Genomic DNA, 278,732 nt, shown 5'->3' with positions numbered 1-278,732 from the left:
GAAAATGAGCTCTTTGGAGCCACCATAAGCGCCGAAGCCTTCTACCCGGACCTGGGGCCGGAGCTGTCCGGGGCGGCCATGGGGGAGCCCCGGGCCCCGGGCCCAGATGTCTACCAGCTGGCCTGCAACGGGCGGGCCCTGGAGGAGCCGGCAGAGGAGGAGGTGCTGGAGGTGGAGGCAGCCTTTGAGAAGCACACCCGGCGGAAGACACGGCCGCCCGTGCGGCTGGTGCCCAAGGTCAAGTTTGAGAAGGTGGAGGAGGAAGAGGATCAGGAGGTCTACGAGGTGTCCGTGCCCGGCGACGACAAGGATGCGGGCCCAGCGGAGGCCCCCACCGAGGTGGCCAGTGGCGGCTGCGAGGCCCTGGTGCAGAGCAGCGCTGTCAAGATGATTGACCTCAGCGTCTTCAGCCGCAAGCCCCGGACACTGCGGCACCTGCCTCGAACCCCGCGGCCAGAGCTGGACGTAGCCCCCTTCGACCCCCACTTCCCTGACCCAGCCCGGGATGGCTTCCCCGAGCCCAGCATGGCGCTGCCCGGGCCAGAGGCGCTGCCCACAGAGTGTGGCTTCGAGCCGCCGCACCTGGCCCCCCTGAGCGACCCTGAGGCCCCCACCATGGAGTCCCCGGAGCCCGTGAAGCCGGAACAGGGCTTTGTGTGGCAGGAGGCAGGCGAGTTTGAGGCCGACGCAGCCGGCTCGACGGTGGAACGCCACAAGAAGGCCCAGCTGGACCGGCTGGACATCAACGTGCAGATCGACGACTCGTACCTGGTGGAGGCAGGCGACCGTCAGAAGCGCTGGCAGTGCCGCATGTGCGAGAAGTCCTACACATCCAAGTACAACCTGGTGACGCACATCCTGGGCCACAACGGCATCAAGCCTCACTCGTGCCCGCACTGCAGCAAGCTCTTCAAGCAGCCCAGCCACTTGCAGACACACCTGCTGACGCACCAGGGCACCCGGCCGCACAAGTGCCAGGTGTGCCAGAAGGCCTTCACGCAGACCAGCCACCTCAAGCGCCACATGCTGCTGCACTCGGAGGTCAAGCCCTATAGCTGCCACTTCTGCGGCCGCGGCTTCGCCTACCCCAGCGAGCTCAAGGCCCACGAGGTGAAGCACGAGAGCGGCCGCTGCCACGTCTGCGTCGAGTGCGGCCTGGACTTCTCCACCCTGACCCAGCTCAAGCGCCACCTGGCCTCGCATCAGGGCCCCACCCTCTACCAGTGCCTCGAGTGTGACAAGTCCTTCCACTACCGCAGCCAGCTGCAGAACCACATGCTCAAGCACCAGAACGTGCGGCCCTTCGTGTGCACCGAGTGCGGCATGGAGTTCAGCCAGATCCACCACCTCAAGCAACACTCGCTCACCCACAAGGTAAGGACGCCACAGGCCTCCCCCAGCAAGGCCCTGGCCCCTGGGCTCTCCCCCCGCCTCCCGCCGGGGGCTTGGCCCCAGGCCTGAGGCTCTGCCCTCTCCTCCTGCCGTGCTTTCATCCAGTGCTTCCCGAAGCACTGCCTGAGATCTTTTAGGTGGTGAACATCTCTCATTTTTATAGTTATATTTTTTTTGATGAGTGTTAGAAAAAAATGTAATTGAAATTAGTTTTTTTAAATAGTAAAACTTGATTCATTTTAAAACTTCTTAACTGAAATGTTTGAGGAACCCCTGCGGGACCCAAGGAGCACAGTTGGAGAATCGCTGATTCTCTATCTCGTGGCTGGGAGGACCGAGGCCGGAGAGAGGCCAGGGTGCCACGGGGAGGTGGATGAGATAGATGGTCAGAAGCTCAGAGGGCTTCCTTTGCTCCTTATAATTACACAAGTCTATCAAAAGCTGTGTGCCTTCCCTTTAGGAAAATGCTAAATATATTTCATTTTAAAAGGGAATAGATGTGGGCTTCCCTGGTGGCGCAGTGGTTGAGAGTCCGCCTGCCGATGCAGGGGACACGGGTTCGTGCCCCAGTCCGGTAAGACACCACATGCCGCGGAGCGGCTGGGCCTGTGAGCCATGGCCGCTGAGCCTGCGCGTCCGGAGCCTGCGCCCCGCAACAGGAGAGGCCACAGCAGTGAGAGGCCCGCGTACCACAAAAAAAAAAAAGGGAATAGATGTAAGGAAAAATATTTGCTATGGAAAAGTACAATTGGTTCTAGAATATGACAAAATGAAGCAAAGTGGCTTGTGGGGACAGAAGGTGGAGCAACACTGTCCTTTTCCACTGTGTCCCTAGACATAAACTTGACCAGTTCTCCCCTTACCTTCCTGTTCCTTCAGTCCACTGGCCACCCTGCCTTTCAGCCAACGTCACCTCCTTTAAGAGGCTCTTACGTCCAGAAGGGGAATGAGGCCTCTCAGGTCCCACAGTCCCACTCTGGCACTTGTCCTGACCCATGGTTTCCACCCCAAATCCAACCAACTTCACTCTTTGAAGCTGAACATGCCTAGAGCTGCCCCTCTCCATAACTGCAGCCTTAGAGACACTCCTGGTCAAACTCATGTCCTTATTTCTCACAGTGGACACTACAGTGAGTAGGGAAGAAACAGCCTGCCAGGCCGAGAATCCAGCCTTTCCCAGCCCTGGGGACTCTTTCTGCTGGAGCAGAGGTGATTCTTAGGTTTCATTGCAGGTGCTCCTCATTCAATTGGTGTAGCTACCTAGAGTGTAATGTTAAGAAGGATTCTGAAGCTGAATCTGGGCTCAGCTGTAAAACCAGATGATTGATTCTTTCCGCCTGCGGGGAGTTGGGGGTTGCAGGGGTTGAGGGTGGGGAGAGTGCAAAGTGATAAGTACACGTGCTATATATTTGCCATCTTTCTCCTCTACTAGGAGACTTAAAAATCCCCACAAGTCCACAAAGTGTTAAAAGAGAAATAATACTGTGAAGAAAAGGCAAAAGCAAAAATCAAAGGCTGATAAAATTATTATTATCAGCCTCAGTTTACACATGTGCACACCATCCCAAAGGGCAGGGCCCCTTCGTGGTCATACACATCATCTTCGCTCTGTCAAGCAAGCATACAAGACAGGAGACACAGCCTGTCTGCTGAGAGAAATAGACACGGGAACTGTTAAATTATGACATGAAACTTTATACCAAACAAGCAGTTGGGACAGCAGCTGTGACCACAGAAATGTGTCGGTGCCGCTGGAGTTCTACTAAATTACTGGGGTTCTAGGAACTTTTGTCCTCACTTTTCTCCCCAGACAATACATTGTGCTTCCTGTGCACACAGCACCCTGTCCTGCTCTGGGGGTCACCTCCAGACCATGGAAAAGCATGTTGACCATCCAAACCAGAGGGTTTTCCCTTGGAATCTTTGTCTCCTGGGGTTGTGTTCCAAAGTCCATCAGTGATAAGAATCACCTGCGGAACCTGTTGGGATTAAAAATTCGTGGGAATTTGAATCTCCAGGGAGGGGCCTGAGAGGCTTTTTGTTCAACAAGAGCTACAGGTTGTTCTTATCACAAGAGAAGCTTAGAATACACTCTCAGGGGTCGTGGACGGGCTCCGAGGTTTGAGAAGTCTTTAAATTCTACACAGACCTGAATGTTTTTTCATTTTTCCTGGGGTGCTCATACCTTTAATCATACTCTCAAAGGGGTCTGTGAACCAAAAAGACCACTGAGAGACAGCATTGAGGTGAAAAATATATACATGCATCTTGATCTCAGGAAGCCCGTCCAGGCCCCCAGGCTAAGGCTGTGTCTTCTTGGCCAGAGGCCCCTGGTGCCTGATGTGATGCTGGCTTATAGCAGGTGCCTGGTAAATGGTTGATGAATTAATGAATGAATTAACGTGCAAACGAACATGCTTGCCTCAGTGCCCTGGTACAGACCTACAAATCCACCTGCCCTCTTGGGCAGGAGACAGCAGGTGTATGGGTCAGAACAATAAGATTCAGCCGATCTCTCCCTATCACTGGAATGCTTTCCATAGTAAATGGTTCTTCCCCAGCATCCTCCCGGGCATTTCAAACAAGTGGCCCCTGTTTGGAACATCCCCAGGAAGTCATTTCCCAGAAGCACTGACCCTGTGGTACACACACACACACACACACACACACACACACACACACACACACACACGCACTTCCAGAGCCTGTGTCCATTGTGTGGCCCTGACCATCGCTCCCACCCCGCACAGGGTGTGAAGGAGTTCAAGTGCGAGGTGTGTGGCCGGGAGTTCACCCTGCAGGCAAACATGAAGCGGCACATGCTGATCCATACCAGCGTTCGGCCCTACCAGTGCCACATCTGCTTCAAGACCTTCGTGCAGAAGCAGACCCTCAAGACCCACATGATTGTACACTCGCCCGTGAAGCCATTCAAATGCAAGGTACCAGGCCTTCGGGCCCCCAGGTGGGACTTCCCCACGAGTGGCCTCAGCATGACGGCAGCAGCCGGGACCCGGTATGGGCAAGAGAGCCCTGGTTGGGTGAAACTGCCTGGGCTCTGGGGGTTGGGGTGGGTGGTGAGGGTTCAGGTCCTACAAGCTACTGAGGTTGTTTTTTGAGAATTGGAGGAGGGGGTGAAGGTCACGGTACAGCCGCAGGGAAAGAGCCCCGACCTGAGACTCAGTGCACCCAGAGATCCGAGCCCTGGGTTTCTGACAGCTTCAGCTCAGGGATCGTGGGGCAGACACACAGGAACGGTGACCAGCAGGGAGTGGCTCAGTCCTCGGCCTCTGGGATCACATAGGAAAGGACGAAGTGAGTGCTTGTCCACAGCCGATGGGATTCCGGCCCAGCCGTGGAGGTAGGAGTGGCTGGGGGTCCGGAGAGCGCGGGTTCCCGGGCTGATGAGGCCGGGTGGGGTGTGTTCCAGGTGTGCGGGAAGTCCTTCAACCGCATGTACAACCTGCTGGGCCACATGCACCTGCACGCGGGCAGCAAGCCCTTCAAGTGCCCCTACTGCTCCAGCAAGTTTAACCTCAAGGGCAACCTGAGCCGGCACATGAAGGTCAAGCACGGCGTCATGGACATCGGCCTGGACAGCCAAGGTGGGTGGGCCACACGCAGTGGACAGAGCAGGAGCGGTACTGTCATGGCACACTCAGGAGCCTCCTGTCCAGTGAGGGGAGTGGGGAGGCTGGCCAGGCCTGAGACCTCATTGGGGTGGGCTCAGGTCTGGAGAGGGAGCACCCTGGAGGGTCACCATGGTGATAATGATGGGATATTTGTGTATACTTTAGAGGACTTACGAGGGCTCACATAAACAATAATAAAAATAATTTGTTGAGTGCTGTGTGCCAGGCCTTTATTAACTCACGTAACCCTCACAGTGAGGTTGGCTCTGTTATTACCGCCATTTTACAGATGCAGACACTGAAGGACAGAGAAGTTAGGTAACTCATGCAAGATCATTACTGAGAGATGACATTTTTTTTAAATGGATGGGAAAGAAAGTAACAAAAGGAAAATTGGCAACTGTAAAGATAAGAGAGAGCCAGGTGAGGTCACAACCCCAAGTACACCATGGGAGGTCCTATGGGCATGCAGAGGGGAGCCCTGAGCTTCCTAGTCGCCAAGGCAAAAAGGGATATACAATCAGTCACATTCTTCATAGTGCCTGCCAAAAAGAATGTAGCCCACGTACTCAGGAGAAGTGTCCTTACCTCTGCAGTTGGTGGAGGTTTCATTGGCTGTTGGTTATAACATCCCTACATGTTAGTGATAGCTGCTCCCCTCAACACTGGTCAGTACAGGAAGAACTGTAGTCGCTCTGGCCTCTCATGGGGAGGAGGCACTTTAGAGATCCTACAGGAAGGAGAAGCCAACCACACTTCAGGAAGGTTCCTTGTATAGTCTGGAGCTATTTGACTTTCTGGTGCTCCTTCTGAGACAAATTAGCTGGGAATGTGCCCCGACAGTCACCGGGTGTCGACTTGCCATATGAGGTTACTTTCTAGGAGTCAGTCAGATGCTGGGGGATGCTGCAATAACCCTGATTGAGTTTTGGAGCAGTGAATGGCCGGGAGTGTTCTGGCAGAAACAGGTGTCATCGGTTTTCCATTCTGGATGAGGATGAAACGCTGTTGGCTGCATATAGTTGCTCTGTAGCCCCTTCTTACCCAAAATGTGGTTCTAGGACCAGCAGTATTGGCATCACCTGGGATCTTGCTAGAATTGCAGGCTCCACCCCACCCCAGACTTGCTGAATCAGGCTCTGCATTTCCAAAAGATCCCCAGGTGATTTGTTTGCACCGGAAAGTTTGAGAAGCATTGAATAAAGTGATGGTTTTCAAACTTGAGCAAGGGAGCATGAGAATCACTCCAGGCTTGTTAAAACAAATTGCTGGGTCCCACCTTCAGAGCTTCTGATTCTGTAGGTCTGGGGTAGGGTCGGATCATTTACATTTCCAGCAAGTTCCCCAGGTCAAACCGAAGCTGCTGGTCAGGAACCTCACTTCGAGAACCTCTGACCTAGACTCCAGAGAACTGTTCTCAAACTTGGCTGCACATTGGAATCACTTTGAGAATTTTTAAAATGCTGATGCCTGAGTCTCAACCACAGAGATTCGAATGTAACTGATCTGGCGTGTGGCCCAGGATCTGGACTTTTTTTTAAGCACCCTAGTTCATTCTATGCGCAGTAGAGTTTGAGAGCCAGTACTCTAGTGGACATGCCAGGTAGCTAACCCACCAGGAGGGACCAGAACAGGACTGGTCCTTTTGGAAGTAGCTGTCCCTGCACACCTCGCTCCCAGGGGGTGGTTAAGGCCTAAGCTGTTTCCACCTGAGGTCAGTGACCAGGGATGCCTAGGGTTGCTTTGTTCCTGATTGTACCAGATGACAGAAAGTAAAGCAGGGATTGGCACGGGAATGGCTGGGGCCCAGGTCCACCCACCACTCACGTATAACCTTGGTCTGAGAAGCTCAGGCTTGACACTTGTGCAGGAGGAAGGCAGCCTACAGCCTAGATGGAACCACCCAATAAACGATAGGACTGTAATTCAGGAGGTAGATCAACATCTTTGTAAAAAATGGTACAGAGTATTCCCTGGGGCCAACTGGACAGGCCAAATAGAGTTAATAAAGGGAGGTTGGGAGGATAACAGAGACCCAGAGGTAGAAATTTTCCCAGGGTCTTTATTTAGCTTGTTTTTAATCAACTATATGGTATGAAGGTGTGGCACTAGGATTTGAGGAAGAAAGTGCCTAGGGGCTATAAGATTTGGTACAGCTGAGGGAACTCCCTAGAGGTCAAGTGGTTAGGACTCATGCTCTCACTGCCCAGGGCCGGGGTTTGATCCCTGGTAAGGAACTAAGATCCCGCAAGCCGTGTGGAGCGTGCGGCCACAAAAAAGTAAATAAATAAAAATTTTAAAAAAAGAGATTTGGCACAGCTGGCCTCATTTTATAAAGTCAGATGCTATGGGCACAAGTAAGAGACACCCCATTCAGACTGGTTTAAACAATAAGGCAATAAATTAAGAAATGACTTGCAGTCCAGGCTGTCTTCAAAGTTGGCTGATTCACCCCTCAACAATGACAGGGTGAGGCTCCCTCTGTCTGTCCACATTATTAGCTGTGCTTTTTCTCATAGTCGCAGAATAGCTGCCAGTGGCCTTTAGGGCAATATGCTTCCTTGTTCACCTCCATTGGAAGAGTAAGAGCCTGCTCTCCTTTGCTCTGTGAAACTAATAAGAACATTCTAAGAACTCACTAGCAGGCCTTTCCTCATGATTCACTGGCCAGAATTGGGTCCCATCCCTAATCCTGAGCCACTCATTGGCAATGAGTGGGATTACCCTTCGACCAGTGGTTCTCAACTGGAGGTGAGTTTGCCCCCCAGGGACATTTGGCCATGTCTAGAGACATTTGGTTGTCACAGCGGGGGCAGTGCTACTGGCATCTCGCTGATAGAGGCCAGGGATGCTGGGAAGCATCCTACAATGCACAGGACAGCCCCCCACAACAAAGAATTATGGCCCAAGATGTTAATAATGCCAAGGTTGGAAAACCCTGCCTTAGACTCATCAGGGCTACCCCTGGGCTGGGGTCCATTTCTCCCCAAACACATCGCATATCCCAGATGGACAGGGGCAGAGTGCACACTGGGGCTCAGCCACAGTCCCTGCCAGCAAGACTCCCAGGTCCCCAGGTCACACCCTGGGCCTCCCTCCCTCCATAACTCATTGGAAGGCAGCCCCACCCAAGCTCCTTTGTGGAGTTTTCTATCTGGCTTTTGTTCCAACAGTAAGAGCTTTATAAAAGATTTCAATTTGATAAAATTACAAGAGGCCTCTTAGAATTTTTATCTCGTCGTCTTTGTTAACCTACCTTGAGTGCTTGGCCTTGGAGAGCTAGGCCTGAGGATACCACTGGGTAGAACTGGCGCCAGGTCAGAGGAGAAACAGCTCCCTCCAGCCAAGTGAGGTAGAGTTGCACAGTGGATCAAAACAACAGCACTTGCTGGGTGCCCTTTGGCAAGTTGATTAACCTCTCTGAACTTCCTTTTGATCTCCTAAACGGGGTTGCTGTGAGCATTCATGAGATGATATATGTGAAGTGCCTGGCATACAGTAGGTGCCAAACGAGTGGTATTGCAGACATGATATAGTACAGGAGGCTTTCATATGGCAAAGGAGACTAATGAGTAATGTTGCAAAGAATAAATAAGGGCTTAGTGACTCAGGAGGTGCAAGAGAGGGATGACCCCAAGAGTTCAAGTCCAAGCCTGTACCCACTCGGCACACATTTGAGAAGCCACGGGAGTCGGGGGCCTCCCAGAGCAGGAGGGCAGAGGAGGCAGTTGAGAGTCTTTTGGAAGCAGTGACTGGCAATGACTTCTTTAGTTCTGCTTCCCGTGTGGGAGTGACCACAGGCAGCATCCAGGCCTAACTGTCCTCTCTTGCAGACCCCATGATGGAGCTGACGGGCACCGACCCCTCCGAGCTTGACAGCCAGCAGGAGATCGAGGACTTCGAGGAGAACGCCTACGCCTACGCCGGTGTGGACAGCAGCGCCGAGGCCAGCGTCCTCACCGAACAGGCCATGAAAGAGATGGCCTACTACAACGTGCTATAGCACAGGCCAGGCCACCCAGGACGGGGCAAGGAGGGCGTGGGGCGTGGGGGGAGACCCATGTGCTGCAGGCTGCACCTCCTGCAGCTGAAAAACAAGCTACTGCCCCACTGTCCTGAGCCCTCCCTCCCACTCAGTCGTTTGCACCACTAGGGACTTGTAGACCAAATGGAGACTGTACTACTGGCCTCAGCTGTGAACCAGGCACAGGCCCCAGGCATCCTAGGGAAGGAAGGGTAACACGGGAGGCCCAGGTCTGGGTCTCCTTGGCCTGCTGCTGTGGGAGAAATGCAGATGGGGGCCGTCTGGGGACAGGTCACAAGGGCATAGGTTCTCAAGTCTCTCCAGGCCCAGCAGAGCTGGGGCGGCCCGTGTGGGCAGGGCCACCCTGATGGCTCCTCGGGGCTCCTGTCACTGGAGGGAGATCTCTTGAGCCATGTCTTGTTTCTCCTCTGGACCCTCTCCTGCCTCTAGGGATGTTTGAGCTCCTGTGCTGGTCAGCCTTGCCCCCCACCCTTACCCCCCACCAGCCCCTGGGCTGCGAAAAGCCCAGGCCCAGAGCCCATTCCCCCACCCTGTCCATGGACAGCCAGGCAGGGCCCTCTGCCTTCTACCTCCTGGTGCCTCCCGCTCTCTCCTCCAGCCAGGCGTGCATGCAGCCTGGTCCTGGCCTTAGGAAAGCGGGGTGTAGCCCAACCCCCAGCTACCGTCCTCTCCAGCCGACCCCCAGAAGGCTCGCATCTTACAGCCCTGTTTGGAAGTGGGCGTCCCTAGAGTGGATTTCAGCAAACTGTTATCTAGTTCTGTCTCGAAGTGGGGCACCACCCCAGGGTCCCCCGACAAAGCCAGGACATGCCTTGCGTCAGACACACACTAACAAAGACAGATGGAGGCCCCTTGAGCAAGGGGACTGGTGATGGGGTCGTTGGGGACCAAGAGGGGCTGTCCTTAAGGAGGCCAAGGAGGGCCTATGTAGGGGTGGGGGCCTGGAGTTTTCCTCTTATTTAAGGTCTAATAAGTATCCATTTTGAGGATGGGGACAGCCAAGAGTCAGCAGGGTCCCAGGAAGAGCAACATATTTAAAAAGGAAAATGAAGACCATAGAGGGAAAAAAAAAAGGTTTTTTGAGCAAAGGGGGATATTTTGAAGGTAATTTATTTTTCTCCTTTCCAACTCTGTGTCACCTATTATCTTTTCTGATGGAGATCATTTTCTTTTTGCCAGCGGAAGCTTTCTCTTGTGCTGTGCGTGCTTTGTGCCTCCCCAACCAAGAGCAGCGTGGCCTGCCCTGGCGGGACTCGGGCTCAGAAGGCACTGTCGGTCTGGCCCTGGGGCTTCAGCTGCTGGCAGGAAGCCTCCGGAGGCCAAGGCGAGAGGCAGGAGGAGGCAGAGCCCAGCAGGCCGTCCACCCTCTCCCAGCTCCTCCGGCTAGTGACTTGCTCTGCACCACCCAGAGCAGCGGCCCAGGCTGCCGCCCCTGCTCAGCCCACGGTTCGCTCCCTCGCCAGCCCGCTCTCATCTCCTCGGTCCCCGCGCCAGCTCCTGCCCCGGAACTGAAGACTGCAGGCCCAGGGTGGTGAAAGAGCACATTCAGGAATGCTGGGGCACCCAGACGCCCACCCACTCGCCCCCTGCGGCCTCCGTGGAGGGGAGCAGGCAAGGCCATTCCCAGAGGCACAGGAGGTGAAGCCGCCAGCTTCAGCCCAGAAACCAGGAAGCGGGGAGCGGCTGGGGAGGGAGGTGCCCCCAAGGCCGTATCCTTAGTGAAGGACCAAGGCAGGCCTCAGGGTGGCTGAGATCAGGACGGAGGGGAGGACAAGGTAGCCTCGGGATCAGGCAGCCAGGTGCCCCTTCCTTCTCTGCTAGAGTTCATGCTAAGCAGCAAATAAGAGGGCTGAGGCTCACGGGAGCCTCGCCCCGACTGTGGCTCTCCAGACCCTGAGGCCCCCCAGCCTCCCAGGTGCCCGCCATGATGACCCTCAGGTGGCAGTGACCCCGTCACTGTAGAAGACATTTTCTCCTGCTGAGCAGAAGCATCATCCCCGCAAACTACCTCTTCCCACAACTTCTTTCTCCCCTGGTACCAAAAAGAACCCTGTACCTCCTCTTCTTCCTCTTCCCTGCCAGTGCAGTGGCCTTGGTCTTGGAAACCCATGAGAGACGGTCTGGCCCCCCGGGTGGGGCTCTCCTCTCTGCCCCCAGCCCCGCCATCAGCACCAGCCCTCTGCGAGGTTCAATACTTGAACGCCCCCCATGCCCTGTGCCTTGGACCTGGGCAAGGCTGAGAGAAGGAAGCAGCACAACTCACAATTGGAGCTGGGTGGGCGGTGGTCTTGGCAAGGCTCCGGTCCCCACCCCCCACCCCACCCCAACCTTTTCAAAAGAGGCGTGCAGCCTCTCGGGTGACTTGGAAACTCCTGGACAAATCCCATTCTAACTTATTTTGACGTGTATACAAACCAACTGTTTAGAAATTCCACTTGTGCAAAGCCCTACTGTGTTTTTATGTTCCTGTTTAAAAGAGAAGTTTACTTAGCAATAATTATAAATAAATGAATATTCTTTAGTGAGGTGACTGCGAGTGCTTCTTTCCATGGTTCTTGGGGACCCGGTCCTCACCCCTCCCTCAGAAGGAGCTCCCTACAAGGCTTCCCTCTCTGGGGGCCCAGAGGAGCTCCAGCCCATCCTTTGCACTAGAATGGCCACCTGGAGAGCTCCAAGCCCGTGAGAAAGGGGCGCAGGTCAAGGCCCCAGAATTCCCACCACTCGAGAAAAAGCCGCTTCCCCACCAACAGGCCACCAGGACAGAAGCCAGCTCCCGATGCCAGACTGGGCTTCAGAGGCTGTGCCTTCTGGGGAGCTGCCAGCCCTTCGTTACTGATGGGGAAGACGCCGGAAACCTTGAGCTTCCCCCCAGGAGTTGGGCCAGCCAGAGTCATCACGCCAGCTTTTCCTCCTAGAGCGCCAGGAGTCCAGTGATTACTGAGGAAGAGTGGTCTTAGCACAGAAGGCGGCTGTCAGTGGAGGTGGGCAGCTGAAGCCCATCTCAAAGCTACCAAGGCTCCCAGCTATTGGGTTTCGGAATACAGGAGAGCCCACCCAAATGTGGGAAATGGACTTTGGGTTGCCAAGTATTTATTTTCTCAAGTCAAGATGACACAACTCGGGAATTCCCTGGAGGTCCAATGGTTAGGACTCCGCGCTTTCACTGCAGATCCTGGTCAGGGAACCGAGACCCGGCAAGCCATGCGGCCAAAAAAAAGACACGACTCTTCCCTAGGACATTTTAACACCAAAAGTAGAACATAATCCCTGAATAAAGGATAGCCCTTTAAGTTGGATCTGTTTAGCTTTATAACAACTTTATAAACTTACTTTTCCAAGTTTTGCCACAGAGTGGTGAAGAAGAACCCAAGTCTGGGACTCACTAGCCTGGACCACATGGGGGCCCCACTCACAGGCCCAGGCCCGAGTCCCAGGCAGCCGTGGGGAAGAGAACTGAGGCGGCCACTGTGTGGGACCTGTTTCAAGGACTGAGAAACAGGCAAATAAAGAGGTCTGGGCACGTTTAGAAAGTTAAAACTATCAAAGAAAGAAAAAATAAAAATATAACCGTACTCTCTTGGAAGTGACAATCTCAAAATGGAAAAGAGGATACAGAAGCCAGGTCGTGCTAGGAAATTCCAGGGAACCCACAGGCCTTCTGCCTGGTCCCCTCCCCCCGGTGGCCCCCTGACTGGACAGAGGCCTGCTGTGACCCAAGGCACCCCGGGCAGCCCCTGGGGGAATCCGCCAGCCCTTTGAGGGCTTCTGCCTCTAGGCCCCAGCTGCCTCCTTCCCCTCAGGGACAAACACAGCAGACTGCTTTGTGAAGAGCTTTTTAGTAGCTAAATATGGCACCATGTGTTCCGAGGGCAATATAAATTACAGTATGCAAAACATACCACTGGCTGAGGTAAAACACACTGTTCCTGCCTCATGTCACCATGAGGGGAAACACACAGATACTTTTAAAAACATCTTGCTTATAAAAAAGAGTGTCCCCTAGAAAGGCCTCCAAAGAGGGGTTGTGAGGCTCACCCTCCGCTGCGGGGGCGTGTCGGGGTTAGGGTGGACCTGTGGCCACCCGCTCAGCCCCAGCCTGGCCGCCACGGCAGCCAGCAGTGCTCCCACCCGCTACTGCTGGCCCAGAGCTTTGTCCAGGTTGCTCTTGATGGTGTCCAGGAAGTCCGAGGTGTTCAGGAAGTGCTCGTTCAGCTTCACACTGCCAAAAGAGCACCTGCACGTGAGGGCCGCTCCAGCCGGGCCCTCTCAGGGCAGAGCCTGAGCTCAGGCATCCGGATGGCAGCCCCCTCGTGCGGTCATGGGGAGGTCTACAGGCCAGAGGCACCTGAAGCCAACGGTCAAGAGGCCACAGCAAACTCGGCAGGAACCCAGTAAGGCCTGTCTTTGCTTTCCCAGGCGACTGGGCAACTAGGTACAAGCTCTCTGGGGAGAAGCTGGGAGATGGGTGCAGCAGGGGATGGAAACATTCTGAGCAGCAAGCCTCAGGGATGGGGACCCACTCACTGCGCCTGGTGTGCGGAGGCTGGCCCGAGCCATCCCCCAGGGCCATGGACCTGTCCTGCCCCCGGCAGCTAAGTTAACTCAGGAGGAGGCCTCTAACAAGGACCCTGGGCTTCTTTCCACCTGACCTCGAGGTCCCAGAAGGCCAGCCCTGCCCTCTACCCCAGGCCACCCACTTGCTGAGGCCATGGATGCAGCCCGCCAGGTCCTTGGTCATGGCTCCACTCTCCACTGTCTCGACACACACCTTCTCCAGGGTCTGGGCAAACCTGCAGGGGACAGGGCAGAGTGAGACCCCAGCTGTGCGGAGCCAGGGCCCATAACCTGCCCAGATCCGGCTCAGGCACTCCCTCTGCACTCACCTGATCAGGTCCTGGTTTCCGTCCAACTTCCCCCGGTGCTCCAGGCCACGCGTCCAGGCAAAGATGCTGGCGATAGGGTTGGTGCTGGTAGGCCGGCCCTGGGGGAAGGGGTCGCAGGGGGATGAAGAGCCAACCAGCCAACAAGAGGGCCACCTGGACACAACTGCCCACCTCTAGACTGACAGGACCAGGCCTGTGCTCCCAGCCTCAGGGCCAGTGGGCTCGGGCCCCGGGGGCAGATGGACATGAGGCCATGGTCCTCGCACTCACCTTCTGGTGCTCCCGATAGTGGCGCGTGACCGTCCCATGAGCAGCCTCAGCCTCAATGGTCTTCCCATCCGGGCAGATCAGCACGGACGTCATCAGGCCAAGGGAGCCAAAGCCTGGAAAGTAGGAAGACATCCTATCGGTGCCGGCACCTTTCCTCAGGCCACTGGGGTTGAGCCCACCTGCCCTCCAGCTGTTGTAGCTGCTTCCTTGCTATGTCTCCACCCACCCCCACCTATAACTGGGAGAACAGAGACTGTTTCAGGCTTGTCTACTCTTGTCCTGGGTCTCCAGGGCCCAGTACAGGGCAGAGGGGCACTCAGAGGTGGCTGTCATCAGCCTGTTAGCATAATTCTGCATCCCCTACCTCCAGGTGCCCCAGAGTCTATGGCCCCCCCAGGGCATAAGATCCCCCAAAATTCTGCCCACCCACCCTGGCTGGTGACCAGGAGGCTCATTCAAGCAGAAAGAATAAAGCCTGCAGCCAGCTGTTTCACAGTGATCACTTTATCTGCTCTTTCAGGCCACTTTAAAGCTTTGTGATTTATTTCCAAGTTTTCCCAAAACCAGATGTCAACCTTTTCTGTGGCCAAGGTCTCCTAGTTTTCAAAAGCACCCCCACAAGCACCAAAATAAGAATTCTGAATGCCCAAGAAAGAAAAAGTGGGCAACTTCTAGAGGAAAATTATTTGGGTAAGAAGTTTTGCTGTTGGGGCAGAGGAAGGGGGAATCCCTTCTCCATTTGCACCTGGGACCTTCACACTCACCAATCTTCATACACTTAAGGGTACCTTTCACACCTTTCTCTTGTCTGCTAGGGCTTTTCATGCTCCCATCCTAGATGGGAATTGTTCTAGTGAGAGGATCACACCAAACTTTTCAAAATAAAGTCAAAGGTTTTTATAAAGCACTGAGACCCTCTGCCTTTTCATCACAACCTGGCGTGGGCTTCACTTTTCTCCTTATCAGGAGCTAGACCTCGCCCCCTCTCACAGAGCCTGGTTTCTCTTCCACTCGCTATGGATACATGTTGCCTCCTCCCACTATCTTTCCTGCTCTCATTCCCAATACAATTGGGCTATTTTTTTCTGTTCTTCCCTAACGGCTTCACGCAGGCTTTCTGCTGCAACCCAACTTGTGTTTCAGGATGCTCTGGGGCCTGGGGGTTTGCATCATCCCCAATTTTCTCCTACATCCAAAAGGTTTACTGTGCAAAACAAATTCTCTGTAATTTAAAAAGCATCCGGTAGCGCTTACTCCCCTTTTTCTACTAGAGCCAAACCTAGTCCAAACCTGGAGCCAAGCAGAGTCACTTGGCCCTTTCATGGACAGGAACAACCTCGGGGCTAACACATCTAGCCCTTTAGCACCTGAATTCCTACGTCCTCCTTCCTCTGGAACAGCAGCCTTAGTAATACCCCAGTCCAAAGCTAACTTAGGATCCTTCCTCACTCAGACACCAGGGAGCCCCTGGCCCCTGCTGTCCACAGGAGACCCTGAAATGAGCAGGCAAGCCCCAGTCCTGCTGCTCCGCTAGAGAAGTGTTCTCCCCAAAGGAGAAAATCCCCCCAGCTAGGGAAAATCAACAGTCCATCCCTGCAGGGAGCAGGTGCTGCCAGTGTACCCTGGGCCAGGATGTCTGATTGCACGTCTCCGTCGTAGTTCTTGCAGGCCCACACAAAGCCGCCCGAAGACTTGAGGACCTGAGCCACCATGTCGTCAATAAGGCGGTGCTCGTACCAGATCTTATTCTTGTCAAACTCGGTCCTGTAGTGCCTGGGAGCAAAAGGGCCTGTTGTGGGGAGAGGGCGGGAGGCTGACAGGTTGGGGATCCCTCCCTGAGCCTCAGAGCTGAGACCGATGCACTGGGACAGCCGTCTCCCTGGGTGGGTAAGGGCGGCTGAGGGGACAGGGAAGAAGGGCCATGGCGTCCCTGAGAAGTATTAAAGGGAGAGGCCATTACTTCTCAAAGATCTCCTGGAAGATGTCCTTGAAGCGCCCGTCATAGGCTTTCAGAATGGTGTTCTTGGTGCTCATGTAGAGTGGCCACTTCTTCTGGATGGCGTACTGGAAGCAGCTGTGCGCAAAACCCGAGATGGACTGCAGGGAGAGAGAGGTCCCTGGTGTGGTCCCCCAGGGCAGGCCCAGGCCCCAGGAACGGCATCCCTTCCCTCCACAGGACCCTCGCAGGCAGCAGGGGTTAACCCAGACTCCCTGGAGTGAGCATCTGTTGTTTCTACTGGCCCAGCATCCCCCTCCCAATTTCTGGGACGAAGTAGCCCCACCAACTGCTTTGGAAAGCTACCACCCTCCCCACTTCTTAGACCATATGGCTGGGGTGGGGCTAATGCCCTCAGCCCACCTGCCGGTCTCTAGACTTGATAGTGTGTTCTGGGCTTATCCAATCAGAGCCCTTCCTCCCCTGGGCCTCCATGATTGGCTCAGAGATGGCCATGTGACCCAGGCCTGTACTTTTGCTGGAATCATGAGCAAAAAGGCTCTTTTCCGGGACTTCCCTGGTGGTCCAGTGGTTAAGACTCCGCACTTCCACTGCAGGGGGCACGGGTTCGATCCCTGGTCCGGGAACTAAGATCCTGAATGCCACAGCGCAGCCAAAAAAAAAAAAAAAGGCGGGGCTCTTTTCTGATAGGGTAGCCAGGCTGGCAGCGATAAGCCTGGAGCTACTGGTGGCCATTTCTTCACAGCCTGAGTGAGCCCAACCACAGAGGAAAGGAAAGCCAAGAGATGGGGGTAGGGAGGGGAAGAAGTGCTTACCCAGTTTGCTGTAAGCCAAGAGCTGACAACCAATATGCCCCCAAGGACGCACCCGAGAGCGAGTGCAGGAATGGTGGGGAGCACAAGCACCTGGCTGGGCGGGAGTGGGACAGCCCTCCACACCGGGCCCACCGCAGGGCCCTCGGACACACCTAAGATGCATTTCCTCTCAGGCCTCAGACCTTCAGGCCACCGATGCAGGAACAGTCAGAACCACCAACCTGATGCGGCTGGAGAGGGAGAGACAGGCGTGGGGGGAGGGAGCCGGGGAGCCGCTGCTCACCTCATCCGTGTTGTACATGCCCATGCCCACGCCACCAGCGGGGAAGCTGTACACCTCCCACTCCTTAGCTCCGCTGCCGTCCTTTGGGGTGAAGACGATCTTGAATGTGCCGGCCCGGTCAGCCACAAAGTCTGTGGCCTTGTACTGCAGAGGTGAGAGGGTGGCTCAGGCCAAGTGCCCCAGATGTGGGACCCAGGCCCTTGGGGCCCCATTCCCGCCGTGGCCGACCTGGTCGCCGTGGGCGTGCCTGCCGATGGTGATGGGCTTGGTCCAGCCAGGGACGAGGCGTGGGATGTTTCTGCAGATGATGGGCTCCCGGAACACGGTCCCCCCGAGGACGTTCCGGATGGTCCCGTTGGGGCTCTTCCACATCTTCTTCAGCTTGAACTCTATGAGGACAAAGATGAAGGGGCCCCACTGCAGCCCCCACCTTCCAACCAGAGTTTGAACCCCAAGCAAGAACAAGGATGGGGGTCCTAAACATCATCTGGGGGGAAGCAGCAGCAGAGTCTAGAGTGTGCACGTGGGCTCCCGGATCAGATTTCCTGTCTTCAAGGTCCAGCTGTGGCACCAACTCTGACTGTCAGCCTTCGGCAAGTGGCTGGACTTAAGCCATAAAATGAAACTGCTGATAAAACACCTGGCCTTTTGGGTTGTTGTGAGGATTAAATGCATGCATGTGTAAAGTACCTAGAACAGTGGCTGGCACGTGGTAAGGGCTCTGTCAGTTATTTTATATATATACATATATATATATATATATACACATACATACATATATATACATATATATATATATATATATGTATATATATACTTTTTTTTTTTTTGGCTGCACCGGGTCTTAGCTGTGGCACGCGGGATCTTCGTCGCCGCATGCAGGATCTTCAGTTGCAGCATGCAGGAGGATCTTTAGTTGCGGCATGCATGTGGGATCTAGTTCCCTGACCAGGGATTGAACCTGGGCCCCCTGCATTGGGAGCATGGAGTCTTAGCCACTGGACTACCAGGGAAGTCCCCTCTGTCAGTTATTATTATTCCCACATCACACTTGGACGTAGCTGTCTGATGAACCTGGCAGTGTACGGCCTCACTCCAGATGCTCTGGTTCTAGCCCCAGCACTGCCACTCACCGCTGGGTTCAGCCTAAATTACTAAGACTGTGACCCTCTACTTCCTTGTCCATAAAGTGGGGATGTATGAATCCCAGGGTTCAGGAGAAATCAAAGAAAACCAGCTGAAAGAGCTTAGCGCTAAAATGATTCCATACCCTGAGGTCGGGAACAACCTGCATGACAGGAGGAGGCCTGCAGAGTTTGGAGATGTCTTGAAGGTTTCCTTAAGGCCCCTCATACTGCAGGAAGTGGGGAGACAGAACTCTGCAAGTTCTGAAACCACCCTTTCTTGAATTTCCCAAACCCAGATCCTTTACCCACACACTGGTGCCATTTCATGGAACCCTCGAGAGCAGCCCCCAGAGCCGAGGACCAGCGGCCTGTCCAAGCGTGGTGGGGCACCTCTCTGAGACCGCTCCACGGCCACAGAGGCAAAGGGCAGACCTGCAGTGCCAAGACAGTGGCGGGACACGAGGGATGTTCCGAGCCTCTGAAGGACACAGGCCTGACACCCAGCACTACCCTGGACAGAGGTGGCCCCAGAGTCTCTCTGTAAACCTGCCTGCAAAGCAGTCCAGGAGGCCAGGGGGGCAGGCTGCCCAAAGAGGCTGTCCTCACTGTGACAGTGTCAGCATCAGCTCTGTGACCAGTGACATCCACACTGGCCAGAGCCACACGGCACAGCAGAAACACCACCAGCCTGGGAGCAGGGGACACAGACCCTGGCCCCAGCTTTGCCACCCCCAACTGTGGAACCTAGGCCAGCCCTCAACCTCCCCTCCCCAGCCTCCTCCACAGGAACCTTGGAGGCTCCACTGTGTGCTGGGCATTCGCAGGGAGACCAGGGTCACGTCCCAGTCCCCACTGTCCCAGCCGCCCGCCCCCGCGCCCCTCGCACCTTCCACACGGGCCTCGTCAGGGGTGATGGTGGCACACTTGACAGCCACGCTGTACTTCTGGGTGGCCAGCGCAGAGTCGATGGTGACCTGATCATTGGTCTGGTCACGGTTTGGGAGCCCCAGGTCAAAATACTTGAGCTGGACGTCCACATTGGGCAGGATGAGCTAGAGACAGACGGCCGGGGCCTGGCATCAGCCCAGATGACTGTGACTCAGGGGCATGTGGGGACGGTGGCAGGGGACACCCCGTCAGGGCAGGGAAGAGGAAAGGCCAGCGGTGGGCTGGCCAAAGCTGGCAAGAGGCCGGGGCTCTGGAGAGAGGCCGGCAGACCAGGCTGCAGCCCCTCGGAGGGCTCATCCCCTAGCGTGGACCACACACCCCCTGCGGTGGCCCATCAGTTCAGCCAAACCCCAACTCCAAGTGCATCTAGGGTTCTCTATACAGTGGGTTCCCTCTTCTTCCCCACTCAGAAGTGGTGATTCTCAACCTTCTTCTTGGGGACAGGCACATGGACAATGTGCTCTCCCAGGCAGACCCAGCCCACAGCGACTTTGGAGAAGTCAAGGAGCCACCCTGGGAACTGTCTGCCATGGTGGCTCAAACGTATCACTGTCCTCCAACAGACCCCACGCCACGACTCGCGATGACATCCTTGAACCGCTAAGGAAAGGTTAATGATGTGGTCCTCCCGCACTCCGGCCCTGTTCTTCTCTCACTCCCTCAATGATGCACATAGGAATGTAGGAGATCAAGATGATATACTCAACTATACTCCAATAAAAAATAAATTAAAAAAAGGAAAAGAAGAAATTCCCAAAGGATAGTCAATTCATGCTGAAACACGAGTTTGAAAAAAACAAAACAAATGAAAAAAACAAAAAAACGACATGATACAGGGTCAGGCTTGAATCTGCACACATTTTTGAAAACATGCTGGCTTTGGCACGAGCATGTGACACAGATGGCTGAGGACGGTCCCCTGCCTGACGTCATAAGAGCCATGAGTGGTCTGGACATGACAGAAGGATGGATGGAAGGGGAAAAACAGGACTGGTCCTGCCCACCAGGGTGACGGGTGAACCCTGGGGACCCGAAGTGGGGACTGAACACTGAGCCCCGCCGGCCATGTGGAAGGCCGCCCACTTCGGGAGGGAACTACCTTCTCCTTGATGAACTGCCAGATAATACGGGTCATCTCATCGCCGTCCATCTCCACCACTGGCTTCGCCACCTTGATCCTCTTGTCGGCATCTAGGACCAGACACACATAGCACATCACACCCCTGGGGAGGCTGGTGGGGGAGCCCCTCTCCTCTCCGGCCAGACCCACCCTTCACCATGGAGGGAGGAGTGTCAGCCAGGACCCAGCTGCCCAGCATTCACTCCCCCTCCTGCAGGAGCAGCTCCAGGATCACCCGGGGGAGCTGGATCCCCCACTGAGTCTGGCCAGCTGGGACTAGCCAGATGCCAGCCTGGCCAGTCAGATCCTTTCTCCTGGAACCTGACAACAGAGGAGACCAACACAGAGAATGAGAGCCAGCTGGGGTCACCTTGTCAAGCAGCAAGCCGGGCAGAGGTTGCCTTCGGCTGCTGCCACCCAGTTCCCCAGGGTAGCCTGGAATCCCCTCTTGTCCAATCCCTGCAATTCTATGAGCTACCCCGTGTCCTTCCAAAAACTTCCTCTAACTGTTGCTTGCAACCTGAGAGCCTAACATGAAGTGAGCAGGGAAACTGTATAGATCACCTCCCATGGGCCTGAGGGTGTACCACAGCCTTCACATTTAATCCTCTGAACCACTCCCAAGGGGAGTACAGTAAGTCCCCTACATACGAACCTTCAAGTTGTGAACTTTCAAAGATGCGAACGTGCGTTCGCATGTCCAATCATGTAAGTTAGCTCATGTGTCTGGTGTACATTGTCACATGCTCGCATCCTCTACAAGTGTTTGTGCTTTTCTGTACTTTACTGTACAGGACTGTATAGAGGGCAGTAGTACAGGATCTTTATTTCAAGCCCAGGATGTGAATGAGTGAAACTGCCGCTTGCCCTCCGTCTCCTATTGCTGCCGACCCTTCAGCTCTACCATCTCCCACCTCCTCTCCCTCCTCCAGTCAGTAACTTCTTGCCTGTTCACTCGATGCCAGCCCCTGGATGCCAGCTGTTGCACTGTAATACTGTACTTCTCAAGGTACTGCACTGCAAGATTAAAAATGTTTTCTTTATTTTTTGTGTGTTTGTTTGTTTTTTATGTATTATCTGTGTGAAAAGTATTATAAACCTATTACATTACAGTACTATAGAGCCGATTTTGTTAGTTGGGTACCTAGGCTAACTTTGTTGGACTTACGAAAAATCGGACTTAGGAACGCGCTCTCTGAACGGAACTCATTCATATGTAAGGGACTTACTGTATCATTATCTCCACTTTAAATGTGAGGAAATTAAGGCTCAGAGAGGTTGTCAGCTCACTGCCAAAGCTCACACAGCTTGAAAACAGCAGATCCAGGAAGATCCACACCTTCCTTGATGGGCACCTGGGAATGGAATGCAGAAGCCCTGATCCATGCAGGCTCAGGTCCGCCAGTCCTGCCAGAGATGCATCAAAGGACTGGATGAGTGACTGATCCAGGCCCAGGGAGATGGTGGAGGAGGAAACAGGAGCTGGTGGAGGCTCTTCAAGGAAAGTCTGACTCATGAGAAAAACCAACAGTCTGGGAAGTGAATTCCAAACAAAACTCAAGGAAATCGTCCACGGGACTTCCCTGGCAGTCCAGTGGTTATGACTCCGTACTTCCAATGCAGGGGGCACATGTTCGATCCCCTGTCAGGGAACTAAGATCCCACATGCCGTGGGACACAGCCCCCCAAAAAAGAAAGAAAATGGCCCGTCCAATTTATCAGTGCAGGCTGCCGTGGGTGAGGCTTATTGACCCTTAACCTGCAGCAGGGGCACCCAAGCACCAGCACGTGCCTCTGGCCACAGCCTTGGAAGAAACAGCAGCTGAAGAGCACGGCAACAAGATCTATGTGAAACCTACAACCCTGCCTCAGTCACCCCAGGAAGTGTCACCTTCTGCTAAACCCCAGATGAAAGCAGGGCCCTGTCCCCAAAGGGGCCCTGCTCAGCCCTTACTTAGGGCCCATTTAGTCTTATGTTACACACAATCCTTACAGATGTAGCTATGGGTCTTTCAACTCACCGAAGATTAGACACAGCAAATCAGAAGAGGGGACAGGATGAAAAACCCAAGTGACATCTGCTAGGCTGACAGCAAGGGACAGAAGCCTGTGAAAAGCAGGCCTAGAGAAACGAAGAAGCATGGCTACCTAGGCTCATGAAAACAAAAGGGACCAAAGCCCAAGAGACCCCAAACACATCACTGTCCTACGAAACACACCACTGGCATGACTCATGATGACATCCCAACCCGCGAAGAAAAAGGTGAATTATGTGCAGCAGAATAACTCACTTTCCAAAGATGTGCAAACAGATTTTTTTTCTTCTTAATATAAAAGGGAAGAAAAATGAGACCCAGGAAGCATGGAGTGTGTCAGGGTCAGGATAGGCCTCATCTGTGTCCCAGGGCCCTGGCTCAAGTGCAGCCTCTGGACACCCTTGTGGGCCATATGTAGAGAAGCAGAAAGCAAACACAGACTCAAAGTATTTCATTCCCCAGAAAACATGGTGGACACGGCTGACACCGCTTCAGCTCTTCCCAAGATGCAGTGGGGACTTTGGACCCAAGCTACTAAATTCCTTCAGCATTTCTGGTCTAAAGCTTGAGTGGAAAGGGCTTTAGGACCTGCAGAAAGTCTGTTGGGCTGTTGCGAGCTAGCTTAGTTTTTAGGAGCATCTTCTATGAGTTAATGTGATGAGAGCCAATCAATTTTTTTTTTTTTTAATGTACCAAGCCTACAGTAATCAAGTTCCCTAAGTAGAGGTCCATTTGGGGCCAGTCCTAAAGGGTTCAGCCTCAGCCTGGGCTCTGCTCAAGCTTTGGGGTTCAGGCACAGCAGCTGGTGTCTTTGGACACCACACTCCTCGATGGGGGAGCTCAATATCAAGATCACAGCAGGCAGCCTTCCCAGCTGTGTATGCACGTGTCAAACCCTCAGAGACCACAGGGCCCACTTATTTACAACCAGGTGCTAAGGGTAAGCACCCCTTCCTGAAACACCTAAACACAACAATGCCTGTCCTCAAAGAGTGAGTATGGAAGGGAAAATCTATCAGTAATGGAGAGAGCAAGCAGCGCTGTTATCAAAGTCAGGTGTGCAGCCTCCCTCAAAGCAACTACCCAGAGGAGCTGAGGACTGGGGGCAGTGATGTGAGTCATAGCAGCAGAGGCTCATTTTGTTTGGCATAGGTCGTAGGGGTTTTCTTTAATGTTGATTGGTGACCAAGGCTTAAAAATCAGGCAATTTCAATAACAACAAAAAAACAAATAACCTGATTAATAAACGGGCAAAGGACTTGAATAGATATTTCTCCAAAAATGGTCAATACGCTCATAAAAAGATGTTCAATGTCACTAATCATTAGGCAAATGCAAATCAAAACTGCAATGAGATACCACTTCACACCCATTAGGATAGCTACTATCAAAAAAACCCAAAAAACAAAAGACCAAAAAACATAAAGTAACAAATGTTGGTGAGGATGTGAAGAAACTGGAACCCTTGTGCATTGCTGGTGAGAATGTAAAATGGTACAGCCACTATGGAAAACAGTATGATGGTTCCTCAAAAAAATTAAAAAATAGGGCTTCCCTGGTAGCGCAGTGGTTGAGAGTCTGCCTGCTGATGCAGGGGACATGGGTTCGTGCCCCAATCCAGGAAGATCCCACATGCCGCGGAGCGGCTGGGCCCGTGAGCCATGGCCGCTGAGCCTGCACGTCCGGAGCCTGTGCTCCGCAACAGGAGAGGCCACAACAGTGAGAGGCCCGCGTATCCCAAAAAAAAAAAAAAATATATATATATATATATATATATTTGTATACCCATGTTCATAACAATTATTCACAATAGCCAAAAGGTGGAAGCAACCCAAGTGTCCACCAACAGATGAATGGATAAACAAAATGTGATATGAACCTTCAAGAGGAGAATAGGACTCTGGGAACTAACCCAGGAAGTTTAAGAAAAACTTTCCTCCAAAAAGTTAAACTATGTTCATGATTCCAAGTTTTTTTTCCAAAACTGGGCTGCCCACCACTTCAACATGGATGTACTTGCTTTGAAACTAAAAAAGGAAGTGCTTCCATGTTTTAGTGATGGATCTGGACCTACCTCAATAGCTTTTGCCGCTTGTTCTTTTGCTTCAAACTCCACAAAGACAAATTCCCTTTGGATCACCAGTAGACTTATAATGTGGTATACTTATATAAACAACATCACCACCTTTTCCAAATACTTTGTTTGTTTGTTTTTTGGAGCAGAAGATCTTTTAATTAAAAAAGCTTCTCTGTTATTTTTAATTACATGCATTATTACTTTTGGTAATTACAATGCAGTTAAACAGCAACAGAGACTTATTTAACCCATTCAGTCAAACTGTGGACCTCATAAGCTGTAACACCTAAAACAATTCTCTATCAGCATATGATAAAAACTTAAGGTGCTTGCTCCTATGGACACTTTATGTATTACCCAAATACTTTTTCAATCCAGCTGTGATTAACATTTTTGGGAAATAACTCATGATAAATTAGAAACAGTATTAAATATGTAAGGATTTAATAACTATATCACCTAAGCTTTTCACAATTCCTATACCTTACTCAGAAGGTCAATAGATTTTAACTTGAATATTTTTTTTAATGTGCTATATACAGACAATGGGATTTTATTCAGCCTTAAAAAGGAAGGAATGCTGACACACTCTACAACATGGAAGAACCGTGAGGGAATTCTGCTAAGTGAAACAAACCAGTCACAAAAAACCAAATACTGTCTGATTCCACTTATATGAGGTACCTAGAGTGGTCAAAATTATAGAAACAGAAAGAAGAATGGTGGTTTCCAGGGGCTGGGGGGGAGAGGAGGAAGGGTAGTTGTTTAATGGGTACAGAGTTTCAGTTCTGCAAGACGAAAAAGCTGCGGAGATCGTTGAACAACAGTGTGAATGTATTTTACACTGCTGAACTGCACACATAAAAATGATTAAGATGGAAATTTTTGTTATGCATTTTTTACCACAATAAAAAATAAGAAATTAAAAAATTCTTTAATGTTTAATTTAAACCAGTCCCCCCACCAAAAGAAAAAAAAAAAAACCGAGAAGATTTTACATAAAAATCCAGTCCCTCTTGAAGAATGAGTCGCTTCGTCCCACTGAGCCCACGCTCACTCCTGGCAAGGATGAAGGATGGGCTGGTATGAGGACAGCCTCTCGCTCCATTCCAGGCCTGCCACGTGCCCTCCAGAGTGCCCCAAGGCATCGGAGTTTGAGACCACGTCTGTTGTTTAGCCACTATGGTGGAGATATCCACACCGTCTGCCCCTCTCTGGGAGACAAGAGGTGACAGGTTACCTGAAATTCAAAGAACAGTGGCTGGGCCTCCCTGAAGGCCTACTAGGGACAGCCGCCATGATCTCTTCAGATGACAGGCTGCACAAACACTGTCCTCTTGGCCAGGGTGTGGGATGGAATTACATCAGTCACAAGAGGCCCATTAGGCCAACTCCTAGCACCGAACACCAAGTAAGGATTTCAAAACCCATCCCCAGGGACTTCCCTGGTGATGCAGTGGATAAGACTCCACCCTCCCAATGCAGGGGGCCCAGGTTTGATCCCTGGTCAGGGAACTAGATCCCACATGCATGCTGTGACTAAGAGTTTGCATGCCACAACTAAGGAGCCTGCATGCCGCAACTAAGGAGCCCTGGAACCGCAACTAAGGAGCCCGCCTGCCACAATTAAGACCCGGCACCACCAAATATATAAACATTAAAAAACAAAAACAACAAAACCATCCCGGTTTCAGTATCTACTTGCTGCTCAAGTAAGTAGACCTAGCCTCCAGGCTAGAGGTTCCTCCCAAGACAGCCACCCCTCCACCCCACTGTCTACTTAACTGAACTGCTTTCATCACATTCCTACCCATGCTGCTGTCAGCAGAAGAGAGGCTGCTCAGCCAGCATGGCCCAGAAGAATGTAGGGGGAAGCCCCCAATTCCAGAGGGCTCAAGAAGGCAGGGCAGCAGTTCTGGAAGAGGCTCTAGTATTTTCTTTGGTGTCATCCTTCACTCCTCCCTTTCTCTCACACCCACATCAAAACCATCAAAAAAACTCTACTGGCTCTTCCATCAAAATTCATCCAGAATCCACCCACCCCAGTACTGCCACCATGGTCAAAGCCACCATGCTCTCTTGCCAGATTCTGACTAAGGCCTCCTACCAGGTCCCTGAAGCCAGAATGCTCCTGTTAAAATGTAAATCAGGTCACAACACTCCTCTCAAAACCCTGCAAAGCCGCCTCTTTCACTCAGAGAAGGCCAAAATCCTCAAAAATGGCCTACAAGCCCCCCATGACCTCCACTGCCTGACCTCATGTCCCATCACTCGCCTTCTGCACTCTGAGCCAGCCTTACTTTCTGCTTCTCCAACAAGCAAAGGTGCCCTCCTGCATCGTGACCTTGGCACCTGCAGTCCTCTCTTCCCCTGAACACTAAATGGCCTGCTTCCCTCACTCCCTCAGTACTGCATTCAGTGGGGTCTTTTCTGGCAGCCCTACCCAAACTTTCACCCACACCTTCCTTGCTTATTTGTTCTCCTTAGCTCTTGCCTACTGTCCATCCCCACATTAGAATTTAAGTTCCATAGGGCAGAAATCTTTGTCTCTTATTCCCAGCTCTGTCCCCAGAGTGTCCCTGGCACAGTGCTTGGCACATAGTAGAAGCACAATATTTGTTGAATCCATGAATGAATGTCAAGTTATGGTCAATTCAATCTGTGGTAAGGACTGCTCTGCCATAACCTCCTCTTTGGATGAAAAGTACTCCCTCCCCTCCCCCATCCTGGGATGCATTACCACACAGAGGCCAGTGAGTCCTCACCACAAAGCTGCACCAGGAGTAGCTCACAGTTTATCATGTGTTAATATTTGCAATCCGCTGGCATTTTAAACATGGTTTACAGAAGTGTAAAGTCCAGGGCAGGCCACAGAGGCTGGCTTCCAGTAATCAGACAGCAGTGTCCAGCACCCCACCCTGCAATCAGTGAAAGAGGCCTCAGCCTCACACAAAGGATCTGGAGGCAGGCCCCAAGCCTTTCTAGAGGCTTTTCCTCAAAACCTACTGGGCCTAAACACGACTACCCAAAAATAGCTCTGATGGGATAGCTGTGGTCTTATCTGATGTGGATGAAACAAGGCTCAGTGGAGAACACACAACCCTACTGGTGGGTCTGCAAAACTGAACAATCATTAAATAATTTCCTCTGGAATCTAAGAGTGCAGGCAAATCACCAAGATCTGAAAAGTTAAGGGACAGGGTGAGGAAATGAAGAAGTTCCCAGACTAGGAGTTGAGCCAAGGAAGGATAGATAATTCTCCCACTGAGCAGTCTCCCTCACTTCCCCAAACTAACTTAATCAGAACAACCACCAGCAGTCGCTGGAGGCCTATGAGTTGCAAAACTAGAAGGAGACACATGTGGGAATTACCTGGCAGCAAAAACACAAAAGTATTTTAGTCAAAGCATATTCTTTCCTTGTCATCAAGGGGAATGCCAAGTATTCTGTCTCCAGCAGTGTTGCCAAGTAACAAGCTAGCAGAGGTCACAATTGTACAGTCTCATGTCCAACCAAGTTCTCCTCGTTAATAACCAACCCCACTTGGGGGCTTCTGGAAGGACCTGAAACTGACTGCTGTTTTCATGTGTTATCAAAATTCAGGCCTCAAAGGGGCTTTTCTTGTTTGTGTGGGGTTTTTTGTTTCTTTTTTTACCATCAGTGCAGAAAAAAAAAAGGGGAGAATTGGAAAATGTATCTAACTTCCACCATCTTTTGCTGAAGGTGGTGCCATATGGGAAACTTTTTTGGGACCTGGGGACACTTAGAACCTCGAGTTGCAGGGCCGACTCCTTAGAGATAAATCCCATGAGTAGAAAAACAGAAACGCCCCTTTCTCCTTGAAAGGGGAGGTGGGGTGCTGGGGCTCTTCTCAGCTCTGGTCAGCTGCTCCCACACTAGGTTAAAGATTACCTACTCTAGCAGTAAGACCAGCTTGCCTGGGCCCCATCCCCTCCTCCTCACTCCAGGGAGCTGCTGGCCAGGTCAGGATAGGGGTTTCCGTGGCAACAGGCATTCGACAGAGCCAAGGGACCTACATCGTTCCCTGTCTCTTGTAGCTGGCGATGGAGAGCCAGGGGGCCGACCAATGCCAGACCAGGCAGCCTGCCTTGGTAGTGTAAGTTCAGGCTAACTCTTGCTTATTATGCCCTGCTTATTAAGACTATTGTCTTCTCTCCTAAGCAGGAAACTAAGGGTATCACAGAAGCTGTGACGAACAATTTGGGAAAGTGACATTTTGGCGCGGCTGCCGGGTCTCCCCAGTCGGGTGAGCGCGGCAGGGCCAAGGAGCAGCTCAGGAGCGGGCTGGCGAGAAGAGACAGGTCAAGCCAAGGAGAGACCCCAGGATGGAGCTTCAAGTGGGTCGACAAGGAGAATGGGGGCGTCCAAAGCGAAAATAAAAAGGAGACTCCTCCAACTGTCGCGTAAAAGGCTCCAAAAATAGCTGACGAGGGCCTGACAGCGAGGAGGGATCACTGCGCGCCCGGGTGAGAAGGCAGGGGAAGTGGATACCTCCTCCTTCCCCTCCTTTGTCTGAGCAGGGACCGCGCCGGGACCCTACCTCACTCGCGTGGAGCGGGCCAGGCGCTCCAGTACCCACTCGGTTGCTTTGTCTCCCTCCAGGGTCGCAGGACGGGCAGAATACCCTCCGAGCCCGGGATACCCCCCGCACCCCCTGCAGGAAAGTCTGGGGGCGCAGGGCAGCAGGGCCGGCATCGCCCGGGCCACCAGTTGCCACCTTCCTTCAAGTCCTCCCCCCGCCCCCCGCGACTGGCACGGCCTGGAAGGTGGGGCAGGGGAGCACGTCCCCGTCCGCCGGCTCTTTGTGTGCCCTACCCCGCCGTCCCCGGCTCGCGAGCGTCCCGGGTCGCGCTCGCTGGTCCCCGCCCGGAAGGACGCCACGTCGCGGTGCCAGGCGCGCACCCCGCCCGGACCCTCCTCGTGGCACTCACAGTGGCGCCGCGGCTGCTCTTGCAAGTTGGGGGCTGTCAAGGCTGCCGGCGCCCAGGCCGGCCCGGAACCGGAGGCTCTACAGAGCAAGCGTACAACCCGCAGGTAACCAGCCATCCCGAGCGGGTGAGGGGTCGGACTGGCTGGCGAGCGAGCGAACGAACCGGGGTAGGCGAAATCCTAGCGCCGGCCAGTGCTCCCAGCTGCCTGGCGGCGGGCTACCGAGGCCTGCCAAGCGCGGGCTGAGCGGGCAGGGCCGGGGCGGGACTGCCGGGGCCCGCCACCCTATTGGGCCTCGCCGGGAGGAGGCGGGGCCGGCAGGGGCCGGACTCCTCCTTGGGCCCTGCCCCAGCCCGGACCCCGCCCTCGCGCCCGGCGCGCGCTTCTCTGGGCAACGCGGAAAGCTCAGCGCTACTGAGGCGAGAGAGTGGTGAGACCCACCGGGACCCGGGAGCTGGGGGTGGGAACTGGAGGGTTAGGGGAGCCGTTAACGAGGAAAAACCCACTCTCCAGGATGCCCTATTTAAACCAGAGTGTCAATTGCTGACACATCAGCTTAAGCCCCAAAAGGCAAATCTGAACAAACTCCTGCGTCCTTCGCGTTGGCTGGGCTGAAACTCCAAGGCGCATTTAACCAGTGCGCGTTCCGTGTTCTTGAACTAAGACCGTGGTCACCTCGGGTCTCTTCAAATTCGCTCTCAGATCCTCCTATCCCCTCCACGCGTTAGGTAGACTGACGCGAGTCAAGAGTTGAAATCCCGAGCTTCCCTGGTGGCGCAGTGGTTGAGAGTCCGCCTGCCGATGTAGGGGACACGGGTTCGTGCCCCGGTCCGGGAAGATCCCACATGCCGCGGAGAGGCTAGGCCCGTGAGCCATGGCCGCTGAGCCTGCGCGTCCGGAGCCTGTGCTCCGCCACGGGAGAGGCCACGACAGTGAGAGGCCCGCGTGCCGCAAAAAAAAAAAAAAAAAAAAAAAAGAGTTGAAATCCCTCAGCTTCTCACCAGAAGGTCAAGCTGCTAGTCCTCGAAGTCATTAAGCATAGCCAGAGTCTGTTTCCTCCTTTCCGAGATGGGAACTATAACAGCAACAGGGCTGTCAGGAGACTTGGGTGAAATAACGTTATGTTAAAGACTTGGGACACACCCTGTGCTCAACGACAACCAACGATGCTTGTCAGACAGTACTCAGGCAAACGGTTCCATTTTTTGCCTGCTTTCATACAAAAGACAATACTGATTGGTTCTGCCGTAAACAACCAAAGTCTCTCGCTCTCTCTTCACTCATCTTCTTGAAATGAGACACCAGTTGGGGCTGGGTTTTATTTAGAAAAATCTGACCCCAGCCCCCACTTTCCCAGCTACACCAACCCACTCGAATGCTAGCCACCTCTTTCTGCCCTGTGTTCCCAGCTCTCCCCTTCATTGCCTCAGAGTCAACATTGCCAGATGGAGCTGGGCCAGGAAAGTGACCTTGAATTAGTGACTTCAAAGCTTCCTTCTCCCTGTCTCAGCCAGGCAAAGCTACTACTTTGGCCCAGAGATCTAGTAGACTGGGCCTAAGGGGAGGCTGTTCTGGGGCCACCCCCAAAGTCTGAGACCTCATTCAAAGGCCTAACCTTGAACCAGAATGTCCTAGAGTGACCCATTATCCCTTTCATTCTGTTCCAATTATCTTGCTCAAAACACAAGCAGAGGGACTTCCCTGGTGGCACAGTGGTTAAGAATCCGCCTGCCAATGCAGGGGACGCGGGTTCGATCCCTGGTCTGGGAAGATCCCACATGCTATGGAGCAACTAAGCCCATGTGTCACAACTACTAAGCCTGTGCTCTAGAGTCTTCAAGCCACAACTACTGAGCCCATATGCCACAACTACTGAAGCTCGTGCACCTAGAGCCCATGCTACACAACAAGAGAAGCCACCACAATGAGAAGCCCGCACACTGCAACGAAGAGTAGTCCCTGCTTCCTGCAACTAGTGAAAGCCCACATGCGGCAACGAAGGCCCAACACAGCCAAAAAACAAAATAAGACAAAACATTAAAAAAAAAAAAAAAAACACAGCAGAGACCATGGAAGCCTCTGGTATTTGGCTTTCATGCCATCCTAGTGTTATCAGGCACCAGGGCCTCAGTGTCTATACCTATAAACTGGGAGGATGACTGCTCCCCCAGGCTCCTTTTGGCCCAAACAATCAGATTCTGTTATGTATGACAACTACCTCTACTGCCACTTCTGAAATGGTCATAAAGAAATTGCTCTCCACCCCCAGGGGCTCATTTGTTTCTCTGTATGGTGGACCAAGGTGTCAGAGGCCTGGCAAGAGGCAATACTAGAGCCTCAGTGTGTTCCAGAGTCTGGCCTTCACCTGCAGAGGGATCAGGGTGGGAGCACATGGGTCCTTTGCAAGCACGGCAGCAGCCCAGGACAGTCAAGGCAAAATCTTCAGATTAAACTGCTCTCACAGCCCACGTCCCAGGGCTCCAGCTCCATGCCAGCCTTCCTCATGCAGTATCTATTTGGTGAGGCAGCTGATATCAGCTCCATTGGCTCAGAGAGGTTAGGACACTTGCTCAAAGTCACACAGCTAGGAAGTAGCAGAACTCTAGTTCATACTCATATACCTGGCTAATAGTCCATCATTCTTTTAAGGAGAAAAAATAGGACCCAGAGCCCCTATTTATTGTACTTCTTTGGAATTTTTTGTGGTGATAACTGCTGGCCCTGTAAGCCACCTCAGAGAAAGGTGATATTTAAAGGAAAGGTGCTTATATCCTCCTTTGGGGTCAGCAGATTTGGAAACTCTCACCCTTACAGATTTTATTTATTTATTTATTTATAATTTTTGGCCACACACAGAATGTCGGATCTTAGTTCCCTGACCAGGGATTGAACCCACGCCCCCTGCATTGGAAGCACGGAGTCTTGACCACTGGCCTGCCAGGGAAGTCCCCTTACATATTTTAAATCAAACCTCAATTAGTTATTGAATCTAGGTCATGTGCAAGTTCCCCGTGGAGGCACAGAAATGCATATCACTCAGTCTCTACCCTCTGGGAACCACAAATCACCACAAACCAGGCACAAGGGGAAAGTGTCCCAGGAGGAGTTTAGATGACACATTAGGCATCTGGCAAAGAGAAAATCACCTCTGATGGGGGAGACCCTGATGAGCTCAGGGCAGGAACATCCATCAAGTGTGTTCTCACGGATCTTTACGATGTGGCAGGAGGCTGACCATGCAGACACGAGTAGAGTGAGGGCCTTGCACTTCACCCAGGTGGACACACCAGGACATTAGTTTCATGCTATGTTTGTAGGCAGGGAGTAACATCTGGCACAGCAGTGAGGGGATGTCAGACAGTGGAGAATCAGGCCTGGGGAAGGGAGGCCAGGGTTCTTGAAACGGAGAAACTTGACACAGGGTCCTGGCAGGACCCTCAAGAAGGTGCAAGAGTGCAGAGGCGGTGTAGAGATGGCATATGCAGGAACTGCAGCTAGCTGGACGGGGGAGGAGTCACAGTGACTCAGACTTCCATCCCTGGGGCTGGGAGAATGGTGATGCCATTATTAGAAATCAGAAGATGGGAGGGAGGAAGGTTGAGGGGGAGGCGTTGATAGCAGAGCTATTTATGGTCATCTCTAAACTGATTTCCCTGCCAGTAGTCAGTCTGTGCTCCCTCCCCCTCCTATCAGCCCTCCCCGCCACTTCCAGCGCTGTCACCCTGAAGCACAGCCCTGAGCAGTCACTCCACAGCTCAGATAGTGAAGTAGCTCTCCACTGCCTGATACAACAAAATCTGAATAGCTTATAACATTTCATGGCCTTCACCTACCCCCCACAGTTACTATTCCCTCTCCACAAGAACCCTAAATTTAGCCATTCCCCTGAGTAGTCCTTGACTCTGAGCAGTTGCACTGTCCCTTCCTTCCATCAAGTGGGTTCTTTCCACTCCGCATTGCCAGACCCAGCTCATCCTTGAAGGCCAAGTACAAATTCACCTTCTCAAGCCTGCACTGGGGGTGGGGATAAAGGGGGGGGTATAGCATTCATTTACACTTGAATCATCATGAAAGGTAAACAGACCCCCCCCAATAAAAGAACACAAACTACTACTCAGATTTTTTTTTGAATAAATTTATTTATTTTATTTATTTATTTTTGGCTGCGTTGGGTCTTCGTTGCTGTGCACTGGCTTTCTCTAGTTGCGGCGAGCGGGGACTACTCTTCGTTGCGGTGCGCGGGCTTCTCATTGCGGTGGCTTCTCTTGTTGTGGAGCATGGGCTCTAGGCGCGTGGGCTTCAGTAGTTGTGGCACGTGGGCTCAGTAGTTGTGGCTCGCAGGCTCTAGAGTGCAGCCTTAGTAGTTGTGGTGCATGGATTTAGTTGCTCTGCGGCATGTGGGTTTTTCCCGGGCCAGGGCTCGAATCGTGTCCCCTGCATTGGCAGGCAGATTCTTAACCACTGCACCACCAGGGAAACCCTACTACTCTGATTTTAACTTTGTAAAATAAATCTATGGACAGTAACAGGTGGGGTCCAGAAACAAATTTGGAAGATTTTAAAACACTATGTAGGGAATTCCCTGGTGGTCCAGTAGTTAGTACTCCGCACTTCCACTGCAGGGGGCATGGGTTCAATCCCTGGTCAGGGAACCAAGATCCTACATGCATGGCCAAATAAATAAATAAAACTTTATTAAATTTTGTGAAATTTTCTCTTAGGTTGCATAAGTTAATTAATCCTCAAGATTCCTAATAAAACTAGACATCCAAAGTTAGAGGAAGGGGAAATGATTGAAAGGGATTAAAAAGAACTAGAAGCAACATTACCATCTTGGTAACAGATTCCCAGAATATAAAGCTTTCTCCCTGTCTGTGGAAGTCTTTTTTTTTTTTTTTTTTTTTTTTTTAAGTTTTTTGACCGCAAGGCATAAGGGATCTTAGTTCCCGGACCAGGGATGGAACCCGCACCCCCTACAGTGGAAGGGCGGAGTCTTAACCTCTGGACCACCAGGAAAGTCCCGTGGAAGTCTTTTGTCGTGATTGTCTCATGCCTGGGCAAGTCACTTAACTTCTCTGAGCCTCAGTTTCTTCAACTGCAAATGGAGATAATAAAAATCCCTACTCCAAGCAGTTACTAGGATTAAATAAATTCATGCAGATAAGTCGCTTTGAATGGTGCCTGGCACACATAGGAGAAGCCCGGCCATAGTGTTAATGTTATCTGTTCATTCACATCCACTCCACACCAGTTTACTGAGCTCCTACGACATGACAGGTGTGACCCACAGATGGACAAGAGGGCACATTCTATTCCTGAGAGGACTGGAGTCCAGTGAGGGTATCTGGAAGATGGAGATATGAACAGATCATTTCAAAATATCGTTGCTGTGGCTGGATGGAGTGTTGGTTAGTACAATCTCTTTGGAAGGCAATTTAGTATCATCCATCCTATTATAAAGTGCACGTAACTCTTCATCTGGAAATTCCACTCTGAGAGACTGACAGCATAGAAATACTTACCAAATTGTACAGACACATAAGTGCAAGGTGTTCACTGCAGCACTGTTTGTAATAGGGAAAAATTGGGAATGACCTAAATGTCCATTGTCATTAAGAATGAGGTAAATATTTGCTGATATAGAAAATGCATTGGGGGACTTCCCTGGCGGTCCAGTGGTTAAGACTCTGCATGGTTAAGACTCAAATAAAAAAGAAAAAGAAAAATGCATTGTGATATATTAAGTGAAAATAGAAAGTTGCAGAGAAATATCTTAACATACATACATACATATATATGAAAAATTAAAGGCACAGAAACCTAAGAGGGTATGGGAGTGGGGTATAGTGGGAGACTCAATTTCTACTTTATGCAATTCGGTGGGGGTTGAACATTATATAACAAAAGCATCTATTACTTTTGTAACCAGAAAAAGAACAATCAAGATATATATAGATATAGATAGGTAGATAGATTTTTTTTTTTGAAACAAACGGTCACAGTCGTTTATGTGCTGTGCAGAGTGTCCCCTGTCCCAGCACCATTCTCTGGTGGCTTCTTTTAAATTGAGGCATTTCCTCTCGCGTTCTTTCCGTCTTTGGGGAAAACGAAGGGTTAAAGGGGCTGGGGGAGGGGAAGAGGAAGTGAGGTAAGGGAAAGAGGGGTGAGGCCCCCTCGGGTACCAGCTGCGGTGGGGCGCTGGCCACGCCCCTCAGCTCTGGCTCCCGCTGGAAGCAGCCGACCCAGGTGCTCGAGAGGAGGCTGCTGGGCTGTTTTTACGGACTCAGAAGGACGAAAGATCAGAACTTAATGAATATAAAGTTAGGTGGAGGTTAGGACAAGATGCTGCGACCTAGAGCAACCGACGGTTCTCAAAGTGTGATCCTCGGACCCTGGGGGAGGAGGGGCACCACGAGATCTAAATAATTTTCATAATACTAAGAAGTCACTTGCCTTTCTCACTGTGTTAACATTTGCCCAAATGGCGCAAAAGCAACGGTGGGGAAAACCGCTTATACCTTACCCTGAATCATGGCAGAGGCACCAAACTATACTAGTAGTGATTTTATTGCTCACCATCATGCACTCTCTTTTTTTTTTTTTAAGTCTATTAATACGATGTACTAAATAAAGCAGTAGAAATTAATAATTTGATTAAATCGTAACTCTTGGGTATGTATCTTTCTAATATCTTATGTAATAAAAATGGAAGTACATACAAAGCACTTGTGCTGCAGACCCTGGTAAGATGGTTGTCTCCTGGAAAAGCACTGAGGAAGAGCGGGAGTGCTTTATTTGAGCTGTGGGTTGAAGCAGCTGCTTTCTTCACAGAACAACATTTCAACTGAAAAGAACAACCGATGCAGAAGCCATTCGGACTCAAATATTTGGCAGATATTTTCTCAAAAATGAATGAAATGAGCCAGTCACTTCAAGGAAATAGCTTATAGTATCTGTTACCAATGATTTTTTTATATTGGAGCTTTCAAGGGAAAACTAAAATTTTGGAAACCTTGTATATACCCTGAGTTTGAGAGCTTCTCAATTCTTTTTTTTTTAATATTTATTTATGTATTTATTTGGCTGCGCTGGGTTGTGGCACCACGGGATTTTCATCGGCGTATGCGGCATCTTTAGTTGCAGCATGCGGACTCTTAGTTGCGGCATGCACTTGGGATCTAGTTCCCTGACCTGAGATCAAACCCTGGCCCCCTGCATTGGGAGCACGGAGTCTTAACCACTGGACCACCAGGGAAGTCCCAGCTTCCCAATTCTTCATGATGTTTCTAATGAGATTAATGGTCTCCCAAATGTGATTCTTTTTCATATTGTTTAATGAAACGTGTCAACTTTTGGGAGATCTGCATAACTCAGCCAGTATTTTCTAAATGACCAATGCATGATGTTAAAAAGTTATGCATGGGTAAGAGACCTATTCCAGAATGGATTTGAATATGAGGGGTTTGAATGTAACAGAGTAGGAAAGGCATATTGGTGTTGTTTCAGATTCCACATTGCAATTAACCTTTGAGAAAGTATCACTTGTACATTTTGTTATCGTAAGTGAATACCGTGGGTCAGGCCTCGCCCAGTCGGGAAATGGGGGTTGGGCAGTGGCCCAAGCTGGGATGCCCCCCTAAAAAATGGCCACTGGGGCCTCGACCCAGCTCAGCCTATGCAGGTCAGGGAGCCCCGGGTGATGCACCGCACCGCCCCCATCCCAGGCCCAGACCATGGTGCAGGAGTTCTGGTACATGGAGGAGTCCCAAGATGACCTGAGGTGGCCCCCTGGCCTGGAGCCCAGCTGCCCAGTCCTCCTGGAGCAGCTGCACCAGCTTGGAGTCCTTAACTGGAAGCTGACAAATATCAGAATGATCCAGAATTAGACTACTCTTGGATGGGCATAATAAACATATGCAAAAATAAATTTCCAAATTATGAAGAAAAGGTTAAGATGTTTTGCTGGGACCATTTGTACTAGGATGTAAAATTTGCTACATCTTGGATGGCAGTGGATACTTTGATGAAAGAGATAAAGAGGACTTCAGATTTTCATGGAGAAAGGAAACGTGATAACTCATCCTGCAGGAGTTTATCACTGCTTCACACTGGATGGAAAGAACTATGTGACAGCTGTGTGGATGTTTGTGGGAGAAACAGTGTGGACTGCAACCAGTCGGCTGACCATTTCCACGCTCAAGGACAGGACGTGAAATTTTGGGCATGAACAGCAAGGGGTGCTCCCTGGGGCCTAGCACACTCCTTGTAAAGATCCTAAACGTGATAACTGAGCAGAAAATCATTTGCTCTTTGCTTTTATATTATAGGCTTGAAGCTTGAAGGCTTGAAGGTTATCTCCTTTGCAAGATTATTTGATCAGAATGTTTTTTAATGGCAGACTTCCCTGGTGGCGCAGTGGTTAAGAGTACGCCTGTCAATGCAGGGGACATGGGTTCGAGCCCTGCTCCGGGAAGATCCCACATGCCGCGGAGCAACGAAGCCCCTGCACCACAACTACTGAGCCTGCGCTCTAGAGCCCGTGAGCCACAACTACTGAGACCACGTGCCACAACTACTGAAGCTGTGCACCTAGAGCCCGTGCTCTGCAGCAAGAGAAGCCACCGCAGGGAGAAGCCCTCACACCGCAATGAAGAGTAGACCCGCTCGCCGCTAGAGAAAGCCCGCACGCAGCAATGAAGACCCAATGCAGCCAAAAATAAAAATAAATAAAATAAAATTTTTAAAAAAGAAAGAAAAGCCTTATGATAAAATAAGCCATAGCTATTTAAACAAAGAATGTTTTTTAATAAAAGTCGCTATAAAACTGATTTTTACATGGAAACAACTGTGGAAATGTGGACAAATCACAGTCATTTGCTCTAACTCAGTCAAGATCAGTGGTTCAGACACGTGTTCAATTTTAACCGGAATGAGAGTCTTATCTGCTGTGTGCTTTATCTGGACACGATTTTTAGGCTTTAAACCAGATATCAGTCAATGCCATGCCTGCCTTAGAAGAAAGTTGTGGCAGAGAAGTATATTTTGGTCTTTGTCCCCAGTTTCTGGCATAGAGCTCCTTGGAATTTCCTGAGCGATACGAGTGGCCTTCTGCTATTCACAGGTAATCCTTTGCGAGCATCTCAGTTCCACTGGGACAGAAGCGCCTGTGCTCAGGACCCTTCTGGACCTCACTCTATGTACCTCCTTATCTGGCTGTTTATCTGTGGTCTTTATGTATCCTTTATAATAAATTGGTAAATGTAAACCAACATTCCCTGAGTTTTGTGAGCCGTTCTAGCAAATTATGGGACCCGAGGAAGGGGTCATGTAAATCCCCAATTTTTAGCCGCTGAGTCAGAAGTACAATTGTCCCAGATTTGTGATAGGCATCAGTGTTGTGGGACTAAGCCCTTAATCTGTGGGATCTAACGCTACCTCCAGGTAGATATGTCAGAATTGAGTTAAACTCAATTCAGTCCTGCTGAATCGGTTGGTGTAGGAAAACAGACTAGAGGTGTAATTGTAGATAACATAACTAACTAGATATAGGATGCTTTTTTCTCCCAAAATTATACCTTGGACTAAGGAGTGCAGGGAGGGGAGAGCTCTCTATTAGGGGCACATTCTCAGTTGCTTATGCCACTTGCCGCTTTCCGTTCAAACTAAAGTAAATGCCTTGGGAATTCCCTGGCGGTCCAGCGGTTAGGACTCCATGCTCTTACTGCCGAGGGCCTGAGTTTGATCCCTGGTCGGGGAACTAAGATCCCACATGCTGCAGCGCAGCCAAATAATAATAATAATAATAATAATAAAACACCTTAATTAAAAAAAAAAAAGGCACTCTGGTCCCCTTCCTGTTGCAGTGAAATCTCAAGTTCCACAGACTCCTGCTGGCTCGTCTAACCCGGTACTTGTTTTTCTCATTTCTTATTCTTTTTTTTTTTAATGAAATGATCTAATTATCATTATTATTTTTTTTGGCTGCGTTGGGTCTTTGTTGCTGCATGCGGACTTTCTCTAGTTGCGCGGCTAGAGGGGGCTACTCTTCGTTGCGGTGCGAGGACTTATTGCGGTGGCTTCTCTTGTTGTAACGCGCGGGCTCTAGGCACATGGGCTTCAGTAGTTGTGGCTCATGGGCTCTAGAGCGCAGGCTCAACAGTTGTGATGCGTGGGCTTAGTTGCTCTGCGGCATGTGAGATCTTCTCAGACCTGGGCTCGAACCCGTGTCCCCTGTGTTGGCAGGCGGATTCTCAACCATTGCGCCACCAGGGAAGTCCTCATCTCTTATTCTTTTAAAATTCATGCTTAAGTCCTGTGGGAGAGAATAGTTGTAAACAGCTTTAATTAAATTGTACTTATAAAAAACTATTTTCTTCTACTACACTTTATGCTTTTGGTATTGTTGATCTTTAAAAATTAAATGGTCTTTGATAATGGGGGGGAAAAGAGAATAGTCCTAACATCTGAAAAAGCTATTAAAATATTCCTCATTTTTCTTTTTCCAGCTACACATCAATCTGAGGCTGGATTTTCTTCATATACCTCAACCAAAACAATATACAGCAGCAGACTAAATGCTGAAGTGGATGTGAGAATCCAGCTACTTCTGGTAAGTCAGATATGAAGAGAGTTGCAAAAATGTAAACAAAGCAACTCTTCTCATTAACTCTTTTATTTTGGAAAATCTTATTTTTAAATTAATATATAAACATGTTTCAAATTTTCTGTCTTAACTTTTAATTCGGTAAATAGGGTTTTGTATAACCTATATAAACAAGAGCTCTTTTGAGTCCTCAACAACTTCTCAGAGTGTAAAGAGGTCCTAAAGCCAAAAAGTTAGAGAATTATCCTAGAGGAAAGCACTAGGAGCTCAACAAAAATGGGGGCCACATTATCCCACACAAGAAATCTAACATTTATACAATAATGCTATATAATGTATAGTCTGTATTAAATTGTCCCAAGATGTCCCAATAATTCCTTTAAATTTGGGAAGGGGGGATTTCCCTGGTGGCGCAGTGGTTAAGAATCTGTCTGCTAATGCAGGGGACACGGGTTCGACCCCTGGTCCGGGAAGATCTCACATGCTGTGGGGCAACTAAGCCCGTGCAGCACAACTACTGAGCCTGCGCTCTAGAGCCCGCGAGCCACAACTACTGAGCCCACGTGCCACAACTACTGAAGCCCGCGTGCCCTAGAGCCCATGCTTCACAACAAGAAGCCACTGCAATGAGAAGCCCGGCCTTTCTCTAGTTGTGGGGGGCTCGCTGCAACTAGAGGAAGCCCGCGCACAGCAACGAAGACTCAACGCAGCCAAAAATGAATAAAATTTAAAAAAAAAAAGAAAACCAGGAATTAAAAAAAAAAATTAGGGGAAGGGGGTCTGGGATATAGAATCAAGGCTCAGGCATAGCATTTGGTTGTCATGTCTCATTAGCTTTTTTTTTTAATTAATTTATTTTTTATTTGGCTGCATTGGGTCTTGGTTGCAGCATGCAGGACCTTCGTTGCGGCATGTGGAATCTTTCATTGCGGCGCGCAGGCTCAGTAGTTGCCACACGGGCTTAGTTGCCCTGTGCCATATGGGATCTTAGTTCCCCGACCAGTGATCAAACCTGTGTCCCCTGCATTGGAAGACAGATTCTTAACCACTGGACCACCAGGGAAGTCCTCCCTTTTTTAGTTTTCTACTGGATCAATGCAGACTTCTTTATTCTCCCTTATGCCCTTCACTGGTTTAGAAATTATACATTCTATTTCTGCTCGTTTAGAAATTAAATTCTTAACTTGACTATACAGAGTTTAAAATTCATCATTGTTTTTATCTTTCTTAGAAATATGAGAAACTTAGATGACTTCTGTCCAATTTCTCCTCTCCTATCTTCCATGTTATTATTCCATCATACTTTAGTTCTACTGGGTCTTCTGAGCCCCCTCATTTTTTTTCAAATAGGTTTATCCACATGTTTTCCTGTTTCCTAGCTGAGCAACGTGTCTTACTTTCCACTCCTATGTGCTGAATTCAGTTTCCTGTTAACTGAAGGGCATCATTGAATAGGTCTTTGAACAAAGATCTGTGAGTAATTAACTATCTCTGTCTCAAATTGTTCAATTTTATCCTCATTTTGTAAGCTTTTTGCTGAAGTATAATATATACATACGTGTATACAGGAAGTACATAAGTTATTAGTGTACAACTTATTTTTATATAAATTTATTATTTATTTATTTTTGGCTGTGTTGAGTCTTCGTTGCTGCATGCGGGCTTTCTCTTAACTGTGGCAAACAGGGGCTGCGCTTCGTTGTGGTGCGCAGGCTTCTCACTGCAGTGGCGTCTCTTGTTGCGGAGCATGGGCTCTAGGCAGGCGGGCTTCAGTAGCTGTGGCTCGCGGGCTCTAGAGTGCAGGCTCAGTAGTTGTGGCGCAGGCGCTTAGTTGCTCCGCGGCATGTGGGATCTTCCTGGACCAGGGCTTGAACCCATGTCCCCTGCATTGGCGGGCGGATTCTTAACCACTGCGCCACCAGGGAAGTCCCTAGTGTACGACTTATGAATGTTGATGAAATCACTACCCAGATCAGGAAATGTAACATCACCAGGACCCCCAGTACCCTCCTTAAACCACCTCCTAGGCACTATGTTTCCCAACTTCCCTTTGCTATCTTAACTTCTATTAAAATAGACTGGTTTTGCCTATTTTTGTTTTCCTGTAAATGGAATCATATAGTATGTACTCTGTCGTGTCTTACTTCTTCTCAACACTGCATTTCTAAAATTCACCCAGGGACTTCCCTGGTGGTGCAGTGACTAAGAATCCGCCTGCCAATGCAGGGGACATAGGTTCGAGCCCTGGTCCAGGAAGATCCCACATGCCGCAGAGCAGCTAAGCCCGTGCGCCACAAATACTGAGCCTATGCTCTAGAGCCCGCGAGCCACAACTACTGAGCCTGTGAGCCACAATTACTGAAGCCTGTGTACCTAGAGCCCATGCTTCCCAGCAAAGAGAAGCCGCCTCAATGAGAAGCCCGTGCACCACAACGGAGAGTAGCCCCCGCTCACTGCAGCTAGAGAAAGGCCATGCGCAGCAACGAAGACCCAATGCAGCCAAAAATAAATAAAATAAATAAATATATTTTTTAAAAATAAAATAAAGTTTTCAAAAATAAAAATAAAATTAATCCAGCGACTTCGCTGGTGGTCCAGTGGTTAAGAATCCTCCTTCCAATGCAGGGGACATGGGTTCGATCACTGGTCAGGGAACTAAGATCCCACATGCTGCAGGGCAACTAAGCCCTCGCACTCTAGAGCCCGCGCACCACAACTAGAGAGCCCGAGTGCCACAACTACTGAGCCCACGCACTCTGGAGCCCATGCACCACAACTAGAGAGAAGCCCGTGCACTGCAAAAAAGATCCCGCGTGCTACAACTAAGACCCGATGCAGCCAAATAAATAAATTAGTTAACTAAAAATAAACATATATTTTTTTAAATTAAAAAATCATCTATGTTTTTGCATGTAGCTGTAATTTATTAATTCTTCTGCCATATAAAACTCTATGTTATGAATATGCCACAATTTATGCATCCATTCTACTATTGACAGACATTTGGGTTGTTTCCAGTTTGGGGTTATTATTAACGATGCTTCTATGAAGGTTCTGACCCTTGTCTTTTGCTGCACATATGTATGAAATTCTGTTGGATGATACTTAGGAGTGAATTACTGGGTCATAGGCTACATACTTAAGCATTCAGCTTTAACAGACACTGGCAAACAATTTTCTGAGTGTCTGTATTCTTCCAGCAATGTATGAGAGCTTCAGTTTCTTTACATCTTTGCTAACAGTTGGCATTGTCATTCTTTTCAGTTTTAGTCATTCTTGTGGGTGTATAGTGGTTCTCATGGTGGTTTTTTGTTGTTGCTGTTGCTGTTTGTTTTGTTTTTGCGGTACGCGGGCCTCTCACCGCTGTGGCCTCTCCCGTTGCGGAGCACAGGCTCCGGACGCGCAGGCTCAGCGGCCATGGCTCACGGGCCCAGGCGCTCCGCGGCATGTGGGATCTTCCCGGACCGGGGCACGAACCCGTTTCCCCTGCATCGGCAGGCGGACTCTCAACCACTGCACCACCAGGGAAGCCCCTCATGGTGGTTTTAAATTGCCTTTCCCGTGGTCTCTCAGGCGCAATTGGTCAGTGCATTAAACTGATAAATAGCATTTCCCTGGAGACTAAAGAAATTGAGCTCCTTTTCGTATACTTATTGCCCATTTTAATATTCTCTTTTCTGAAGTGCCTGCTTCAAGTTTTTGCTTATTTTTTCCATTGGATTGTCTGCCAGTTTGTGATTTGTAGGAGTTCAATATACATTCTGATATGAGTCCCCTTTTTGGGTATATGTATTGCAAAAGTTTGGTTTTTTCCCATTCAGTGGCTTGCCTTCTCATTCATTTAAAATGTATTTGGAGGGCTTCCCTGGTGGCGCAGTGTTTGAGAGTCCGCCTGCCGAGGCAGGGGACACGGGTTTGTGCCCCGGTCCGGGAGGATCCCACATACCGCGGAGCGCCTGGGCCCGTGAGCCATGGCTGCTGAGCCTGCGCGTCCGGAGCCTGTGCTCCGCAACGGGAGAGGCCACAGCAGTGAGAGGCCTGCGTACACAAAAAAAAAAAAAAAAAGAAAAATGTATTTTGATGCACAGAAATTCTTAATTTTAATTTAGTCCAACTTATTGACCTTTTATGTTTATGTCTTATTTCCTGTTTGATAAATCTTTTCTTAACCCTATAGTGTCTTCTGGAAATTTTATTATCTTTCACTTTTTAAAAAAGATTTATTTATTTATTTATTTGGTTGTGCTGGGTCTTAGTTGCGGCAGATGGACTCCTTAGTTGTGGCATTTGAACTCATAGTTGTGGCATGCATGTGAGATCTAGTTCCCTGACCAGGGATTGAACCCGGGCCCCCTGCTTTGGGAGCACAGAGTTTTAACCACTATGTCACCAGGGAAGTCCGTGCCTTTCACTTTGATATCTATAATTTTCCTGAAATTGCTTTAAAAAATTTTTTTTTACTTTTGGCTGTGTTGGGTCTTCGTTGCTGCATGCAGGCTTTCTCTAGTTGTGGCGAGCGGGGGCTACTCTTTGTTGCGATGTGCGGGCTTCTCATTGTGGTGGCTTCTCTTGTTGCAGAGCACAGGCTCTAGGGCTCATGGCTTCAGTAGTTGTGGAGTGCAGGCTCAGTAGTTGTGGCACACAGGCTTAGTTGCTCCATGGCATGTGGATCTTCCCAGACCAGGGATCAAACCCGTGCCCCCTGCATTGGCAGGTGGATTCCCAACCACTGCACCACCAGGGAAGTCCTGAAATTGATTTTTGATGCGCCCTATTTCAGATATGTTAAAACATGAAAAACAGTATGTATCCAAGAATTGATAAAATTCAGTTATTTTTTAACCTCTGTTTTTAATTTAATACGTAACAGGCATTTTTCTCTACCATTAAATGTTCTTCTACAAGACTTTTTTTTAATAGCTGCCTAATAGTTGTCTAAAAAGAGACAGCAGGAACTTCCCTGGTGGTCCAGTGGGTAAGACTCCGAGCTCCCAATGCAGGGGGCTGGGGTTCGATCCCTGGTCGGGGAACTAGATCCCGCATGCATGCTGCAACTAAGAGTTCACATGCTGCAACTAAGAAGCCCGTGTGCCGCACCTAAGACCCAGCGCAGCCAAAATAAATGAAGAAAAAAAAAGGAAACAACAGGCCCCAAATGGATTTGAAACCGTGCAACTCAGACTGGGACTTAAACCCACCGTCTTTTAATTGAGATCACACACCTGGTCTCAGGACTTAATGAAGCTCAGTTTCTTGATGTCTTATGGCAGAAAGAATTCAGTGAGAGACAAAGTGATACATAAGAAGTGGATTTATTTAGGGAGAAACACACTCCACAGACAGAGTGTGGGCCATCTCAGAAGGTGAGAGGCCCCAAAATATGGCGTGGGTAATTTCATAGGCTAATGAGTGGGAGGATTATTCCAGCTATTTCGGGGGGCTAGGGGAAAGGGCGGGGATTTCCAGGAATTGGGCCACCGCCTACTTTTTGGCCTTTTATGGTTAGCTCTGACCTGTCATGGTGCTGGTGGGTGTGTTATTTAGCAAATGTATTACAATGAGCATATAATGAGGCTCAAGGTCTACCGGAAGTCAGATCTTCTGCCGTCTTGGATCTAGTTAATTCTAACCAGTTTTCGTCATGTCTTATGGCTATGTCATTCTTTTAAAGGTGCCCTGTCCCCTTCCCTTCTGTTTCACATTCACTTGTGCTAAACCCCACATCAGCAAATCAAGACTTAATACCTAACCTATAACACAACATTGTAAATCAACTGTACTTTAAATAAATAAATAAATAAATATTGGCAGTTTCAGCCTCTCCCAGGAATGTGATCTTTAGTCAGCCAATGTGGAGTTACCTGGTCAGCACTAGTGAGGTAATCTGCCTGAAGGACCTGAAACAGGAGGGAAGGAGGCAGGGCACAAGGTTTGAAAGAATGACATAGCCTGAGGACATGACATAAACTGACTAGAACCAAATGGATCCAAGATGGCGTATAAGTTGACTATTTCCACTAGACCTTTTTTAAAAATAATTAATTAATTAATTAATTAATTTTTGGCTGTGTTGGGTCTTCGTTGATGCACGAGGGCTTTCTTTAGTTGGGGTGGGCAGGGGCTACTCTTCGTTGTGGTGCACAGGCTTCTCACTGTGGTGGCTTCTCTTATTGCGGAGCACAGGCTCTAGGCGCACGGGCTTCAGTAGTTGTGGCTCATGGGCTCAGTAGTTGTGGCTCGCGGGCTCTAGAGCGCAGCCTCAGTAGTTGTGGCACACAGGCTTAGTTGCTCTGTGGCATGTGGGATCTTCCCGTACCAGGGCTCAAACCCTTGTCCCCTGCTGTGGCAGGTGGACTCTTAACCACTGCACCACCAGGGAAGTCCCTCCACTAGAACTTGAGCCTCAGTATCAGCAAGCTCACATCAGCAAGCTAAATGACACACCTACAGGCGCCATGACAGTTCCAAGACTGACCATAAGTATCAAAAAGTGGGCAGTGGCCCAATTCCTGGAAATCCTGGCCCTTTCCTAAAATAGCTGGAATCCTCCTCCCACTCATTAGCTTATGAAATTACCCACTCCAATAAAAACTGACAACCCCATACCCTGGTGCCTTTCTCACCTTCTGAGATGGCTGGCCCAGACTCTGTCTGTGGAGTGTGTTTCTCTCTAAATAAATCCACTTCTTACCTATCACTTTGTCTGTCACTGAATTCTCTCTGTGATGAGACATCAAGAACCTGAGCTTCATTAAGTCCTGAAACCAGGTGTGTGATTTCAGTTGGAAGACTGTGGGTTTTGGCTGCGTTTGAGTCCCAGCCGTTTGGGTTCAAGTCTCAATCAGGGTTTTGGCCGGGTTCAAATCCCGGCCACGTGGGTTCAAGTCCCAGCCAGAGGTGCACGGTTTCAGCCCCAGTCTTCCCCAAAAGGAAGGTGACCTTGCCTGAAACAATCCACTCTTAGCTAGAATAACTTCCTTGCCCCGCCTCCTTTTGCCTGTAAAAGTCTTCCCTTTGTACAGCTCCTCGGAGCTCCTTTGTTTGCCAGATGGGAGGCTACCCAAGTCATGAATCGTTGAATAAAGACAAATCTTCAAATTTACTCAGTTGAATTTTGCTTTTTAACATACTCATCATACGCCTCTCCCTGGAGCAGGGGCTCTGGAATCAGACAGGCCTGGTCAATATCTTGTCTCCATCTCTTACAAGCTGTGTAACTTTTAACAAGTTATTTAAAGACTCTGGGCTTTAGCTTTCATGGGAGGTGCCCAGGTTTTGAACTGAGTTGGTTTCATGGTTGAATCTCAATTCCTAATTAATAATTGATTTAGAAGCACTACATCAACTGAAACAGTGGATCAATTAACTCTAGAACAGTCTTATTTATTCATTAAAGTCTCCTAAAGACCTGGGATAGGCCACATCCGGTGAGCCCACAGTTTTATTGGATGTGACTAAGAAAAATAAAATGACATCAAAATGGATGCCCTTTGGTAGTTGAAAACTAAAGTCAGGGTTGGTGCCATGAAGAAGTGGCAATTGAACCACTTAATCACATTTCTTTATCAGATTATCAGATTATTCTTTATTTGTAGTGGTTATGAGAGGATTCCACCTTGTTTTTCCTGGTTGCCTTGGGAGAGAGTTGCTTACTTTCTCTGTGGCTCACTTTATCATCTGTAATTGGTATGGTGATGTTGTGAGGGTGAGCTGAGGGAGGATGAGACAAGTATTAAGTGATCAGTAATGGCCACCATTATTCACACCCTTGGTGGGGTATAGACCAGTGAGATTTGGGAGCTCACTCCAAAACTAGAGTGTGGAAACTCAAAAGGCTAGAGTGGGACTCAGGCCCTGTTTATGTGGAGCAGATGGAGACTGCCAAAACTCATAAGAAGTGGCTAGGGACTTCCCTGGTGGCGCAGTGGTTGAGAATCCGCCTGCCAATGCAGGGGACATGGGTTCGATCCCTGGTTCCCGAGAATCCCACAGGCCGCGGAGCAGCTGAGCCCATGTGCCACAACTACTGAGCCCACGTGCCGCAACTACTGAAGCCCATGTGCTGCAACTACTGAAGCCCACACGCTGCAACTACTGAAGCCCACGAACTCTAGGGCCCGCGTGCCAGGACTACTGAGCCCACGTGCCTAGAGCCAGTGCTCCGCAACAAGAGAAGCCACTGCAATGAGAAGCCCACGCACCGCAACGGAGAGTAGCCCCCACTCTCCGCAACTAGAGAGAAGAACAGATGCAGCCAAAAAAAAAAAAAAAGAAGTGGCTAAAGACAAAATTTCAATGGGAGTTCCCTGGTGGCCTAGTGGTTAGGATTCCAAGCTTTCACTGCTGTGTCCCGGGTTCAATCCCTGGCCTGGGAACTGGGATCCCACAAGCCACGTGGCCAAAAAATAAAAAAAATTTCAGACATCAGTTTATGCAGGGAGGTGCTGGTAAATGTTTTTTATTTGTTTTTAGCGGTATGCGGGCCTCTCACTGTTGTGGCCTCTCCCGTTGTGGAGCACAGGCTCTGGACGCGCAGGCTCAGCGGCCATGGCTCACGGGCCTAGCTGCTCTGCGGCATGTGAGATCTTCCCAGACCGGGGCACGAACCCATGTCCCCTGCATCGGCAGGCAGACTCTCAACCACTGCACCACAAGGGAAGCCCAACTGGTAAATGTTTTTAACAACCAGGGTGTGTGTGTGTGTGTGTGTGTGTGTGTGTGTGTGTGTGTGTTGATTTATAGCATTTCTGTGGTGTAGATACTTCCACCATGGCCAATGTCTAACTACCAACATAAAGTCACTGAACACAGAGTTGCATAGTATTTCTACCAGATAGGTACAATAACTGTAAATATCCTCAAGAGAAGAAATACTACAGTAAAAAGGAAGTGATGAGTTTCGAGTCTTTTAATATGTTTTATTTAATTGTAAGTTTACATAACTTAATTTTTAAAAGTGGCTATGTTTAATAACTGGCTGACAAAATTCCTGAAAGTTTAACGATTTGTTCTCATAAGCCTGTATAAGCTGGCTGCAGCCACCACTGAATTAGCCCACGGGTTCTCATTTGGATCCTGTTATCTTGGACAAATAGCATTCGTGTTTAAGTTCAGGACCTGGCAACTGGACAAGTGCTAAGGGCAGGTTCAACGTACTTCTTAAGGACCGGTACTCGTTCCCCTGGTAACAGTGTCCCTTCCCCCAGGACACAGCCCAAAAGGTGACCTTTTACTTCCCTGGCTCTAAACTGTTTATCATTCTGACCCACCAGCACCTCCCCCAACTTCAGGGCAGACTGTCTCAGGAATGCCTGGGACATGCACGTAGGGCATCGTGGCCGGCCACCTGCTGAACCCACGTCAGGTGCTTACAAGGTCAGCCAGATGGCCAGAAGGAGAGCAGAAGGCCTGAGAAGGAGCTGCCGGCTCCTGGGCTCTCAGCCCTATGGCATCTGCGCTGTTGGGCTAGGAATGCCCTTGGCAAATATACCCCATTGGTCCACTGCCCTCCTATGTTTCAAAACCTGGATCCAAACTACCATTTCTCAGTTTAACCTCACTTCTCCCCATTGCTTCTCTACCCCTGCAAATAACAGAGCCATAATGTTGACAAGTACGGGCACTGAGTGCTTGTTCTAGAATTATCCCCCTTAAGCGTCATAACAACCGTATGAAGTAGGTACTATTCTTATCCCAGTTCTGTGAATGAGAAATCCAAGACTTGGGGTGGTGTGCTCATTTGCCCACAGTCATAGGGGAAGGACCTGGTGTTTTTCCTTTCTCCCTCAACTGTCTTCCTTCACGTGGTAGCCTCAGTTCATACATGCTTATTTTGCATTCTTCAACATGTTGCTTCCTCCTAAATGTTCTCAGCCTAGGGATGGTGGTGGAAGCCATGGGTCTGAAAAGATTGCTCAAGGAGAGAGTGTGCTGTGAGGATGGAGAAGAGGAGGGGAAGAGGGAGTGGTGATGAGACCCTGACGGGCACCTACACCCGAGGGCCCCTGAGGAAGAGGAGACCCAGAAGGGCTGTCACAGAAAATGTGAGATAGCCAGGGGATGGACCGCAGTGCGGAAGTTACAGAGTGGATGAGGAAAGGAGCACCGAGAGGTGTCCCCTGGATTTAGCCGTCCAGAGACATCCGTGACCTTGGCAGGGGCCGTTCCTCCATTGCTCTGCTGGATGGTGAGGAGGCTGCAGCAGGGAAAGCAGGAACTCAGCAGGTGGGTTGAGGAAAGGCTGGGAGCTAGCAAAGTGGGTCAGCCAGTGTAGACCTCTCTTTCAAGATGAAGGAAGCAGCCTGCGCGCTGCGTCGACCTGGCGCCTCGGCTTCCGCACCGGGATACCAGGCTCGGGTTCCCTGGCGGGATGGTGCCGCGGTGCCAGGTGACGGCCTGGAAGACGAGCTGGTTTCTAAAGGCACCCGTGATCTTTGCCCTTACTTCTCAGATTGTTCGTTTCTAAGAAGACAAGTTTTCAATTTAAAAAGGAGGAGGGAGCCGTGATGGTTGCTGCCTAGTGGCCTCTTTTTCCTCTGACGAGTGGGAGGCAGAGAGCGAGGGGGTTGAATAGTCGGGAGCACTAAGGAGGGTGGTGGAGTTTATGACAACCAGTTTGGGAGAATTGTAGAAGGAGGTTGGCAAGAGGTGAGCTGAAGTAGGAAGTAACACATATGCAGGGGGACAGTCCCCACAGGAGTCCTTGCCCAGCACCACAGACAGGCTTCTTTGTGAATGCTGGTGTGTCTAGCCCTTAAGCTCATTAAGTTCATTCCTCATCAACTTTCTTACTGCTTTTGCCACCAGGAGGGGACAGTCTCTCCCAATACTAAGGACAGCTCACTGTGACTCCCAGTAAGAACGTCATGAGGGTGTTTCTGGATTTCTTTCCAGAAAGTTTACAAGGAGAAGCCAGTTGTCTGTAACCTGGAAAAGGGCTCTCACCAGACATGGAATCAGCCAGCGCCTTGTTCTTGGACTCCCAGCCTCCAGAACTGTAAGAAGTAAACGTTATCTGTTTCAGCCGCCAGTCTGGGGTAATTTGTTACAGCAGCCTGAGCTGACTGGGACAACATGCATAGTAACCCCATGCGCAGAATGAAGAAGTGAGTCGTTTTGCCCAGAACAGAGCAGGACTTCCAGCTCCAGATCAGTGAATTTTCCACTGTGTCACGGGAGGTACTGCAAGGTGCCGTGTTCTCCCAAAGTCTCCCCTCACTTAATTAAATAGAAAATATGTCCTTGGAACTGGCCTCCCTGGACTCAGCATAGATATAGGAATTCATCAGAAGCATTAGCCCTTTTCCTTTGAACCAGATTTACCTCTTCAGTCATTTAAACCTGAGTTTCATTAGGAGGTAATTAGGTTTCCTCTCTGATCAATTGGTGGTGGTTACACAGAAGGCCCACCTGGAAAAGTCCTGTGATCAATTAGCCAGGTCTGCCGGGGGCAAGGCAGAGGGAGAGTTAAGACCTGTGCACTAAATATATGCCCAAGATGGTAAGAAGTGGAATCAGTGATAGACATTAGGATTACCTTTGCAAAAAAGCTCAGAAAGGAAAGAGATGAAAGATTCTACGGAAGTCTAGGTTTTTCAGTCTCCTGGGTGAATAGTTGAGGGTGGTATGCTTGCCGATTGAGAAAGTTTATGTCTATTTGGGGGAGTCAAGGCAGGGGTGTCCAGAAGGGAGAAGCACAAACAGCAGCTCTTGGAGTTTGGACACCCCCATCCCCTCCCCCATACCACTCCCACTCTGCCCCCCACCCCAACCTTGAATTCAGGGTACAGTAAGCAGGGCAGTTACCAAGATTCCTGGGCAAAGTTTCCTCTTGGCACCCAGACCTGAAGAGATCAGAGAAGCCAAGGGTGTGTTGAAATAGCCTAACAGGATGAATGCTGAGTTTGTCTTCCTGGCAGCGGCAGGCACAGGAAGTACCAAATACAGCCTGGTCCTTTGCTCTAGATACAGATGAATCTAGATTTTGTGGGGCCTGAAGCTTACACAGTTGGGTTGGCTGGGCAGGGGATTCTTTTTAAGAAAATAATACAAAATTAGGTAGACCCTTTGGAAGGGGCCTATGTGAGTGAGGGATCCTGAAGCTTAAGCTTCAGAAAGGGGTATGTGTGGAGAAGAAAATAAAATAGTATGAGGAGATAAAGCATAAGGAAGGGGAGGCTACTCTGGACTGAAGTAGTCAGGAGAGGTTGACTTCTGAGCCGCAGACCAAATGACAAGGATCTGTGCGAAGAGCGTTCTGATCAGAAGGAACAGCAAGTGCAAAGGCCCTGAGGCTGAAACGGTCTTGGAATGCTGGGACCAGGAGAAGATCAGTGTGTCTGGCGTATGGTGAGCTAGGGGAGAGGGATGGGTGGTGAGTTAAGAGGAACAGGCAGGGACTGGTTCACATTGGGCCTTGAAGGCCTGGTAAGGACACCATTATTCCAGGATTGGTGGGAGGCTATTGAAAGCTTTTTTTTTTTCTTCAATATTTATTTATTTGGCTGTGCCGGGTCTTAGTTGTGGCATGCAGGATCTTCATCGCAGCATGCGGAATCTAGTTCCCTGACCAGGGATTGAACCCGGGCCCCCTGCATTGGGAGCATGGAGTCTTAACCACTGGACCACCAGGGAAGTCCCTATTGAAAGCTTTTAAGTGAGGCTAAATATAAAAAGAGCATTATGGTAGTGTGTGGATAATGGCTTGCAGAAAATTCTAAAGAGGGTAGCCAGTGGAAGGTGGAGGTGTGTCAGCAGGACCTGGTCCTTCCAGGTCTGACAGTCAGGGGGACAGCCACTGGGGACAGAGGGGTGGTTCCTCCGGTTTCCTCTGAGGCTCCCTCTGATGAGCCTCTCCCAATTACTGTCACTCACATTGACCCCACAGAGCAGTTTGGGAACAAAAGGGCTGCTCTGTATCTGCACTGCTGGACTTCATGGTCTGGACAGCTTCTGAAGTCCTGGGTCGAACCCCCTTAGCAACCTCCAGGGACCTCAGGAGTGAGCACCCTTGTTTCCAGAACATCTGACAGCCACGTTTGGGGTGGAAGGGAAGGACGCCCCCTGAGCACCCCGCTGCGGTCTGGCTGGGACAGTGGTGGCCATACGCCCTCTCCTCCGCCTCCAGAAGGCTGATCTCCATGGGAATCTCTGAGGTGCTCCAACCATAGAAACATGCCACACAGGGGAAGAGGAAGAAGGAATTGTATTGCTGCAGGTGGCTAATGAATAGGTCTGCCCTGGGGCCAGCAGGGAAGGAAATGTGGAGTGGGAAGAGAATCTTCAAGCCAGGGAAGGAGGGGGGCCGTGGGGGCCTGCGGAGCTGAGCATCAGTGAATATGGCGTGTGCTTGGGAAGCCTTGGCCTCTCGCAGGTTCCTCCCCTCCCCCACTGAATCTGCAGGGACTAAGGGCCTCCCTGGACAAGGCCAGGACAACATCTTTGCATGCCCTGGAATCTAAGACAAGAAACCAGTGACTTCCCTGGTGGTCCAGTGGTTAAGACTCCACACTTCCACTGCATGGGGGCATGGGTTCGATCCCTGGTCAGGGAACTAGGATCACGGATGCCCAGCGGCACAGCCAAAAATAAATAAATAAAATAAAATATTTTTTTTAAATGTTATCTTAAAAAAAAAAGACAAGAAGACAATCAATATGGTAGCCTAACTGTTTGGGACTTGGGAATGGGAAGACCCAGGAGGTGAAGAGCTGGTCTCCCGGTGGAGTCTGCTGCTGGAGTGGATTTGGGTTTGAGCACGGAGTTTGAGATATCCAAACAAAGGGCTTGGGGCCAGGTCAGAGTGATTCTTAGGGGACCAAGAGGAAAGTGTTTGCCCACAGTTCAAGTAATGAGAGGAGATACAGAGACAGAGGCAGAGAGGGAGTTAAACTGTAAAAGAGGAGGTAGAAAAACACCTTGATAAACTTGCGAAAATGGTTAATTGGTCATGGGATCCCAGCAGACCTCTCTAAAATGGAACAATAGTTCGGGTGTTGCTGGGGATTCCCAGAAAAAAACCAACCAACCAACCATCAAACAAAGAAACAATGGAAATAAAGATGCAGATGTGAAGAATGGACTTGAGGACACAGGGAGGGGGAAGGGTAGGTAAGTTGGGACGAAATGAGAGAGTGGCATGGACTTATATACACTACCAAATGTAAAATAGATAGCTAGTGGGAAGCAGCCGCATAGCACAGGGAGATCAGAACGGTGCTTGGTGACCATCTAGAGGGGTGGGGTAGGGAGGGTGGGAGGGAGAGGCAAGAGGGAGGAGATATGGGGATATATGTATACGTATAGCTGATTCACTTTGTTATACAGCAGAAACTAACACACCATGGTAAAGCAGTTATACTCCAATAAAGATGTTAAGGGCTTCCCTGGTGGCGCAGTGGTTGAGAGTCCACCTGCCAATGCAGGGGACACGGGTTCATGCCCCGGTCTGGGAAGATCCCACATGCTGCGGAGCGGCTAGGCTCGTGAGCCATGGCCGCTGAGCCTGTGCGTCCGGAGCCTGTGCTCCGCAACGGGAGAGGCACAACAGTGAGAGGCCCGCATACCGCAAAAAAAAAAAAACAAAAACCCTACAACTCAACAACAGAAAAACAAACATCTGATTAAAAAATGGGCAAAGGTGGGACTTCCCTGGTGGCACAGTGGTTAAGAATCCACCTCCCAATGTAGGGGACATAGGTTTGATCCCTGGTCCGGGAAGATCCCACGTGCCGTGGAGCAGCTAAGCCCATATGCCACAACTACTGTGCCTGTGCTCTAGAGCCCGCAAGCCACAACTACTGAACCCACATGCCAAAACTACTGAAGCCTACGCACCACAGCTACTGAAGCCCTCGCACCTAGAGCCCGTGCTCCACAACAAGAGAAGCCACCACAATGAGAAGCCCAAGCACCGCAACGAAGAGTATCCCTGTGCTCACCACAACTAAAGAAAGCCCACGAGCAGCAACAAAGACCCAACGTAGCCAAAAATAAATAAATTAATTATTTTTTTTAAAAAAGGTTTCAACCACAAAAGAAAGGGGTGGGGGCGCAAACGACTTGAATAGACATTTCTCCAAAGATAGTATGTAAAAGGCCAGTAAGCACATTAAAAAGTTGATCAACATTTCTAATCACTCGGAAAATACAAATTAATACCATTTAACACACATTAGGATGGCTGCTATTAAAAAAAGAAGAAAAAAAATGTGGATGTGGATGTAGAGAAATTGGAACTCTTTTTTTTCTTCTTTTGGGTGCACTGCATGGCTTGCAGGATCTTAGCTCCTGACCAGGGATGAACCTGGGCCACAGCAGTGAAAGTGCCAAGCCCTAACCACTGGACTGCCAGGGAATTCCCAGAACTCTTTTTTTGTTTATTGAGGTATTAGTTGATGTACAGTATTATGTAAGTTTCAGGTGTACAACAGTGATTCACAATTTTTAAAGGTTACATTCCATTTATAGTTATTTCAAAATATTGGCCATAGTCTTGTAGCTTATTTATTTTATACATAGTAGTTTGTGCCTCTTAATTCTCTACCCCTATCTTGCCCCCCACTTCCCATTGGTAAGCACTAGATTATTCTCTATATCTGTGAGTCTGTTTCTTTTTGTTATATTCACTAGTTTGTTTTATTTTTTAGATTACACATATAAATGATATCATATAGTATTTGTCTTTCTCTGACTTATTTCACTTAGCATAATATCCTATAGGTCCACCCATGTTGTTGCAAATGGCAAATTCTCATTCTTTATGGCTGAGTAATATTCCATCGTATATATATACTACATCTTCTTTATCCATTCATCTGTTGATGGACACCTGGGTTGCTTCCATATCTTGGCAATTGTAAATAGTGCTGCCATGAACATTGGGGTGCATGTACTTTTTCAAATTAGTGTTTTCGTTTTTTAGGATATATACCTAGGAATGGAATTGCTGGGTCATATGGTAGTTCTGTTTTTAGTTTTTCGAGAAACCTTCATACTGTTTTCCACAGTGACTATACCAATTTACATTCCCACCAACAGCATATGAGGATTCTCTTTTCTCCACATCCTGATATGGAGATAGCCATTCTAACAGGTGTGAGGTGATATCTCATTGTGGTTTTAATTTGCATTTCTCTAATGATTAACGATGCTGAACATCTTTTTATGTGCGTGTTGGTCATCTGTATGTCTTCTTTGGAAAAATGTCTATTCAGGTCTTCCACCCGTTTTTCAATCAGGTTGTTTTTTTTTTATGTTGAGTTGTATGAGTTGTTTATATATTTTTGATATTAACCCTTATCAGTCATATCATTTGCAAATATTTTCTCCCATTCTATAGGTTGTCTTTTCAGAAATTGGAACTTTTATGCACTGTTGGTGAGAATGTAAAATGGTACAGGCACTGTAGAAAATAGCATGGCAGTTCCTCAAAAACTAAAAATAGAATTACCATATGACCCAGCAATTCTGCTTCTAGATGGATACCTAAAAGAATTGAAAGCAGTGTTTGAAAGAGATATTTATATACCCATGTTCATGGCAGCATTAATCACAACAGCCAAAAGGTGGAAGAAACCCAAGTGTCTACTAATGGGTAAATGGATAAACAAAATGTGGTTATACATACAATGGAATGTTATTCAGCCTTTTTTTTTTTTTTGGTATGCGGGCCTCTCAGTGTTGTGGCCTCTCCCGTTGCGGAGCACAGGCTCCGGACGCGCAGGCTCAGCAGCCATGGCTCACGGGCCCAGCCGCTCTGCGGCATGTGGGATCTTCCCGGACTGGGGCAAGAACCCGTGTCCCCTGCATCGGCAGGCGGACTCTCAACCACTGCACCACCAGGGAAGCCCTATTCAGCCTTAAAAAGAAAGAAAAAATTCTGACACATGCTACAACATGGATTAACCTTGAGGACATTATGCTAAGTGAAATAAGCCAAACATAATACAGTATATTTCCACTTATATGGGGTACCCAGAGTAGTCAAATTCATAGACAGGAAATAGAATGGTAGTTGCGGGGGCTGGGGGAATGGAAAGTTATTGTTTAATGGGTACAGAGTTTCAGTTTGGGAAGATGAAAAGAATTCTGGAGATGGATGGTGGTGATGGTTACAAAACAAGGAGGATATACACCTAGAAATGGTTAAGATGGTAAATTTTATGTTATGTGTATTTTACCACAATTTTTTTAAAAAGTCCCTTCCCACTGCTACTCCGTCCCTGCCACTGGGAATTTCTCACTAGACACAAAACTCCCAGGCTGAGGCTCCTGCTATTTTTTTCTGGCCCCTTTTCATTTTTCTGACCTTCTCCCCTGTCTTCTCTCTTTTGGGGGTCCCTTTCCCCAAGTTCTTGTTAACGACCCCTGTAAAGCTGTTTAGTTCCTCATGTGTTTAACCATGCCCTGGCACCTCCCCTTCCTCAACCAAAGTGGCTGATCCAGATATTTTCCAAAACAAAAACTGTTCTCACCCTGCTAAATGCATTGAAAACGTGGCCTCCTGAGAAACTGAGTCGTCCAAGTCCACAGCTGAGACTCCATCTTCTCTCCACCAGCTGCCAGGACGTGGGTAGACCTGGGGGCCCCAGGAGTGAATTTGTCAGAGTAAAAGCTGCTCTGGGCAGCCTCTTGGCAGCCTGCTGACAGCCCCTGCTGGCAACGTTCCATCTGTCTGAGCATCACAGATCAAGCCTCAGAAGTGCAGGGCCTGAGGAGAAAGCAGAGAATGATGATGGCAAAGAGGGATCCCCAAACCCAGGCCAGGTGAACTCAGTGCAGGATGCAGAGGTGCTTGGGGACCACAGTTGCAGGGGTGACAGGAGGTGATGGAGGACTGGACCTCGAGAAAGTCTACACCTGCGTGTGTGTGTGTGTGTGTCTGTGTGTGTGTGTGCGCCCATGTGTGTAGACATCCCTGGAGAGGTCTTGGGGGTGGCGAAGATGAAAGGAAAGACCGGGAGCTCTCCCAATGGGTGAATATGACAAAATCCTGCAGGGAAACAGACAATGCATTTCCAGGCATAGATCTCCAAAGCAGAAGCAGGAGAGGGCCCCTGAGAAGTCTTCAGAACAAAAACCGCCACTTGATAAGTGCTTACCAAGTGCCAGGCGCTAAACACTGATGGTAGCTTCAGTTACTCCTGCTACATGCCAGGCAGGCCCTGTTCTAAGCCAGCTGTCTAATAAGCATACAGTGCCAGCACATATATAATTTAAAATATTCTGGTAGCTGCATTTTATTTTATTTACTGTTTAAGAAGTACGAACAGGGGACTTCCCTGGTGGCGCTGGATAAGACTGCACACTCTCAATGCAAGGGGGCCTGGGTTCGATCCCTGGTCAGGGAACTAGAGCCCACATGCATGCTGCAACTAAGAGTTCACATGCCACAACTAAGGAGCCAGCGAGCCGCAACTAAGGAGCCTGCCTGCCGCAACTAAGACCTGATGCAACCAAAAATAAATAAATAAATAAATAAGAAATACAAACAGAAATTAGTAATATGTATACCTAATGTACACATGGGTGATACCTAAGGGGAAAATTAGTAACTGCTCTGTATTTTAAAAAGTTTTTTTTTAAGTGAAATTAACTGTAAAATATATTCTATTTAATCTAAAAGATGCAAAATATTAATTATCAGTGAGATGTTTCACACTCTCTTTTCTTATTAAGTCTTCAAAATCCGACGTGAATTTACACTTAACGGCACATCGCAGTTTGAAGGAGCCACATTTCAAGTGCTCAACGGGTGCAGCTGGCTGATGGCTACTCTACTAGACAGAGTAGTTTAGATATATTAATTCTCAATATATGTACTTTAGATACATTAATGCACTGAGTCCCCATCATCATGCTTTTGTAATCCTCATTTTACAGAGGGCAGAAGCACTTTGCCCAAGGCCTCCCAGGAGGAAGGTGGCTGAGCCACGACCTGAACCACCAAGCTCAGCAAGTGTGGGCTGGGGATCTGGTCTCCTAACCGCTGTGCTGTGCTGTCACCATTACGTGTCTCATCTCCCTTAGGACGTAAAGAAAAAAGCTGCCTGCTCTTATTCTCTCTGCTTTACAGAGTGGGAACTGAGGATAAGAGAGCCTAAATGGTCTTGCCCTGTAGGTGGTCCCAGTGGGATCTGGACCTACGTGGAGCGAAAACTTGAGAGACATCACCTCACACTGCAGTGCATTCCAGGGAAGGAAAGGGTGTGGCTACCTGCATCCCACACTGAAGGTTAAATCCGCTTTGAAAAGTTCAAAGGAGGGACTTTCCTGGAAGTCCGGTGGTTAAGACTCTGCGCTTCTACTGCAGGGGTCATAGGTTTGATCCCTAGTCGAGGAAATATGATCCCACATGCTGTGCAGCACAGCCAAAAAAAAAAAAAAAAAAGTAATTCCTGAACCTGTGCGTTTCTCATGACCAGCGATAACCTTCAGTGTGAATATTTGAAAAGCCAAGAGCTTGTATTATTGCCATATCAAAGTGCCAGAGACTGGGTGGCTTAAACAACAGAAATTTATTTTCTTACTGTTCTGGAGGCTAGAAGTCCAAGATCAAGGTGTTGGCAGGGTTGGCTCCTCCTGAGGCTTCTGGGTTTGCAGATGGCCATTTTCTCCCTGGGCTTCCCTCTATGAGCATCTGTGTCCTAATCTCCTCTTCTTATAAGGACACCAGTCATATTGGATTAGGGCTCACCCTAATGACCTCATTTTCACTTAATTACCTCTTTAAAAGCCCTGTCTCCAAATACAGACACATTCTGAGGTACGGGAGGTTAGGACTTCAACATACAGATTTGAGGGACACTATTCAGCCCATAACACATGTGTTATATTTCTGTGATTACCAAAGCAACATATGTTCACCATAGAACATTTCCAGAGATTAAGACACTAAGGTAATAATCTCTGCAAAGATCATTCTTTTTCGTAGTTTTTTGTAAAGTATATAAAGTGAAAGTGAAAGCCTACCCCTTTGTCTCCACTTCTACCCCCTCCTCCCCAAAGAACACAACTGTAATAATGAGGGGCACATCTCACACCTTTTCTGGGCTTGTACAAGCTGCTGCCAGGAATGGCCTTATCCGAGCATCCCTACCTGGTCATGCCATGGTCACCTGTTCCTGGAGAAAACATCCCTTGTGCTGGAGGGTGCTGTGGGTTAAATCTTTGTTCACATTCACAATGATTCTATAATTGTATTGTAGGAGGGTATATAAACTGTTCATCATTAGAGCTTAGATTTAAAAGGAAATTGTATAAAGAAGGCATATGAGGATAAGGGAGACCTGTTGGAATAGCTTCCGTAAGGCACTGAAATGTTTTGTTTTTAAGGATGTGACTGGGATTTTTTTTTTTTTTTAAATTTTTATTGGAGTATAGTTGATTTACAATGTTGTGTTAGTTTCTGGCACTGAAATGTTGACTGTGCTTGACCTTAGGTATAGGGGGCAGTATATTATTTTTCCTTACTCCTTCTTCCTACTTAGCTGGATTTTCTACATTTTCTTAAATGAGTTTATATTACTTTTTATAATGGAGGAAATAAACAACTGTAACAGAATACTGCCAGGGAGAACAATGAAAAGGAGCTTTTAGTTCTCTTCAGAGCAAGGAGATGAAAGAAAGAGCAGGCCTGCTGCTAGATGCTTGGGGCGGAATGCTGGAAGGTGGGAACTCATCAGGCGATGGGGCCTTTGCCTTTCAGACCTGGAGGAGAAGTGTGTGTGTGAGTGAGTACCGTCGGGGAGGAACTAGCTCTTAGCTAGTCCAAGGTGGGTTAGAGAGTTTGTAAATGAGCTCCTGGCTCCTTGAAATAATGTTCTTTGGCCTGGACTCATTATATCCCCGTCACTGGGCAATGGGACTCTGAGTCACTGCCTGTGGTTTTTGAGATATTACAACAGAAAATGAGCTGGAAGGTTGGAGAGGGTCAAAAGGTCATTCCCGATATTAAAAGGAAAGAACGTGGAGACTTCAAACACTGAGTCAGAGGGCTGAGCAGGAATAAAGAGGTGATTTGGCAAGCCCCAGAAAAGGAAGCAATGATTCCTGAGAGCCAGAATGGGTTCACCAGCCTCAGCTCCACAGCACCCTTGGCTTGAAATGCTAGATGCACATATCCTTGGGTTCAGCAGGTCTCCAAATAGACTTCTTGTTGTAGTCTTGTAGTGGAGAGGGAGAAGTACAGGGTAGATACCAGTATAAATCAGTCGGACGGTAGCAGATTGAATTATCAGAGCCCCCAAATCAGTGGACTGATTGATGTCAAGGTCTATGTTGAAAAGCTCTGGGGACTTCGATGGGGGTCCAGTGGTTAAGACTCCGAGCTTCCACTGCAGGGGGTGCATGCTGCAAGGTGCGGCCAAAAAAAAAGCCTCTGTCCTGTTCAACATTTTTAATCAATTGCTAGGGATTGGGGTACAGCAGAAACCAAAAAAGACACACCCCTGCCCTCATGGAGTTTATAAACTGGTATAATCTATTCGTTTATTAAGGAAAATTTGTTTTTGTTTTAAGGAAATACAACCACTTCTTTGACCTCATTGAGAGACGTATATGTAGCTCATGTAGCTATGCATTCGTAGTTTACAGGACTTTGCTGCCCAACAGGTGAGACAGGTCACAAATCTCTGCACTCAGGTAGAGCCTGCAATGCCCTAGAGCAGTGTGACTGGGCAGCGTGTCCATGCAGGTGAGACACAAGTCACTCCCCCAGGCGCAGCCCCGAGCTGAGGCTACTCTTTCACTCACTGCAGGAGACCCCACTGCCTGTCCACTCAGCAGCCATTTCTCACCCCTTCCTTTCTAAAAATGCCACCACCCTCCTGTCTCTGGTTTCCACCTCTCTTCCCTGTATCCATATGCCTCAGTGAATGTTGCCCCCACCCCAGGAATGACCCCGTTGGCCTAAGGGGAATCCTATGCCCCTTGAGGTGATTGGTTCAGGAAAGGACATGTGACCCAATCTGACCAATGTCCTGAGGGGAAGTCCAGGGAAAGGGGGAGGGTGACTTCTGGGAAGTTTTCTCCCTCTTAAGAGAAAGCCACAGTGTACCAGTTAGGAATGTGTTCATCAGCAAGTAAGAGAACACACCCCCCTCCGCCCACACCCTGACAAATAATAATTTAAGAGTGAAGATATTTAATGAGCTGTGTACAAACTCTGGAGGTAGGTGGTTCCTGGTGTTGGTTTAGTGGCTCCAATAATATTAGGATCAACATCTCTGTGACTGTCTTTGTCTTTCATTTATGGTGTCAAGAAGGCTGCCACTCCAGCCATTCTGTCCATGTTAAGGCAGGAAGAAAGGGGCTATGCCAGTGACACCTGTGCTTTTTCTAACCAAATCTTTCCCAGAAATTTCCTCGTACTCTCCCACTTTCATCTCATTGGGCAGGACTATGTCCCATGGCTGCTCCTCACTGCAAAGCAAACTGGGAAAGTCAGTTTTTAGCCCTTCTTGTCCAAAGAAGAAACAGAATGGGAATTCCCTGGCGGTGCAGTGGTTAGGACTCGGTGCTTCCACTCCAGGGGACCCGGGTTCGATCCCTGGTCAGGGAACTAAGATCCCACAAGCTGCACGGCGAGACCAAAAAAACAAACAAAAATAAAGAAGAAACAGGAAAGGGAGAAGAGGGTTGGAAAGTGGAACTGGGTTAGCTACAAACAGAAAGTGACAAACCTAATTTCTGAACATCTCAATGTCTAGAACTGCTGCTGCCATCTTGGTTCCAGCCTGAGCAGGAAGCAAGCACTAAAAAGGCCAGAGCAGAGAGATGGAAAAAACCCTGTGTCCAAGGTCAACAACCCAAATGGAAAGTGAGAAAAGTAGGTGAAGACAAAGTTCACAGAAAAGGAGAAACAAGTAGCCCTTAAGCATAGGAAAAAATGCTCAACTTCACTCATAGTAAGAGCAATTAAAATTGAAATAAGACTGTTATACCACTTTTCACCTATCAGATTGGCAAAAATCCAAATGTTTGACAATGCATTCTGTTGGTAGGGCTGTGAGGAAGCAGGGCCTCTCGTGCATGAAGGGCAAAATGGCACAGTCTCCTGTGTCAGGGAAGGAGTGAACAAAGGAACACATGAGCTGCGGTCTTTATGTCCTCACTGAGATGCTGTATCAGCTTACCTGGAAACCACCCTCTCGTGGGACTTCCTATTAAATGACACAATAAATGTCCTCACTGATTAAGCCAGCTTGAGTACGGATTCTGTTACCTAGAGCCAAAAATATCCCAAATGATGCCCTGCCCCCCACCCTGAGCCCAGGAGCAAAGTTGTTCTGTCCAGAAGCCAGATCACAGAGTCTAATTGAGTCATTCAGGGACTAGCCAAATCCAAACAGGTACAGGTCCAAATGCTGAGGTCATCAATGACAGCAAAATCCCCCCCAGAGAAGGGGCTACAAGCTGTTCCAAAAGCGGTGGGTGGGCAACTGCCTAGGGTAATATACAATCCTTACGGTCATGAGAGGGGGCTGCAGCCTGAGTGGTTAAAAGGTCTGGTGGAGGGGCTTCCCTGGTGGCGCAGTGGTTGAGAGTCCGCCTGCCGATGCGGGGGACGCGGGTGCGTGCCCCGGTCTGGGAGGATCCCACATGCCGCGGAGCGGCTGGGCCCGTGAGCCATGGCCGCTGAGTCTGCGCGTCCAGAGCCTGTGCTCCGCAACTGGAGAGGCCACAACAGTGAGAGGCCCGCGTACCGCAAAAAAAAAAAAAAAAAGGCCTGGTGGAATCCAATGTAGAGATGATCCTAAAAAGTTGGAACTTGGGGTGATAAGATGACTGCCTTGGGCTTTCTTGATCTGATGTCTTCAGCTGTTTGGTTCATCTGATTGTCTTTATTTGAATTTCTTATTCACTGAGCAACTTTCTAGTTCCTGAGGATTTCCAAACTGTGTGGCAATTCTATACCCGACTAAAATGAATCAATTAGCATTCGCTTTGTCTTTTGAAAAATTACTAGTGAAGAATGGACAGACCCAGTGGAATCTCTCAATCCTCGCACCCAATATTCCTCACTAATGACCTTCCTGGTCTGAGATGTGGTTAAAACAGTTGACTCCTGCCCTCAAGCTACACCACTTAATGTATTGCCTTTCATAACCCCTGACCTCTATACTGAACCCAATGACTGGAACAAACTTCCAGGCTATTCACAGTCAGAGTGCATGGCTACCACCTGTAGTGTACTACAGCCCCATCCATGTATAGGCCTGCATCAGCCCTGCCCAAGTATTCACTGCCATGAGAATACCTGGCTTCTGGGATTGGGAGACTTCATGACTCTGGGGATCCAAAGAACTTGGTTGGCTCCCTTCTAAGACGGAGGCAGGACAAAGGCATAATCAGTAGAACCTCACTGAGGTTGTACTGGCAAGGGGTACTCTGATGCCCCCAGGAATAGCCTTGGGTTGGCTAAAGGCAGTGAGAGGTGTACATTTGGGCCAGGTATCCCTGGTAGTGGTTCATGTTTGACCATGTGGCAGCCCAATGATAGGAGCAGGAGGGTGGGAAGGAGTGTGGGGTCTTTGGCAAGGATGGAACAGTGAGAGGAGGTGCCAGGTAGGCCACCATGCCTTGGAGGCATAATGGTTGTATCTCCAAAGTTGTGTAGATGCTGGCCTCCTTCTTGACAAATATTCAGCCCCAGAAGGCCTCAGTCTTCGGGCCTGGCATTCTTCCAGACTCCTCTCAGACCATATTTCCAGCAAGTGTCCTGCCATCAGCCTTCCACCCACTCTGATTACTGCTCTCAGCACATTTATGTTTAGTTTATACCCTGCTGTTAATTTGTGATTGTTTGCAAGTTGTGTCATGTGTGTATATCCTGTCTAAGGTGGATACAGCCCCTGAGATCAGGACCTGTCTTGTAGTTTTTTTTTTCAATCTCCATTCTCCTCCTCCACAAACACTACCACCAGCAATAACAGTGAGCACCTAATACAGGGCATTACGTATTGTAGACAAAAATGCTTGTAAATAAGGTAATATCACCAATGCTCAGAGGTTTGCCCCCATTGCAGACAAACACTATGCACGTGAAAAGCTGAGTTTTCAAAGCTGAGAAATGTGTAGAGAGGAGCTCTTTACTCTCACAGCTTATTTTATGAATGAGGTATCCACTTGCCCTGACAGGGCTGTGAGAATCACAAAAGAAGTGGAAGGCATGTTCCATAACCTCACGGAACATATTAACCTGGGAAGACTCTTCACAGAACTGGAAAATACCTAAAACAACAATTTTCAGACATCCCATCCTCCTGCTTCAGCAGATAAACGTAAAAGAAATTAGAGTCAGAAAAATTTGCTTTGGCGTTGGAAAATCTGAAATAGCTTTTTCTAGAAGTCTTACTATGAGTTTCCTTGAGATGTCAACCTAACTTATGTGATTTGTGTTCTCAGCTTTTCAGAAATGTATTTCCTTTTTTAAAACTTCCCTAAAGTAAAGTGAAAGTGTAAATATGTCGTAGTCCGGGAAGACCAAGGTGCTGACTGTCTCCTGGCCACGAGGGGGCATGGTCTCCCTAGTTCTGAGCTCAGGAGCCAACTGTGGTGACCCCCGCTGTGCTCAGGCGGGGGTCTTCAAGCCCCTCCCTGTAGCCCAGGTCAGGGGCTCAATGGACACCAGACCTCTTCTTTTCGGGCAGCTCCTGCAGCGGGTACGTCTGGGGTGCGGAAGGCGACAAGCAGCCAGGCTGGGAGGAGATCATGTTTAAATTACAGACTGGGCAGGAGTGATGTGCTGGCAGCTTCACCCAGGAGCCAGAAGGGCGGTGGTGTCTGGGGCATGACCTTGGGTAGCTGGGTTGCTAGTTAGGGTGTTGGGCAGAGCCTGGCTGGCGAGGCTGAGAGAGCATGCGTGTGGCAACCACAACAGAGGTGGAGGCCACACGGGGCCTGTGAGATCCACTGTCCTGCCTGGCCAGCTCCTACGAGCCCTGCCAGAATTGGGACTGTGTGGTGTGGCCCAGGCCAAGTCCACACTTTTCAGCAAGGTCCTCTGCGGTCTGGCTTCAATCTGCCTTCCTCAACATTGCCTTCTCTAAAAGTAGCTCTTCTCCTGCCAAGCTGAATGACCTGCTCTTCCCCCAAATGACTTGCACTTTACTTCACTCACGTATTCATTCACTTATGCATACCATGCAATAAACATGTATTGAGGAACTTCCCTGGTGGTCCAGCAGTTAAGACTCCGCGCTCCCAATGCAGGGGACCCGGGTTCCATCCCTGGTCAGGGAACTAGATCCTGCATGCCGCAACTCAAAAATAAAAAGAGATCCCACGTGCCGCAACTAAGACCTGGCGCAGCCAAATAAATAAATAAATATTAAAAACAAAAACAGGGACTTCCCTGGTGGTCCATTGGTAAAGAATCTGCCTTCCAATGCAGGGGACGTGGGTTCGATCCCTGGTCGGGGAACTAAGATCCCACATGCCATGGGGCAACTAAGCCTGCACAACACAACTACAGAGCCCACGCGCTCTGGAGCCCGTGCGCCACAACTAGAGAGAGAAAGCCTGCACGCCACAACTAGAGAGAAGCCTGAAAAGATCCTGCATGCCTCAATGAAGACCCCGTGTGCCACAGCTAAGACCCGACTCAGCCAAAAGCATAAAGAAAATAAATAAAATAATTTTTTTTAAAAAAAGATAGGATCTTTACATGTATTACCTCGTTTATTCCTATTTAAAAAAAAAAAAAAAACACAGGACTTCCCTGGTGGCTCAGTGGTTAAGAATCTGCCTGCCAATGCAGGGGACATGGATTCGAGTCCTGGTCTGGGAAGATCCTGCTGAGCAACTAAGCCCGTGAGCCACAACTACTGAAGCCCGCACGCCTAGAGCCTGTGCTCCACAACAAGAGAAGCTACTGCATTGAGAAGCCCATGCACTGCAGTGAAGAGTAGCCCCCGTTCGCACCTAGAGAAACCCCACGCGCAGCAACAAAGACCCAACGCAGCCAAAAATAAATAAATTTATTAAAACAAACAAACAAAAAGGCAAAAACAAAAAACAAAACGTACTGAGTGCCCGCTGTAGCCAGGCACCATGGAGATACAAGACAATGCGCCTTCGCGGACAAGAGTCTTATGCCTCCATATCTTTATTCATGCTTTTCTCCCCCTCACTCTCTGCCTGGCCAGATTTTACCATCCCTCAGTGACTTCCTACAACCTCCCCAGCTCCAGGAAGCCCCTTCTGATTACTCCAAAGTGAGGAAAAGTACTTAGTCTGTCCCATTCACTGTTATATCCTGAATGCCTAATACTGTCCCTGGCTAGGGGCTCAGTAAATGTTTGTTGATTTGAATGAATGAGGTAATCTTGTTTGTCTCTGCCATCACAGCCCAGATTGCCTAAAACTTTCACTTGGCAAGTCATCAAGTCCTGCCTGTGACATCTCTCCTACTGAACTGCTGTGTTTATTACCACACAATGCTTGGTGGCTGGGTTAGGCAGGGCTCTTAACTCACAAGTTATGGGAAGGAGCTTATTGGCTCATTGAAACACACCACCAGCAGATGGGCAGGAAGGGTTGAGCCTGCCTTAGGGACGACAAGAATCTGAGATTATCATGTCAGGACACCCTGCTACTCATCATGGCTTCTCTCTTTGAGGTCTTCATCCCCTGTTTTTTGCAAACAGGCTTTCTGCATCCAGAAAATCACTGTCATTAGTCCGGATTTATCTCCTTCGAGCTCACCAGTCCAAGAGGAACAGGATTTTCCTCTTCAGCTCCAATTTTGAAATCCTGGTAAAAGCTCTGATAGCCTTGTTTTTCTGGATCACATACCCTTCTCCTGGACCAATCACTGTGACCAGGGGCAGTGATGTAGACTGATTGGCAGCCCTTACATGAATGGCTGAGTTGGACCAGAGAAAGAGCAGTTTATCCCCCAAAAGATGATTGAGAGAAACAGGCATGGCCCTTGGGAAGAGCTGGGACCACCACCCTGATGTGTATCTACAACAGTGGTGGTACCTATGTTTTCATGTATATTCCCTGTTATTGGGGGTAAGAAGCATTTACTGATAACAAGAACTTGAAAAATATTGGCTGATTTATAGGAAAAGGAGTTTAGTGTTTTGCCTTGTTTTTGGCTGAAATCCCTGGTGGATCTTCCCTGGTACTTTGCATGAGCCTACAATTGTCTGTCTTGGTGCCGCTGCTGTGGGTGGTGTCGTCTGTCCCAGGGTGTGGAACTAGAGAGAATCCTGGTAGCCATGTTATGACTTGAGCTGTCACTTCTGTTTTTCCTTCTGAGAAAACCTTCTAAGCCCAGCAGTGTGCGTAATACTGGCTTTTTGTCTCAAATGGGGAATGGCTCTAAGACTGGTTTTTCTATTTGTGTTTCTTTGTTTATTTTGATAGAAAGCAAAGATGGCAATTTTGTAAAATGGCACCTTCCTTGAATGGTCTCAGGAATGGGGCCTTTTCAAAAGATGAGGCATGCCTCTCAGGAGAGCATCAGGATTTCAACAGCCCTATTGCATAATGTCATTGTACCTATTTCTTTGATGAGGAAACTGAGGCTCGGTGGTGGTAACATGCCAAGGTCACAGAGCTATGGGAAGTGGGGAGGAGGACAGAAAGACTTGTCTGGATGGAGAGCCACGCGCCAGAGGCTTTGCATATCTCAAATCATTTAATTGGCACTGCAGTCCTCTGAGATCAGAGTAAGATGACAGGCTTGGAAATTTTTAAATGCCTTGCCGAAGGTCATAGAGGCAAATAGGGCTGGGATTCATTGATTCCAAAGCCCATACTGTTTTCACTTCCTTATACTCTGTGACCTTGGACAGGTCACTTTATCTCCACGTGCCCCCATTTCATAATCTGTAGTATGTAGATGATAATAGTACATGCCTCCTCGGTTTGTTGTGAGGGTTAAATGAAATGTCTCTTGCACATAGTAAGTGAACCTATTGTTGTTATTATATCATGAGACCTCCCTCCGGGTCACAAGTCAGGCCGCTCCCTGTTGCAGAAGAACCAAATCCCGTGGGAGCCCCTTCCTGGCCCTGGTGCTCCTGAGGCCCAGCTGCAGGTGCCTCAGAAAGTCTGCAACGGGAATAAAGGGAACAAAGCCTCCAGGTGCTGGTTGATGCTTTCTCTGGCTGCAGGCCCATTTCCTGCTCAATCAGGTTGCTCTTGGCTGGCTGAGCTCCTGGAGTTGACCACCACCCCCCTCCACTGCCAGCTGAGGGCTGAGCACTGGGCCTAGTGATGCAGGACGAGGCCCAGCTGGGATATGCTCTTCCTGTCTGGAGCCCAGCCCTGGGATCTCACCGGCTGAAGCTGGAAGCCTTGGGGCGCTGGGCCCATCTTCCAGCTCTGCGGCCTCAGTGAACCCCCTCCCAACCTCCATTGGTGGGGTGGCCCTGGGGGGAGAGGATGGGTCTCAGGGACCAGGATCAGAGACCTGGGCTTGAATGCCAGCCCCAGGAAGGAAGCAGTGGGGCCCCCTAGGCAAGTGGCCTTTCTCTCTGCCTCTCAGTTTTCCTAGTATGTAGGTTTAGGAGGTTTGCTGTTTGCTGGATAAAGCCCTTGAAAGCCCTAAAAATTTCTTGGGGCCCCCAACATGGCATGTAAGAGATGGAACTTCCAACCCAATGCAGGCTGATCTTAGTTCAACACAAACTAGATCATGTCTCACTAGCCTCTCCTGAAACCCACTGCAAGCCCTGGCCTGCTGCCCCGCCTGCCCTCTCCCCCTGCAGCTCCAAACACCAGCTTCTCGAAGTTCCTTGAACAGGAATTTATTCCTGCCTCAGGGCTTTTGCACTGGCTGTCCTTTTGCACTGGAACACTTCGTGCTCCAGGTCTTCTCATGGCTGTCCTTGTCACTCACGTCCTAGTTCTCAGGTGCCACCTCCTCCGGGAAGCCTTCTTTGGTCACCCCCTCATCTAGCCCCATCCCTCCTTAACAGCCTCATCCTGTTTCATTTCACTCAGAGCACTCACCTCTCTCTGAAGCTACCTTGTTTTTATTTGTCTCCCTTTCTATTGTCTGTCTCTCCGCGGGATTCTAAGCTCCATGAGGAAAGGGCCTTGCCTGCCTTTCCTTCTGCTGCCTCCCCAGCTCCAGAGCGATCACTGGTGCTCAGGGGCTCTCTCTAGATGGCCCCTTCTGTAAGACCCACTTAAATTTTTTTTTTTTTTTTAAATTTTTGGCCATGCTGTGCGGCATGCGGGATCTTAGTTCCCCAACCAGGGATCGAACCCTATGCCCCTGCGGTGGAAGCACAGAGTCTTAACCACTGGACCGCCAGGGAGGTCCCTGTAAGACCCACTTTTGAACGAGGGTCTTGGTGGCCATTCCCTTCACGCCTCTCCGCTCTGGGCAGTGGACCAGAGCTATAGTGAGGCAGCTTTGCAGGTGTGAAGTCACTTTAGATTTCCAAAACACTTTCACACGCGGTGCCTTATTTAAACCTCATGTCACACCTACCTGTAAGATAGGTAGGGCAAGATCAGAAGCCCCGTTTTATAGATGAGAAAATCGGGGCTCTCAGAGGCTTAAGGAACTTGCCTAAGGTCATATGCGTCATAGGTGCTGATCCAGGACTAGACACTTAGGAAGCTCTTTCCAGGACTCCAAGCCAGACATGAGAATGCCTTAAGAGAGAAAAACCCACATTCCAAACCCATTTTTCCATTAGGTCATGTTACAGATGCGCAGATATTCAGAATTATTGTGTGAGGGGGTAGTACTCTGATCTCCGAGGTTCTTTTCTGCTCGATTTTTCTTTTTTTATTTTATTAAAAAAAATTTTTTATTGAAGTATAGTTGATTCTAAGTTTTTCTAGAACTCTATGATGTATGTGTTACCCCCTTAAGCCATATCCAGGGAAACTCTAAATTTTGCCCTCTTTCTTGGCTGAGAAACCCCAGTTTCTTCCCTGCTCTTTAGTAGTGCCTCTAAATAGTACCTAGTACCTAGTGCTTAGTGCATAAGTACATAGTACTTTGTACTCTGCATAGTCGTATGTCACACCCAGTTTCACATATATTCAAGTGCAGATGAGGCTCAGAGAGACAAAGGGACTTGCCCACCAGGAAAGTGGCAAAGGCAGGTCTAGAACTCAGCTGTAGAACCAGCTGGCCTGACTCCCAGCAGGGTGTCCTGCCCGCCATGCTCATCTGCATGTGAATTCACTTCCAGCTGCACGGAAGATGGAGTTCTTCAAGGCATAAATGGTTCAAATCCTAAGGCCATCTTTAGATTTATTAAGAGTTTATTAAAGTCTTGCCATGGCCTTCTGCTAGACCTTGCAGCAAGAGAGGGAGGAGATGAGAGGCTTCCAGCTGCACCCGTACGATGGAATACACAGCAGCTCCTCCAAAGGAGGGCTATACTGATTGGTAACTTGATTTGTATGTGCCTATGTGGCCGTGCAGGCGAACATAGAGTCAGTCAGTTTGGAAAGATGTACTTCAAAATGTCAATAGTGCGACTTCCCTGGTGGTCCAGTGGTTAAGAATCTGCCTTCCAATGCAAGGGACGTGGGTTCAATCCCTGGTCGGGGGACGAAGATCCCACATTCCATATGGGACAACTAAGCCCGCATGCCACAAATAGAGAGAAGCCTGTGCGTCGCAACGAAAGATCCCGAGTGCGGCAACTAAGACCCGATGCAGTCAAAAATAAATAAAAATAAACGTTAAAAAAAAAAAAGAAAAGAAAAGAAACCAAAATGTCAACAGTGGCCTCTCTGGGGATGGCCTGCTGGGTGATTTCCACTCTCATTTTATGCTTTTTGGTATTGTCTGAGCAAGCGTTTCCTTTATAATCAGAAATAATAATAATAAAGCTGTTTTTATCTTAAAAAGGAATTGAGAAAAGCCATTGAAGAGAAAGGAATGGGAAGAGCTCTTGATAGGCACGTGACCAATGTTTTCGGTCAAATCACTCTGGGAATGGAATGCGGGAAAACCTGTGTCAGCCACTATCGGACCCTCTACTTGGGGGCCTTTCAAAATACGAATGTAATAAGGAGTAATTAGACATCTTCCTATGAATGAGGCCAGCACTTATAATCCTCTTGGCACTCTCTTTGAACAGCTCTCATCTTTCTCAGACTCCAAACAATTAATGTCACAGCCCTTCCCAAAGATTGTGTAGTGGCGCTCGGAAGAAAACTGAGAAGTGAGAGGACTTGTTTATGGATAATTGTCTGAGTGAGTCAGAACTCAGTCAGAGAGCTCCAGGCCGTTAACTTATCTGCCTGAACCTATGAGTCAGGATCAGTCCAGCCCAAGTTGCATGTGTACGTGCCTCCCTGCCCTGCTCTCCCAGGCCAGCTCCCAGCCTTCACACATGCACACGCACAGGCTGTCACCAGCCTCCGCATCCGTGCGTCCTGAGAAGGGTGCAGGCACACTTGGCTTATTCATCTCTCTCTAGGAGGTGCCCACAGCTCTCTTGAGTGCTGAGCTCAGGCTGTAAACTAACGGCAAGATATGAACCATAAAGGGAAAGTAAATAGTAGTCCTCCCTTTCCCAGAAATGTTGCAACAGCCTAGCCGTAGCTTAGAGTGTGTATTTTGTGAATAACCCAAAACAACCTATATGTCTGTCAATAGTGGTCAGTTGTAAAACATTATGGTATATTCAGAGAATAGAATACTATGCAGCTGTTAAAAAGAATGAAGTAGGGACTTCCCTGGTGGTCCAGTGGTTAAGACTGTGTGCTTCCACTGCAAGGGGCCCCGGTTCGATCCCTGGTTAGGGAACTAAGATCCTGCGTGTTGCTGCACGGCCAAAAAAAAAAACAGGAATGAAGTAGACCTAGGTAAAGTGACATAGGAAATGGTTAGTTTTAAGAATAAGAGGGAAGTTGCATAGCAGGGTGTATATTATGTTCCCAATTGTGTGAATGTGTATTATGACTTTTTAAAAAATATTTATTTATTTATTTGGCTGCGCCAGTCTTAGTTGCAGCGTGTGAGATCTTTTTTTTTTTTAACATCTTTATTGGAGTATTGCTTTACAACGTTGTGTTAGTTTCTGCTGTATAACAAAGTGAATCAGCTATATACATACATATATCTGCATATCCCCTCCCTCTTGCATCTCCCTCCCACCCTCCCTATCCCACCCCTCTAGGTGGTCACAAAGCACTGAGCTGATCTCCTTGTGCTATGCGGCTGCTTCCCACTAGCTATCTGTTTTACATTTGGTAGTGCATATATGTCAATGCTACTCTCTCACTTTGTCCCAGCTTACCCTTCCCCCTCCCTGTGTCCTCAAGTCCATTCTCTACATCTGCATCTTTATTCCTGTCCTAGCCCTAAGTTCTTTAGAACCTTTTTTTTTTTTTTTTAGATTCCATATATATGTGTTAGCATACGGTATTTGTTTTTCTCTTTCTGGCTTACTTCACTCTGTGTGACAGACTCTAGGTCCATCCACCTCACTACAAATAACTCAGTTTCATTTCTTTTTATGGCTGAGTAATATTCCATTGTATATAGGTGCCACATCTTCTTTATCCATTCATCTGTCGATGGACACTTAAGTTGCTTCCATGTCCTGGCTATTGTAAATAGTGCTTATGCGAGATCTTTAGTTGTGGCACGTAGGATCTTTTAGTTGCGGCATGTAGGATCTTTCAGTTGCAGCATGCAAACTCTTAGTTGTGGCATGTGGGATCTAGTTCCCTGACCAGGGATGGAACCCGGGCCCCCTGCATTGGGAGCATGGAGTCCTAGCCACTGGACCACCAGGGAAGTCCCATGACTCTTATTTTTTTAATTATAAATGGATATCTTCTCAAAGGATAAAAATTACAGAAAAATTTAGAATAAGACATGAAACTCCCCATCGCCACTTGTAGAAGTCAGGATAGGCTAGGTTATGATGTGGTAACAAACACCTCTAAACATCTCTGGCTTAAAACAACCAAGATTTCTTTCTTGCCCATGCTTAAATTCCCAACGTGGCTTGCACAGGCTCAGCACTTTGTAGTCAGCACCTTAGTCATCATTAAACTCTTATGATGCCACCATCCCAACATGAGGCTTCAGGGCTCACCACTGCAAGGGAAGAATGCATGAGAACTGCACACTGGTTCTTGAATGCCTCCCCCAGAAGGGACACGTGTCACTTTTCCTCACATTTCACTGGCCAGAGCAAGTCAAGTGGCTACACCTAACTTCCAGACAGTATGGAAGTATGGTTCTCCTATGTATCCAGAAAAAGAAGGGAGCTGGAAATATTGGTGAGCCCTGGTAATGTCTACCACCCACCCCAAACCAGCTGCATCCTTCCAAGCCTTCGTGTTTAATTGATATACATAGTAGTTCTACAGTAATTTAAAAATAAAACACAGGTTTGTTAGTCAGACAGACCTAGCTTTGAATCCTAAGTAGGTTATTCACCTGCTGAGTTCCCTTAGACAAGATGCTTGATCTACCCAAGACTCAGTTTTCTCGCCTGTACCTGCTTCCTGGGCCAATGCAGACATGAAATGTAGTAGTATAAATGAAACCTTTAATAAACAGTAGCTTACAAAAGTAGTGGTGTCTAACTAGGAAATAAAGAGTACTTGAGGGTGGTTGTTTAGAGGGCTGGAGGTGGGGTGTACAAAGAAATATGGGAAAAGAAAGTCCCTTTCCATCTATCAGAGTTTTTGGGGGGGGGGCCACGCCCTGTGGCATGCAAGATCTTTGTTCCCCGACCAGGGATCAAACCCATGCCCCCTGCACTGGGAGCACAGGAGTCTTAACCACTGGATCACCAGGGAAGTCCCTATCAGAGTTTTCTAGGGCAATATCTGGACCAGTTTTTCGTGTACCCCATGGCCCCAGCTGTGATGTGGGCTGGGAGAGAGGAGCATCTTATTGGCCCCAGCAGTAGCTGCCTGGTGAGATGCAGCAGTGGATCAGGTGCAAAACAGCTGCCCTGCGTCAACCAGCCCTGTTCAGTCGATCTGGGCTCTACTTTTTCCCACCCTTGTCTTCCCAAAGCTGAGTGTGCTGTTGAAGAGATTAGCTTTCTAGTTAAAGAAGGACCAGCCTTCGTATATAAATATGTTGTTTGAAGAAATAACAATTATCACAGCTTTTCTAGAGGACAGTCTGGCAGTGTATATCAGAAGCCTTAAAAATACACAGACACTTTGATCCAACAGTCCACAGTGAGGAATTTATCCTAAGAAAATAACAGAACAAGTGAATAAAGATGGATTTTTATTGCTCATAATGAAAAATTGAAAACCTAAATGTCTAGACATAGGAGATTAAACAAACTATAGAATGCTTCATTTATCCAACTATATCTAGACGTGAAAGGATGTCAATTGTCCACTGAAAAGTTATGTGGAAAAGAACAATATGTATATAAAAGTGTAGATAGATAGATGATAGATAGATAGGTAGATCTCCTATGATCTCATTGTTGAAAAAGTATATAGGGAATTCCCTGGTGGTCCAGTTGTTAGGGACTCTGCACTTACACTGCCAAGGGCCCAGGTTCAATCCCTGGTTGGGGAAGATCCCACAGGCCGCACTGCACGGCCAAGAAAAACAAACAAACATATACAGATATATACCTTATATATGCTTTGACATTGCAAAAGGATAAATGCCAGAATATTAGCAGTTATTTCCTCCAGGGGGTGGGAATATGAATTTTTTTTGGTTTGTGCAAAGAACATGATTAAGTAATAAAAGACAAGTTATTTAACTGTGTCTTTTTTTTACCACTGCGCCACCAGGGAAGTCCCTATTTAACTGTGTCTTCAGCAACTTTTCAAGATCAATCAGTGCTTAAGGTAGTCTGCTCACCTCTGGAGGGGACTGGGCCCTTGGCTGGGAGTCAGAAAACCTTGGTTTGTGCTGTGTGTGATCTTGGGCAAGCTACCTGGGGTGGGAGGTATTCGTACAAACTTTTTACAAATAGATACAGACACATAGAAAGGACCCACATTGTGCCCGAGATCTCACAGCTCAGGGCACCTGAACTGGATTCTGAACCGAGGTTTCCCGATACTGGGTTAGGATATTCTTACACTACCTTACAGGCACCCCTCTCTGAGCCTCATCTCTAAGGTGACAGGGTCAGAATACAGTCCCTTCCAGCTGAAAAGATTCAATGTTCACAGGAAGTTGCCCCTCCCCCCCCATTCCTCGTGCATCACTCGTGCATCACAGGCCCAAGCAGTTGGTATGCGTGCCCTATTTGTCAGATGCCAGCCTTCCCCAGGGGAAGGGACTCCAGGCTGGGGGCTGGAGAGTTCTGGCCTGCCCAGGGCCATCTAGAGGGGGCGGGGGTGGGTGTACTCTTTGGCCAGGCATCTGGCTGGCTGCCTACAGAGCCAGGCGAGAATTGCCCATGAGGGCTGGCTGGGGGCCGAGAACTTGTTGTCTTTCCCTTTAAACAGACACAGGCTGTCTGTTGAGATTCTGGAAACATCTGACCTTTTGCAGAGCATCTCAAGAGTCGTCATGGAGGGCTGGAGAGAGGTCCTTCGCTTTCTGTAAATGCCTTAACCCTTTCCACGCAACACTTAACAATAATAACAACAAAAAAGATCAGTTGCCAGCCAGGAACTAGAAAGATTTGTTGGGCCTGTTTCCTTTGGGTTGTCTGGGGGAGTTAAGTCATGCCTGGGGGCAGAGAAGAGACTTTTAACCCAGACATCTCCTGCATCGCTTTCTCAGCTCCTGGTCTTGGGGGCCAGAGCCTAGAGTGAGGTGAGGGGCTAAAAGGAGAACAAAGAGGGCCTGGGACTTTAGGGCGGAAACAGGAACTGCTCCTTTGACTGACTGAGCAATGTATTCCTTCATACTTCCTACAAAGGTTTACATTTGTTTACAAATAGGGCACCTGCTGTGTACCAGGCACTGCGTGAGGCAACACAATGGCAGCACAACTGGCAAGCAAACCCAGATAGAAATGTCCCATGCCTTCGTGGAAGGCTTATTTTCTGGTGGAGTGGGCTGTGATAAAATAATCATAAGGACAATGTCCCATAGCAATAGGGTTAAGTGCTGGGAAGGGGACAAGCCGAGCTGAGAGTGTCTGATGGTGGGGATAGAATTTAGGAAGGTCAGAGGAGGCTTTCCCAAGGAGACCTTGAGCAGGGGTCTAAAGCTTCTCTGCTTGGGACTTCCCTGGCTGTCCAGTGGTTAAGACTCCACACTTGCAGTGCAGGGGACCTGGGTTTGATCCCTGGTCGGGGAACTAAGATCCCACATGCCACGCGGTGCAGCAAAAAAATAAATTCCCACTGAAAAAATAAGTAAAAAATAAAATAAAGTTTTCCTGCTTGAAGATTGAGCACAATATCGGCATGCAGCACACACAAGTTTGTTAAAATGCAGAATCTTAGTCCCCCGCCCAGGCCTGCAGAATCTAAATCTGCATTTTAACCAGATCGCCCAGGTGATCCGAGTGCATATGAAAGTTTGAGAAGTGGTGCTAAGGGTTGAACTAGGAGTCACCAGTCTCTGTACAGCTTAAAACTGGAGGAGAACCTTCCAGGTAAGAGCCCTGGGGTGGGAGGGAGCAGACAACGGGATGGGAGTCAAAGGCTATTTGTGTGCATATGTACAGTGGACCCTTGAACCCTAAATGCGCGGTTCCGCTTCTATGCAGATTTTTTTCAATACATATGTATTACACGGTCTGCAGTTGGCTGAATCTGCGGACGCAGAACCATGGATACGGAGGGCCAACTGTAAAGGAGGGTTTTGGATGGCTCGGGTGGGTACCTCCAACCCCCATGTTGTTCAAGGGTAATATTTTTTTTAAGTGGGAGAGACTTGGGCATGTTTAAAAGCTTTTAGGAATAAACCAGTGGAGAGGGAGGGAGTGGGGAGGAAGTACAGTGAGGGGATAGACAGAGGAGGAGCAGTTCCTACAGTGTAGGTTTCTCAGCTTCGAATGCAAGCTGGCATCACCTGGGGAGCTTAGAAAATGCTGACGTCTGAGCCCTCCCCTACAGGCTCTGATTCAAATGATCTGCAGGTGCAGCCAGCTTCCCCAAGTGACTCCAATGTGCAGCCACGGGTGGGGTGGGGGGGCGGGGAACCTCTACTGTGCCGGAAAAAAGTCTAGGAAGTGGAGGGCGATGCGCGGGGTCTGTTGGTGCCCAGGAGGGTCCCACATTCTGGAAGGTCCTCAGATTTAGACATATGATGTTATTACCAAATGTATTTGTACCTATAGCCATTGTATTTGTGTGGGTATGTTAAAAATCACTAATTTGTTGTGTTGAAACATTTAAAATAACTGCATTGGTTGTAACCTGGTTTTGGCATGCTCTCTACCTAGCACAGGACTACCACCCTTTTCCTGAAAGTCGCCTGGGTCTCTCTCAATGCAATTAGGAAAAAGATAAGGGAGACCCCATCCGATGACTTATATTCTGTATGTGAAGTAAAGGGAGGGTGTTGGAAGCTTGGGGAGAAGGTTGAAGAGGGTTGTTACAGAGAATGGTGCAGAGAGGTGACCACAGAAATGAGTAGGACGGCCAGGTGGTGGTGAGGGTCCATCTGGTGACCTGGACTTTGCAGTGGAACCTTCTGCCCTGAGTGACGCTCCCCAGCCACTGCTCAGGAAGAAGCACTGAGAAGGTGGATCACAGAGCTCATCCATGGCTTTTGCCAGACAGTGAAAATATAGCAGCAACAGAGTTTAGGGAACTGAGACAATAACGCTGTTGGAATGGTGAATCGTGGAATCTAAGTTGGGTAAGGAGGGAATGAAGGAAGGGGAGGGAGAAATGGGATGGATCAGGAGAAGGTAGAGATGCTGGTGAGGTCCAAGAAGGGTCAGAGGGAGTCTGTTAAACCAGAAAGCTGGAAGGAAAAGAGACTGTGCCAGAGAGAGGGATGCCTGAACTGAGGACCTTGGAAATGGAGCCAATTACTGGCAGTAAATGGGAGTGGTGGCTGAGGTGAGTGGGGGAGGGCACTGGAGATCTGAGAAACCAGATTTAGGACGTGTCTTCCACGTGGATGCTGAAGTCATTAAGGACAATGACAGGACTTTAGGTGAAGAGAAGGATGGGGAGCCATGTGCCAAAGTCTCCAGTGACTACAGGGGAGTGGCCAGGAGGTGGGTGGACAACCTCAGGGCATTTACCAGAGGATGGAAGAGTGTGGTTCAGGAGAGGCATGGGGATATGATCATGAAATGTGTGGATGGAGCCTCACGTCCCAGGAGACCTGGGAGAGGTAGGGGAGGGGTGCAGGGTGGAGGACAGCCAAGAAGTGCAGGGTATTATGGGAGATGCCAGTGAGGTAGAGAAAAAAACTCAATGAGGTAAAGGTTTTAAGAATATGGCAGTTGTGCTCAAAGTTTGCTTCCTCCACCTGCAGCAGTGGCATCATCTCATCACTTGGGAACTTATTAGATATGTAAATTTTGGGGTCCCACCTGAATCAGCTGGGTGGGGTCCAGAAATCTGTACTTTAAAAAAAAAATTTTATTGAAGTATAGTTGATTTACAATGTTGTGTTAATTTCTTCTGTACAGCAAAGTGACTCGGTTATACACATATATACATTCTTTTTTTATATTCTTTTCCATTATGGTTTATCATAGGATACTGAATATAGTTCCCTGTGCTATACAGTAGGACCTTGTTGTTTATCCATCATATACATAATAGTCTGCATCTGCTAATCCCAAACTCCCAATCCTTCCCTCCCCCACCCCCCTTCCCCCTTAGCAACCACAAGTCTGTTTTCTATGTCTGTGAGTCTGCTTCTGTTTCATAGATATGTTCATTTGTGTCGTATTTTAGATTCCATATATAAGTGACATCATATGGTATTTGTCTTTCTCTTTCTGACTTACTTCATTTAGTATGATAATCTCTAGGTCCATCCATGTTGCTTCAAATAGCATTATTTGTGGTGCACAGGCTTAGTTGCTCTGCAGCATGTGGTATCTTCCCGGACCAGGGCTCGAACCCGCGTCCCCTGCATTGGCAGGCGGATTCTTAACCACTGCGCCACCAGGGAAGCCCCACAATACATCTTGCAAGAAGGCATATGAACAAAAGCATATATTAAACACCTTAAAATGGTAGCCCGTGCGGGGAGGGGTGGAAGGAAGTGGAAAGATAAAAGGAAATGAACAGCCACATTAATCAGGGACGCTGTGCAGACCATGGTGATAACATGCTGTGAACTGAGAAGGTGATTAACTCAAGCCTCTCTGCACCTGAGGTCCCACAGCCAGGAAAGGGGGTGGGTGGAGGGGGATCAATAATGTTAAAGATAAGGCCTTTTTTCAGTACATTAAAGATGTTTCTCTTTTTTCAATAAAAGACTGGAAAAAGGTTGGAGGAGGAGGACAGGCAGGAAAAGGAGGTGGGCAGAAAGGGCAGAAAAAAGAGGAGAGAGAAGAAAGAAAAGATGATGGAGAGAGAGAAGGGGGGGGCGGGTCGTGGACGTGGACGGCATTCTTTCCTGGGGTCTCTGGGCTGGACTCGAGATGGAAAGGGTCAGGGTTGCCTAAAGCCCTCTGGAGCTCTGAGGCCCCACGGGGAGGCCTATATTTCAGAAGCTCCTCTGAACAACCCGGGCTCAGCAGGACACAACGCGCTCTGTGTGCAGGAAACTGAGCAGTGCTGATTTTTGCATATCTTCCTGTCCCCCCCACCAATCCAGTAGTGTGTGGAAGGCAGAGTTAATAAAGTGATTGGACTATTTTTAAAGCCATTTGCACAAATAAAGTGCACCACCTTAGGTGTAAACACAGCGACCACTAATTGGAGACCGTGAGTAGGAAGGAAGAATACAAAGAACAAAAGGTAATGAAGAAGTATGTAAAGGCTTATTGATAAGGATGCTCGTCTGGACATTATTTATGATAATGAAAAATTAGTAAAATAAGTTAAATGTCCAATAGTAGAGACTTGGTTAAAAATGTATGCCACATTCATACAATAGAATACACTAAAACTGAAGGTATGAGAGAATTTTTGATGTTAAGGAAAAATGTCTGTGATATATTGCTGTCCTAGGGAAAAGTCACAAAGAGTATGCACTGAATACTCTTTTTTTCTAAAAAATGTAAATGTTTAACTGCGTAGAAAGGAGACAGGAGTATCTTCACCAAAATATTAACAGCAGTAGACTTAAGATCATGCACTTTACAGGCATGTAAACTGTATCTCAAAAAAAAGTTTTAGAAAATATTAACACTAGTGGTCTCTGGGTAGGGTGATATTTTTCATTGCGTTTATGAAAAAACTTTATGGTAGTAAATATGTGTTCACTTTTGTAGACAGACAACAGAATAGCCACTTCTTTCTATGTGTGGGAGAGCATTCTGTGGGGAGTCTGGCAGTCCCTTACCCCACTCTGTCTAGAGGAGAGGCAGCAGAGAAATGGCGGGCACTTAAGCCTAGCCTGGCCTGGGAAAAGGCTGGCACTTGGCCTCTGTTTTCACCAGCCCCTTGACCAGCCAGCTCTGGCCAGCTCAGCCACTTACACGGCCATAGCTAGTTGTTTCAGGAACTGCCCTAAGAGCTGCTGTTGCTTTCCTGGAAGATAGGAGAGCCAGGAGGCAAGGGCTGGAGAGGGATGAGCCAAGGTCACTTGATAAACACTAGACACTATTTACAACCATATCTCTCACCCCTCCCGCACATCTCCTCTTCTCGTTTCACTCCCACAGCGCGGCCCGTGGCAGGTTAAGGGATGCGGTGAGCAGCATTCCCTGCGGGCAGAGACATGGGTGGTTTCGTGGTGGGTGGCTCTGCGGTTCGGCTCTCCCTTGCCTCTTACTGTAAACAATGCTACCATTATTGAGAGCTGACCATGTGCCAGGTGTGTGCCTACATAATTGCAATTTCTCACAACCCTGTGAGGTCCCTACTGTTCTGAGGCCTACTTTCCAGATGAAGAACTCGAGGCTCAGAGAGGCTAAGAAACTCACCCTAGGTAACACAGCCAGGTGTGTGGTAGTAGATTGGTGTCAGAAAATTGGCTTTACTATGCATGCGCAGGTAAGGGGAACCAAGTTTGGTTAAGCAACAGATCTAGTGTAACAACCCGGCCCTCCGGATTCCAGCTAGCGAGATTGCCCCCTGCGGGGCCTAAGGCCAGGCAGAGGCTCCCAAGGTCAGGGAGGGGGCGGCCCCATAGGCCCCACGGCCTAAGGGAGCCGCCGAGCCGTCGCGGGGACAAGTCCCGACTGGGACTAGTAGCGAGCCTAGTGTCGCCATCAACGCCCGGGGGCAGAGGCGGGGGACTGCTGGACAGCGGGCGAGGCCCGGAGGGCGCCTCTGGACAATTCCATCAACACGGGCGGGGCGGGGCTTGGCGGCAGCCCTGCATTTCCGAGGACGCAGCGCCGGACCGAGGGTATTCGCGGGGACATCCCGGGTCCCCAGGGAGTCGGGCCGGCCTGGAAGCAGGGACGAGTCTGGGGACACCCCGAGAAGAAGGGCTGCGCCGCCGCACAGAGGTGACCCTGTCGTGGGCGGTGGTTGCGCGCAGGCCGTGACACTCAGGTAGGCGCAGGGAACAGGAAGGTCGGGCGCCGCGGCCCCGGGAGGAGGCGGAGGGAGCGGAGGCAACCCCGAGGCAGCCGCCGCCCCTGCCCCTCACCTCCCGCCTGGCCCCTCTCCCCCCGCCTGGCCCCTCTCCCAAGAGGGCGCCACCTGCACGCTCTGATGGGCACCAGCGCCCGCCACTGAGGGAGCCTGTTGTCATGGCAGCGCAGAAGGCTGGGCCCACGTTCCCATGGCCACCCGGGGCCTCTGAGCCAAACCTGCAGCTGAGAGGCAGTAATCCTGGCCCTGGAGGGAGACCATTTGGAATTTGGGAAAGGCCTTGGCCCCTCCTCAGAATGGTCTGGGTTTGACCTCTGAGGTAGGCTCTTTGTCATAGCTTCTACTCTCTGAGCGACAAAGTGGACATAGGGGTTAGGAGGGAAAGGAAGTTGGGGTCCTGGAAATGAGGCTGCTCTAGTGGCCTCCCTGGAGCCATTCTGGTCTGGCAAAAAGACTCAGGGGCCCTGGGTCACCTGGGTAAGGTCGTCAACCTCTGCTCACATTTCCTCACCTGTAATGTGAGTATGCCATTTGGTTTATGAATCACAGGTTTCTTGTAAGGGTCGAATGCCATAAGGACAGGGAAGCACACAATCAAAAAAAATTTTTTTTTCCCTGTAGATGGTTTAGCACTGGAAGAGATATAGAAATCCAGCCGGACCCACCCCCTTATTACCATAGGAGAAAATGGATCCAGAGAAGTTAAATTACTTCCCAAGATGACAGTGAGTTGGGAAGGTCAGGATTTGAACCTAGTCTCCTGACTTCCAGGCTGTGACTGTTTCCTCCGGTGGTTATTATTACTGAAGCTCAGGGAAATCTGTGGTATGTCTCCTTGCAACCCGGGGCTCAAACTTTTGGTGACAGGTGATCTAAAGATATGGACATTGGCAGCAGGTGAACCAAAGATGGGAAATGGAGGCTGGCACCTTGAGGAGAGCTGAAAGAGCCTCTCTCCCTGGTGCATAGGTCCTATGCCTTGGGGCTCTTGCTTTTATCTGACAGGATTGCCCTAAATTAATCCCCAGGAGCCAAGCATTCAACAGCTTTCCTAAATACCATCTCTTCCTAAGCCAACAAATCTGTTGAGACTGTGTGAGCAAGAAATCCTTTGGCTGCCCTAAAGCAGGGAAGTGGGACTTCCCACATCAGTGAGGTGCCTTTCCTTTGAAAAGGTTAAGAGCAATGTGGACAAAGAGATCCAGAAAGGAACACTTGAATGAATCATTTGGAAATGATTTGAGACAGTCAACTAGAACAGAAAACCCATTTATTCATTTAGTAAACATTTACTGGGTGTCTGCTATTCCCAAACGTTTACTGGGGCTGGAGATTAAAAACCTGAGTTAGGCAGGTCTGGTCCCTGCACTCAAGGAGCTTATGGAAGAGATGGGAAGAGAGGGATGTGATATGTAAATGAGTATTTCACTACAGCATCATGAGTGACTTGATGGAAATCTGAGCAGAGTACCAAGGGAGCTCAGAGGAGCAACTCTGGAAATCAGTTGAAAACAGCACGATTCTAGCCTGTGAAGCCTGGGAGCACTTCTGGTGCTCTGCCAGGTTGGCCTTTTGTTGGAGACAAAGGAATAAGTGAGTGAAAGTGTCTAAAGAAATGTGGACAAGGGTGGGTATTCTCTGGAAAGAAGAGTGTGAGGAATCTTGATGAACTGGAAGCTCTGTGAAGGCAGAACCATGTCAGTTTCCTTCAACTTCAGTGATGCTTAGAAGGCAGCAAGTGCACAAGAACTATTTGTTGAGTGAGTGAAAGAAGGAAGGGAAGGAGGGGAGAGGGAGAGAGGGAGGAAAGAACAGCAGCTTATATTATCAAGAGGAGGATGGCTATAACTTGAGACAAAGCCCTGGTTGAAATTCTAACTATATGTAGAGCATCTACATGGTGTTCTGGATTCAGATCTAGTTTCTGGTCCTAGTCCTAACTTACCACTTATGTGACCTTAGCAAGTCCCTGAACCTCTCTATGCCCCACTTCTCATCTGTAAAGTGGGAGTATCATAATTCCTGTTTCATCCTGTTGTGAGAATTAAATAAATGACTGGTTGTAAAAAACTCAGCACAGTGGCTTGCTTATAGTAAGTGCGCAATAAATGTTAGCCTTATAAATGTCAGCTTTGCTTTAGGTGGAATAGTTTGCCAAATAATTCATGTCAAGGTTATATAACTACTCCTAAATGAGGTATAATTTCTTTTTACCTGATAAAGGCTAATTCTGAAAGTTCGCTTTGTCTTCAGACTAACACACCTCAAAGAAATTATTCTTTACTATTTTTTTTTCCCGGGGAGGAGGGCAACAATCTTTTTGAAATCAGTTGAAAGCTCAGATCCCTCTCATCAGAAGTGGCATATCATTCTTGGGGTTCACAACTCACTGAAGCCGACCCTGGTGGTTAAGGGGCTCCCTGCTCAGTTCCATTGCTCACAGGCTGTAAGGAAAGAGCTAAGGCTCTTAGATAAAGAGTTTGTGAGGAGCAAGGCGGGTCTGCTCCCTTTCAGGGGGCTTGTGGGGTCCCTGTGGACTGGGTGGGTCAGGCCCCAGGTCCAGGCCCCTTAGAGCCCCCTCCTTTGCTAGAGCCAAGCTGGTCCCACTCAGAGCCTCGTGGCATCCTCCAGCCTGACACTCAGCACATAAATAGTGCTGTCAGGTGTCCCAGGAATCTCGGGCCTAGGTAGCTGGTATGTAAGATCCCTGTCCAAGCATGGATCTTTGGTGCCTCCCTCACATTGGCTTTCTGTGAGCGTTGTCTCCTGGTGCCATTGCTTTAGGGTGGCAAGTGGGCACATCACCAAGGTAATGCATTCCTCCCTCCATCCTATCAAAGCAGTCTTCAGAGCCACAGGAAATCAATGGAACCCACCTGTTCAGTCCCCCACCTGATGGGCTCACTTGTCTAGGCCCACTCGCCACAGGCAGTGCTGGAACCAAGAGCAAGGCTCTCTGTCTGGGAGAAAGAGTTGTAGCCACCAGGTAACCTAAGGTGACTGGGAAACTGCAGAAGTCAGAGAGCCCCTCTTCTTTGGGAGGGGAGAGCCTTGGTCCTCTGGAAAGGAAGCTTAGTTCCCTGTGGTGGAGGAAGGGCCTTGGCTGGGTCTTCTTTCCCTTCATGTAGCAATGGCCAGGGGTCTAGGGCTCAGAGTAGGATTTACGGAAGAAGAACTTGGGGGCAAACGGAGAGGTAGATTCCTGGTTTCTTGAGATGTTGGGAATGGAGGGGCCTCAGGTCTGATAAGCCAAACTAGAAACCAGACTGTGTCCTAGGCCCTTATGCTTCTCGCTCCCCATCCTTACCTGGCCTAGAACATCTACCTCCCACCTGTGAGTGGCTGCAGTGGTTTCAGGGGAAAGAGAGTCTCTGAGCATTAATTGTGCCCCTGCGGGTTGACAGTTGCCAAGCATCAGCCAGGCCAGTTACCCAGGGTCTCCAGGCCCCTTTGGGGAGCAGGCCTGCGGGCACAGGCAGACAGGCCCTCCTGAACTTGTCTTGGGGGCAGGGACATGACAGTGGCAACTTTGTGTTCTACTGTGTCGAGGCAGGGACAGGCTGAACCCTGCTGGTTGCACCACAGCCCTGTGGGGTAGGGGGAATCCCCTCCCAGGGAGTGGCCAGCTCAGGCCCCGACAGGCCCCAGCAGGGGTGGCGCTGGGGAGAGCGGCAGGCTCTTCACCACAGCGGGCACACCCGGGGCCTGGGCTGGGCAGGCCGGTTCCTTCTCCCTGTAAGAGTTGCAGCCTCAGCTCTAGGTTTGTAGGAGGCGGCTGAACCTGAGCGGAGAGCCCAGAAGGGGGTCCTCTGGGTTGGGCATCTAAGATGGTCATGGCCACTTTTAGGTAATGAGGTGAACCGATAATATAATGTGCGTTCACCACAGGCCAGTGCTGCCAGTCACCTTATGTGCACTGTCTCATCAGCTCTCCTAACAGCCCAGGCAGTACTGTTAGTGTTCCCATCTTACAGATGAAGAAACTGAGGCTCGGAGAGATCGTGTGGCTTGCTCACAGTCCCCAGAATAATGGATGGTGCTGAGATTATCCTTATGGAAGAACTGGTGTGTTCTTCCCCTGGATTTTTTTTTTTTTTTTTAGTTTTTGGCCACACCCCATGGCATGTGGGATCTTAGTTCCCCCCGACCAGGGATCGAACCTGCACCTCCTGCATTGGAAGGCAGAGTCTTAACCACTGGACTGCCGGAGAGGTCCCCATCCCTGGATTCTAATCACTTGGAAGAGCAAGCAACATAAGGGACCAGTGGAGGGGCGTGCAGTTTGGGGAACAGAGATGAGGCCATTTACATTTATTGCCAGACTCTGGTTAAAAGCCACCTGTGAGATTTGAAGACAGTGTTCGTGCTGGCCCTGTGAATGCCCTCTGCTGCAGAGGGCACTGCCCCAGGGAAGCTCCCAGCACCCCCCACCCTGGGATCTGGAACTCATTGGCTGACTTAAAAGCACACACAGGGTGGGCCAGCTGGTGTCACTTCCTCATCAAAATGTATTGATGCTGCCAAGCCCCGGAGGAGGAGACAGCAGCAGTGTGCCCAGCCAGTACAGGTGGGGAGCTGCAGCTGCAGGTTGGCATGAGAGGAGGGCTCCGGGCTACGAGGGGATGGTGGGAGGGGGCCAAGGCCCTGGGAGCTGGGCCTTAGCCAGTGCGTGTCTTCAAGGCCTTACTGGGCAGCCTGCCAGCCAGAACCCGGGGATGGGAGGAGCTTGAGTGCTACTCCAGGAGGGGGCGGGTGGGACCTTGGGTTCAAGCTCCGCTGGGCTTGGCAGGAGGCCCCTCCTCCATGGCCAGCAAACAAAGCAAAGCCATGGCCTCCAGAGTAGAATTGTGGGGGCTGGAGAGCCAGGCTCCCCTGGGTGGGAATGAGAGCGGGCAGGCCCGGCTGGGGGCAGCCTGGCAGGAGCCATGCATACCCAAGGACAGGGCTGGCCTGCACGTGGGCAGAGGCTGTACCTATAGATGATTAATGAGTATTGATGGCTTGAGAGGCTGACTGTGGTCTGGACTGACCATTCCACTGCCAGCACTTGCCCTGAGCCTCCGCTGCCTGTTTCCTTTGCGCTGAGCAGTTTAGTAAGGCAGTGGACTCGTGTGTTCATTTGCTTTATATTTTTAGCCGTGCTTCCCTTTATTTTCTTTCTCTTGTAGCCTTTCATATTTCTCTTCACTTTCTCCCCCTTATATAGCTAGTCTCATTTTCTTCTTTCACCTGATTCTACAGGTGAGGTGTTGTTTTTTTTTTTTTTACCTTTCAGTCTCTAGAGTCCCCCCCTCCCCCACCGGCATGATAACAGGTATAAGGTATACGTTTACATATAGGGAAATGGACAGATCTTAAGTGTACAGCTCGAGAAATTTTAATATTTGTATACACTTGGGAAACCAACATCCAGATCAAGATATGGAGGGGCTTCCCTGGTGGCGCAGTGGTTGAGCGTCTGCCTGCCGATGCAGGGGACACAGGTTCGTGCCCCGGTCCGGGAAGATCCCACATCCCACATGCCACGGAGCGGCTGGGCCCGTGAGCCATGGCCGCTGAGCCTACACGTCCGGAGCCTGTGCTCCGCAACGGGAGAGGCCACAGCAGTGAGAGGCCCACGTACCGCTAAAAAAAAAAAAAAAAAAACATATGGAATATTCTTGTCATCCCTAAAGTTTCCTTGTCTGCCTGTGAGGCATGTGGCCCTGTTTTGTTTGGCTTCTTTGCATGTACTCCTATGTGCGTTTTACCTCTCATTCTTGCATTTTTGTCCTTCTTATGTGTGTGTTTGTGTGTACATGAGAGACAGAACCTCAGAGAGAGAGAGAGAGAGAGAGAGAAGGAAGGAGGGTGAGGATGGATGGGCAAAGGCTGTGTAAGTGTAGACAGAGAAAAGGCCAGACTTGATGCCTGCATCTTGCTGGCTGGGGGCAGAGAGGAAGTGTTGCTTTTCTCTTCGTCTCTTTTTTTGAATTTTATTTTATTTATTTTTTATACAGCAGGTTCTTATTAGTTATCTGTTTTATACATATTAGTGTATATATGTCAATCCCAATCTCCCAATTCATCCCACCACCACCACCCCAGGCACTTTCCCCCCTTGGTGTCCATACGTTTGTTCTCTACATCTGTGTCTCTGTTTCTGCCCTGCAAACTGGTTCATCTGTACCATTTTTCTAGGTTCCATATATGTGCATTAATATATGATATTTGTTTTTCTCTTTCTGACTTACTTCACTCTGTATGACAGTCTTTAGATACATCCACGTCTCTACAAATGACCCAATTTCGTTCCTTCTTATGGCTGAGTAATATTCCATTGTATATACCATTGTATATACGTACCACATCTTCTTTATCCATTCGTCTGTCGATGGGCATTTAGGTTGCTTCCATGACCTGGCTATTTTAAATAGCACTACAATGAACATTGGGATGCATGTGTCTTTTTGAATTATGGTTTTCTCTGGGTATATGCCCAGTAGTGGGATTGCTGGGTCATATGGTAATTCTATTTTTAGTTTTTTAAGGAACCTCCATACTGTTCTCCATAGTGGCTGCATCAATTTACATTCCCACCAACAGTGCAAGAGGGTTCCCTTCCCTCCACACCCTCTCCAGCATTTGTTGTTTGTAGATTTTCTGATGATGCTTATTCTAACCGGTGTGAGGTGATACCTCATTGTAGTTTTGATTTGCATTTCTCTAATAATTAGCAATGTTGAGCAGCTTTTCATGTGCTTCTTGGCCATCTGTATGTCTTCTTTGGAGAAATGTCTATTTAGGTCTTCTGCCTATTTTTTGATTGGGTTGTTTGTTTTTTTTGATATTGAGCTGCATGAGCTATTTATATATTTTGGAAATTAATCCTTTGTCCGTTGATTTGTTTGCAAATATTTTCTCCCATTCTGAGGGTTGTCTTTTCATCTTATTTGTAGTTTCCTTTGCTTTGCAAAAGATTTTAAGTTTCATTAGGTCCCATTTGTTTATTTTTGTTTTTATTTCCATTACTCTAGGAGGTGAATCAAAAAAAGATCTTGCTGTGATTTATGTCAAAGAGTGCTCTTCCTATGTTTTCCTCTAAGAGTTTTATAGTGTCTGGTCTTAGATTTAGGTCTCTAGTCCATTTTGAGTTTATTTTTGTGTATCGTGTTAGGGAGTGTTCTAATTTCATTCTTTTACATGTAGCTGTCAGTTTTCCCAGCACCACTTACTGAAGAGACTGTCTTTTCTCCATTGTATATCCTTGCCTCCTTTGTCATAGATTAGTTGACCATAGGTGCGTGGGTTTATCTCTGGGCTTTCTATCCTGTTCCATTGATCTATATTTCTGTTTTTGTGCCAGTACCATATTGTCTTAATTACTGTAGCTTTGTAGTATAGTCTGAAGTCAGAGAATCTGATTCCTCCAGCTCCATTTTTTTCCCTCAAAACTGCTTTCGCTATTTGGGGTCTTTTGTGTCTCCATACAAATTTTAAGATTTTTTTGTTCTAGCTCCATAAAAAATGCCACTGGTAATTTGATGTGGATTGCATTGAATCTGTAGATTGCTTTGGGTAGTATAGTCATTTTCACAATATTGATTCTTCCAATCCAAGAACATGATATATCTCTCCATCTGTTTGTGTTATCTTTGATTTCTTTCATCAGTGTCTTATAGTTTTCTGAGTACAAGTCTTTTACCTCCTTAGGTAGGTTTATTCCTAGGTATTTTATTCTTTTTGCTGCAATGGTGAATGGGATTGTTTCCTTAATTTCCCTTTCTGATCTTTCATTGTTAGTGTATAGGAATGCAAGAGATTTCTGTGCATTAATTTTGTATCCTGCAACTTTACCAAATTCATTCATTAGCTCTAGTAGTTTTCTGGTGGCATCTTTAGGATTCTCTATGTATAGTATCATGTCATCTGCAAACAGTGACAGTTTTACTTCTTCTTTTCCAATTTGTATTCCTTTTATTTCTTTTTCTTCTCTGATTGCCATGGCTAGGACTTCCAAAACTATGTTGAATAATAGTGGTGAGAATGGACATCCTTGTCTTTTTCCTGATCTTAGAGGTTTCAGTTTTTCACCATTGAGAATGATGTTGGCTGTAGGTTTGTCATATATGGCCTTTATTATGTTGAGGTAGGTTCCCTCTATTCCTAATTTCTGGAGAGTTTTTATCATAAATGGGTGTTGAATTTTGTCAAAAGCTTTTTCTGCATCTTTTTATACTCTTTCCAAGCCACCCCCTGAGCTCTTTATAAACACCGGCGTTCTGGCTGAGGAAGACTTGTCTACAACCCAGAGTGGCACAGGGGAGCAGGAGACACAGTGTTGGCTTGGGAACCACTCTTTAGCCCACGGGAAGTCAGCTCAAATGAGGTTTTTCTCTGTTGTCCTCCTGTTTTTTCCTCTCTGGGGAGAACAAATTAGCACACTGACGGAAGACAGTGGAGCCCACAAGGCCTGAGGCCACCATGCTGGGGGCATGGGATAGAGGGCTCATCTCCAGGCCAACAGTTGGGTCCCTCATTTTGTCTGCCCTGTGGAGATCCTGCTTGAGTGCCATGCTAGGCAGTGGGGTTTCCAAAGACAAGACCCATTACTGTCCTCAAGGGGCCTGCCACTGAGTTGGCATAAGACACACTTGAAGCATCTGAGCAGCCATGAGCAGGATATAATTAACCACCAGGTGAGTCTACATCAGCCCCTGCCTCATCTCTTCAGAGAGGAGCATAGCAGTCAGACAACCCATGTGTTGCCAAGACACTAGGGCAAACCAGGCTTGCTGTGGCTTGAGAAGCTACCTGACATGGAGATTCAGGCACTCAACAAATTCTAATTGACCACATGCCATTATCAGACACTGTTCTAGGTAAGAGCTGTAAGCAGAAGATAGAAGGAAATGCTATGGGTAGTACCCTGATTTCAATAAGATTTCTTGCAATTTTTTTCATATTATTGTTATTTTTTTTTTTTGGCCGTGCTATGCGGCTTGTGGGATTTTAGTTCCCCAACCAGGGATTGAACCCGGGCCCTCAGCAGTGAGAGCATGGAGTCCTAACCACTGGACCACCAGGGGATTCCCTCGTATTATTATTATGGATAACATGAAGAAATGTGGGCCGAATGGTACAGTAAGGAGGATACATAGCTAATTGTTCAACCTACAAAGGGTATTGATCAGTTTCAGTCCGGATGGAGGTTTCCAGTGTGCTCTGTTTTTGGCCCTGTCTCACTCAGTTCCCCCCCACCCCGCAAATTTACAAAACACTGATATAAAAACACCCATAACTTTCTATATTAACCAACTGTTAAAACTTTGCCATAGTAGCACTCACACTCTTTCTTTTTTCTTTTTTTAATTTTTATTTATTTATTTTGGCTGCATTGGACCTTCGTTGCTGTGCGCGGGCTTTCTCTAGTTGCAGCGAGCGGGGTCTACTCTTCGTTGTGGTGCGCGGGCTTCTCATTGCAGTGGCTTCTCTTGTTATGGAGCACGGGCTCTAGGCAGGCGGGCTTCAGTAGTTGCAGCACGCGGGCTCAGTAGTTGTGGCTTGTGGGCTCTAGAGTGCAGGCTCAGTAGTTGTGGCACACGGGCTTAGTTGCTCCGTGGCATGTGGGATCTTCCCGGACCAGGGCTTGAACCCGTGTCCCCTGCATTGGCAGGTGGATTCTTAACCACTGCACCACCAGGGAAGTCCCCACACTCTTTCTTTCTAATACACACAAAGAACATGCTTGTTTTGGCTGAATCATTTGAAAGTAACTTGTAGACATCGTGATACTTCACGTCTACAAACCTCAGCAGGCATCTCCAAAGAACAATGACATTCTCCTAAGAACAAAATACCATTATTATAACCTAAGAAAATGAACAATAATGCCATAATATCATCAAATACACAGTGTGTGTTAAAATTTTCCCAATTGCTCTATGGCTTTTTTTTTTTCTTCAGAATTCAAACAAGGTTCACATATTGCATTTGGTTACATGTCTTTTTAGTTTCCTAACCTAAAACAGTTCCCCTGTCCTTTTTGTCTTTTCATCAGTTTGATCTTTTTGATGAGTCCAGGTTATTTGTCTTGTAGAATGCTGGATGTATCTGATTGTGTCCTCATTATTAGATCTGGGTTAGACACTTTTGCTACAATGGTTGATGGGTTGTATATTTCTTATTGCTTCCTATCAGGAGGTAAATGATACCAGGTAGTCCCACTACCAGTGATATTACTTTTGGCCACTGGATTAAGATGGTGTCCACTGGGGGAAAAAAAAAAGAAAAAGATGGTGGCCACCAGAGTTCTCCCTTAGAGAAACATTTTCCCACTGGTAATTAGTAAAAGTCATCTGTGGGACGGATTTTGAGACCTTGTTAATAGTTTCCTAAAAATCTGCCACCCAAATGTTTAGCATCCACTGATTATCCCTGTTTGAATCTCGATTTTCTAAGTCTACCATTTCTTCTACATTTATCCGGCAGCACTGTTCTACAGAGAAAAGCATCCTTTCTAGCCCTTCTCTTTCTCTGTCCGTGCTTTGCCGAGTTTTACTGTGGACTAATGGATTGTTTTATTTTGATGCATTAGAATCCATTACTTCCTTATGCTTTCTGTTGCTCAAATTGTCCCAAGTTTGGTCATCCAGCTGGCCCTATATCCTTTTGACATGACCCCATTAGTCTTTAGTCACTTCCTTGTTTCCCGGCCCAACACAACATCCCAGGCTTACCTTGTACTTTCCCTTTCATTTCTCCAGGGAGTCCTGGAACCTTTTATTGGAGAGTAATATTTAGAAACCAAGAAGTGGGTGCTAGGTCTGCTCACCTAATATTTTTATCAATGATTTTAATACAAGGTCAAGGATGCTTATCAGATTTATAGATGACTCAAAACTGGGAGAGGAAGCCTAATGTATAATAGAATCAATATTCAAAATGACCTCACTAGGATGAAATCTGGGCCAGAACCAATAGATTTAAAGGAGATCAATACAAAGTCTTGTGCTTAGGTTGAAAAAGTTAATTGCATAATTTCCGGTTTGGGGGAATCCTAGACCAAAGTCGATATCAAAAAGTAGCTCTGGGGCTTCCCTGGTGGCACAGTGGTTGGGAGTCTGTCTGCCGATGCAGGGGACGCGGGTTCATGCCCCAGTCCGGGAAGATCCCGCATGCCGCGGAGCGGCTGGGCCTGTGAGCCATGGCCGCTGGGCCTGCGCGTCCGGAGCCTGTGCTCCATGGCAGGAGAGGCCACAACAGTGAGAGGCCCTCGTACCGCAAAAAAAAAAAAAGTAGCAGCTCTGGTTGTTTGTTGACATGTACCAGCAGTATTCCATGACTCTCAGGCTGCATTCATTCATTCATTTGTCCAGCCAATACTTACTGAGGGCCTACCATATGCCAGGCACTGTTCTAGAGGCTAGGGATGTGTTAGTTCCCTCTCAGTCAACATTCTTGGGGGTGAGAAGGTGGGTAGGGAGTTCAGACAATGAAGAAAAACCACAACAAATAAATCATATAGTGTTTTAGATGATGAGCGCTTTGAAGAAACATCTCAGGGCAAGGGGAATATTGGGGGAAGATCTGATTCTTCAAGGTTATCTTTGAGGAAAGATTTGACAGAAACAAGGGAATCAGTCAGTTTCTGGGAAGAGTGCTCCAGGCAGAGAGAGTAGCCAGGGCAAAGGTCCTAATACAAGAGTGTTCACAAGTGTGCCTGGGGTAGAGTGAATGGGGGAAGAGCAGTGGATGATGCAATGGTGGTAGGGGTGAGGTAGCCTAGGGCCTTGCAGACCACTGTAAGGAACCACTGGAGGGTTTTGAGCAGAGGAGTGCCATGACTTGACTTTGGTTTTGAAAAACTCCCTCTGGCTGCAGAGTTGAGAAAAGATTGTAAGGGGCGCAAGGGTGGAAGAAAGGAGACCAGTTAGGCTGCCCTTGCAGCACCCAGGAGAGGGCAGTAACTGGGCCCCCAGGAGGTGGTAAGTGATCAGACTGTAGATTTGCTAGTGGACTGGATGTGAGGAGCAAGTGAGAAGAAAGGAATTAAGGTTTTTAACCTGAGCAATTTAAAGATGGACTTGCCATTAAATGAGATGGGAAAGGCTCACACAGATGGAGCATGTTTTGGGGAGGGAGAAGGGAGAGATCAGGAGCTTGGTTTGAGACCATGTTGAATTTAAGATACCTGTCAGAAAAGAGAGCCTGGTAGAAATGTTGAGGCCAGTTGGAGTTTAGGACAGAGGTCCTAGCTACAGACAGAAACATGGACATCACTGGCTAAAGATGGATTGACACCATTAATAGCGGCAAAGTGTCCCAGGCCTGGGCGATGCTGGAACTTTACAAGTAGCTGGTTCTGCCCACGTCCCATGTGGAATTCTGTGTCCAGGGCTGGGAGCCCCTGTAAAAGGGGTACTGCTGGCCTGGACCATAGCCATAGAAGGGTATTGGGATGGTGGAGGTACAGAAATCATGGAAGCTTGCTGTGCATGAGGAGACCTGGGACCACGTGAGCACTGTGCCCACCCACCCTGTGGGATGCCCTGGGAATAGGGTGAGAGCAAAAGGTGCCAGCTCTGAGAAGGCTAATTTTGGCTGGGGGTGAAGAGCCATTGCGGCTAATTCCTGGAGGAACTGTCCCCACTGCCATGGAAATGACTGGCAGAGGTTTTCAAAGTCCTTTTGACTTGAACTACAGGAAGAATTACACTTTACTGTGATCCTGTGCACACTTAGGAAAAGTTGAAACAAGTTTCCTAAAGCTTACTTATCGATAATTTCTATGGTCATTGCACTTTGGTATCTTCCATTCTATTTCTTTTTTAATGCTGATAGGGATCCACTAAATTGACTTCAGGATCCACTAAGGGATCCAGTCTGCAGTTTGAAACCCCTGGTCTCAGCACAACTGAACTCCACCCCTGGGTATTCACACTGCAGGAGGATTGAGGGTGGGTGCCTCTGGAATTCCAGCCTTAGGGAGTACTTTCCCCTGCCAGGCTACGTGCAGGTTGTGGAGAAGGTCCACCTCCTTGGCAGTACATTAAGTCCTATTATCCCACTTAAGCTAATCTTGCCCGGATCCCCCCATCCGAGGTTTGGCTTCGTGCGGACAGAATTCCAAGCGTGGATGACCCCGCAGGGTACCTAGATTAAGTGTTAAGCCTCTAGTGAACACTCAAGACCTAAGGTGGAATGACCCGTGCAGAAATTAGGTGCAGAAGCAACTAGCCCCGGAGTCTACCAGCTCGGCGGAGTTCACTTGGTTACGGACAGTGGGTGCCAGGAGCATTGCGGGGGGACGGGGGGGCGCGGCAGGGATAAAGGGAGAAGACACGGGAGCGCAGTGTAGAGACCCAAACGTTTTCCCAAACGAACGCGCTGAGGGTCCTAGAGGAGCCGGAAGGGGCCGGGGCGGCTGTGGGAGGGTCTGAGAGGTGGGGGCGGGGAACTAGGGGTCTGCTTTCCTCCGTGCCCCCGCGCTCCCGCGGACTCGGCTGGTACTGATCCCCGGGCTTGGCCCCCTCCGGACGCGCACCAAGCTAGGTGCACCCAGCTGGCGCCCCTTGAGCCTCCAGCGCCCAGGAAGGAGGAAGAGGGAAGGGGTGGGTCGGGCACGAGCTGAGCAGGGAGAGGCTGGACTAACCGCCCAACTTCCTCCTTCAGCCCCTCCCTCCCGCACTCGCGGGCGAGCTTCGACAGAACGGAGCTAGTGGAAGACCGCGGTGCCGCTGGGGGCGGAGGGGCCAGGGTTCGCAGCAGCCCACGTGACCCCATTTCCCACCCGGTTCCAGCCCCCAGGTCCGGAGGCGGGGGCCCGGCGACCGACTCCCGGGCCGGACTTCGCGGTGGGGCCGCCGCCCGCGAGTCCTATAGAGCCACCTGAGCCGGAGCCCGGAGGACGCAGTCGCTCCTCGCTGTCCGAGTCCCGCGCGCCGCGATGGGCCGGGGGAGCCGGCCGCCGCCGCCTCTGCTGCTGCTGATGCTACTGCTACTGCTACCGCCGTCTCCGATTCGGGCGCTCGCCCCTCGGATCAGCCTGCCTCTGGGTGAGTGCTGGGGCGACCCCGCGGGGGACGCGGGCTGGGGTTTGGGGGGAGGGGAGGCGGCCGGAGAGGTGCCTCGCGCGGAGGTTGTGGTGACAAAGGAGGGAGGGGGGGGGGGGGTCTGTCGGAGGCTTGGGGTCCATTAGGACCCCTCCTCCTTTCTGAACGGTCCTGGGAAGGAGGGAAAGGAGAGGGGAGCTGTGGGGCCGCGGGCCCCTTTCTTCCATTCTTTTTAATGGACAGGGAGGGGATCTCTCGCCCGCTCTGTCGCCCGGGCTCGCCCCTTGGTAGGGCGCCCTTTCGGCGGTGGCGCCCCCCCTCGTTCCCCACCCCCGGTGCTGGCTGCCCGCTGGTCCGCCTGCCCATCTGCTTTTCTTTGATGCTGACCAGAGCCAGCCGCGGTGCCCCCACCCCCGCCCCCGAGGGCGGCGCGGGGTGGAGGGGGCCTTGGTTGCCGTCCCATAAACACTGGGGTCTGGTATTACAGCAAGTCGCAGCAGGACTCGGGAACCGCGGCGGGGCGGGTGCCCCATTCTCCCTCCGCCTCTTCATCCTGGTGGGCCAGCGCAGCCCGCCCCCACCACGCAGGCTTGGTGGGATCCCCCCAGGGCCTGGGAGCGACCATACTAGGGATGGGGGCAGCTCTGGGCTCCTAGACTTCCAGGCCCTGGGAAGGACTGCTTCTCAGAGTCACCCTGGAGTACCATCCTCATTGGCCACGTCCCTCGCCTGGTGCTCACGTCTGCTTCTCTGGCCCCCTCCCTTCCAGCCCTCCACTCTCCCCTCTCCTTCCCCACCCCCCCCCCCGCCACTTTCATCTCGTTGCTTTTCCAAGTCTTTGAAATCAGAGGGACCTGGATTCCAGTCCCATTTCTGCTACTGGGCAAGTGAGCCCCTTTTCCCTGTGCCCCAGTTTCCTCATCTGTAAAATGGGCACTGTCATAGGTATTTTGCAAGGCTATCTTAGAGATTTCATGAAACCGGGTGTATTACTAGGCAACATATATAGATGCCCAATAATGTTTCTCCAAGCCCTTTAACTTGTTGGTTGTCACACTGAATGAATTAGAATAAAGGATGTATAAATTAGTGTTTACAGACTAAAATTGTACCAGCCTTCCTTCTCTTTACAGCATCCCACTTCTAAAACCATTTCATTTACAAAAGGAAGGAGTAGCAGAATCAGTACTTAAATTAAGTCAGGGCCACTAGGGAAAACCCTACCTGAAATATTGCAGGATAATACTGAGAAGATGGCCTGGGTTCAAATCCTGCCTCAGCCACTAGGTAACCCTGTGACCTTGAGCAAGCTACTTAACCTCTCTGGGCCTTGATTTCCTCATCTGTAAAATAGGGATAATGATGGCACCCACCTCAAAGTTGTGAAGGTTAAATCATTTTCTGTTTGAAAAGTGCTTAGGGCTGGGCTTGATACGTAGAACCCGCTTAATAAGTGTTAACTATCATCATTGCTATGTGTTAAGCACAGGCTTCATTCTGGCATATCCTGCCCAGAGCTGGGGTTTGTTAGTTTGACCACAGCCCCTTGGGTGCTCCAGCTGGGTAAGTGAAGATAACAGGTATATCCGGACCCAGGCCTGCTGCCTCGCTACTCTTTCTGTTGTGGCCACCACTCCCTTTGCCCTTAGACCCTCTCAGCTCTGCAAGAAGGCGAGGTAAGGGGGGAACAAAGGCTCTGATGGACTCTACTTCTGGCCCTGGGAAAGCTGGACTGGTTCACGGGGCCATGTCAACTGTAGCAGGTATTGTGTCCAACTCTGAAGCTGGCTGGGGACCACTCATAGTGTGAATGAAAGACAGAAGGGGGAGCTGTGCGGAGGAACTGAGAGGACCTGCTTCCTGAGAGCAGCTAGAACACTTGGTCATTACTACCCACTGCCCTGAAACCTGGCCCACTTCCACGTATTCAGCACCATGGCCTGGCCGTAGTACAGGCTACTGTCACACACTAGCACCCCTTGCACAGGTCAGGTGGTGCTATGGTCTGGATGTCTGTGTACCCCCAAAATTCATATGTTAAAATCCTAGCCCCCCAAAAGACTAAGACACTCAGGCTCACCTGTGAGAACCCACAGATGCACACATTTTGTTTATGGCACAGAGGTGCCCAGTTGAGGGGTGGAGGGCCTGAAATGCAGTTTATACTCTGCTTTCCAAGCTGTGGAGCCTAGAGAAAAAGGCCTTCCGCTCTCTTCTTGAGGCTGGGACTACCCAGAGGGGACTTCTTTTTCTAGTTCCACCAAAGCCCTGGCATCGTTTAGCAGCACCCCCGCCCCTGAACTCGTGAGCATGTATCCACACTTTGCGGAGCTGCACTGCGCAGCACCCAGAGTGCTCGCCTCCCTGGCCTCCCTCCAGGACCTTGATCCCCGCTGCCCCCCTCCCGTCTACATGCAGGGCCTCCCAGCCGGCTGGGAGCCCCAGAGGGGGATCCCCGGTGACTGAGCAGGCACACCCTCTGAGCATGGCCGAGGCGGCTTCCTGCCTCATCCCTGGGGGCTCATCAGATGTTCCTGGCAGTGTGCCCATACTGGGCAAGCCCATGGTGACCAGGGGATGCTGGGCTTGAAGCCCCAGGCCTCTCCCTCACAGAACAGGGAGAGAGGCATGGAATGGAGAACACACCCCGCTTCCTGCCACCTGCCCTCCTGTACTGAATTCCCACCCAGGCTCTCCAGGGGCCCAGATGCCTAGGGAGAATGGCCTGTGTCTGTGGTTTAAAACAAAATCCTTGGAAGTAGAGCATCCAGTTTGCATCTGAGGTCCTTCGTATGGAACCCTCATTACCGTTGATCAGCAGCAGATTCCTGGGGCCATGAGGAGGGGGTCCCCCACTTGTGGTCTCACCCAGTGGACAGGAGTGGGAGGAGGACTGGGGGCTCCAGGGTCAGCTAGGCAAGCAGTGGCCTTAAGAGGAGGTTTCTTATCTCTGTAAAAGGGACGCTTCAAAGAAGCGTGTGGAATTTTGGTTCTGTTGCATCGGAGACTGTGCAGTCAGGACAGAGGCCTTGCAGTGGTCAGGAGCAGGAGAGACGCGGAGTGGAAGCAGTGGGCCTGGGCGTGCCGTGCCTTCCAGCCTGGCCGTGCGGGCGGAAACCAGACAGCCTGCTGCTGTGCTCATGATAGTCATGTCGGGTCCCCTTATTTGGGCAATTAAAAGGAGTTACTAATTACCCCCTGCCCCAGAAGTGCCTGGCTGGAAGACTCTGTACACAGTGTTTCCAAACTAGACTGGATATAAATCCCTGGGCCTGCAAACCGCAGTCAACAAAACCCCATTGAGCAGAGAGAACAGCGCATTGGCCTGAATCAGGTGCTTGTCCTCTGACCTGGAGCGGGTGCCCAGGGTCATGGCTGCCCTGAGCAGCCCCATGCAAGCCACTTTAGAAGTCTTTTCCTGGCTGGTTACTGGCCTCCCTCCTTGATGTGGCCTCAGCTTGACATGAGCATTTGTCTTCAGCTCTGTCCCGTGGGCTGGCATCTTCATGGCCCTTCAGCGCAGAGCTGTAACTGTGGTGCTAACAGACGGCTCACCGCACAACCTGGGGCAAGTGCCCACCTCCTCCAAGCCCATTTTCACATTGGGAGTAATAGCAGGATCCATCTCTCAGGGTCCTGAGAGGATTACGTGAAATAATGTGTGTAAAGTGTTTGGCCCGGGTGCTACGTCCCCAGTAAAAGGTAGTGGCCACTCCTCTTTGTGGTGGAAATTCCCTGCCCGCCTTGCTGGGTGAGGTTATTTGCATCAGTTGGGTAGATACTGGTGAGTGCTGGCTGTATACAGGCCCTCTGCTAGGTGCTAAGACCTTCTGGCCAGGGAATGAAGTGGTGCAGACCCCACCCCCTAACCTGGGGTAGGAGACCAAGCAAGTCGCCCGAGGGCTGACTGGAGGCCATCGTCAGGGGTCCTGCTTAATTTAGTCCACTTTTCAGGTGCTCCTGGTCCAGCTCTTTCAAAGTCCTCCTCTGCCCCGAGAACCTCCTCTGCCTGGGGCTGGACCGCACCTCTGCCTCCTCCGTGTCCCTGGTTGCCTCCACTCTGCCCTCTTCATAACCCACATGTAGCTGGGTGTTGAAATGCCTGTGTGCCAGCCCAGCAAAGCTCTGAGCTTGCACAACTTTTGGGGCACAGCTGGATACACCTGCACGTTCCTCTCCTAGACAGGGGAGACAGAGAGGATGGCACGGGGCCTGGAGAAAAAGCTGGACTCAGGTCATGTACGTCACGCCTTCCTTTGTCCCCTTTCTTAGGGCCTGTGGCCCCACTCCCCCATCCCTGGGTGCTCAGGACCGGAGGCCTCTGATGTGGTCCTCCGTGTGGGTCGAGGGGGAAGAGGAGTGAGAGTATGTGAGACTCTCATGATCTGGGCTGGCCTGACCTCAGGAGCTCCTGCTGCTGCTTTTTCCTAGCCAGCACCCCCACCCCTACCCCTGCCTCTCCTCTTCCTCGCATTCTGACCTCCCTGTTCTGGCAGTGCTCCCCCGAGTCCAGGATGGAAAGTAGAGCCCTGTGCGGTCGCCCTGGTCACTCTTCAGCCACCCACCACTCCTGTGTGACCGTCTCCACTATGGGGCAGGAACCAGCCCTTAGGTGGCACAGCTGGCGTCCTTATGTTTGTGTTCCACCATCCAGCACCTAGAAGAAGGTAGAAGGTAAGGTAGCAGGTATAGGGCTACTGTGGGCACCAGGCTTTTAGTATATTATTTCCACTTACATGGTAGATGGAATTATCCCCATTTTACAGTTAAGGTAGCTGAGGTTCAGAGAAGAGAAGTATCTTGTCCACGTCACACAGTTCTGCCTTGCAAGCCTGCGACCTGACCTGTTCTCCATGGGACTTGTTTGGTCTGCACTCATGGGTCCATCTGAGAAGCCCATCCTGACAGCTTAGTGGAGTTCAGAGAGGTGGGGGGCCTGTGGTGAGGGGGTTTCAGTGGGGATAATAGACAGTAGACAGAAACCTCTCATTTTATCTTCAATTCTTTTTTAAATTTTATTTATTTATTTTTGGCTGTGTCGGGTCTTCATTGCTGTGCGCAGGCTTTCTCTAGTTGTAGTGAGCGGGCAATACTCTTTCGTTGTGGTGCGCGGGTTTCTCATTGCGGTGGCTTCTCGTTGCAGAGCATGGGCTCTAGGGGTGCGGGCTTCAGTAGTTGTGGCACGTGGGCTTAGCAGTTGTGGCTCATGGGCTTAGTTGCTCTGCGGCATGTGGGATCTTCCCGGACCAGGGCTCGAACCCGTGTCCCCTGCATTGGCAGGTGGATTCCCAACCACTGCGCCACCAGGGAAGCCCCGTATCTTTAATTCTAAAGAGGGGCCAAGTGAACTGACTTGCTGCTTCCCTCTTAGCCTCCCCTTGCCCATCCTCTGAGAGAGGTGTTAACTGGAAGAGGGAAGAAAACCACCTGGGAAGGAGCACCCAATGTGTGCTGGGTGCTGGCCTGGGGTATGGAGGTGCTATTGTTTCATCTCGTACAAATGAGAGACCCGAGGCTCTGAGAAGAGAACTCATATTGTCAGGGCCGTGCAGCTAGAAGTTTCGGGGCAAAGCCTTAGACCACAAGCTCTCTGCCTCAAGAATCACATTCTTTCCATGAGAACATCTGGCTCCTGCTTCACCTGTGAAATGTACAAAAGCAGTGAAATGACCCAGCTCAGCCTTTGAATAATTGATAGGTTATGTATTTCCATCTGGTAAAGAAATCTATTGAGGTCACTCCTTGGATGGGACAAGGGATCCAGCTAAGGCCCTGATGGCACAGCCATGGTCGGAAATAGGGCAGACCTGGCAGACTTGGCCAGGAGCGCAGTGCACCAAAGACTGGGGCAGACAGACGTTTGCAAACGGGGGAGCAACAGGCCAGAGCCAGCATGGAGATATATTTTGTTTGGCATCCAAGTGTTTTAGAAACATTTTAATTAGTCACCAATATTTAAAACTCAGGAAATTTTCTATAAAAATCCAGGTTTCCAGTTCTTCTGAAGACCTGATGAGGCTGAGCCCTCATTGCATTGAGTAGCAATGGTCTGCGAGGAAGCAGCAGCTACCCCTTCAGAGGGGCTCCTGCCTGTAGGAGGCTCCACCCCCACCTGCCCTTGTCCCTTTCCCTGTACAAGTGGGCTTCTGAGGTGGCCAGGGGCTGGGGGTTTACTCAGAGCAAGGATGAGGAGTGGGGGTGGGGTGGGCGGCATGGGTAGGACCAATCCTAATTGTTGGTGGCCCCCTAACCCTGGAAGCTTGACATTTCCACATGCTGTGTTTATTTGGTCTTCCCAGCAACCCTGCGAGGGCTCCCTCCCAGAAATGGCAGGTATCTTGTCTAACTGGTCAGTGATAATACTGAGGACTCACACACAGACCTTGTGACTCTCCTTTCCGGTCCCTGTGGCCTCTCCCGTCTCCCTGCAGCACTTTCAGCTGTCACACTTCCATCTAGACCCTGGGATTCCGGGAGTGAGCTCTGGGGAGGGGACAGGGCAGGGGCCATGCTTCTCAGACACACTCTTGCGATCGTGAGGCTTCAGGACCTCTGGACTGCCCCCTTTGAATCTGGTGTCAGTCCCTGGACCAGAGCACCCTGAGTTGGGACTTGGGACACTCTTAGTCATTCATTCAATCAACAAATGTTTATTGAACAACTCCTTGGAACTCCCCTGGCCAGATGATACAAATATGGGCTGCAAATAATAAGACAGTTTTGATCCTCAAGGATCAAAGCTTGGTGAGGGAGACAGGCATCTGAGGCCCATCATTGTCAAATAATGTGGCCAGTGCACTGCGAGAGGTGTGAGCAGGAAATGATGGGTGCACAGGGAAGGGGCTCTCGCCCAGCTGGGGATTCAGGAAGGCCTCCTGGAGGAGGTGATACCGAGCTGAGTCTCAAAGGATGAGTAGGAGTTAGTCAAAAGGAAGAGCATTCTGGGCAGGGAGACTGCCTGGGCAAAGACTGGCGAGGAGAACTAGGACCTTGAGTCAAAGTTCACTCCTTTGAAGTGGGAGGGGGATGTGGCAAGGGCTGGCGAGTTAGGGGCTGGGACATAGGGACACGGGACCGTGACAGTCCCCAGAGAGCCCTCTGACCTCAGTGTAGCACCTGGGCTGGGGGCAGAGGCCAGATGGGAGGCTGCTGCAGTGGCTCGGGTGAGAGAGGGCAGTGGCCCGGTTCAGGCCCGAGGTAGTGGGGATGGTGAGGGGAATAGATTTGGACAATATTGAGGAGGGAGTCTTGGCAGGTTTTGAGCATGGATTAGATGTCCATGGTGAGGGAGAGGGAGATAGAAAGTGTGACTCACAGGTTTCCGGCCCGCTGAGCTGTGCCACCCAAAGATGCAAGATCCCAAGCCGGGGAGTGGTCTGGAAGGGGGCAGTGGAGGAGGTGCCCGTGGAGGGTCTCCTGCATAGTGGGGTCTGGCATACTGGAGGATGAAGAGATTTGGGAGTTGCCAGCATCCAGGACATTGAAGCGATGGGCATGGATGTGTGGCCCGAGGGCCAAGGGCCAACCCCAGTGAACAAGAACATTCAAGAGGGAGGCCTGGAGAGGCTGAAGGTGATTAATAATACAGACTCTGGAGCTGGTGACCCAGGTTCAAATCCCAGCTCCACCGCTCTTCCTAACTGGGTAACTGAGGGCAAGTCATTTCACGTGTGCCTCGGTTCTCTTGCCCGAAAAAAGCAGATGGTAATTCCTACCTGACAACCTGGCCAGAAGTACGTGCACCACCAGCCCAGTTAAAGTGCTGAGTAAGTGCTACAGCGCATCAGCTCCTGGAGGGATGGAGGCCTGGGGGGAGTGTGAAGGAGACGTCAGGCGACCCTTGAGACCAGTGTGGCAGACCCCCAGAGGAGAGGGGACCCCCGCCAGGCCGTGCCCCTCGGCGCCTGGGGTTTGGCAGCGAGGCGATGCCTGGGCCCTGGCGAGTATGGGCCTGGTTCAGGCCTGATCCCCAGGCAGGGAGTGCGTGGGAGGTAAGGGACGGAGATGGCGCTGGGTGGCTCCTCTCAGGAGTTTGGCTGAGGAGGGAGGAGGGAGGCACACACATTTCTAGGATAGATGTCGAGGGAAAATAAAATTCTTTGAGAGGCAGGGGCTGATGACACAGGATTCACTCTCTGAGGAGATGGAGGATGGGAAGTTGGGGTTGCTTATGCCTGATGGCCCCAGTTTCCTTAGAAAAGGGGGGCCTCTGAGAGGAGGAGGATGGGGGTAGAGGCTTCAGGAGAGAGGGGATGGCCAGCCCCGGGGCAGAGGGCCGGAGGAGCTGACCTTAGTCCTTGGTGGGCGGGTGGGGGTCAGGCTTCCAAGGTGATGGCGGCTCATGACAGGTCCTGGGTTAAGACTCTGTTGTCCAGATGGACACAAGGGGAGTGTCTGTGAGGGGTGGGGGCCACCGGGTGATTCTGGCAGGAGCACTTGGCCAGCTCACCTGGGGTGGTAGCAGCAGCCAGCTGGGAAGCGGGCTTTCCCGAGCGTGCGTGCCCCAGGAACACAGGACGTTTCTAGGCTGGGTTCCCTTGATTTCTTGCCTTTCTTGGTTACCTCAGTCCATGGGGAGCACTTGTGGCACACAGTCCCCTTACCCTATCAAGAGTGACCCTTGCCTGGCTGGGGTCTCTACCCTGGCATTGGCCTGTTGACAGCAGTTTGGCGTGCCGCTTCTAGCCCGTCTGGCCGCCCTGCCCTGACACTGGGCGGTGGGGAAGGAGGACCCGCAAACAGGTCGGCGGCATCCAGGTGGATGGCTGCCTTGCCCTAGTTCACTGCTGAGTCAGCGCTTCTGTCCTGGAGGTGGTGCTTCTGCTGGCGCAAGTGGGTCCAAGGGTCCTGTGTGACTCCCTGGGGAAGAGGTGCTCCAACAGAGCCTTGGGAGGCTCTCAGGGATTTGTCCGGGGCCCAGACCCCTCTCTGGGGACCTTGTGATTCAAGCCGAGGGGCAGCTAGCTGCCCACCATGCCCCACCCCCGTTCCCGCTGGGGGCACCTTCCAGGCCCTGACTCCGCAGGGAAGCTGGTGTCTTCTGGCCTAGTCCTGCTGGGGCCTGTGGGCGGCGGGCTGTTAAGGCCAGGTCAGCGTCAGCTGTGGTGCCCCCGGAGCCACAGTGGAGGGAAAGGTGGGGCGGGGCTCTGAGTCACGGCCCTGCTGCAGCGCCTGGTTGGCAGGGTGGGGACTGCCCGGGGTGGGGATGGTGCTGAGCCCTGTTCCCATCTCACCCCAGAGAGCTCCAAGCTTCCGGCTGAGTCACAGGCCAGGGGAGAATCTCTAGATGAGGCTGGGGGCTGAGTTGTTCCCGCATCACTTCCTGCTGAGAGCCCAGGCCCTGAGGGTGTGGGAGTGGGGCTCTGCAGGTAGCTCTGACCCTCTCAGAGGGCGAGGGCGGGCGAGGCCCAGGGTGGAGAGGGCTCAAGGCCTTGAGGTGGGACAGCCCCAGGCCTACCGCCATCCTGCCTTCTTGGAGCCCTGGAGAAGCCACTGGCTCAGGCCTGCCCAGGCTAGATGGGACGGCTTCATCCCACCTGGGAGAACTGGCCACGGCTTCAGGCAGCCTGGCTTTCTCTGCACTGGACTAGCCCGCTGGGTAGAGGGTGTGGAGGATGTCTGAGCAGCACAGGTAGCCCAGGAGACCGCACAAGACACTCTCTTTCCACACAGAGAGCAGGGTGGACACTAAGACTGACCCCGAGGTGGGCCAGCACTCACAGAGCTGAGCGCACAAACACCTCCTTTTAGTCGCCTCTGCAGATAGTACCCCAGAGCGAACACACAAGCATGGACAAGCCCTGTGGTAGGGTGTACACGCACACAAACACACACATGGGCAAGCTGAGGCAGGAACCCCACTCAGAACACCGCCGAGCAGGGACCACCTCTCACACACCGCATGGGCCCGTGACACCGGCCCGTGTCTGAGCTGTTGCTCTCTGCTTTGGCCGTGAGCCCCTCATGTGACCAGACGCAGGCCTAGGTTAGAATGGCCCAGGACGAGTTTGTTAGCCATGAGGAACAGGGAGGCCCAGCTCTTCAAAGCAACCCTGTTTCTCTGGCAGCTCTCGCTGGGCTGGATTTTCCTGCAGGGCTTTTTGGTTTTGTTTTTGATCCACTCAAGTGTTGATCGTGTGCCAGATACTGTGCCAACACTGGGATAACGTGTGCGAAGTTGTTTTGAGTAAAGCTCCCAGTAAATGTGGGTTATTATTATGTATGTTATAATTTACATATATAATCTCATTTCTTTTTGTAACAATCCTATGAGGCAAGGTGGTATTATTCTCATTTTACAGGTAAGGAAATTGAGGCTCCAAGATGTTAAGTGGCTTGTCCTGGTAGCAAACGGACAGTAAGTGACAGAGGCAGGATTTGAACCCAGGTCTCTGTGCTTCTAATCTGTGTCGCACTGAGACTCCCAGGTGGTAAGCCAGCCCCACTGACCAGCCCTGGTGAAGTCCACAGGGCAAGAGGGATTGTGGAGGGCCAGGCCTTCAGGACACCATGGCTTTGAGTCTGAGAGACTCAGGGCAGAGGGGTGAAGAGGCAGCATCCCCAGGATGGGAGTGCGTGGTGTGAGGGGCCTCTCGCCTGTTTCTCCCAGGTGTTTTCTGTCCCTTGGCCGTTTCATTGACTGGACTCCCAGTGTGACTGGAGGAGGTGTGGGGGCCTCTTGAGCAGCTGGCTTCTTCGGAGGCCTGGGCTGGACCAGGGCTGGGCAGCTGGCGCCCTGGCTGGCCCTCCAACCTGGCTGTGCTCTGCCTGCATGACCCTTGGCAAGTCTCCCCACCCCCGCAGGCCTGAGTGAGTCTGAGCTGCCACCTGGACTGAAGCTTATCTCTGACCTTTGGCATTTCTGTATCTGGACAGATTCCAAGAGCAGCCTCCTGCCCAGACTTACGGGACCCACCTGGGTAGAAATGCCCCTCCTCTGTAGGCAGATAAGCATGGGCATATGTGAGCCAGCCTTGCTGTCAGGAGCCTGGAGGGCTGCAAAAGATGAGGAGGGACTGTGGTAGCCATTTGCCCTGGTCTAACTGACTCCTTGTGAGCCTGCTGGGGGTTTTATTTTCATTATCCCCATGATGCATATGAGAAAACTACAGTTCGGTGAGATGACGTCCACACTGCCCTACAAAGGACCTACCTACACGGTGCTTCTCAAAGTGTGCTCCTTGGGCCTCCAACTTCAGAATCCCCTGGGAGCTCATAAAATTGCATGTTCTCAGGCTCCATCCCAAGCCAGCGGCGTCAAGAGTCTCCAGGGGCAGGTCGTGGATCTAGAGTTTAGATCTTCCAGGTGCTTTTGCTGCATCTTGCAGCTTGCAGACCAGGAGTCCAGGGAGGAGACCTCCTGAGCCGGCCTTTGTGTATGTTGCTTAATGACTCTGAGCTTCAGTTTCTTCATTTGTAACCTGGAGATAGCAGCAGTTCCTACCTCACAGGATCATCGTGGGCACCCAGGGAGTTAATATCTGCGACATGTTTACCCAACACCTTCCTGTGGTGGCCAACGGGAGGGGTCTCTTTTGGGGGGGCGGTTCTTCCCGGACCAGAATGCAAAATGGTCAGGTTGCTCGTTCCAGAAGGCTGACCAGCTCATCAGCACAAAGTACAAGCAACGTAACTGGGCCCCAATTACGTGTTGGGAAACTTTCTGGTTGGGAAAAGTAGGGGGTTAGTGCTGGAAACGTTCCTTGGGCCTCCCAGTATATAGAGTGCTGATAGGAAGTGGTGAGGAGTTGGGAATTTGAGGCAAAAGACCTGGAGTCTAGTGTGATTCTGGACTTAAGTGTTCAAAGAGAGGCCTTAACTTCTCCAGACCACAGCTGCCCTATGTGGTTTCAGTAACAGAGTTCAGGTTCCGGACATTAGGCTGGACTTTGCCCTGTGAACTCCCAGTGCAGTCCCTGTTTCGGCTCTGGTTCTAGAGTGACAAGCCACCTAGCTTCAGGTTCCCTGTAGGTTCCTGCACTGGTACCTTGTGATACTACCCTCCCTCATCAGGAGGGGAACAGCCTTGGAAACTCCGTCATTCCTGTTTGCTGGTGGGATGTCCCAGTATATGTGCTAGGAAGTCCTACCGAAGGGCTTCCTTCACCATTAGCAACCAGGTAAGAAGCTTGGCTTCTCCAGAAAGGCTGGTATGTGTTCTTCCTCTTGAATAATGAGGACAAGGTAACCTGATTTCCGTTTTCTCTTTGACCACTGGGAGGCTCAGCACTAAATGTGGAGCCCATCTCTGGTAGCTGTGTGAGGACCTTATGACCTGCTTATGTGAAATCTGTCCTTCGTTTCTGGATTAGATGTTTTCTTCAGATGTGTTTTTTCCTCCACTCCTGATTTTAGTGTTTATATTTTACTACCTTCTTTTCTTTGTGTTTCCTTGCCCTTTGTGGAACCAGGCTGGGGGTATGTAAAAACACTCACCATGTAAACACACAGGAAGCTGTCTTCTCAGCTGCTTTGTTGGCATGTTGCATTTTTTGCTTCCTCAGCTTCGTGAAGCTGTTTGTCTGCGTGGTTGCAATCCACTGGTCAGTTAGGAGATGCCTGGGGTTGGGTAGGGTGGCTGCTTTTTGCTTGTTTTTCTTTTCTTATCAGCTGCTTTGAATTTTTAAAATAATTTCTCTCCAAATCCATTAGTCACTGAAAGCACAGATGGTATCGTGGTGGATAGATGTGTGTGTTTATTTTTGTCTTCTTCTTCCTTTTCTTCTAATTTATTTCTTTAGCATTGCACAAGTATAACCTGTAGAATCCAAAAATGATAACAAGTGCAAAGGGAAAAAAAATTACCTATAATTCCACCAGGGATACCACTTTCCAGCATTTTGTGATTCACCCTTCTGGATTTTCTTCTATGTTTATATTTTTCCCACAAACAAATAGAATCTAACTATGCATACTCTTTTATAACCTTCATTTTCATTTAATGAAAGATACTTGAAATTTATATCAAAGATAGATGCACATAATTTTTTTTTTTAAGCACAGAAGGACTTATTGTGAAAAGCAGTAACTGCCTCAGTCTTCCCCAGCCCCAGGCCTGGGTAAAAGGGGCAATTTTAATCATTTAGACTTCTTGTTATACAGTGGTTTCCTCCACTTAAGTAAAATGCTTATCCCACGATTTCTTGGCTTATCTGACTTACTGACTTGCTGCTGAGAAAAATAAAGCTTTCCATCAGTTCCATCACCCTTCCCCACTTCCTCCAAACATTTTCTGCCACTGTATTTGGTTACCTTTGCAATTTAAAATAAGATACTTAAGGACTTCCCTGGTGGTCCAGTGGTTGAGACTCCCATCTTCCACTGCAGGGGGCACAGGTTCGATCCCTGGTCAGGGAACTAAGATCCCACATGCGGCGGGCGGCGGGCGGCGGGGGGGGGGGGGTGGAAAAATAAAATAAAATAATATACTTAAGCCTCAGTGTCTTGTTCGACTAACCACGGACAGTCTCTGTGGCCCTCATTGCTCTCAGAGGAAGATATGGAGACTCGACTTTTTCCTTGACTCCCCTGGCCCCCAGCATCACAATGCCTGTCTGTTGTACATTCAGTGTAACATTTACATTCTGTTTAATAACCATAAATCTTCCATGAGTGACTGCGAGGCAGTATAGTTGAAGACCAGCGCCCCATGTTTGCATTCCTCTGTAAATCAGCCCACAGGAGTGGGCTGTACTTACAAGTCCTTCTCTTTGGGTCTAACGCCACTCAAAGGAGAATGTTAAATATACTTTCCTTTCTTATATTCCGTCAGGTGCTCAAAATCCATCACTTTATATTTTAGCTCGCTTCATATTTTGACCATGCTTTTTTACGTAACTCTGTTTGCTTGTTGGTCTGGAGTTTCTAATACAATAGCATTTTACCAGCTGTGTAGTATTCCAGCAAAGGAAGTATTTGGGTTTATTTTCACCCTGTCCCCTGTGGTTGGACATTTAGGTTGTTTCAATTTTTCATTAACGTGAATGGTGCTATAATTGACGTTCTTTTACGTTCATCATTGTGCCTTTGTCTCGTACATAATGTTTGAGGGTTCAGGAATGCTGCTCCCCTTAAATCCGATCACCTTGTCCCCAGCCCCATGCCACCCACTGCTTTGCTGATCTACCTTCAATCAGATCGGCGCATTCTAGAGGTTGGTATGGGAGGGGGGGCCCCCAGGTAATGTCCATCGATCGTCCTCTCTCCAGGCTCTGAAAAGCGGTCACTGCTCAGATTTGAAGTGGATCACATCTCCAACTATACAGCCCTCCTGCTGAGCAGGGATGGCAGGACTCTATACGTGGGTGCTCGAGAGGCCCTCTTTGCGCTCAACAGCAGCGTCAGCTTCCTGCCAGGCGGGGGGTACCAGGAGGTGAGATGACGCCTGGGGATGGCTAGCCTGGGTGGAGGGTGCCAGTGGGGAAGATGGAACTTCTGGGTCCGAGGATGATGCAAACAGGAGAGGGGAAAGGAAAAGAGGGGCATATCCTTTGTTCCCACTTGCACACTTACCTTCCCCTTTGTAATTCCCCAGCTGCTGTGGAGCGCAGATGCAGAGAGGAAACAGCAGTGCAGCTTCAAGGGCAAGGACCCACAGGTGAGTTAGCACCTGGAGGTGACCTGGGCTGAAGGAGGGACGGAGGGTGGTAGATCTGGGCCCGGGATGGAGGCAGGAGGTGGGAGCAGATGCAGCGAGCTGTGGTAGAAAGGGCATAGGCTTCTGAGATGGCCAGACCTGGGTTTGAGTCTCAGCCCTACACTTACTATGTCTGTGACATTGGACAAGTAAGTAGATTTGCCTCTCTGAGCCTTGGTAAAATGGGGATAATGATGCCTGTCTCACTGGACTTACCGTGAGGATTCAATGAGCTAATAGGTATAAGGCACCTGGCACATAATAAGTGCCAAATAAACATCAGCTTCCAGCATGAGCAGTGATTGGGTGGGGGTGGAAGTCTGTCCTTCTGAGGGTGGTGCCTAATGTAGCAGGTCTGACATAATCCTGGCTTGGTTTTGGCCAGACCACTGGGTGGGAGCCAGTCCAGCCTGGGTTCTCTGGGAGGACTCCCCACCATTCCCAGAGGCCTTCATGGTCCTGAGTGCAGCAGATGGCAGTTAAGGTGAAGGCAGAAGAGCACCGGACTTGGGGTCAAGACACAGGTTCAAGTCCAGACCACCCCCGATTTCTTTTATTCAGCAGAAATGTATTAAGCACTTGCTCTGTGCCCGGGTGCTTTTAGACACTGGTTATTATATCATTGTGAAAAAGAAGGTCAGGTTTAAAAGGTGGTCAGGTTACACTTCATTTAAAAAGTGACATTTGAGCCGAGATTACTTGGCTCAGATGAGGTGAGGGAGTTGACATGGGGGAGGAACAGGACCGTAGATTTCACTCTGAGTGAGGTATGTGGGGAACCACTGGCTGGCTGAGCAGGGCAGTGACATGGTCTGGCGTGCATTTGCAAAAGGTCACTCTGGCCGCGGTGGTGGAGAGCGGCCTCGTTGGGGCGAGGACAGAGGGAGAGAGACCAGTGAGGGGCAAGAGGCGATGGTGCCCGGACCAGGGTTGGACCAATAAAGGGAGTGAGGAATGGTCGGATCCCGGAAGTATTTTGAAGATGGGGCCACCAGGATTTCTTGATGGAAGAACCGGGGTGGCGGGTATCAGAGAGTCAAAGCTGGCCATGAGGCTCGGGGCCTGAGGAGCTGAGAAGGCGGAGTAGCCATCAGTGCAAGGGGGCAGGTCCCGGAGGAGAGAGTTTTGTGGGGAACAATCAGAAGCTCAGTAGACACACTGTTAGAGCTGTTAGACACGCTCGCGGAGGCAATCCGCAAGTCTGGGGCCCAGGATTCAGGGCTGCGTGTTTCCTCCTGCTCTGGGCGTAGCTGCCTCACCAGGTGGGGCCGAGACAGCTCAAAAGGGAGGGATTCTGTGCCTTCACCCCAAACTGAAGAGAAGTTTTCCAGTCACGGAACTACGTGAGGCCCAAGGTCCCCTCCTGCGCACACGCTCCGTGGTCCTCCATCTGCTTTGCCCCACGAGGCTCCTGGAGTCTCGTTTACTCCAGGATTTGAGTACTGGGGAGCAGAGGCCTCACCCCCAGGGCTGGCCTTGCGTCCCGTGGGGAGGGCTCGGCGGTGCCCCCTGGTGGCTTGCTTGGGCCTGACATCCTCCTCCCTCCTCCAGCGGGACTGTCAAAACTACATCAAGATCCTCCTGCCACTCAACAGCAGCCACCTGTTCACCTGTGGCACCGCGGCCTTCAGCCCCGTGTGCACCTACGTTGTGAGTGCCCCTCCTCACCCCGGGCTTGCCTGCGGCTGGCCTGGGAACTGCCTGTCTTTGTGCCCCAGGGAGCTGGTCCCTAGCACTGACCCCTGCTAAAGGGCAGGGCCCAGGGGGAGGCTTCTTGACAGCAGTGGGCCCCGAAAGCCCTGAGGCCCAGCCCCAGCCCTGATGGCCAGGTTGCCCTGCAGGGGGCGGCAGGGGGTGGGATTCCCCAGGCACAAAAATGCTGGCTGACCCACAGTCACGCCCTCTTGCTTCCTCCAGCTCTTTCCCCTGCTCTCACTCAGTTCCCGCCAGGCCACCTTGTCCACCCTCCTCAACACACGCATACCATTACGTTTCTGCCCTACGCACACCTTCATAAAGGGTGGCATTTTGAGGCTTTGGAGCAACCAGCTTTAGAGTCAGACATACCTGAGTTTGAATCATGTCGCTGCCCTTTCCTGGCTCACATTGCCTTTCTAAGCCTCCTCTCCTCTCTGTTACGTGGGGCAACAGTGCCCACCGCGTCAGGTCCTGGTGAGATGGTGCTGGGACTGTGCCCCAGGTGCCAGGATGAGAAGGACGGCCCATCAGACCCCTCCCTTCCCTCCAGCACACCTCCCTGTTCTCCCGCCGAGCCCGCTCACTCCCTGGCATTCCCCTGAGCTCTCCCATCTACTCCCCTGCAGAACATGGAGAACTTTACTCTGGCACAGGACGTGGTGGGGAACATCGTCCTGGAAGATGGCAAGGGCCGTTGTCCCTTTGATCCCAATTTCAAGTCCACGGCCCTGGTGGTGGGTGAGTGTTGGGGGTCAGGGGGCAGGATGGGCTCATTGAGGCTCCATGTGAGGGCGGGCAGGGGAGCAGGGTGGGCCCCAGGTCTGAGCTGGTGGGTCCATGCCACACCGATTCCCAGCGGGTGCGGCGACCCTGGGCTGCCCTCGGGTTGGCTTTTCTTAGTTCCTGCTCCCTCCTCTGTCCTCCTCAAACAAGAAGGGCAGCACTCGTGTCACTCCGGGCCTTGAGCGGGAAGGGGCTGTGCTGAGGGCTCATTCCCATGGGCATGTTCTCTTGGCAGATGGCGAGCTGTACACTGGAACAGTCAGCAGCTTCCAGGGGAATGACCCAGCCATCTCACGGAGCCAAAGCCTCCGCCCCACCAAGACTGAGAGCTCCCTCAACTGGCTACAAGGTGAAGTCCTCTCGCCCCACCCAGTGGGCTGTCACGGGGCCTCGGGGCGGGGGGGCCCTGTCCACCCAGCAGGGCCTGAGAACAGAGTCTCGCCTGTCTGGGATCCCTGGGCTGACTCTGTGCTCCCCCCTGGCCCCCACAGACCCAGCGTTTGTGGCCTCAGCCTACATTCCCGAGAGCCTGGGCAGCCTGCAAGGGGACGATGACAAGATCTACTTCTTCTTCAGCGAGACTGGTCAGGAGTTTGAGTTCTTTGAGAACACCATCGTGTCCCGCATTGCCCGTGTCTGCAAGGTGAGCGGGCCGGGCCATCCCAGAGACCCCGAAGGCTCCTCGAGTATAGAACCAGAAGGCCCCGCACCTGTGGCTTTCTCCTGTCCTCCAGGGGGAACGGCTTGGCTACTGGCTTTTCTCTCTCTCCTTTTCAGTTAAAATGTCTCTGTTTTTCCTTATTTATTTTAAAAAACATGAAAGTGTAGAAAAGTACACACGAAAATCACCTACAAGATAAGAGGCACCGTGGTATCGTGATTAAGAGCATAGACTCTAGAGCCAGGCTGCCTGGGTTCAAACCCTGCAGGTCGTGTGATCTTGGGCAGTTTCCTTACTGAGAAATCAGTTCGTTTCCTTCTCTGTTCAGTGGAAATCATAACAAAACTCCCTCAGGGTTGTTAACGATCTGTGTAAGGCTTTTAGAGATGTGGTGAGCAACCACTTGTTGTCGACTATTGGTGTTATAATCCCACCATCCTACCACAAGAAGTTAGAGTGTTCCTTGCTAATTTTTTTTTTTTGGCACGTGTGTAAATACACACATATTTATATTATTTAAAACCATGTACAAACAAGAGTTATACTGTAATGTGATTCTTTAGCTCCCCTTTTTGCTCAGTGGTGAATCGTGACATCTTTCCACGTTTGTAGATAGACTCCCCTTCGTCCTTTTCCCTGGTGTCCCACAGTAAGGAAAGCGCTGTCATTTACTTAGCTAGCCTCCCGGTGAGGGGACCTGATGGCTGCCACCTCAAGTCTTCTTGATGTGAAATGGACTCAGGCCTGGCTTTGGGTCTGTCTGGCTCTTCCTGGCGTCTGTCTCAGCCACCGCTGGGGAGGGGGCAGCGAGGAGCACCAAGTGTCCCACCCCTGCTCGTGCCTAAGCCCTGGCCCTCTCTCCCTCTCCCAGGGTGATGAGGGGGGCGAGCGGGTCCTGCAGCAGCGCTGGACGTCCTTCCTGAAGGCCCAGCTGCTGTGCTTGCGGCCTGACGATGGCTTCCCGTTCAACGTACTGCAAGACGTCTTCACGCTGAGCCCCAGCCCCCAGGAATGGCGTGACACCCTCTTCTACGGGGTCTTCACATCCCAGTGGTAGGGCCTCCAGGACCTAGCTGGGAACGGGGTTGGGGGGATGAGTTGGGGCCAGGATTGGGCCCCGCTGGCCTCATCGTGAGCCCCAGGGCTGCTGGGCTAATCTGGCCACTTCCTTGGTAGGCACAGGGGGACCACAGAAGGCTCTGCCATCTGTGTCTTCACCATGCGGGACGTGCAGAGGGCCTTCAATGGCCTCTACAAGGAGGTGAACCGCGAGACGCAGCAGTGGTACACCGTGACCCACCCGGTGCCTTCGCCCCGGCCCGGCGCGGTGAGTGCTGCCCCTGTGCTGGGAGGATGGGTCCCCAGCTGTGCTGGGATCACTTGCTTTCTCCGAGTTTGTTTTCTCACCTTGAAAGTGGGGACGAAGCCCAGGTCTGCTTGTCTTTCTGAGTTAGATGTGACCATGAATGTCGGGGTGGCTTCAAACCTGCTTTAGGCCGGGCAGGGGTGTCCCCCATCAGGACACTGACTGCACGTGCCTCTCCCCAACTCTGCCATGAGCTCCTTATTTATTTATTGAGTGACAGGCCATGGGAAAATAGTCCTTTCTTCTTTCCTTCCAGCCTCATGGGCTCCCCACAAAGCAGACCTTGAGACAAGGATGTGAGTGCCAGCAGTTTTTAGGGGAGGTGATCCCAGGAAGAAGCAGGAGGGGACAGGATTGTGGGAGGAGGGGGCGGAGCTAAGAAAGTGTGTGTCACTGAGCTGCTACTGCTGTGGGCACCTGGAGCTCGTTCCCTGGGGCCCTGGGAGGCTGCGTGGAGCACATCTCAGCATTGTCCCACTGGGGTGTTTGTCACCAACTCCTGTGCAGTTGAGGGTCACTCCAGGGTATTAATTCCTGGGGCTTTTACAGAGAATGACCTGGGGCAGAGAGAATCAGGAAGCGCCCCTGGCAATATGGGAAACTAACTGCAGGCACCCTCATGCCCCTATACTAGGAAGCCTTGGTCAGCCAGGGTGTCCTGAGAGAGCACTGCCAAAAGGATGCTACAGGAGCAGGAAGTGTGGTCATGCTTCTTGAGGCTTGCGGAAGGGGGTGGGGGAAGGGTGGGCAGGAAGGAGATGGTTGGTGGGCAGAGAGGGGGAGACCCTGGCAGCTGGGGCCCTTGGGTGCCCCACACCCTGGGCTTTGCCCTTAGGCCTGTAGATCAGTGCGCTGGCTTCGCAGAACTGGAGTGCTGTGCTGTGGCTTCCAAGGGCGGGGCAGGTACCCCTGCTGTTCACTGGGGAGATAGGGCCGGCAGTCCCAGTGGGATTTGCAGGACCCACATCCTGCTTGCTGCCCTGAGTGCCACTCACCTCAAGCCACCGCCTTCTCCTTCAGTGCATCACCAACAGCGCCCGGGAAAGGAAGATCAGCTCGTCCCTGCAGCTCCCCGACCGTGTGCTGAACTTCCTCAAGGACCACTTCCTGATGGATGGGCAGGTCCGCAGCCGCCTGTTACTCCTGCAGCCCCAGGCCCGCTACCAGCGTGTGGCTGTCCACCGCGTCCCTGGCCTGCAGCGCACCTATGACGTCCTCTTCCTAGGCACTAGTGAGTGCCCACAGCAGGGCAGGCTCAGAGTCAACGGGGCTAGCTTTTGGGACATGGGCTGGGACATGGGCCTCAGGCTCTGCGCAGGGCCTGAGTGCTGTCCATGTTGCAGGTGACGGCTGGCTGCACAAGGCGGTGAGCGTGGGCCCCGGGGTGCATATCATCGAGGAGCTCCAGATCTTCTCATCAGGACAGCCCGTGCAGAACCTGCTCCTGGATGCCGACAGGGTGAGCAGAGGAGGAGTCCGGGCAGCGTGCTTGGGGTGCCCGACCCCTGCCCCAGCCAGATGGAGAGATCCAGGCTTCTGGCATAAGCTCTCAGAATGTGGGGGCCCGGGAGCATGAGAGGAGGCCCCCTGTGGGTGGCTTTTGTGTGCACTCGAGCCGGGTGCAGCTCTGGGTGGTGGCCCTGGCTGCCTGTGCCTGCTTCTCATCCCCTGTGCCTGTGCAGGGACTGCTGTATGGTGCCTCACACTCGGGTGTGGTCCAGGTGCCCGTGGCCAACTGCAGCCTGTACCAGAGCTGCGGGGACTGCCTCCTGGCCCGGGACCCCTACTGCGCTTGGAGCGGCTCCAGCTGCAAGCACGTCAGCCTTTACCGGCCTGCGATGGCCTCCAGGTGAGCGCTCCTGAAGGCCCCACCCACTTGTCCAACGCTATGCACTAGGCCTCCGAGGGCCTTCCCTAGGCCCTCTGTGGAATCACCACACAGCCTCATTTGTGTCCACTGTCTGGGAATAATTATTAATCAGCTTCCCTTCTGACTCTCATCAAGTGTTGTAGTTCAAATGATAAATTATGTTTGCCTTACCCATCTGTAAAGCAGAGACAAGATTTGGTAAAGTATGAAATATCAGAGCTATGAAAAGCTTTGCAGGAGAATGTCGATTGGCACGTGAATGTAGTTAAGGAACAAAAAAATAAGGGCTACATAACACTCCGTTAACAAACCCATTAAGGGAATTCCCTGGCGGTCCAGTTGTTAGGACTCTGCGCTTCCACTGCAGTGGTCACAGGTTCGATCCCTGATTGGGGAACTCAGGTCCTGCAAGTGGTGCGGCCAAAAACCAACCAAGCCATTAAAAACTGTTTTCAAAATCACTTATTTAGATTTAAAATTTTCATATAGAAAAAAGATAAATAAAATTAAAACTACCCTAATCCTACCACCTAGAGAGACTTACAGTGAGATTTTAATATATATCCCCCCAGATTTTTCCACATATGTGTAAAATAAACAAAAATACACATATTTTAAGTAAATATGGGATCTGTCCTATTTGTAGTGTACATACTTCACTCAAGGGGATACCTGGTTCCAGTTTTATATTTCAAAACACCATGTATGCGTATACATATGTACACCTGAAGGCACACTCAAAAAAATGCTGCCTGCCATTCTCGCTGGATGGTTGATTGTGACTTTTGTAATGTTTTTAGCCTTTGTGCTTGTTTTTTTCCGGTTTTCTAAAAACAAATCAATGCATGTACATTGCTTTAAAAGAGACAGGTATATACATACAGATAGATACAGCTGTCCTTCCAGACTTTTTCTAAGAGCTCAACTCACTGCTTTTGTAATTCAGGGAAGTATTACAGTACCTCTTTTTTTTTTTTTTAAATATTTATTTACTTGGCTGCACCGGGTCTCAGTTGCAGTACACAGGATCTTTCATTGCAGCACAGGGGCTTTTCTGTAGTTGTGGCACGCAGGCTTTAGAGCGCGTGGGCTTAGTTGCCGTGCGGCTGTGGAATCTTAGTTCCCTGACAGGGATCGAACTCACATGCCCTGTGTTGGAAGGTGGATTCTTTACCACTGGCCCACCAGGGAAGTCCCTACAGTAACTTTTAACTGAAGTAAATACTGTGTAGACAGAGGAGATGCCGGCACAAACCCTGCGGGGTGGGGAATCCACCCAGGGAAGCCGCCTGCCTTTCACTCCCGCTTTGGGCCTGGTGGTCCCTGAGCCCTTCCCCAGGCCCACATCTGCAGGGCTGCGTGAGGGCGTGTGCTGCACGGAGGGCGGGCAGATGCGGTCTTGTGGGGGTTCCTGGCCCATCCCAGACTCTTCTTTGGTCCTCAGGCCATGGATCCAGGACATCGAGGGAGCCAATGCCAGGGAACTCTGCAACACTTCCTCGTCCAAGGCCCGGACTTTTGTACCAAGAGGTAAGGTGCCCTGTCAGGGTGGAGGAGATGTGGGGGGTCTAGTGTGCCTAGAAGGCTCCTGCAGCCACTGCTGTGTGTTAATGCCTTTCCTCACTTCCTCACCCCTTTGGCCCTGCAAGCAGGACCCTGGCAAGTGAGACCCCCAGTCCCTGAAGTCCCCAGAGTTGCTGTTACAGCAGGAGGACCATAGCGCAGAGGGAGGTGGGTGAGCCTGGGGCTACCGTGGACATCAGCCCCCCTTTACCCGGGACTGTGCCTCCTTTGCCTGCAGGTGAGAAGCATTGTGAGCCAGTCCAGTTCCAGCCCCACACAGTGAACACCTTGGCCTGCCCCCTCCTCTCGAACTTGGCAACCCGGCTCTGGCTGCACAACGGGGTCCCCATTAATGCCTCGGCCTCCTGCCGCGTGCTGTCCACCGGGGACCTGCTGCTGGTGGGCAGGCAGCAGGAGCTGGGGGAGTTCCAGTGCTGGTCGCTGGAGGAGGGCTTCCGGCAGCTGGAGGCCAGCTACTGCCCAAAGGTGGTGGAGGACGCAGTGGCAGACCGAGCAGACCAGAGTGGCAGCGTGCCCGTCATCATCAACACGTCTCGGGTGAGCGCGCCGGCCGGGGGCAGGGCCACCTGGGGTGCAGACAAGTCCTACTGGACCGAGTTCCTAGTGATGTGCGCGCTGTTCGTGTTTGCCATGGTGCTCTTCATTTTATTCTTCCTCTACCGGCACCGGGGCGGCATGAAAGTCTTCCTGAAGCAGGGGGAGTGTGCCAGCGTACACCCCAAGACGCGCCCAGTGGTACTGCCACCTGAGACCCGGCCGCTCAATGGCGTGGGCCCCCCTAATACCCCACTCGACCACCGAGGCTACCAGGCTCTGTCGGACAGCTCCCCAGGGCCCCGGGTCTTCACAGAGTCAGAGAAGAGGCCGCTCAGTATCCAGGACAGCTTCGTGGAGGTGTCCCCGGTGTGTCCCCGGCCCCGGGTCCGCCTGGGCTCTGAAATCCGGGACTCTGTGGTATGAGAGCAAACTTCTAGAGGCAGCCTCCCTCTAGGGGCCAGGAGTGCTCAGAGAGGGTCGGCTGGACCCCTGCTCCTTGTGGAACACAGCCGCGGTGCCCAGCCCTCGGGAGCGATGGAGCCAGCTTGCCTGGTGTCAAGCGACAAGGCCCCTCCACCCCAGATGGCCACAGCCCCACAGGGCCTGGCTGAAGATCGGGGCCTGCCCGGGTGGGCAGAACAGTGCTCCTTATGAAACTGAGCCCTTTGTTTCAAAACAGTTGAAAATGTGAAACAAGAGAAAACAGAGAACACAGAATGCCATGCACACGGCCGGCCCAGTCTCCGGACTGGGAGGGCTCATCCAAAGTGGTTGTTGGAGACAGAGTTGGACATCCCACACCAACTGGCCTCTTCCACCTTCCGCCTTATCCTACTGCCACAGGCTGCCCCTTCTCACGGCAGAGCCAGGGGCCAGCTCGGGCTCCAGTGGGTCCAGCCTCGCCAGCTGGCCAAGTTGTTGCAGCCATCATCCTGTCACCTCAGGGACCGGAAGGCCACGCTGGCACCACAGCCCTCACGATGCCCTGGGCTCAGACCCACCTCCTGGACCTTTCCGGCCTGTATCAGGCTGCGGCCACATGAGAGAGACAGAGGGCAGCGTGAGCCCAGGAGAGAGTATATGACAGTGTACACCTTCCCTCAGAATTCCAGAAGACTGTTGCCTGCCTTCCTCCATCCCAACCTGCAAACCTGTGTCCCTTTTCCCCACACCAGCCCTGGCCTCCTCTTCAAAACCAGTCCCCAGTTCACCCCTACACCTTGCAGCCTCCACTCTAAGGGATGTTGATACTGCCCAGCACAGGGGCCCTGAGTTTATGTGGGTTTTGTACTCTTTTTAATAAAATGCACTTTACTTTTTTTTTTTTTTTAATAAAATCTAAAGAATTGAAATTGAATCATGCCCCTTCCAAAAAGCAAAGGACTGTTGCTTTTTGAGGCTGGTATAGTTCTTTGAGTTCTGGGAGGTTCTAGGCCTCCTCTTTCAGGTGCTAGTGGGCCAGACCCAGCCCAGCCTGGCCAACCACACCTCCCAGCAGAGCCAGGTTCTTAAAGTGGGGAGTTCAACCAACACACTGATGGGCGGGGGAGGGGATTTGTTCACTTTACTTCAGTCCCTTTACTTTGCATCCCCAGTTCAGTTCAGGGATGGGGCACAGGGGACAAGGTCTTGAGTTTTCTTGTTTTAACTTGAAAAGAATTTTTATCTTTAAAATGATCATACAGTAAAACTAACTTTTTTCTTTTAGTACACAGTTCTGCAAGTTTTAACACATGTATAAATTCATGTAACCACCACCACAAATCAGGATACAGAAGAGTTCCACCCCTCATGTTACCCTTCATACTCACACCCTCACGAGAGGTGGGAAGCGCGGGGTACAAGCCTGACTTCCTGCTGTCCGCTTTAGATCCTTATTCCCAGTGTGACCAAAGGCTCCTAGAAGTCCACTCCTTCCTCATGCCAGCATTTCTAGTGTCACACAAAGGCCCAAAACTTACTAAACCTTTATTATTGACTAGTAGAAGCACAAACAGCGATGACAATGACAGTGAGAAGGGAAGAAGCCTTGACATGGAGGACCCTCCCCTGTCCCAAGCAAGACTGCGCAGTGCCACCTCCAGGCTGGGCCAGCTTGGCCGGCCCTGGCAACACAGGGGTAACCTTGGCCGTGGCTCAGCAGTGGAGTTTCTTCGACAGGGTGCTGGGACACACGCTGTGGCTCCTGTCACAGGACAATCTTAAAGGAGCTGAACAAAAGAAGAATGCATTGGGTTTTCTGCTGGCAGAGGAAGGTAGGGACTAAACCCAAACTTCCCTACCTCCCCCAAGACCCTTTGGAATGGGCTGTGTCCCATATCTGTGAGTCCCCTCTAGAAGAAGAGCTATTCTACTACATTCAGAGGAAGCGGGAGGCTTTCTCTAACCCCAGGTACCGCCTCCCATAATAACGTCGCAGACTCAGTGCAACAAATGAGCACCACAGTCATACCTGGCAAAGTCTGGTGAGCGGGAGATGACATGCTGAAATTCAGAAAGATTGATGGTCCCATCCCTATCAATGTCAGACTCTTCTAGGATCTGGGAAAGGGAAAGCTTCAGGCCAAAGCCCAACCCTTCCCTCCTGCTCCCCGGCCCGGCCCAGCCGAGCCCGGCCCCGTTGCTCACATTGTCGATGAGCTGCTTCATCTCTGAGGCACTGAGCCGTGTGTCCTCCCCCTCTCCCGTGAGGCAGTTCACGAGCTGGCTCAGGTCTTCTCTGTTCAAGGTTCCGTCATCATCAAAATCTAGAAAGCAGACGCAGGAAGCCAGAAAGGACGTGGTCAGGATGAACTCCAAGCTCCTGACCCCCAGCTCCCAAGCAGTACCCCCACAAAGACCATGTTGGAAGGGGTGGTGTTCCACCCGGCCCCTGGTTCTTACCGAAGATGCGGAAGGCATAGTGGGACTTGATGTCTGGGGTGGCTGTGTCACTGAATACACTGAGGAGGTCCAAGAAGTCCTCAAAGCTCAGGCTGTCTCTGGTTGGGGAAGTGGAGAAGACCCTGCAGATTCGCTCCTTGAAGGGGTTGGCCTAGGCAAGAGAGCCCTCTATGAATGCCACAGGATGCAGCCCAAGTCACACACTCAAACCCCACTGGGAAACTGGAGGGAACAGTTCAGGCTCTCGAGGGGAGAACGATCAGTGCTTTGGGGCCAGCACGGAGCTCAGGAGGACCAATGACCCAGCTGGGGATGGCTTCCCAGGAGTCAGAGCTTAACCCAAAGGCAGGCCTGGGAGCACAGAAGGAAGAGGAAGGCATCCTAAGCAAAGAGGACAAGATGGGCTGGTTATTTTAAAACAAAACATTTCACTGAGCACTTACTGTGTTACAGGCACTAGGCCAGGCACTTTGCATAGCAATTTTCACAGCAGCCCTATGGAGAGCAATCAGCCTCTGGAACAGGGTTTCTCAAGCTTTAATAAGGTAATTCAACTCCTCTTAAAGGATAAAACTTGTTTGAACCTCCAAGAATATGTCTGAGAATCCCAGGTTGCACAACACCCTTCTATATAATTCCCTTGGATGATTTTGGTAAAGCCCTAGCCCCCAGGAAATCAGGGCTAAAAAGGGAAAAGACTAGAATGGGGACCAGTGACCACATGATCTCAAAAGGAGTAGCAGAGGGAGGCTGGGGGGCTGGCACCTTGAGCTCTGGAAGGCTGAGGATCTGCTCCAAGGACACTCGTGCCTGCAGTGACTCCTCCACACTCCGGTGCTCCTGGGGAAGAAGCTCACAAAACCGCCTGTGGGCTCTGGCAGAAGGAGGGGAATCTGTTGTTGTCCTTTCCTGAGTGTATTACATCCCCACTCCTTGCCTTGCTACCCATTATAAACCAGGTGAGGAGCTAAGCCCCACACACAGTATGTCTGAGTCTCAGGCATAAGCCAAGAGGAGATGTATCACAAGACAATATAGGCTGGGAGTCCATTCTTGCAATGGGTATTGACTGTGGGCCCACTGTGTCCCAGGCACTGGGCCCTGGTTCTAGACCTCCTGAGGGATAGAGAGGTCTGGGAAGGAGCCAGAAGTTGGCCCTCAAGAACAAATGAAAAGAGCTGAACTGAAATCTCATTCTCATTTCATTTCAGGAATCTCCTGCTGCTCCTCAAAGCAGCTACCCTGAACTATCTCCTCCTTAGGCACCATCTCATTCCCACTGGGATTACTTTTGCCCAGAGAAGCTCAGTAATCTTCTCACTCAAGTGCCCTGGCCACATAAAGCTTGCCCACGGCTAGGAAGGGGGTTCCAGTCCCAGTTCAAATTCTCCTACTCAGTCTTAGGCAAATTATCAAACTGTTTCATTGTCCCCATACCTCCGTCGTGAGGGTTAAATTAGGTAATGTGGACAACCTCGTAGCACTGCCTGGCACATGGCAAGTGCTCAATAAGCGTTAACGGTTACTGTATTATTCCGGTAAAGGAGGAGCCAGGCTCCCCAAGTAGGTAAAGCAGCCCAGAACTACAGCAGCCCCTGCAGGACTGGAGCAGGAACTTCGGTTATGCAGAAGCCAGTGGAGCGAGGTCAAAGAACGCCCAACTTTGGCTGGAAGCTGCGAGGTGACTCCACGGTGCACAGCTGCGGCCGCCGGCGCCAGCGGGGAGGTCGTGCCGGGAAGAGGGCACAGCCTAGCGCCCAGGGCCCTGCACTCCAGTTCCGGGGCTCAGCTCCTGACCTCGGGCAGGCCCCTGCCGCTCCCTCTGGCGGGGCCTCAGTTTGCCCACCTGTAAGACAGAGCCTCCCCCCGCCCCCCACCCCCGAAGTCGTCCCTAGAAGATCCCGGAGGTGAGGTTCGAGACAGCACTTACAGGAGGATCTCCTGTTTGGTCAGGAACGTCAAGTCCTGGAAGGCAAAACAAGACAGGGGGTCAGCGTGCGGCCCGGGATCAGAGGCCGCGTCCGCCGCCCTGCCGCCGCTCGGGGACACCCCCACCCGCCCGAGCGCAGGGCCGCGCGCAAACTCCCTGGGAACTGGCGTCTCACGCACCTGGTACTCGACCAGCAGCTCCTTGGACAGGCGACTGCCCGAGCCCCCCATTGCCGCGCCGCACGTACAGCTCCGCCAACTCTTCTCGGGACGCCGGCAACTTTCTCACTTCCGCCCTCGGGCTGCGTCACCGCCCAGTCCCCGCGGCAACCGCTCCTGGGGCCACCGCCCCCAGGCCCGCCCCCTCCTTTAAAGTTCCCAGGCGCTCCCCGCCCGGTTCAGCCAGCTGGATCCCGGCTCTAGGCAGTTACCGGCGAGCTGGAGGCGGGGCCCGCGGCGGGGCCGGACGCTCCAGGGCGGAGCCCAGGCCGCACGACCCCGCCTCCTGGATGGGCGGGACGGGCCGCGCCGCGTGCCTGCGTGCAGGTTGCGCAGGCGTTAAGGGTGCCACGACCTCGCTATGGCCTCCGCAGGATTTCGGGGGAAGGCGAGCGTGTTCGCCTCACCTGCATTGCGTGGCGGCGGGGGCGGGGCGGCTTTGTGTGGAGACCGGTAAGGGGCATTAGGGAAGCGTTTAGAGCAAGGGTAACCGAGAAACCTCGTGACTCGCTGAGTGGCCCGAGGCGGTCGGCTGCCCCTCTGCCCAACGAGGGCTCTTCCACCCAGACGTTACCACCGATCACCTGCCGTACGTGTTGCAACCCTCATACCACCTCTCCAGAAATAACCATAACCTTTCTGCCTACTGAGGCCGTTTATTGAGGGCCCACTGAAACGCTCTGCATAGCTTCAATTCTTACAACAGTTCTGCAAGGTAAGTTACCGTTTTACAAATTTGGAAATGCAGAGGCTCAGGAGAGTTCAGTGACTTGTCTAGACTCGGTCATTTACAAAGCCGTCTCTCCAGTCTAAGGCTCTTTTCAAGAATCCACCCTGCTGTACTCATTCCAGCCTACATGCTGTCCTCTGACCCCACCCTGCCCCAGACTGCATGCTGGGCGAGGCAGCTGACCTGTTTGCTCTTGTCCCCTCTCAACTCCTAGGACAATGCTTGACACATGGTAGGCTTTCAATATTTATTGGATGTATGCATGAATGAATTAACCTACACTGTTCCAAAAGGTGAGAATCACAAGCTACTGTGTGGAGGAGGTGGAGGTGCGGTTAATTTTTTTTTTCCACATCTTTATTGGAGTATAATTGCTTTACATTGTTGTGTTAGTTGCTGCTGTATAACAAAGTGAATCAGCTATATGTATACATATATCCCTATATCCCCTCCCTCTTGCATCTCCCTCCCACCCTCCCTATCCCACCCCTCTAGGTGGTCACAAAACACCGAGCTGATCTCCCTGTGGGATGCGGCTGCTTCCCACTAGCTATCTATTTTACATTTGGTAGTGCATATATGTCCATGCCACTCTCTCAGTTCGTCCCAGCTTACCCTTTCCCCTCCCCGTGTCCTCAAGTCCATTCTCTACGTCTATGTCTTTATTCCTGTCCTGCCCCTAGGTTCTTCAGAACCATTTTTTTTTAAGATTCTATATATATGTATCAGCATACGGTATTTGTTTTTCTCTTTCTGACTTATTTCACTCTGATAAAAGACTCTAAGTCCACCCACCTCACTACAAATAACTCAATTTCGTTTCTTTTTATGGCTGAGTAATATTCCATGGTGTATATATGCCCATCTTTTTTTTTAATTTATTAATTTTTTTATTTTTGGCTGCATTGGCTCCTTTATTGCTGTGCATGGGCTTTCTCTAGTGGTGGCGAGCGGGGGCTACTCTTCGTTGTGGTGCGCGGCCTTCTCGCTGTGGTGGCTTCTCTTGTTGCGGAGCACGGGCTCTAGGTGCATGGGCTTCAGTAGTTGTGCCATGTGGGCTCAGTAGCTGTGGCTTGTGGGCTCTAGAGTGCAGGCTCAGTAGTTGTGACGCACAGGCTTAGTTGCTCTGTGGCATGTGGGATCTTCCCAGACCAGGGCATGAACCCATGTCCCCTGCATTGGCAGGCAGACTCCTAACCATTGTGCCACCAGGGAAGCCCATGCCACATCTTCTTTATCCATTCATCCATCAATGGACACTTAGGTTGCTTTCCATGTCGTGGCTATTGTAAATAGTGCTGCAGGGAACATTGTGGTACATGACTCCTTTTGAATTATGGTTCTCTCGGTATTTGCCCAGTAGTGGGATTGCTGGGTCATATGGTAGTTCTATTTACTTTTTTAAGGAACCTCCATACTGTTCTCCATAGTGGCTGTATCAATTTACATTCCCACCAGCAGTGCAGGAGGGTTCCCTTTTACCCACACCCTCTCCAGCATTTATTGTTTGTTTGTTTGTTTAATTCAAACCTATATTTGCAGTTTCTGAAATGCTGATCCATAGACCACTCTCTTGTTACACATGTGCACCAACGGAAAAGCAAAGAGAACCCCGGTCATCCCATGAGAGGAACAGCTCCTCATCCAGCAGCCTTCAGAAGGCTACACGTGCAGTCCCTGCGCCCGTCCAGGTGGCGATGCAATAAATACACAGCTCGCCCTGCTCACCTCGGTCCAGCCAGGCCTGCCACTACCTGTTGTAGGCCTGCTCCTTTTTGGACTTCTCCAGGGCCTTGTCCATGGTCTTCTCGTTCTCCCCTCAACATTTGGGGCAGTACCACTTGCCCTTGGGTTTATGGTTCAGCCCCACGCAGGAGAAGTGGAACCACTCGATGGGGCACTCGTCATTGTCACAGCCGATCATCTCTCCATAGGAGACCTGATTGCACAGACAGTACGTGGGCTCGTTCAGGTCAATGGGAAGGTCCACAGGGGATGCTTCCCTCTCGGCTTTGACCTTGGAGTGTTTCTTCTTCTTGGAGGCCTTTGCCTTTTTCTCTGTAGATTTTTTGATGATGGCCATTCTGACCCGTGTGAGGTGATACCTCATTGTAGTTTGATTTGCATTTCTCTAATGATTAGTGATATTGAGCATCCTTTCATATGTTTGTTGGCAATCTGTATATCTTCTTTGGAGAAATGTCTGTTTAGGTCTTCTGCCCATTTTTGCATTGGGTTGTTTGTTTTTTTGATACTGAGCTACATGAGCTGCTTGTATATTTTGGAGGTTAATCCTTTGTCAGTTGCTTCACTTGCAAATATTTTCTCCCATTCTGAGGGTTGTCTTTTTGTCTTGTTTATGGTTTCCCTTGCTGTGCATAAGCTTTTAAGTTTCATTAGGTCTCGTATGTTTATTTTTGTTTTTACTTCCATTTCTCTAGGGGATGGGTCAAAAAGGGTCTTGCTATGATTTATGTCATAGAGTGTTCTGCCTGTATTTTCCCCTAAGAGTTTTATAGTGTCTGGCCTTATATTTAGGTCTTTAATCTACTTGAGGTTATTTTTGTGTATGGTGTTAGGAAGTGTTCTAATTTCATTCTTTTACATGTAGTTGTCCAGTTTTCCCAGGACCACTTATTGAAGAGACTGTCTTTTCTCCATTGTATATTCTTGCCTCCTTTATCAAAGATAAGGTGACCATATGTGCATGAGTTTATCTCTGGGCTTTTTATCCTGTTCCATTGATCTATATTTTTGTTTTTGTGCCAGTACCATACTGTCTTGATTACTGTAGCTTTGTAGTATAATCTGAAGTCAGGGACCCTGATTCCTCCAGCTCCATTTTTCTTTCTCAAGATTGCTTTGGCTTTTCAGGGTCTTTTGTGTTTCCATACAAATTGTGAAATTTTTTGTTCTAGTTCTGTGAAAAATGCCATTGGTAGTTTGAGGGATTGCATTGAATCTGTAGATTGCTTTGGGTAGTATAGCCATTTTCACAGTGTTGATTCGTCCAATCCAAGAACATGGTATATCTCTCCATCTGTTTGTTTGTATCATCTTTAATTTCTTTCATCAGTGTCTTATAGTTTTTTGTCTCCTTAGGTAGGTTTATTCCTAGGTATTTTATTCTTTTTGTTGCAGTGGTAAATGGGAGTGTTTACTTAATTTCTCTTTCTGATCTTTTGTTGTTAATGTATAGGAATGCAAGAGATTTCTGTGCATTAATTTTGTATCCTGCCACTTTACCAAATTCATTGATTAATTCTAGTAGTTTTCTGGTAGCATCTTTAGGATTCTCTATGTAAAGTGTCATGTCATCTGCAAACAGTGACAGTTTTACTTTTTCTTTTCCAATTTGGATTCCTTTTATTTCTTTTTCTTCTCTGATTGCTGTGGCTAAAACTTCCAAAACTATGTTGAATACTAGTAGTGAGAGTGGGCAACCTTGTCTTGTTCCTGATCTTAGTGAAAATGGTTTCAGTTTTTCACCATTGAGAACAATGTTGGCTGTGGGTTTGTCATATATGGCCTTTATTATGTTGAGGTAAGTTCCCTCTGTGCCTACTTTCTGGAGAATTTTTATCATAAATGGGTATTGAATTTTGTCAATAGCTTCTTCTGCATCTGTTGAGATTATCATATGATTTTTATCCTTCAGTTTATTAATATGGTGTATCACATTGATTGATTTGCGTATATTGAAGAATCCTTGCATTCCTGGGATAAACCCCACTTGATCATGGTGTATGATCCTTTTAATGTACTGCTGGATTCTGTTTGCTAGTATTTTGTTGAGGATTTTTGCATCTGTGTTCACCAGTGATATTGACCTGTAGTTTTCTTTTTTTGTGACATCTTTGTCTGGTTTTGGTATCAGGGTGATGGTGGCCTCGTAGAATGAGTTTGGGAGTGTTCCTCCCTTTGCTATACTTTGGAAGAGTTTTAGAAGGATAAGTGTTAGCTCTTCTCTAAACGTTTGATAGAATTCACCTGTGAATCCATCAGGTCCTGCACTTTTGTTTGTTTGAAAATTTTTAATCACAGTCTCAATTTCAGTGCTTGTGATTGGTCTGTTTATATTTTCTATTTCTTCCTGGTTCACTCTTGGAAGGTTGTGCTTTTCTAAGAATTTGTCCATTTCTTCCAGGTTGTCCATTTTATTGGCATATAGTTGCTTGTAGTAATCTTTCATGATCCTTTGTATTTCTGCAGTATCAGTTGTTACTTCTCCTTTTTCATTTCTAATTCTGTTGATTTGAGTCTTCTCCCTTTTTTTCTTGATGAGTGTGGCTAATGGTTATCAGTTTTGTTTATCTTCTCAAAGAACCAGCTTTTACTTTCATTGATCTTTGCTGTCATTTCCTTTATTTCTTTTTCCTTTATTTCTCATCTGATCTTTATGATTTCTTTCCTTTTGCTAACTTTGGGGTTTTTTTGTTCTTCTCTCTCTAATTGCTTTAGGTGTAAGGTTAGGTTGTTTATTTGAGATTTTTCTTGTTTCTTGAGGTAGGATTGTATTGCTGTAAACTTCCCTCTTAAAACTGCTTTTGCTGCATCCCATAGGTTTTGGGTTGTCATGTTTCCATTGTCATTTGTTTCTAGGTATTTTTTGATTTCCTCTGATTTCTTCAGTGATTTCTTGGTTATTTAGTATTGTTTAGTCTCCATGTGTTTGTATTTTTTACAGTTTTTTTCCTGTAATTGATATCTAGCCTCATAGCGTTGTGGTCAGAAAAGATGCTTGATAGATACGATTTCAGTTTTCTTAAATGTACCAAGACTTGATTTGTGACCCAGATATGATCTATCCTAGAGAATGTTCCATGAGCACTTGAGAAGAAAGTGTATTCTGTTGTTTTTGGATGGAATGTCCTATAAATATCAATTAAGTCCATCTTGTTTAATGTATCATTTAAAGCTTGTGTTTCCTTATTTATTTTCATTTTGACTGATGTGTCCATTGGTGAAAGTGGGGTGTTAAAGTTCCCTACTATTTTTGTGTTACTGTCAATTTCCCCTTTTATGGCTGTTAGATTTGCCTTATGTATTGAGGTGCTCCTATGTTGGGTGCATAAATATTTACAATTGTTATATCTTCTTCTTGGATTGATCCCTTGATCATTATGTAGTGTCCTTTTTTGTCTCTTGTAATAGTCTTTATTTTAAAGTCTGTTTTGTCTAATATGAGAATTGCTACTCCAGCTTTCTTTTGATTTCCATTTGCATGGAATATCTTTTTCCATTCCCTCACTTTCAGTCTGTATGTGTCCCTGGGTCTGAAGTGGGTCTCTTGTAGACAGCATATGTACGGGTCTTGTTTTTGTATCCATTGAGCCAGTCTGTGTCTTTTGGTTGGAGCATTTAATCCATATACATTTAAGGTAATTATCAATATGTATGTTCCTATTCCCATTTTCTCAATTGTTTTGGGTTTGTTATTGTAGGTCTTTTCCTTCTCTTGTGTTTCCTGCCTAGAGAAGTTCCTTTAGCATTTGTTTTAAAGCTGGTTTGGTGGTGCTGAATTCTCGTAGCTTTTGCTTGTCTGTAAAGGTTTTTTTTTGGGTTCGCGGGCCTGTCACTGTTGTGGCCTCTCCCGTTGCGGAACACAGGCTCCGAACGTGCAGGCTCAGCGGCCATGGCTCACGGGTCCAGCCGCTCCGCAGCATGTGGGATCTTCCTGGACCGGGTCACGAACCCGTGTCCCCTGCATCAGCAGGTGGACTCTCAACAACTGCGCCACCAGGGAAGCCCAGTGTAAAGGTTTTAATTTTTCTTTCGAATCTGAATGAGATCCTTGCTGGGTAGAGTAATCTTGGTTGTAGGTTTTTCCCTTTCATCACTTTAAATATGTCCTGCCACTCCCTTCTGGCTTGCAGAGTTTCTGCTGAAAGATCAGCTGTTAACTTTATGGAGATTCCCTTCTGTTATTTGTTGCTTTTCCCTTGCTGCTTTTAATATTTTTTCTTTGTATTTAATTTTTGATAGTTTGATTAATATGTGTCTTGGCATGTTTCTCCTTGGATTTATCCTGTATGGGACTCTCTGCGCTTCCTGGACTTGATTGACTCTTTCCTTTCCCATACTGGGGACGTTTTCAACTATAATCTCTTCAAATATTTTCTCAGACCCTTTCTTTTTCTCTTCTTCTTCTGGGACCCCTATAATTCTAACGTTGGTGAGTTTAATGTTGTCTCTGAGGTCTCTGAGGCTGTCCTCAATTCTTTTCATTCTTTTTTCTTTATTCTGCTCTGTGGTAGTTATTTCCACTATTTTATCTTCCAGGTCACTTATCCGTTCTTCTGCCTCAGTTATTCTGCTATTGATTCCTTCTAGAGAATTTTTTATTTCATTTTTTGTGTTGTTCATCATTGTTTGTTTGCTCTTTAGTTCTTCTAGGTCCTTGTTAAATGTTTCTTGTATTTTCTCCATTCTATTTCCAAGATTTTGGATCATCTTTACTGTCATGACTCTGAATTCTTTTTCAGGTAAATTGCCTATTTCCTCTTCATTTGTTTGGTCTGGTGGGTTTTTACCTTGCTCCTTCGTCTGCTGCATATTTCTCTGTCTTCTCATTTTGCTTAACTTACTGTGTTTGGGGTCTCCTTTTCGCAGGTTGCATGTTTGTAGTTCCTGTTGTTTTTGGTGTCTGCCCCCAGTGGGTAGGGTTGGTTCAGTGGGTTGTGTAGGCTTCCTGGTGGAGGGGACTGGTGGATGAGGTTGGATCTTGTCCTTCTGGTGAGCAGGACCATGTCCAGTGTTGTGTTTTGGGGTGTCTGTGAACTTAGTATGATTTTAGGCAGCCTCTCTGCTAATGGGTGGGGTTGTGTTCCTGTCTTGCTAGTTGTTTGGCATGGGGTGTCCAGCACTGGAGCTTGCTAGTCGTTCAGTGGATCTGGGTGTTAGTGTTGAGATGAAGTTCTCTGGGAGAGCTCCCGCCGATTGATATTACATGGGGCCAGGAGGTCTCTGGTGGTCTAGTGTCCCGAACTCAGCTCTCCCACCTCAGAGGCTCCGGTCTGGTAGCCGGCTGGAGCACCAAGACCCTTTCTGCCACATGGCCAGGTATGTGGGGAGTTTTTTGCCTTTTGGGAAGTCTGAGGTCTTCTGCCAGCATTCAGTAGGTGTTCTGTAGGAGTTGTTCCACATGTAGATGTACTTTTGATGTATTTGTGGGGATGAAGGTGTTCTCCGTGTCTTACTCCTCCTCCACCATCTTGAGGGTACTCTCTGATCCATGTCTGAAGCTTCCAGTTCTGAAGCTTTGACAGCATTTCCTTCCCTCCATTCACAGCCACGTTTCTCTGCTAGCCTGTTGTTGGCAGGAGCCAGTTCCTCACAAGCTGGTGGAGTGAGCAGGTCACTTCCTCACTGCTTGTTGGCTGGAAGTCTCAATCAATTCTTTGCCATTTGAGTCTTTCCATAAGGTACCTTACACATGGCAGGTGGCTTCCATGTATATATGTCTCTGCAGATTCTCTCCCTGGTAGGCTGCTCTCGCACCAGCGTTCGCTGCCAGTCATGGAACTTCCAGAAGCTGAGGAGGCATGCTCCGAGGTTAATTATCTTTTATTGTTGTTTGTTTTCAGCTTTAATGAGGTATAATTTTTTTTATACAAATTTATTTATTTATTTATTTATTTATTTTTGGTTGCCTTGGGTCTTCGTTGCAGTGCATGGGCTTCTCATTGTGGTGGCTTCTCTTGTCGTGGAGCTCGGGCTCTAGGCGTGTGGGCCTCAGTAATTGTGGCTCATGGGCTCTAGAGTGCAGGCTCAGTAGTTGTGGTGCACAGGCTTCGTTGTTCCACGGCATGTGGGATGTTCCCAGACCAGGGCTCAAACCCGTGTCCCCTGCATTGGCAGGTGGATTCTTAACCACTGTGCCACCAGGGAAGTCCATAAATTATTAAATAGTTATTCTGAGTCATCCAGCAGTCCCTGGTAAGTCTGGTTAGCATATTGTCCTTCCTGTGCCCGATTAACCCTTGACACAGTGATAAAACTGAGTGGCTGATTTAAAAATAACTCGTAGTGCTATTTTTAAACAAAACAATTATTTTGTTTCTTGGTTGGGTCTTTCAAAGGTTTGTTCATTGATCATTTTTTTATTAAAGTACCCTCCCTTGGATTTGTGAATTCTAACTTTTTTTTGTTTTCCAAGACATTTCATTCCCTGCTTGTAATATTATTTCCCTCTTCCTCTTTTCCTTGAGACATTGCGTAGGATGGCCACACAGGGTTTGTCTGACGCGGTGATATTTGTTGTTTGATGTTTGAGACCTCAATGAGCCAGGCATGTGAAGAATACCTGGGAGGAGGGTATTTTAGGCTGAGAGAACATAAATCACCAAGGCCCTGAGCAGGAGCAAGTTTTGGAAGAGTGAGCAGCAGAGTAGGCCAGGGGAAGAGTGGTCTGGGAGGAGGTAAGAGGGGGAGGCACCGCTAAGCCTTGAGAGCCCGGAGGCCATGCTGAGGAAATGGACTTTGTTCTAGGGGCTCAAGGTTACATCCCTAGCGAATGGAAGAGCCAGAATTCAAACACCTTGTCAGCCTCCAAAACCACATCTCTCACCTTCCTGCCAGGATGATACTGACTACACAGGCTTGTTGTGAGGGTCACCTGAGTGCACTTGGAAAGCCCCCAACCCATGCCTTGCACAACATAGACATGCGAACAGTGTGCCCTTTCTCCTGGTTTTCCTATGTAGGTTCAGTCCTGTTGTGTGGTCACTATGATTTGTCACTTTCAAGTATTCCTCTTTATTCCTAGGTATTGTTTTTGCCCCCTAGTTCACTTGAATATAAATACAACCATACCCACTTTCTTTTTTTTTTTTTTCTTTTTGCGGTACGCGGGCCTCTCACTGCTGTGGCCTCTCCTGCTGTGGAGCACAGACTCCGGACGCACAGGCTCAGCGGCCATGGCTCACGGGCCCAGCCGCTCTGCGGCATGTGGGATCTTCCCGGACCAGGGCACGAACCCGTGTCCCCTGCATCGGCAGGCGGACCCTCAACCACTGCGCCATCAGGGAAGCCCCATACCCACCTTCTATTGATTCTATTGACTGATATGTCTTTACTCATATTTTTAGCCTTTTGGTATCATCTTGGCCCTAGGTCCTTGGTCCTAGCCCCTGGCTTTTAATGTTACTCCAAATTTGTATCTAGCCCAGACCTTACCCTTAACCTCCAGGTTTGAATGTCCTACTGCCTACACCACTTTTCTTAGATGCCCAGGCTGCCTCTCAGGGTCAATAATCAAAACTGAACTCTTGGTCTCTCCCTTCCTCTAGTCAACCTATTCTCACCGCACCTCCGCAGCATCTCCATCTCTGTAAATGCCACTGCAGTGCCTAGTTCCTGATGCCGAGTCACTCCCAGCTCTTCCTTTTCTGTCAGTCCCCATAGTCAGCCTGTCAGCAGGCCCTGTTGGTTCAGCCTTCAAAACATGACCCATATCCCCAGCTCCTTTGTCTCTGTTGCCATCTGTGTTGTCCAGTCGCCCTCACTGCTCACCTGGCCACCAGAGTGGCCTCCAAAGTGATCTCTGCTTCCCCTTTGCTCCCCTACAATCTATTTTCCACACAACAGTTAGAAAAAAATTTATAAAATACCAGACAATCCTTATACTTAGAACCTGCCAGTGATTTCTTACTCCGTTTAGAATAAAATCCAAGTTCCTGACCATGATGCATAAGGCCCTGCAGCTAATCTGGCCCCTGCCTTCCTCTCCAGCCTCATGGGGGAGGCCCTGTCCCTTGTTCGGCCATACCTCAGTAACACTACCTCCTTTCTGTTCCTTGAACAGGCCACCCACCTGCCCTGCGAGACTTATGGCCTTGGACTTACAGTTTCCTTTGCTTAGAGTACACTTTCCTCAGCTCTTCATTGTAGGCCTCTTCTCATCCTTCCTGTCTTAGTTCAGTTGTCATTTCAGAGGGCCCTGCCCCACCCTCTTGTAGAAGTGGGATGCCCTGATCCCACCCCTTAGTCACCCTCTGTTGTATCATTTGTTTATTTCCCACAAAATGCTATCACCACGGGTAGTTAATATTTTCCTTTTGCTTATCATCTGATTCCACCCCGGGATGTAAGCTCCATAAGGATATGTGTGGACTTTGTTCTCTTTATTTGCTACCATTTCCCCATTGCCTCATACACAGCAGTTACTTCATAACTACTTGGGTTTTGTGGCTCAGCTGAACGTGGAGCAGGGTGCACAGAAGAGGTGGCCCCAGAGTATCAACAGTGGGGATGACGTAGGCATTGATTCTGAATGAATGAATGAATGAATGAGTGAATGAGAGAGTAAGTGAATACTTAGGTTTAGCTCATCAAATGGTTGGATTTCTTAAATCTATTTTGAGACTCACTTAAATTTTTTCAAGTTGTGGTAAAATATACATAACATGGGGCTTCCCTGGTGGCGCAGTGGTTGAGAGTCCGCCTGCCGATGCAGGGGACACAGGTTCGTGCCCCGGTCCGGGAGGATCCCACATGCTGCGGAGCGGCTGAGCCCATGAGCCATGGCCGCTGAGCCTGTGCATCTGGAGCCTGTGCTCCGCAATGGGAGAGGCCACAACAATGAGAGGCCTGCGTACCACAAAAAAAAAAATAATAATAATAATACATAACATGAAATTTACCGTCTTGATATTTTAAAAGTTGTAATTAAGAAACATGTAGCAGGGGCTTCCCTGGTGGCACAGTGGTTGAGAGTCCGCCTGCCGATGCAGGGGACACAGGTTCGTGCCCTGGTCCGGGAGGATCCCACATGCCACGGAGCGGCTGGGCCCGTGAGCCATGGCCGCTGAGCCTGCGCGTTCGGAGCCTGTGCTCCACAACAGGAGAGGCCACAACAGTGAGAGGCCCGCGTACCTCAGGAAAAAAAAAAACAAAACAAACACGTAGCAGGGCTTCCCTGGTGGCGCAGTGGTTTAGAATCTGACTGCCAATGCAGGGGACACGGGTTCGAGCCCTGGTGTGGGAAGATCCCACATGCCGCAGAGCAACTAGGCCCATGAGCCACAACTACTGAGCCTGCGCATCTGGAGCCTGTGCTCTGCAACAAGAGAGGCCGCGACAGTGAGGCCCGCGCACCGCGATGAAGAGTGGCCCCCACTGGCCACAACTAGAGAAAGCCCTCGCACAGAAAACGAAGACCCAACACAGCCAAAAATAAATTAATTAATTTAAAAAAATTCCTCCATAAACATACCACTAAGCTTTAAAAAAATAAAAATAAAATAAAATAAATAAAAAACACGTAGCATAGGGACTTCCCTGGTGGCTCAGTGGTTAAGAATCCGCCTGCCAATGCAGGAGACACGGGTTTGAGCCCTGGTCTGGGAAGATCCCACATGCCGCAGAGCAACTAAGCCCATGCGCCACAACTACTGAGCCTGTGATCTAGAGCCTGTGAGCCACAACTACTGAAGCCCGCTCGCCTAGAGTCCATGCTCGTCAACAAGAGAAGCCATTGCAGTGAGAAGCCCATGCACCACAACGAAGAGTAGCCCCTGCCCACCGCAACTAGAGAAAACCCGTGCGCACCAACAAAGACCCAACGCAGCCAAATATAAATAAATAAATTTATTTATTTATTTTAAAAAAATATGGCAGTCTTCAAAAGTTAAAAAAAAAACAACATGTAGCATAAAATTTAACACCTTAACCATTTCTGAGTGTATAGTTCAGTAGTGTTAAATATATTCACATTGTTTGGTAGCCAATCTCCAGACCTCTTTCCTTCTTGCAAACTGAAACTGTATGCCCATTAAACAACAAACAATTCCTCATTTTCTCCTCCCGCCAGCCCTTGGGAACCACCATTCTACTTTCTGTCTCTATGAATTCGAGCACTTTAGGTCCCTTATATAAGTGGACTCATACAATATTTGTCCTTTGGTGACTGGCTTATTTCACTTAGCATAATGTCCTGAAGGTCCATCCGTGTTGTAACATATGTCAGCATTTCGTGCTTTTTAAGGCTGAATAACATTCAGTTGTCTGTATATACTGCATCTTGTTTATCCATTTGTCTATCGATGGATACTTAAGTTGCTTCCACCTTTTGGCTATTGTGAATAATGCTGCTATGAAAGTGGGTGTACAGATATCTCTTTTTGAGACCCTGCTTTTGGTTCTTTTGGATATATACCCCGAAGTGGGATTGCTGGATCATATAGTAATTCTATTTTTAATTTTTTGAGGAGCTGCTGTACTGTTTTCCATAGCAGCTGCATCACTTTACATTCCCACCAGCAGTGCACAAGGGTTCCAATTTCTCCATATCCTTGCCAACACATGTTATTTTCTGTTTTTGATAGTAGCCATCCTAAAGGATGTAAAGTGGTATCTTACTGTGATTTTGATTTGCATTTCCCTAATTAATGATGTTGAGCATCTTTTCATGTGCTTGTTGGACATTTGTGTATCTTTGGAGAAATGTCTTAGGCTCACTTTCAATAGAATAATTAAAGATTTTATGTTTTATTGTCAATATTATGCTTAGCTCGAGTTTAAAAAAAATTTTTTTATTGTGGTAAAAAACGCATAAGATTTACCACCTTAACCATTTCTAAATATGCAATTCAGTAGTGTTAAGTATATTCCCATCGTTGTGCTGCCAGTCTCTAGAACTTTTTCATCTTACAAAACTGAAACTCTATACTCATTAAACTCAACTTGACTTTTAATGTTGTTTTGTATGTTCTTTGTCTTTCTGTTTTACTAATATGAAGTTTCTGGAGCAGCAGAGCTGAGAGTACCCAAACTTGTACTGAGGCAACTCTACTGAGGTAAGCTTCATTCTGAAGTCCCATCTGGGCCAACAGCAGGTCATCTCCCTGACACTTCTGGGTCCACAGGGCTCCAGGGGCCCAGTGGGAGATGAAGACAGGCACCTATATTCCTGCCTTAAAGGATTGGCCTAGGGCACTTATGATGGGCCATCCTCACCCAAATGGTTCTATGTATGGCCATTTGGAATCACTACACAACAGTGGAAAAGCTGTTCCCATGAAGGAGTGGTCAGCTTTGAAACCTTGGCCATTCTCGTGCACTGGAACACTGGTGCAGTTTTCTGGAGGGCAGTTTGACACCCTATCAAAAGCCTGAGCCATGAGCCTACTCTGACCAGTGGTCTACAAAGATTTTATTTTAAAGGAAAATAAAAACATCTGCAAAGATAGATACACAGGATGTTCATCACAACATTGTATATAATAGTATGAAATTGGCAGCAACCTAAATGTACAGCAGTTAAAGATTTGTTAAAAAATTAAGATCCGGGACTTCCCTGTGGTCCAGTGGTTAAGACTCCACACTCCCAATGCAGGGGACACAGGTTTGATTCCTGGTTGGGGAACTAAGATCCCAGATGCCACATGGCACAGGCAAAAAAAAAAAGTCAAGATCCACCTACATATGAAAATGAGGCTAAATGTAAATTGTGATTTTTCCCTGGGCACTGGAATAAGGGTTGTAATTTATCTTTATTTTTTTAATCCATTAAGAAAGTTTACTCAATATATATAATTTTTAGAAAGAGAAAGAATTTGATTTATATTTTTAATTCAGTAAAAATGTATGCTAATCTGCGGGTGATAATTATGAGTGATTTCTGTGTTTTCAGAATATTTTACCAGAGGCATATATTACTTTTGTAATCAGAGCAAAAAGTAAAGGTTATTTGAAAATAAAAATAGGACAGTTCCCTGGTGGCCTAGTGGTTAGAATTTGGGGCTTTCACTGCCGTGGCCCAGGTTCAGCCCCTGGTCAGGGAACTGATATCCCGCCAGCTGCGTGGCACGGCCAAATAAATAAATAAATAATAAAAATAAAATCTTTGGAAATGGGATAGCATCATGTATTTTTCACCTTATGATTGTTTCAGGTCAGCCCCATGGCTATTCCACATGGTTCAAATGAAACTTCCTATTTGCTACCTCCAAACAGTGAGGACTGGGGAGGGCACGGCATTCCTGACTTTGTCTATGGGCAGAAGGAACTCGTGCCAGAAGGGATTCAGTGGCCAAGGAGCGGACCCAGCCTTCTGGACACACTGCCACTGTCTCGCTTTGACTCTGCCCTCTGCTTGGCCTGGAGGCAGCGGATGGAGCTGGGGCTGTTCCGCTACTGTCTGGGGGAGCTGCAGACCCAAATCCTTCCTGGTGCTGTGGGTTTTGTTGCTCAGCTGAATGTGGAGCGAGGTGTGCAAAGAAGGAGCCCCCAGAACATCAGGAGCGTGAGGCAGGCGTTTGACCCTGAACAGTTTAACTTCAACCAGATCCGGCCAGGAGAAGTCCTCTTCCGCTTGCACCGGGAGCCCGATCTCCCTAGTGCTGCTCTCCAGCAAGACGACATCCTCGTGGTGATCAATGTCAGCCCCTTGGAGTGGGGCCACGTGCTGCTGGTGCCCGAGCCCACCCGAGGGCTCCCCCAGCGCCTGCTGCCAGGGGCACTGGAGGCCGGGGTTGAAGCTGTGCTGCTGAGCTCACACCCAGGCTTCCGAGTCGGCTTCAACAGCCTGGGTGGCCTGGCCTCAGTGAACCACCTCCACCTGCATGGCTATTACTTGGCCCACAGACTGCCCGTGGAGGGGGCCCCAAGCAAACCCCTGGATCCTGGGGGCCGTCTGCATCTGCTCCAGGACCTCCCAGCTCCTGGCTTCCTCTTTTACACAAGCGGGCCAGGGCCCGACTTAGAAGCCTTGATAAGCAGGGTATGTCGGGCCACTGACTATCTGGCTGACCACGAGATTGCACATAACTTGTTTGTGACCCGGGGGGCTCCACCTGGAAAGACATCATCTTCCTCAGCCCTCACGGGGGTCCGAGTAATTCTTTGGGCCCGGAAGTCCAGCTTTGGGATAAAGAAAGGCGAGGCCTTCAATGTTGCCCTCTGTGAGCTGGCCGGGCACCTCCCTGTCAAAACGTCCCAGGACTTCAGCAGCCTGACAGAGGCGGCGGCTCTGGCCGTCATCCGAGACTGTCTGCTGCCCCCAGCCCAGGCGGGAGAGGTGCAGGCAGCACTGGTGGCCTTGATAGCCAAGGAGGAGCAGTAATCCTTCCAGAAGTATTTATTTTGTAACCGATCTAAGTCTCTTTCCAGAAAGCTGTCCATCATGATCATGTGGGCACTTTCATGAATGCCTTCTCACCTGTCTCAGCCTAAGGGGAGGGATAAAGAACTGGTAAGTGGTCTCTTTAAGGAGGAGGATACCTTGGAGTAAATCGAATGAATGAGCCCTCATGGATGTATCTGCTGCTTTTCACCTTTCTTCTTAGATAAGCCCCAGGAATGTCAAGCCTATTGTTAAGAAGGGAGTGTGTGCAAGAGTTAACACACTCCTGACTTGTATATGCCAACTTTTCTCTTCCTGTCTTATTAAATCTTAGCAAAGTGATAGTTTATCACTTCCTCTGTTCTTGCCTCTCTGCCTGTTCTCCCTTTGCCCACCACTGAGTTGTATTTCTTCATCCTGTCCCTACACATGTCCCCTCCATCCATATGCCCTATTTATAGCACATTCTTCGCCTACCTGGCCACCTTGAATTTTCCTTCAGCCCCAAAGCTGAGCTGAGTGTTCTTCACATACATCATTTCATGTGAAAACAAGGTGTCCTCACAACTTGAAAGTTGCAGGTCCTCTTAATACCCCTATTTAACAGACGAAGATATGGAGGCTGACACAGGTTTAGTAATTTATCCAAGGTCAGATGGCTCAAAAGTAGTGGAGTCAGGACTGCAACACAGGCAATCAGACACTTGAAGCTGAGCTGGGGCTGTGCATGTGTAAAGTCTCATTGAGATGAAGCAGAATATGCATCACAACCCATTTCATAGAAAATCAGTTTAACATTTAAATTCCTATAAACAGTTTTGGTCACCCTCATGTTTTGGGCACACTGCAGTAATTTCAGCCTAATGCCTCTTTGTGCAAGCCTTTGCAAATATGGGCTCCAATACCATCACTTTATTTTGCTCGCTCACTCTCTGAAGGGAGTGCAGATGACCATTAGAGTTAAGTGGACTTTGTGTGTCGAAGGTGATGAGTCCAAATACCAGGATTTCCCCAGTTTTTCCTTAGGATTAATGTTCAGAGGAAAGCCTTCTCTGGCCCCAAATAAGTTTTTCCACAAAAAGTAAAAGTCAAATAGGTTTTCTTTGTGGTGGTACTTCTTAGCCATGAATACTTTGTGAATCGTCCAGAAGGGGATTTATGGAAGCTTTTTCTGAGCTTGAATATGGAACACTTAGGAGACCCTTTGTATCCAGAGCCCTGGGCTTTGAGCACAGTAGGTAAGTAAGAAGGGACAATCCAGCTCAGGGCCTCTCCACCGCTTTGCTTGCTTTTTGTTTGTTTTATTTTTTGATGGAAGGTCTTTTGTACTAAGGGGTTTTGGACTTGATCTAATGGGAAACCTTGAAGAGTTTTAAATTGGGGAGTAACAAATATGCATTTTAGGGCGAATACTTAAGCTGCAGTGGATGGATGGATGGATGAAGGAAGGAAAAATAGAATAAGGGAATCCAATTAAGAGGCTGCTTAATGGTGGCAATTCAGGCAAGAAATGATGGTTCAGGTACTAGAACAGTGCCTGGAACGTTAAATATCTGTTAAATATGTGCCTGGAACGTTAAATATTTCCATTGGTTCAGAAGCCCCATGGCCAGGGGCTTCTGCACCAATGGAAATATTCTCCTCTTGGGTCTCTGGAGCTTCTGTTATCTGAACGAAGTGTCTGCTGGCCACATCCTATCTCAATATATGCTGCTTGCCTGGAAGCAAGCTCAGCTGGTCCCTCCAGGGCAGGTGAGCCTATCTTAGGGGGAAGACTGGGAGCTTCAGAGCCAACAGTAGAGCCAGCTGAATGATCCAGCCTTCTAAGCAGCTTAGCCTAGCACTCCACATCCATTAAGAGTCAGTGTGGGGTGAGAAGTGGAGTCAGAAAGAGTGAGAAAAATGTGCGTCCTGAAAGGCAAGGGACTCCAAAGCATTTCAAGGAGGGGGTAATAGAGTATCATACACTGAAGGGAGGTCAAGAAATCTATGAATCGGAAAATGTACATGTCTTTTTAGAGGAGCGAAATTTTTTAAGTGTCCTTTAGATTTAGGCACATGGGATAATCTTAAAGTGACAAATTGGGCGGAGTTTGGTGGAGGTGGCAATCAGAGGTAAAGCGGATGGACATAAGGATAAGATGGCGAGAGTAAAGGAGCAGTCTGATGAGCACCTCCAGGGCACGTGTGATAATCACGGCCGTCCCTCCCAAGTGCTGGGACTGCGCTAGACATGGTTACTAATGGTTACTAATTACTTGGATAATTGGGGATTCTTGTCCCGAACACTGCGTTGGCCAAATGCCGGGAGCTTGGCCCGCGGATTCAGGAAAGGTCAGGAAAGGGGGTGGGGCTCGTGCGAACTGGCGTGAAAGCGGAAGGACTAGAAGTCCTATCACGCATCGGGTCAGTTGCCGCAAGAATCCGCCCTCCAGTGCCAGGCGCTCGATTGCGCTTCCTACGGCAGCCCAGGGGCAAACGTCTCAGGCACCCGCCCAATATGGCCTCTGCTGGCGCCAAAGTGGGTGTGGTTCTCGGAAAGGCCCCGCCCCCAGAACGCTTCTCCAATGGGGGCCGCCCTCGTGTCCATGGCGACGGCGGCGGCGGCAGCCTGCTTGCTTAAGGCGGCGCCGCCGGGATCTCCAAGATAGGTATGAACCCCTGGTGCAGGGGGGAGCGGGCCCCCTCGCGATCGCCGGGGATAGCCATTCCCGTGGAACAAGGAGGCGGTCCCGGAGGCCCAGCAACGCCCGGGAAGGAGCGAGAGACGGCCGAAGGGCGGTCGTGAGCGACCAGCTGAGTCCAGCACCAGGCCGATAGGGGCGGACCCGGCAGCCCCTCCGCTCTCGCAACCTGCGGTGGGCATTGTCCGCCGGGGGCTTCCCCTCCGCTGTCAGAGCCCAGGGGGTCTTGGTGCCTGGCCCCAGTGTGTCTGTATGGAGAAACTGAATCATGGGACAGGGAAAAGGCTGGCCTAGGCGACCTTTGGTCTTCAGCTCTATTTTTCAAAGTGAAGGTCCCCCCAGCACACCCAGCCATCCCCCATTACATTCAAGAACAGAAAAGCTATGGTCATGGTCCCTGCCAGCTCAGTTCAGCTCCTGCATGCACCCCAGAGTATTGTATGGAGTGATCTTGGATAATTGGGGCTTGTCAGCGAATCTAACATCTCATAGGCATTCCACGGACCCCATTACCTATTTGGAAACATCCCATGCTGTAGTGGGACTGCTCTGTTCTGAAGGAGCAGCAACATTCCCTTATAATACCATGAAGGTCCTTGGGTGGATTCCTGCCGTCCTTCCTGGGCCTAGAGGGAAGTCATATACATTTCACTCCCACCCCTCTCTCCTCAGAATCTAAGAGGATGGAGCCAAGTACCTGTAAGACCAGCGAATCAGAGGAAAACTATGGTGAAGAAGAGGAATCCGAGGAGTGTGTTAAAGGGGAAGCTACCATCCCTTCTAACCCTTCTCAGCAGGCACTCTCAAAGCTGACTAATGCATTTAGGAATAGAGTTCCTTTATCCATTGTAGCCAAGAAAATACCAAAGAAAATCATAACCCCAGCTGACCCAGATGAATTAGAAGTTGGGAGGAGAAAGAGAAGGTGGAAACACAGGTAACCGTTCCCTGGACCCCCTCACTTGCCCAGCTCCAGAGAGTAACCCTCTGCCCTTCAGCAGTCGGGCTGGGATCCAAAGTCTTCCCTTTAGCCTAGGAAAGAGAACAGGAAATACAGGAGGTCATTAGCCTTTTTGTACAACAAAAACAAAATTCAGAATCACTTGGGCTGGCTTAGTTTAGAATTTCAGCACGTTTATATCATCCTGGTCTTTCCTTTAAGTGGCTTCTAGAGAAAATGAATTGCACTGTTAATCTGTTGGGTGTCTCTTCTTCTGGGTGCCTGGCAGCCCAGGGTCCTTCTCTCCTTCTGCCTGATTTCTGCTATTCCTCCATTCCAGACCCCTGGCCATCAATCTGACCAACTGCAAGTATGAGAGTGGTAAGCACCCAGCTCGTCACTCACACCACTGGGCATGAGAGGACATTTAGGGCTGCGACTTTCACTCTGGAGGTGGTCCCCTCAATCTGCTCCCAGCCCCTGGATCTTGTTAGGCTGGCCTATAACCTGTACTGAGCCTCCTGGCTCAGCTACCAGTAGCTGACACATCATTGTTCCAGTTAGTCTCAGCAGTAGAGTAGGAATCTCCAGTTAGCTAACAAGAAAAAAAATGACAAAAATCACCATCCCTCCCCCCACCCTGCCCCAGATTTTACCAGAGATGAGATGAGACCAGGTTAAAACTGTTTTTTCAAGGTAACTTTTGAGGTGGCTTCAGCAATTAAGAAAAAAGAAAAATCACCAGCTAGGTTAGTCATTTCTTCCTCCCCGCATCCCCACTGGCATCTACGGGTGCCCCAAAGTGTGAGGCGCCAGTGTGACCCCTTCCAAGGGTCAGCTCTGCAGGCCAGAAACCATCCTAATTGAGAGGACTGACAGGAACAGAGATCCAGTCTATAGTTTTCTGTCAAATTTTGGAAGGACCCTGACAGCCTCATGAACTTGGAGTTGTCGCAATGGTAACTAAACTGAGGTAAGCAGAGCTGAGGTAAGAACTACCTCCTTCTTCATCACACTCTCTGGTCAGGTCTGTTCCTCACCCAACCCAGCTGCAGTCCCAAGGTTTGCTGCCAGTGCCCAGGCTGGCTCCACTGACCTCCCTCTCTCCACAGTGCGTCGGGCAGCCCAAATGTGTGGCCTGAAGGAGGTGGGGGAGGACAAAGAGTGGACTGTGTATTGGACAGACTGCTCTGTCTCACTGGAACGCATCATGGACATGAAGAGGTTTCAGGTACAACCTCCAGACCCAAGATCCTAAAGGAACTATGCCCCAGAATGACTACTCCTACACTTGCACCCAGGCACCCGAGGCTGCCACTCTTGGTGGCTATACCCCTATGCAGAGCAGGAAAGGCCATGGCCAGGGGCTTCTGCACCAATGGAAATATTCTCCTCTTGGGTCTCTGGAGCTTCTGTTATCTGAACGAAGTGTCCGCTGGCCACATCCTATCTCAATATATGCTGCTTGCCTGGAAGCAAGCTCAGCTGGTCCCTCCAGGGCAGGTGAGCCTATCTTAGGGGGAAGACTGGGAGCTTCAGAGCCAACAGTAGAGCCAGCTGAATGATCCAGCCTTCTAAGCAGCTTAGCCTAGCACTCCACATCCATTAAGAGTCAGTGTGGGGTCCTGCATGGCAGCAAGAAAGTCAGGAAAGGTAGACCAGGGTCCACAAGAAGATATTACTTCTTTTTCTTTTCTAAATTAATTTATTAATTTATTTTTGGCTGCATTGGGTCTCTGTTTCTTCGCCCCTTGGAGGGAGGGGGGCTGGGGGGACTACTTTACATTGCGGTTGCACGGGCTTCTCATTGCAGTGGCTTCTCTTGCTGCGGAGCATGGGCTCTAGAGCGCAGGCTCAGTAGTTGTGGCACACGGGCTTAGTTGCTCCGCGACATGTGGGATCTTCCCCAACCAGGGCTTGAACCCGTGTCCCCTGCACTGGCAGGCGGAAGCCCCAGATATTACTTCTTCATGGTATTTTTGTTATCCTCTAATTGGGTCTTTGTGGTGGTTAGCAAAAAAAAGTGTCTGTAGGCTTATTTTGAGAGAAGGCAAGCAGGGAGCTGAGACTATCACCTATCCCACGAATTATGGGAGAAGAGCGAGAGCAAGAGTGAGAGCGAGAGCGAGAGACTGCTAGAAGTGCTCAAAAAGCCCCTAAGAAGGGGCATGCAGAGAGCAGTTGTGAGATGAGGGTAACAATAACAGCATTTATTGAGGTCGGACACTGTTAAGTGCTTTTACATTCTCACCTCATTAAATCCTCAAAAAGATACCCTTATGTTTGTTTTGTTTTGTTTTGTTTTGTTGGCTTCGGCCACAGCTTGTGGGATCTTAGTTGCCCGAACAGGGATCGAACCCGTGCCCCCTGCAGTGAAAGCACCAAGTCCTAACCCCTGGACCGCCAGACAATTCCCAAAAGATACCCTTATGTTAAGGACACTGAGGCTCAGAAATACTCAGTTCACACAGCTCATGAGGGGAAAAAGCAGAGAGCACTGAACCTCCCAGCCCTGAGGGCCAGAGCAGCGGGGCGGGGGCTTCCAGCAGGCCACCCTGGCAATGCCTTGCCCTCTGAGAGTGCCACTGCCGTGCATTCCCTGGGGCTGCTCCTTAGTTTCCTTTCTCTTTGGGGAAATGTTTTCTCATTTGCTTTGTGTTATTTTGCACCAGTTATTCCTATAGGGCTAGTCCCCGGTAGTTGAGGGATGTTATAAGGTGGCTAGAAGGCCCAAAGTCCTGGCTAGCCCTTCTCACCGACCCTCATTTGCTAACCTTGCTGTGTATGTGTGTTTTGGGGAGAGGCCAAGCAGCAGTTTCCCACCTGCCTTAGGGAGCCTTCCTTTTCTCCCTTGGGGACTAGGTGCAGTGTTTACCTCCACTGTGACTTCTCCCTTGACCTCCCCAGTTCTTTTCCACTGCTATCTGGAATGTTCAGGCCCCAGGAACTGCCCCTTACTCTGGGTGATAGTATAACCAACTGGCTGTGTTTCAGAAAGTCAACCACTTCCCTGGCATGACAGAAATCTGCCACAAAGATCTGCTGGCTCGGAACCTCAGCCGCATGCAGAAACTCTATCCTACTGAGTGCAACATCTTCCCATGCATCTGGTGCCTCCCTGCAGAGTGAGTGAGCCTGGCTCCCCAGGTTGAGATTCTGGGGGAGGAAAGGGTTCGCCATCTCAGTTCCCACCAGACTCTGGCTCTGGGACCTAGAATGTCTCAGGGGGATGGAAGTAAAAGGGAAGTTTTAGCTGAAAAGAGAAGGTTAGGGCTTCCCTGGTGGCGCAGTGGTTGAGAGTCCGCCTGCCGATGCAGGGGACACGGGTTCGTGCCCCGGTCCGGGAAGATCCCACATGCCGCGGAGCGGCTGGGCCCGTGAGCCATGGCCGCTGAGCCTGCGCGTCCGGAGCCTGTGCTCCGCAACGGGAGAGGCCACAACAGTGAGAGGCCCATGTACCGCCAAAAAGAAAACAAAAAACCAGTAACTACCTTATATGGTTACTGTGAAAAAAATTTTTTTTTTGGTTACTGTGAAAATTAAATGAGTTATTATGTATTTGAAGTGCTTACAACAGTTTATGGTACATAGTAAGTACTTCAAAAGTACAGTCGGCCCTCCCTCCTTATCTGCAGATGTGGAACCCGTGGATGTGGAGGGCTGACACCATTTTATACAATGGACTTGAGCGTCCGTGGAGTTTGGTATCCATGGGGGGTGGGGGTCCTGGATCCAATCTCCTGCAGATACTGAGTGACCACTGTATTATTACTTTTCCCTGGTGGGTTTGCATGCTCTCAGCCCTTCCTCATTGATGGCTTCAAGTTTGACATGCGAATGTATGTCCTGATCACACCCTGTGACCCTCTTCAGACCTCCATGTATGAGGAGGGCCTGGCCAGCTTTACCACCATGCCCTACGTGGAGCCCAGCCACAGCAACCTGATAAGAGGCCAGCTGGGGAACTTACCTGGCAGTCCAGTGTTTAAGACTTCGCCTTCCAATGCAGGGGGTGTGGATTTGATCCCTGGTCGGGGAGCTAAGATCCCACCTGCCTCCTGGCCAGAAAACCAAAATATAAAACAGAAGCAATATTGTAACAAATTCAATAGAGACTTTAAAAAATGGTCCACATAAAAAAAAAAATTCTTTAGAAAAAAAAAATCCTTAAAAAAAAAAAAAGAGGCCAACCAGCAGCACTAGAGTGCAGGGCAGCACCTTCTTCTCTTCCACTGCCACAAGTGCTGAGGTTCTGTGGAGAAACCAGGTAGAGGGGCTTGTCACGCAGCTAGCTTGTCACACATGAACAAGGAGTGAACCCTGGAGCGCCTTGGCACCTGGCTGGAAGGACAGCATTGAGGGGGTGCTGACTGCAGAAAAGCCATGCCTGCAGGAAGGGCACACCCCTTCCCCAGGAGCTTACAGGACAGTCCTCTGTGAAGAGGGACAGGAGATGAGCCATCCAGGGGTGGGGCAGGTAACCAGAAGGCAACGAATGGCTGGAGAGAAGAACTGCATGGAAGTAGCCTGACCACAGGGCCACTCTCTTCCCAGGATGACCCCTGCATGCACCTGACCAACTATGCCGTCAACAGACACAATGAGAATTTTGTCCGGGATGATGCTGTGGGCAGTAAGAGGTATGCCCTACTCTATTTTCTCCTCTTTTTCTGCCCTTTAGCCCCACAGTCTCAGCAGAGCTGAGTCGGCCCTTGGGAGGTTGAGCTGGCTCAACCCTTATAGACCCCTGTCCTGTGCCTGACCACCAAGTGCAGCCCCAAACCCCACCCTATAATTAAACCCTGCTCCAAGCTGGCGGCAACCCCTTAAAGCACAAGGAACCTAGGCATGGAATTAGGATTAGTGTTAGGGAGCTTCCCGTCTGCAGCCCGGCCCCACTGATCTTCCTCTGAGCATTGGGCCTCACAGGAAGCTGTCAACACTCAACGCCTGGCTGTGAGAGCACAGCTACGACCCCCAAGAGCTGTGGGGAGATATTGAGGACATCATCATCAAAGCCATCATCTCGGCACATTCTGTTCTTTGCCACAGCTACCGAACCTGTTTTCCCCAGAATCTGAGTAGGAGGTACATGTGCCTGTTTTGAGATCCTCGGTTTTGACATCTTGCTGGACCACAAGCGGAAGCCCTGGCTGCTGGAGGTGAGGATTACCTCCCGGGCTTTGCAAAACCAAGGTCCACCCCTGAACAGGACACCTGGGATAGGAGTGTACTCAAGTGGTGGAACACAGGATGAGGGATGCAGAGGCACTAGGGTGGATAGGATCTAGCAGAAGGTGTAAGACATTTGCACTTTTGACCTGCTAAATCCAATCTTGGTGGTCTCTGGCCTCCACCGTAGGAACCCAGGTTTTGGATCCCAAAAGTTCCTCATGTAAGCCTTGCCTTTAAGGACACTATCGCTATAGAGTCAGACTGTCTGATTTGCTCTCACCAGCCTATGCACTGGAGGGATCTCTGTGGCAGAGTCCTGTGGTCTTGGAAGTCAGTCAGAACATCCAGCTTCCTTGGCTGAGGCCACGAAGCGGGGGGCGGGCACTGGAGGGGGATGTCTCTCCTAGAACCTCCAGCTGGGCCTGCAAGAATCATGACCTGCTCAGGTGGTCTAGGAAGGGGATGGATAATGACTCCTCCTGGCAGGTAAACTACTCTCCAAGCTTCACCACCGACTCACACCTTGATTGAGAAGTGAAGGATGCACTTCTCTGTGATACCATGACCCTTGTCAACCTCCAGGGCGTGACAAAAGAAAGGTGACAGAAGAGGATAAGTGGCGAGTCAAGGAGCGGCTTTTCCAGTGCCACCAACAGCCAAGAGAAGCCAGGGGCCTCAGGTGTTTGACGTGTGTTTAGTTGTGTAACTTACCTTATTACTTTCCTGAGAGTAAAAGTCCTTCTCTAGATGGAGAAGGCAGTCTGGGGTTGATTAGCTATTAAAAACATTTTTTTTGCATCGATAATACACCACATATCATAGATAAGTGATGCATTATCTATGCAAATTCCAAAGACACAGTGAATAGTCTCTCTCCTACCCTCCTCCTCCAGCTACTCAGTTTTCCTCCCTGGAGCCAATCAATGTTCCCTGGGTCATGTGTATACTTTCACAAACATTTAATGCACATATGTACATGTATTTATATAAATTGTTTTCTCCCTTTACCCAGACAATAGCATAACTTTCACACTGTCTGTATCCTACTTACCAATGCATTTTACAGCTATTTATGCATTTTATAGCTATTTCCTATTAGCATGTAAGGAACTTTATGGGGTTTGTTCTTTTTTTTTTTTATTTTCAACAAAGCTCCTCTAGAAACCATTACCTAAGAAGGTTTATAATTATGAAACAGAAAACAGTTTAGTCATTCAATAATAGGTTATTGTTTAAATCAGTATTGTTTACCCACTGTTGTTTTAATTGTAAGATGGGTTACAAACATGGTAATGTGTTGCTGATACTCAATTATAATTTGTTAATAATAAAAATGAACTTGAGTGGAGTGAGGATTATTCTTGTAATAGTATCACTCTTCACCACTTGCATTGCGATATGCAGGCCAGTGTGTATCTGATTTGCCATGATATCCTGAGGACCTGGCACACAGTAGGCACTCAAATGTCTGTGTGAATGAAGGTGAAGTATAACTGTAAATACCCTAGGTATTCCCACAAGACTGGACTGTGCACATGTCTTTCAATGAAAAAAAGTTGAAAACTACTGGACTTAAAAAACAACAGTACAATCATAGAATCAGAATACTAGGCAGCCATTTAAAAATGTTATATGATCCCATTTTCATCTAAAGCAAAGAAGGAAGGAAAGGAAGGAAGGAATAAAGAAAGAACAAGGTAATGAGTGGCAAAGCCAGGGTTCAAACTCAGTAAGTCCTGCCCTAGAGTCCATGCTCATGGCCAATATGCTTATTTCACAGTAAGATTAGAGGTTTTTATCTTCTTTTTGCTCTTCTAAATTTTCTGTAATTAACAGATACTACTCTATAATCAGAAACCTAAAAGACTATGATAACTTGGAGTGCTAGTTTACAAGTGGACACCATTGCACTTAAGATGAAAACCAGAAGCCTGCTCTGTAATTACAACGGGTGAGGGCGGCTGCCAAAGCAGTTCAAGCCCAGAAGTCACGCCCTCAGACGGAAGCGGAAAAGACGCGCCAGCCCCTCAGCTTCCCGCCCAATTCCGGTCCCGCCCCCCCGGCTTCAGGAGCTACCCTGTGGCGGGGGTGGGGGAGGGCCTTTTCTCGTCGACATGGCGGTTTCTCTGAACTGCTTGCTGGGCGGGGGTGTCCGTGCCGCGGTCGCTCGCTGTGGGTTTGCTACCCGAGGCGTGGCGATCCCGGGATCTGTCGGCCGTGAGCCGGACCCCGATTCCGACTGGGAGCCGGAGGAGCGGGAGCTGCAGGAGGTGGAGAGGTACCGGCTCCTTCCCGGGCCCTCAGCCTGAAGCAGGGCCTCGGGCCTGGGCGCCCCAGGCCGCGCCCCCTTGGCGCCGGGCGTCCTGCGGCGGTCCTTATTTCTCACCCGTTGTCAGGGGCACAGGAGCAGCTGTTAGCTCCTTTGGGACCACGAGTCCCTTCACCAAGGACGTATTTCATCACGCGTTTAAAGAATTCGGCAACAGCTTATGGACTGTTGTTGTTCTTGGTGTTAGATTTCTGGGGCGGTGTTCAGAGCAGGTCTAGGCTGACAGACATGGCCAGGTTGCCCTTGCAAAGAGAAGCGGGCTGGGCGCTCTGACTTAGCCCAGGGCTCTCAAACCACCCATCTGGCTTCCACGCATGGCTTCTGCCATTGGTTCTCTCTCCCAGCGCCCTGAAACGACAGAGAAAAGCTATCCGGTTCCAGAAAATTCGGAAGCAAATGGAGGCGCCAGGTTCCCCGCCCAGGACCCTGACGTGGGAAGCCATGGAGCAGATCCGGTAAGACTGTTGGCAGTTAGGATCTGCTGTGATGAGCAGTGAAGGATACTGGGGCTTAGAACTTAGAACGTTGTTTTTGTATTTTTTGCTTTTTATCTTTCAAGATTTCTAACAGAAAAGTCAAGTAATAAGATAAACGTCGATGAGCCCGCCATCTAGATGTAATAGTTTTTAACGTTACGACACGGTTCGTTTTTTGCCGAAATTTTAAAATAGTAAGTTACAGGCGTCACAACATTTAACCCGTGTATAGTTAAGTAGATCATGACGTTCTTGATCTAAGGACCAGGGATGGAGCTTCCATGGTCACGTTGCTCTGAAGAGAGGATCCGTATCTTAGAAAAGAGATCCTTTTTTAAATTTTAAGTTTTTTGTTTTGAATAGATAATACATATGGCTCAAAATTAGAACAGTATAACAGGGCATACGCATTGAGAGGTGTTAATCCCCCCTAGTCTCCTATGGATACTATTTTTAATAGGTTTTTGGGTCATTTTCTAGGTTTCTTTATGCAAATAGAAGCAAGCACGTATGAATACAGAATTTTTTTTTCACTTCTATAATCACAAACAGTAGAATACTATCAATGCTGTTCTGTACTTTGCTTTGTTCGCTTACTATATTCTGAAGCTCTTTTCACTTCCCAAGAGAGAGCTCCTCATTCTTTTCTGTAGGTGCTTAGTAAACTGTAGTTTATTTTACCTGTCTTTTATGGTGGGCACTTGAATTGTTTCCACTCACTTGCTGTAACAAATAGTGCTCCAGTGCATAACTTTGTGTACTCTAAATATCTGCCAGAAGTTTTTACACTTACGTAAATGTATGTGTTACATACCTTCCTAGAGGTAGGGTTGCTACTGAACCGAAGGGCCAATGGACTTGCATTTTGATAAATATTGCTAAATAGTCCTTTGTAGGTCATGTTCCTTTTTCCATTCCCATCAGAATAACTCTGGAATTGAGACTTAGAATAAAGGGGGTTTTATAGAGCTGATCAAGATTTTATGAGCCTGTAGCAGCTTTCTCCTGTCAGCTTCCTCTCCTATCTTGAACACCAGCCTTTTCAACCTTTCCATCTTCCCACCTGTCACCTCCCCTTTTGTGATCAATAAATATCCTTTTATTTCAGAGAAAAAACAGGCTATTAGGTAAGAACTGTTTAAAGCTTCTTGGTCTCCTCCTTACCTTCCACTCTCAGTCTTGTACTCTGTTCACACCTCTGGGGAAGTGGTAGTCCTTCACTTGTCTAGGACCAGTCCTCTGGGTGCTCTAGGTCAAATCCCTACCTAATTTCTCAGGGACCTACATCTGTCAACTTAAGGTTGTCCATGTTGTGTGCCGGTCTCAGTCTGTCAATAACCAGTGTTGTGGCTGAGCCAGCCCTTGTGGTTCTTAAGACTGCAAGATGCCCTTCAGCAATAACCGTCAGAAAACTGCTGGGTCGGGAGGGGGGGTGGTGGGGGGATGAGGGGTGAGGGGGAGGGTTATTATTTACAGGACCTGGAAATTATATGGCACACCTGAGGCCACACAGCAAGGTCATGGGTAGAGGTGCAAGGGCCTGGGGTTCTTCTTTTATTGGGGTTGAGGGTGGGGGCCTAGGGTTTTGAGGGCTCACTCTTTATTGGTGAATTTAACAGGAATTAAAAATTTTTTTTTAAATTTTATTTTAAATTATTTATTTATTTTGGCTGTGCCAGGTCTTTGTTGCGGCATGCGGGATCTTTAGTTGCAGCATGCGGGGTGTTTTTTTTTTTAAGTTGCGGCACACGGGATCTTTAGTTGCCGCATGCAAACTCTCAGTTGCGGCATGTGGGATCTAGTTCCTGACCAGGGATCAAACCCGGGCCCCCTGCATTGGGAGCATGGAGTCTTAGCCACTGGACCACCAGGGAAGTTCCTTAACAGGAATTTAAAGTGCAAGAAGAAAAAAAGCAAGTGGCCCAAGTGGTTAGTTATTGAAGCCAACCATAATCTCTAAAACAAACGTGCCTCAATGGAGGGGTGGGGGGAAGCCTGGCTTTTTATCTAGTTGTGTGGCTGGCAGTGTGTTTATTGGAGATAGCCATCTTTGAAGTGCATACCTTGGCAAGCAAAGCTTAAGTCAGTCACTTGGGTTACAAAGAAAAGGAAACCCAACTGTCAAGGCTATACTACACTCCCTCCTCCTTTAGTTCCCTGCTGGCTCCCTGGCTCCCCACCCTCATTTTTGTTTGTTTCATCACAACAATGAAACTATTATCCACAAATCTACCAGTGACTTCCTCGGTGCTAGGCATAACTGACACTCAAGGCTTTGGCGTGACTAACATTTCTGCAGCATTTGACCTTGTCTGCATTCTTGAAATTCTCCCTTGACCCAGGCTACCACTCACTTCTGTTTCTAGGACTGGTTTCTGTTTCCTCCGTGGGCTCCCAGTCTTCCTCCTGTATCTTAATTATTGTAGTTTTTAGGGTTGTGTCCTTGGTCATTTATCTCACTCTGCATATTTCCCTGCCTAATGCCAGCCACTTGCATGGCTTCAACCGCTCCTGCTATTGGCTTATGACTTCCAGATCTATCATATCCAGTCCATGTTTTTCTTCTGAACCCTATATAGTCAGCTGTGCACTAGATATTGCTGTTTGGCTGTCACACAGGTTCCTTAAACTCAACATGTACGAAATAGAATTCATCATTATTCCCTAACAATTTCATTCTCCTATTTTTGCTATAACCCCAAATGGTCCCACCAATCACCCACTCTAAAGATACTGAATCTTGGGACTTCCCTGGTGGCGCAGTGGTTGGGAGTCCACCTGCCAATGCAGGGGACGCAGGTTCGAGCCCTGGTCCGGGAGGATCCCACACGCCGCAGAGCAACAAAGCCTGTGTGCCACAAATATCAAGCCTGTGCTCTAGAGCCTGTGAGCCACAACTGCTGAGCCCGCATGCCACAACTACTGAAGCCCACGTTCCTGGAGCCTGTGCTCTGCAACAAGAGGGGCCACCACAATGAGAGGCCCACGCACTGCAATAAGGAGTGGCCTCGCTCGCCGCAACTAAAGAAAGCCTGTGCAGCAACAAAGACCCAGCACAGCCAAAAGTTAATTAATTAATTAACTAAAAAAAAAAAAGATGCTGAATCTCAGCCTATTTCTTTGCCCAGTATTTAGTTCCTTACCAAGTGTAACCACTTGGCCTTCCTAAAATATTCCTCAGTCTCTTTCCTTCTCTGCTCTCATTGCCACTGTCTCGGTTCAGACTGTCTGGATTACTGTGACAGCCTCTTGCCTGATCTTTCCATCTCTAGTCTTGCACTGAGAAACTACTGTTACTGAACCAGGTTCATTTGCCTGATGCACAGCAAGTCATTGCTAAGACCCCGAGGTTTGCAGCAGAGAAAGGGTTTATTCATAGGCAGCCAAGCAAGGAGATGGGAGAACAAGTCTCAAATCTGCCTCCTTGAAGAAAGAGGCTTAGGATATTTATGGGGTAAAGAAGCAGGGTGGTCTGAGGCTTCGGGAGAGGTGATTAAATTTTTAGAAAAAGATGAAGTAATTGGTGCTCTGCACAGGGGTATCTGAGTTACCTGGTTCTTCATGGGATGCATGCTCAGAAAATGGTGGGCAGCATTAGCATGATCTGAGGATGGAGTTTTTGGCCCTTGACATTGAAAGGTCACCCATTGGACACTTGTACAGGCCCAGCTGAATGGTCAGTGGTCTCAACTAGTTTGAACTGGGCAAAACTAGCCCCATGTTCCTGAACAACAACTTAAGCAACTGTTACCAGAGTGACCCATGGTCAGAGGTGTTATCTATAGGGGGCAGTTAAAGGAGTCTTGTGATACATTGTCTAGGCTATGTGAAGCTTGGAGGGTATGCAGTTTGCATGAACAATTAAAGCAAGCTTGGTCAGTGAAGGCAGGTTACAGGTTATTATTCATTAAGCAGGTTATAGTTCAGGGAATCTAACTGATGACTGCCGTCTTTCACTACCACTGGATTGAGCTTCAAAATGAAAATTTGCTTATGGCATTCTGCTCCTTAAACGCCATCCTTGGTTCACTGTTGCGTTGGGGTGGGCTCCGGAATCCCTGAGCGTGACATGACCCTGCTCCTGCCGCCCCGTCACACAGACTGAGCTGTTCCCAGCAAAGGTGATGTGCTTCTTCGTGTTCCACCTGCTGCTCACTCTACCATCAGTACCTTTGACCTTTTCTTCCTCTCCTCCCCTCTGCCAACTTATGACAACTTCTCATCTTTTCAGACCAGCTCTAGCGTGGACTTCCTGAAGCCATTCCTGGGCCACCCCGCAAATGTGGTGATAGCCTGTCCCTGCCTCTCCCTCCCCAGTGCTCTCACAGCATCCTCTGCTGGGATATTTCTCATAGTGTTTTTGTATGTTACTGTATCTGTCTCCACCACCAGACTGTATGCTCTTTGAAGGGAAAGACAGTCATCATGCATCCCCAGGATCTAACTGGGGCCTGCCGTGCAGTGAGAGAGGAATTCAGTTGATATGAAATGAAATGACTAAGAGTAGTTGGGTGTCGCTGTTAGCACACAGGAATGGACCGCAGCCATTTAGTGGCACAAGATAAACACTGCGTTTGCAGTTTTTCCAAGCCCTCTTCTTTTCGTGTATTTATCACTAGTATTATCAGTTAACTGTTCTGATAGAAGACTTCTTTACAGATTGAAAACCTGCTTCTTTTTTTCTTAGGTATTTACACAGGGAATTTGCAGAGTCCTGGTCAGTTCCCAGATTGGCTGAAGGCTTTGATGTCAGCACTGATGTGATCCGAAGGGTTTTAAAAAGCAAGTTTGTGCCCACATTGGAGCAGAAACTGAAGCAGGATCAAAAAGTCCTTAAGAAAATTGGGCTTGCCCGATCACTCCAGCAGGTCCCAGGCTCTGGGGATACCTCAGCACCGCTTTCTGCAAGCCATTCTGTATCAGGCTCTTTGCTGATGCCAGGGGATGAAGCCTCACCCAAAGGCCATGGTCACAGCACAGCTTTGAAAGTGACAGAATTGAACACTCACAGAACAAATACACCAAGGAGACAGAAGGAAAGGAATAAAGGAATCCAGGGCCTGGAGGAGGAGAAGAGCTTTGTGCCTGTTGCTGCAGCCCCAGGTCATCCGAGAGAGCTGCAGAAGTTCACCAGTGACTGTGGAGGCACCAGAGGAACTGACAGTGATGGATTGCCAAGTGACAAGAAGCTGGCAGAGTTGAAGGCAGAGGAGCCAGGTGACCAGAACTTTAGCAACAAAGTCGTGCAGAGGGGACGAGAGTTCTTTGACAGCAATGGGAACTTCCTGTACAGAATTTGAGCTGGAGCCTGGCTTGTGGAAATGCCACAAGAAACACAGCTGGGCAAGTATATTTGGTTCTGCCTGGATTTCTGTGTGTGGATTAACCACCTTGGAATGGGGGGTAGTGATGAGCCTGGAATGTGGGATGAAAGAGCTTCTTGGATTTGAATCTGACAAAGGGCAGAGAACTTCACAGGGTAGTTCTGTGTGGGAGCGGGGTGAGTGACTGGGTAGATTCCAGCCTCCTGGAGCACTGCTCCTCCTGTGACCCACATGGATCTTCAGGACTCACCCTTCTTGCTTGGGCTCTCTGTATGTTGAAACCAGCCTGTATTGCATGTGTTGTTACAAGTTTCTGTGATACTTGCAGTATGTTTGGGAGGAAATTAAAAGTTTGTCTTCTCACCTCATTTACTTCTTGATTAATGAATACTAACAGTTCTGGAACTGCTTAGTCAGTTATCTTCATTATGTGCAAAATAAAGTAAAATGTAGCAGTCTGTGTTGATTGATGCTCTCTGGGATTGGGAGGGTTTACCTGTGAAGGGAAGGGAAGAGGCAAAGGGTCCCTTGTCTAAATATTGGGAGAGAGATGGGGCCAGAGGAATCCCTAATAAAGGGCTCTGTGCCTATCAGCCCTGCTCAGTGATGGACTTTGACAGCCAAAAACTGGACATTGGGCCTTCCCTAAACACCCAGTCTAAAGCAGCTCCTCTTTTAGTTGCTAGGGCTCTAAAACAAAATGGGGCTGTGGGGATTTGACCAAACAAAACATGTAAAGCAGGCAAAGGCTCTACAGGCTCTCAACGTAACCTCCAGCCACTTCCAAAGGCTTAAGTAGTATCTTATTTTACAGCTTTAATCAGATTTTTACAAGGGTGTTGTGATTTAGGCAAGAATAGATAATAGATCCCTTTTACAAATATGGTCTTGGGACTTCCCTGGTGGCGCAGTGGTTAAGACTCCGTGCTCCCAATGCAGGGGGCCCGGGGTTCCATCCCTGGTCAGGGAACTAGATCCCACACGCATGCCGCAACTAAGGAGCCGGCGAGCCACAACTAAGACCCGGTGCAAACCAAATAAATAAATGAAAGTAAATAAATACATGAAAAAAACCCCAAATACGGTCTCAAAGGTTTTTGGATATGCCCAAGGTCACATAGCTGCAAGTGAGTGACAGCGGTGGGACTTGAACCGAGGTCTGATTCCTAATTCAAGGTTTCTAAAATTCCAGGAATCTATCACTGCCTGGCATAATTTCTGTTAATTCACTGATTCTTTTAGAATATTAATATCAGAAAGTGATTATCAAAAGACTAATGGAGACATATTCAAGCAACATAGGAGTCCAATGACAGTTCTCAACAATGTCTCATTTTAACAATTTACCAGCAAAAATTGGCTATTCAGAATTTAAATACATGCAGGATGTTTTTCTAATGAAAACATTGATATTCCAGCCGTCACTGACAGCCTGGTCATGTGTCTTGTTGCTATTGCAAATGTCATTCATGGCAATTATATCACTGATTACTGTTAACTTGAGCATCTGTTCAGTAGAAATGGGCAAGGCCCTATCACATGCCAGTCAAAGTTAGGGAATCCAGCTTCTGGTAATAGAGCAGTGGACAGATAAGGCCCTTGTTCTCACTGCTCTGTCACTATCATGTAACTTATAATAAAAACGTCAATATAATTATGATTTTTAAAAGGGTAATTTGCCATTAGAACCTTAGAGGAGGGACTTCCCTGGTGGTGCAGTGGTTAAGAATCTGCCTGCCAATGCAGGGGCCACGGGTTCGATCCCTGGTCCTGGAAGATCCCACACAAGCCGCAGAGCAACTAAGCCCATGCAGCACAACGACTGAGCCCACGCACCGCAACTACTGAGCCTGCGTGCCTAGAGCCCGTGCTCCGCAATGAGAGAACCCACTGCAATGAGAAGCCTGCGCACCGCAATGCAGAGTAGCCCGCGCTCACTGCAACTAAAGAAAGCCTGCGTGCAGCAACGAAGACCCAATGCAGCCAAAAATAAATTTATTAAAAAAAATTAGAGGAGCAAGATGCTATTTGACTGCTTAAATATGCATTTCTAACTCCTGCAAATCATTTGTGTCCTTTCCCCAGGGGACTATGAAATAGTAGAAGCTTTTATTGCTAGCTTGGATATGTTTTCCATTTACCTCATCCACCACCATCCTAATGCTCTCTAGCTTAAATCTTTTGTTTCCATTCTTGTAAATGCTAATCTAAGGCTTTTGCACTTACTAGTTCTTTGTCCCCAGATTTTCACTTGGCTGGGTCCTTGCCATTCAGGCCTCAGGTCAAATGTTACTTTCACAGGCCTTTTCACCCTAGTCTAAAACAGCTCCCTTCGTGTTCTATCACCACACCCTGTTTAATTTTCCCTAGTATTTGAAATGTATTACTAATCCATTATTTGTCATCACCCACCTTGCCCCATTAGAAAGTAGATCCCATAAGGGTAGGAGACGTGTATGTGTTCATTGCTGTAGTTCCACTCCCAACATAGATTTCTTTCTTTCTCCCTTTTCTTTTTCGGCTGTGCCACGCAGCAGGCGGGATCTTAGTTCCCCGACCAGGGATTGAACCTGTGTCCCCTGTAGTGGAAGTGCGGAGTCTTAACCACTGTACCGCCAGGGAATTCCCCCAACATAGATTTCAATATTGGTTGAGTGAATGAAGAAATGGCTGGGAAACCTTACACCAATCAGCCAATCCACAATGGCAGAAAGCCCGGCCTTTTACCTTTGCCAGCCTGTGCATCCAGATCTCAGCCAAGAAAGCCTAAACTTCCTGCAGGTTGACCTGTTCCTGCTCTATGCTGACAGTGTCTCAGATCCTAACCCACTGTCATTGAGGTGTTTGGGGAAATTGTCCCTTCTCCCCGGGCCCCCACTGCCCCATCCCAAGCAGGGAGGCTGGACAGGCGAATGGGGACTCACTCAGCCTGTGTTCCATTGGGTGGGGGTCATAGGACTCCATGGTGCCCTATCCCCAGGCAGTCCTGTTTCATGACACAACAAAGGACTTTGACATCACACTGGATGAGGTGGAGATTTGGGGGTGCAGGTGCAGCATCTGGTGGAGGAGGCAACAGATAACAAGACTGCTCAAGCTGGAATAAAAGCAACTGTGGGTGAAATGGGCACCTCACAGCAACTTGGGGCCAAACTCAAGAGGCTGGCAAACTGTACAACAGAAGGGACTTAAATCCCTGCAACCTGGAGGGTGTATATGTCACTCATCTGTGAAGGGCAGCTTCTACATTTCTGTGCAGCTGAGATTTGATCTAAGGGGAGGGGGTGAGAGGAAGCTCAGTAAAAAATACTAAACAAGCTCTTGAAGCCCAGTATGAGCATAAAAGTTTTGTTTTGTTTTGTTTTTTTGCTTAATCTTCTATTATAGAAGTTTTCGAACATTCGAAAGTAGAATATTGTAGTGCAATGAACCCCTGTGTACCCATCACCCAGCTTCAACATTTAACAAATGGCCAATCTTTCTTCATTGCCCCACAGCTCCCTTTGGCTTATTTCAAAGCAAATCCCAGACATCATATTATTTCATCTGTAAGTACTTCAGTCTGTGTCTCAAAGAGATAGGGGCTCCTTTTTAACATAGACATATAAGCCATTACTATACCTTGAAAGTTTTAGGAATTCCTTATTATCAGCTAATATCCTAATAATATTCTGGTTGATTTCTTTGAATTAGGATCCAAACAAAATCCACACATTGCAATATTGCATTGTGTTGTTATGTCCCAGAAGTCTTTTATTCTAAAGTAGTTTCCCCTTCCACTTTCTTCTCATTGTCATTTGACAGGTTATTTGACCCATATAATTTTCTGCTTTTTAGACATGGTTGATTTTATCCTTGTGATGTCTTTTATCGTGTTTCCACTACCCTCTGTATTTCCTATGAACTGGTAATTAGATCCTGAGGCTTGATCAGGTTTAACATGTGTTTCCCATGCATCTCACCAGGAGATGATGATGTGATGTCACGATTGATTAGTGAGTTCAGGTATTGTCAGCCGATCTGTCCATTATAATGTCTCTCATAAGCTTTTTTTTTTTAACAAGGTAAATATAGATCTTTACCATCACCCCTGAAAATTCCCTTATTTTCTTCCCAATTTTCATCCCCAAAGTCAATCACTTTTCTGAAATTTTTCACTATAGTTTTTCCTGTTCGAGAACCTGATATAAATGGCATACAGATGCCACTCTCGTGTCTGGCTTCTTTCATTTATTCAGTTATTTTTATTGTATGAATATGCCACAGTTTAATTACCCATTTTCCTACGAAGTGCATTAATGAGCCAAAACTCCGTATTGAAAGGTCACAGCTGGCGAGACTTGGCTTCCATTGGCTACTAACGCGTTCCTCTTCTCTCCCCTCACACCCGCCCCGCATCTCCACGCGTCTGGCCTCCCGCAGTTCGGAAGCGAGAGAGCTCCCAGCCTGCAGCTAAATTTGTGGAGTAGATTTGATTGACAGCCCAGATCCTCAGTGATCAATGCCCTCCGGATTCCGAGTTGGTTTCGCCGATTTCACCAAGTTCTGAAAATCGAGCAAGTGCCCATCGCTTGCTTGAGTGAGCTAGGAGAATTGGGTGTACCCCTCAAAGTTAGTTTAAGGTATAATTGTTTTATCACAGGAACACTCGCCTCTGGTCAGGAATGAAACTGAACCTTGACGCGTTGCCGCTTGTTTTCAAATGTCCCTTCCAGGACGCCGTCCTTTTCCGGGTACGCTAAGCGCTGGTAGAGTGCACGGGACTTCCGGGAGGTCTAGGAAGTCGTCCCTCTCTTTGGCAGGAGGCGGGTATCTCTGCAGGTGTAGACCCAGATCCTGCGGACCGGCAGAGTGGACCGGGAGGGGTGGGGTGGGACAAAGTGGCTGCAAGCCTGAGGCGAGGTCCCCCGAGGCTGCGGCTGTCCGGCCAGGAGGTGGCCATTCATTCCTCCATTGTGGCTGAGGAGCGAGGGCCCCTTCGGGGGCTCTTTCGAAGTCCGTGCCCTTACCTGAAGGAGAGCCATCCTGCGCTTACCCTGGGGTGCTGCCGGCCTTCTCAGAGCGGAGGGCGTCCCCCTTCTTCCACCCTGCGGCCCAGGTGACCGCTGCCATGGCTTTTCCCCATCGGCCGGATGCCCCAGAGCTGCCTGACTTCTCCATGCTCAAGAGGCTGGCCCGAGACCAGCTCATCTATCTGCTGGAGCAGGTCAGTGCCTGCCACGCTGGGGGCCTTTACTGTATCAGCAGCCAGCACTCACTGGATGCATAGTTCTTTCTTACTGAGCTCCCTTGGTCTTGCTCTTGGCCCTTGGTATTGTCCTTGGAGCTTCTGTGGCAGGTCCAAAATGAAGCACTCAGGGAGGGAAACTTGGGACGATCTGGCCAGAGAGTTAATGGAAATCCCCCCCCCCCGCTTTTTTTTCATACAGACAAGGGAGACACCACTAGTGCCAGGCATCACTGGGGATGGAAAGATGGTTAAGACAACTTTGTCCTTAGGGTTCTTACGTTCCAGTGGGAGCAGTATGAAACACAAATTACCACACACAGGGTATCATGTGGTGAAAGAGTGATAGCTAGGGTGCCTGAAACAATCATTTCTAGCTGGAGTGATCTAGGAGTTTCAAGGGGCTGGAGTGTGAAGATGAGCATATTTTCCTTGGAGATGGGAGAGGATGTTCCAGGCAGATGGACTGGTAGGAGCAAAGTTGAGGAACCAGGGAAGGACAGGCATGTAATACAGAGAAGAGAGGGATGAGAAGTTACACAATAAGCATTAGGCAGCTACTGAAAAATTTTCCCCAATATGTGACATGAAACAATACTTGAAGATGATTCTAATAGCCATTGTGAAGTTGGATAAATGGGCAAAACAAGAAGGCCAGTGAGGAGACCATAGATCAGACTGAAGTAATAAAGGCCCACGCAAAATTAGTGGCAGTGGAAATGAAAGGAATTGATGGGTTTTTTTGAGTCAAAGACTCAAAGACATTCATTGGTCGTAAAGGTTAAGGGAGAAGCAAAGCTGAGTTTGACATTTTTAACTTGAGCTAATAAGAAAGTAATGCTATTACTGTAATTTTAATGGATTACATATATAGTCTTGTTTAATGTTCATATTCCCCACTAGATTGGAAGGTCCTTGAGGACAGGTACATACCTATTTTGTTCAACATGTATGCCTAGTGAGTACCTAGCTTAGAGTCAGGCACTTAGCATGTGCTTAATAAATATTTGTTGCATGAACATTGAATAGAAATGAGAAAAAGACTTAGAAAGAGGAACAGTTTTGGTGGGGGAAGTTGAGTAGTTTGGGTTCGGATAGGATGAAGTTAAGATGCTAGGAGGAAATACCGCTTGTAACATCAGAAGATAGAAAGGTAGAATTGCAGCTAGGGTAAAGATGGGGACTTGGGAGAACCTCAGGGGATGTGGGACCATATTTTATTTCTCTGTAATATGTCCTGTAGTGGTAGCACTATGATTTGGCACATGAAAGACACGCAACAAACGTCTGAGGAATTGAAAAGAGATGCTAGTTAGAACCACTAGTTCAGGTGAGATCCCCATGAAAGAAAGTAAATGAGACCAAGGATAGAAACTTGTAAATAGAATGACCTGAGGAAGAGCTGCCCACAAGGATGACTTAACGTGGCCAGAGTGGATTTCTGTGCAGTAATGTCCTCTTCAAACTAACTTCCTCTGACTTAATTCTTATTAATGGGCACTGCTATTCAGGCTTGAAACCTCAGAATCATCTTTGACTCTTCTTCCCTCCTCACACTTAACTAAACCAGTTGCTGAGTCCTGTGGATATTTATTTCCTTACACCTGACTTTTTTTTTTTTTTGCGGTACGCGGGCCTCTCACTGTTGTGGCCTCTCCCGTTGCGGAGCACAGGCTCCGGATGCGCAGGCTTAGTGGCCATGGCTCACGGGCCCAGCCGCTCCACGGCATGTGGGATCTTCCCAGACCGGGCACGAACCCGGGTCCCCTGCATCGGCAGGTGGACTCTCAACCACTGCGCCACCAGGGAAGCCCTACACCTGACTTTTTAAATGGTGATTATAAAATAGCACTAACAAATTCTAGAAAATGCAGAAGATAAAGTGTAAAGAACAAAAAAATCACTTACAACCCTACCATCAGATACAAGCACTGTTAACACTGTTAATTTCTTTCAAGTATTTTTAAAAATTCGATTACATGTTCCATGTATCTCTTAAAAAACCTATTTTTGTTCACATCACCACCAGCCTAAATCAGGTCCTCATTCATTACCACAGGCTTGGGCTGCTTGTTTGTCTTTTGTTTTCTTGCCGCACCCCGTGGCATGCCGCGCATCCCCGACCAGGGATCGAACCCTCACCCCCTGCAGTGGAAGCGCAGAGTCTTAACCACTGGACTGCCAGGGAAGTCCTTGGGCTGCTTGGACTGTTGCATTAACCACATAAGTGTAGTCCTTACCTCTAGTTTCTCATGTCTCCAATCCATTTTACCCACAGTTCCCAGATTTACCTAATGAAAATTCCCAGCTGATTGGATGCTTCAGTGTACAAAAGCTTTATATTTTTCCTTGTTCCATAGAGGATCAACACCAAACTCCCTAACTTGGCATTTGGGACGCTTCATGCTCTAATTCCTGTCAAAGATTTCAGTCTTGTTTCACACCATTCCCCTACATCAAGATTTCTCAACCTTGGTGCTATGGACATTTTGGGCTGCTTAATTCTTTGTGGTGGGACTGTCCTGTGCATTGTAGGATATTTAGCAGCATCCCTAACCTCTACCCGCTAGATGCCCGTAACACCCCCTGCCCCAAGGTGGACAACCCAAAATGTCTCCAGACTTTACCAAATGTCCCCTGGGGGGCAAAATCAGCCCTGGTTGAGGACCACTGCCTTACATGTACCTTACCCATCAGGCAAACTGAATTGCTTGTTCTGCCCTTACCATTCAGCCTGTTCTCTTTCCCTGGCCTTTGCTAGATTGCCATCTCAATCTATCACTGTCAACATCCTACCCATTTGTCAAAGCCTAGTTGAGAGGAAACTTTCAACGACTTCCCCCTCTCTTCTGCTCAGTGTGACCTCTCCTTCCTCTGGACAGATGAAAGGGCAGCATCAGGAGTGATGAAGCGGGAACCAGAAGACAGGGATTTGGCGTGAGAGAGTGGGTGTGAGGGTGAGGACTGTCCTGGGTTAAGTTTTCCGCCTTGAACATAGGTTATTTTTGTAATTAGAAGAAAAATGCCATTTAAAGAGATATTTGGCAGTTAGTTGAGGGGCTGGAGGATACACGGTGTGTTTTTGTTTTGTTTGGCTTCGTTCAGCAGGAAATCGATTGGGTTATCAGGAGACAGTGGAAGAGGCGGTGGAGTAGAGGAGCAATAATGTAGAACAAGGTCACAGGCGAGCAGGAGGGTTGAGTGACAAGGACTTAACCTTAGAAAGAAGGTGAAATATCTTTCCACTGGTACAGAAAATGAGAAGACAAAATAGGTGAATATGTAGAGAAATGTCAGCTGTGGATATAGGCAATTAATAAGGTGCTGGGGGGGCTTCCCTGGTGGCGCAGTGGTTGAGAGGCCGCCTGCTGATGCAGGGGACGCGGGTTCGTGCCCTGGTCCAGGAGGATCCCACATGCCGCAGAGCGGCTGGGCCCGTGAGCCATGGCTGCTGGGCCTGTGCGTCCGGAGCCTGTGCTCCGCAACGAGAGAGGCCACGGCAGTGAGAGGCCCACGTACAGCAAAAAAAAAAAAATAAGGTGCTGGGGTAGATGAGGTCTAGTGCCCTTCCAACTCAGAGACTGTGCTTCTATTAAATGGATGGCTGGATGAGCTGTCAGCCGAGGGAGCTTGTGTGACCCGAGAGTAACCCAAGATACTGTGTCTCCTTCAGCTTCCAGGAAAAAAGGACTTGTTCATTGAGGCAGATCTCATGAGCCCATTGGATCGAATCGCCAATGTCTCCATCCTAAAGGTACCTGCCCCTTTCTCCACGTGGATCAGGCCCTTCTTTCCTATTAAGCAGTTTTTCTTTTGATGAACAGTACATATTACTGAAGAGTGACTACCCTTATAGGGTAAATAGGGGATGGCAGAGTTACAGTAAATAGGGGATGGCAGAGTTACGGTGACAAGGGGGGATTGATACTCTTTGTATTGTTTTTGAATTGTTTTATTTTGGGGTTTTCTATTGACAGTTTGAGGAAGGTTCAGTGGGATGGTTGTCAGGGAGGTACTTTGACTGCTAGAATTAGTGTAAATAGGAGGAAGCCCTTCCAGAAGACCCCTGTCATTGTATCAGGCTTTGGGTTTCCAAGCACACTTATGTCCATTGTTTTGTTGGATTCTCTCTGTAGCAACATGAAGTAGACAAGCTGTACAAAGTGGAGAACAAGCCAGCCTTCAGCTCCAGTGAACAGTGAGTGTCTGGGAGACTCTGTCTCGGCTCCAAGCTGGAGGAGGTCCCTACACATTTGCCTTTGATTGGTCCTTGGCCGAGATCTGGCACCATGATGTTTGTGACATGGTTCGCTTCCCTCTTCTTTTACAAATTCATCCTTAGGTTATGCTTTAGCCTCTTAATTGGTCTCCCTTTCTGCGGTTTCTCCCTCCCTTGTCCTCATCTCTCTTTAACCCAATCTACCATCTCTAACCAGATTGATTAATCTTTCAAAAATATTTTCATTGGGCTCTCCTGAAGAACCTTCAAGGCTTCCCTTACTTACCGAGTGAGGTCCTCATTGTTCGTCATAGATTCCAAGGCTGCCTCCAGGGAGGCCTCTCACCCCCTTTCCAGCCTGGTCTCTTTCATGTCCCCACTATTCAGCTCGCACTTTTGCGTGCTTCCAGGCTCTGCACACGTACCTCCGTGTTTTTGGCCACTCCACCCACTCTGCCTGAAATTCTCTCCTCTCCTCACTGTTCTTGCGACAAATATCCAGCCTTCAGAATCCAGCCCCACCTCCTCCACGCAGCTGTCAGTTGCCATTCCAGGGTGATTTTCTCCTCCTCTAGATTTGCATGGGGTTCAGTGTTTGTCCTGTTCACCTGGTACACAGTCACATCCTGCCTGTTGTCTGATGTTTGTTTTTATTTTTAATACTTCTCAACTTAAGCAATGTATACCCTCCCTTAGAGGAAATAATTCTCCTAGATACATGGAGAATACATCCAAGAACCCCAGTTTGAAGAACACTATTTTATATACTTTCTTGTATTGTTTTTTAACACTTGATTGTTAATATACTCCATACATATGTGCATCTTATTTTGCCCAATAGACTGTAAATTATTTGAGAGCAGGAACTCCTGGGTCCACCATAAGGCCAATAAGTGCCCCCAGCCCACCACGATATACCTGTTTTATCGAGGGGAGTCTTGTGTGTGTGTGTGTGTGTGTGTGTGTGTGTGTGTGTTTAAACTCTTAATTATATACTCATATTTTTAAAAAAATTTTATTTATTTATTTGGTTGCACCAGGTCTTAGTTGCGGGAGGTGGGCTTCTTAGTTGCAGCAGGCGGGCTCCTTAGCTGCGGCTCCAGGGCTCCTTAGTTTTGGCTCGCCGGCTCCTTAGTTGTGGCATGCTAAGTCTTAGTTGCAGCATGCATGTGGGATCTAGTTCCCTGACCAGGGATTGAACCTGGGCCCCCTGCATTGGGAGCGCAGAGTCTTATCCACTGCGCCACCAGGGAAGTCCTGGGTCTTGTGTGTTTGATATGTGGTGAGCCAAAAGAGCTGGCAGGGCTTTGGCTGCGGTGAGAGCTGTAGCAAATGATGAAAGAGTTGGCATTGTTTAAGTTTCTTCTAAGCTGCTATCACCAACTTCATGATTTTTCTTCACTGAGGTTTTTTTCCCCCTTCTCTCCCATAGATTATGCTTCCTGGTCAGACCTCGCATCAAGAATATGTGGTACATTGCCAGTGAGTGTGCCATGGTGTTCATTATAACTAAGACCTGGGAAAGGGTGGGAAGGTCTAAGGACCCTGACCATAAGAACCCTTTAATAAGAAAAGAATTGTTTGGGTAGGCCATACTCCTCGTAGAGGCTCTCTGCTTCCTTACTTCTAGTCTAACAAAGGTCCATGGCTTTTGAGTTGCATCCTTTCTGTCTGTAGATCTTGTCAATGCTGACAAAATGGCTGGCCGAACTCGGAAATACAAAGTGATCTTCAGTCCTCAGAAGGTGAGTTTGGACCCTGGTGGAAATGACATCGGGTAGAACAGGATTGGGGACTAGGAAGGGGTAAGGGGCCAACACTATATAGCTGTATCTCCCTCAAAGCAAATTATAGGTGACTGAGCAAAATACCTGTCACCATCTTTTTATTAAGGTAGCAGAGAGTCTGTCATCAAATTGCCCCAAATGTAGATTGTACAGTTGTGAGAGATGTCCTCTACATAGATTTCTTTAAGTGAAAAGATTGACATTTTTGAAGTAGAACCTGCTATGTATCCCTTCTAACACCAATTCCTATATAGTAATGGTGCACAATGTTATGGCTTTTCAATGACTTTCTCCCTATATCCCTTTAATAACAAACACAATAAATCTTCACCCCCGCCCCATGCTCATCGAAGGCGTGTGGCTGGGCTGCCCTTGGGTTATCAGAACCATACCAGTGTACTTTGGAAGAGATTTTTCTTACACAGGGTGCAGTAAAATGTTCTCTAAGCTTGGAGCAACTGAGGGAACTGAAGCCCACAGTCACATAGTGAATTAACATAGCCATGCTAGGTTTCTTCCATCTTTACCTCAATAATTGCAGTAAGTGTTAGGTGATCTGTCATAGTATCTCCGTTTCTCGATTCCATCAAGCTCCCCTGTCATCCCCACATCAACGGGGTGCATTGTAGGTACATCCTCAACCTGATTGATTGGGAGGAATGATGTACCAGGTCTGTACATTGCCCGTCGTAGGACTATACAGTTATACCAAGTAGTGCATGCCACACTTGGAGCAGGTAGAAATTAAAGTTGAAAGGACAGGGATTTATTCCTTTGCAATTCTCCCAAGAAAATTCTAAAGAAAATAGAAGCAGTAGGTAAGACTAAAGACACTGAAGCCAAACTGTCTGGCTGTGAATCCATGCTTTAGCACCTATTACCTGTGTGATCTTGGATAAGTTACTTCACTGGTCTGTGTCTCAGTTTTCTCATCTATAAAATGGAGTTGATAATAGTACTTATCTCTTTTAAATGAGGTGACTTCCAGTTTCTATTAAGAAGTCTAGAGGAATCATAGGCTTATATTGTTTTCTCATCATTTAAAAGGAATAAGAGGAAAGAACCAATGATCTTCCTTTGAAGATCATTTGAAGATTGATAGCACAGTCTTACAGCTATTAATCCTGTTTAACAAATATATCAAGTGTAGCATTATTACCAGGGCAAGAAAATTATTGAGTAAAATAACCGATCAGAATTAGAGGTTAATTTTTTTTTTTTTTTTTTTTGCGGTACGAGGGCCTCTCACTGCTGTGGCCTCTCCCTCTGCGGAGCACAGGCTCTGGACGCGCAGGCTCAGCGGCCATGGCTCACGGGCCCAGCCGCTCCGCGGCATGTGGGATTCTCCCAGAATGGGGCACAAACCCGTGTCCCCTGCATCGGCAGGTGGACTCTCAACCACTGCGCCACCAGGGAAGCCCTAGAGGTTACTTTTGAATGTTATTAAAGGAGCTGTAGCAGTAATCTCTAGTTTTTGGAGTCTTACAAAACCCTTTTTTTCAAACTATACTTCCAAGGACAGATTTGTTTAAACAGGGAATAGAACAAGTTGGTAACAGTTTCAAATAATGCTACAAGCCTCCATATCACACAGAAAAAAAGAAAATTGATATTTTTATGAATTTTTTTCTAACACCCTATCTAATCAAATTTTTTGACCTAATTTTCCATTACAGGACAGTGTCTTCCTTAGTTGCTGTAGGGAAGAGGAATTTTCTCTCTCTTCCTGAGACTCCCTTTGTTAATTATGAAGATTGGCAGTTTTCAAACTGGGCTATGGAGTTCCATTAGTTAGCATTAAAAGTAGCCCTATAGGGACTTCCCTGGTGGCGCAGTGGTTAAGAATCCACCTGCCAATGCAGGGGACATGGGTTTGAGCCCTGGTTCAGGAAGATCCCATATGCTGCGGAGCAGCTAAGCCTGTGCACCACAACTACTGAGCCTGCGCTCTAGAGCCCGTGAGCCACAACTACTGAAGCCCACGTGATACAGCTACTGAAGCCCAGGTGCCTAGAGCCCATGCTCCACAACAAGAGAAGCCACCGCAATGAGAAGCCCACGCACCGCAACAAAGAGTAGCCACCGCTTTCCACAACTAGAGAAAGCCCGCGCACAGCAACGAAGACCCAACACAGCCAAAAATAAATTAATAAAATTAATTAATTAATTTTTAAAAATAAAAAAAAAAGTAGCCCTGTAGGATTTCAGTTTTACTGACATAAATGAATGAGGGATGAATAGGACTCTTCTGTGTAACCATAAAATAAGGAGCACATAGCATTAATCTTCCACACCTCATAGAATTATGAGGATCAAGAGAGGTAATGCTTTTATTTTTTATTTATTTACTTTTCAATTTTTTATTTATTTATTTATTTTTTGGCTGCGTTGGGTCTTCGTTGCTCCACGGTGGCTTTCTGTACTTACGGCGAGCGAGGGCTACTCTTCGTTTCAGCGCTCGGGCTTCTCATTGTGGTGGCTTCTCATTGCGGAGCACAGGCTCTAGGCGTGCAGGCTTCAGTGGTTGCGGCACGCAGGTTCAGTAGTTGTGGCTCTCGGGCTCTAGAATGCAGGCTCAGTAGTTGTGGCACACAGGCTTAGTTGCTCCACGACATGTGGGATCTTCTTGGACCAGGGATTGAACCCGTGTCCCTTGCATTGGCAGGCGGATTCTTAACCACTGCACCACCAGGGAAGTCCCTCTTTAAAAAAAATGTTTATTTATTTAGTTGGCTGCTCCGGGTCTTAGTTGCAGCATGCAGAATCTTTAGTTGCAGTCTGTGGGGTCTTAGTTGGGGCATGCATGTAGGATCCAGCTCCCCGACCAGGGTTCGAACCCAGGCCCCCTGCATTGGGAGCACAGAGTCTCAACCACTGGACCTCCAGGGAATTCCCGATGGCACAGTCTTACAGCTATTTATCCTGTTTAGGAATACAAATATATCAAGTATAACATTATTACTAGGGCAAGAAAATTATTGAGTAAAATAACCAATCAAAATTACAGGATACTTTTGAATGTTATTAAAAGAGCTATAGCAGTAATTTCTAGTTTTTGGAGTCTTACAAGAACCTTTTTTTCAGATTATACTTCCAAGGACAGACTTGTTTAAACAGGGAATAGAACAAGTTGGTAACAGTTTCAAATAATGCTGCAAGCCTCCATATCACACAGAAAAAGAAAATTGATATTTTCATGAATTTTTTCTTTCTAACACCCTATCTGATCAAATTCTTTGACCTAATTTTCCATCATAGGATGATGTCTTCCTTAGTAGCTGTAGGGAAGAGGAAATCTGTCTCTCTTCCTGAGACTCCCTTTGTTAACTATGAAGATTGGCAGTTTTCAAACTGGGCTATGGAATTCAATTAGTTAGCATTAAAAGTAGGTCCATAGGGACTTCCCTGGTGGTCCAGTGGTTAAGACTCCTTGCTTCCCCTGCAGGGAACGCAGGTTCGATCCCTGGTTGGGGAACTAAGATCCCACATGCTGCATGCGGCGTGGCGTGGCCAAGAAAAAGGCCTATAGGATTTCAGTTTTACTGACATAAATGAATGAGGAATGAATAGGACTCTTCTGTATAACTGTAAAATAAGGTGAACCTAGCATTAATCTTCCACACCTCATAGAGTAATTATGAGGATCAAGAGAGGTAATGCTTTTAAAACACTGACAACAATGCCTAGTACATGTGAAACAAATAATACACAGCCACGATTATTATTGTCATCATCATTATCAGACAGAAGTGCCCTCAACTTTCTTCCTCATTACCTCCAAATATTTCACCCTTTTCCCACCTGTCTCAAAGGAGCATGAGGGAATTCCCTGGTGGTTCAGTGGTTAGCACTCTGTGCTTTCACTGACAAGGGTGTGGGTTCAATCCCTGGTGGGGAACTAAGATCCCCATGAGCCATGCAGCATGGCCAAAAAAACATAAAATAAAAAATAGAAAATAATTTACAAAAAATAAAAAAGGAGGACAAGACACTGGCCTTTCCCCATCTAAGAGCGGAGGCTCACCTGTGTTCTTGGCCCCATCCCTGCCTGCTTTCTCCACTCTCTTGCTTCATCAAGTAGACTCTTTTATGTCTTCAACCATATCTATCCCTTCTAAACAGTTCTCTCTCCTCATCTCTTGTCCCTGACAGCGACTCTCCCTTAATTTGTGTCCAGACTGAAGAATTATCTGCTGCCACTGCTTCTGCTTCCCCACATCCACCTTCACCTTTTTTTTTTTTTTTTTTTTCAGTATGTGGGCCTCTCCCGTTGCGGAGCACAGGCTCCGGACACGCAGGCTCAGCGGCCATGGCTCACGGGCCCAGCCGCTCCGCGGCATGTGGGATCTTCCTGGACCAGGGCACGAACCCGTGTCCCCTGCATCAGCAGGAGGACTCTCAACCACTGTGCCACCAGGGAAGCCCCCACCTTCATGTTTTAATCTAGTCGCCTAAGATCTCCGTTGTCAAATCCAGTGATGTCTATGTCATGCTCTTCCTACTTAACTTCTCTGGCATTTGAGACTGTTGCCCATTCTTTCTTGAAACTCTGCCTTTAGAGGTGCTATTTAGGGGTGCTGTTTTCTCCTAGTCTCACCTCTCTATGTATTCTTTCTCGGTCTTCTCTGCCCGGTCTTGGACTGTACACCCTTTTAATTTTGGTTCCCTAGAGTCCTGTCCTAAGCTCTCTTCTCTCTGTGTGTTCTTTTGGACAAGCTGTCCACTTTAAATGCAGTGTATGTGCCTTTAGCCCCCAAGGCTGTCTGTCCAGACCTCCCTCGGTGTCTGCAGAGGTCCCATGGAAATGTCCTAACCAGAACTCCATCCCTGCTCTCTCCACACCATTGCTTTTTACCTCCACCTGCTCCTCCTCCTCTGTTCCTATAGCACTGTCATGCCCTGCTTCCCGTCTCTGCTGGCAGGACCCACCCTTCCCTGACAGCTGAATACTTTCTCCTTTGTAAAGCTTTTCTAGTCAATCAGGGAGAAAAAAGCAATTGACTTAATAAGTGAATGAAATGGCTGAAAAGGAAACAAAGGGTTGGGCCAGTGATTCCAGTGGTCCTTTCTAGATCTAAGAGTCTGGGTTCTTTTGTCTTTTTCACTGGGTTCAATAAGTGTGGTCCTTGGGCTTCCCTGGTGGCACAGTGGTTGGGAGTCCGCCTGCCGATGCAGGGGACACGGGTTCGTGCCCCGGTCCGGGAAGATCCCACATGCCGCAGAGCGGCTGGGCCTGTGAGCCATGGCCATTGAGCCTGCGCGTCCGGAGCCTGTGCTCCGCAACGGGAGAGGCCACAACAGTGGGAGGACCGCGTACCGCAAAAAAAAAAGTGGTCCTCATCAGTGACCACAAAGGAACTCCAGAGAATGGAAAGAATGGAGAAGGGGGTTACTAATCAGCCCCCCTTTCTCTTTCAGTTTTATGCGTGCGAGATGGTGCTTGAGGAAGAGGGCATCTATGGAGGTGAGAGGAGTCGGATATGAGTGGAGAGGGGGAGGACGTGTGGAAGAAGGCCGTGATGGTTGTTCCCTGTACCCATCTCCTTCTTTTCCCTGCCTCATTCCTGTTGGCCTGGCAGGAGGAGAGGGTACTGAGAATGGGAAGGAAGACCCCAAATTAGAATACTAGTGGGGCTATAGTTGAAAATCACCGATGCTCTCTTCTTACCTCCCAAGACTCCCACAAGCAAAACTCGTGCCTTCCCTCCTGTGTGCATTCCTCACTCCATCCTCTGTGCAACACAAACCTGGTCACCGTCCTCCCTACTGGAAATCCTGCAGTGGCTCAGAATAAAGCCCAGGATCCTCAGCATGGCCTCCTGTGCCTCTACAGTCTGGCCCCTTCCTGGCCCTTTAGCCTCCTCATGTGCCACTCCTCTCTCCTGACTCACTACCCTCCAGCCATGGGGACTTCACACACCTGTTCTTGTTGCCTGGAACATTCCTCACCCTACAGCTTTTTGCCTACCCAAATCATACTCAAATTCTAAGCCAAATGTCTCTTCTTTAGGGAAGTCTTTCCTGTGCCTGTAGTTGGGGTTAGATCCGTGAAATATTTGTGCTCATAGGTTGCTGTTTTACTCCTTTGGAGCATATAACTGTAGTTAGATTTGTCTGGTGTATACTCTCTCACTACCTTGTCAGCTCCAGAGGTCAGGAGCATGTCCATTCTGTTTACCACCATGTCCCCAGTATTTAGCCTAGCACCACACATATGTGGCTCTCCGTCAGTATTTGTCCAATAATGCATAAATGAAGGAGTGTTTCATCAGCACTTTCGGTCGGCACTCTAATGAAAACACACCACTGAGATCCCACTGTATTACAGGCTGTTACGTACATGTCTCCTTTCCTTATCAGCCTGTGAGCCCCTTCCGGGCAGAGACTGTATCTTATACACCTCTGAGCATCCCGTGCTCAGTGCAGTACCTGGCGTGTGGCAGGCACTGAGGAGTTTTTGCACGGCTGTAGTGGAGCTTCCCTCTTAATGTGGAGCCACGGCAGGGAGACTGATGCTCTCTGTACCCACAGATGTGAGCTGTGACGAATGGGCCTTCTCTTTGTTGCCTCTTGATGTGGATCTGTTGAGCATGGAACTACCAGAATTTTTCAGGGACTACTTCCTGGTAAATGCAGGGCCCTTGGGTCTTGGCATCAAGGAGTCGGGACAGACATGGGGTCCTGTGGGCTAGAAATATGGATTCAACCTTCATCCAACTCATAATTTATCATGAGTGATAGTAATTTGGAGACGGAATACCACTGCTTGAGGTTCATGGGGCTTCCATTGGGGCCAATGAAAATGGACTTTAGCAAGCGTTGCCCAGACCCTGCCTTTCTGCTCAGGGCTTCTAGGCCTCTCCACTTTCCAGATGGATCTGTCGGGTTGATCCATATCTTTGTGGCCCATGTGGTCCCTGCAGGAAGGAGATCAGTGTTGGATCAACACTGTGGCACAGGCCTTGCACCTCCTCAGCACGCTCTATGGACCCTTCCCTAACTGCTATGGAATTGGCAGATGTGCTAAGGTGAGCAGTTCTATGTCCTGATAGCCCCTATTCACTTGTTTTCTAAGCACCAAGGATTGTTCATGGGCATCTGGGATGTGAGGTATATTCTTTACCTTGCTTTCATTGCTCCAGAGTAGGTCCCCAGAGGGGAGAACTTGTGTGGCTAACAGAATGGCAAGGGCCCAGGACCTCTAGGTAGCATCCCTAAAACTTTGGGGGCGGAGAGACTCCTTCACTGGTGTGGGGCAGGATGGGGAGGGGTAGGAACAGGTGGGAGTAGAAGAGGTAATATCGTTAATAATTAGCTCCTCTCTTGGGGTCAAGGAGAAGGATCACATGGAAAGGGGTTGGGTTCTGTAGGTGTGGGGCTGCACAAGGGACCTGGACATAAGATTGCGAATGTCTTGGGCCCTGACAGATGTCACATGAATTGTGGAGGAAACTGGAAGAGGAGGAGGATGGTGAAACCAAGGGCCGAAGGCCAGAAATTGGACATGTCTTTCTCCTGGACAGAGGTGAAGTATGCTCAGCACTCCTCTCATCTGTCGACCCTAGAAGATACTGGAATATGGGAAACATGGTGGCACAGCTGGGATCCTCAAGTTGAGGCTGTGAATGCCAGTGTTGACTGGGGGCTTGGGCACTTGGGCCCCATGGAAGGCACTTGAGCGGATACTGAGCAAACTGGGTGGGAGGCTGCATCGGGGAAGACCCTCACGGTCAGGGATCTCGGTTTCAGACGTGGACTTTGTGACGGCACTTTGCTCCCAGGTGGTTTACGAGGGTCTGGTGGATGACACCTTCCGCGTCAAGTGTGGTAAGTGGCATCTTAGCGAGACGGAGGGGTCCTCAGCTCCTGGGGCTTCCCACGGTGAGGGTGCAGGACTTGTGGGAGAGACCCAGGCTTGGAGTGAACTGCTGCCTTCCAAATAGTTTGGGGGAACGTTTAAATCTTTATTTCTTTTTTTTGGGCGACACTCCTTGGGGGATCTTAGTTCCCTGACCAGGGATGGAACCTGGGCCCCTGGCATTGGAAGCTCAGAGTCCTAACCACTGGACCACTAGGGAAGTCCCTGGGGGACCTTTAATGGCAGTTCCGGAAAGAGAGGGGAAGGAAGGACTCATCAGAGATCCTCATAGCTGTTTCCTCTGCTCTCGAAGGGAGTGTCGACTTTGGCCCAGAAGTCACATCCTCTGACAAGAGTCTGAAGGTGCTGCTCAACGCCGAGGACAAGGTGAGCACATGGGTTCCGGCAGAGGATTTCCCCAGGGCCACTGCCACCATGAGGCTGTGGGCCCCGGCACTGGGAGGAGAGGCCGAGTCCCCAGGAGAGAGGGACACCCAGCCAGTTAAGAGCACAACCCAGAGCACATAGCAGGGATTTGACATGTCCTTACTGTTACCAGCTCAGCTTCCTTTGTACTTCTGCTAGAATAGCTGAGCACTCTCGCTGTGCTGTTGTTACCCTGATGAGGCAGGAAGGAACAAGGTATGCGTCTGTATAGTAATTTGTTCCTGTCTCATTCCCCTTGCAGGTGTTTAATGAGATTCGTAACGAGCACTTCTCCAATGTCTTTGGCTTCTTGAGCCAGAAGGCCCGGAACCTGCAGGCCCAGTATGACGTGAGGCTCCCAGCCCGGGTCCTCCGTCTGTTTCCTCAGTGGCTCCCCAGGCTGCTGCCCTTTGGCTCCCCTTCTGATGCTACAGTGGGTGGGAACTGAGGGAGGGTAGTGTTTGCTCACATCTGAGGGCAGAGGGGCTGACCTCATGGGAATGTCCCCACAGCGCCGGAGAGGCATGGACATAAAGCAGATGAAGAACTTCGTGTCCCAGGAGCTCAAGGGACTGAAGCAGGAGCACCGCCTGCTGAGTCTCCGTAGGTTTCAGCTTGAGGGTAGGGCAAGGGGAACCCTGCAGAGGAGATCTGGGAGGAGATCCCTGTTCATTTGGAAAATAGTGCTCTTCTTTGGTCTAAAGTGTGAAGAAATGCTCCTGCACTTTGCCTTAAGAGGTCCTTATTCTTCTGGACAATAAAGAGGCATTCTTTCAGAACCAGGAATATGTCAGCTCCCCTTTTGTCCTGTCTGCAGATATCGGGGCCTGTGAATCCATCATGAAGAAGAAAACCAAGCAGGACTTCCAGGAGCTCATCAAGACTGAGCATGGTGACTTGGCTACTTCTCCTGCTTCTGCTTCCGTGGCTCCCAGTCCAAGCCTGACCTGAAAAGATGCTCTCTGGCTCTTTCCAGCTGACGCTGGCTGTGTGGAATGTTGGTTCCTGCTAGAATCCCTGGGGGCCCCTTAACCCACCCCAAGGATGAAGAAAGGGATGGGGAGACCAGACGCCCATTAGCATAGATGGCAACAGCTGAGCTGCTCCCCCAGTAACAGGCTCTCCTCTGATTATTTGCAGCGCTGCTGGAGGGCTTCAGCATCCGTGAGAGCACCAACTACATTGAAGAGCACATAGACCGGCAGGTGAGGCGGGAAGGGGGGAGATATTGGGAACAGCGTTTAGAGGTGGGGCTCAAGCGGAAGCAAGAGGAGAGAGCGTGTGTTATGAAACTTGAATTCTCCTTGACTCTTCCTTCCTGTGCAGGTGTCACCCATAGAAAGCCTTCGCCTCATGTGCCTTTTGTCCATCACTGAGAACGGTGAGCCCCAGGGACCAAAGACGCCGGATTGAAAAGCTGTACCTTAGGGATAGTTCCCTGTAATCTCGTGGATTCTTTCCCCTGTAAAATAAAGCAGCTTTTGTTTTGGGTGAAACATCCCCAGGTCATAAGGTAATTTATTGTTCCAGCCCTAAACAGGACCACATCCACCCTCCTCAACGCTCCCGGCACATGGCCTGTCCCATCGTAGGACTGCAAAGGGGTAGAGCTGAACGGCATTTCTCTCATCATTCCATCTGGCTTCCTACCCGCAACAAGATTTCATAATCAAGATACAGTCCAGGAAAAACCAATTTCATAAACATTTTAAAAGCTCAGATTCTGCAACCTTTCGTGGCAACTTGTTTTGAATGTTGAAGTCTTCCAGTTGGCAAATATTCTTTAAGGTTGCTTTCTACCCAAAGATGTTATTTGCTTATTCTAAATACCCTTTATTGTAGTTGGAAGTCCATTTCTTCTTACCTCTGTGGAGAAAAACATCTAAGGCTGCACTTTGGGAACTCATTTGAACACTTTTCCTATTCCCCACTAGCTGTTGAGCAGTTCCCCAGACAACTGGCCCATAGCCAGGGAGAAACGCACAGGAAGGCCCTTGTCCTCCCTCCTGGCGCATCCCACCCCCCACTACGGATTAGATTAGCTTTCGTTTCAGTGTCCCTTCCTCAGGGCTCTTCCTTGGAACTCTCAGATCCAGGCTATATCTTTCAAAAAGCAAGCTTAAATTTAGGAGTCAATTTAGAATCAACTGCATAGGATGCAAGGTTAACGTTATGTACTGACTCCTTCCTTCTCACTAGGGTTTTTTTTTGCTGGGGGGACGAGGGTTGGTTTGTTGGTTTGTACACCTTAGGGCATCTCAGCTGGCTCATGAACCTTTATCTTCCTTACCCTCAGGTTTGATCCCCAAGGATTACCGATCCCTGAAAACCCAGTATCTGCAGGTAAGGCCAGGAGACTGTGTTCTTGAGGGAACTTGGTGGAGGGAGGTCATTGGACATTTTCGAAAGAGGCAAAAGAAGAAACGGTCCCTTTCCTGTCCCCATCACCCTCCTGTTCCCATGTGGCCTCCCTCTCAGAGGTTGTGGGGATGGTCACCTTTCAGCACGCAGAGACCCTTCCCACTACCCTTGTTTCACTCTCCTCCCCTCTTATGTGGCCAATGCGGGGGGAGTTTGAACAATTCAGCTGTTGGACCCAGTGGTGAGTTCTTACTCCTGGATTCTCCCTTTATTTAGCACCTTGCGAGGCGTCAATACACCTTTCCTTCCAGGTCCTTCTCAAGTCCTACCTCCTCTGTGAAGCCTTCCCCACCTCCTTACATCGACAGCTTTCTGTGATCTTTAATTGTTCCATGCTGCTTTTATTCTTTGTTTGGCATTTGGTGATTTCTGATATGAAAATCTTCCCCACAAACAAGTGTGCGCTGCTCAGGACACAGAGCGCATAATCCTCTCCCCCACCTCCATATCACCCAACAGTGCTAGGCCCCTGGTGAATGCTCGGTAGAGAGCTGAATTGCATTTTCTTCAGAGCTATGGCCCCGAGCACCTGCTAACCTTCTCCAATCTGCGGCGAGCTGGGCTCCTAACGGAGCAGGCCCCAGGGGACACCCTCACAGCTGTGGAGAGTAAAGTGAGCAAGTTGGTGACGGACAAGGCTGCAGGTGAGCAGGGAGTACAGGTAACCCCTTTCACCCTCCTCGGCTGTTGTTGCCTGTTCTCTCAATAGGCAGAGCACCCTGGTGGGGAGAGAATGAGCTGGGGAAGGAGAAAGTGATTCCTTACTGTTACTGTCCTTACTGCCACTACTGCTGCTTGTAAGAGCAGCTTCCAGTTATCGAACACTGATGTGCTAAGCCTTTTAGATACACTTTCTCATTTAATCCTCACAAAGTTTCTATGTGGTAAGTTTTATTATCTCCATTTTACACATGAGGAAACCGAGGCTTAGGGAGGTTAAGTGACTTCTTCAGGGCCCCTTAGTAAGTCAGATTTAACTCCAAAGGCCGTACACTTAACCAGTAAACTAGGATCACCCTGTAGATTGCATTTAGTAGAGGGCTGGTACCCTGTAGGAGGAGGAAGACTGCGGGTGGGAGAAGGGTGGTGATTGTCTTAATCAGTTCCAGGGAACTGTAGGTGAATGGCTTTGAGGGGGATCTTCAGATGTGATAGGTCCTGCTGTTTGAGAAGAGGGGGTCCTGTCATTTCCTGAGTGGTATCACCTGTGGCAGCATCATTAATCCATAAACCTTAGATGAAACCAGCGCAGATTTCTTTCCCAGGAAAGATTACTGATGCCTTCAGTTCTCTGGCCAAGAGGAGCAATTTCCGCGCCATCAGCAAGAAGCTGAATTTGGTATGTAGAACAGGGGTGGACAAGGGAGGCAGTGGGGTCAGTCCTTTGTGAAGTACTTTGAACCCACAAAAACCTCTCTGTCATTTTGTTTTTATAAAGATCCTTTTGTGTGGTAGCATTATAGCATGAGCTTAATAATGAGACAAGACACAAAGGTTCATTCATTTAATGAACACGTAACTCACACCTACCAATGTCAGAGAATACACTAAGTGCCGCTTCAGTGACAGACATGTCCCATGTCGCTGAAGGGTCAGAAGGGGTCCCTCTTTCCAGCGAGCATGGAAACGCATTCAAGAGAATCAACAGGCACTGAACAGCTTTCATCTTTGGTTATGGATTTTTTGTTTTTTTTCCTCCAAGGCTATTATTGCTGGTTCTTACTTTAGTTGAAGTAAGAACTGTTCTTAGGGGTATGCCACTTTTCTCTGACCCTGTAAAGGACTGGAGGGCTGAGTGGTCACTTGCCTCATACAGTCCCCTTTGCCCTCTAGATCCCACGTGTGGATGGCGAGTATGATCTGAAAGTGCCACGTGACATGGCGTATGTGTTCAGTGGTGCTTACGTGCCCCTCAGCTGCCGAATCATCGAGCAGGTGAGAAAGAGTGGCTCGCTCCTGTTCATATTTCATGCTCTCTGCTTTCTCTTAGTCCCTGGCCTGGCCCAACTTTTAACTACCTGAGTGACTAGCAAGAAATGTGACAGTCTGGCTGCTGCTAGACTTGAAACTAGCGCTTGTGCCTTCCCAGGTGCTGGAGCGGCAAAGCTGGCAGGGCCTGGACGAAGTCGTGCGGCTTCTCAACTGCAGTGAGCTGGCATTCACAGGTGCATGGCCTTGCCCAGTGGGGGCGGGGGGAACCTAGAGGAGGGCCGGATGCATCATCCAGTAGTGCCCGTAAAGAGCTGAGTCTGGTCTGGTCTTTGCAGACATGACCAAGGAAGACAAGGCTTCCAGTGAGTCCCTGCGCCTCATCTTGGTGGTGTTCTTGGGTGGTTGCACATTCTCTGAGATCTCAGCCCTCCGGTTCCTGGGCAGAGAGAAAGGTGAGATCAGGCTTCCGTGGGATCTGGGGGACAAAGGGCAGCCCTCAAGAAGGCTTCTTTAATGGCCTCTGGGTACCACTTGCTGCCATCTTGCTGTGGGCTGAATAGCAGGAAGCCCAGTTCCACCAAGCATGGCAAGTTGCTGTGCCCAGGAGCATGGCACTGACGCATCTATGACTATAAACTGGTGCTCTGACCCAGCCAGGGCCGTGGAACTGGAGGGGCTTGACATGGCTGGTGTTAGGGGCTTAAATCTGCTCTCAGTCATGTATGGTGTTGCTTTTGACTCCTTAGGGTACAGGTTCATTTTTCTGACGACAGCAGTCACCAACAGCGTTCGCCTTATGGAGGCCATGAGTGAGGTGAAAGCCTGAACTTTTCCCGGCCAGTGTTGATGTCTTCCCTGGACATGTTCCGCAGTGGGATGCAGGAGTTTGAATCCCAGCTGCTAATAAAATGTCTACCAACTATGCTTCTAAGAGCTGGGGAGCAGGGAACTTATTTGGATTTAGAGAACATATCTGAGGAGAGAGTTCACTTCCTGCCCCCAGGATATTTCTTTTTTGTTTATGAAGTACAGCCCATGCTGATGAAATAAGGAGGAAGAGGATCTTTTGCTAAATCCTGTTTGAGTATCATTGTAAATAAAGCCTCTACTCTCAATGTATCAATATTACGTTTAGTTCTAGACAGGCACTTCCATGTATACTGGTGAAGCAGAGGGGGCTTTACATAGGGGCTTCGTGTATTCTACGGCCTGGACTGGGTAGTAGCTCTGGGCCTGGTCTGGTTCTTCCTTGAAACTTGCACTGGTCTGGTTCTTCCTTGAAACTTGCACTGTACTGGACTTTCCTCAACCGTAAAATGAGGATTAGTTAGATGATCAGTACCAGTTAGATGATTGCACCCTTCCAATTCTAAAATTCTGTGATTCATTACACTTTAGAAAAAATGAGCTTGCTATTGTTTTAACTTAAGGAGTCGCTTGAATTTTAAGCCTTTTGTTTCTTATTGCAGAATGAAAAATTATGTCCCTTGTTAGAGCAATTTCAGGCATTGGCAAACTGTGCTCCTGTAAAGGTTACCAGTGCCCTCCTAAGTGCTGATTCTAGTGACCTTTCTTTCCCTTTACCCTTTAAAAATTGTGAACACTAACCACATCTATTAGTGGTCGTCTTCTAAGTTGATCTCACTGATAATCCCCTTTACCTTCTTGTAATTCTCATATTCAGCTTCCATGACACACTTCTTTGTCCTCCTGCATTCTCCTAGGCTGCACTTCCATCTCCTTTGGTTTCTCTCTCTGTGTATCCTCCTTTGTTGCATCTCCTGTCTCTGTCCTTTATTGTTATCCACTTGCCCATCCCAAACTTTTATCTCACTGCTGAGATTCACGTGATTATTTACAACCTGGTCGTTCCATGGGCAGTTCACAGTCAGCATGTCTAAAATAAACTCTCACACTGAACCTCGTGTCCCCACTTGGGATCCCTAAATCTGCTCCTCTTCCTCTGTTTCCTTAATTGACATTCTCATCATCTACCCAAGTTTTGTTCATGCAAGAAATTATATCCTTGGGACTTCCCTGGTGGTCCAGTGGTTAAGACTCCATGCTCCCAATGCAGGGGACCCGAGTTCAATCCCTGGTCAGGGAACTGGATCCCACATGCATGCCACAACTGAGAGTTCGAATGCCACAACTAAAGATCCCACATGCGGCAACAAAGATCCCACATGCTGCTACTAAGACCCAGTGCAGCCAAATAAATAAATAAAATTTTAAAAATTAAAAGAAAAAAAAGAAATTATATCTTTGACCTCAGATTTTTTTCTTTTTATCCCCCACATTCAGCTGGTCCCCTTACCCATTATTTCTAAATGCTTCTGGTTCATCTTCTCACCATCCCCATGGCAGAGGTACTTGTTTTTGGCCTGGGCTTTTGCAAGAGCAAGCTCTGCCTCCTATCTGTTGCCCAATCCACAGTGCTGCCACGTCTTTTTTTTTTAATTGGGGTATAGTTGTTTTACAATGTTGTCTTAGTTTCTACTGTACAGCGGAGTTCCCTGTGCTATACATCAGGTTCTCATTAGTTGCCTATTTTATACATATTAGTGTATATATGTCAGTCCCGATCTCCCAATTCATCCCACTCTCGGTGTCCATACGTTTGTTCTCTACATCTGTGTCTCTATTTCTGCCTTGCATGCCACTTCTTAAAAGAAAGATCCAAACCTGTGGTGTTGGATCATCAAAAGTATTTTTTCCACAGGAGAATGATAATGCTGTGAGTGCAAATTCCAAGGAAAATGCAGTACCTCAAGTATCTAGCTAGAATCTTGACAGTGCTACGTCAAGCTAGTGTGCAAGATCAAAGACACTGCTGACAGGGCTGTTAGTTTGTAGAAAGAATATTTGGCAGTCAGAAAAAGTTCTATGCCCAAATGAATAAACAGTGGCAGTGCATTCTAGAACAGTGCTGTTCACTAGAAATATAAAATGGTCCTTTTTAATACACATTACAGAGTGTTTTACATGCTGAGTATGTGCTCTGAATTGATATCGTCCAACGGTTCTATGATCGTTGACCGCGGGATCTTTGTTAGCTTCAGAATTACAGTGTAAAGCACATTATAGCAAAATCGTCTTATGTCTGGATACTTACAACCGTGGCCCTGGGAACCTGTCTGAAGATCACAAGTTTTTGAAGCTTTCTGGAAAACTCTCAGGTTAATCAACAAAGAGCGCAAAGTAAATTTAAAAAGTGGTGGCTGCAGGCCACATACTAGTGGTGCAGATGTTTGGCACGCTGCTCATGAGTTAAAGGATGTTGAAAGCACCAATGAAGTTTTTCCGAAAGTGAGAAAAACACAGTCCGGAAGGTGAAGCAAACAGGCATCCTTTACTTTTCCTTCATGGAAAAGACAAATGAAGAGAATTCACAGAAGTTACAGTTGACCAATACACATGGGGAAAATGTGCAATTTCAGCTATAATCAAGCAAGTATGAATCAAACAAGGAAATGCCACTTTGCCTAGCAAAGTGGTTTAAAAGGACAGTAGTACTCCATACTGCTGAGGGTGAGGAGGGTACTCTTCCTTGGTGGTGAGGGCAAATTAATAAATACAGCCTGTCTGGAGAGGGAGCATAAAGTAATTACACTTCTAGGAACCAACCCTAAGAAAACAATGCAAAATGCCAAGTTTTAGGTATGAAGACACTTATTTGTACAAAGTACAACCTAAATATCCATCGATGGCAAAGTAGTTGAATTATGAATCTACACGCCAATATATTACGCAACCATGAAAAAAGGAAAAAGTGATATATAAGCATTAAGGCATGTAGCAAGGATACAAAAGTACTGTGTCGATTTTGAGTTTTTCAATTTTTATATAACAATTATATAAATCCAGGTAATTTGAAAGAAAACCACAATCCAGGTAATTTCCATTCATTTACCAGTCGTTACTTGGGCAAGTCACTCAGACCTTTCTGAGACAGTTCCCTTTGTAGAATGGCGATAATACCTAGCGGGATGGTTGGGGAGATTAAATGGGATCACTCGTCTAGAAAGGTACCATGCCGGTGAGCAGGGTTCAGTGTCCGTCCCTTCCCTTTCCCTTTAGGTCATGGTTTCCTACATCTGGGGAAACTGCTCGGTCCCCAGCCTTGCTGCCTGAATGAGCAAGGGAAACAAATTACGGCGCCAGGCTTTTCTGTTAATCCCTCTCATGTCACCCCTCCGGCTGAGGGCGGCAAGGCCGTTTACGCGCCACGCCGGGGAGATCCGGACACCGGGGGGGGTCTCTGGGCAGCGACGTGCACTTCGAATCAAAACCGCGCCGGGGCCGGGCGGAACTCCGAGGAGGTTGCCGTCTCGCAAGGTTTGCACGTCCCCTCCCGGCTACAGCAAAGCGAGGCAAGAGAGCCGCGCGCACGCGCACACAGCGATTCGGTCTCCCGCCGGCGCGCGAGCGCTTCCCACGCCCAGTGCGCGAGTCCCCGCCCCTAGCCATGGCGCGCCGGGGGGCGGGGCGAGGCGGGGCTTCGCGAGGAGCCACGGGACGCAGCGCCAATCGCGGCGCTCCTCCGCCTCAGGGTTCGGTTTGAAATTCTGTGCAGGCCTAACGGCTCGCGGAACGGCTACCGGGAGTGAGACCGCCGGTGCTAGCGGGTGGTTGCTGCGCTCGGGCCCGCGTGGAGAGGGTCGGGGCCTCGACGCCCGCCCGCTTGGAGCGTCCACCATGAGGAGAAGGTGCGGGTTGTGGGGGAGTCGAGGGGGCGTGGGAGGGATCGGTGCCGGTCCCGGGTGCGGGGCGGTGGCGGGGTTGGGCGGAGTCCGAAAGGCCGCCTTAGGCCGTGGGCCGGGGTGTCTCGTTAACCGGCGCCCGAGTGAGGCTGGAAGAAGCCAGCCACGGTTGGGAAGTGGCGAGCCGGTGCACGGGCCGCGGGCCCTTGGCGGGGTGGAGGCCAGACCTGACGCGCGCCTTCCCCGGAGCCGCGGGCTCCCGCAGGCCCCGACGCCCGGGTGCGGGCCGAGCGCAGGTGCCCGGGAGAAGCGGCGGGAGGCCAGGCGGGCCCGCGGCGCACCCGGTGCGGGGCGGTCAGAGCTGGCGTCCGCGAGCCCCACCCTCTCCGCCAGCAAAGCGTCTCAGGTGCTGCTGCTTGGCACCGACGGCTTGTTCTAAGTCCTGAGTCTTTTATGGTCAGTGTTTCTAGTTTTTCTTTAAATAAAGGCGTGCAGTTTTTAGTTTATCGTTGCTTTTCGATGTATCTGGGTTGCAGTGTTAACACTTTACTTGAATTGGAAAGATAGCTTGGTTTTCCTGCAAGTTGAAAAACTCCGATAAAGGAATTTTTTCCCCGTCGTTTTAACAACTTCTCAGGCAGTGCTGGGAAAGGAGTGTCCGAATTGAAATTGGGACCAGACGCACCACACTGCCACCTACCAGCCTATGACTTTGGGCAAAAATGTTGAATGTCAGTTTGCTCATCTCTAAAATAAAAATAATGCTGGTGCATAGGACTTTTGTGTTAAAAACGATGCAGATGTTAACCTTATTTTCTATAAGTAGTGGGTGAAGCATTGTGATGATTCATTATTAAATAATTTATAGGTATTAGTCAAACTGATTGATGTATGGCTTTGTAAGTTTACTCTTTCCATGATTACTAATTCCGACCGTTCTTTTTCAAATGCTTGCCCTCGTGAGAATGGGAATGTAGTACAAATCACTGCTACCATTGGAAAAACAGATCTCAGGTGTAAGGTTGTGGATTACAAATATCTTATATAAAAGCACATTTAAGCTGCTGTGCGTTTCAGCTAATGACGCATTTTGAGGACTAGTAAAATTTTAAATGACATTTTACAGGAAACTCTTACTCCAAGTCCATTAACAGTTTTTGGATTGTTCAGGCATCTACTGCTTTCAAGAAAGTAAACGAAGAGGGAGGAAAAGTTATCAATTAACTTTGGTTCCAGGCTGACAGATATAATTAGGCTTTAAAAGAGCAACTGGAATTACTCTACTAACAAAACCAGACTTTCAGGTAATCTGGATTTCAGGTATTCATATTTAGAGAGGACTGGGGGGCTTCCCTGGTGGCGCAGTGGTTGGGAGTCCGCCTGCCGATGCAGGGGTCGCGGGTTCGTGCCCCGGTCCGGGAGGATCCCGCGTGCCGCTGAGCGGCTGGGCCGTGGGCCATGGCCGCTGGGCCTGCGCGTCCGGAGCCTGTGCTCCGCAGCGGGAGAGGCCGCAACAGTGAGAGGCCCGCGTATCGCAAAAAAATAAAAATAAAAATAAAAATAAATAAATAAATAGAGAGGACTGTGAGAAGTATGCCTGAGGAACATGATTACCAGAATGGTCACTGAGTTGACTATTGGCTATCGATTTCTGAAGCAGGTTGTACAGAGGAGCTTAACAAAGCTGCTCTGGAGGGCTATTTAGGAAAAAATAGGACAGTGTATCAGTAGAATGCTGCCAGAAGGTAGGAAATCATTTAGAGGGTCATTTGGGATATCTTCCAGTCTAGTGACTTAAGTTCAAGAGACTGGAAAAATTGGCCCCCTTTTCAACCTCTGTATTCTTGGGTGGTATTCTTGTAAGCACCCTCAGTTTTTCAGTGATGTATTAAGAAAAAAGTCTCAAGTTTGCACCTTTTAGGGGATTACCTGAAACCGTTTAGAAAGGCACTACATAATTGTACCATGATGATTATTTTTGTAACATTTTTTATGCTTTTATTTATTTTTAAAGTCTTATTGAAATTTACAATGTTGTGTTTAATGTATGCTGTACAGCAAAGTGATTCAGTTATACACATATATATTCTTTTTTTTCTTTTTTTTGTGGTACGCGGGCCTCTTACTGCCGTGGCCTCTCCCGTCAGGGAGCACAGGCTCCGGATGTGCAGGCTCAGCGGCCATGGCTCACGGGCCCAGCTGCTCCGCAGCATGTGGGATCTTCCCAGACCGGGACACGAACCCGTGTCCCCTGCATCGGCAGGCAGACTCTCAACCACTGCACCACCAGGGAAGCCCCTATTCTTTTTTTTAAACACTATTTTATTTATTTATTATTATTTTAAAATTTTATTTATTCATTTATTTTTGGCTATGTTGGGTCCTTGTTGCTTCGCGTGGGCTTTCTCTAGTTGTGGCGAGCGGGGGCTACTCTTTGTTGCGGTGTGTGGGCTTCTCATGGTGGTGTCTTCTTGTTGTGGAGCACGGCTGCAGGCCCACAGGCTTCAGTAGTTGTGGTTCACGGGCTTTAGAGCGCAGGCTCAGTAGTTGTGGCGTACCGGCTTAGTTGCTCCGTGGCATGTGGGATCTTCCCAGACCAGGGATCGAACCCGTGTCCCCTGCATTGGCAGGCGGATTCTTAACCACTGCACCACCAGGGAAGCCCCACATCTTCTTTATCCATTCATCTGTCAATGGACATTTAGGTTGTTTCCATGTCTTGGCTATTGTAAGTAGTGCTGCTGTGAACATAGGGGTGCATGTATTTTTCAAATTATAGTTAGTCTGGGTGTATGCCCCAGGAGTGGAATTGCTGGATCATATGGCAACTCTGTTTTTAGTTTTTTGAGGAACCTCCACACTGTTTTCCATAGTGGCTGCACCAACTTACATTCCCACCAATAGTTTAGGAGGTTTCCCTTTTCTCCACACCCTCTCCAGCATTTGTTATTTGTAGACTTTTTATGATGGCCATTCTGACCAATGTGAGGTGGTACCTCACTGTAGTTTTGATTTGCATTTCTCTAATAATTAGTGATGTTGAGGCATCTTTTCACGTGCCTGCTGGCCATCTGTATGTCTTCTTTGGAGAAATGTCTATTAAGGTCTTCAGCCCATTTTTCGATTGGGTTGTTTGGTTTTTTTGTTGTTGAATTGTATGAGCTGTTGGTATATTTTGGAGATGAAGCCCTTACCTGTCGCATCGTTTGCAAATGTTTTCTCCCATTCTGTAGGTTGTCTTTTCATTTTTTTATGGTTTCCTTTGCTGTGCAACAGCCTGTAGATTTGATTAGGTCCCATTTGTTTATTTTTGTTTTTATTTCTATTGCCTTGGGAGACTGACCTAAGAAAACAGTGGTACAATTTATGTAGGAGAATGTTTTGCTTATGTTCTCATCTAGGAGTTTTATGGTGTCATGACTTATATTTAAGTCTTTAAGCCATTTTGAGTTTATTTTTGTGTGTGGTGTGATGGTGTGTTCTAACTTCATTGATTTACATGCAGCTGTCCAGCTTTCCTAATACTGCTTGCTGAAGAGACTGTCTTTTCCCCATTGTGTATTCTTGCCTCCTTTGTCAAAGATTAATTGTCTATAGGTGTATGGGTTTATCTCTGGGCACTGTATTCTGTTCCATTTATCCAAATGTCTTTTTTTTTTGCCAGTACCATGCTGTTTTGATTACTGTAGCTTTGTAGTATTGTCTGAAGTCTGGGAGGGTTATGCCTCCTGCTTTGTTCTTTTTCCTCAGGATTGCTTTGGCAATTCTGGGTCTTTTATGGTTCCACATAAATTTTAGGATTATTTGTTCTATTTCTGTGAAAAATGTCCTGGATAATTTGATAGGGATCACATTAGATCTGTAGATTGAGTAGTATACCATGATAATTATTATTCACAGTGACTGCACTCAGGTGTCGTAAGATCATACAGCTTTTCTGAAACGTCTTTATTTGTTCAAAAATTCTTCTTGAATGTTTATTATATATAAGACACCATTCTAAGTGTTGGGGATTCAGCAGTGAACACAACTGACATCCTTGCCGTTTAGAGGTTACATTTTAATAACAAAATAAAAAGGTAATAAGTAAGCAAATTTTACATTAAATGGTAATAAGTGCTATGGAGAGAAATCAAGCAGAGAAAGGGGATAAGTACTGAAGGTGTGGGAAAGGGGAGTTGCAGTGTTAAAGAGATTGGTCAGGAAAGGCCTCCCTGAGAAGGTGATCTTTGAGAAAAGATCTAAAGGCGGCAAGGGGCAAGCCATGGGACACCTAGGGGAAGACAGTCTAGGTTGAGGGAATAGCAAATGCCAGTGCCTGAGGTAGGATAGTGCCCGGTGGGTTCCCGAAAGAGCAAGGAGTCCAGTGTGACTGGAGTAGATTAAAGGGCTCTGGAGGCCTTTATAAAGGCAGAAGCTTTTCCTCTAGGATAAGGAATCACTGGAGGATTTTGAGGGCATGGAGGCTTGTGGCTTCTGTGCACACAGTAAGCTTAAGGAGGCCAAGGCAGAAGCAGGGAGACCAGTTAAAAGACCAGGGCAGTGGTACAGATGAAGAGATGATAGTGGTGACCTGGACCAGGGAGGTAAAGGCAGAAGTGGGGAGGGGTGAGATTCTGGCTGTCTTTTTTTTTTTCCTTCCCCTTAATATTTATTTAGGCCGCACCAGATCTTAGTTGCGGCACACGGGATCTTTAGTTGCGACACGTGAACTCTTAGTTGCAGCATGCGTGTGGGATCTAGTTCCCTGACCAGGGATCGAACCCAGCCCCTCTGCACTGGGAGCTTGGAGTCTTACTCACTGGACCACCAGGGAAGTCTTTTGAAAGTAAGGGTATGGCAGGGATGTAAGAAAGAGGTGTCAGAATGATATAAGAATTAAACTCGTATAATTGGAATGTTGTGAAGAGTTTTTTAATTCTTTGAAAATTTTACTGTCTTCCAAAATATATAAACAGCTCATGCAGCTCAATATTAAAAAAACAAACAACCCAATCAAAAAATGGGCAGAAGACCTAAATAGACATTTCTCCAAAGAAGACATACAGATGGCCAAGAGGCACATGAAAAGCTGCTCAACAGGGCTTCCCTGGTGGCACAGTGGTTGAGAGTCCGCCCGCCGATGCAGGGGACACGGGTTCGTGCCCCGGTCCGGGAAGATCCCACATGCTATGGAGTGGCTGGACCCATGAGCCATGGCCGCTGAGCCTGCGCGTCCAGAGCCTGTGCTCCGCAATGGGAGAGGCCACAACAGTGAGAGACCCGTGTACTGCAAAAAAAAAAAAGCTGCTCAACATCACTAATTATTACAGAAATGCAAATCAAAACTACAATGAGGTATCACCTCACACCAGTTAGAATGGGCATCATCAGAAAATCTACAAACAGCAAATGCTGGAGAGGGTGTGGAGAAAAGGGAACCCTCTTGCACTGTTGGTGGGAATGTAAATTGATACAGCCACTATGGAGAACAGTATGAAGATTCCTTAAAAAACTAAAAATAGAGCTACCATATGACCCAGCAATCCCACTACTGGGCATACACCCAGAGAAAACCATAATTCAGAAAGAAACATGCACCCCCAATGTTCATTGCAGTACTATTTAAAATAGCCAGGTCATGGAAGCAACCTAAATGCCCATCGACAGCCGAATGGATAAAGAAGATGTGGTACATATATACAATGGAATATTACTCAGCCATAAGAATGAACGAAATTGGGTCATTTGTAGAGACGTGGATGTATCTAGAGACTGTCATACAGAGTGAAGTAAGTCAGAAAGAGAAAAACAGATATCATATATTAATGCATATATATGGAACCTAGAAAAATGGTACAGATGAACCGGTTTGCAGGGCAGAAATAGAGACACAGATGTAGAGAACAAACATATGGACACCAAGGGGGGAAAGCGGGGGTGGTGGGGTGGGGTGGTGGGATGAATTGGGAGATTGGGATTGACATGTATACACTAATATGTATCAAACAGATAACTAATAAGATAGATAACTAATAACTGCTGTATAAAAAATAAATAAAATTCAAAAAGAAAATTATACTGTCATGAGAACTGCTTCTGGAATATTTGGTAATTCCAAACACTTGTTAAAGTAATCAGCTCCAAGGGAGGGTTAACTTTTTCATTACAACAAATTGTGTTTAGGCCCATCTGCTGGAGTTTAGCAGTCCATCTGCTGTATAGGTGTTTGTTTTGGTTTTAATTGAATTTGAGATCTATGAATTTTATCCCAATTTCATGTCATTTTATTTTGTAGAAGTAATTTGACTAAATGAATTAGCAATCATATCTGTTTTTCAAGTCACAAATTTCACAACTTCCTATTATGTGCCAGATTTTTTAAAATAACAGCTTTATTGAGATATAATCCTCATACTATACAATTCATCTATTTAACATGTCACAATTTAATATTTTTAGTATATTCAGAGTTGTACAACTATCACTGCAGTCAGTTAACATTTTTATCATCCATTTAAAAGCGTTCAATCCCCTTTTCCCACCCACCTCCCTCCCCTGAATCCCAGCCCTAGGCAATTGCTAATCCACTTCTTTCTCTATAGATTTGTCTGTTCTGGATATTTCACATAAATGGAATCATGATATGTTCTCTTTTGTGACTGGCTTCTTTCACTTGGCATGTTTTCAAGGTTTATTGTCAAATATTATTCCATTGTATAGGTATATCATATTTACCTGTTCATTAGTTGATGGCCATTTGGGTTGTTTACACTGTCTTAGTTGTGGCATATGGGCTCCTTAGTTGCGGCTTGCTGGCTCCTTAGTTGCAGCAGGTGGGCTCCTTAGTTGTAGCATGAGAACTCTTAGTTGTGGCATGCATGTGGGATCTAGTTCCCTGACCAGGGATTCAACCTGGGCCCCCTGCATTGGGAGCACAGAGTCTTAACCACTGGACTGCCAGGGAAGTCCCTCTTGTAGGTTATTTTATTTTATTTTATTTTTTAATTTTTAAAAAAATGTTTATTTGGTTGCACTGGGTCTTAGTTGTGGCACACAGGCTCCTTAGTCACGGCTCGCTGGCTTCTTAGTTGTGGCTCACTGGCTCCTTAGTTGCAGTAGGTGGGCTCCTTAGTTGTGGCATGCGAACTCTTAGTTGTGGCATGCATGTGGGATCTAGTTCCCTGACCAGGGATTCAACCTGGGCCTCCTGCATTGGGAGCACAGAGTCTTAACCACTGCGCCACCAGGGAAGTCCCTCTTGTATTGGTTATTTTACATAAAATGCTAAAATTAGTATGCTAAAATTGTGGGTTCTTTTGTCTTAAAAGTGAAGTGCAAAGGGATTATTTGTCTGAGGAAGCACTTTAGTTAAACTTGAGTTAACTGAGATTATATTAAATACCTTGATACCTGTTAACATTTCTAAAATGGAGTACAGTAAATTCTTTTTTTTTTTTTTAATAATTATTTTTGGCTGCACCGGGGTCTTATTTGCGGCATGCACGTGGGATCTAGTTCCCTGACCAGGGATCAAACCCGGGCCCCCTGCACTGGGAGTGCCAAGTCTTACCCACTGGACCACCAGGGAAGTCCCTGTAAATTCTTTTAAACACTCTTATGTGGGTATTGATAATTGGCCATCTGGTATAGGCAGCTGGTATTTGTGCAAGAAGCTTTTCTTGAACTAGGTAGGACAGGCAACCTTTGAATTGGGATTTCTTGGCTAGAGAAATGTCTTGGATGTGAATATATTAAAACCTAAGAAGGACTTCCCTGGTGGTGCAAGGTTGGGAATCCGCCTGCTGATGCAGCGGACATGGGTTCGAGCCCTAGTCCAGGAGGATCCCATGTGCTGTGGAGCAACTAAGCCCATGCACCACAACTACTGAGTCCACGTGCCACAACTACTGAAATCCGTGTGCCCTAGAGCCTGTGCTCCACAACAAGAGAAGCCACTGCAATGAGAAGCCTGCACATCACAACGAAGAGTAGCCCCCGCTCGCCGCAACTAGAGAAAGCCAGCGCAGCAATGAAGACCCAATGCAGCCAAAAATAACATAGAGAGAGAGAGGAAGAGAGGGAGAGGGAGAGAGAGAAGGAAGGAAGGAAAGAAGGAAGGAAGGAAGGAAGAAGTGAGCAGAAAAGAAAAAAAAAGCCTATGGAGAAACTGATGTTCGTGGAGATCTAGGCTGGTGATTCAGAACCCCTGAATATGCTGCGACAGAGAGGGGGCCAGTGAGAGCCTCTATCCTCATCATTTGCACACAGAGAGCTTCAGTGACTTGTTGGAGGCCTCCTGGCTGACTGATAGAAAAGCACATCCAGAGTTTAGTCTCTGGTGCCAGAGTGGTCTCTTTGTTATCCAGGTGTACCAAGAAAGGAGAGAAAATCTCTGTTATTTAAATGCTTTGTGAAGCAGACTAAGCAAACTTTTTAAAGTAAAGGTTTTTTGAGAATTCCCTGGCGGGCAGTGGTTAAGACTGCACTTTCATTGCTGAGGGCGCAGGTTCCATCCCTGGTCGGGGAGCTAAGATCTCACAAGTTGTGCGGTGAGGCCAAAAAAAAGAAGAAAACTAAAGTTTTTTTTGAAAGATGAAACACAAGGTACACAGTTAAATTTGTGCTTCAGATAAACAGTGAATAATTTTTAAATAAACTTTTTGTAATTGTAACATATATTCAGAAATGCACACAGATCAAGTGCAAACTTGATGGATTTTCATAAAGTCAGCACACGCTGTGTAACCACCCCTCCTTGTGCTCTCCAAAAGTCACCACTTCCCAGGACAATGACAACCACTATCCTGACTTCTCAAAGCAAAGCTTAGTTCTGCCTGTTTTTGAACTTTGTATAATTGGAATCACGTAGTGATAGATGCTTGCTTATCTGGCTGTTTTTCCTCTTCTTCCCCAACTTTTTGTTCTGTTTTTCCATCTTAGTTGTTTCTTTTACCTCCCTTTTTTTTTTTTTTCTTTAAGATTTGAGGTATAATTTACATACAGTAAAATTGACTCATTTTACATGTACAGTTTGAATTTTGGTCACTGTGTATAGTTATGTAATCACCATCACCATTAAGATCTAGAACCATTCTGTCACCCTAAAAATAGTTGCCGTATGCCCCTTTGCAGTTGATCCCCTGCCCCGATTCCAGGCAGTTCATTTGCTTTCTTTCACTATAGTTTTGCCTTTTCTAAAATTTCATAAGGTAGAATCATATAGTATGTAGTCTTTTTGCATTTGACCTCTTTCATTTAGCACAGTTCAACATGATGTTTCTGAGATTCACCCATGTTTTTTTATTCATTGCTGTATTATTCCATTGTAGGAATGTACTGTTTCTCTATTCTGTTGATGGACATCTAGGTTGTTTCTACCTTTATGATATTATGAGTAGTGCTGCTTTGATCATTCTGGTACACACCTTTGGTACATATGTGTGCATTTCTACATATGTAGACATGGAACTGCTGGGTTCAGCTTTAGCAGATACTGCCAACAGTTTTCAAAGTGGTTGTACCAATTCACACTCCAAGCAGTAGTATACGAAAGTTCTGGCTTTTCTGTATACTCACCAACACCTGATTATTTTTTAACTTTTAGTCATTCTGTAAATTAATAGTTGTAATTTAAGAACAACAACAAGGCCACCTACTGAATGGGAGAAGATATTTGAAAATATCTGAGAAGGGGTTAATATTCCAAAATATACAGAGAACTTACACAACTCAACATTGAGAAGAACAGGCAACCTGATTAAAAAATGAGCAGAGGATCTGAATAGACATTTTTCCAAGGAAAACTTACAGATAGTCAACAGGCACATGAAAAGATGCTTAACATCACTAATCAAAATGGAAATGCAAATCAAAACGACGATGAGATAATCACCTCACAACTGTCAGAATGACTATTATTAAAGACAACAGATAACGCGTATTGGTGAGGATGTGGAGAAAAGGGAATGCTTGTGCACTGTTGGTGGGGATATAAATTGGAGTAGCCACTATGGAAAACAGTATGGAGATTCCTCAAAAAATTAGAAATGGGGGCTTCCCTGGTGGCGCAGTGGTTGAGAGTCTGCCTGCCGATGCAGGGGACACGGGTTCGTGCCCCGGTCTGGGAAGATCCCACATGCCGCGGAGCAGCTGGGCCCATGAGCCATGGCCGCTGAGCCTGCGCGTCCAGAGACTATGCTCCGCAATGGGAGAGACCACAACAGTGAGAGGCCCGCATACCGCAAAAAAAAAAAAAAAAAAAATTAGAAATAGAACTACCATATGATCTATCAATTCCACTCCTGAGTATTTATCCAAAGAAAACAGAACACTTAATTCGAAAAGATATGTGCACCTCTATGTTCATTGCAGCATCCAAGATATGGAAGCAACCTAAGTGCCCATCAGTAGATGAATGGATAAAGAATATGTGTGTATGTTTGTGTGTGTATGTATGTATGTGTGTGTGCATGCACACACACACTGGACTATTACTCAGCCATAAAAAAAGAATGAATTCTTGCCATTTGTGACAACATGGATGGACTTAGAGGACATTATGCTAAGTGAAATAAGTCAGACAGAGATAGACAAATACCATGTAATTTCACTTATATGTGGAATTTAAAAAGATAAACAAATGAACAAACATAATAAAATGTAAACACAGTTATAGATACAGAGAACAAACAGGAATTTGCCAAGAGGGGTCGGGGGGTAGGGGGAGGAAAGAAATAGGTGAGGCAGATTAAGAAATACAAACTTCCAGTTGCAAAATAAATGCATCACAGGTATGAAATGTACAGTGTGGGGAATATAGTCAATAACTATGTAATATCTTTGTATGGTGACATATCATAGCTAGACTTATTGTGATCAGTTTGAAATGTATAGAAATATCAAATCACTGTGTTCTGTAACAGGAACTAACGTAGTGTTATAGGTCAGTTATATTTCAAAAACAAACTCATAGAAAAAGAGATTAGAGTCTTAGGTAGAGGCTGGGGGTGGGGAATTGGATGAGGGCAGTCAAAAGGTTATAAGGAATCAGTTTTAAGATAAATAAGTACTAGGGATGTAATATAGAACATGATAAATATAATTAGCACCACTGTATTTTTAAAAATATTTATTTAATTTATTTATGGATGGCTGTGCCGGGTCTTCTTGAGGCATGCAGGATCTTTAGTTGCAGCATGTGGACTCCTAGCTGCGGCATGCACTTGGGATCTAGTTCCCTGACCTGGGCCCCCTGCACTGGGAGCGCCGAGCCTTATCCACTGGACCACCAGGGAAGTCCCAGCACCACTGTATGTTATTTATGAAAGTTGTTAAGAGAGTAAACCCTATGAGTTCTCATCACAGGCAAAAAAATTTTTTTTCTATTTCTTTAATTTTGTACCTATATGAGATGATGGATGTTTACTAAACTTATTGTGATAATTACTTCATGATGTATGTAAATCAAATCATTATGCTGTACACCTTAAACTTATACAGTGCTATATATGTCAATTATAGCTTAGAAAAACAGGAAGGGAAAAAAATGAGTAACAAAATCGCAATAAATTGCCAGCTGTTTTATAGGACCTGACATTTTTGTTTGTTTTTTCTTTAATAAAAGCATTTAAAATTCTGTATTGTCCTGCCATAGGTAGAATCATTGATCAAAGTCCAGATTCTGAGTATTATTCAGAAGATTGAATTTCCACACTGAATTGATAATACGATACTGGATTTTGCTTTGCCAGTGTTGTGGTGTTTGGAGGCAGAAGGATAGGGGAGTGTTCAAGATGAGTTAAGCTGAATGCTTGTTTTCAGTTTGTTTTAGCCTTGAGCCCACTGCGAAACTAGTTTGTTTAGTTTCTGTAAATACTGCTTTTAGTCTGGAGGCAGTGGCTCATGTAGCTGGTTCTCTTTTGCTTTTTAGTGAGGTGCTGGCAGAGGAGTCCATAGTATGTCTCCAGAAAGCCCTGAATCACCTTCGGGAAATATGGGAATTGATTGGGATTCCAGAGGACCAGCGGTTACAAAGAACTGAGGTTGTAAAGAAGCATATCAAGGTGAGTTGAGTAATACTGATCTCTTTGTAGTGGGACAGGGGTAAGGATGTTGGTGTCTCATCTAAGATAGCATATAGAAGTGACACTAGGATGTCACAGGCTCCTCCTGGTTTTTTGTTTGTTTGTTTGCTTGTTTTGGCTGCGCCGTGCAGCATATAGGATCCTAGTTCCCCAACCAGGGATTGAACCTGTGCCCCCTGCATTGGGAGCACAGAATCTTAACCACTGGACCGCCAGGGAAGTCCTGGTTTTGTTTAAGTCCTTCCTTTAAAATTTGAAATTATGAGGATTTTGGTGTTATTTGTTGTTTGAGGCCAGTGGGGAAAACACCCGAAACTTTTATGGGACTGTTTCATCTCTCGTAGGACCTCCTGGATATGATGATTGCTGAAGAGGAAAGCCTGAAGGAAAGGCTCATCAAAAGCATAGCCATCTGCCAAAAAGAGCTGAACACTCTGTGCAGTGAGCTACATGTCGAGCCATTTCAGGTACATGGCAGGGTGTCAGGGGATCCTGCCTGGGTCTGAGATTTAGGGAAGAACTTTGATTTGGGGCTACAGGTGGAAAGTTTCCTTGTAGGGCTGATACTGGACATGAGAAATGGGAAAAATGTGCTGCCTAGTTACTTGGTTCCAGCAAAGCAGTTTTCACTTACGTGAAGAGTTGCCCTGTTGAGAGGTGAAGCAGCTAAGTGTTGAAATGTTTTAATCAAAAACAAGCCTCTAACTATCAATTTGTAGGACACAAAAATTTTTTTAAACTCTGAGCTAGGCATAGATGATATCATTCCATTCTTTCTTTGAAAGAAAATGAAGAGAACTACTTAGGATACAAAAGTGACTAGTGATATAAGGAAAAGTTACCCAAAAAACCTGCCTCTGTGGATTTTTTCATACCCGAAAGCTACACATCACTGAACTAGCCAGAATGGCCACTTGAGAAGAGATGTCTCCACAGCTGGAATATCAAGAGAGCATAGTCAAATTCAGGGCATGCCATGTTTATCTGTGTACCTTGCTGAGAGGTTGCTGTCCTGTGGTCCAGCACAAATCAGACTTAAATGAGGACACCAGCAAGCATGACATGAATGACAGAGGGACCCCAAAACATATCCCTGGTTAGAACAGGTAAAAACAGTGTTGGGATCATAAAAATGAAGACAAACGTGGAGATTGGGAAGGTAATTAGAATAGATGTGGGTGCAAGGACAGCACACAGTGGCTAATGTGGTACCAATAAGGTCTCAGGTCCCTCTCCCTGTTACAGAAAGAACTGCCTGGGTATCTCAGGTCCCTCTCCCTGTTACAGAAAGAACTGCCTGGGTATCTCAGGTCCCTCTCCCTGTTACAGAAAGAACTGCCTGGGTATCTCAGTGGAGTCAGCCTAGGAGGAGGAGACTGTCTCTAAAGGGTTAAGGCTAATTCATTTCTGGTAGCCAAGAACAGTCAGGCAGACTGACATCAGTAGAGCTTCCTGAAATCAACACAAATGGCATAAATATCATTGATTTTGGACAAATAGTTTCTTTAGTCTTTTTTTTTAAATTTTCAATATGAAATTGGGTGAGAAGTTAGATATACAGTGGTACATCTCCCTTAAATTATATGACAGTACTTAGTTCACCAATGTTGAATAAAATTTATAGGACATATAACTGCCACTTGTTTTTTCTCCTGCTTATCAGTTAGGAGTAGAGCAAGGAGTACTAAATTGATTTTTATTGGTTGAGTGATGTTTAGGATTATTGGGATAAACATTTAGTTAGGAGCTAAATATACTACCCTATAGCTAATTCAAAATAAGCTTTTCAACCAATTTTTACCTCTTGTAAAAGTGCCCTGGTACCTTTCCTTACTGGGGACCTTTGTTAGGGGACCCTCTTTGTGCCATATTCTGTTAGCTGTAAGTTGATTTATTTGTAAGTTTAACTAAAAGTCTGTCATCCTAGTCCTCTTTCGTTGTCTTCTCTTCCTTTGAAGAAATCCGCTTGGAACCTTAACACAATAGTACATTGTCTCATACAGGAAGAAGGAGAGACGACCATCTTGCAGCTAGAAAAGGATTTGCGCACTCAGGTAGAACTGATGAGAAAACAGAAAAAGGAGAGAAAACAAGAACTGAAACTACTTCAAGAACAAGATCAAGAACTGTGTGAAATTCTTTGCATGCCCCACTATGACATTGACAGCACCTCAGTTCCCAGCTTAGAAGAGCTGAGCCAGTTTAGACAACACGTGGCAACTCTGAGGGAAACAAAGGTGTGCTTACATTCATAGTTCCTAAAAGTCATTTGACTTTCCTCTAGGTATCTTGTAATCTTTTTTTTTTTTTATAGGCATCTAGGCATGAGGAGTTCGTCAACATAAAGAGACAGATCATACTGTGTATGGAAGAATTAGAACACACACCAGACACAAGCTTTGAAAGAGATGTGGTCTGTGAAGATGAAGATGCCTTTTGTTTATCTTTGGAAAATATTGCAACACTACAGAAGTTGCTACAGCAGGTAATGTCTACTCAAATTATGGCCTGGGATCTCCATAGTATCCAGCAATCTGAGAAAACTGCAGCTTTTTCCTTTAAGATAATGAGATAGGGCTTCCCTGGTGGCCCAGTGGTTAGGAATCCACCTGCCAGTGCTGGGGACACGGGTTCAATCCCTGGTCCGGGAAGATCCTACGTACCGCGGAGCAACTGAGCCCATGCGCCACAAGTACTGAGCCTGCGCTCTAGAGCCTGCCAGCCACAACTACTGAGCCTCTGCGCCTAGAGACAGTGCTCCGCAACAAGAGAAGCCACCACAATGAGAAGCCCTCACACTGCAACGAAGAGTAGCTCCCTCTAGCCGCAACTAGAGAAAGCCTGCATGCAGCAATGAAGACCCAATGCAGCCAAATAAAAAAAGATAATAGTATTATTTGAAACACAACCTTGATTTTTTTTAAACAAAAAACCTTAATTTATATATAGCTCTGAGAATGTGAAATTGAGTTTTTTTTTTTTTAATGTTTATTTATTCATTCATTCATTTAGGCTGCGCTGGGTCTTTGTTGTGGCACACAGGATCTTTTTTAGTTGCGGCCTGTGGATTCCTTAGTTGCAGCATGCAGACTCTTAGTTGCGGCATGCATGCGGGATCTAGTTTCCCGACCAGGGATCGAACCCTGGCCCCCTACATTGGGAGCAGGGAGTCTTACCCGCTGGACCATGAGGGAAATCCCCTGAAATTGACATTTTGGATGAAATAATAATAGTCATTTGAATTAGCTTAGTGTTTAATTGAAAAAAATTTTTTTTTTTTTTTTTTTTTTTTTGCTGTACGTGGGCCTCTCACTGTTGTGGCCTCTCCCGTTGCGGAGCACAGGCTCCAGACACGCAGGCTCAGCGGCCATGGCTCATGGGCCTAGCCACTCTGTGGCATGTGGGATCTTCCTGGACCGGGGCACGAACTCGTGTCCCTTGCATCGGCAGGCGGACTCTCAACCACTGCGCCACCAGGGAAGCCCCCCAAAATTTTTTTTAATTAAAAATTTGAATCCTAATTCTTGGGGTCTGAGATCCTACCATAATGACAGCCTTACAGTTTGTTTTCAGAAGTCATGAAAACACACCTCTTCACAGCCTTGTAAAAGTGCTTCTTCTCCATGTGGGTACAGATGTGTCTCTGTAGGAGGCCAGAGGGCCAGTTTTCTCTGTGCTGCTGTCTTTGCTATAACCACTGGCTTTCCTTGCTACAGCTGGAAATGCGAAAATCACAAAACGAAGCAGTGTGTGAGGGGCTGCGTGCTCAGATACGAGAACTCTGGGATAGGTTGCAAATACCTGCAGAAGAGAGAGAAGCTGTGGCCACAGTTATGACTGGGTCAAAGGCCAAGGTCCGGAAAGCGGTAAGAAACCCAAAGGGCGCTGGGTCAGCATTTTGGTGTCAAGTCTGATGTCTTTACCAGCTTCTGCCTTGAGTGAGCCTGTTTTTAAGACAAGCGTCAGAAAGGAGTGGCAGTAGCCTGCTCATCTTTTTATCTTTCACGTATGTTTCTTAGATTTCTGGCTCCTATGATATCATCGTTATAAAGAGTGTTGACTTACCTCTGTGGTTTTGTATCGTAATTTTATTAAAAAGGGGGAAAATATTTTGCAAACCTACGTGAATATACAAGTATGACAAGCACTTTTAACAGGTCTCTTTGTTTCAGCTGCAATTAGAAGTGGATCGGTTGGAAGAACTGAAAATGCAAAACATGAAGAAAGTGATTGAGGCAATACGAGTGGAGCTGGCTCAGTACTGGGACCAGTGTTTTTATAGCCAGGAGCAGAGACAAGCTTTTGCCCCTTACTATTCTGGTTCGTACAGAAATGTCGCTCTTCATGTGGCCTGCTCACTTGTCTTTTACAAGTGCAGACATTCACTGGGAAGTATTTCCTCTACTGAACAGACATTGCTACCTTTCCAGGCCATTCAGCATAAATTGCCATTCCCGTTCAAATAAGCATTTGCAAATGCTATTGGGAAATAAGGGATCTCTTGGTTTCTGAAGCAGAATATCTCTGTAGCATGTAGTTGTGGAGCTCAAGTTTAGCAGGAGCTTACTCTGTGCCAGGCGCAATGTCAGACTTTTAACAGGATTATCTGACTTAATTCTCATGTCAAGAGATGAGGACACTGAGGCACATAAATGTTGAACAACTTAACCCAGAGACACACAATAGGTAAATGGCAGAGCCCACATTTGAGCCCACGAGGTATGACCCCAGGGCCCAATGGAATTCTGGTCTGACCTGAACTGAATATAAAGATGAAGCCGTCTTTACTAAATTCAACATTTTTGGACATTTTCTGTGACTCAGCCCTCTGTTGGGCAGGGTGGAAAGGAAGAATATGAAAGAAACCTAAGACAAGGCAAGAGATGACAGAGTTTTGAGAATCTTAGTCCTTTTAGTCCACACCCTAGTCCCTTAGTCTCTAGTCCCACCAGGCTGATTGGGACAAACCTGGCTTTTATTATCCACAACATACACTTACTTGTGTGTCATTTTTACTGCAAGGAAGAAAATTCTGTTTCCATTTTAGGGGGATGAGGGATTAGTAAATTGGGATACTAAACACTGGAGGGATTTTTTAAAACTACTGGGCCTATATCTTGCAGAGGACTATACAGAAAATCTGCTCCAGCTCCATGATGCCGAGATTGTGCAGTTAAGAAACTACTATGAGGTTCACAAAGAACTCTTTGAAGGTGTCCAGAAGTGGGAAGAAAGCTGGAACCTTTTCTTAGAGTTTGAGGTACTGCCTTAGTTTTTGTCTGTTTTCCTTAGAGTGCAGTGAAGTGTTAAGAAAGCGTCCCCTGTATAGAGTCAGAAGCCTGTCTCCTTTGCTCTTGACCAGGTTTCTAATACCATCTTTATCATTAAGTCTGTAAACTACTGCTAACCCATCTGTATTTGTCAAGCTTATATGCAGAAACATGTAAGAGAAAACCCCAAAATTAATGCCTTCAATAAGGTTGAAGTTTCTTGCATAAAGGAAGTCTAAAGATAGGCAGTGCAAGGCAGGTATGGCTATTCCACAGTCAGGGGGTCCCAGGCTTCTCCAGGTCATAGCTCCTTTACCACTAAGGGGTGGATCTTATCTTCCGGTCCAGGGTGGTTCTAGAGCTCCCACCATAGCGTTTCCGGCAGTGTGGTGGAGGAGGGAACACAGAAGGCATTGCCCCTCCACCCCCTCTAAGAGGTTTTCCCAGGCTCTTTTCCCAGCACTTCTGCTTAAATGCCACACCAACTACTGGCAAGGCTGGGAGAATCACTATCGCAGATAAATTCAGGTTCTATTACCTAGGAAGGAGAGAAAAATGGATGTTGAGGCAGGCAACTAACATTCTGTACTCTTCCAACTTTTGTTATTAGAAAATTGCCTGGGTATTTGGGGCACATTTGTGTACTCTGAATTCCTTTTGTTTTGATAGACTTAGCATGAGTCGATTCCCTTAGAGCATTTTAGAGCTCAGAACTGGGACTAGGACGAGGCAAGTGAGGCACCTTGGGCACGAAATTCAAGGAGACTCATTCTCAGGTTCATACTGGTCCTATTAGAGCTTGAACAGGCCTTTAGAGAATCCGGAGTTTAACTCCTTCAAGTTTCCAGGCAAGAAACTAGGACTCAGAAGTGGAAAAAACTATGAGAGCTCACAGCTGTTTAAGAGCAAGTGTTCTAGTCCTCAGTTACCTCTTACTTCTGGTTGAAAGCAAGAAGGAGTAATAAAAGTCAATAAAGAGCTCAGCCATAAACAAGAATTAAATTTTGCCTTTTGCAACAACATGGATGGATCTATAGGGTATTATGCTTAGTGAAATAACTCAGAGAAAGGCAAATACTGTATGATACCACTTATAGGTGGAATCTAGAAAATAAAACAAACTAGTGAATATAACAAAAAAGAAACAGACTCACAGATACAGAGAACAGACTAATGGTTACCAGAGGGGAGGGGGAAGGGGGGAGGGGCAATAAAGGGGTAGGAGTTTAAGAAGTACATACTATTATGTATAAAATAAATAAGCTACGAGGATATATTGTACAGCATGGAATATAGCTAATATTTTATAATAACTATAAATGGAGTATAAACTTCAAAAATTGTGAATCACTGTGTTGTACACCTGAGACTTATACTGGAAATCAACTATACTTCAGTGTAAAAAAAAAAGTGTGCACACACACACACGCACACACACACACACACACACACATAAAGACAGTAAAGAGCCAAATAAGCGACCCTTGTTTACATGCTAGTATTTAAGAAAAAATAAGAAACTAATTACCATTCCTTTTAGTTATTGCTTATAATCAAGCAGTCTGGAAAGGAAATAGAATTTATCAGTTTGGCCCCCAAATTGTCAAGATTGTTTCTAAACTTTTCTGATTATCTGTCCCGTTTTTTAGTGTATTCACCTAATTTACATTTACAAATTATACACTTATATTACTGTTCTGATATACTGTATACACTGTAGAATAACAAAAAACAGAAAAGTTAAAAAGAATAAGAACCCTAACATTTTACATTTTTTGTCCATTTTGTGAGGGTTAATTTAATAAAAACCAGATTATCTATAAACCCCTTAACTGAGCACATTTAAGCTGCATTGTCTCAATATGCTGGAAGTGAGTGGGCAAGTAGGGGTACCACCACCAAACCCTCTGAGTGTAGACCTCCCCCTTGTCCTTCCGCATACCCCATTTCCTGTTGGTGACATCTGAACCCAGGAAGGGAGCCTTAAATTAAATGCATTAAATATTAAAGCCTGTCTTACTTTTTAGACTAAAAAGGAAACACTAGTTTTCCTGTACCCCAGTGTATGATCTTGCATATGCCTCAGAGTGTTCACACCCCACTCCCTGCCTTAGAAAGCCACGATTTCTCACTGCTAAAAGTGGATAGGAATGCAAAACTCTGAAGTCTCCCTAAAAATATGTATCTGTTTATGAGAGTGAGGATTCTTAGCAGAAGTGACTGGTCTGACTGTCTGGGGTTCACTCTAATTAAAATGTATTTTTCACAGAGAAAGGCTTCAGATCCAAGTCGATTTACAAATCGTGGAGGAAATCTTCTAAAAGAAGAAAAGCAGCGAGCCAAGCTCCAAAAAACACTCCCTAAGGTAATATTGTTACTGAAAGAGTTTTTGGTGCTTGGCTACAAAATACCTCACTTTTTGTATATCTCTTGCTTTGAATTGTTTTTCCTTAGGTAAAGGATAATAAGTATATACTGGGCCTACCTAGTACAAGCAACTGAATAGCAAGTTTTATTAGCTTTTTAGGGCTGCCATAACAAAGTACCAGAGACTGGGTGGTTTAAACAACAGAAATTCACTTTCTCACAATTCTGGAGGCTCAAAGTCTGAGACCCAGGTGTCAGCAGGGCTGCTTTCTTCCGAGGCCTCTGTCCTGGCTCCAGATAGTAGTCTTCTCCCTGTGTCTGCACGTGGCCTTCCTTCTGTGTGTGCCCGTGTCCACATTTTCTTATTCGGCTACCAGTCATGTTGCATTAGGACCCACCCTAATGACCTCATTTTAACTTAATTACCTCTGTGTCCCAATAAAGCCACATTCTGAGGTACTGGGGATTAAGACTTCAGCATATGAATTTGTCAGGGGACATAATTCAGCCTGTAACCTTTTGAGAAAGTGCTTTGGACTTCATTACTATTCTCTATTTTAATAATAATAATAATAGTTAACACTTATTGAATTAAGTGCCATATACTGTTTCAAAGTACTTTCCATTTATTAATTGTCACAACATCCTTAAGAGGTTGGTATTATTAATTCCATTTTTACAGATGAGGAAACTGAGGCACTGACAACTTAAGTAACTTGCCTACCTGTTCACAGCCAGTAAGAGGTAGATTCCAGATTGGAGCCCAGATAGTGCCGCTCTAGTGTACACTGCGTATTTAACGTTGCTGGTCTACCCCAGTGCTGCCTCCAACTTCAGGCGCCAAAACTGTAGTGGTCAGGCTCTGGGTTCTCGCCTTTTCCCACCTTCATGTGTATTATGAATGAACCATCCCAAGACTGATTTCTGGCCGCTCCAACCTGTTCCCACGTGGGTCCAGCTACCTAAAGTCAGGCTAATGATACTTTGGGGAGGGAGGAGGCATTCTTCGGGAGAATCATTTCTTTGGGGCTTCACACCAAAAATTTGAAGTAATTAACATGTCCTTGTTTCTGGTCTCAGTTGGAAGAGGAGTTGAAAGCAAGGATTGAAATGTGGGAACAGGAGCATTCAAAGGCATTTGTGGTGAATGGGCAGAAGTTCATGGAGTATGTAACAGAACAGTGGGAGATGCACCGACTGGAGAAAGAGAGAGCCAAGCAGGAACGAGTAAGTGAACCCAGTTTGGGAGGAGGAGAAGATAGCATGAGTGAGCAGCCCAGAGTCTCTGCCAGGGCTCTAGGTTGGTTGAATAAGGAGTAGCTCATGGCAGCTCTTTTTAGCTCTGGGTGCAGAGACTTGCGCTAGATTTCTGGCCCTGCCTCTGCCCCCATCCCAGACCTGTTCTCCTTCTGGGATTTGTCACTCTTGCTTCTGACTTTCACATAGCAACTAAAGAACAAGAAGCAAACTGAGACAGAGATGCTCTATGGTAGTACTCCGCGAACACCCAACAAGCGGCGAGGACTGGCACCTGGCACGCCGGGCAAAGTGCGCAAGGTAATAAACACGAGGCTGCATGAACTGCCATGTCTGAGGCATTTTTGAGGCTAGGGCTCTGCCCATCTCTTGCCTTCTGTCCTGCAGAGATGGGAAAGAATTTTTCTAGCCTTCCAGGTTGAGTCCATTTGACAGTGTGAATGCAAGTCTGCAGTTCAATCCTGAGTAGGGACTTGACAGTGACAGTCAAGGAGTGGCCAGCTTTGATGAGTCCCAGATTAAACTCGGGAGCCAGCAGCTGCCAACATTCTGTAATGATGAGAACCTTCAGAGGTTCATTCTGTAATTCCAACAAGTGACCATGGCACTATGTGAAAGAAGACTTTCATGCTTGGCAAGGGGGATACCTAATACTCCTTAATCTCTAGAGCAGGAGATCAGGGAGTTCTTCCTTCCTTCTTTCTTCCTTTGTTTTTTTAAAACCGTTTCTTTAATAAATGAAGTGGAGCATTATTTTCCTTTTCCCTTGCAACTCATATTTTATAACACATAAAATGTTTTAAAAATCACCTGTAATGTAACTCCAGGAGAACCAATGAGACTATTTGGTGTTTTTCCTGCTTCTGTAAAAAGCTTTTTAAAATAGTGTATTTTCACAAAATAGAGATCACATATAATTTTGATTTCTGCTTTTTCCCTAGTTGGTATTGTTTGTGATTTTTTTTTTCATAGCATCAAACTTTCTTCAAATAACATGCTCATTCTTAGCTATATATTCTATTCTTTTGACATAATGTCATTTACTAAACTAGTTCCCTATTGTTTGATATTAGGTAGTTAATTTTTTATTAGGAAAATAATGTGACGAAATTTTAAAAATATGTATTATAAAATTCTAGAAAGGGTTGGGGAAAAAAAAGGTTTGGGTTTTTTTTGGCTCTGTTGGGTCTTTGTTCCTGCACATGGGCTTTCTCTAGTTGCGGTGAGCAGGGGCTACTCTTCATTGCGGTGCGCGGGCTTCTCATTGTGGTGGCTTCTCTTGTTGCAGAGCATGGGCTCTAGGCATGCAGGCTTCAGTAGCTGCGGCACATGGGCTCAGTAGTTGTGGCACACGGGCTTAGTTGGTCTGTGGCATGTGGGATCTTCGCGGACCAGGGATTGAACCCATGTCCCCTGCATTGGCAGGCAGATCCTTAACCACTGTGCCACCAGGGAAGTCCGAAAGGTTTGTTTTCATTAAAAGTTTGAGAATCTCTCTATTAGATGCTGAGAACACAAAGATTAAGTGATATGGCCCATGATCTCAAGAGTGCTGCATTCAAACATTTCTCAAGTGCTGGCTGCACTGATCATTCAGTCTGTGATACCAAAGCAGTTATAACAATTTACACTTCCAGTGGTAGTGCCTAAGTGCTACGCTGGCTCCAATCTTTGCCAACATGTGATATTTTCAGACTTTACAATTTTTGCCCATCTGATGGGTGTGAAGTAATGTCTCATAATTTTAGTTTGCATTTTCCTAATTACTAATGAAGTTGAACCTTTTGCCATGTTCATTAGCCTTCTGGATTTCCTATTCTGAGAAGTTTTTGACAGTTTTTCTGTTGGAACATTTGTTTCTTTCTTGCACATTTTATAGGAATTCTTTGTATGTTCTGGATGCTATTTCCTTGTCAGTTGTGTTACAATAGCTTTTCCCAGCATTTGTGTATGTCTTCTGTAGCTTGTCTTTTTTTTTTTGGTTGTGCCGGGTCTTAGTTATGGCAGGTGGGCTCCTTAGTTGTGGCATGTGAACTCTTAGTTGCGGCATGCATGTGGGATCTAGTTCCCTAACCAGGGATCGAACCCAGGCCCCCTGCATTGGTAGCTCAGAGTCTTAACCACTGCGCCACCAGGGAAGTCCCTGTAGCTTGTCTTTTTACTCTTTATGGTGTTTTGTTGATGAACAAAAAGTTATTAATATCAATATAGTAAAAATGTTTTCAACCTGTTTTCTTAATGGCTTGTACTTACAAATAACCTACCCAGGACCTGAGGCACACAGATATTTTCCTGTGTTGTATTTCCTAGTTTGTGTCTTGTATTTGAATAGTCTTGTTATCCCATTTAAGGTTTTTAATCCACCTAGAGTTTTTCCAGTTAAAGAAAAAGCTTACAGCTTTACTGAATAAAGTAGACACATAATATTTAAAGTGTACCTGTTAATAAGCTGTGATATATGTATGTACTGTGAAACCCTCACCACAATCAAGACGATGAACATACCCATCACACCCAAAGTTTCCTTTTGCCCCTTTGTTTTCTCTTTGCTTCCCTTACCACCCATTTCCCTCCCCGCACCCACTTCCCACTAGCTCCTGGCAACTGCAGCTTTGCTCTGTTACTGTTGATTAGTTTGCATTTTCTAACATTTTATATAAATAGAATCATACAGTATGTATACTTCTGTGTCTGACTTTTTTCATCTGTTGTTGCATGTATCAGTAGGTTACCCCTTTTTATTGTTAAACAGTATTCCATCGGACGCATATACCACAGTTTGCTTATCTAGTTGCCTGTGTTGATGGATATTTGGCTTAATTCTAGTTATCTGGCTGCTATACAGAAAGCTGCTATAAATATTTATATGTAAGTCCTTATATGGATATATGCTTTCATTTCTCTTGGGTAAATACCCAAGAATGATATGGCTGGATCTTACGATAGTTGTCTGTTTAACTTTTGGAAACAAAATGGTTGTCCCATTTTATGGAACACTGAACGCTTTTCACAGGTGTCCTCAAAGCTCTTCACCATGAAAACTGTCTTAGACTGCTTCCCATCCTCACTCTCTGTAGTGTAGGGATGGGCTGCTAAGCACGTCATCTCACATCAATAATCTGTGTTCAGGCTTCCCTGGTGGCGCAGTGGTTGCGAGTCCACCTGCCGATGCAGGGGACACGGGTTCAAGCCCTGGTCCGGGAAGATCCCACATGCTGCGGAGCGGCTGGGCCCGTGAGCCATGGCCGCTGAGCCTGCGCGTCCGGAGCCTGTGCTCCGCAACGGGAGAGGCCACAACAGTGAGAGGCCCGTGTACCGCAAAAAAAAAAATAATAATCTGTGTTTTTTTCTCCTTAGCTGAACACTACCACTGTGTCCAATGCTACGGCCAACAGCAGCATTCGGCCTGTCTTTTCGGGGACAGTCTGCCGCTCCCCTGTGTCTCGCCTTCCACCTTCTGGCAGCAAGGTTAGTATGCTCTGTGTACAAGCTCATCCCCGACACTGCCCCAACCTATGTACTCCGGGGAGTGCTGGGAGGTGGAGAGATTGAATACTGTCCTCTGGACTGAGAAGGAACTTTGAGGCCTAAAAACAAAGCAGGCAGCTTCATAAAGTGCAATTATGAAGTTTATTGTGGGTAACTTGCATACAGGCAGGATCGGGCAGACAGTGACCCAGAGGCATTTGCAGCTGCACTCAAGCGCGAAAGAGATACCGGGGGGATTTAAGGGGGCCAAAGCTAAAAATAGAATCTGACTACTAGGGAGAAGCACATCTGTAGTGACAGGAACTGGGTGGTTTTCCTCCTGCCAGGGTCTCAAGACCACAATCATCTACATCAGCTAAAGGCATTCTTCCAGTTTTCTTATCAGATGAAGGCAAGGGTCAAAGTTGATAGGGAACTTATCTGGCTTGGCCTCATTCCTTGTAAGCTGAAGCTCAGTCATGCAGGAAGGGGAGGGGATAGGACTGTAGGCCTAAGATGGAGCTGACAAAAAGGAGTCAGTATGGTTCAGCCATACAGGGCCCCACCTAACTTGTTCCATTTTCTAAGATCCCTGGATTCGGTTATCATTGAGATGCTGAAAGTTGACAGATGTAAGCTAGCTAATCTGTCAAAAACTAAATGAGAGAAGAGAATGGTCATTTTGAGCTCAGTCCAGTATCACGGGAAGCACTGGGATGTGACTGGGAAACTGAAGAGTCTCCATAGGCTCAGTTCAAAGCCTGGTCTTCAGTTGCTACTGAGCGAGGTCCTTGCATGTGGGTTCCAGCCCAGTGACACTGGACAACTAGATGCAGATAGGTACTCTCACCCAAGGAGGGAGTGAGGAGTGCGTGCTAAAATGTGTTCAGTCTTTCCGGTATTTTACAGACTATGCTCAAGATAAGGGTTCTGCAGATCATTAAGAATTTGTATGTTTTTAAACCAAAAGTAGGGACTTCCCTGGTGGTCCAGTGGTTGGGACTCCATGCTTCCAATGCAGGGGGCGTGGGTTTGATCCCTGGCTGGGGAATAAGATCCCGCATGCCGCACGGCGTGGCCAAAAGATAAAAATTTTAAAAATAAAATAAGCCAGGGCTTCCCTGGTGGCGCAGTGGTTGAGAGTCCGCCTGCCGATGCAGGAGACACGGGTTCGTGCCCCGGTCCAGGAAGATCCCACATGCCGCGGAGCGGCTGGGCCCGTGAGCCATGGCTGCTGAGCCTGCGCATCCGGAGCCTGTGCTCCGCAACGGGAGAGGCCACAACAGTGAGAGGCCCGCGTACCGCAAAAAAAAAAAAAAAAAAAAAAGCCAGAAGTATAGGATTACAGACACACGAATAATATAAAGGTGGTATAAGCCTTTGATAATTTGTGTGTGTGGTCATTATAAGGATGATACATTGGTCGATCTTTCTTTTCTCTACAGCCAGTCACCACTTCCACCTGTTCGGGGAAAAAAACACCGCGTGGCCTCAAGCATGGAGCCAACAAGGAGAACCTGGAGCTCAATGGCAGCATCCTCAGCGGTGGGTACCCTGCCTCGGCCCCCCCACGGCGCAACTTCAGCATTAATTCTGTTGCCAGCACCTATTCTGAGTTTGCGGTAATTCACCTTTTCTAATATCTACCAGTCCCTGGGGAGCACACAGTTGGGGCAGAGTGGGTATCTTCCCAAGGGCACCCAGGCTATTAGTTAGGACAGTTCTTTGGAGGCTGAGAATCCCTTTCCTGACTTGACCATGGCATGAGGTGGGGGTGGTTTAAGGGTGGTGTATAGGAAGAAAGATGGCAGCAGCAAGCAGACATTTAACCTGGATCCTTCTGCTTAAGAAATACCACTCCCTGGCTGCAGGAGGTGAACCTTCTCATCACTGCCCTGGTGCTCTCTTGGTGGAGTTCTTGGTAATTGTCTCAATTCTTTGTTCTTAAAAGGATCCATCCCTCTCTGACAGCTCCACTGTTGGGCTTCAGGTCTGTATGGCAACCCCTGCATGTCCCATGTCCCTTTTCCAGACTGATCTGTCATCTGCTGGCTTCATTCCCATCTGGGCACAGGGCTACACTAACCAATAATCTCAGCTGTACTATCATAAAACCTTTTTTTAACAAAGGAAGCAGGAATTCCTAATATGGACTTCAGAAATAATAAATATCTGGCTTAAGTTCCCAACAGACTGACTAACCTGCCGATTAACTTGTTCAGACTTGAATTGGATTCTCAGCCCCATCTAAAGTCAGGCAAAGTTTTTTTATTATGTTATTTCACAACAGAAAACTTTCACCCTCCCCAGTTGTGACATTAAAGGCCTCCAATGTGCTGCAAGGAATAGAGGCCCCACCACGTGGGGAGGGGAGCCCCAGCTGTGTGCTGCCTATGAGGTTCTTGGCCTGCGTGCTGATTACTTCCTGGAGTATATGTCTTACTAACCCCTCAGAGCTGAATTGCCACCTTTCTGTCTACTCTGAGCTAGCCAATGCTCATTTCTTCGCCTTTGCCTATTTTCTACCGCATTGAGCTGCTAAAGCATATATGAGGCACTGGAAGAAAGTAATTTTTTCCCACAATGCTCTTCAGCTCCTAGTAACGTACTCCACATTTACCAACACTTAACTGCAGTGCGCTTTCCTTAACAATGTGTTCTGTCTTCCCTCAGTATCTAGCTGTTGAGAGGTGAGCCTGCCCCTCACCTTTGTGGGGGGATACTGAGTTAAAGCCTAGGGCATTGACTCTCTTGCTGCAGTGATGGAGAATGTGACGGCTGCCCAAGGCTATCGTTCATTTTGAGCACTGAAGCTAGCTTTATATTCTTTTACTTTTGTCAAGTTACTTGACAGGGGTGGTTCTACCTATAGAAGGTGGGTATTTGTCACTCTGGCTAGCTGATTGCTGGACAGAGTCCAGCTTTCTCTTTTGTTTGCTCAGTCAAGCCCACTTCATCCACTTGCTGCTTACAAATATCTGTTTCTCTCTGGCTGGGCCGAGGGAGATTCTTCTGGTTTTGGTTGCTATGGCTGGTAGACTCCACCAGGCAGCACTGGAGCCAGTAGACTAACCTCTACTAACATCTGTCCTTTCTCAGTGGTCATTCGTGCTCTGTCTTCTGCTTCTATACCATGTGCTCCAGCATGAGATCAAATCACCAGCAGGTTACAAGGCCCTCAGCCCCAGGGAATGGTAGATATATGTTCTGGCCCATTGTTTCCTAAAGGGCTCAAAAGACCAAAGCTTGTTGCCTACCTAGCTTGACAACTCAGAGAGTACTTTGTGAAGTATAAGGGATTTCTCTTCTGTGAGGTTTTAATAGAATGGACTGGCTGAGGAAAGGAATCAAGGGGCATATGTGCACATGCTTAATCTGTGACTAAGGTGTTCAGAGTCCCTCCCCTTTTGTTCCTAACACAGCCTGTGCTGGGCTGTATGCTGACACTCACCTGTGCTTACAAGGGCAGGGCATGCATGAGAGGGGACAGTAATACCACTGATGTTATTTATTTTTCAACAGCGAGAACTTTCAAAGGCTTCCAAATCTGATGCTACTTCTCGAATCCTCAATTCAACCAACATCCAGTCCTGAGAAGCCCTGATCAGTCATCCAGCTGAGGTTTCCTATGCCCTGTGCCTAATTATACAGGGGTGGCTTTAATGTTTCTTCAGTTTAGATGCGCTTGAAAGCCTGGACAGGTTCCATTACCATGGGCCTAACTTAAAGAAGTGAATGAGTTACAGATGAGAGTCCATCATAAGCTTAGTATGTCCTTAGACACTTGGTTTTATTTTGACTCAAGAAATACATTAAAACATAGTTCATAGCAGTAAGCGTAAACTTTAGCATATGGAACCTAATTTCTTTCCCTACCCTGTAATTGTACTTGCTAAAGCACGATCAAGGGCTTGTTTTACTTCACCACTGTGTAGTTAAATGATTGGCTATGCCCAAGCTTGGGGTATGGGACATGAAGCAGTTTTGGGCTTGTACACTTATAATTAGCAATTAACACCTTTTTTTGTTTAGGGATATTCAGTTAATGCTATAGCTTCAGTAGCTTTGCTCTCACCTAAAGGCCTGTCCCCACCACACAGGACAGCCTTCCTCCTGATGAAGATGTCTGTGTGTCAGAAGTTGGGATGGCCTGACTCACTGCCAAAGAGGTGACAGGGAGGCTGGGAGCACCTTTGTTAAATTGTGTACAGTTTTGTTATATAGGCCACTGCTGTGGGGGTATGTGTGTGAACACACGTACTTGTCTGAACTCTGCTTCTTCAGTTTTTCTCTGGGTCCAGTTCCCCATCCCTGTGCCCCCTGTGCCTGAGTTCCTCCACCCTCTGCACTTGCCAGCCAAGTTGGGAGGCTGTTTGGATGGGTTGGGCCGTTTCTGTCGTGGAGATCTGGAACTTTGCACATATCAGTACTGGGAGCCGCATGCTGTAGCGTCCACGATGAGGCTCCTTCTTTACCTACCCTATGTATCAATCACTACTGTGCTCCCCAAAGCACTATTATTTATTCTCCATCTGCCTGCACCAGTACTACTGTCAGCACAGTAAATGGTTCTTGGAAGCTTACCAGTGTGGATTTGGTCTGTGTCAGCCATGCTGTTTAGGCATACGTATAAATGTCCTGATTTTAAAATATAAATATTCTTAAAAATAAATTAAAATGTGTATACTTATATTTCAAAGAAAGATATATACTGTGGTGTGTGTTTTCGTTGTGCCCCATGTCACTTTTTGGTTGGTTTTTGTCTGTGGAAAACAGAAAAGACTAAAAGAAAGAACATACAAGAAATTTTTAGTCGGGAGTATGATTTTCACATTCTTCTGAGTGTTTCTAAATTAAGAACATCTCTTATTCTGAGAAAAAAGGTTTTTTGAGAGGAATAAAAAGCCTAAATCCTGATGTATAAAGAGGCTGAGGGAATTCATGGACTTCCGGGAAGATGGCGGAAGAGTAAGACACAGAGATTACCTTCCTCCCCACAGATACACCAGAAATACATCTACACGTGGAACAACTCCTACAGAACACCTACTGAATGCTGGAAGAAGACCTCAGACCTCCCAAAAGGCAAGAAACCCCCCCCCCCCACGTACCTGGGTAGGGCAAAAGAAAAAAATAAACAGAGACAAAAGGATAGGGACGGGTCCTGCACCAGCGGGAGGGAGCTGTGAAGAGGAAAAGTGTCCACACACTAGGAAGCCCCTTCACGGGCGGAGACTGCGGGTGGTGGAGCTTCGGAGCATGGAGGAGAACACAGCAACAGGGGTGTGGAGGGCAAAGCAGAGATTCCAGCACAGAGGATCAGGGCTGACCGCCAATCACCAGCCAAAAGGCTTGTCTGCTCACCCGCCGGGGCGGGCGGGGCTGGGAGCTGAGGCTCGGGCTTCACTCAGAGTGCCGGGAGAGGACTGGGTTTGGCGGCGTGAACACAGCCTACAGGGCGTTAGTGCACCACGGCTAGCCAGGAGGGAGTCCAGGGAAAAGAGACTTTTTCTTCCCTCTTTACTTCCTGGTGCTCGAGGAGAGGGGATTAAGAATGCTGCTTAAAGGAGCTCCAGAGATGGGCGCGAGCCGCGGCTAAAAGCGCGGACCCCAGAGACAGACATGAGACGCTAAGGCTGCTGCCACCACCAAGAAGCCTGTGTGCGAACACAGGTCACTATCCACACCCCCCTTCCGGGGAGCCTGTGCAGCCCACCACTGCCAGGGTCCCAGGATCCAGGGACAACTCCCCCGGGAGAACGCATAGCGCGCCTCAGGCTGGCACAATGTCACTCTGGCCTCTGCCACTGCAGGCTCGCCCTGCACTCCGTGACCCTCCCTACCCCCGGCCTGAGTGAGCCAGAGCCTCCGAATCAGCGGCTCCTTTAACTCTGTCCTGTCTGAGCAAAGAACAGACGCCCTCCGGCAACCTACACGCACAGGCGGGGCCAAATCCAAAGCTGAGCCCCTGGGAGCTGTGAGAACAAAGAAGAAAAAGGGAAATCTCTCCCAGCAGCCTCAGGAGCAGCAGATTAAAGCTCCACAATCAACTTGATGTACCCTGCATCTGTGGAATAGCTGAATAGACAACAAATCATCCCAAATTAAGGAGCCATGTGGATGAAAGGCTCTTGGTGCTGCAGCCAGGAGTTAGTTAGTGCTGTGCCTCTGAGGTGGGAGAGCCAACTTCAGGACACTGGTCCACAAGAGGCCTCCCAGCTGCACATAATAGCAAACAGCAAAAATCTCCCAGAGATCTCCATCTCAATGCCAGCACCCAGCTTCACTCAATGACCAGCAAGCTACAGTGCTGGACATCATATGCCAAACAACTAGAAAGACAGGAACACAACCCCACCCATTAGCAGAGAGGCTGCCCAAAATCATAATAAGTCTACAGACACCCCAAAACACACCACCAGACGTGGACCTGCCCACCAGAAAGACAAGATCCAGCCTCACCCACCAGAACACAGGCACTAGTACCCTCCACCAGGAAGCCTACACAACCCACTGAACCAACCTTAGCCACTGGGGACAGACACTAAAAACAACAGGAACTACGAACCTTCAGCCTGCAAAAAGGAGACCCCAAACACAGTAAGATAAGCAAAATGAAAAGACAGAAAAACACACAGCAGATGAAGGAGCAAGATAAAAACCCACCAGACCTAACAAATGAAGAGGAAATAGGCAGTCTACCTGAAAAAGAATTCAGAATAATAGTAAAGATGATCCAAAATCTTGGAAATAGAATAGACAAAATGCAAGAAACATTTAACAAGGACCTAGAAGAACTAAAGATGAAACAAACAATGATGAACAACACAATAAATGAAATGAAAAATACTCTAGATGGGATCAATAGCAGAATAACTGAGGCAGAAGAATGGATAAGTAACCTGGAAGATAAAATAGTGGAAGTAACTAATGCAGAGCAGAATAAAGAAAAAAGAATGAAAAGAACTGAGGACAGTCTCAGAGACCTCTGGGACAACATTAAATGCACCAACATTCGAATTATAGGGGTTCCAGAAGAAGAAGAGAAAAAGAAAGGGACTGAGAAGATATCTGAAGAGATTATAGTTGAAAACTTCCCTAATATGGGAAAGGAAATAGTTAATCAAGTCCAGGAAGCACAGAGAGTCCCATACAGGATAAATCCAAGGAGAAATACACCAAGACACATTAATCAAACTGTCAAAAATTAAATACAAAGAAAGCATATTAAAAGCAGCAAGGGAAAAACAACAAATAACACACAAGGGAATCCCCATAAGGTTAACAGCTGATCTTTCAGCAGAAACTCTGCAAGCCAGAAGAGAGTGGCAGGACATATTGAAAGTGATGAAGGAGAAAAACCTGCAACCAAGATTACTCTACCCAGCAAGGATCTCATTCAGATTTGATGGAGAAATTAAAACCTTTACAGACAAACAAGCTGAGAGAGTTCAGCACCACCAAACCAGCTCTACAACAATTGCTAAAGGAACTTCTCTAGGCAAGAAACACAAGAGAAGGAAAAGACCTACAATAACGAACCCAAAACAATTAAGAAAATGGGAATGGGAACATACATATCGATAATTACCTTAAATGTAAATGGACTAAATGCTCCCACCAAAAGACACAGATTGGCTGAATGGATACAAAAACAAGACACATAATATTTGCTGTCTACAAGAGACCCACTTCAGACCTAGAGACACATACAGACTGAAAGTAAGGGGATGGAAAAAGGTATTTCATGCAAATGGAAACCAAAAGAAAGCTGGAGTAGCAATTCTCATATCAGACAAAATAGACTTTAAAGTAAAGACTATTAGAAGAGACAAAGAAGGACATTACATAATGATCAAGGGATTGATCCAAGAAGAAGATATAACACTTGTAAATATTTATGCACCCAGCATAGGAGCACCTCAATACATAAAACAAATACAGCCATAAAAGGGGAAATCGACAGTAACACATTCATAGTAGGGGACTTTAAAACCCCACTTTCACCAATGGACCGATCATCCAAAATGAAAATAAATAAGGAAACACAAGCTTTAAAAGATACATTAAACAAGATGGACTTAATTGATATTTATAGGACATTCCATCCAAAAACAACAGAATACACATTTTTCTCAAGTGCTCATGGAACATTCTCCAGGATAGATCATATCTTGGGTCACAAATCAAGCCTTGGTAAATTTAAGAAAATTGAAATTGTATCAAGTATCTTTTCTGACCACAACGCTATAAGACTAGATATCAATTACAGGAAAAGATCTGTAAAAAATACAAACACATGGAGGCTAAACAATACACTACTTAATAATGAAGTGATCACTGAAGAAATCAAAGAGGAAATCAAAAAATACCTAGAAACAAATGACAATGGAGACATGACGACTCAAAATCTATGGGATGCAGCAAAAGCAGTTCTAAGAGGGAAGATTATAGCAATACAATCCTACCTTAAGAAACAGGAAACATCTCGAATAAACAACCTAACCTTGCACCTAAAGCAATTAGAGAAAGAAGAACAAAAAAACCCCAAAGGTAGCAGAAGGAAAGAAATCATAAAAATCAGATCAGAAATAAATGAAAAAGAAATGAAGGAAACGATAGCAAAGATCAATAAAACTAAAAGCTGGTTCTTTGAAAGGATAAACAAAATTGATAAACCATTAGCCAGACTCATCAAGAAAAAAAGGGAGAAGACTCAAATCAATAGAATTAGAAATGAAAAAGGAGAAGTAACAACTGACACTGCAGAAATACAAAGGATCATGAAAGATTACTACAAGCAACTCTATGCCAATAAAATGGACAACCTGGAAGAAATGGACAAATTCTTAGAAAGGCACAACCTGCCAAGACTAAATCAGGAAGAAATAGAAAATATGAACAGACCAATCACAAGCACTGAAATTGAAACTGTGATTAAAAATCTTCCAACAAGCAAAAGCCCAGGACCAGATGGCTTCACAGGCGAATTCTATCAAACATTTAGAAAAGAGCTATCACCTATCCTTCTCAAACTCTTCCAAAAGAGGGAGAGTACACTCCCCAACTCATTCTACGAGGCCACCATCACCCTGATACCAAAACCAGACAAGGATGTCACAAAGAAAGAAAACTACAGGCCAATATCACTGATGAACATAGATGCAAAAATCCTCAACAAAATACTAGCAAACAGAATCCAACAGCACATTAAACGGATCATACACCATGATCAAGTGGGGTTTATCCCAGGAATGCAAGGATTCTTCAATATACGCAAATCAATCAATGTGATAAACCCTATTAACAAACTGAAGGAGAAAAACCATATGATCATCTCAATAGATGCAGAGAAAGCTTTTGACAAAATTCAACACCCATTTATGATAAAAACCCTGCAGAAAGTAGGCATAGAGGGAACTTTCCTCAACATAATAAAGGCCATATATGAAAACCCACAGCCAACATCGTCCTCAATGGTGAAAAACTGAAAGCATTTCCACTAAGATCAGGAACAAGACAAGGTTGCCCACTCTCACCACTCTTATTCAACATAGTTTTGGAAGTTTTAGCCACAGCAATCAGAGAAGAAAAGGAAATAAAAGGAATCCAAATCGGAAAAGAAGTAAAGCTGTCACTATTTGCAGATGACATGATACTATACATAGAGAATCCTAAAGATGCTACCAGAAAACTACTAGAGCTAATCAATGAATTTGGTAAAGTAGCAGGATACAAAATTAATGCACAGAAATCTCTGGCATTCCTATACACTAAGGATGAAAAATCTGAAAGTGAAATCAAGAAAACACTCCCATTTACCATTGCAACAAAAAGAATAAAATATCTAGGAATAAACCTACCTAAGGAGACAAAAGACCTGTATGCAGAAAATTATAAGACACTGATGAAAGAAATTAAAGATGATACAAACAGATGGAGAGATATACCATGTTCTTGGATTGGGAGAATCAACATTGTGAGAATGACTCTACTACCCAAAGCAATCTACATATTCACTGCAATCCCTATCAAACTACCACTGGCATTTTTCACAGAACTAGAACAAAAAATTTCACAATTTGTATGGAAACACAAAAGACCCTGAATAGCCAAAGCAGCCTTGAGAACGAAAAACGGAGCTGGAGGAATTAGGCTTCCTGACTTCAGACTATACTACAAAGCTACAGTAATCAAGACAGTATGGTACTGGCACAAAAACAGAAATATAGATCAATGGAACAGGATAGAAAGCCCAGAGATAAACCCACGCACCTATGGTCAACTAATCTTTGATAAAGGAGGCAGGAATGTACAGTGGAGAAAGGACAGCCTCTTCAATAAGTGGTGCTGGGAAAACTGGACAGCTACATGTAAAAGTATGAGATTAGATCACTCCCTAACACCATACACAAAAATAAGCTCAAAATGGATTAAAGACCTAAATGTAAGGCCAGAAACTATCAAACTCTTAGAGGAAAACATAGGCAGGACACTCTATGACATAAATCACAGCAAGGTCCTTTTTGACCCACCTCCTAGAGAAATGGAAATAAAAACAAAAATAAACAAATGGGACCTAATGAAACTCAAAAGCTTTTGCGCAGCAAAGGAAACCATAAACAAGACCAAAAGACAACCCTCAGAATGGGAGAAAATATTTGCAAATGAAGCAACTGACAAAGGATTAATCTCCAAAATCTATAAGCAGCTCATACAGCTTAATAACAAAAAAACAAACAACGCAATCCAAAAATGGGCAGAAGACCTAAATAGACATTTCTCCAAAGAAGATATACAGACTGCCAACAAACACATGAAAGAATGCTCAACATCACTAATCATTAGAGAAATGCAAATCAAAACTACAATGAGACGGATTCCCTGGTGGCGCAGTGGTTAAGAGTCCGCCTGCCGATGCAGGGGATACGTGTTCGTGCCCCGGTCCGGCGCAGAGCGGCTGGGCCCGTGAGCCATGGCCGCTGAGCCTGTGCGTCTGGAGCCTGTGCTCCGCAACGGGAGAGGCCACAACAGTGAGAGGCCCGCGTACAGCAAAAAAAAAAAAAAAAAAAAACTACAATGAGATATCATCTCACACCAGTCAGAATGGCCATCATCAAAAAATCTAGAAACAATAAATGCTGGAGAGGGTGTGGAGAAAAGGGAACCCTCTTACACTGTTGGTGGGAATGTAAATTGATACAGCCACTGTGGAGAACAGTATGGAGGTTCCTTAAAAAACTACAAATAGAAATACCATATGACCCAGCAATCCCACTACTGGGCATATACCCTGAGAAAACCAAAATTCAAAAAGAGTCGTGTACCAAAATGTTCATTGCACCTCTATTTACAATAGCCCGGAGATGGAAACAACCTAAGTGTCCATCATCGGATGAATGGATAAAGAAGATGTGGCACATATATACAATGGAATATTACTCAGCTATAAAAAGAAACGAAATTGAGCTATGTGTAATGAGGTGGATAGACCTAGAGTGTGTCATACAGAGTGAAGTAAGTCAGAAAGAGAAAGACAAATACCGTATGCTAACACATATATATGGAATTTAAGAAAAAAAATGTCATGAAGAACCTAGGGGTAAGACAGGAATAAAGACACAGACCTACTAGAGAATGGACTTGAGGATATGGGGAGGGGGAAGGGTAAGCTGTGACAAAGCGAGAGAGGCATGGACATAATATGCACTACCAAACGTAAGGTAGATAGCTAGTGGGAAGCAGCCGCATAGCACAGGGAGATCAGCTCGGTGCTTTGTGACCGCCTGGAGGGGTGGGAGGGAGGGAGACGCAAGCGGGAAGAGATATGGGAACATATGTATATATATAACTGATTCATTTTGTTGTGAAGCTGAAACTAACATACCATTGTAGAGCAATTATACTCCAATAAAGATGTTAAAATGAAAAAAAAAAAGAGGCTGAGGTACTATTAGGAAACTTCTGGTTTCATTGCTATGTACAAGTCTTTGTATGGAGATATATTTTCTTTTGGCTAAATACCTAGGAGTGGAATGCCTGCATCATACATATGGTAGGTGTATGTTTAACTTTTAAAAAAACTGCCAAATGGTTTTCCAAAGCAGTTGGACTATTTTACATTCTCATCAGTAATGTATAAGGGTTCCAATTTCTTTTTTTTTTTTATCATTTATTTTTGGCTGTGTTGGGTCTTTGTTGCTGCACACAGCCTTTCTCTAGTTGTGAGTGGGGACTACTCTTCATTGCAGTGCATGGGCTTCTCATTGTGGTGGCTTCTCTTGCTGTGGAGCGTGGGCTGTAGGTGTGCGGGCTTCAGTAGTTGCAGCACGTGGGCTCAGTAGTTGTGGCTCGTGGGCTCTAGAGTGCAGGTTCAGTAGCTGTGGCTCACAGGCTTAGTTGCTCCATGGCATGTGGGATCTTCCCAGACCAGGGATCGAACCCGTGTCCCCTGCATTGGCAGGTGGATTCTTAACCACTGTGCCACCAGGGAAGTCCCTGAAGTTTCCAATTTCTTCAATCTTTTCCAACACTTTGTATGGTCAGTCTTTATAATTTTAGCCATTTTAGTGGCTGTGAAATGGTATCTCATTGTGGTTGGAATTTTCACTTCCCTAATGACTAATGATGTTTAACATCTTTTTGTGTACTTTTTTGCCATCATTCTTATCTTCTTTGATGAAGTACCTGTTTACTATTTTTGGCCATTTTAAAAATTGAATTGTATTTTTTATTTTTTTGGCTGTGCCCACATGGCTTATGGGATCTTAGATCCTCAACCAGGGATCGAACCCAGGCCCTCAGCAGTGGAAGTGCGGAGTCCTAACCACTGGACTGCCAGGGAATTCCAGAGCTATGTTCTTATTGTTGAGTTTTGAGAGCTCTCTATATATCCTGCATACAAGTTCTTTTATCAGGTGTATGTTTTGCAAAGATCTTGTCCCCATCTGTGGCTTCTTTTTGTTTTCTTGAAGTATAATTGACATATTTCAGGCTGCTTTAATTCTTTTAACAGTGTCACTGAAGAGCAGAGGTTTAATTTTGATGAAATCCATTTGTTCTTTGGATTGTACTGCTGTTGCTCTAAGAAATCTTTACCTAACCCCAGATGATAAAGGTTTTCTCCTAGAAGTTTAAAGTTTTCTGTTTTACATTTACGTCTGATTCATTTTGGCTCTGTGTGTGTCATCTATCTGTATTGCTCCAGGTATGGCTTTAAGTTCATTCTTTTTGCATACAGGTAGCCAGTTGTCCAGCACCATTAGCTGAAAAGCTAAACCTTCTCCACTGTACATTTCTGTTCCACTGATCTATTTGTCCTAATGACAGTACCACCCTGTCTTAATTACTGAGGATTTATACGAATTCTTGAAATCAGGTAATGTTAGCTTTCCAACTTGGTGCTTTTAAACGTTATTTTGTCTGTTCTGGTTACTGTGCATTTCTGTATGAGTTTTAGGTAAAAAGCTTGTCAATTTCTACCCAAAAATCTGGTAGGATTTTGATTGGTATTGCATTGAATCTGTAGACCAACTGAGGGAGAACTGACAACCCCCGAACAAGGCATATCTCTCCATTTATTTAGGTTTTCTTTAATTTCTCTCAGTATTTTGTAGGTCATGTTTACAGATCTTTCACATCTTTGTCAGATTTATCCCTAAGTATTTCAGGTTTCTTGATGCTATTGTAAATGGTATTTTAAAATTAGAATTTCTGGTTGTTGCTTGGCTACATATAGCAGTTGATTTTTGTATATTGCTCTTGTATCCTGCAACCTTGCAAAACTCACTTATTAAAAGAAAAGTGAGAAAAAAAAATACACTCTTTACAGATGATTGGCTTTGTGTTGGAGCAAGCCTTTAATGCTTAGCCAGGCTGTTTACAACTCTGCCTTAGCTTTCAGTCCTGCTTGTGTAAAGCCTGAATGCTAGACATGAAAGCTTATTGTTTTCTCAGGCATTTCTGAGCAAATATCCAGCCCTGGGCATGCGTTATGCTTTGATTCCCCAGTATACTGTGGGACCTTTTAAAAGGCCTTTCTCCCTATCATCTCCTTTCCCAACCTCTTTCTTCCCAGATCTTTCCCTTGCCCAGGTTATTGCAGGCAATACTTGTGCCTTTAAATACTTTCAGCAAAAGTTGCCCAGCCCTGGGAACACTAAGTCTGGCAAAACAAAGGTGAGCTCTTGCACTGGTCCTCCAGGGAGCCACCAGGTAGCCAGTAACCCACAACCACCATTCTGTGAGAACTGTTTTCCTCCCTCTGGTACTAGCAACCCACCCAGGTGACTTCCAGGAAATTTAACAGATCAGTGCCTTTTTGTTCCCCCTTCATTTTTCACTTTTTCCCTTTTGGGAGTCAGATGTTAAAGACTAGGACATTCAAAAGTATCTGTATATATGGGGAAAATTAGAAAGTAACCACAATACCTAAGGAAAGGCTCAGAAAAGACGATATTATGTTTACACCTCAGGCTGATCCTTGGTACAGAGACAGCCTATGACAATTCAGAAAAACAAAACAATGGCAAACCCTGGGGAAGGGGGAGAATCTGATTCCCAGAGTTACCATATTACCAGATTCAAATGTCCAGTATTCAACAAAAAAGTCACAAGACATGCAAAGAAACATGAGAGTATGGCCCATTCAAAAGAAAATAAATCACCAGAGTCTTGTCCCTGAAAAAGACTTAATGGCAGCTATATTAGACAAAGACTTGAAAATAATGGTCCTGGGGACTTCCCTGATGATGCAGTGGTGAAGAATCCACCTGCCAATGCAGGGGACATGGGTTCAAGCCCTGGTCCGGGAAGATCCCACATGCTGCAGAGCAGCTAAGCCCGTGCGCCACAACTACTGAGCCTGAGCTCTACAGCCCATACACAACTACTGAGCCCATGTGCCACAACTACTGAAGCCCACGCGCCTAGAGCCTGTGCTCTGCAACAAAGAGAAGCCACTGCAGCGCACACACCACAATGAAGAGTAGCCCCTGCTCGCCAGGGCTTAATATTTATTTTATATTAATATTTATATTTTATATAAATATTAATATTTAATATTAATTAAAAATAACCAGTGGATCAAAGAGGAAATCACAGGGGAAATTAGAAAATACTTAGAATGAATGAAAAAAACAAAGCATACCAAAACTTATGGGATGCAGCAAAAGCAGTGCTAAGGGAAAATTATAGCTGTAAATGTTCACGTTAAAAAAACAAGAAAGATCTTGTCAGCCATCTAACTTTCAACTTAAAAACTAGAAAAAGAACAAACTAAACCAAAAGCTAGCAGAAGGAAGGAAATAAAGATTACAGCAAAGATAAAAAATTCAGTATAGAAAAACAATAGAGAAAATCAGTGAAACCAAAAGTTGGTTCTTTAAAAAGATCAATGAAATGGATGAAATTTTAGCTAGATGGACTAAGGAAAAAAGACACAAGTCATTAAAATCAGAAATGAAAGCAAGGGGACTTCCCTGGTGCCGCAGTGGTTAAGAATCCGTCTGCCAGTGCAGGGGACCCAGGTTCGATCCCTAGTCCAGGAAGATCCTACATGCCATGGAGCAACTAAGCCTGCACACCTAGGGCCTTTACTCCCCAACAAGAGAAGCCACTGCAATGAGAAGCCCACCACCACAACAAAGAGTAGCCCCCTTGCCTCAAATAGAGAAAGCCCCTGTGTGGCAACAGAAGACCCAACGCAGCCAAAAATAAAAATAAACAAATTTGTATATTAAAAAAAATGAAAGCAGGGACATTGCTACTAATTCTACAGAAAGAAAAAAGGGTTTTAAAAGAGTACTATGGGGACTTCCCTGGTAGTACAGCAGTTAGGACTCCTTGCTCCCAGGGCAGGGGGTCTGGGTTCAATCCCTGGTCAGCAAACTAGATCCCGCATGCTGCAACTAAGACCTGGTGCAGCCAAATAAATAAAATTTTTTTTTAAAAGAGTACTATGAGCAATTAATTGTACACCAACAAATCAGATTACCTGGGTGAAATGGACATGTTCCTAGAAACACAAAACCTATCAAGACTAAATCACAAAGAAATAAACAATCTGCATAGACCTATAACTAGTAAGGAGATTGAATCACTACTCAACAATTTCCCAGGAAAGGGCTTCCCTGGTGGCACAGTGGTTAAGAATCCACCTGCCAATGCAGGGGACATGGGTTTGAGCCCTGGTCCGGGAAGATCCCACAGGCCGCGGAGCAACTAAGCCCATGCGCCACAACTGCTGAGCGGGTATTGTAGAGCCCGCAAGCCACAACTACCGAGCCCACGTGCCTAGAGCCCGTGATCCACAACAAGATGAAACTACCACAATGAGAAGCCCGTGCACCGCAACAAAGAGTAGCCCCTGCTCACCGCAACTAGACAAAGCCTGCATGCAGCAATGAAGACCCAACACAGCCAAAAAGAAACAAATAATTTTTTTAAAAAATTTCCCAAGAAAGAAAATCCTTGGACCTAATGGCTTCACTGTGAATTCCACCAAATATTTAAAGAACTAACACCAATCCTTCTCAAATTTTTCCAAGATATTTCAGAGGAAGAAACACTTCCTAACTCATTCTGTGAGGCCAGCATAACTTTGATACCAAAGCCAGAAGACACTACAGGAAAACGATAGACCAATATCCCTTTTGAACACAGATGAAAAATATCTTCAGCAAAATACTAGCAAACAGAATTCAGCAACACTTGAAAAGGATTATACATCATGACCAAGTGAGATTTATTCCTGGAATACAAGGATGATCAATGTAACATGCTACATCAACAAAATGAAGGAAAAAAACACATGATCATCTCAACTGATGTAAAAAAAGCAAGATTCTGCACCCTTTCGTGATTAAAAACACTCAATAAAAAAGGAAAAGAGGGGAACTACTTCCACACAATAAAATCCGTATATGAAAATTCCACAGCAAACATAATACTCAATGGCTTTTCCTCTAAGATCAGGAACAAGGCAAGGATGCCCACTTTCACCACTTTTATTCAACATAGTAATGGAAGTTCTAGTCAGAGCCATTAGGTTATAAAAGAAATAAAAAGCATCCAAATTAGAAAGGAAGAAGTAAAAGTATCTCTGCAGATGAATGATCTTATATGTAGAAAATCCTAAAGACAACAAAACTGTTAGAACTAATAAATGACTTCAGCAAAGTAGCAAGATACAAAGTCAACACAGAAAAATCAGTTGTATTTCTATACACAATGAACAATCCAAAAAGGAAATTACAAAAATGATTCCAGGGCTTCCCTGGTGGCACAGTGGTTAAGAATCCACCTGCCAGTGCAGGGGACCTGGGTTCGAGCCCTGGGCTGGGAAGATCCCACATGCCGCGGAGCAACTAAGCCCGTGCGCCACAACTACTGAGCCTGCGCTCTAGAGCCTGCGAGCCACAACTATTGAAGCCCGCGTGCCTAGAGCTCCGCAACAAGAGAAGCCACTGCAATGAGAAGCCTGCGCACTACAACGAAGAGTAGCCCTGGCTCATCGAAACTAGAGAAAGCCCGCGTGCAGCAGCAAGGACCCAACGCAGCCAAAAATAAATTAATTAATTTTAAAAAATGATTCCATATATAGTAGCATCAAAAAGAATAAAATACTTAGGAATTAACCAAGGAGGTGAAAGACATGTACAATGAAAACTACAAAACACTCCTGAAAGAAATTATAGACATAAATAAATGGAAACACATCCCACGATCATGGACTGGAAGACTTAATGTTGTTAAAAGTGGATTTCCCTGGTGGTCCAGTGGTAAAGAACCTGCCTTTCAATGCAGGGGACAGAGGTTCGATCCCTGGTTGGGGAACAAAGATCTCACATGCCGCGGGGAAACTAAACCCGTGTACCGCAACCACGGAGCTCACGCGCCTCGACAGCCCACGTGCCGCAAACTACAGAGCCCACGCGCTCTGGAGCCTGCATGCCAGAACTAGAGAGAGAAAACCCGCACACTGCAACTAGAGAGAAGCCCGAGCGCCACAATGAGGAGCCTGCGCCACAATGGAGGATCTCGCACGCCTCAATGAAGACCCCATGTGCCTCAACTGAGACCCGACGTGGCCAAAAAAAATAAAAAAAAATTGTTAAAATGTTAGTAGTACCCAAAGCAATCTGTAGATTCAGTGCAATTCTTAAAATATCAAGGACCTTTATACAGAAATAGAAAAACACTAAAACTCATATGGGATCTCAAGGGACCCCAACAGACAAAACAATTTTGAAAAAGACTAAAACTGGAGGAATCACACTTCTTGGTTTCAAAACCTAATACAAAGCTATAGTAATCACAACAGTATTGACATAAAAAGAGACAGAAGTATAGATCAATGAAATAGAATAGACAGCCCAGAAATAAACCCTCGAATATACAATCAAATGATTTTTGAGAAGGGTGCCAAGGCCATTCAATGAGGAAAGGACAGCCTTTTCAACAAATGGTACTGGGAAAACTGGATAACCACATGCAAAAGAATGAAGTTGGACTCTTACCTAACACTATATACAAAAGTAACACAAAATGGATCAAGGACCAAAATATAAAACCTAAAACAATAAAATTCTTGGAAGAACATAGGACAAAAGCTTCATGACACTGGATTTGGTGATGATTTCTCAGATATGACAACAAAGGCATAGGCAACAAAAGAAAAAGACAAATTGGACTTCATGAAAATTAAACTTTTTACATTGAGACAGTATCAACAAAGTAAAAAGGCAACCAATAGAATGGGAGAAAATATTTTCAAATCACTTATTTGATAAGGGATTAGTATCTAGAATATATAGAGAACTCCTAAAACAACACACACACACACACACAAAATCAGATTCAAAAATGGGCAAAGGACTTGAATAGACATTTCTCCAAAAAAGATATGTGAATGGCCAATAAGCACATGAAAAGATGCTTAACATCACTAATTATTAGGGAAACACAAATCAAAATTACAATGAGATACCTCACACCTATCAGGATGGTAACTGTCAAAAAAACAGAAAACAGTGTTCGGTGAGGATGTGGAGAAGTTGGAACACTTGTGCACTATTGGTGGGATTGTAAAATGGGAAAGCCACTGTGGAAAACAGTATGTAGGCTCCCCCAAAAATAAAAATAGAATTACCATATGACCCAGCAATTCCACTTTAGGGTATATATCCAAAAAAATTAAAAGCAGAGTCTCAAAGAGATGTTTGTAAACCCATGTTCATAGGAGCAGTATTCACAATAGCTAAAACATGAAAGCAACCCAAGTGTCCATCAACCAATGAATGGATAAACAAAATGTGGTATATACATACAATGGAATATTATTCAGACCTAAAAAGGAAGGAAATTCTGCAATATGCTATAACATAGATGAACCTTGAGAACATTATGCTAAGTGAAATAAGCCAATATTTATCTTATTAAAAGATAAATACTGTATGATTCCACTTATATTAGGTATGTAGAGTAGTCAAGAGCACAGGACAGACACAAGGTATAATGATGGTTGCCAGGGGCTGGGGAGAACAGGGAGTTATTGTTTAATAGCTGTAGAGTTTCAGATTTACAAGATGAAAAGAGATGGGAATGGATGGTGGTGATGGCTACACAACAATGTGAACATATTTAATGCCACTTAAAAATGATTAAGATAGTAAATTTTTTGTTATGTGTATTTTAACTCAATAAGAAAAAAGAAACAAATTACTATCAGTAAGAGAATATATAACTTGAGGTATAATTCATACAATAGAATACCATATAACAATAAAAAATGAATCAACTGCACGACACCACAGATGAATCATACAATGCTGATGAAAAAACAAGACACAAAAGAACATACACAGAATGATTCTATTTACCTAAAGTTCAAAAGCAGACAAATTATATTGTATAAAGATGTATACAAGGAATGGTATGAGTCAAAATGAAAACAGGTATATGAACAACAAAAGAAGATGACCTCTAGTGGTTCCCAATCTTAGCACTACCTCCAAATCACCGGAGGTGGGGCAGCCTAAAAAATCTACCCACATCTAGGTTCCACACCCCTAAGTTCTGATTTCATTGTGTCTGCGATGCTGGCTTTAGGCATCCAGTTTCAAATCTCCAGGTGTTTCTTTCTTTTCTTTTTTTTTGGGCCACACTGTGCCACACGGCTTGTGTGATCTTAGTTCCCAGACCGGGGATTGAACCCGTGCCCTAGGCAGTGAAAGCGCAGAGTCCTAACCACTGGACCGCCAGGGAGTTCCCTCCAGGTGTTTCTAATGTGAAGACAAAGTTGAGGATGCTGCCTGCTCTAAGGTGGAGCAAGAGGGCTGTGATAGGGAAGGCCAAATGTGGGGCCTCTGGGGTGCTGGCAATGGTTTTCCTTGACCTGGGGGGAGTTTCACACGTGTTAGCTTCATAATTTTTCACTCTACACTTATTTTATGCCCTTATCTATACATGTCAGCTCTTCTCTTTTTCCACAGCATACACATAGGTGTTCCAGGGCCCACAGCTCACGGTCCTTACTTGGAGTTGCTTATCTACAAAGTACTTCACACGGCAGGGCCGATCCAAGCTGGTCGTGTCTTTGTGGCCAAGCTGTCCATATTTACCTAAAGTGAAATGAGCTGCTTTGCCATCCTCTCCACTGGGCCTTGTGGCTTTTCCCCTCCAGGAAGGAAAAACAGCCCATTGACTGAAGTGCTGGGCTTAAGCCACCAGTCTGCTGGTGTCTGCTCTGTGAATTCAGGAGACCAGCACCACAGAGCCTCCAGGACCAGGCAATTCCACAGGTCCCCAAGAGGCAAGATGCTCCTCCAGGCTTCCCACTCCTAAGCTCCGATGTTCAGAGCAGAGATTTTTATTTTATCTTTTTCTCTACCCAGTGCCAGACGAAAAGATGTTTCATGACTGCTGACTAAATATTCCCTTAAGACAAATACCTTTTCAGAAAGGTAGATGGGAAATACTGACATGTTGTCCTATTTCTCTCTTGTCTGGTCTCTGCCCCTCTTAGTGTGCCTAGATCAGTTCCAGAGAAGGGAGTAGACAGCTTTTCAGTCCCAATGGTCAGGCCGAGTCCCCTGCTTCCACTTCTCTGCATGGCTGTTGTCACCTGCCCTCTACTCCCAGGTCTTTCCTCCCCTTGGTTTAAGCATCACAAAAGCAAACCTTTTACTTACCCCAGCCCCAGGTGTAGAGCTCCCCCGTTCCTGCAACCAAAGGACAGCAAAAGGACAGTAAGGGGCTGACACCACTGCTCTTTGACTAGGCATTTGTCCAGCTCGGCCTGCCAGCATGTTCTGGTCACCATGAGACTTACTTGGCGTAGCAAAACATATCCTCTCTCTTTTTAACAACTGTCTAGTCACATTTGGGGTGATAAAGAATCCAAACTGAAAAAGTTCACCTCCCTATATGCGGACTGATTGGCCTGCAACTCACAGCTGCTGAGTTTAGGACAGCCCTGCTGTCAGATGAAAGGCTGGCAACACTAATCCCCCTCCAGAAGGAAGAACCTTCAGGGCCTGACAGGCTGGGGAGCCACTGTTAAAGCCCCGTGGGAGTGTACTGAGTGGGGCAGCTACTCAGTACATGTCAAAGATGCTTAATTAAAATGGTAGTTTTTTAGGTGACCACACCCTTTTCTGCAGCCACCAGCTAGAGAGCGGGGTGGAGGGACCTCCCGCTCCATCCTGAACCAGCCTACCCAGCCCCACTCACTTGTCACCACCGCTGTGTGCCGGGATCCACAGCTGGCCTTGACTGCATCTGAGCCCAGGGGGAGGTCCAGTAAAGCCGGGAAGGGCTGGACAGCTATGAAGGGGGCCGGGGCTCCATCCTCACCCCCGGCTACTGTCTTCACTTCAGAACCATCTTCATTCAGTCCTGAGGCTTCAGAGAAGTAATAAGAGTGATGATGATAATGATGCTGAACACTCACTGAGCGCTGATCTAAACCTCATTCATATACTGACTCACTCACTACAACAGCTGACACACTTGCTCTAGCTCCAGAGCCATCGCTCCCAACCCCACATTCCCTGGGAAGTGCTGGAGTTGACAGGTTTGTGGGGCATGTAGTGCTGACACTGGCGTCAGCCTTGCCGTGCTCCCTCTCATAAGGGGCTCAGAGTCCTTCATTGTGTCCTGGGGTCCCAAGGATGTCTCGTACCCTTTTGAGCACTGTAGCTCTCAGGCCAACAATATGGCCAGGAGTCAGGAATGACAGAAACGTGTGGAAATCAAGAATTGACCCTCACCAACAGACTTGTGGTTGCCAAGGAGGAGGGGGGTGGGGGAGGGATGGATTGGGAGTTTGGGATTAGCAGATGTCAACTATTATATATAAATGGATAAACAACAAGGTCCTACTGTGTAGCACAGGGAACTGTATTCAATATGCTGTGATAAACCATAATGGAAAAGAATATGTATACATATATGTATAACTGAATCATTTTGCCATACAGCAGAAATTAACACAACATAAATCAACTATACTTCAATAAAATATATCAAAAAAAAGAATTGACTTTCACCTTCTGCGGTTGTCTTTACATCCTCTGCCAGGCTCTTGGTGGGCAGGGCCAGCTGCCCTGATTCATTCCAGCCCCAGATATAAATATCCCCAGCCTCTGAAAGAGAGATAAAGGGGCCCCATTAACAGACTGTGTTTTCCCCCTCCACCTCCTAAGCATGTGCATCCATCCAGACTCCAGTACACCCCACTAGTTCCCTAAAGACAACTCCTGCCTGCCCTGCCCAAGTCAGCACTCCAGGCAGAGTGCTTTCCTCAGGGCCCAGCAGCTTCCTTGTCTCAACAGGGCCCCTTCCCCCTTAAGTGCCTTCAGGTCACCCTATTCTTAAAGGAAGTCTCTTGCTGGCTCTTCCTCTCCACTTTCGTTTTTTCCTTTTTTGTTAAATTGCACCCCCCACTCCCCCTACGTGCAGTTTGGAAATGTGGCCCTGGAAGTTCCCCAGTGGTCTTTTTTTCACATCCACTGAGCCCAGGCCCCTTTCGTCAGCCCTACCTGCCACCGGTCCTACTGAAGGCCTTTTAAAAAACTGTTGTTTTAACTGAGGTGGTATTGGTTTATAACATTATATAAGTTTCATGTGTACAGCATTATATTTTGACTTCTGTATGCACTACAGTGTGCTTATCACCAAGAGGTTAGTTTTCATCTGTCACCATCCAGCCAACCCCCTTTACCCATTGCACCCTCCCCCTCCCCCGGAGGCCTCTGGAAGCTCTCACAACACTGGAGTTGGTTGATTGGAGCAACAGCCCTATGCTAAAAATTCACTAACAGCAGTGGCTAATTTTTATCAAGTGCTTATTCTGTGCCACTGTTTCAAGCACAATATCCCCATTTTATTCAAGAGAAAACTTGAGGCACAGAGAGGTTAGGTGCTCTGCCCAAGATCACGAGGGGCAGGGTGATGATTTGAACCTGGGAGGTCTGGTCTGAAGCATCCGTGCTCCAACCATGCGACACCAAGGCCTCAAATGCCTTTTGGACCTTAGTGCGAGACTTCCCATTGGGCTCACCTTCCAGCCCTCTCTTCTCTTCCCTCCAGCCCACTCATTCTCAAGCCTGGCTGCCAACCCAGGCCCATTACATGTGAATATGGACAGGACAGTATAGGCATAGGTAGTTTTTAAAGACCCCTGGTGAAACCATGCCCCATAGAGTTAACAGAAGCTGATAACTAATAGAAATTCTTGAACTTCTCTTATGGAACAACAGATGAGGGAACAGCCAAAACCCCTTTGCTTGTTAAGTGCCTTCATTGATTAAGTTCACTTTCATTATTTTTCTTTTTTTCTCTTTAATTGCATACCTTCCCAGCTTCATGCAACTCAGTTGTTTCACAGGAACTTGGAGTCAGCTCCTGCCCAGTGAAAGCCAGCTAGGGACTAGTTAGGGCCACTGACCCTAAAACTGGGCCTGTGCAGACGTCCAGTGGATGGCCTTTTGATGTCAGAGGGCTGGAAAACTCCACCCTCAGATCATGCTAAGCGCCTCCACTTTTTTGTTTTGGCTACACTGCGCGGCTTCTGGGATCTTAGTTCCCCAACCAGGGACTGAACCAGGGCCCCTGAAGTGAAAGCGCCGAGTCCTAACCACTGGACCGCCAGGGAATTTCCAAAGCGCCTCCATTTTGAATATGCAGACGCATGTGACCCAGATATGCCTGCTCAGAACACTGATTACCTCACCTTCTTCCCTACCTCCAATCACCTTTCCCCACGCCTAAGACCACCCTGCTTATCCCATAAATACCCCAACTCCCTTCAGGGAGGCAGATCTGAGACTTATTATTCTCCCATTTCCTTGCTTGGCTGCCTTGTGAACAAAGTGTTTCTTGGCTATAAACTTGGCATCTCAGCGTCTAGCTTGCTGCGTATCAGGACCTGGTCGGAATGATATAAGTGGAGGCCAGAGCCCCAAATGTAGATCCTTGCAAAGATCATTCGCTCCCAGCTGCACCCAACAGCCTAGAGATCAGCTACACCTGGATCACCTGCCAGAGTGGTGAACACAATCTAAAGTGAAACTCCTCATTCTGGTCCTGGGCCACCAGCCATGGCACCACCAGAGTTCACACTCACCATCATCATCCTCCCGGTGGGCATCCAAGTGTCCACTGTGTGCCACACATCACGGCCACCCGGGCAACTGCTGCCTTTTTTTTCTCCTTAGCTCGGTTGCCCCTCACCCCTTCATTCTCCCTTGGGGAGTATTTTAGAAAGACAGCCCTGGCTGGAGGCAGACGGAGGGGAGGGGTAGTGAGACCAGTAACAGAAGACAGGTAACAATTGTGACAGTCCGGGTGCGAGTGGGTGATGGTGGCGGCAGAGGGGCTGAATCTGAGAGGCGTTAGGGAGTCATGAATGACTGGGCTGGCTGATGTGGGAGGAGCTTGGGAGGAGGCCCGGCTAGGGCACCCATCAATTTGCGAGAGAAGGAGAAAGGTTTGGAGCCTACGAGACCTTGAGCTGGTTTTGGAAAAGCACTAGGTCACTCACCACTCACACACAGAGAGTGCCAGCCACCTGCGGCCACCTCAGTCATGGTTAGGCCCTGCAGCGCCTGCAGCAGCCTCGGCTCCGGCTCTGCCTCCAGAGTCCCGTGGCCCAGCTGTCCGTGCCTGAGCAAGTGAGACCCTAGTCAACTACACCAAGGGGTCTCCTTCCCCTTCCCTCCCCTTCCCTCCCCCATCGCTCTCTCCTGCCCCCTGTATGCTCACCTCCCCCTCCGAGCCACATGTACCCGCACCCCCCACCCCCACCCCGTCATCGCCGCAAAAGCCCAGCCGGCCCACCTCACCTGCCCCCGCCCCAGGAGAACACCTGGCCCGCCGCGTCCAGCAGCAACGCGTGCTCAGCGCCCAGCTCCAGTCGGCGCGCCCGCAGTGTCGGGGCCAGAGGCCGGTAGAAGGGCGGCCGCGGGCTCACGTAGGCGCGAGCGCAGGGCAGCAGCGGCAGCGGCCCAGCCTGGGTCTCATCGCCGACCGGTCCGTCTTCCCGCTCGGCCTCCGGCACGGTCTGGGCCCAGAGGGGCTCCCCGCGCAGCGCCGAACCGGGCGCCCAGGCCTGCAGCTCCGTCCCGGCCCCGGGTCCCGGCCCCGCGCGCAGCACCACCAGGAGCTCCTCCGACGCCCACGCGTCCCTGCAGCCGCCCGCCGCTCCGACCGCGAAGCCAGACAGCTCCACCCGGCCTCCTCCACCTGCGGGGGGCGGAGAGCTGGCTGGGGAGGGGGCGGGACACGCACCCGGGGCTGGGGTCGGGATGGGGCCGGAAGGAGGTGCTCACGGGTCACGAAGGCGGTGTAGCTCCAGCTCGCGCTCACGCGGCAGACATCGAGGCCCGCGCCTGGCGCCCTCAGAGGCTCGGGGCTGTGTACCTGGCGCCCGCGCCCCGAGCCCAGCGCCTGCCCGAAGCCGCAGAAACCGAAGCCGAACCAGGCCCCGCGACGCTCTTCGGCCATGCCCGGCAGCGCCCTCTGCTGGCTACGACGTGGCTGCGGCGGCCGGCGGGACGGAGGGTTAAGGCTAGAACTCGAAGAGATTCTTCCAGGTGAGCCCTTGCGGTACACTGAAGCTGCCTCACCTGTAAAATGGGGGAAATGCCATCCTCCTAACCACAGAGGCAGACGATGTGCGTTCCACCAACATTCGCTGAGCGGGAGGCTTGGCTAAAGTCCTGCCAGATTTAGGAAGATTCTGAGCTGTCTAGAGTGGGGCACTTTTCCTGCCTTCCCTTTTGACTCAAGCAAGTTCGCTGTCCCACAGATTGGGCACGAGGTATTTAAATGGCTTCTCTCTTAGGCGTTGGACTAGGATCTGAGTCCCTCCCCCTCCAAATTCCCAATGCCAGGCACATTATCCCATGTAATCTTGGGAACTAGAATTGCCCCCATTTGACAGCGGAGACTCCCAGAGAAAGTAACCCTTACACAATCACATAGCTTAGGACCGAGAGGGGCAGAAGGCTGAACTCAAGGCTCATCATTTCCACATACAGTGCTCTTCCCACCAGTGGAAGGCAGAGCATTTGAGAGACAATGCCCTGTACGGGTTAGGACCAGTTCCAGGGTTCACATGTTTGCCTCTGCAGCTACCAGTGCCTGTGTCCTCAGCCAATTTACTTAAGCTCTCTCAATCCAATTCAATTTCTTCAGTTTCACAAAGCTGGGGAGTAGGAGAGGTGATGTTTGTACCTACCTTGTAGAATTATTTGGAACAGATGCAAATAAAGGGTTCAAGTGTTGGCACCTACCATGGCAAGCACACGGTATCAGCTTATTAAGTCCAGTACTTAGAATTGATAAAAATGACCACTGGATTTTCAGGGACCTATATAAACACAATTTCAACTGGACCTTATCTAGTCATTTATTCGTTCCACATGCATTTATTGATCCCTTAGGCTAAGTCATTGAGAAGGACCGATGTCTACTTCCAAGGAGCTCACGCATAAATGGGGAGACAAACGCACAGTCGAGTGGCACGGTAAGGCCACTTTTTCCGTACAGCATGTTCGGCTTGATCAGAATTTCATTGGCATTTTCAAGCCTGTGAAGTCAGGTCCTGGGTCTCTCCTTGACCCGGGCCTGGGCTCCTACCCCTTCCGGGTCAAATCCCAGCCCTAGGAGGCCTCTGACCTTAATCTTGACCCTGTGCCCTCCACCCCCTCAGGCAGCTCCTTCCGATGGGCAGTCTTGAGGGAGGAGGAAAGGCCGGGGCGCAGGGCGGTCACCCAGGAACGAGTCACCACCCAGCCCAGGACCTGGCTGGCAGCCGCAAGAAGGAAAGGTTTGAAGAGCCGCGCCCTGAGCGAGGCGCCCATTGGCTGCCGCCGCCTCCCCGGGGCCAATCACCAGAGAGAGGGGTGATGTCACCACGCGGGGAGGACAGCCTTGGGACAAGCTCACCTCGGTTCCGGCGATCCCCGCCGCGGCCTGTCCAGTCCTAGCTCGATCAAACCGGTCCCAAGGCCTACGCTAGGCCGCTGCGGCCTCCGGCGGGGAGTGGGCGAAACCTTCGGTGGGCGTGGGCTCGTTGGGCCAGATGGTCCCGTCCTCCGCAGGCACGCGCGGGGCCGCGGAGTATTAGAAACACTTGGGGGACGATCAGAAAGAAGGGTTGGCGACAAGCGACCCCAGTGACGGGCGCCGCCTGTCAGTCCTCTCTGTCTGGGATGGCGGCAGCTAGCTACTGGACACGCGCGGGCCTGAGGCCCTAGAAGCAGCACCCGAATTAGGCGGGTGCTGGGCAGTTTTTACCTTCCATTGGCTCGGGATCTGTCACTTACCTCCGTTAAGCCAATGAGAGTCAAGCTGGGCTTAGTCCGCTCTGCAGAGAGCGGAAGCAGGCTCTCAAGGGACCACCCGCCCAAGCAGGTGGGGATGCCCGCAGCGGTCCAAGCTTACGTCCAACCCCGCTCAGCTACTGGAGCTTCCCTCAGGGCTTTCCCACCCCCATATCCCGAGCTCTGCCTGACTGGAGGTCACTGAAAACTCTCAATACAAAGGCAGAAGTCGGCTTCCATGGTGGCACAGTGGTTAAAGAATCCACCTGCCAATACAGGGGACACGGGTTCAAGCCCTGGTCCAGGAAGATCCCACATGCGGCGGAGCAACTAAGCCCGTGCGCCACAACTACTGAGCCTGCGCTCTACAGCCCCCGAGTCACAACTACTGAGCCCGCGTGCCTGGAGCCTGTGCTCCGCCACAAGAAAAGCCACCGCAATGACGCGCACCGCAACGAAGAGTAGCCCCCGTTAGCCCTCGTTCACTGCAACTAGAGAAAGCCTACACAACAAGGAAGACCCCAAAGCAGCCGTAAATAAATAAAGGCAGAAGTATTGAAAAGCCTAATGCTTGTGTTTCCATGTGACTGGATACTTTATTGATTTGCTTACATTTACCCTTTGGCCCTCTACAAGGATTAAAAGGCAATTCAGCGGGCCCTGGGGTGGGAATTCATTGGATTCCTTCCACAGAGGTGGCTGTGCTGCTGAAAAGCTGCCCACACACGCTCAGCCATGCCCAGCTCCTGCTCCACGCTCTGGCCCACAGCCAGCCCTCCCTGCCCACTGACTGGGCACATACTTAAGTTCCACACACTTTTTATTAGAGGATGAGGGGTGGTCCTGCCAGCAGGCTCAGGTGAGGCTCACAGCTGGTGAGGCTCACAGCTGGGTCCTTCCCAGTGCAGGGAATCCACAGGCTGAGTTAGGACGCACCTTCCCTGTTCCCAGCTGTCTAAGTAGTACAGGAAAAGTTGCCTGCTGCGTGAGGCTGGAGGCAGTGCTGGCAGAGCAGAGCTGTGAACGTGGCCCCTGACTCAGAACAGAGGACATCAAAGGGCAGCTGGGCAGGAGACACCCCAGCACCCACCAGCCAAGGCCATGTCTGTCCTCGCTCCCTGTGCTGCGATAGGTAGCGTGTGTGAGAGGCAGGTCCTCACTTTCCATCCTGGCTGGGTCTGATAAGCCCATATTCCACTGCTTTCCCCAGACAAGCGGCAGCAGCCCTCATGACTGGGCTCTCCTTGCCCTTAGCCAGAACTGACAGGATCTCCAGCATCTCGCTCTCCATCAGGGTGCTGGCAATCTCACTCGAGGCCTCCACCATGTTCAACACCACCACAGCGCCCCGGTGCTGTAGCTCCTGGTTGGGGCTCAGAAGCAGGGCCTGCAGGATCTCCAGCCAGTGTGTGGTCTGCAGGAAATAGGGCAGCATGACCACCGAGCATCAGGGAACCCTGGCAGGGCACTCACTCACACACCCTGGCTGGGGGCTCCTGGCCCACCTCCCCTGCCCCACCCAGAAGGGGCACTGACCACTTGGGGGATGCGGCTGCAGAGCGAGGGCCGCGTGGAGGTGAGCATGGCCAGGCCCCCAGCAGCTGCCCGCCGTAGCAGCTCGTCGTCCTCTCCACTGTACAGCACCAGCAGCTTCAGCCGGTCACTGCCCGTGGCTTCAAAGAGATCCTGCACCTGTGGCCGGAAGCGGGGAGTGCACCAGGTTAGCTGGGTCAAAGGCCAGCCAGGGACAGGTACTTCTGCATGCCTGCCTGCCATGACCGCCTCCTGGACCAACCCTCACCTCCGTGCTCATGGCCAAGTTACACATGCACTCGGTGGCTGCCCGGCGGATCATCTCATGCTCCTCAAACATGTAGCCCTCAATCATGGGCACAGCCCTTTCCTTCAGGATCTTCTGCCTGTGGGGCCAAGGGTGGAGGGTCGGCATCACCAGAGCGCTGGCATCCATCACCCCCACCCGTTTCCCCACACAATCAAACCCGGGGCCAAGGATTTCCTTGGGCAATATCCAAAGACCCTCCTGCACCAGGGATGAAACCACCAGGCAGTGGTTTCCAGCCTTCTAACTGGGCCTAGGAAATAGCACAGGACCTTGAGAAATGCTCTAAAGTAGGAGTTAGGAGACCCAGGTGGTGATGATGGCAATGCTAACACCTAACTTTCAAGCCCTCACCCTGACCCAGCACTCGGACTACCTTACTTAATCCTCGCTACAGCCCTACAGTGAAGGTGCAGGTGTGATTATCATTATTACTGTTTTGCAGAAGAGGAGACTGAGTGGCCCAAGGTCACAATCAGCAGTAATAGCTAATCTGTACTGCTTGGGCACATTGCCAGCAGCCAGGCACCTATGTAGTAAATGCTTTTACACGTATTTTCTCATTTAGTCCTCCTCGCTGCTCCTCCACGAGCTAGGTACGGTAGCCATCCTATTTCACAGAGGGGGAAACTGAGGCACAGAGGGATTAAGTTACTTGTGAGGTTATACACTAATAAACAGTGAACCCAGGATTTGAACCCAGGCAGCCTGACTCCAGGGCCTACGCTGTCATCGCCCAGTCCCTTGCTATCTCACGGGACACTGCACAAGTCACGCCTCTCAGCCTGTCTCCTCCGCTGTAAGATACAGAGGAGTCACCATGAGGAGCAAATAAGTGAGTGACTGGGGAGTGCTTTCCACGCTGTAAAGCGCTTTCCTGGGGATGGTCCAAACCATGATGCCCTGCCCAGGCCCCACATCCCAAGGGACCTTACCGGAGCCTCTCGCTGATCCCTGCCAGGTTTGTTAGAGCCATGAGTGCCTCAAAGTTCTGCAGGCCGGAGCAGTTGAGGTGCAGGAGAGAGACGAGGGGCCGGACCACCTCGTAGATCTGCGATACGCACCCACCTGTCAGGGCTATGCGCCCCAGCTCCCCCAACCCCACCGGCCCTGCAGATGGGAGGGAGTCCAGCCCCAAAAAGAAGCCTGCCCTTCCCACCCCCAGGGCTCAGCAAAGCTGACACTTCCCCAAGAAGGAGCCGCAGCTCGGGTCAAAGGCCATCAGGGCCCTGTGAGGGGGTGGAGGACAGGCCAGCGCTGGGGCAGAAAGACACGCACCCGCTCACCGGGAAAGGTCATCTCTGGGTTGGAGGTGATGGTGAGCTTGGCAAGAGCCTGGGCTGCCTTCGTCTGCCCCACGTCAGTGCCTTCCAGGGCCAGCGGGAGCAGAGCCTGTAGGGACAAGCCCATCAGTGTCCAAGATGTGCCCGGGAACATAAGGCCCAAACCACGAGGCTCTGAGGCCCTGACTGCGCTGCCCTCACCTTTCCCCGCCATTCTCTCCCCAGGCTTGACAATGATACTCCCACTCCCACCCTCTCATCTCTCTGAGGCCTCCCAGTAAGCTACCCAAACACTTCCCGAAACAACTATTAAGGGACAGATGTGGATTGCGCCCGGCACCAGAGCCATGGAGGTCAATGACACAAGGGAAAGGAGGAGAGCTCAGGACCCTAATAGGCACAAAGTCCGGGGCTCTAAAGAGCCCCACCACCACCCCCCGGCCCCCAGCATCTCTCACTCAGCAGGAAGACATTCCTGCTGGTCGCTAATAATACTTCTCCGTCCCACACCCAACACTGATCTCTGGTGTAGCAGCCACTCAGTGATTTTATATGCCATCGGGAAGGAGTCTGTAAGCCCGCTTACCTTGCCCCCTCCCTGAGCAACCACGGTGCCGCGGTCCTCGAACTCCTCCACCAAAGCCAGGAAGACCCTGTGGGGAGAAGGCTGTGCTGGACGGGCCAGCCCGGGCTCTGGCAGGCAGACCCTCCACTCCTGGGCTCAGCAAAAGAAGGGCGCCATACCGGTGGCCCCCTGCTCTGAGGGGCCCACGGCACCAGGACCTGCTCCCGCTGTAGTTCCATCAGCAGCCTGGAGGCTGACGGGCTGCAGCAGGTCTGGTGTAGCTGGGGCAGGCTCACCTGGAGAGCAGCTCCCTGCAGGAACTGGTCAGCACAGGGCTCTCGGTCTTCACCATGCACGTCATGGCCGACACCACACCAGCCACCAGCAGCTTCTTAACCCGAGCCCGCACGAAACTCGGTTTGTCCTGGGGGAGGAGGCAGCTGAGCACAGGGGCCTCGGCTGATCAGGCAGGGAAAGGGGAACCCTCCTCACGGCACAAAATGATGAGCATGAAAACAAAGGGAAGGAACCCGCTTAAACAGAAGGCTCATCTGCTGTGGATGTCTCAGGTCAACTGGCCCCAGTGACACGGAGGCCCCCAAACCCCTCCTAGCAGCCCCCTCACCTTGGGGTGCTGCTCGGGCACGTGCTGCTTGGCGTACTTGGCCAGCTCCACCATCTTGGGGTCCGGCTCCTCGTAGTCGTAGCTATTGGTGCAGTTCACCAGCGCCGAGGCCACTGCAAAGAGCACCGACCTCTCCTCGGACTGCCGGGGGCAGAGGGGCCATCAGCGGCCATCCCGGGGGGAAGAGCAGCACCGGGATAAGCGCTGCCCAGGCTCCCAGTTCTACCCTTAGCTGGACCACATGGGCACCAGGATGAATCTGGGCACTGCCAAGGCCCGAGGGTGGCCCCAGACTTTGGGAGCTCACACACTTGACCACCCCAACTCCTCCTAAGAGATCGTCCTTTCCGACCCTGCTGGCGCAGGCCAGTACACCCAGGCCACACAGAGCGGCCACTCGGGCTACCAGCCCCCCTCTCTGTGGGGTCACAAAAGCCATTGGCCAAGACCTCCAAGAAAGCCCCGTAAGCTCTAATCCTAGACAGTGTCCCCGGACGGCTGCAGGAACCCATGGAGCTACCTTGCTGAGCTGGAACAGAGCCTTCAGCGCAGCCTCATCCTCCACAAACTCCTCCTTCACATCGGCATCGAAGGTAAGGTAGGCCAGACCCTCCACCGCCCAGCGCCGAGTGCCCGCATCGATCTGGTCATTGCACAGCCACCTGGGGGCATGCAGGGCACAGATGACCATCAGAAAGGTGGAGGGACAGGAGGGGTACACCAGGACCAAGGGGGAAAAGCCAGGGGCTGGGGCATCCCCGCCACAGACAGAAGCAGTTCACGCAGCAGCGCAGGAGGGTCTGCCTGGGGGAGGACAGGGCAGTGAGGAGGCCCCACCCTCCTCTTTTGAGGTCTGGCTGACAGGTCGGGAGCCACAACAGTGCTAAATGACTCACTTTCGACACTGCTTGGCCAGTTTGAGCGTGGAGCCTTCAGCAAACTGCTTCATGCTAAAGTCGGTCCCCCCGGCTGAGCCGAGCTTACAGAGTCCCTGGTGGAAGAGGTGAGAACCAGCTGTTGGCCGAGGGACGGAGGCAGAGCAGGGCTCCTCCACAGCTGGCGTGGGTTCCCCCCCGGGCACTCTGCCAGGCTCTCTGGAGGCCATGCACACCGCCACCAGGTTACCACCTGGAGCACCGGGCAGCAAAATCACCTACTGGGGTGGCCACGTGACATGGCATCTGGTAGAAACTGACATATTGACCACCGTGCTGGCCTGGGCCCCAACCCCGCCCAATCACACTGGGATTTGCTGTTCCTTTCCATGTCATAGAAGGAAGCTCTTTACAGATGGAGCTAAGATCCGTGTGGGGAGAAGATGGGTACCTTGGCCCAGGCCAGGATCCTCACGGAATGGAGAAACCCAGGACTAAGTGCTCCGAGGAGGAGGACCAGCTTCCTCAAGGTGCAGGGCTGCAACAGGCTCAGGGAGGCCAGGCAGTCCCCACACCACCTGCTCCTGGGGCCGCCTGCTAGCCCAGCCTGTCCACACAGCCCTCTGACCCGCCTGCCCAGCGTGTCCTCCATCGTCTCCTCCTGGAGCCGCTCCCACTGCCCGCAGCGGTCAGCCCGGGCCGCCCTGCATTCTCAGGTGTCCTCTCTGTACGAGGCTCATCTCTCTGACCCGACCATGAGCCCTGTGGTAGTAGGAGCTAGGGTCCCTGCCTCCGGCCTCGACAAGGCCCTGCACGTCCCATACTGTCACCCAGCGTGTGCTGGTGCTGCACCCTGAGACACCAGCCAGCCCGGGGCCCCTGCCTGGCTGCCCGCTTGCCCAGCCCAGGCCCACCCGTCTCACCACCAGCGCCCGGATGCGGATGCTGTCCTTCTCGCCGCGCCTGTACAGGTCCTTCAGCAGCGAGACGCCATTGGCCGTGATAAACGAGGCCCGCCTGGCCTTGCCGGCCGCGTGGATCAGGGCCTCCACGGCCACCAGCTGCTCCTCCTCCTGCTCCGAGGCACATAAAGCGATCACACTCTCCATGACGCCACTCAGCTCCAGGGCCCGGTTGCCGGCATCACACGGGCCCTGCAGGAGGCAGGACACCGTCTGGAGGGCCCGCAGCTTCCCAGCCAGCCCTTGGCCCTCAAACCAGCTCCTGAGGGGTACAGGGTGGCAGCTGTCACATCAAAGCCAGCATAAGGGGACTCTCCTTCCCTCCCTTCCCCTCCACTGGCTGGGCATCTGCACTACTTGGGCAGCAACAGCAAGAAAAGCTGCTGGCATTCCCTGGTGGTCCAGTGGTTAGAATTCTGGGCTTTCACTGCCGGGGGGGCCCGGATTTGATCCCTGGTTGGGGAACTAAGATTCCATAAGCTGCGTGGAGCAGTCAAAAAAAAAAGAAGAAGAAGAAAAGAAAAACTGCCAATGGGAAGACGAGGACATCCTCTGGATGGCAGTCGCTGGCGTTCTTTATCGAGGCTTTCATTCGAGCCTCCCCTGATGACACGCCACCTAATGTAGGTCACTCTCACTCACACCACCCTGTTGTCTCCTCCCCTGTACTCACTAAGATCTGAACTTGTGCTGCTTATTTCCTGACTTGTCTTCTCCTAGCTGTGAGCTCCTTAAGGACTGTCATGCTGCACTGCTGTGTCAGAACGGACACACAGTAAGTGCTCAGTGAACACTATGTGCTTGAGGACATTTGTTGCACTAGAGAACTGATTTGAGAAAGAATGTCCCTGGGGAGGTCACTCTGGAACAAGATGTGGCCCTTGGGACCACCCTGTCTGGCCCCAGCTAGTCTTCCCCCAGGCTGCTCTCCTTGTGGGAAACCTTTCACTGCTGTCCCTCCCCAAAGAGTGAGAACTTTCGCAGGAACCCTGGCAATAGGAGGCTTCCCTTACTTGATGTAGTTTTCACAGAGTCGGTGGAAGTTCTCCCTCTCGGCATCACACTTCAGGTCATCGAAGAGCTTGCTGAGGAGAATGGAGGCGCTCATACGGCTGTTTGCTGTCACTGTGAGCTCCCCGGGAGGGTCCTGCACGGAGCCCCCCACCTCCAGAATCTTTTTCAGACCTGAAAAGACACCCTATTTAGACAGCAGAACATGAGTTCCAACCCCTATAAGCAAAGGGAAGAGGTTTCCTGGGAGACGCATGCAAAGGCAGGACCACTCTGGCACGAGGTCAGAGTGCAGACAGGCTCACAGAAGCTGGTGGGCTGGGGGCAGGCGTGGGGGCAGGCAAGGACCTCAGAAGTAAGGTCTGCATGCAGGCGCTGCCCGTGGGGGTGAATGCTGTAGGGTTTGGAGGTTCCTCATCTGTAAAACTGAAGGGGAAAACAACATCCACGCCTCATAGGATAATTGGGATAACAAGAAAAGATGAGTACCCAACAGATGTACTCAGGCTGGGACTTTGCCAACCCTTCCTAATTTATCTTTTAAGGGAAAAGAGCAGTATGGACTTATATATTAAACTTGAAGAATATTCGCCCTGCATATAGAAGTAACACACACTCACTGAAAAAACTTCAGACACAGAAAGCTGACCCGGCCTCCCTGTTAACCTGCTCGTGGGCCCGCTCAATGTGCGTGCACGTGCACACGAACGCGGCTGAAGGGGCCAATGTTCCCTAAGGGTACAGTGCAGGCCGCATGCACTTCAGTGCAGACACACGCTGGGTGCAATCCCTCCTAGAGACGAGCAGGCCCAGCTACCCGAGCAAGATGCAACACACACTTGATCTTTCTCTGTCTCTCTGTATTTATTTATCTACCTACCTACCTATTTATTTACTTATATGCCACGCCACAACGGCTTGCAGGATCTTAGCTCCCAGAGCAGGGATCGAACTCAGGCCCTCGGCAGTGAAAGCGCAGAGTCCTAACCGCTGGACCACCAGGGAATTCCCTTTCTCTCTCTTTTTAAGACTCTATCACCTACCTTGGTCGATAACCCAGAGGGTGAGGCTGTTGTTGGGGTCCTTAGGAGACTTCCGGGGCACCACTTTAATCAGGAGGGTCAGGGCACTGTCTCGGCCTTGGCCTGAGACCCCCACCTCAGTCAGTAGCTCCAAGAGATTACTGATGAGGACCTTCAGCTCCCGGGCTGGATCTGGCAACAAGAAGACATTAGTGGGCTCTCCAGTGGCCTAGCCCCAACTTCCCCGGTAGAGAGAGGGGACCTGCAGCCTGAGCACTGGTTTCCAGCCTTCCCCGAGGCACCCTGGCTACTTAGAACCTCGAGTAAGATACTGTCAACAAGCCGTATTCCTGAACAACCTGCGGCTGCAGCTGGCCTGGCTGGCTCAGCCCCTTCCTCTCCACGAGAGCCACACCACAGGACATAGACTTGCTTCCACTCACCCACGATGATGGCGCCTTCTTTGCCACGGAAGCCCTTCTTGACGCCTTCCTTGAGGGCATCAAACATAACCTGCAACAGGTGGCAGGCAGCCAGGGACACGGCCTGGTTTTCCACGCCCAGGATGGAGACCACCCTCCGAGTTCCCAGCACACTCAGGGTCGCCACTGTCTGGGTGGGAGAGAAGTGGGCAGAGCTTCCAGTTGGTGAAGGGCAGCCGTGGAGATCCCTAACTGGGGGTCAGAGAGGGTGGCCAGAGGGGAGAAAACATGTGGGTGAAAGAGCAGCTCCCCGTGAAAGCAAAGTGGGCCTGCTGAGGGTGAGGCCGGGGCAATGCCAGGATTATCTTGTTGGAAGGGCTTCCTAAAGAAACATTCCAGGGGACTCCCCCACTCTCTCTCCTCGGCTCCAATCAGAAAAGACAAGGAATACTGTGGCTCTGAAGGCAGCTGCTTTGGTTCGTGTCTCCCCAGGAAGGAGAAACATAAGCCTGGACAAAGCTACCTGACTACCTGGCCCAGGGACACCTCATTCCTCCCTGATACCAACCCTGAGGTTCTGTCTACATCCTGGGGATGTGGACATACATGGAACGAACCACAAGGCCTCTATGCCCATTTCTGAGCTGGAAAAACCCCGAAGGTCTACTTGGGTCCATCCTCATTCACAACAGGGATGGGCAGGAAGGCTAGAGGAGGCAGGCGCAATTCACGTGGCTTCACCGTTCCTAGTCCTGGGAGACCCAGAAATAGAGCCCGATCTTGGCCTGAAGTGCTCATAGAATGTTTCACATTTCCACCCCTGATCTAGGAACTGTGGGCTCCTCTAAAAGCAACCAAGGGTCAAGTCCCTGTTCCCTAGGTCCAGTCAGTTCAGGCAAGAGCCAGAGCATGGACTTTGTGACACTGGCCTGGGGCAGGGCTGTTCTTGTTGAACCTTCTGTGTAGGACACCCACAGTCTACACTGAGAACCATCTCAGGGTCCTGCCCTACATATCTGGTCTCGATGGTAAAGGTGCTGTGGGTCACATCACTGACCACATCAAGCACTGTGAGGACCCCTGTCCAAGGGAAATGCCAGCTTGATGGTGAGGGAAGGACAGGTGCCCTGTTCTTCGTGTGCAGCTTGCTTTTACCACACGGACAATGAGGGGATCAATGACCAGGTGTCTCTGCGACCTGCCGCAGGAGAGTTCCCTGGTCCGGGAAGATCCCACATGCCGCAGAGCAGTTAAGCTCGTGCGCCACAACTACTGAGCCTGAGCTCTAGAGCCTGCGAGCCACAACTACCGAAGCCCGCACCCCTAGAGTCCGCGCTCCGCAACAAGAGAAGTCACTGCAATGAGAAGCCCGTGTACCGCAATGAAGAGTAGCCCCCGCTCGCCGCACCTAGAGAAAGCCCATGCGCAGCAACAAAGACCCAACGCAGCCAAAAATAAAATAAATGAAAAAAAAAGTGCTCAGGGTGTCAGTGGGCTGCTTTCGCTCTTTCCTGGCCGCACTTTGTCCCAAACCACGTTGGTCTTTTTGTGTCATTTTAATTTTGCCTCTCGTTACATATCTCCTTATATTTTACCTTATAAGATGAGAGGTGGAAGAGTGGATGGACAGACAGACTGACTGGGGCAGTAACTAGACCCTTCGCCCCACCCACCCGTGACTGGTGTTCAGAGCAAATGCCGACTAGCGTGCGCAGGGCCGCCAGCATCAGGTCGGGCTCTCCCGTGTCCAGCAGGCGCTGCAAAAGCTGAACCCCGTTGCTCCGGAAGATCTTCTCAGCTCCAGCATCCTCCCGGGCCAGCACCACCAGGTTCTGAGACGCCTGCGTCAAAGGAAGTGCACATAACATGAACACTGTACACGGCACGGGGCAGGGCCAGTAGATGCCCTGAGCTCTGGACCTCACTGCTTCCACTTAGCAGCTGAGTGACCTTGGCCATAAACTTAACCTCTGTGAACTTCAGCTTCCTCTTCTGTAGGTAGAGAAAAGAGCTTGCTCTTGGCATTGAGGGTTAGAATAAATGGAGTCCTGAGTCCCTGGCAAAGCTTGAAGGGCAGAAATAGTGCCTCAGTCACCTCTGTACACCCAACTCCTAGCACAGGAGGACCTAAGCACCAACAAGGTGCTTCGGGAACACTGGTTCCCTCTCCCTGGCTCACACTTAGGCCCCAGGCCCTCTGAGCTCCCACCCAGGCTCTGTGAGCCCAGCTGCCCGATCTAAGGAGCGACGTGCAGCAGGCCAGGCCAGCAGGGGCTCCCAGGGCCAACATCAGCACACAGGGACGGGTGGGCAGCGCTGGGGGAGTTCAGCTCCCACTCACACAGTTCCATACCTTTTGCTTTTTCTCAGTGCCTTTTTCTTGTGGGTCCAATAATATCTGAAACATCTGCTCCACTTTGGCATCCGTCGAAGACATGTAACTCACCTATGACAAATCAGCAAAGCATGGGAGGAACTGCCTCTCTTGACCGGAGACAACACATTCCCTCTTTGTTCTCTCCGGCTCCTCCCAGGGCCTGGCTCCTGACTCCGGGAGGCACAGAAGGATGCCTGGGCTTAGGCCTCGCACCAAGCTACCTTGGGCAGGAAGAGACTTGCCTGGCAGCTTCTCCCAAACTCCCCACAGCTTTCTTCTCTGAGCTATTTCCCACTTGGGCAGCGGGGGCAGCACTGATGCTGAAGGCAGGGCCATTCAGAAGGGGTGGCGTCCTGTTAGCCATGAGGCAACCCACTCCCAGGGGAGCCGTGTACCTTGTGGCAGCCTGGGTGCACTGCCCGTGGCGCTGAACCAGCATTTATACCTCCTGCAAGGGAGCCAGCAAGTCACGAGGTAGCTGCTGACACGCCTTTTAAGTCAAGGATTCTCTTTTTGATGTTTTTTTAAAAATCTGAATGACCAAGCTCATCCTAGGCCCTCTCCCTCCCTAGGGTCCTGGGCGTGGATAGCAGCACATGCCTAGCATGTGTGCCGCTCCCCGCTTCCCCTCCTGCAGCCATGGCAGACGTGGTTCATGTCACAACACGTTCTCCTAGGCCCAGGCAACCTGCTTCCTAATCCTTCTCAACACAGGATTCTAAGCAGCCCCAGCTGATCAGACAGAGCTGACACTGAGAGTAAAATAGTCTGCTTTCCCAGGTCTCAACCTTTTGATAAGGTGTTTGCCATCGTATTACTTGCTTCCACTGAGTCAGAATTTTAACACCAAATTATCTGGCTAATTCAAGCTTGATAATAGTTCATGACAATCTTTAGATTATTTTCTCCTAAATTAATTTTTAAATATGTATCACACAATGTCTATTTAAAAAAACAACCAGATGAAGCAAAATCTCTTCTGAAAAGCCCTCTTGATCCTATTCCTTTCCCTAGCAGTCACAGTCATCATTTTGATGCACGTCTTTTAAAACATTTTTCTTTGTGTTTACATACCCAACTGTACCCGTGGAAAAAACATGGTATTATTTTGAGTGCATTTGGTGGGGGGGGGATCATTTTAACATAAATGGTATCATACTATACGTTATTATATGTTTTGCTTTTTTTTCACTTAACAAGTGTCAGTTTTCCACGTCCATATGTGTTGATCTGCCTATTCTTAGTAACTACTGCATAGGAGTCTGTAGTAAGGATGTCGCTCAGTTTATTTAGCCATTCCCCTACTGCTGGGCATTTAGGCAAGTTCCAATTTTTCATTACTACAAACAAGGCTGAAACAAACATACACACACCTGCTTGTGTACACAGGCAAGGCTTCTCTAGGGGAGATAGCAAGAAGTAAACATACTGAATCACAGGACATGCTCACTTAAAAATTTAAGAGATATGCTAGGGAGACGCAAGAGGGAAGAGATATGGGAATATATGCATATGTATAATTGATTCACTTTGTTATAAAGCATAAACTAACACAGCATTGTAAATCAATTATACTCCAAAGATAAGCTAAAGGACTCTGCAAAGGAGCTGTACCAATTTACACCCCCTCCAGCAGTCATGAACGAGCCCACGTCCTCCCGCAACCTCACCCCTTAAATGTGTCTCCCTCCTTCTAGCAATGTGTACAAACTTTAAATGTTTGCCAAACAGACCACCAAAAAGAACAGCACCTTGCTGTTCTTTTAATTTGCTTTTACGTAACCACTGGCAAGATTGAGCATCATTCTATAAGGTCATTTGCCATCAGCATCCCCCTTCCAGAGAACTGTGTTTACACACTTGATCCAGATCCATTTATCAGTGCCCCTCTACCACTGGTCAATGCCTCGCTCTCTCAATTACTCACACACCTTCTCCTGAATCTGGCCCGCAATGTTCCGCAGGGCCTCCTGGAAAACTTTGTTCTTGGGCTCCAGGCTCACACATCTCTGCAGGTCAAGGACGGCCTGGTCGAGGCGGCCTAGCTTCTCTAGGGCTTGGCTCCGCCGGTAAAGTGCTTTGACATCCCCACCGTCCTTTTCAATGGCTGAGCACAAACAGGAGCTCTGTCAGCACCCATGAGGCCACCATCTCCAGGCAAGAGCAGCAGGGAAAGATCTCGAGGGGCAGAGGAAGGTGGGGGGACGGATGTGGGGCTCAGTACTTCAGCCTCAGAAAAGGTGAGGGTAGCTGCGGAAAAGGAAATGCCCCAGGAAGTGGGAAAGAAAAAAGGCAGATGTGTTTCAGGGGTGAAAGGAGGAGGAGAAAGTGACGGTGCAGTGGTCCCAGAATCCTTGCCCATCCCAGAAGTCCCACAGCTCCACACAAGGGCCACATTCCCCTACCTTTGGATGCCTCGGTTTCTGCTTTGTCGTAATCTTCCTGTAAGACAAGAACAGGCCTGAGAGGCTGGTCATCTCCTTTTTCGGGCACAACTGGGCAACAAAGTTGTTTTCCTTAGTCACCAGGTTCCCCCACCACCTAGAGACCCAAAAGACGTGTAACAAGTGTGGGTGGCCTGAGAAGGCGAATGTCCAGTCGGGGCCCAAGGAGCGGCGAGGTGCGCCAACAGGGGTCCGGGCAGGCCAGGGGAAGAGCAGCCGGCTCGCTCACCAGCTTGAGGTGGCAGGCGGCCCGGTTCCGGTGCAGAATGGCCTGGTCCTGGGGCGTTGCGCCCAGACCCAGGGCTTGGGTGTAGGCCGTCAAGGCGCCTTCGTAGTCCCCGCATTTGAACAGCTCGTTGCCATCCTTCCTCAACTGTTCCACTGAGCTGGCCTGTGGAGGGAAGGGGTGGAAACGTCCGAGGTGGGCTCAGGGTGAGCCGGGGAGCTAGGGGCAGAGGAGCCTGGGGGTCGCGGGTGGGTCCCATGGAGGGCCAAGATTGAGGGAGGAGGCCCGAGAATGGTCAGAGCAGGTGCGAAGTGGTGATGGCGCAGGGAGATGGGTACGCACCCCGGGCCGGGGCTCGGGGGTCCCTGGACCACTCACGGTCATCGCGTAGCGGACGTCCCAAGCGCGCGCGCAGGCGCAGTCTGTGGAGAGGGGTGGGTCTAGACTCGGGAATCCTCTGTCGGCTGCCCCGCCCCAGTCTTGCGTCAGAGGTGGTGGTAGAGAAGGGGCGGGGCCAAGGGGAGAGCACGCCGGGAAGAGGGGCAGGGCGCTCGGCCCGGGTCCGCAGGCGCAGAGAAGCCCCAGGCGCGCTTAGTCTGTTCCCGCTGAGACCGGCAGGGGGCGCGCGGCGGAGGGCCGAGAGGGGCGCCCGTGGCTGCTCAGGTCTGGTCCCGGCCCAGGTCCCGGCCCAGATCTCGGCCCCGGCCCAGGTCCCGGCCCAGATCTCGGCCCCGGCCCCGACCGCGGCAGAAATGCACGAGGTCTGCAGTCATCAGTGCCACGAGCAGCAGTCTGTAAAGGCCCAGTGCTAGAAGCGGGCCCGGGCCCCTATGGGAGAGGGGAGGGTATCAGGATGCTGGCCCAAGCCGCGCTCTTGCTACTGCAGCCTGTGGGTTAGAGCCCCTGAGAGTCTGGAGAAAGCCCAGAACTCCCTACCCAGAAAAGTGTAGAATTTGAAAATACAAATTCAGGGGGCTCACAGGTACCCTGAAGCCATCTGTGGACAGATTCAGGATTGAAAACCCCGACTATAATACGTGTAATCCAGAATACAAGATCCTCTCAGTATTGACACCCGTCCCACCCCACCCACCACACAACACCTACAATGACTCCCTGTCACCTGCTTTCACAGCTCCCTGAACTTTTCCTTCACAGATTTGTTTGTAATCATGTATTTACGCGATTTTATGTTTGAGATCTGTCCCTCCACTGGTCTGTAAGCTACAAGCCTCCCACTCCAGAAATTAGGAACAGAGCCTCAGGTACTGGAACACCCCGTCAGTGTGCCAGTGGCTCTGGGGCTGGAGTTCTCACCTGAAGACGTGAGGAGGCGGAAGGGCAGAGAGATTGACCTGGTGCAAGGCCTCAAATTCAGACCTAGTGCAGCAGGAGCCCCCTGCAGCCTGCAGGTGGCAGCAGTAGGCTTCCTCCGGGGTATCAGAGAGCCGAGGACAGAAGAAACCGGGGTAGCGATGGCCATCAGCATCCCAGGCGGTCTGGCACAAGTGGGGATGGTGGGCCAAAGCTGAAAGGAGGGGCAAGAGGGCTGGAGACAGGCAGGAATGATCTACCCACACCCCACTCCACCCCTTTTGGAGAATAAAAGGGATCAACCATTATCAGAAGGGCAGGCTTCCTTCCTCCCCACAAGCTCCCCAGAGTAGCCTATACCTTGCTAAAAGAGTAGGGTACTGGAGGGGGGGCTGGGAAGAGGAGAGCGCTGTACCTGAGAGAGAGGTCGGCTGGGCAAGCGTCATCCAGCTGAAGAGCAACAGTAGCCCCACAGACAGGCCTGTCAGCAAAGGGCCTGGCCTCCTCTGGAAGCCCATGAGAGGTCACCTCCACCTCAGCCCTGGTCCTAGAAATCCCAACATCTCTATTTCTAAGCCATGACTGCAGGCAGTAAGGAAATAAAATCAAAGCCCCAAAGCACCATTAACACAAACCTGAAGCTTCTCTGTCACAGACCTCTAGAGAGAGCTGAAAGTGACTGAGTTTCTATCTTCTATTGGAAAATGGGAGGATTGTGGCTCCAGGCTGCCTAAGGTTCTCTAAGCTGAAGGGGAAAAGGCTCAGAAGGCTAGAACACCGAATGAGGAATGAGAGAGAAGTTGAGCCACTAGCCTGAAGAACAGACAAGCATTAAGAACCAAATATGTTTCTCTCTATACACTCTAAACTTTCAGGCTGCCATGGAGGCCATGGGAATTCTGATTGTTCCACTTCAGGCCCCAGAGACCTCAGTTCCAGCGTTTGGAGCTTCCCTCTCTAACTTCTGCGTCATGGCAACCACAAAGACTAGCTGAAAAGCAAGCGTGAGTGTTCTCATTAACTTTTCCCCTGAGCCCTCATTGACCCCAGCTACCAACCAAAGTATAAAATCTACCAATCTGACTGGAGTATACTTAGCAACCAGCCAACCCCATTTCACAAGAAAATCTCTTCCAGGGTCTCCAGGTCTCTCTTACCAAACCTCATACTTCATAGATGCTGTCTGCTGAGACAGGGAATTTCTCGAGAAGGCCAGAGGCCACCAGCCAGCAGTGTTGTGTTGTTCCAGTGTCTACTGAGGCCTAACAACGTCATGCTCCCAGAACAGCAGTGACAACACTCATAAGGGGCCCACAGCAGTGCCTGGGAACTGAAGCAGGAACCCTCACGGCACAAGAAAGAAATGCAGATTTTGTTCCCAGCGCCTGACAGCAAAGAAGACAGTTCCTGCAGAAACAACACTGCTGCCTGGGAGCCTAAGTCTGAAACAGTTAGGGAGGGCTCCCAGTGCAGGCTCCAATTTCCAGAAGGTTAAGCACTAGGGTCTTCTGGCCCCAAAGGTGAGGCTCCCATGCCCATAGCAACCAGGCCATTCTTGCAGGGAGAACTATTCTTATAAATTTTTTTATTTTATTTTAATTTTGGCTGCGTTGGATCTTTGTTGCTGCGCGCGGGCTTTCTTTAGTTGCAGCAAGCGGGGGCTACTCTTTGTTGCGGTGCATGGGCTTCTCCTTGCGGTGGCTTCTCTTGTTCCAGAGCACGGGCTCTAGGAATGCAGGCTTCAGTAGTTGTAGCACGCAGCCTCAGTAGTTGTGGCTCGCAGACTCTAGAGTGCAGGCTCAGCAGCTGTGGCACATGGGCTTAGTTGCTCCGCGGCATGTAGGATCTTCCCGGGCCAGGGCTCGAACCCATGTCCCCTGCATTGGCAGGCAGATTCTTAACCACTGCGGCCACCAGGGAAGCACAAGAACTATTTTTAGAGCGCTTTGAGAATTTTCAGAGCATTGACAGCTTGAAAATTGTTTTGCCATGGCGGGAGAGGACCCTCCTGGGAGAAGCTGTCTCTGGTCCAGAGGCTAGGTGAATTGCCCTTCCTCCAAGTTACCAGTCCCCTGTGCCTTCCTGCCCTGGACACACTGTGAGGCTGCTGTCTTATGTCTTGTGTATTTTCCTCCTTCCGCCAGGATGTGGGTTCCCAGAGCCAGGCCATATTCTTCTTGCACCATCAGCAAAGCCCACTTAACCAGGGGCTGCGATATTGAGGGCAGCTTCCCACACCCAGGGCCCTCACGTCAACCCCAGAGAAACTCTTCTGGGCCAGACGCCACAATCCTCAGGCCTCCGCGGCGCTAGGGGGCGCTGTGGAAGCTCGGTCCACGCTCCCCGGGATCCTGGGACCGAGGTCGCCCGCGCCACCCGCGCGATGGGCTCCGAGGCGGCCCAGCTGTTGGAGGCGGCTGACTTCGCGGCTCGCAAGCACCAATGGCAGCGGCGGAAGGACCCCGAAGGGACCCCCTACATCAATCACCCTATCGGTGGGCGCGCCGCCGGGGGAGCAACGGCTGTAGCATCTAGGGGGTGGGGACCGGGAAGGGAACCGGGGGGCGTGCACCTCATCGAGCACCTAGTCCGTACCAGTCCTTGTGCCAGGCACTGTTCGTGACGCACCACAACCTGGAGCGATAGGCATGATTGTTCCCTTTGTACAGTGAACATCCAAAAAAGAGTAAAGGACTTCCCCAAGGTCACCCAGCTAGTGAGGGGCCACATCTGGCTCTACAAAACCCACAACACGCCGCCCTGGGACTCCCTCCTGTCTGACTTCCTGCTTTGCCCCGTCAGGTGTGGCTCGTATCCTGACCCACGAGGCAGGAATCTCTGACATTGTGGTGTTACAGGTAAATTTCCTCCTCTGCTAGGAGGCTGGGGTGCGGGTCAGGGTCCCCATTCAGCTCTGGGTTCCCCTTGGCAGGCGTCACAGGACTGAGTGAGAGCCTGTCCCCAGGCAGCCCTGCTCCATGACACGGTGGAGGACACAGACACCACCCTGGATGAGGTGGAGCTGCACTTCGGGGCACAAGTGCGGCGTCTGGTGGAGGAGGTAACAGATGACAAGACTCTGCCCAAGCTGGAGAGAAAGCGGCTGCAGGTGGAGCAGGCACCCCACAGCAGCCCCGGGGCTAAACTGGTGAAGCTGGCAGACAAACTGTACAATCTGAGGGACCTGAATCGCTGCACCCCAGAGGGTACGCTCCTCCACCTGCTCTGAGGGCAAGGGGAGGGGTATCCACCTTCTAAAGGCACAGCTTGGTCACTTCCCCTGAAAAAAAGCCCGGGTGTTCTTGTTAATTCCCTAGACTAATCTTAGTAGACCACTCTGATCTTCTTTCATACACTAGAAATGCAGTAGCTGGGCAAGGGGGAAGTTTTCAGAACAAATCCGTCCATCAGGAACTCATCTCACAGCCCTGCACCAAGCCCTCCAGGAAGTGGGCAAAATCCAGTGCCTTCCTGGACGTCAACGTGAGCAGTTTTCTGTCCATTCTTATGCAGGATGGTCCGAACACCGAGTCCAGGAATACTTCGAGTGGGCAGCACAGGTGGTGAAGGGGCTTCAGGGGACAAACCAACAGCTGGAAGACGCTCTAAAGCAGCTGTTTAAGGAGCGGGGGCTGACACTCTGAGCAGTATTTGGAGCCAGCCAGTGGCACAGACTCCATCCTTGCCCAGGCCAGAGAAGATTCATACTTCAGCCTTTCGGTGCCTCCCGAGCTTCCTCCCTGGTTCACTCAGCCCAGGTATTAGAGACCAAATACACATGTCCTTTCTCACTCTGAAGATCTGCCAACTAAGCTGAGCCCCAGATTGTGGGATGATGCGCCCCACCCATTTCTAATGCATTCACTGCCCTTCTCCAGGCCTTGGGTCTGATTGCATGGTGGGATCTCTGGCCCCTCAGGGACTTGGGCTTATATACAAACGCTAGTTCAAAAGTCATTATGCAAAATAAAACATTTGGATAAAGGTTTGAGTTGCTGCTGCTCCTTCTCCAGCCTCCCCATTGGGGAACCGATGGGGGGAGGGGGGGATACCTGCCCTTCAGTAGGGCAGGGTTCCAACTGTGTGCCCCTGGGACAGATCCCTCAGGTTGAGGGCCTCAACCCCTCGGAGACTGGCTTCCTTATCAGTAAGATAGGTTGTGTAATTATCAGGGCTGGATTATGTGACGTGCCTGACACACAGGTATTCAAAAATTGGTAGGCTTCCTCATTAAGAAAGTTGGATGGGTTGACAGATACATTGGAAAGGAGTGCCAACCTGCTTACTGGCATCTCTTGCCGAGCACGGCAGAGTCCCCAGAAGCAACACGATAGGGCCGGTGGGGGACCGCGGGTCCCTCAAACCCCGGGTTGCAACGGAAACTTGCCGAAGTTTGCATCCCACCCCCAGTTTCCCCTTCATCACATCTCGGGTTCCCTTGGTTGCTAAGCGACAGGAACTTCCGGGCGCTTCGGGAAGTGGCCCGGGAACTGACCCACGCTTGGAGCCCGGCGGTGGGCGGGATCTGGGCGAGGGGGCGGAGCTTTTCAAGGTGTCCGCCTGAGGGGATCCCCAACTGATCGGTTTTTTGGTCGGTGCTGAGCAGCTGGGGCCTGTTAGCCCACTTGAAAAGGGTACATCTGTGAGGATGAGGAGGTTGTTAGGTCAAAGGCCACTTCGTGGTCACGAGGTGCTTGATGTTTTACAAAACCTTTTCACAGGTGTTACCTCATCTGTTCTTTATAATAACCAGATGAGATAGGCAGGGTAGGGATTATTGTTCTCATTTTACTGAGATGAAATATGAAGCTCTCGGAGGTGAGAAGACTTGTTAATGATCAACCAGACCAGAATCCCTCTCTCTTTTTGCCACACTGCTGGGCCTTTTTAACCAGACAAAAATGACAATTGAGGTTAGCTCCAACCACGCTGGACATAGTAAAGATCAAGTCTGAAGAGGCTAGTGGATCTGGATTATGAGTCTGGCCTCCCTAGATAACCTGTTTGAACTGAGCCAATAGAGTGGATTTTTTTTTTTATTCAATAATTTTAAAAAATAATCAGAGACTTTTGGAAAAGTTGGAAGTACAACATAAGTAACTTTTTCACCTGAACCATTTGAGATTAACTTGCTGACCTGATGGCCTATCACCCCTAAGTACTTTAGTATTTGGACAAAGAAATTCTCCTGCATAAACCAAACTACAACCATCAACATCAGGAAATTAATGTTAATACCTTACTACCCTAACTCTCTGATTATAAGGGGCTTCACAATTGTATGCTTAGTTTGGCTTTTGCTGGGCTGGGAATCAAAAGGTTTACTTTCAGCCTAGAATTAGAATGACAACAAAGAGATTCCTGGCCACTCCGAGGATCTGTCCTCGACTGGTCTCCATTTCTCTGGAGCTGCATGGCCTCGTCTTCTGTTCATGGCTGTAGCTGTTCTCTCCATTCTTAGTCAAAGGAGATTTCCTCTTGTTCTGAGTATGACCATGCTTTTACATTTTAAAAAATATATATATTTATTTTGGCCGCTCCGGGTCTTAGTTGCGGCATGCGATGGGGATCCAGTTCCCCAACCAGGGATCAAACCCAGGCCCCCTGCATTGGGAGCACGGAGTCTTAACCACTGGACCACCAGGGAAGTCCCTTGCTTTTCCATGTTTCATATTTTGTTTAGCATTCTTAGGCATTAGGAGTTGAGGGGGCAGCAGTACAGGTGTGCTTACTCATCTAGTTTGAATGCAAGTCCCCAGGCATTCTGACAAGAAAACCTGTCTTTCCCCTACTGAGCTTCTCAGGCCTCCACACCGAACGCTGTGTCTTACATCTTCATCCCTGTCATGTTCCAAATGCCAAGGAGGCCTCATCCCCAACCCCACATAGGCTTCCTGTGCCTAGGCTACCGAATTTCAGAGTTCTTTCCTTCCAGATTTATTCTCAACTAGGGAGGTCTAAGTCAGGAGCCAAAATGGATGGACACTCTGCAGCACTTGGTCCTGGCAACTATTATGATCAAATCAGATTTCCCACTGACCCTAAGTAAAATTGAGGTTTGCTGTGAAGGATCTGGTCTCTCATCTATCTTTTTTTTTTTCTCTACGAGAATTGCTCCTTGAAGTGTTTGTACGCATCTTTGTTACGGAGAAACAAAAATTTAGTTCAGAGATCTCTTTTGGATGGTTAGCCTCATTCCTACCACCCAGACTATGATTTCCTTTCTCTGTGAGGGCATGAGTGTCATTAGCCAACCACAGTGACAAGAGAGTGTGGTAAGCAGGTCAATTTCAGGTAGAGATGCCACTCTCTCCACACAGCTCATACCCACCCCCTAGGCAAGCCAAATCAGAGCACTGTGTGGGCCTGGCCCACCCTGCTTGGGGGGACTCAGCTCTTACAGTTTGAGTCTGCCTTTCTCTTCATGGTTCCAGCTGGCCATACAGCCCTCCCTTCTTCATGGAAACAGTATGATTCTATGGATGGAGAGTTGCAGAGAGGAACAGAATCCTCTCCATTTCCAGTGGCTGAAGTTGCTTCTGTTATGTCCTGGTTCCTTTTTTTTTTTTTTTTTATGTGTTTTATGTCACTGAAAATTGATTTGTTCAATAACCTTGTATCGATATTGCATACTGAAAAGAACATTTAATTGGCTTTGCCACTGACATAGGTGAGTTCATGTAACCTCTGTGGGTCTCAGTTCCTCATTAGTAAAATGAGAGGGTTGGACTAAATGGCCTCTATGTGCCCTTCTAGAACTAACATCATACATGTTTGTAATTGAAGAGAAATTCCGTATTACGTAACAGAGGATCTTGCATTGAAAGCAGGCCCTCTTGGGGCAAAGGGTGTCTGCCCCCTGGGCTCACTCTTTCCGCCTGAGTTCTCCCTTACTCCTAAGGTCCCTGGTTCATTTTTTTTTTTTTAAGAAACACTCAAAAATAGCTTATTAGAAATTGTGTGTGTCAGATTATCAAATTACATTGACACAATGGTTTTTAAGTTCTTTCCAATTCCAGAGTATGGTTTATAGGTTAATTTACTTATATTCTTAACTCCAGGCATTGATCTAAGAAACAGACCAACACTTTAGCCTATGGTCTCTACAAAGGCTGTAGTTTTCTGCACATGACATTTTATAAACTGAATTACATATACACATAATTTAATTTTTAAACATTTTTGAACTGGAAAGGTGCATTTTTCTACAAAGGGCAAAAGAGATATCTTTTTTCCTACTTGATACCATAAAGGGAAGTCTGTCAGAATGGAGATGGTACAGTTATCAGAGTTCATAAGACAATAATACTTTCAACAAATGGGATCTAAATAACTGTAAAATTGAATGTCCTTTAAGAAATGGAAGCTGAAAAGTACATTCAAAAAATTTCAATCAAGCACAAGTAATCCACTTTCCTGAACTGCAAACACTTTCTCAAGTATATATAAGGGATCCCGTTCCGGTTTTGATGTAACCCTCAGAACTGTGAGGCCTCAGGGCCAGAGCCCCGTGGGAAAGTGTTGCCGCTAGCCTTAAAATAGTAGGCCCCTTTCCAAATTACGTGTGCAGAAGACTCACCTGGGAGCTTGTTAAGAATGCAGATTCTTTGGCCCCTCCTCCCAGAGACTGGTCCAATAGGTTCTGCTAAGGAATCCGTCTCTCCTCTCGTGCACTAAGGAAGGGCTTTGGGTTTTGCTCTTGTTACAGGTCGGTCTCCGGGATCCGTGGCTCTGCCGCACAGATGCCCATTTCAGCCTGCGGGCTGAAGGAGGAGCCCCAGTCAGGGCAGGCCAGGAAGCTGGACTTCCAACAAGGAATTCTGGTGATTCTGGACCACACCTTGAGCAATGCTGCCTTATGGAGTTCTAAAAGGCCAGTGTGTAGGAGTAAACATTTCAGTTCCTGGCAGATGAATAACTTCACTGCACATCTAAGACCTCCAGAGAGAACAGCCTTTATTCTGCTAATTTCCTCGGGGGTTCACAGATTCTCCCTTATCATTTGATTACAAATTACATTATACTTGCAAATAACGCCTGCTAGAGTGTAACCGCTTAGAATCCTTTACTAATATGATTATAGTTCATATTTACTGAGCTCTTATATGTACCAGGCACTGTGCTAAGCACTTCACACTGATAAACTTCATTCTTTCACTATGATGTAGATAGGATTCCACGCGCCCTGGCCTGGTGCTGGCAGCAATGCCCTTGGATGACCTGGAAGAACTCAGCTGGTCACTGCTGAATCTTTAGGTCGCTGCTTAGCAGGCCCCCGTGACTTGCTCCAAGGAGCCCAAAGCAAGCTATTCTCCTAAAGTAACTGTACTCACCAATTTTTGAAGTGCTGCAAATATTTTCTCCCAAATCTGTCATTTGTGTTTTAACCTTGGTGGTTTCCATCATATGCAAACTTTCAATATATTTTTGGTGGTAAAATCTGTTTATCTTCTCCCTTATATCTTTTAGGTTTCATGTTGTTTAGAAAAGACCTTCCCACACCAAAGGTATAAAAATATCCTATATTTTCCTCAGTAATTCTGTAATTTTTTTGTTTTTTTCTCTCTAGAGCTAATTTTTGTGGAAACTGTGAGGTAGAGAACTCTTACTTTAATAGATAGGCAGTTATCTTAAAGTACTCTTTATTAAATAGTCCATCTTTTTCCCACTTAAAATACTCCTTGGGTCCTGTACCAAATCCCCTCACACCTGGGTCTGATGCTAGGCTCTCCCTTTGGGTCCAGCAGTCTGATCCCACTCCACGTCACACTGACTGAACTCACGGTCGATCGAGAGTCCCCTGGGAAATCTCGTAGGACAAGTGTCTTTTACCCACCTGAGCACCACCGCCCCGGACTCACTGTCATTCAGAATTTTCTTGGTATTCTTACACATTTAGTCTTCCAAATGAATGTTAGAACCCATTAAATTTCAAAAAGTATCCAATCTCACTGGAATACATTGAATTTATAAGCTGATCTGGAGAGAACCAGAATCTTTATAGAAACGTGATGTGCCTTGTTTGCTCTGTTAAGGTCTTCAGCTGATCCTGCTGGATTGTACAGGTTGGGCGTTCTGTAACCCTCCCTCATCTCTCTCATCTGCCACACTGCAGGGGTTTAGTAGTGCCAGAACACAGCTAAATAATAGTATGTCCTTGACTAATTTCTGACTTTACTGGGAATGCCGGTGGTATCTGACTCTTTAGAATGCCACTGACTGTTGGTTTCAGATAGAGACACCTTTATCTAGGTTAGGATGTTTCTTTGTAATCTTAACTTACTAAGAGTTTAATAAGGGATAGATTTTAAATTTTACCAAATATCGTTTCAGCATCTCTAGAGGCTATCATAAATTTTTTTCTAATAATCGAAGCTGCAGTGAAGGCTAATGAGCAGCCACGGTGCCTCCTAATTTAGTGTACATCTCCCTAGTCCCCGCACCAGGAAGTGAATACTTCTGTGGAAGGATGAACAAGGCGAAGCTTCAGGGCTGACTGTAGGAATGATGACGAAAGCTTTCTCGAGTTGCCCACCGCAAGCTGGAGGCTTCACTTTCTTTCCAGGGAAAGGAAACATGCCCGATCAAGCGCCCCCATGATGGGAAGCAGCTCTTCAGGACAGTGGTGTACAGAGTGCAGGAACCAAAGAGGAGTCAAGTAGGGTGGCCTCTGCCACCATTCCACAAATCAACACACAGACCAAGTGCCCAGTCTGAGATGGGGTCTTGGTACCTGAAGTGTCCCATGAGCTCCGGTCATGACAGTCTTCATGAGTCCTTCCTGCCACACTGCAGCGCCTGGCCAGGGCGTGAGGGTCAGGGAGCACTAAGAGTGGAGCCGTCACAGAAAGCAGCGATTCCTGCTACTCCTCCACCCCACTGCTAACTCGCGGTCCCCAGCCCCCTCCTCCTGGCAGCGCTCTGCTCCTGCCTGTCACACCAGGACATGTAGCCCTTACACAACCACAGGACTCCCCGAGAGCCAGCTTTTGCCTACTGTGACCCTGACGCTGGGCTATTACCCACTCAGGCTCCCCTGCTTCTCCTCCATCCCATTCAGGGGAAAGGATGGGTGCTTGAGCCTGCACCCAACTAGGTGGACACGCACAACCCAAAGCAGAGGCTGGCACCACCCACTCTGACCAAGGGCCTTCTCTCCTACAACTCACTGGCGCCTGCCCTAACCACCCAACACTGGGCTGTGGGTTGCCCCCGAACACAGAAGCAACGATAAAGAGAAAATGAGGGCAGAGCCCAGTCTGTCACAGTTCTGAGAGGTAGATCAGGACAGGAGACCCAGGGTGGCATGTCCAACCCGATCTTATGTGAAAAGGCCGTCTCTGTGGATGAACTTTCTCTTCAGGCCACAAGAAGCCCTAGCCCAGGCGGAGGCGAAAGGTGGCAATCTCCATGGGCTCCAAATAGATGTCAGTGCTGTTGGAGGGCGAGGCCAAGGGGTACAGCAATGTCAAGGAGGTTGGCTGCAGGAAAACCACATCCAAGCCACGGAAGAGGCTCCCCAGGGCCACCTGTGGGGAGGAGAGAAGGCGCAGGGCAGTGCTGGGGGCTGACACACCAGATGCTGCTGCTCTTCTTCTATGTAACTTGTATGAATCTCACAGAAGCTATGGGCCTCTCTGCAGCAAGGTGCCTACATACATAGGTGAGCCTGTGCAACGCTGAAGCCTGTCCACAGACCCTAGGGTAGGAACTGCTGCACTGAGCTGTTAGCTCTTTGAGGAGAGGGACCATGTCTTTTTTTTGGCCGTGCCATGCAGTTTACGGGATCCTAGTTCCCCGACCAGGGATTGAACCTGGCCCAAGGCAGTGAAATCACTGAGTCCTAACCACTGGACCGCCAGGGAACTCCCAGCAGGGATCATGTCTTGATTCACTTCTGAATCACTGGTGCCCAGCACACGGAGGCATTTATCAGTGCCAGCCTTTGCTGGCTTAAACAATGAACAGAGTATGATGGCTTTTAGTTTTTAATTCCTGGTGTTTCCATTTGTTTGATAGAGGTCCGTACACATGAAACAGAAGTTCTCCACCTGGACACCTTGTCTGGAACTGGCCCCTGCCAGGCCTCAGAGGCTTTGAAAACACATGTCAACAGCTTCTCCCTTGCTCTCCGTAAAGCCCCAGAATAACCCTGCCACCTCCCCCCTTGCTGCTCAGCCTCACTGCCGCCTCACCAAGCTCTTAGCTTGCCATCCCCAGTGCTCTGTTTCCCTGCCCTCCTCTCCCTTCCCACACCTGGGCCCTGCTCACCTTGCCTTGGCTTGTGGTGCAGTTGAAGCCCAAGTTCTTGGCCTCGAGGCCACAGTCAAAACCCTTGCGGTGTAAGAGGAGCGCAGTTTCGGCTGAGGGCAAGCTATCATCCTGGTGACAGACCACAGGGCAGCGGGGAGGGGGGGGGTGTCTCTGCAGGGCTCACAGGTGTAGCAGCGCCTCTGCCCGGCAGGCAGGGCTGGGACAGGGAGGAGTCTGGGCGAGGAGGGCAGGGTCCGCCCCGAGGGTCAGCACTGAGCGGGACACTCACCTCTGCCTGGAGCGTCCGCAGGTTGAGCAGGTGGAAGTCACAGGGCAGAGAGGAGGCCAGAGGACGAAATGAGCACAGAGCAGGGCCTGGGGGCTGCCTCTTGGCCACGGGCAGGGCGAGCACAGGGGTGTTCAGGTACATGGAAGTCAGGTGACTGAGGAGGGATGGGTAGCTGGTAGAGGGGCCATCTTGGACCTGGAAGATTGGCCCGAGACGTGGGTGAGGAAGTGGAGCGGGGGGAGCAGGAGGGTAACAGCACGTCCAGGTCGGTTTCTTTGGAGAGAGCTTCCCTGATATGTCTGGATACAAGGGATGCCTGACTCCAGGACTCTTCAAATGCGGTCACTTCCCACCTCACACAGCTTAGGAAGGGCTACCTCACCAGGCCAGCGCTCCTCTAACTATGGAGGCTTTCTGCTCCCACAACACCATCGTGAGTCACACACTCCCATCAGCAACATCTCCTGTCACATAGAGATTCTCAGTGCAGCGAGAAGGGAAGACAGACAGACAGATGCTTCACCATGGAGGATGGGCCTCTGATGGAGAAAGTCTCTGGGGCAACCCTGCAGCTTCAAGCTCGACCCCGTATCCACAGCACCAGCCCTGATGCTTGAGCCCGGCAGTCCCCACAGCTGTGCTGACTGAGAACTACTCCTTAGATGGCTGACCTAGACGTCACACTCACGGGCCTAAGCTGGACTTTCCTCCACGGCGGCTACTCTTCCATATTCTGGATTTCTGCTCTTAGCACCACCCGCCTTCCTACTGTCCAGAATCTCGCACTTCCCTCAGCCACGATCTCCGTTCCCACCTTGGCAGCGTCCTCACGCCCATCGCCGGCTTCTCCCTCCTGTGGCTCATTTCAAGCCACCAAAATGTCCTGCTTGAACAGCCTTTAAGCTGTCACCCCTGCCTCCGGTCTCCCTGAAGATCCCCCTGAGTCCCTGCTGTGGCAGTGACATGCTTAGGGCAAAGTCCCAACAGTGTTCTCCCAGCTCAGATCCCTCACTGGCCTCCAGGAGGAAGTCCAGACTCTTCGCCAGGCACTGAAGGCCCACTACAGTCTGCCTCAACCTACCTCCATGGCAGCCCAGCACTGGCCACTAGAACTTTCTGCAATCAAGGAAATATGCTATATCTGCACTAGCACAGCAGCTACTAACCACTTGTGGCCACTGAGCCACTTGAAATGTGGCCAGTTTGAATGAAAAATCAAATTGGTTATTGTGTTTCGTCTTAATACGTTTAAGTGGCCACAGGTGGCTAGTGGCTATCACACTGCACAGGCGGCTCTGGTCTAGCTGAGTGAACTCACGGCTCTTCCCATTCACGTTCCTTCCTGCCTCCCACCCTGTGCCTCGGTTCAAGTGTGTAGGGCAGACCCCCATTCATCAAAGATGTGCGTGGATGACATCTCCTCCAGGAAGCTGTCCTTGATCCCCTTGGCCCACTATGTTCTCTCACTCCTCAGGACCAGTGGACATACCCCTTTTCGACCTTATATTTTCACACACATAACTTGGCCCCCACCCATACTCACGAGTCAATTCCTAGAGCTCTGAGGCAGTATCTTATGCATTTGCGGCCCTCTCAGTCCTTACAGCATAGCGGGTGCCCAGCAGCTATGTGATGAGTGAGTGACTGAGCCCCAGACAGGGAGATGGAGCAGCGGGCTCTGCCATCCGCCAGCTCCAACTCCAGCTACAAATAACTAACACTAGTTCAACACCCCATCGCTGGCCCTTACCTCTCGGTGCCCGCTCCTGCTGCTGTGAAAGATCAAGCCCCTAAACATGGCTGCCAGTTTGGAGAAAAAGCCAGGCTGGTGGGGGCAAAGAAAGCCATGAGATGAGCAGGGCAGGAGCAGAGCAGGTTAGAGGACACAGGGGCGGGGGTGGGAAGGTGGGAGATGAGCACAAGGAGGGCACAGGCGACAGGGTGCCGTGGAGAGGGAGGTGCCAGGCTGCATGAGATGGAGCAGCAAAGCATCAGACTCGCTTCCCCGCCAACCCGGGAATCAGGCCCTACTCTTGCTACCCTTGCCCACCTCTAGTACGCTCCCCAAGCCCTAGGCTGGAACCCCAGGGCCACCCACGGGGCCTAGCCTGACCTGGCTCCCTAGGGGGAGGCCCAGAACTTACCTCCCTGCCCAGGGTTCGCCGTTCCAACAGGAGACGGAAATGGTTGCAGGTTCTCTTGTTGTCCTTGAGCCCTTGGCCCAGGCCTCGGTTGTCGTCCTGCATTAGTCGCCGGTCCAAGATCACCTCCAGCTGGCCTAGGGAAGTTAGCTGTGAGCCCCCAGCCTGCCTGTCTCACCCCCAAGCAGACACCGACCTCTGGAAGCAGCAGCCCGCCAAAGCCCCAAGGGAAGAGCCTAGGGAACTGGCTGGAAGCTGAGTCACTCAGGGCACAAAGCCGCCGTGGAACCTAGAGCTGGAAGGGGCTGAGTGAAGGACTGTGACCCTGGTGGTTCACTGCCCGTGCTCCACGGCTCAGGAGTGGGGGCTGGCCCGGGTGCCCAGGCAGAGAAGCGTCTCTAGGCTGGCCACACACAACAACGTGAACAGCGAGCACAACAGCCGTCAGCAGCTGCAAGGCCCTGACCCGGGCCAGGTCTTCTCAGGTGGGTGGATTTTGTTATGACTGGAACACACGCTTCCGGCCCTGGTTCTACGTGGGGGCAGACTCCAGGTCTGCCTGCCGCGTCTGTCAAAAGGAGGGAGCAAGAGGACAGCCAGGTGGCATATCAGGCAGAGGCTCAGATTAGGTGTTATTTGGGGTTGCCCTGCAGACGAGAGATAGCAGAGGATCCTTTGCTTTTTTTTTTTCGCTGCACCGCACACAGCATGTGGGATCTCAGTTACTCCACCAGGAATTGAACCCAGGCCCCCTGCATTGGAAGCACGGAGTCTTAACCACTGGACCTCCAGGGAAGTCCCCAACCTTTCCTTTCTTTTAAAAATATGTCTGAGGGGACATTCCTCATGGCACAGTGGTTAAGAATCTGCCTGCCAATGCAGGGGACATGGGTTTGAGCCCTGGTCCAGGAAGATCCCACAGGCTGCGGAGCTACTGAGCCCGTGTGCCACAACTACTGAGCCCGTGTGCCACAACTACTGAAACTGGCGTGCCTAGAGCCCGTGCTCTGCAACAAGAGAAGCCACCCAATAAGAAGCCCGTGCACCACGACGAAGAGTAGCCCCTGCTAGCCGCAGCTAGAGAAAGCCCGCGTGCAGCAACGAAGACCCAACGCAGCCAAATTAAAAAATAAAATAAAATAAAAATATGCCTGGGGAAGGGGCTCACTCAAAGCTGACATATGTTGGAATGAGGATTTTTCCCAGCATGTTTTTTTCAAGAATCTCTTGAGAGGAGCCCATACAGACGGCTCTATCTGCACTCCCATCACCCCAGCCCAGATTCTGACTTACGTAGTTCCTCAGTCTTTACCCTGAGCAACCACAGAAAGGCACACGAAATCCTAAAATGGACCCCTTGCATGTAAAACAATCGCCTGTTAGCGCACTGTTTTCCAGAAGGGCAGAGACCAAGGGAGGATGCTGGGCTGGGTTAAGAGTTTTACCACCAGAGTGATACTGGGCAAAGGGGCAGCAGAGCCTCATGCTTTCCAGCAGGGAGTCAGGTCCCCACTGTGCTTGCCACCGGCCCCGCAGAGCCTAGACTGGGCACTCTTGGCTCAGTCCTGCACAAAGGCTCTGCCCCAAGGACAGATGACCTGAAGGCCTCAGAGGCCACTAAGTGCAAACTGTTCACTTTACCCTGAGACTATGGGAGCCACCTGGGCTGGCCCAGTGTGAACAGCTCCAGGTGTCTCCTCATGTCCTCGTTTTGATTCTTTTTTTTTTTAAATTTATTTATGTTTGGCTGCGCTGGGTGTTCGTTGCTGCGCATGGGTTTTCTCTAGTTGCATCGAGTGGGGGCTACTCTTTGTTGCGGTGCGCGGGCTTCTCATTGTGGTGGCTTCTCTTGTTGGGAGCACGGGCTCCAGGCACGCGGGCTTCAGTAGCTGTGGCACACGGGCTTCAGCAGTTCTGGCTCACGGGCTCTAGAGCACAGGCTCAGTAGCCATGGCTCACGGGCTCTAGAGCACAGGCTCAGCAGTTGTAGCACACGGGCTTAGCTGCTCCGCGGCATGTGGGATCTTCCCAGACCGGGGCTCGAACCCGTGTCCCCTGCATTGCCAGGTGGATTCTTAACCACTGCACCACCAGGGAAGCCCTCGTTTTGATTCTTAAGAATGTCATTCTCTCTTTTTTTTTGTCATTCTCTCTTTTAATGACCATTGGTAGGAAGGCAGGACGTATCTTTCTCCTTTGCTAAACATTTCATTTAACACTGACTACACTTTTCCAACTATCCCTACTGCCATCCCTGTCAGGAGAAGGTGGCTGCACACCTCAGCTAAGAATCACCGTTCAATACCCTGATGCTTCTTGAGGGGATCCAACAGGCCACCCACCCCCAGTCACCTCCACAGCTGCCTCCAGCAGGGGAGAGGGTGACAGCATGTGTCTGCCTTCCTTTCATCTCCCGCTGGTGTGTGACTGATGGACAGGAAAGACGAAGAGGCCCACAGAGAGGATAGGCCTCGGTGGCAGGGATGGGCTTCTCGATCTTGCCCTCTCCCCCCGAACAGCGCCTGCTCCCCTCACCATCGTGGAGGCTGGAGACGCCCAGGGCCTGGGCAGCGTGCAGCGTGAGGCGGCTCTGTGCGTCCTGGAGGCAGGCCATGACCGGCATGGGGTAGAAGTTGGCCTGCAGGGGCAGCTTCTTCCGATACCGCCGGGGCTGCACCTGCGGGGGCAAGGCCAGCAGATCAAGAGAATCCGGGCACCATTTGGGCCCCGATCAGTCTTGCCTCCGATTCCTCCTGCTCTGTCAGAGCAGATCACCTGCCAGGGCCTGTGATGCAGGCAGTAAACACAGTCCAAGTTCTGTTCCATGGGGTCTCTAGGGCCCCAGGCCTGAGGCATCACCTGAAAGCCATTGAGGTCCGTGAAGAAGGTGCCCTGGCTGTCAATGTCTGTGTGGAGGCGCAGGGCCAGCTCCTTGTTGACGCAGTCCCGGATGTCCACCAGGGATGACACGTCCAGAGACAGCCCCTCCACCCCTGGGCACAGGACAAAGGGAGAGGCTGAGCGGCGTGAGCCACAGCCTGAGAGACTGGGCTGGGAGAGGCTGTGCCCAAGCCCCAGGCAATTCCCAGCATTTCTGGCCAAGCTCTACTCCAAGAGAGTTAAGAATCAGACCCATCTCAAATGATACGTCTGTTGGGAACAGATGCATGACTAGACAACAGGCAGAAGAGCAAGCACATCACAGCCCACGGAGCCCGCACCTCCTTCCCTACCTTCCTCGTCTGCAGGGCTCACCTGGTAGGTTATAAAGCCGGACTACCTGGTGAACGTGCTCATAGTAGGCCACCACCTCTGAGAAGAAAGGGCCTTCCGTGATGCGCAGCACGGGAGGGTCCTTGGGGACGTAGGGCTGGGGAAAGAGCAGGTGGCCGCTGAACCCACGGCACAGAGAGCAAAGCAGGGAGATGCTGGCCCGCGGTCAGGCAGGAGGACTTGTTCCCAGCAGGCTCTGGGCTGAGACCCCTGGCTGAGCCGGGCCCAGGCTCCCAGGCAACGTTCCTCAGTCTCCCACCCCCCGCAGGGGCAGTGCAGGCGAGGCACCCTGGGAGGCAGGGTCGCCCTGGACGAAGGCCCGTACCCTTCTTCCTGCCCTCCGCTCCTGAGGCCTCCAGGGCCTGCTGGGGTTTGCAAGGTGTCTCTAGTTACCTTGGCCTCGCCATCAGGCAGGAAGAGGTAGGCTCCACTCTTGTCTTTGGACGAGCGGGTGCCATAGATGAGGAACTCCATGCCCACCCGCTGCTCCTGCTCCTCGTCCACCCTTCGGATGCTCTGCCGAGAGACACAGCCCTGACCCCTGGCCCCACACCCGCGTGTCAGGCCCGCCCCTGGGAGGGAGCCCAGCCCTGCTTCCCTGTGCTGTCAGCTCAGGGCCCAGACGGCCCGCTCCCGGGTCCACCATGAGTCAGGTGGCAGCGCACTCATGGTCCGGAGGCAGCTTGCACGACCCCCCCGACATGCGTGCCCTCCTCCGGCTCCCAGCCCCTGGCCCTTTACCTTGAGGAGCCCAGTGAGGCCTGAGAACCAGACCTGCATATAGCGGTTGCTGAGGGCGAAGTCGCTGGTGCCAGAGTCAATGACGCGTAGAGGGAACGCCTCGTGCCTGCTGACGGACAGCTGCCGCCCATGCAGGTAGACACGCACGGAGGAGGGCAGGGTGCGGGGCCCGTCCAGACCCAGCTGCAGCTGCAGCACGCCCAGGCCCAGCGCCGGCAGGCGGACGGGCACAGATACCTGCGGGCACGGGAAGGGTGAGGAAGCGTGGGCCACGGCATGGGTGTCAGTCTTGGATGCAGGCCTGCGGTTCTGGCCCTGAGAGCCTGAGCAAGTCCCTGCACCCACTGGGGCCTCGGTGCCCTCCGCCCAAAGCACAGGTGATGTTACTTGCCCCTCGTCAGACTTTCATGAGTCTCAAATGATATCTGGAAAACTATGAGATGGTAAACACACGTTAAGCTTTCAATAAATATTTGTTGAATGAACAAACGATGGGGCAGCATAACTGCCATTTTTACTATTATCATACTATACCAAACTTCCCCTTCCTTTCAAGGACAGACTCAAAGCCCAGGAGTGACTGTCCTCTGGGCAACCCCCCTCCCCAAGACTCTGGTCCCCAACCTGGGGAGTAAGAGGGCTGCAAGCAGGAGGGTGGGAAGCCAGGGTCCGTGGGCAGTGTGAGGCTCCGGGGAGAGGCCAAGGATCAGCACAGAGGGCCGAGGCCGGGCCCCACCTGCCAAGCCCCCGCCTCACCTGGTAGACGTCAGGGACCATGTCAGTGGCAGAGCTCCAATGCGCGCTGACCTGCACAGCCAGGGGCTGACCCTCCTCTGTAAGGACCCGCACCCGGGGTGAGCTGACCAGAAGGGACACCACGCTGAGCCGTTCCTGCTCCAGTGGGTTGAACAGCACCACGTACCTGTGAGCAGAAAGTAGGCTCATCCAGGAGGCCACTGCTCTGGGGGCAGTGGAAGCAGGAACAGTGGCCAGGCCAAGAATCCCTCAGTGGTTCGGCAGGGTGGGGGTGGGAGGGTGCCCAGAGCCAGGAAGGGGCTTTGCCTCTGCGCCTGGCCCAGCCCGGCTCACCTGGGTGAGGAATCCAGCTGGATCACTGTGCGCTCTGGTAGGGCATCGTGATTTAAGCGGGTGTCATCCTGGAATGAAGTGGGTGGGAAGAAAGAACTATCATGGGGCTTGGCCTGACTCGGAGTCTTGCCTCCCCCCACCCCCCAAACGTGTCCCAGATGGGGACCAGCAGCTGCCCCAGGCACAGAGCTTTCACTCCAGGACCGGGAAGGAAAAGAAGGACAATGCCCTCGCACCACAGTTCTCGGCACAGGACTGCACACCAGAGGGTCCCCCTGAGCAGGTGCAGGAGTGGGGCTCACCATTTGCAGGAAGGGTGACTCAGGGTCAAAGCGGTAGCTTTTCTTGTCCCCCAGCACCAGATAGTGAGCTGCGTTAATGATGACCTGCTTCAGGTTGACAAGGGAGCGCAGAAGCCTGGGAGGGCGGGCAGGAGAGGGACCATGGGAGAGGTGACCACCGAGACACTGTCCACCTGCCAACAGGGCGAGCCCTTGGCAGGCCTGTCCACTGACTGCCCGGTGCATCCTCCCTTTTGGGACAGCGGGTCAAGGCATGGAGCTGATGGGGAAGAGGAGAGGGCTCCCACCTGATCCCATAGTCCACAACAACTGCCTCCTTGGCAGTGCCAGTGATAGCGTCGTGGTGCTGGAAGAGTCCCAGTGTGCGCCGAGCTTCCGTCAGAAGGGCGAAGTTTGAGAGCGGGTACTGGCTGGCCACTCCAGAGCGCCGGGCATGAGCCACAGCCAGGCTGTACAGAATCTCTGCCCCCCTGCCCAGAGAGAGAAGTCAGCCTCCTGCCATACAGCTCCCTAGGGCCCACCCTCACTCTGCAAGGCCCACTCCTCTTCCTTTCACCCCTTCTCCACTTGTCTTGGTCTCCATGCCCTTCTAGTCCCTTCTGAGCCAATCCAGCCCCTCCTTAAACCTCAAAGGCTTACTCTATCCCTCCAGCCTGGAAGGGGGGGCAGGTCTCACCGCAGGTGCGCTTCCAGGACGCGGTCCAAGCTCTTGTAGAAAGGCCGTGAAGTGTAATAGCCTGTCCAGTAATGGTCCTCCCGGTCCGCGTAGGAGAAGAAATCCCCGCTCAGCACAGGAAACCCTGGAGGCTGGGCCCCTGGCTCCACCCCTGTCCTCTTGTATAGAGCATCAAAATAGTCGGAGAGGGTGCCAAACTGGGCCTGTGGGGACCACCAAAAGCCGCTTCCATCAGTTCCAGAGTCTTCTGGGAATTGCGGCCCCCCCAGTGCTGCAGTGGAGGCTAGGGGCAAGGATGTTTGCCTATGCAGAGCGTAGTCACCACGTCCTACCTTCTGGGCCTCGAGAAGCTGAGGAACCTGGGAAAGAACTGTGACATAAAAGGGAAACCGTGCCCAGAGTTGGGAATGAACCCCTGCTTTGGAGCAGTATCGGGGAGCATGAAACCTCACAGAAAGGGCTGGGCTGCAGCACCACTGAGGCCCCCTCCCCGGTGAGTGTCCCTTCACACCTGCACGTGGAGATCAGGCTTGCTGTTAAGGAAGTCGAAGAGCCGCTGGTAGTTGAAGAACTGGGCATCCCACTCCTGGGGCTTGTCATATCGGAAGTCATCGCCCAGCGGCACCAGGAGGACGTTGCTTCGGAAGAGCTGGGACTTCTTCCTGTACTGGTCCAGGAGCAGGCCTGCCCTGCAGGTGGGAAGGGGTACGGGCCCCACATGGAGTCTCACATTATAGGATCCTGAGCAGAGCCAGCCTGAGAGGAGCCCTCTGATACATCCTCGTCACAGAGTCACTCAGCTTGAGGGTAGATACCTCATGGGATGAAACCCAGTCCCAGGGAGCCCAGTGTTCTCCAAACAACTAGAGAGTTCTTCCTGATGCATGGCTTCAATTCCCTGGCCCCAGTTCTGCCCCTGGATACCACAAAGAACAAACCAGTCCTCCTTCCCCATGATGGTCCCTCAGACATATCCAAGATGTGTAAGCATTCCCCTGCGCTTTCTCGTCAGCCTCTGCAATCCCAGCCCCCCTATTTGGTCCCTACATAGCAGCTGAGAATCCAGTCACCAGCAGTTCTCTTGAGTAGCCCGTCTGCCAGGATCCCAGAGTGCGGGGCCCAGCACTGAATATGGGAGTTCGGGGGAAGTCAGGCCACACCCCCTAGTCTGGCCAGAGCTGCCGTGTGTGCTTATACAGGCATGTCTGGCGGCCCCCACTGTCACCCCACCATGCTGACATCAGTGATCATGTTTTCTGTGCATGCAGCCCAGCAAGATATTTTCTCATCCTGAACTTTCCTATTCTGTCTGCTGAAGCTAAGGGTAGAACCTTACATTTATCTAATCTTATCTGGTTAGGTTCAACCCACGTCCCAACCTACTGAGATCTTTTGGGATCCTGACTCTGACACTCCAGCTTTGTTTGCCACCAGTTAGTGATGCAGCACAGCCCTAGACTGAAGAGCCTGGACTTGGGGACCGGACTACACCAACACTAGCTCTGTATGCACTAGCTGTGTGACCCTGGACAACTTACTTAACCTCTCTGGGCCTCAGTTTCTATAAAATGAGAAAAACATCAGTACCTACTGTCATAGTATTATGAGAATTACAATGAACTGAGTGAGTTAATATTTGTTAAACACTTAGAACAGTGCCTGGCACTGTTCTACATAAACATTTATTATTTCCTTTTTCATCCAAGTCATTAATGCAATCAACAGAAAAACAGAGACCTGTGGCATTAAAGCCTCTTTCTCTTTTTAGAACAGCCTGGTAATTGGCATGTTATGGGTGTTACAGTTCAACCAGCCACTAATGTACTTAGCCATGCTGGTGCAGCTTGTTCTGTTCCATTTTGCTCTCAAGAAAGGACTCCTCAAATACCACCTTCCCCTAATTTATCATCCTTGTAAGCCCTTTAAAGGAGAAAACGAGAGCTTCCCTGGTGGCGCAGTGGTTAAGAATCCACCTGCCAATGCAGGGGACACGGGTTCAATCCCTGGTCCGGGAAGATCCCACATGCCACGGAGCAACTAAGCCCGTGTGCCACAACTACTGAGCCTGTGCTCTAGAGCCCGTGAGCCACAACTACTGAGCCCCCATGCCACAACTACTGAAGCCTGCGCACCTAGAGCCTGTGCTCTGTGACAAGAGAAGCCACCGCAGTGAAAAGCCCGCGCACCGCAACGAAGAGTAGCCCCTGCTCACGACAACCAGAGAAAAGCCCGCGCACAGCAAGGAAGACCCAACACAGCCAAAAATAAAATAAATAAAATAAATTTAAAGGAGAAAATGAGGTTATCTCCCATGACTTGCTCTCTGTAAACCTGGCCTGGCATCTGTAGATCACAGCTGCTGCTTTCAGAAAAAGCATGCCTTAAAAGCCCTAGATTCTTGCTTGGAATCAGCATTTAGATTTCTGGAGTCTGGAAACAAAAGACCACTTTCTTTCCCTTCTGGTCACATGTTTCACCTCTTGGACATCATGGAAATCGGAGGACTGCAACATGAAAACCCGTTCAACTTGTTATATTCTTAAGGCCAGTCCAGTTCTGGCTAAATAATTGTTTAGCTCTCTCTTAATCCACCTTTTCCCAGGGGAGCTGATTTCAGCAACATCTTTTGGGGTCCCTAAGGATTCTCTCAAAGGGAACAGGTCTGTTTTCTCAGAGGCTGGAGGCTGTTGGGTGGGACAGAATGTGCATCTGAATGGGATTCTGGGTGCACAGAGCACTGAGGATCCCGGGTGACTTCAAGTCAAGGCAGGAGGCCCGAGCTTAATGCAGGCATACCAGACTGAAGGTTGTAAGGCACTGGATCTAATCTGAGAATTACTTGCCTCAGTCAGTCCACTGGCTCCGACAGTTTGTTAGGACACTGGAAAACATACTCAGTTGGGAAAATAAAACCGTTCTGGAAAAGGTGGTTCCTTAGAGCCACTCACTCTAGTTTTCCAGGAAAACACAGTAAAGGAACTGCCACTGCAAGGGCTGTGGGCCTGAACTCACCAACCGAGCCCACCCCCATTTTATGAATGTGGAACCTGAAGCCCCCGTGCAGCAGAGCCCAGACCAGAAGCCAGGTCTCCTGACTCCTCTGCAGAGTGAAAATGACACCACCACACCTAGTCCAGGTCTGGGAGCAAGTACCTCTCGGCCACATTTGTCTCTGTGATAGCCCGGGGTGGCACCTTCCAAGGGCAGTTGATGCGCCCCCCGGGCAAGCGCTTGAAATCAAACTGGCAGCAGATCTTGGGATCCGGGCCACATGTATGGGGGACGTCATAGCTGTAGAAAGGCATCATGTGGCAGAAGATGTCTGTGCTGGAGTCCGAATCTATAGAAAATACACCAAGCAGTCAGCCCCTGGAGCTGGGCACAGGGATGCCGGGGCTGGGAGGGGATCTGCTCCAGCTAAAGGCGTGAACTAGACTTAAGGCTGCAGAGGACATGCAGGCCAATGGTCAGGACACAGGGAGGGCTCTGGAGCCCACAGCTCCTCCAGGAGACAGACAGCAGGCTCCACAGAGGCCAGAGATCAATGTGATCCCCACCTAACCTGAAGGTGAGAGCTTCTGGCGGTCTGCACCAGTGTTTGTTGGTCTGCTCTAAAGGACAGATGGGTCTTATTTCTGATATCCCTGCCCTTTCCCAGTGGGAACCACTGCTGTGACCCCCCTCCACCCTACCTGGCCTTACCCCAGGTCTGCCTCCACATGAACTCCAGGCTGTGGGTGGCAGCAAAGTGCTTCTTGATAGCATAATGTACCCTCTGAATCAGCATGCTGGTCAGGTTGGCACGGCGCAGCAGGTAAGGCATGGTGGGGCTGTATCCAAAGGGGTCCACTGCCCAGCCTGAGCGCGGGGTTGCACCTGGGCAGGGGCATGGAAGCCAGAGGCCTGAATGCCTCAGGGCCTGGTCTCCCGGCACAGGGGCCCCAGAGCCCGTCTTGCCATCACACCACACCCACGCTGGTGGAATTAGCCTAGGAAAGAAGCACTCCCTGCCAATCCTTGTGCCTTAGAGCCCCCTGCTGTCCTCTGGGCCCAGCTATGGGGGCAGACTCCCACTGCTGAGCCCGGACTCACCGAGGTTTTTCTCCAGCCACTGGTGTCCCTCAATGAGCTGGTCAATCAATGCAAAGTAGTGGGAGTTGGCCTCATCCGGCATTACCCAGCCTCCTGTTGCAATCTCCAGCTGCCCGTTTCCCACCAGCCTGGAGTTAAGGACTCACACTCAGTCTGGGGCAGAGACCCTCTGCTCAGTCCTGCCAACCAGATGCCGGGACCTGTGTGTACTGGTCTCACTGAGCCAGTTCACCCAAACCCAGGACCAAGACAACAGACATGCGCCCTCCTCTCTCTCCAGCCAACCTCCATGCTGTCCTGGCTCTGCTTATTCCTGGATCTCTGTCTGTGCTTCCAGGGGCCAGGCCCTATGCTTTCTCTTCCCTGTGCTCACACTACTTTGATTTCTCCTAACACTAGTGACCCTCAAATCAGTTCTTGCCTTCTCATTCCTCGCCCCTCTACCATCACTCCTCATCTCTGCCAAGGTTCCCCCTGCCTCTCCCTGACACCTTGGCACCTGCAGCTCCAGGAGAGGACTTCACACCCATCCTAGGGCCCAGAGGATAGCCCTCCTGCCTCCCCGACTGGCACTGGCCTTCGGACTGCTGCTCTCTTTTGGGCATTGATGTTGTCCCACCACTTGGCGAAGAAGGAGACTTCCGCCCAGATGAAGCGCCGCCGGGGGTCCTCTTGCAGCTTGGACACCATGTTGTTGAGAATGTGCTGTGTCTGCTCTGTGTAGTACTTGTCAAAGGTCTTGAGCCAGCCTGGGAAGCCAACATAGGGTCCCCTGAGGATGCCACCATCTTCTTCAACTGTCCCTCCCTTACCTTTGCCATCAGGAAGCCCACCCCAGACAAAGCAATCTTAAGAAAAACAGACCTGGAGGAATCAGGCTCCCTGACTTCTGACTATATTACAAAGCTACAGTAATCAAAACAGTATGGCACTGGCACAAAACCAGAAATATAGATCGATAAAACAGGATAGAAAGTCCGAAGATAAACCCATGTACCTATGGTCAACTAATCTACGACAAAGGAAGCAAGAATATACAATGGAGAAAAGACAGTCTCTTCAATAAGTGGTGCTGGGAAAACTGGACAACTACATGTAAAAGAATGAAATTAAAACACTCTCTAATACCATACACAAAAATAAACTCAAAATGGATTAAAGACCTAAATGTAAGGCTGGATACTATAAAACTCTTAGAGTAAAACACAGGCAGAACACTCTGACATAAATCACAACAATATCTTTTTTGATCCACCTCTTAGAGTAATGAAAGTAAAAATAAACAAATGGGACCTAATTAAACTTAAAAGCTTTTGCACAGCAAAGGAAACCATAAACAAGACGAAAAGACAACCCTCAGAATGGGAGAAAATATTTGCAAATGAAGCAACGGACAAAGGATTAATCTCCAAAATATACAAACAGCTCATGGAGCTCAATATCAAAAAAGAACCCAATGAAAAAATGGGCAGAAGACCTAAATAGCCATTTCTC

General features: G+C 48.9%; 13 protein-coding genes and 2 pseudogenes across 36 annotated transcripts in view; 9 read left to right on the top strand and 6 right to left on the bottom strand.

Annotated features, from left to right (window-relative positions):
* Window positions 1-12,137, top strand: part of ZNF710 (zinc finger protein 710) — a 66,189-nt gene extending 54,052 nt beyond the window's left edge. For 5 of the 6 annotated variants that reach the window (XM_029238850.1, XM_029238845.1, XM_029238847.1 and 2 more), the window contains 3 exons: window positions 1-1,374; window positions 4,143-4,334; window positions 4,823-8,832. The exon at window positions 1-1,374 is cut by the window's left edge and continues 115 nt beyond it. In XM_029238850.1, the coding sequence (XP_029094683.1) occupies window positions 1-1,374; window positions 4,143-4,334; window positions 4,823-5,212 (1,956 nt within the window). In that variant the 3' untranslated portion in view covers window positions 5,213-8,832. Of the gene's footprint in view, window positions 1,375-4,142; window positions 4,335-4,822; window positions 8,833-8,857 lie in introns of those variants that run through there. The other variant, XM_029238848.1, reaches the window with a different exon arrangement.
* A 752-nt stretch (window positions 12,138-12,889) lies between these two features.
* On the bottom strand, window positions 12,890-29,800 carry IDH2 (isocitrate dehydrogenase (NADP(+)) 2, mitochondrial). 4 transcript variants are annotated; one of them, XM_029238853.1, is made up of 13 exons: window positions 29,538-29,760; window positions 21,702-21,827; window positions 20,623-20,793; window positions 20,452-20,543; window positions 19,291-19,456; window positions 17,506-17,666; window positions 17,278-17,421; window positions 16,183-16,319; window positions 15,844-15,995; window positions 14,223-14,335; window positions 13,953-14,050; window positions 13,767-13,859; window positions 12,890-13,288 (listed from the first exon to the last, which is right to left on the bottom strand). In XM_029238853.1, the coding sequence occupies exons 3-13, from the start codon at window positions 20,669-20,671 to the stop codon at window positions 13,201-13,203; spliced, it is 1,293 nt and encodes a 430-aa protein (XP_029094686.1). In that variant the 5' UTR covers window positions 20,672-20,793; window positions 21,702-21,827; window positions 29,538-29,760; the 3' UTR covers window positions 12,890-13,200. The 4 variants fall into 4 exon arrangements, with proteins under 4 accessions (XP_029094686.1, XP_029094687.1, XP_029094688.1 ...); XM_029238854.1 differs by having other exon boundaries at window positions 20,630-20,793; XM_029238855.1 differs by lacking the exon at window positions 20,623-20,793.
* A 7,468-nt stretch (window positions 29,801-37,268) lies between these two features.
* On the top strand, window positions 37,269-37,819 carry LOC114904670 (annotated as a pseudogene).
* A 442-nt stretch (window positions 37,820-38,261) lies between these two features.
* SEMA4B (semaphorin 4B) lies at window positions 38,262-120,549 on the top strand. Of its 4 annotated transcripts, XM_029237685.1 has the most exons (16): window positions 38,262-38,656; window positions 40,041-40,144; window positions 96,448-96,702; window positions 110,907-111,070; window positions 111,233-111,295; window positions 112,886-112,984; window positions 113,659-113,770; window positions 114,051-114,164; window positions 114,307-114,458; window positions 115,348-115,529; window positions 115,653-115,803; window positions 116,863-117,073; window positions 117,186-117,301; window positions 117,525-117,691; window positions 119,157-119,242; window positions 119,514-120,549. In XM_029237685.1, exons 3-16 carry the CDS (start codon window positions 96,594-96,596, stop codon window positions 120,254-120,256), a joined length of 2,469 nt encoding a protein of 822 aa, XP_029093518.1. In that variant the 5' UTR covers window positions 38,262-38,656; window positions 40,041-40,144; window positions 96,448-96,593; the 3' UTR covers window positions 120,257-120,549. The 4 variants fall into 4 exon arrangements, with proteins under 4 accessions (XP_029093518.1, XP_029093520.1, XP_029093519.1 ...); XM_029237687.1 differs by lacking the exon at window positions 96,448-96,702; XM_029237686.1 differs by lacking the exons at window positions 38,262-38,656; window positions 40,041-40,144 and having other exon boundaries at window positions 96,349-96,702; window positions 115,659-115,803.
* A 1,236-nt stretch (window positions 120,550-121,785) lies between these two features.
* On the bottom strand, window positions 121,786-125,046 carry CIB1 (calcium and integrin binding 1). The gene is made up of 7 exons (XM_029237690.1): window positions 124,826-125,046; window positions 124,647-124,681; window positions 123,482-123,590; window positions 122,717-122,867; window positions 122,462-122,580; window positions 122,286-122,374; window positions 121,786-122,043 (listed from the first exon to the last, which is right to left on the bottom strand). The coding sequence occupies exons 1-7, from the start codon at window positions 124,874-124,876 to the stop codon at window positions 122,022-122,024; spliced, it is 576 nt and encodes a 191-aa protein (XP_029093523.1). The 5' UTR covers window positions 124,877-125,046; the 3' UTR covers window positions 121,786-122,021.
* A 155-nt stretch (window positions 125,047-125,201) lies between these two features.
* GDPGP1 (GDP-D-glucose phosphorylase 1) lies at window positions 125,202-140,991 on the top strand. The gene is made up of 3 exons (XM_029237688.1): window positions 125,202-125,579; window positions 138,335-138,391; window positions 139,489-140,991. Exon 3 carries the CDS (start codon window positions 139,498-139,500, stop codon window positions 140,656-140,658), a length of 1,161 nt encoding a protein of 386 aa, XP_029093521.1. The 5' UTR covers window positions 125,202-125,579; window positions 138,335-138,391; window positions 139,489-139,497; the 3' UTR covers window positions 140,659-140,991.
* On the bottom strand, window positions 127,208-127,662 carry LOC114904161 (annotated as a pseudogene).
* Window positions 140,992-143,215: 2,224 nt separating the features above from the next.
* On the top strand, window positions 143,216-150,805 carry LOC114903809 (tubulin polyglutamylase TTLL13-like). The gene is given in 11 exon segments (XM_029237069.1): window positions 143,216-143,309; window positions 144,015-144,279; window positions 144,623-144,663; window positions 145,395-145,513; window positions 147,277-147,402; window positions 148,084-148,226; window positions 148,836-148,922; window positions 149,212-149,365; window positions 149,367-149,444; window positions 149,944-150,040; window positions 150,043-150,805. Coding segments are annotated over 10 exon segments (1,212 nt in total). The 5' UTR covers window positions 143,216-143,309; window positions 144,015-144,025; the 3' UTR covers window positions 150,156-150,805.
* A 749-nt stretch (window positions 150,806-151,554) lies between these two features.
* On the top strand, window positions 151,555-157,948 carry NGRN (neugrin, neurite outgrowth associated). Its single transcript, XM_029239625.1, has 3 exons — window positions 151,555-151,735; window positions 152,131-152,241; window positions 156,950-157,948. Exons 1-3 carry the CDS (start codon window positions 151,572-151,574, stop codon window positions 157,560-157,562), a joined length of 888 nt encoding a protein of 295 aa, XP_029095458.1. The 5' UTR covers window positions 151,555-151,571; the 3' UTR covers window positions 157,563-157,948.
* A 4,390-nt stretch (window positions 157,949-162,338) lies between these two features.
* VPS33B (VPS33B late endosome and lysosome associated) lies at window positions 162,339-182,863 on the top strand. 2 transcript variants are annotated; one of them, XM_029239298.1, is made up of 23 exons: window positions 162,339-162,792; window positions 166,487-166,567; window positions 166,950-167,011; window positions 168,465-168,514; window positions 168,710-168,777; window positions 174,238-174,283; window positions 175,351-175,445; window positions 175,743-175,847; window positions 176,248-176,344; window positions 176,569-176,646; window positions 176,991-177,064; window positions 177,366-177,452; window positions 177,616-177,706; window positions 177,921-177,995; window positions 178,244-178,308; window positions 178,430-178,484; window positions 179,400-179,446; window positions 180,036-180,168; window positions 180,790-180,863; window positions 181,358-181,459; window positions 181,614-181,689; window positions 181,792-181,908; window positions 182,203-182,863. In XM_029239298.1, exons 1-23 carry the CDS (start codon window positions 162,697-162,699, stop codon window positions 182,280-182,282), a joined length of 1,854 nt encoding a protein of 617 aa, XP_029095131.1. In that variant the 5' UTR covers window positions 162,339-162,696; the 3' UTR covers window positions 182,283-182,863. The 2 variants fall into 2 exon arrangements, with proteins under 2 accessions (XP_029095131.1, XP_029095132.1); XM_029239299.1 differs by lacking the exons at window positions 162,339-162,792; window positions 168,465-168,514 and having other exon boundaries at window positions 166,553-166,567; window positions 182,203-182,573.
* Window positions 182,864-185,955: 3,092 nt separating this feature from the next.
* On the top strand, window positions 185,956-215,666 carry PRC1 (protein regulator of cytokinesis 1). Of its 4 annotated transcripts, none has more exons than XM_029237991.1 (14): window positions 185,956-186,165; window positions 198,071-198,203; window positions 198,569-198,691; window positions 200,228-200,461; window positions 200,539-200,709; window positions 201,941-202,090; window positions 202,397-202,544; window positions 203,348-203,484; window positions 205,764-205,859; window positions 206,942-207,088; window positions 207,308-207,418; window positions 210,476-210,586; window positions 212,032-212,208; window positions 214,109-215,293. In XM_029237991.1, exons 1-14 carry the CDS (start codon window positions 186,155-186,157, stop codon window positions 214,178-214,180), a joined length of 1,821 nt encoding a protein of 606 aa, XP_029093824.1. In that variant the 5' UTR covers window positions 185,956-186,154; the 3' UTR covers window positions 214,181-215,293. The 4 variants fall into 4 exon arrangements, with proteins under 4 accessions (XP_029093824.1, XP_029093825.1, XP_029093827.1 ...); XM_029237992.1 differs by lacking the exon at window positions 214,109-215,293 and adding an exon at window positions 215,587-215,666 and having other exon boundaries at window positions 186,063-186,165; window positions 212,032-212,131; XM_029237994.1 differs by having other exon boundaries at window positions 186,063-186,165; window positions 212,032-212,131; window positions 214,109-215,560.
* Window positions 202,497-238,322, bottom strand: RCCD1 (RCC1 domain containing 1). 2 transcript variants are annotated; one of them, XM_029237996.1, is made up of 8 exons: window positions 238,040-238,322; window positions 236,419-236,715; window positions 235,933-236,332; window positions 235,632-235,753; window positions 233,137-233,232; window positions 232,319-232,489; window positions 231,778-231,807; window positions 202,497-204,032 (listed from the first exon to the last, which is right to left on the bottom strand). In XM_029237996.1, the coding sequence occupies exons 2-8, from the start codon at window positions 236,591-236,593 to the stop codon at window positions 204,019-204,021; spliced, it is 1,008 nt and encodes a 335-aa protein (XP_029093829.1). In that variant the 5' UTR covers window positions 236,594-236,715; window positions 238,040-238,322; the 3' UTR covers window positions 202,497-204,018. The 2 variants fall into 2 exon arrangements, with proteins under 2 accessions (XP_029093829.1, XP_029093828.1); XM_029237995.1 differs by lacking the exon at window positions 202,497-204,032 and adding an exon at window positions 229,466-231,207.
* An 899-nt stretch (window positions 238,323-239,221) lies between these two features.
* On the bottom strand, window positions 239,222-252,540 carry UNC45A (unc-45 myosin chaperone A). 3 transcript variants are annotated; one of them, XM_029239402.1, is made up of 20 exons: window positions 252,447-252,540; window positions 252,072-252,233; window positions 251,804-251,840; window positions 251,330-251,505; window positions 249,375-249,467; window positions 248,695-248,862; window positions 247,043-247,211; window positions 246,621-246,791; window positions 245,580-245,751; window positions 244,528-244,828; window positions 243,626-243,720; window positions 243,250-243,391; window positions 242,730-242,870; window positions 242,401-242,528; window positions 242,126-242,192; window positions 241,535-241,648; window positions 241,192-241,307; window positions 240,218-240,335; window positions 239,953-240,108; window positions 239,222-239,830 (listed from the first exon to the last, which is right to left on the bottom strand). In XM_029239402.1, exons 1-20 carry the CDS (start codon window positions 252,450-252,452, stop codon window positions 239,573-239,575), a joined length of 2,790 nt encoding a protein of 929 aa, XP_029095235.1. In that variant the 5' UTR covers window positions 252,453-252,540; the 3' UTR covers window positions 239,222-239,572. The 3 variants fall into 3 exon arrangements, 2 of the variants coding, with proteins under 2 accessions (XP_029095235.1, XP_029095234.1); XM_029239401.1 differs by having other exon boundaries at window positions 252,411-252,486; XR_003796070.1 differs by lacking the exon at window positions 239,222-239,830 and having other exon boundaries at window positions 239,998-240,108; window positions 241,543-241,648; window positions 252,411-252,452.
* A 3,183-nt stretch (window positions 252,541-255,723) lies between these two features.
* On the top strand, window positions 255,724-257,367 carry HDDC3 (HD domain containing 3). The gene is made up of 4 exons (XM_029238655.1): window positions 255,724-255,877; window positions 256,185-256,240; window positions 256,348-256,588; window positions 256,896-257,367. The coding sequence occupies exons 1-4, from the start codon at window positions 255,766-255,768 to the stop codon at window positions 257,024-257,026; spliced, it is 540 nt and encodes a 179-aa protein (XP_029094488.1). The 5' UTR covers window positions 255,724-255,765; the 3' UTR covers window positions 257,027-257,367.
* Window positions 257,368-261,323: 3,956 nt separating this feature from the next.
* Window positions 261,324-278,732, bottom strand: part of MAN2A2 (mannosidase alpha class 2A member 2) — a 28,542-nt gene continuing 11,133 nt past the window's right edge. For 4 of the 6 annotated variants that reach the window (XM_029238421.1, XM_029238420.1, XM_029238419.1 and 1 more), the window contains 20 exons: window positions 277,816-277,987; window positions 277,239-277,366; window positions 276,849-277,022; window positions 276,300-276,486; window positions 273,658-273,835; window positions 273,147-273,349; window positions 272,758-272,940; window positions 272,471-272,585; window positions 272,169-272,236; window positions 271,836-272,001; window positions 271,080-271,316; window positions 270,732-270,854; window positions 270,321-270,435; window positions 269,925-270,058; window positions 269,601-269,742; window positions 267,532-267,633; window positions 267,069-267,202; window positions 264,925-265,119; window positions 264,654-264,764; window positions 261,324-263,911 (listed from right to left, as the gene is read on the bottom strand). In XM_029238421.1, coding sequence (XP_029094254.1) covers window positions 263,759-263,911; window positions 264,654-264,764; window positions 264,925-265,119; window positions 267,069-267,202; window positions 267,532-267,633; window positions 269,601-269,742; window positions 269,925-270,058; window positions 270,321-270,435; window positions 270,732-270,854; window positions 271,080-271,316; window positions 271,836-272,001; window positions 272,169-272,236; window positions 272,471-272,585; window positions 272,758-272,940; window positions 273,147-273,349; window positions 273,658-273,835; window positions 276,300-276,486; window positions 276,849-277,022; window positions 277,239-277,366; window positions 277,816-277,987 — 3,020 coding nt within the window. In that variant the 3' untranslated portion in view covers window positions 261,324-263,758. Of the gene's footprint in view, window positions 263,912-264,653; window positions 264,765-264,924; window positions 265,120-266,674; window positions 266,750-267,068; window positions 267,203-267,531; window positions 267,634-269,600; window positions 269,743-269,924; window positions 270,059-270,320; window positions 270,436-270,731; window positions 270,855-271,079; window positions 271,317-271,835; window positions 272,002-272,168; window positions 272,237-272,470; window positions 272,586-272,757; window positions 272,941-273,146; window positions 273,350-273,657; window positions 273,836-276,299; window positions 276,487-276,848; window positions 277,023-277,238; window positions 277,367-277,815; window positions 277,988-278,732 lie in introns of all 6 variants that reach the window. The other 2 variants (XM_029238425.1, XM_029238424.1) reach the window with 2 other exon arrangements.

Source organism: Monodon monoceros, unplaced genomic scaffold, assembly GCF_005190385.1.
Source record: "Monodon monoceros isolate NGI ecotype Baffin Bay Population unplaced genomic scaffold, NGI_Narwhal_1 Super_Scaffold_21, whole genome shotgun sequence".
Classification (NCBI taxonomy): domain Eukaryota; kingdom Metazoa; phylum Chordata; class Mammalia; order Artiodactyla; family Monodontidae; genus Monodon; species Monodon monoceros.
The sequence above is the reverse complement of the archived record's forward strand: the minus strand, read 5'-3'. Positions and strand labels throughout refer to the sequence as shown.

What these genes read in the sequence shown, in the direction of transcription:
- GDPGP1 (XM_029237688.1), top strand. Translation starts at nt 139,498, where the DNA reads ATGGCTATTCCACATGGTTCAAATGAAACTTCCTATTTGCTACCTCCA.
- NGRN (XM_029239625.1), top strand. Translation starts at nt 151,572, where the DNA reads ATGGCGGTTTCTCTGAACTGCTTGCTGGGCGGGGGTGTCCGTGCCGCG. An exon ending in GAGCTGCAGGAGGTGGAGAG is followed by an intron (nt 151,736 to 152,130) that starts GTACCGGCTCCT and finishes TCTCTCTCCCAG; the next exon opens with CGCCCTGAAACGACAGAGAA. An exon ending in GAAGCCATGGAGCAGATCCG is followed by an intron (nt 152,242 to 156,949) that starts GTAAGACTGTTG and finishes TTTTTTTCTTAG; the next exon opens with GTATTTACACAGGGAATTTG.
- HDDC3 (XM_029238655.1), top strand. Translation starts at nt 255,766, where the DNA reads ATGGGCTCCGAGGCGGCCCAGCTGTTGGAGGCGGCTGACTTCGCGGCT. An exon ending in CTGACATTGTGGTGTTACAG is followed by an intron (nt 256,241 to 256,347) that starts GTAAATTTCCTC and finishes GCCTGTCCCCAG; the next exon opens with GCAGCCCTGCTCCATGACAC. An exon ending in GAATCGCTGCACCCCAGAGG is followed by an intron (nt 256,589 to 256,895) that starts GTACGCTCCTCC and finishes ATTCTTATGCAG; the next exon opens with GATGGTCCGAACACCGAGTC.
- RCCD1 (XM_029237995.1), bottom strand. Translation starts at nt 236,593, where the DNA reads ATGGCCGAAGAGCGTCGCGGGGCCTGGTTCGGCTTCGGTTTCTGCGGC. An exon ending in CTACACCGCCTTCGTGACCC is followed by an intron (nt 236,333 to 236,418) that starts GTGAGCACCTCC and finishes CGCCCCCCGCAG; the next exon opens with GTGGAGGAGGCCGGGTGGAG. An exon ending in GCACTCTCTGTGTGTGAGTG is followed by an intron (nt 233,233 to 235,631) that starts GTGAGTGACCTA and finishes TCTCTCTTTCAG; the next exon opens with AGGCTGGGGATATTTATATC.
- PRC1 (XM_029237991.1), top strand. An exon ending in TACATGTCGAGCCATTTCAG is followed by an intron (nt 198,692 to 200,227) that starts GTACATGGCAGG and finishes TGTCTCATACAG; the next exon opens with GAAGAAGGAGAGACGACCAT. An exon ending in TCCAAAAAACACTCCCTAAG is followed by an intron (nt 205,860 to 206,941) that starts GTAATATTGTTA and finishes TTCTGGTCTCAG; the next exon opens with TTGGAAGAGGAGTTGAAAGC.
- UNC45A (XM_029239401.1), bottom strand. Translation starts at nt 252,452, where the DNA reads ATGACCGTGAGTGGTCCAGGGACCCCCGAGCCCCGGCCCGGG. An exon ending in CTGGCCAAGCAGTGTCGAAA is followed by an intron (nt 243,392 to 243,625) that starts GTGAGTCATTTA and finishes GCATGCCCCCAG; the next exon opens with GTGGCTGTGCAATGACCAGA. An exon ending in ACTTGGCCATGAGCACGGAG is followed by an intron (nt 240,109 to 240,217) that starts GTGAGGGTTGGT and finishes TTCCGGCCACAG; the next exon opens with GTGCAGGATCTCTTTGAAGC.
- SEMA4B (XM_029237685.1), top strand. Translation starts at nt 96,594, where the DNA reads ATGGGCCGGGGGAGCCGGCCGCCGCCGCCTCTGCTGCTGCTGATGCTA. An exon ending in GGGGTCTTCACATCCCAGTG is followed by an intron (nt 115,530 to 115,652) that starts GTAGGGCCTCCA and finishes CTTCCTTGGTAG; the next exon opens with GCACAGGGGGACCACAGAAG. An exon ending in CGGCCTGCGATGGCCTCCAG is followed by an intron (nt 117,692 to 119,156) that starts GTGAGCGCTCCT and finishes TTTGGTCCTCAG; the next exon opens with GCCATGGATCCAGGACATCG.
- VPS33B (XM_029239298.1), top strand. Translation starts at nt 162,697, where the DNA reads ATGGCTTTTCCCCATCGGCCGGATGCCCCAGAGCTGCCTGACTTCTCC. An exon ending in GGAAGAGGGCATCTATGGAG is followed by an intron (nt 174,284 to 175,350) that starts GTGAGAGGAGTC and finishes CTGTACCCACAG; the next exon opens with ATGTGAGCTGTGACGAATGG. An exon ending in GGTGACGGACAAGGCTGCAG is followed by an intron (nt 180,169 to 180,789) that starts GTGAGCAGGGAG and finishes TTTCTTTCCCAG; the next exon opens with GAAAGATTACTGATGCCTTC.
- IDH2 (XM_029238852.1), bottom strand. Translation starts at nt 29,652, where the DNA reads ATGGCTGGTTACCTGCGGGTTGTACGCTTGCTCTGTAGAGCCTCCGGT. An exon ending in GGCAGTTCATCAAGGAGAAG is followed by an intron (nt 19,457 to 20,451) that starts GTAGTTCCCTCC and finishes GTCTGTCTCTAG; the next exon opens with CTCATCCTGCCCAATGTGGA. An exon ending in ATCAGACATCCTGGCCCAGG is followed by an intron (nt 14,336 to 15,843) that starts GTACACTGGCAG and finishes CCTACTTTCCAG; the next exon opens with GCTTTGGCTCCCTTGGCCTG.
- CIB1 (XM_029237690.1), bottom strand. Translation starts at nt 124,876, where the DNA reads ATGGGGGGCTCGGGCAGTCGCCTGTCCAAGGAGCTGCTGGTCGAGTAC. An exon ending in AGCTGCTGGTCGAGTACCAG is followed by an intron (nt 124,682 to 124,825) that starts GTGCGTGAGACG and finishes TTTGCCTTCCAG; the next exon opens with GACTTGACGTTCCTGACCAA. An exon ending in CTATGCCTTCCGCATCTTCG is followed by an intron (nt 122,581 to 122,716) that starts GTAAGAACCAGG and finishes TCTGCTTTCTAG; the next exon opens with ATTTTGATGATGACGGAACC.